The 260,326-nt window shown below is 47.6% G+C and overlaps 3 protein-coding genes across 3 annotated transcripts; 1 reads left to right on the plus strand and 2 right to left on the minus strand.

The window, feature by feature from the left end:
• The first annotated feature begins 27,784 nt into the window (after window positions 1–27,784).
• On the plus strand, window positions 27,785–196,905 carry EDA (ectodysplasin A). The gene is made up of 9 exons (XM_043973956.1): window positions 27,785–27,795; window positions 27,840–28,428; window positions 158,042–158,147; window positions 186,425–186,448; window positions 188,598–188,777; window positions 189,734–189,768; window positions 190,309–190,360; window positions 193,201–193,322; window positions 195,895–196,905. The coding sequence occupies exons 1-9, from the start codon at window positions 27,785–27,787 to the stop codon at window positions 196,144–196,146; spliced, it is 1,371 nt and encodes a 456-aa protein (XP_043829891.1). The 3' UTR covers window positions 196,147–196,905.
• Window positions 196,906–202,944: 6,039 nt separating this feature from the next.
• AWAT2 (acyl-CoA wax alcohol acyltransferase 2) lies at window positions 202,945–214,983 on the minus strand. Its single transcript, XM_043974725.1, has 7 exons — window positions 214,856–214,983; window positions 207,179–207,289; window positions 206,652–206,722; window positions 206,361–206,565; window positions 204,356–204,530; window positions 203,773–203,972; window positions 202,945–203,312 (listed from the first exon to the last, which is right to left on the minus strand). Exons 1-7 carry the CDS (start codon window positions 214,935–214,937, stop codon window positions 203,158–203,160), a joined length of 999 nt encoding a protein of 332 aa, XP_043830660.1. The 5' UTR covers window positions 214,938–214,983; the 3' UTR covers window positions 202,945–203,157.
• A 35,720-nt stretch (window positions 214,984–250,703) lies between these two features.
• On the minus strand, window positions 250,704–254,469 carry LOC122733517 (transforming growth factor beta activator LRRC32-like). Its single transcript, XM_043973957.1, is given in 4 exon segments — window positions 250,704–250,991; window positions 250,993–252,323; window positions 252,326–252,425; window positions 254,341–254,469. Coding segments are annotated over 4 exon segments (1,848 nt in total).
• Window positions 254,470–260,326: the final 5,857 nt, after the last annotated feature.

The raw sequence follows: 260,326 nt of genomic DNA on the forward strand, positions 1-260,326 counted from the left end.
AAATCTCTCCTTGCCTACTGGCTGCCTCCCTCCTATCTACAAACATGCTCATGTCTTCTCCATCCTTAAGCATCCTTGCCTGATGTAACCATATCTACCCTAGCTATCTAGCCTAACTTTCCTGGCTAAACACTGAAGATACCTTCTAACCCTGCCCCTCCTTTTTCTCCTCTCTATCACTGCCCTTTAGACATCTCAAATTCGACGTCCTCTAAGCATCTCAAACTCAACATCACAAAAAGAAAACTTTAGTTTTCTCCAAACCATCCCCTCTTAATTTTGCTCTTACTGTTTAAAGAACTCACCCAGGGGGCAGCTAGATGGCGCAGTGGTTAAGCACCGGCCCTGGATTCAGGAGGACCTGAGTTCAAATGCGGCCTCAGACACTTGACACTTACTAGCTGTGTGACCGTGGGCAAGTCACTTTACCCCCATTGCCTGCAAAAAAAAAAAATTATAAAAAAAAAAAAGAACTCACCCAGGCTCAAATCGAGGTGTCATCCTCAACTCCTTCCTCAATTCAATAAATCCCATCCGGGATCAAATAGAAGGGCTTCTGCTTGGCATTTTCAAGCCCTTCCCGAGATGCTGCCTTACCACCTTCTCAGCTGCCTTACACTTTCCCTCCCACAGGTCCATCCATACCAAACTCTCCTGCTCACCTGGATGCTCGACATTGCCACTTCACTTCTTTCAGCCCATCATCTGCACAGACCTTTCCTGCCCCTACTTTGGCCTGTTGGTGCCTTTGCCCTGAGCTGACCTTCTGTTTGTACTCTGTGGGTCATGTGTTTGCATGTCGTCTCCCGCATTAGAATGGAAGCTATTTGAGAACAAGGACCCTGTTTTTGCCTCTCTTTGTATCCATCAGCACTTAACACAATGCCCAGCACATAGTAGGTACTTAGTAAATGCTTGTTGATTGACTAAAAAATTCTTTGTTATAAGGGACAGCTTGGGGGTGGGATGGGGAAAGGGGATACAAAGGGAAATTTGGGTTCTGTAAAACCAAAAGATATAAATAAAAATCTATTAAAAAATAAATGCTTGTTGACTAACTGGCTCATTCCCCAAGCTCCTCTCTTCCCCCACCCCAGTATCTTTCCATTGCCCTTTCCCTCTAGTTTCTTCTCATCATTGCCCTATGTCCTCTCCTCTCCATGTTCTGACCTGGCTGCTGCCACTGTGCTGCTCTTGGGGTATGGTTGGAGAATGGAAGCTCCCAGATTATAGGGCAAACCCATTTTTATAACCCGTGACATGGAGCACCACATGAATGGAACTCAATCTTGGCAGCTTCTCTCTGGCTCTAGATACCTCTTCATAGCCAGTGATCTTCACTTTCCCTAGGATCTGTACAGTCCCAGACAGTTTCAGGCTACCCTGGGCTTGAGCCGATCTCAGTGATAGCACCCAGGATCACTAACAGGTGGACTCCTCTCCCTGAACCTGCATTGTCAGTCAGGTAAAAAGCATTGATTAGAGGGACAGCTAGGTGGTGCAGTGAATAAAGCACTGGCCTTGGACCCAGGAGTACCTGAGTTCAAATCCAGCCTCAGACACTTGACACTAGCTGTGTGACCCTGGGCAAGTCACAACCCTCATTGCCCCCCCCCCAAAAAAACCAAAAGCATTGATTAAATGCCTCCCCTTTAGAGGCCAAGTCAGAAGTTTAGACTAGATGAGTTTATGCCTTCATAATAACAATAATTAAAATGATAATAAAACAACAGCTAAATGCCTCCATGCAACTACAAAAGGGAGTCCACCTGCCGAATGTAAGACGTTAAATGTAACAGAACGATAGGAAGATAGTCACTTGTCCCTGGGACTATTTCTATATGGACTCCTTTGAAAAAGATGAGAAGAATGAAAGATACTAAGAATTTGAAAGTCCTTTCAAGACCCATCCCATCACCATCCCATGTAGAAGATGGGGGAAGGGTGGACACATGGAAAACCGTTCTCCATCCAAATAAAATATGGTAGAAAACGTGACACCTTTTAAGGGAGCTTAGCGTTCAATTCGTTATCATCTCTCCTAAATCAATCAAGAAACATGGATTACATACCTACCATGTGCCAGGCACTGAGCTAAGTGCTGGGGATACAAAAAGACACAAAAGACAGTCCCTGTCCTCAAGAAGCTTACCGTCTAATGGGTGAGACAAATGCAAACAAATATATAAAAGGCTGAATAGGAAATACTTAACAAAGGGAATACACTAGAGTTAAGAGAAGGTGGGATTTTAGCTGGAAATTGAGGGGGTGGGACAGCAAGTGGTGAATTGTGGGAATTGAGCAAACCCCACGGACTCCATCCTGTGGCTCAATTCTGGAGCCAGCTCAGTTCCTTTTCTATTCCATTATGGGCCTAGTTCAACTTCTGTCTTGTGAGAAAACACTATTCAATTGTAGCAATTGGGAGAAAACCTTATTGCATTGTTTGAACCCAGCCCTGCGTGGCCGGGAAGCTGGACCACCCCTACGTGCTGCTTGGAGACCCTTAACCAAAGACCTCGGCTATGTTGACCAGAACCTGGTCAGATCCAAAGACTGATGCAAGGAGTTTTCTCACAATTGTCCGTCTCAGACAACCCCTGTGTCTTATCTGAAAACTGGCCCATCCTGTTCAATTGGTTCTCGTTTCCACTTTGTTCACAGATGCCTGGGGGGAGGGGGACACCTCCTTCTCTGATTTCAGGGAATTGCACCTGTTCACTCTCCTCCCAATGTAGAAAGGGCCTAGCCTTTCCTCCAAGTAGAAATCAGCTCACCTAGTGTTGTATCCTGGTTAATTGTTCTCTTTGAATGAATTGCTCTTATTTGATGAATTGTTTTTAATGTATAAAAGTCTGTCTCCCCCTGTGTTTGGGGTCCAGAAAATGATAATGAAACAAAATACCAAAATTTCTGGGATGTAGTTAAAGCAGTCATTGAATCCAGCAATACCACTATTGGTTTATATCCCAAAGACATCCCAAAAAAGAGAAAAAAAGACCTATTTGTACAAAAATATTGATAGCAGCTCTTTTTATGGTGTCTAAGAACTAGAAATCAAAGGAATGCCCATCCATTGGGAATGGCTAAACAAGCTGTGGTATATGATGGTGATGGAATGTTATTGTGCTCTAAGAAATGACAAGCAGGATGATTTCAGAAAGGCCTGAAAAAACTTATATGAAAGAATGTATAGAGAAGTGCACCGAACCAGGAGAACGTTGTGCACAGTGACAGCAATATTGTTTGATGAAGAACTGTGAAAGACGTAACTATTCTCAGCAATACGATGATCTAAACAATCCCCAAAGGACTAATGATGAAGCAGACTATCCACCTCCAGAGAAAGAACTGATAATGATTGAATACAGACTGAAACATGCTATCTTTCTTTCTTTCTTTCTTTCTTTCTTTCTTTCTTTCTTTCTTTCTTTCTTTCTTTCTTTCTTTCTTTCTTTCTTTCTTTCTTTCTTTTCTCTTTCCTTCCTTCCTTCCTTCCTTCCTTCCTTCCTTCCTCTTCCTTTCATTTTTTCTTTTATTCAAGTTTTCTTATATAAAATGACTAATCTGGTAATGTTTTATGTAATTACACATGTATAAGCTATATCTGATTGCTTACTGCCTCCGGGAGTGGGGAGGGGAGGGAGGGAGGGAAGGAGGGATAGATTTTGGAACTCAAAACTTTATTTGTTTTTGGTTTTTGGGGGTTTTTTTGGGGGGTTTTGCAGGGCAATGAGGGTTAAGTGACTTGCCCAGGGTCACACAGCTAGTTAAGTGTCAAGTGTCTGAGGCCGGATTTGAACTCAAGTACTCCTGAATCCAGGGCCGGTGCTTTATCCACTACTCCACCTAGCTGCCCCAAAACTTTAAATAAAAGTGTCTATTAAATGAAGGGGAAATGGCCAAGAGTTGTTCAAGATGAGAAGGCAGGCACAAGTTGGGATGTACACTGTTGGAAGAAGCACTCACATTGATGAGTAAAAAAGCTAAGCTTTTTAGTAGAAAAATGGCAGCTTCTTAAGAATAGGGACAAGAGTCCTTTGGGCTGTGTATCTATCCCCAGTACCTGGATGCTTTATAGATGCCTAGTGAATTGGAGTGACTTGAATGAAATCACAGACTCATGGTGAATTACAGACAGGAATAAGAAATTCAGGGCTCACTAGGGAGTAAGTCGTAATTTTTTTTTAAAAAAAGGATCCTTCTTTTGAAGGTCCAAACATTACAATGGTCCCCACATGAGAGTAATTATAATATCAGTAGAAGTCATGATATATGACCATGGGTTCACAAGGAAGGACTTGATGCTTTCAAATGAACCCAGGGAATATGGGTGTTGTATTCCCACCTGGTCTCCAGTACTTAGCTCTTCTCCAGTTACTGGAGAAGAGTCCTCCCTCCCCTGTAGCTAACCCGGTCTCTTGACTTCTCTTAAGTCATAGAATAGACTAGAAGCTTAGAGGTGAAAGGGATCTCAGCAGGGGCATCCAATCTAACTTGTTACTGAGTAGGAATACCCTCTATGACATCCCTATGAAAGACTTAGGTAGCCTCTGCTTGGAGGCCTCCAGGGATGTGGAATTGGAAAAAAGAAAATATTGTTAAAAACATTCATGGAGTAGAGGGCTTGGGATGTGATATTCTGGAGGGCAAAAGAGCTCGAATGACAAACAAGAATAATTTGTCCAGCAAAACTTGGGGGGCAGGGATGGACATTGAATTAAATAGAAGACTTTCAAGCATTCCTGATGAAAAGACCTGAGCTGAATAGAAAATTTGACTTTCAAATACAAAACTCAAGAGAAACATAAAAAGGTAAACATGAAAGAGAACTCATAAGGGATTCAATAAGGTTAAACTGTTTATGTCCCTACATGGGAAAATGATACTTGTAACTCCTAGGAACTTTATCATTATTAGGATAGTTAGAAAGAGTATACATAGAAAGAAGGCATGGGTATGAGTTGACCATGATGGAATGATTTTTTTTTGGTGAGGCAATGGGGGTTAAGTGACTTGCCCAGGGTCACACAGCTAGTAAGTGTCAAGTGTCTGAGGCCGGATTTGAACTCAGGTCCTCCTGAGTCCAGGGCCAGTGCTCTATCCACTGCGCCAACTAGCCGCCCCTGGAATGATTTTTTAAAAGTAAAATGAAGGGCTGAGGAAAAGGGATGCTCTGGGAGAAGGGGAAATAGGTAGAATGGGGTTGATTCTATCACATAAAAGAAGCTCAAAAGGAAGAACTTTTAGAGTGAAGGGAAAGATGTGGGGATGGTGGGTAATACGTGAGCCTTACTCTTATTAGAATTGGCTTAAAAAGGGAGTATCACACAACTCAGTTGGATATGGAAACTGAGATGTAGGAGGGGAAGGGGACAAGAGAAGGGGTTTTTTTAGAAGGGAGGAAGGATTGGGGGAGGAAATGGTCAGAAGCAAAACAGACTTTTGGGAAGGGGCAGGGTTAAGAAAGAGAGAGAGAAGGAAAAACAGGGAAGATACACAGTAATCATAACTGTGAGTGTGAATGGGATGAAATCCTTCATAAAACAGAAGCAGATAGCAGAGTAGATATTGCAGAATCCTGCCATATGTTGTTTACAAGAGACACACGTGAAACAGTCACACACTGAGAGAAAATAAGGGGCTTGAGTAGAATCTATTATGCTTCAGTTGATGTAAAAAAAGCCAGGGGTAGCAATCATGATCTCAGACAAGGCAAAAGCAAAAATAGATATAATTAAAAGAGACAAACAGAGAAACTACATCTTACTAAAAGGCACCATAGACAATAAAAGTAATATCAATACTAAATATATGTGCACCAAATGCTTAAAGGAAAAACTAAATGAGTTAGAGGAGGAAATAGTAAAACTGTACCAGTGGGGGACCTCAACGTTCAACAAAAAAGAAATTAAGGAGATTAATAGAACTTTAGAAAAGTTAGATATGATAGACCTCTGGAGAAAACTGAATGGGAATAGAAAGGAATATACCCTTTTTCTCAATGGTATATTGCACCTACACAAAAATTGACCATGTATATATTAGGGCATAAAAACCTCACAACCAAGTGCAGAAAAGCAAAAATATTAAATGCATCCTTTTCAGATAATAATGCAACAAAATTACATTCAATAAAGGGCCATGAAAATATACACTAAAAATTAATTGGAAACTAACTAATCTAATCCTAAAGAATGAGTGGGTCAAAGAACAAATCATAGAAGTGGTCAATAATTTCTTTAAAGAGAATGATAACAATGAGACAACATACCAAAATTTATGGGATGCAGCCAAAGCAATACTTAGAAAAAAATTTGTATCTGTAAATGCACACATCAATAAAAGGGAGAAAGAGCATATCAATGAATTGGGCATGCAACTAAAAAAATAGAAAAAGGACAAATTTTAAATCCCCAAAGAAACAGCAAAATGGAAAGCCTGAAAATCAAAGAAGGGATTAATAAAATCGAAAGTACGAAAACCATCAAACCAATAAGTGAAATTAGTTGGAAAAATTGGGAAACGAATACACTGTCAGTGGAACTGTAAAAACTGATGCAAACATTTTGGAGAACAATCTGGAATTATGTCCAAAGAATTATAAAACTATGTATACTCTTTGACCTAGTGATACCACTATAAAGTCCGTTTCCCAAGATAATCAGGGAGAAAGGAAAAGAACCTATATATTCACAATATTTATAGTAGCTCTCTTTGTGGTGGCAAAGAACTGGAAATTGAGGGGGATGCCCATCAATTGGGGAATGACTAAAGAAGTTGTGGTATATGACTGTGATGGAATACTACTGTGCTGTAAAATATGATGAGCAGGTTGATTTTAGCAAAACACGGAGAGACTTGTATGAAATAATGAAATGTGAAATGAGCAGACCCAAGAGAATATTGTATAAAGGTACAGCAATGTTGTTCAAAGAATTATTGTTAATGATTAAGTTATTCTAAGTATTATAAATACTCAAGTCAGCTACAAAAGACCTAGGAAGGAAGATACTACCCACACCCCCGGGGAAAGAACTGATAAATAGAAGTTTGCATAGTGTAGTTTTGCGTATATATGTAATATATATCTGTATCAAGTGGTGACCTTCTCTAGTGCAGGGTAGGGCGGGAGGGAGGGAGACAGTTCAGTACTGAAAATGACACAAAAATAATTTTTGAAAAAGAAAAAAATAAAGAAAACTAGGGTCTGGTTCTGTTAAAAAAAAACAACAAAATAGATAAATCATTGGTTAAATTTTATTTAAAAACTGGAAGAGGAAAACCAAATTACTAGTTATCAAAAACAAGAAAAGGATAAATTCACCACCAATGAAGAAGAAATTAAAGCAATTATTAGGAACTATTTTGCCCAATTATATGCCAATAAATCTGACATTAGATTGTCAGCGAAATGGATGAATAGTTATAAAAATAGAAATTGCCCAGATTAACAGAAGAGGAAATAGAATACTTAAATAACCCTATCTTAGAAAAAGAAATTGAATAAGCTATTAATGGGCTTCCCAAGAAAAAATCCCCAGGACCAGATGGATTCACAAGTGAATTCTACCAAACATTTAAAGAACAATTAATTCCAATATTATATAAACTATTTAGAAAAATAGGCAAGGAAGAAGTCCTACCAAATTCCTTTTGCAACACAAATACACTGCTGGTATCTAAACCAGGAAGAACAACAACAGGGAAAGAAAACAATAGATCAATATCCTTAATGAATACTGATGCACAAATTTCAAATAAAATACTAGCAAGGAGACTATAGCAATACATCACAAAGATCACACACTATGGCCAGGTGGAATTTATACCAGGAATGCAGAGCTAATTGAATATTAGGAAAATGTTCAGTATAATTGACCATATCAATAACAAAACCAACAAAAATCATGAGATCAATAGATTCAGAAAGAACTTTTGATGAACTATAATATCTAATCATATTAAAAACACTGGAAAGCATAGTAATAAATGGAGCTTTCTTTAAAATGTTGTGTAGTATCTAAGACCATCGGCAAGCATTACCTGTAATGAAGATAAGCTAGAAAACTTTCTAATAAGATCAGGGGTGAAGCAAAGATGTCCATTATCATCACTATTATTCAATATTGTATAGAAATACTATAGCAATAAGAGAAGAAAAAGGAATTAAAATAGGCAATGAGGAAACAAAACTATCACTCTTTGCAGATGATATGATGGCATACTTAGAGAATACTAAAGAATCAACTAAAAACTATTTGAAACAATTAACAACTTCAGCAAAGTTGTGGGATTATAAAATAAACCCAGAGAAATCCTCAACAATTCTATATATTACCAACAAAGTTCAGCAGGGAGAGATAGAAAGAGAAATTCCATTTAAAATAACTGTGGCCAATATAAAATACCTGGGAGCCTACCTGCCAAGACAAACCCAGGAACTATATGCACACAATTATAAAACACTTTTCACACAAATAGAGACAGATCTAAACAATTGGAGAAATGTTGATTACTCATGGGCAGACTGAGCCAATATAATAAAAATGTCAATTCTACCAAAATTAATTTACTTTTTCAATGCTATACCAATCAAATGACCAAAAAATGTTATGGGGCTAGAAAAATAATAATAATTCATCTAAAAAACCAAAAGGTCAAGAATATCAAGGGAATCAATGAAAAAATGTGAAGGAAGGTAGACTAGCAGTTCCAGATTTCAAACTTATCACAGAGCAATAATCATCAGAACTATCTGGTACTGGCTAAGAAATAAGAGTGGTGGATCAGTGGAATAGATTGGGTATATAATACACTACTGTGTAAATGTGTACTGTATAAATTACCATAGTGAGCTAATGTTTGATAAACCCAAAGATCCAAGATTTTGGGACAAGTACTCACTATTTGACAAAAATGCTGGGAAAACTGGAAAGCAGTTTGGCAGAAAAGAGGTATAGATTAACATCTCTCATACCATATACTAAGATAAGGTCAAAATGGGTACATAATTTAAACATAAAGGGTGATATCATAAGCAAATTATGCAAACATGGAATATTGTGAAATTTATGGATAAGGGAAGAATTTATGACAAAACAAGAGATCGAGAACATTATGGGAAGTAAAATGGATAATTTAAATTACATTAAATTAAAAAGATTTTGCACAAACAAATTTAATGCAGCCAAGATTAGAAGGAAAACAGAAAAATGGGGGGGATTTTTTTTACAAGTTTCTCTGATATAGGCCTAATTTCTCAAATATATAGAGTACAGACTCAAATTTAGAAGAATACAAGTCATTCTCCAATTTTGATAAATGGACAAAGGACATGAACAAGCAGTTTTCAGAAGAAATCAAAGCTATTTTCATAAGAAAAAATGCTCTAAATCACTATTGATTAGAGAAATGCACATTAAAACAACCCTGACTTACTTCCTCACACCTATCAGATTTGCTATTGTGAAAGAAAAAGAAAATGATCAATTTTGGAGGGGATGTGGAAAAATTGGGTGCTAATGCACTGTTGGTGGAGTTGTGAACTGATCCAACCAGTCTAAAGAATAATTTGGAACTTTGCTCAAAGGACTGTAAAACTGTGTGTACCCTTTGACTCAGCAATACCTTTACTAGGTCTTCATCCCAAAGAGATTTTTAAAAAGGAAAAGAACCTATATGTACAAAAATATTTACAGCAACTATTTTTGTGGTGGTAAAGAATTGGAAATTGAGGGAATGCCCTCAAATTGAAGAATGACTGAACAAGTCGTGGTATATGATTGTGATGGAATACTATTGTGGAATAAGAAATTATTAGCAGAATGGTTTCAGAAAAACTTGGAAAGACTTTCATGAACTGATGCAAAGTGAAGTGAGAAGAACCAGAAGAACACTGTATACAGTAAAAAAGCAATTTTGTATGAGTGACTTAGCTATTCTCAGAATACAATCATCCCAGACAATTCTGAAGGACTTATGAAAAATGCTATTTACCTATACAGAAAATAACTTATGTAGTTTGAATGCAAATCAAAACATTTATTTTATTTTTTTAGTGGGTGTTTTTTGGTATGTTTTCTTTCATAATATTGCTGGTAGGGAAATATGTTTTGCATGACTTCACATGTGTAATCTATATCAAATTGTTTGTCTTCTCAAGGAGGCAGGCAAGGAGGGAGGGAGAAAATTTGGAACTCAAAGCTTAAAAAAGGAATGTTCAAGTCATTTTTACATACAATTGGGAAAAGATGAAAAATAGATTTTTATAAAGTAAAATGTCCTCCATCCCCTCAGCTTTAGTTTATGTATTTCTTTCTTTTTAAAAATGTGTTTCTTGTACGCAAGAGATGATAGGATTTTGGAGTTTTTTATCCAATTTGTCACTCTTCATTTTATAGGATTGTTTATCCATGCACATTTAAAGGTATAAAAGGTTTACATTTTCCTCCATCTGTCTCGAAAGTTGGTTGTTTTAGTTATTATGATTTTTCTCCTCTTCTGCTATAAAAACAATACTAAATGCCTTCCATTTTTTCCCTTAATCTTTTCTTCAAGGTGACCTTGTTCCCACTGGCTCTCTTCTCTCTCCTGATCTCCGTTTCCCATTTGTTACCCTCTTCCTGTTAGGGTTTTGTTTTTTTGTTCCTCTCTCCTGCTCTTATCTGGTGTTATATTACTTACCCCTCTTTTTTCCTCTCAGTTCGTTATGTGGCTTCTTCCACCCCTCCCCTTCAACTAGTCCTGTTCATTATTTTTTATTTCATTTTTGTTTCTCTCACTGTCTTCATTATCCACCTTTTTCTATTTATTCTGATTCACAATTGCTACAGTCATCTGGTCTCTCTCTTTTCTGTGTGCTCTTTATACAGCCCAAACCTCCACAGTATCTGGGCACTACCCTCCAGGTGCTTGCTCCATGGACTTGCCCTTTTCATTGTGCCTCACTCCCAGAACAATGGCAATTATTGCAAGTTCAAAGAAGACCACTTCATGGTCTCCTTCTCCTTCCCCACACTGATCTATACCCCCTCTTGTTGACCTTTTTTCCCTACATTTGCCTGGAAAGATCCCTTTGTCCATGGTGTCCCATTCCTCCATGTGCCACTTGCCCCCAGGGGTTCCAACTCCCCCTTCCTAGGACAAGTAGACTTTTCAGGCACCAAATCTCCCAGGCTTTATCCAGTGTATGGTCCTCATTTTCTTTCATCCACAGGAGCATTCATCAGTGGAACCCCTTCCTACCTCCAAAATAAGATATCCTTCCCACCCCCACTCCCCTGGAGGATCTTTTCCTTTTGAGACCACAGAAGTCACCTTCCCCTAATTGTTAGCCCAGTGCATTGCTTACTCTTCCCTATCCCCTTGCTTCTCTCCCTGTCCCCTTTTCTTGTACCCTCCCATATTGTAATGTAGTTACACAAAAGAAGCATTTACTCTAGGCAGGGTGTCTCCAGGCTTGGTCCATAATACCCTCTGTCCAACCTCTTCACTGTTACTGACACCAGATTTCCACCTTCACCCCTGCCTCTTTGTATCCCTTTAGAAAGAAGTCTCTTAATGGTCTTTTTTTTTTTTTTTTTTTTTTGGTGAGGCAATTGGGGTTATGTGACTTGCCCAGGGTCACACAGCTAGTAAGTGTCAAGGGTCTGAGGTCGGATTTGAACTCAGGTCCTCCTGAATCCAGGGCCGGTGCTCTATCCACTGCGCCACCTAGTTGCCCCTCTTAATGGTCTTTCCATTGTCACTCTATTGCAATTCTGTTGTTTGAGGTGTTCAAGAATCAAATAATCTCTTCAGTTCTGGTTTTCTTTCTAAAATGTTTCAAACTTTTCTTTATTATTGAATGTCCATATTTTGTTCTGTATGGTTAAAATCAGTTTTGCAGGATAGGTCACCTTGGGCTGCACGATGAGCTCTGATGCTCTTCAGAACACATTATTATATTCCCTTCTCCTTTTTCTTTTCTTTTCTTTTTTTCTTTCTTTCTTTTTTTTGGGGGGGGGAGGGGGCAATGAGGATTAAATGACTTGCCCAGGGTCACACAGCTAGTAAGTGTCAAGTGTCTGAGGTCAGATTTGAACTCAGGTCCTCCTGAATCCAGGGCCGGTGCTCTATCCACTGCACCACCTGGCTAACCCCCTTCTTTTTCTAATGGGTGCAAGATAGTCTTGTGTTAGTAGAATATTCTTTCCTTTGTATTTGATGGTCTCTATCCTGATGGCTTACAGAACTTTATGTTTCTTAATTGAATTTTTCAGTTCAACTTCTATGTGCCTTGGACTTTGTAGCCTTTTCGTGTGTTTTTTTTCTGGAGATGATTTGTGAATTCTTTTTATTGGAATTTCATTTTCTATGTTCAGAAGTTCTGGGCAGTTCTTTTCTATTATTTCCTTCATTATGGTGGGGATTTTTTGTTTTGTTTTGTTCTGTCATGTTTTTTCTGGGAGACCTATGATCCTTAGGTTGTCTCTGCACATCCTTTCTTTGAGTTCAGTATATTTTGCCTGCATAGTGAGCATATTTTCTTTTAATGTTACTGTTTTTTTGCTTCTCTTCTTCTAGGTTGTCCTTCACTTCTGTGTATTTGAATTCCCAACCTATTGTTCTCCCATTTATTTCCTTGGTGAGGCTTGCCATGGCAGATTCCAGTTGTTCCATTCTGCCCATTATTTTTTTTAATCATAAAAGTATTTTATTACTTTCCAATTACATGTAAAGATAGTTTTCAACATTTGTTTTCATAAGATTTCTAGTTCCAAATTTTTCTCCCTCCCTCCCCTCCCCAAGACAGCAAGCAATCTGATATAGGTTATATATGTACAATCACATTAAACATATTTCTGCATTAGTCATGTTGTGAAAGAAGAATCAGAACAAAAGGGAAAAACCTCAAAAAATTTAAAAAAACAAAAACAAAAAAAGTAGAAACGGTATGGTTCAATCTGCATTCAGAATCCACAGTTCTTTTTTTCTGGATGTGGAGAACATTTTCTATCATGAGTCCTTTGGAATTGTCTTGGATTTGTCATGGGGTGCAGAGTACCCCAGAAGTTCTCTGGGGCACATCAAGGAACCTTCTCTTTGAGAAACTAAACCAGAGGACAGATAACGCCCAGAGAGATAGCAACCAAATCGGACTGAGCTAGCTTCGGATTCTCACCCTTCATTCTGGTCTCCCTTAGCCTGGGGAGATAAATTTGGGTGTGGCTGCGGCCTTTGTGTCCTGAAGAGGGATGGGTAGCCACTCTTCACCCAATTCCTCTAGTCACTACCAGTGGGGGTTGGTCCTCCACTCCTCACCCAATTCCCCCAGCTACCACCAGTGGGGGATGGTCCTCCCTCACTAAAGGAACTTTCCACAGTCAAATGGTCACCCCTCCCCCCATCAGTCCTATAAAAATACCTGCCAATCTCCTGCTCGAGGAGATTGGTACCTCTGAGCCACGTGCTTTGTGCCTATCTCCCCATGAGAAGTCCAAGGATTTCTTTCATGGTTTCCCTTCCCCCCACCCTTCCCCTCCCTTGCCTCTAAATAAACTACCACCTTATTCTAACTACTTTTGTGTGCAAGAGGGTGTAATTCTTGGGGGGTTTTTGTTTGTTTGTTTTTTGTTTTGTTTTTTTTGGTGAGGCAATGGGGATTAAGTGACTTGCCCAGGGTCACACAGCTAGTAAGTGTCAAGGGTCTGAGGTCGGATTTGAACTCAGGTCCTCCTGAATCCAGGGCCGGTGCTCTATCCACTGCGCCATCTACCTGCCCCCGGGTGTAATTCTTTATTCTGCTTGACTGATTCCTGGTGTCTCATGGATTCCTTATCTTCCAACTGTCCCACTTTAATTTTTAAGGCATTGTTTTCTTCAGTGAGATTATGCACCTTTTTTTCCATTTGGCCAAGTGAATTTTTTAAGGCTTTGTTTTCTTCAGTAAGATTATGCACCTTTTTTTCCATTTGGCCAGATGAATTTTTTAAGGCATTGTTTTCTTCAGTGAGATTATGCACCTTTTTTTCCATTTGGCCAAGTGAATTTTTTAAGGCTTTGTTTTCTTCAGTGAAATTATGCGCTTCCTTTTCCAAGCTGCTGATTCTTTTTTCATAGTTTTCTTGTTTTGCTTTCATTTCTCTCCCCATTTTTTCTTCTACCTCTCGCAATTGATTTTTTAAATCCTTTTTGAGCTCTTCCAGGAAGGCTTTTTGTTCTTGAGACCAATTCACCTTCCCTCGTGAGGCTTCAGATGTAGGCAATTTGAGGCTGTTGTCCTCATCTGAGTTTGTGTTGGCTTCTTCCCTATTGATACAGAAGCTCTCAATGGAGAGGGCTCTTTTTTGCTTCTTACTCATTATTGCAGCTTATTTATTTATTTTTTAAGTTGAGGTCTGCTCTGGGGGCACCAGGGTCCCTGTTTTGGGCTTCTTGTGCAGGGGTATAGGTGCTGTGTGACCGGGTTTTTACTCTGAGGCCTTTATGGTGTGTGGAGATCCCCGGCCCTGCACTTCCTGTCTGATTGCGCTCGGCCAGGCAGGCGCCGGACCCTGGCGTCTGATCCTGCCCGACCTGTTCGTGGCCCTCTCGGCCGGTGCAGGTAGGTTTTTCCACTGTCCTTCTTGGCCACCAGATTTTTGAACCAGGTTCCAGGGGCCTCAGTTGTTCGGCTGTGGCCCGCAGCTCCTGCTGACTTGCCCCGACCCCCTCGGCGCTGGGTTGCTGCCCTGCGCTGGGCCTCCCTTTTGCCCGAGTCAGACCGACCTTTTCCTGAAGTCTTCCAAATTATCTCTGGTTGGAGGACTGTGTCTCTCTGTCTCTTTGCAGGTTCTGTAGTTTCAGAATCCGTCCAGAGGCTTGATTTAATGTTTGTTTTGAGGGAACAGAAGGAGAGCTCAGGCAGCTTGCTGCTTCCTCTCTGCCATCTTGGCTCCCGGTGTAATTCTTTAAAGAGGAATTCCTAAGAACCCAAACCCATACCCCATTCCCTCCATTACAGATTGTTGTATTGCTGAGAAGAGCTAAGTCTATCACAGTTGATCATTGCACAATGTTGCTATTACTGTGTACAATGTTCTCCTGGTTCTGCTCACTTCACTCAGCATCAGTCCACTTAAGTCTTTCCAGGTTTCTCTGAAATCACCCTGCTCATCATTTCTTACAGCACAATAGTATTCCATTACATTCACATACCACAGCTTGTTCAGCTGCCCATTGTTTTGTTTTGGTTTTGCTGGGCAGAACATAAATTCTGTGATGATTCTCCTTTCTCTTTTAAATCACTCGGGAACAGTGTTTTGAGATTCTGTGTTCTCCTCTCTCATCAAGTGTCGAACCATTTTCCTTTCTTTTGGAGTGTTTCTTCATAGATGCTTGAACTCATTTGCTAGATCCTTCAGTTATTACTGGGTTTCCTGTTTTATTCAAGGTCTTCGAGGTTTATTCTTCCTGAAATCTTTGATACTTTCAGTCTCCTCCATTCCTGTATTTTCCTGATTGTGGTTTCCTTGAGGACTGGATCCCAATGACTCTCAGCCACTTGCCATACTGGGAAGTTTATTGCTCACTAGTCTAGGTTTCTGCTCCAGTGTCTTTTTGGGTGGTCAGAAATGGCCCCAGATGGCTGGCTGGATGCTATGCTCAGGCTTGGCGGAGTGCTCCAGCTCCACACCCCCACCCCATAGTGCTCCCTCTGTTCCTTAGTTCTCTGAACCAGTCCTGACACTTCAGAGGTTTCTGGTGCTGTTGCTTCTATGTTCTGGCCCCCAGTAGGCTTTGCTCCTAAAGGGCTGTGGCCAAGCTGTCTGGCAAGGCCATAGCAAACTTCCACAGGCTGGAGCCAGGGCCTCTGTGGCACTGAAAAGAGGGAGGAGGGAACAGGGTTCAGGGGAGGGTTTTGATGTAAGCCTGTGTTGTGTCCTTGGGTCTTCTAGTGTGGCCTCACTGCTGATAGGGTGGGAGGGGGGGAGGTGGTGTGGAGTAAGTTCAGGGTCAGTGAACATCAGTTCCTGGCTTTGGGTTTTTTTTAACTTCCTTTTGGATTGTGGGTGTCCTTGACCACAGAAACAGCTGAAATTACTTTGTCTTTGGTGCCTGATTTCTGTTTTGGAGAGATTTGAGAGGTCATAGAAATTGGTGCAAATGTCTACTCCACTATCTTGTTGCTCATGTCTCTGCTTCAGTGTAAACACTTCCAGTTTTTGCAACAGATCCTCCAGTGCCAACGTCTCTGGAGGCTGCCCTCCCTGAACATGGTTCAGCTTAACATTCTCATTTCTGTTCTGTGATAACAATCTGTGTATGCCTCACACACACCCTTGGAGGCTTGTTGAGGAAAGAGTCCAAGTCATTTTTTCATCTTTGTAATCCCTGACTCTAGCAAGTGCCTGTAGGAGCTTCTCTTTGTTTCAGTTCATTAGATTATAAAATCATAGATTTAGCAATGGAAGGAATTTTTAATGTGATCTATTCCAGCCCCCTTTTTTTTCCTGGTGGGGCAATGAGGGTTAAGTGACTTGCCCAGGGTCACATAGCTAGTAAGCGTCAAGAGTCTGAGGTCAGATTTGAACTCAGGTTCTCCTGAATCCAGGGTTGGTGCTTTATCCACTGTACCACCTAGCTGCCCCCCCCTCCCAGCGCCTTCATCTTAAAGAGGTAGATAGGCACAGAAGCCTAGAGGAGGGAAGAGATTTGCCCAACACAAGTGCATATGGCAAGTGACAGATCTTGGATTTGACCCCAGGGCCAATTGAAACACCGGATCTAATGCCTCTTTCCATTTTCTATTGTTTTGGGGGGCAGGGCCATGAGGGTTAAGTGACTTGTCCAGGGTCACACAGCTAGTAAGTGTCAAGTGTCTGAGGCCAGATTTGAGCTCAGGTCCTCCTGAATCCAGGGCTGCTGCTTTATCCACTGCGCCACCTAGCTGTCCCCCTCTAATGCCTCTTTCCTCGTGCAGTATTGAAGTTTAAGAATCATATATCTGGATGAGTTAAACTTGTTTTGTCCCCGAGTTGGTATCTTATGAATTCCATCTCTTTTCAATTACTTACTCCCACCCACCGTTTTTCAATCCTTCTGGAAAGTTTTCCAGTATAATTTATTGCAATACAGCAGTGAGAGAATGGCCTTCTTTACTGTTCTTCAGAAGCTAATTCTCATATTTCTGCTTCTTGATGCATCCTTTTCCATTGTCTGCCTTCCCAATCTTGATGGACTGGAATGATTTTCTGGACTTGCATTTTGGCAGGCACACCAGAAATGGAGTCCACACTCTTCACTTGACAGGGGAGGAAACTGAGTCCACTGGCTACATAGATTTGAAGCTGGGTGCTCGGGTGCCACACACCACACCCACATAGCTTCCTCCAGTATAATCATCGTGCTAAGCTTTGTTGTCTTGGGTGTCTTAATGTTTTCAGTTCAAATTTTGGAGCTGCTGAGTTTCCTGCCTTCTCCAGAGTTATAATGCCAATGGATAACTAGGGCTTTCCTCTAGGGCATCAGACTTTAAAAGAACATGTACTTCAGCCACAGATAGGGAAAAAAGAAAAAGAAATATTAGTTCAAATAGGAAGCTACGGGATGGCACACTTCCTCCCTCCCCCCAACCCTTCCCACTTTGTGAGCGGCTCCCCGGCCTGGCTCAGCTTAGTTCTGCTCCCTCCCCCGTTGGGACCTTCCTGGTATCCCCTATAGAGGCACCAGATCTCTCCTGTGGCCTGTCCCAGCTGCCAGAATGCCTAATTATAGCTCAGAATTTGTCCCAAGACTACTTAGTGGAACCAAGTTCCTTCTTTATTTCCCCTAATTACATTTCTTCCCTTTGTTCCTTCACTGTGTTTGAGTGTCAAGGACCTTCTTGCTTTGCTTCTGCCACTGGAGTTGATGCTTTTTCTGGTGTTTTGCTGGTTTCTTTAAATCCTCCTTTTTCACTGTATCGGAGCTCTTCCTGGTTTTGCTCATTATTTTGGATGGTTTAAAATTTCTTTCAAGGTTTTCTGTCAGTTATGCTTTTTTTGAAGGCAGTTTGAAGAGGCAGGCTCCCTTGTGACTGCTCACTCCATCATCTTCTTGGAAGCCACACTAATTTATTCTTACAAAGAGCACCTCTCACAGGAACTTGACAAGTACCATCTCAGGAGTGGATGGCTGCCATCCCCCCTCAAATCCATCCTCAGGGTTACTGAAGCAGCAAGGGATCCTGAGGGAGAGAGAGGAGGCAGGCAGCATGTGCCAGGCAAGTCAAACTAATAGTGACAGCCTTGGACCCTGAGCCTAAGCACCCTGGGAATAACAATGCCCCCCAAATGACCAGACCCACTCCCAGACCAGCCCCTGAAGCTATTGGTGAGGGGCGAAATCATCACGGATAAGGGGATATATCAATGGGCATAGGAAACCTGGAAGAGGCAGCATCCCCCAGACCCGCAATCCTGCTCCCAGCCTAGCTCTCACAGCCATCATGGTGGGGAGCAACTCCAGTGGAGAAGGGGCTGGCCATACCCACCACCTGCCGCCCAACTGCTGTCCATGGGGCAGGACACCAGGCCTGGGGAGAGAAGAGGGGGCATGTGCCAGGCCGGTCACCCCCCCTCTTTGACCACCATCTTCCCACAGACCCTGAGGGAGCCCAGCACCCTGAGCCTTGGGAAGAGGATGGGGAATAGCCAGGCTTCCAGCTCCAGCCCCCAGCCATCCTCCTGATGGCAGCAGAACCTATTGCCATTCTCAGTCACAGTAGGGAAGAGGCCTGAGCACCTGCTTTGCCGCTCCACCCTAAGGATCATGGGACCTTTACTTCCATCAGACTTGTGGCCAAAACCTTCCCTAAGTGTGGCCTCCGTGCTTAGAGTGGGCGCCTCTCGAGGGCAGGGAATGCCTCCTGTTTGGTGCATTCCTAGGGCTTAGCACACAGCAGGAGCTTAATAAATGTTTCCATCTATATAGCACTTTAAGATCTGCAAAGCACCTTACAAATACTATCTCGTTTTTATCCCAAAACAAATCTGCGATGTGGATGCTATTATCTCCATTTCACCGTTGAGGAAATGGAAGCTGACAGTTGTTAAATGACTTGCCCAGGACCACCCAGCTAGTAAATGTCTGAGGTCAGAGTTGAACTTAGGTCTTCCTGAGGTCCAGTGCACTTTCTTTTTTTTTATTTTTTTTTATTTTTAAGTGAGGCAATTGGGGTTAAGTGACTTGCCCAGGGTCACACAGCTAGTAAGTGTTAAGTGTCTGAGACCGGATTTGAACTCAGGTACTCCTGACTCCAGGGCCGGTGCTCTATCCACTGCGCCACCTAGCCGCCCCCTCCAGTGCACTTTCTAGCAAAATTCTGAATCTCATTCAAGTTCTTCATCTCTCAAATAAGATGCCTAACTCCCACCTTACTGACTTGTTTTCTTCTATTTATCCTTCCCTGTCTTTTTATTTTGTCCCTCCTCTAAAGTCTGTTTTGCTTTTGACCACTGCCTTCTTCTATCTGCCCTCCCTTTTGTCACTACTCCCCCTTCTTTTTTCTTTTCCCCTTCCACTCCTACTTCCCTGTTCAGTAAAATAGAGTTCTATTACCAATTGAGTATGTGTGTGTGTGTGTGTGTGTTCCCTCTTTGAACTAATTTAGATGTAAGTGAGCTTCAAAGGCAGCCCATCCCCTTCCCTTCCTCCCACTTTAAAAGCTCTTCCTTGTGTAGCTCTTTTATGTGAGATAATTTTCCCCATTCTTCCTCTCCCTTCCCCTTTCTCCCAGAGTATCTATCTTTCTCCTCTATCAATTATTTTACATCACCCCAACATAATCAACTTACTCCTGCACCTTCTTTCTATATAGAATTCTTCTAACTGTCCTAATAATGATAAAGTGCTTAGAAGATACATGAATCATCTTCCCATATTGAAAGGTAAACAGTTTACACTTATTGAGTCCCTTATGATTTCTCTTTCATGTTTACCTTTTTATGCTTCCCTTGAGTCTTGTTTTTGGAAGTCAAGTTTTCTACTCATCCCTGGTCCTTTCATCAGGAATGCTGGGTAGGTTATTTTTGGTTGTAATCTCAGCTCTTTTGCCTTTTGGAATATTATATTCCAAGCCCTCTGCTCCACTAATGAGGTAGCTGCTAAATCTTGTGTGATCCTGACTATGACTCCACAGTGTTTGAATAGTTTCTTTCTGGCTGTTTGAAGTATTTTTTCCTTGACCTGGGAACTCTGGAATTTGGTTATAATATTCCTGGTAGTTTTCATTTTGGGATCTCCTTCAGGCCTATTTTACCCTCTGGTTCTAAATTTTCCTTGATAATTCCTTGAAATATGATTTCTAGGCACTTTCTTTGATCATGGCTTTCGGATAATCCAATAATTCTTAAGTTCTCTTTCCTTGATTGATTTCCCAGATCAGCTGTTTTTCCTATGAGATATTTCATATTTTGTATTATTTTTTTCATTCTTTTGACTTTGTTTCTTGTTGTCTCCTGGAATCATTAGCTTTTACATGCCCAATTCTAATTTTTAAGGAATTATTTTCTTCAGTGAGCTTTAGTATCTCCTTTCCCTTTTGACCAATTCTGTTTTTTAAGGAGTTATTTTCATTAGTGAATTTTTGTATCTCTTTTTCCATTTGACTAAGTCTGTTTTTAAGGTGTTATTTTCTTCAGTGTCTTTTGTGACTCTTACACCAAACTGTTGTTTTATAACTTTCTTCCTTTGCTTTTGTTTCTTTACCTAATTTTTCCTCTATAACTACTTGATTTTTTAAATCTTTTTTAAGCTCTTCCAGGAATTCTTGTTAGGCTTGTGTCTAAATTCACATTTCCCTTTGAGGCTGTGCTTATAGCAGTTTTGACTTTATTTTACTTTTTCTGAGTTTGTTTCTTTGATCTTCCCTTTCATCATGATGACTTTTTATGGTCAGGTTTTGTTGTTGTTTACTTGTTTTCCACCCTATTTATTGATTTGTTAATGTTGGGCTTTGTTCTGTGTGTGTGTGGTGGTGGGGGGGGGTTGGGATGGAGATAGGTGGGTTGTGGAGGAGGTGGAGCACTGTCCTAAACTTCAGGCTTTTTTGCACTGCTGTTTTCAGAGCTAGTTCCGGAGATTTGGAAGTTTTATGTGTTTCCAAGGTGGTGTGATATGGGGAGAGGAGTGGTCACTGTTCTCTTTGTCTGCACTCTGGTCCTTACCAAGGAAGGGCCCTTGATCCCTTGAGATTGCAACTGATTCTGCTCCTTAGGGACCCTCCTCCATTTGTGACTGGAAGTAATACTGCCCCTTAGGGCTTGCACTCCCTCTAGATTGAAAGTGTTCCTCTCTATCCTTGAACTGTGACCCAGAAGTGGGTATAGGCAATGTGGTTGCCAAACAGCATTTGGTCCTGTGTCCAGTGTTAGTTAGCATAGGGATCTCTGGCTTGAGAGCTCATGAAGCTGCTGCTGCTTCTGTCACTACCACCTAGTTTCACCACTGGTGGCCAGTCTCTTCTTCCATGTCACAGATATCTCTTTTGGACCTCCTATGAATGTCTCACTCTGACCCTTTTTTGGCTCTGCCACTCCCCAATTTGATTTGAGGCATTATTTTCTTTTTTTTTCTTTTTCTTTTTGGTTTATTTTGTTTTGTTTGGTGAGGCAATTGGGGTTAAGTGACTTGCCCAGGGTCACACAACTAGTAAGTGTCAAGTGTCTGAGGCTGGATTTGAACTCAGGTCCTCCTGAATCCAGGGCCAGGACTTTATCCACTGTGCCACCCAGCTGCCCCTTGAGGCATTATTTTAAGGTTGTTTGGAGGGCACTCATCTGAGTGCTTTCTCTATTCCATCATCCTTGCTCCACCCCTGGAAGTGAGTAGCTTGTTTCATCATCATTCCTCTGGAATCATGCTTGGCCATGGAATAAGTTAGAGTTTTTAAATCTTGCAGTGTTGTTGTGTAAATTGTACTCCTGATTCTGTTTATTTTGGTCTGTATCAAGTCTTCCCAGGTTTTTCTGAGATCATCCCCTTTGGCATTTCTTATGGCACAGTAGTGTCCTTTCCAGTCATATATCACAACTTCTTGTCATTCCCCTTTGTTTCCAGTTATTTGCCACTATAAAAATCGCTACTGTAAATATTTCTTGCAAGGTTCTTGATTTTCCAGTCTCTGCCTATGAACATTTTAGTATATGTAGAACTTTTCCTCTGTCTTGGACCTCCTTGGAGTATATGCCCAGAAATGGGATTGCTGGGTTCAAGAGAATGAAGGATTTCATTACTTTTCTCAAATTGCTTTCTAGAATGGTTAAAGCAATTCACAGTTCCCCTGAAAGTGTGTTAGTGGGCCCATATTTCCATAAGCCCCCTAACATTTCCATCTTTTCACATATTTGCTCATTTGCTGAGTGCACAGCAAACTCTCAGATTTGTTTAATTTTGCATTTCTTTTATTGGTAGTGATTTGGAACATATTTTCAGATGGTTGGAGACTAAACTCTTGGAGGGGGAATCACAAAAATTATCTCCCCCCTCCCCCACCCCAAGGGGTGGCAAAGGAAATATCAGTAACCACTGGTCCATATGGCTACTTTCTAATCTCCACAAGATTTTGATGAGAACAATTTTTGCAACCATCCCTGATGAAGGCATTAGAAGAGAACAACAAATGGTCTGTCACAAACAAAATTCACAATGAACCATATATTTCCAGTCAAGGAATTGATTGAAAAGTCAATTTCAGTTTCTGAATGTCAGTTTTCTTCTCTATTAAATATGAATGTCAGATGAGATGATTCTGAATGACTTTCAGTTCAGACAGGCTATGATTTCCTATATTTGCTGCTTGACTGGATCTGGGGACTTCAGCCCACTGTGCAGAGCAGCATCTATCCTGCCTTCTCATCCAGGAAACTTTTCATGCACATCTTTCCAAGAACCCACCATCTCTGATCTCCCCAGTGTTCCAGAGGCCTTCCTTTTCCCTAGATCTTTGTGTGTTTGGTGGATTTCAGCACAGCCCTGAAGCAATGCATCTGTTAGCCCTCAATGACTGGTCCTAGACCAGCACATCTCCTTTCTCTAAGTGTAGTCTTTTATACCACCTCTCTCACACAAGACATTCTTTATTTTTTGTTATTTTTGCATGGCAATGAGGGTTAAGTGACTTGCCCAGGGTCATACAGCTAGTAAGTGTCAAGTGTCTGAGGCCAGATTTGAACTCAGGTCTTCCTGAATCCAGGGCTGGTGCTTTATCCACTGTACCATCTAGCTGCCCCCAAGACATTCTTTATAATAAGCTGCAGCCAGCTCATGCCCACCATGCATCTCTCCATTGCCCTTTGGGTAACCTCCAATTTGGATTCTTTGGAGAACATAGTGATCCATGAATTGCAGTCATATAAGCGTAGCCAGGAGAATATTGACATTAAAAAGATGAGCTTTTGCCTTGGTAAGCAAACTATATTAGGCAGGGATATTTGTTAGAAAAACAACACTCTGATTTTCATTACAAAAGCAGCTATAAATGCCTTGTAGCCGATCTCCTGTTTTGAATTATCCCCATCCCTTCCATTAGCCCTGATCACAATTTCTTTTGTGTCTCTTCATGATGCCTATTACAACAGGGCTCTGTACACAGTGGGTGTTTAATAAGTGCTTTGATTGGCAGGATGGAAGGATGCTTCCTGACTTCTTGCTGTTCTAGGCTTCTGCAGATCATTTTCCCCTACATAATTCCATCCAATTTGACAACCACTTCTTAAGCATGTATTAAGTACCAGGTGCTTTAAATACAAAGAAAAGGACTAAACAATAAAGAGACTTGAGGAGGCCATGGTGTTAATGGAGACCACTGCTAGGGCCCCAGCATATGCAACTTCTGGAATGATCCCTGGGACCTTTCCCTTTTTTGTTCCCCTCTACATGGCCCCCACCATACCAGAGAAGGGCTTGAATGAATGAGATGAGATGGAGTTAAAATGGATGTCAATCCTAAATCCGTCTCATCTGCAATGGACATCCATTCTAAATCATCTCATCTCGTCCATCTGGGTCCTTCTCTCCACTCCCACAGCCACTACACTAGTCCAGGTTCTGATCACCTCTCATCTGAACTATGGTAATTGGCCTCGGAATTGCTCTTCCTGTCTCTGATCTTTCCTTCCTCCAATCCATCCCCCTTTAGGGAGAGACAACATGCAAGCATGGAGTCCTTTTCTTCTGAGTTTGGGTCTTGAGTAAGTGTCTAGTAAGTGTCTGAGGTTGGATTTGAACTCATCTTCCTGACTCCAGGCTCAGTGCTCTAACCACTATTCTACCTAGCTGTCCTGTACTCCTAGGTGCACTATATTTGTGACCCAGCAGTGGGAAGTGAGTGACATCTGTTTTTGTTCCCTGAACAAGACCAGGCCTTCCAGAGCTTTCTGTGGTGGACCTAGGATTTCTTACTCCGATGTACATCAGTCGGCAAGCCTTGGTTCAGTCTCCTCAATGGGACCTTTCTGCTTATCTCCCAATGCTGACCTGGGCACGATGAAATAATTTGCTATGCTTTAAAAGAAAATTCCTAATTAGGACTTGATCTGGTGAGTTTTCTAGATCTTTGTGGAGTTGTTGTAGATGAGAGCTTGGTTGTACTTCTTCCTTCTACCCTGCCTCTTGGCTGATCTCCTGGGCAGGCTGCTTGTTACCAACAACCCAGGGAAATAGGGCAATTGACCTGTGGGGACAGAAAGGCATTTGTTGTTGCCGGGAGTCCTAAGGATACCTGTTCCTCCCCCCACCATGTCTGTGTCCCGGTCTGTCTGTCTTTCGACATCTTTCTGCCTCTTTCTGTGGCTGCAGGCACCTTGTAAAAGTCAAAGGCAGCTCTAGAGAGTTTCCTTTATTTGAGTTGTTGCCTGTGTAACTGTGTTCTGCTGTCTGGTGGCTGTCTCTGAAGAAAGTCTGGGTATTGAGCTCTGAGCCCTTCCCTAATTCCTTGGGCATGCCTGGATTTGAGGGGATGGGACCCTGGAAATCAGTAGTTCTAGGACCCTGATAATGCTAAGGCACAACATGACATTTTTGAGAGCTAGAGGGTTCGTGGGCTACACCAGTAGGAAATGACTGCTGTTTGCTTCCATTTCCTCTTCAGACAAGGAGAGGTAGGTAGCCTTTGACCTCTCTGCAGATTCCTTTCTGAGTCTGTAATGCAACCATATTCAGTGGGATATCCCATCAGATCCAACCACAAGATCGACAATGACATCCACCCCCCAGGCACAACCTCTAGATCAGCCCACCATCTCCATTGTATGAGCAAGTCAAGACAATTGAGTTGTAGACATCACGCCACCATTAATAAGCTGTGTGACCTTTGGGAAGGCAATATCCTGCTTGGGTGTTGGTGTCCCCATCTGGAAAATAAACAGGTTTGAGTATTCCATGGTCTTAGAAAGTTCTTTTAAAAAAGACATTGTTCATGGTATTTCGACAGAATTGGTTTCCTTTGCTTTCCTATGCATTTTCAGACATTCAGAGAAGAGGGCCATAGTTTTCATGATCTGGCTGCCAAAGGCCTCCTCTATCTAGAACTAAAATGCAAATGGGTTTTCTCTACAGAAGTCAAAAAGGTGACATGCCCCAGAAATCTCTGAGCCAGAAAGGCTTTTCTGGCTTTAAGTCCTATGAACGGGTTACTTAGGACCAACCAACCTGACAGGCATTTTTCATGCACTGAAGATAATCGTTGCATTCCCCTAATGGCTGGAGAGAGTGAGAAGGGACATTTCCAGTCCATTCCCCCTTCAATCGGATCTCTAGACTGACTCAGTTCTCTTACTTGTAACAGGGTATAATTAAATAAAACCTGGATATTGTAATCTGGGAGCAGGAAGGGACATGAGGATCAGAGAATTTAAGAGCTGGGAGGGACCTTTAAGATCATCTAGTTCAAGCCCCACCCGTTTTACAGATGAGGAAACTGAGGCACAGAGTTGTGGTGATTTGTTCAAGGCCATAGAGCTTGTAACTGTGAGAGCCAAACTTGAGCTCAGGGGTTCTCATTTGCAGATGCAGGGTTCTTTTTACTGTACCAAGGTGCCTTTTCATGCTAACCCTTCAGTGATCTGATCAGCCCAGTCAGCTCAAGCCCTAGAAAACTGGGACTCTCCCTTTGGATCTGTCTTTCTCACCCTCCCTTATGGGCTTGGGGGGAAGTCTGACTTCAGTGTGTTTGTTGCCTTCTTGTGTTTGGTGTAATGTTAAAGATTCTGCCAGCTGTGGATTCTCCAGCTGCACATCTGGAACTCTTGGCTGACTTGTTGAACTCCCTCCCAGGGATTTCTCTAGGGAGGGAGTGGGGAGGTGTATAAAGGCTAGAACAGCTGCCTGCAAATGAAGGAGCCAGAGTCCCCAGGCCACGCTCCCCCCCCCCAACTTTGGGAAGATCTGCTCCATCCTGGCCATTAGGTCTCCCCATTTGCCCAATGGAGGGACGTGTCTAGCTCTTTTCAGGAGAAAAGACCCGACTGTCCTTGAACTTTAGAGTTCGGTGGGACTTTAGGACATAGAACACAGAATGCAGTTCTGGAAAGAGCCCAGAACCCAGCGTGTCCGAGTTGGAAGAGGTCCTTAGAGAGCTTTTTTAGCCCAAACCCTTCACTTTGCAATGAGGAAAACGGAAGGGGGGTGCTGGGGAGTCACTCACACTGCCAGAGAGAGAACGACCCCCCAGCCTTTCCACATAATATTAAAAGGAACTCTACTGTAACCCTCCCCCCCCCCCACACTTCAAGAATCTCAACAAGTGCTTTTTCGATGAATGAATGGTTATCTCAGTCCCCTCGAGCTGGCCCCAACTTCTCCGTCTGTCTCTCGCTCTGTCTCGGTCAGCCTGTCTGCCCCCACCCTTACCCCTTGTCAGTCTCCTCAGGCTGGGTCTCTTGTGTTCCCTCCTCTTCTTTCTGTGGTTGCCCTCCACCCCACCCCCCGCGCCTTTGGCTCCCCGGCCGTTGCTGCTCCCGGGATTCCTGTCCCGGCTCTTGCTCCGTCGGTGCGCCAGCTGCCTGCGGCTTGGACCGCGGCCCTGGCTGGCAGGTTTCATTCCAAGGCCATAACTGTTTTAATTACTTGGTCTGTGAAACCCCTGGAAGGGAGAAAGCGACCGAGAAGGGCTGCGCAGGGTTAGGTTGGGGCACTGGGAGGTGACGAGTAAACTTTTCTCCGCCCAGAGCTCATTCTCCACTAGGTTCGGTTCCACGAGCACTTAGTTGGTGCCCGCTGTGTGCAGGGACTGCATGGAGCGGGGAGAGGAATCGAGTTGCGATCCAGTTCCGGTTCTCCCTTCGCAAAACCGAACCGTGCATGGGACCGGAGCTCGTCTTTCCAGAGCTCCACTAGCCTCCCCCTGGCAGGCGCCCAAGGGTTAACTGGAGGTGGGGTCCAGAGCTGAAGGGCAGCCGCTCCCGCCAACGGGAACGAGAAAAGCGGGAAGCTGGGGGAGGAGCGAGCAGTCAGGGGCGGGGCCGCACGCGGTCCGGCCACGCCCCCAGAGCGAGAGGCAGGGGTGGGGTTGTGGGGGGGCGGGGCGCCAGGCGCCGAGCGCCGGCGTCGATTGGGTGGAGGAGGCGTCGCTCCGCGGCTGCGGGGCGGGGCTGGGCCGCGCCCCCGCCCCTCTCCGCCCGCCCCCCCGCCCGCGGAGTGGGGCCGCACACGCGGCTGCTCCCCACTCCGGCCCGCCCAGCCGCCGCCGCCGCCTCGTCCGTCGGTCCGTCCGTCGGTCCGTCCGTCGGTGCGCGTGTGCGTCCGAGGCGCAGCGGCCGCGGGTGCCCCGAGCCCCCGGCCCATGGCCGCTCAGTAGACGCGCCTGACAGGGCTCCTTCTAAGAGTGCCGGCCCAAGAAGCAGACGCGGCGGCGGCGGCGGCGGCGGCGGCGGCGCGGGGCCCGCGGGCCTCCCGGGCGGACGGACGGGCGTGCGTGCGTGCTTGCGTGCGTGCCAGAGAGTGCGGGAGGCCTCCCCGGAGGCCATGGCTTTCGCCCAAGAGGCGGCAGCGGCGCGCGGGGAGCCCGGGCCAATCGCCGGGCCGGTCACCGGGCCGGGCCGCCGCCGGACCAGCCAGCGGGGCTGCGGCTGTCGCGGGGGCCCGGCTTCGGCGGGCGCCGGGAGCAGCTGCCGCCTCTTCCTGGCTTTTTTCGCGCTGTCGCTGGCCCTCCACCTGCTGACGCTCTGCTGCTACCTGGAGCTGCGCTCTGAGCTGCGGCGAGAACTGGCCGCCGAGGCCCGCCGGGCCCCCGCCCCCGCCGGGCCGCCCGCCGGGCCCCCCGACGCTACCGTTGATGCCTCGCGGGACGCCTTGGCTGCCCGCCGCCGCCGCCAGCGCGGGCAGCTGCCACCTCGATTCCAACAGCAGAAGCAACAACTGCTGCCACCGCCCGAACCCGAGCCCAGGGACAAGCCGCTTCTCCCCGGCCCTGGAGACCCGCAGCAGGTGAGTCACCCGCCCCTGCAGGGCGGCCCGAGGGAGGGAGGGAAGGAGGGAGGGGACACCTGCTCCACTGCCCTACTGATCGCCTGTCACCCTCTGCCGCAGTTGCAAAGGAACTGGGAATGTAACTAAGTCACTAAGTAACTGGCAAAAGTCATTCAGTTTGAAAGTAACTTACTAAGTCAGTCGCAAAGTAACTGGCAAAGTAACTCACCAAATTGGTCACAAAGTAACTGGCAAAGTAATTCACCAAGTTGGTCACAAAGTAACTAACTGTCAAAGTAACTCACAAAGTAACTGTCAAAGTAACTCACAAAGTAACTGGCAAAGTAACTCACAAAGTAACTGGCAAAGTAACTCACAAAGTTGGTCACAGAGTAACTGGCAAAGTAACTCATAAAGTAATTCACTAAGTCACAAAGTAATTGGAAAAGTAATTCTATTCAGTCCGTCACCAAGTAAACTAAGTAACTAGCAAAGTAACTCTAACTCACAGAGGCCCTGGGAAAGAAATTCACTAAGTTAGAGTACCTGCCAAAGTAACTAAGTCAGTTGGAAAGCAGCTCATCAAGTCAGTCACAAAGTAACTGGCAAACTCATTAAGCCGGTTGCAAAGCAAATGGCAAAGTCATTGAACTAGGGAGTGGAGGTAGGCCCCTTGGAGGAGCTGGTCAACTTCATGCCTAAGGGTAACCACTACCTCCTAGCAGCCAAGAGGCTGCCAGCAGCTCAAGTGAGTGCTGTGTGCCCCAGGGAAGTAACTTTTTAACCAACTCCATGTCAGACTATGTGAGATGATTTGGGTTTTACCTTTAATTTGAGGTCCATGCTAGCTGCCTATATCCATACTATCCTTGAGAAGGGCTCACTACTTCTAAGCTATTTAAAAAGTATGGGGAAACACTCCTCTTCCACCTTGTTGCATGTTGCCTCTGTCCCTGGGGGTGGGGGAGAGTGTCCAGTAGCCACATGCTAAAGAAATGGGGTCTCTCCAGAGGAGCCAGAGGCAGCCTAGCAAGAGACTATATTATGATGTGTGTGTGTGTGTGTGTGTGTGTGTGTGTGTGTGTGTGAATTTTCTGGTGGTTTGGTTTGAATTGGTCAGCTTTTAAGCTTAATTTTTTTTCTCCTCTCATAGCTAACCCTTTGAGGATACACTATTTAGATTGAATTGTTTGTAGTATTATAAATGCAGTGAAACAGATCACAGAACAGTCATGCTTTTTAATCGCTAGGGAAGAAGAGGGCAACTGGGGTCAATCAGGTGCTTGAAGGCCAAGGGTGACTTAATTCTCTCCGAAATGTAAGAACTCAGTACATTACTGTCAAAGGTGCAGATGGGCATGCATTCACAGGGCTGTGGAGTTGGGCATTAGTATTTTTTTTTTGGTGAGGCAATTGGGGTTAAGTGACTTGCCCAGGTTCACACAGCTAGTAAGTGTCAAGTGTCTGAAGCTGGATTTGAACTCAGGTCCTCCTGAATCCAGGGCCAGTGCTTTATCCACTGTACCACCTAGCTGCCCCTGGGCATTAATATTGAGGATAACTGAATATTACTGAAACTCTAAGGTTGAAACTTCCTCTAGTTGAGATTGCAAAGTTACTCTGAGGCTTCTTTGGCTTTGCTAGCAGGTTCCCACTCATAGAAGGGCCGATCAAAGAAGACACAGGTAAAGCAAGCTTCCTAAGCTTGAAACTTTTTACACTCTAGCAAAATGAGAATTAACTGAGATTTTGGCTCCTTTAAACAACTTTCTCCCCACCCATTCAACCTTCCCCTCCTGCCCCCCCAGTTGAAATACTTTGCAGCTGAACCATAATGGAAAGGTAAAGGAATTCAGTCTTCTTTTTGGCATTCAATATATATAGTCCTATGTTTCTAGTCTGTTGATTAACAAAACGTCTGGATCTCTGGGGCTTCTGTTCTTGGGGGAAGGAGGCTAGGACTGACCTCTAATGGTGCCTAGTCTCCTAGAGCATTTCATACTGGCCTGCCTAAGTTTCTTTCTTTCTTTTTTTCATTTAATAGTATTTTATTTTTCCCCAACTACATATAAAGATAGTTTTAACATTCATTTTTGTAAGATTTTGAGTTCCAGATTTTTCTCCCTCCCTCCCTCCTCCCCAAGACAGCAAGCAATCTGATACAGGTTATACATTACAGTCATGTTAAACATATTTCCACATTAGTCGTGTTGTGAAAGAAGAAAGAACAAAAGGGAAAAACCACAAGAAAGAAAAAATAACAAAAAAACCAAGTGAAAATAGTATGCCTCAATCTGCATTCAGACCCCATAGTTCTTTCTCTGGATGTGCATAGCATTTTCCACCATGAATCTTTTGGAATTGTCTTGAATCATTGTATTGCTGAAAAGAGCTAAGTCTATCATAGTTGATCACTGTACAATGTTGCTGTTACTGTGTATGATGTTCTCCTGGTTCTGTTCGCTTCACTCAGCATCAGTTCATGTAAGTCTTTCCAGGTTTTTCTGAAATCTGCCTGCTCGTCATTTCTTATAGCATTTCATTACATTCGTATCCCATAACTTGTCCAGTCATTTCCCAGTTAATGGGCATCCCCTCAATTTCCAATTCTTTGCCACCACAAAAAGAGTTGCCATAAATATTTTTGTACATGTGGGTTCTTTTCTCTCTTTTTTTGGATGTCTTTGTGATATAGACCTCTAGTAGTGGTACTGTTGGGTCAAAGGGTATGCACAGTTTTATAGCCCTTTGGGCATAGTTCCAAATTGCTCTCCAGAAAGGTTGGATCAGTTCACAACTCCACCAACAATGCATTAGTGTTCCAATTTTCCTATATCTTCTCCAACATTTACCATTTTTCTATTTTGTCATATTATCCAATCTGATAGGTGTGAGGTGGTACCTCAGAGTTGTTTTAATTTTCATCTCTCTAATCAATAGTGATTGAGAACATTTTTTTCATATGACTGTAAATAGCTTTTATTTCTTCATCTGAAAACTGTTCATATCCTTTGACCATTTCTCAATTGGAGAATGACTTGTATTCTTATGTATTTGATTCAGTTCTCTACATGTTTGAGAAATGCCTGCCTACAGTTTTAAAAATGTTTTAATTTTTCTCAATTACATGTAAAGATATTTTTTGAGTTCAAAATTTTTCTCTCGTCTTTCCTTCCCTCCCACCTCCTGAGGCCAGCAAGCAGTTTGATATAGGTTATACATTACTATAATGTTAACCACATTTCCGCATTAATCAGAATAAAAGGGAAAAAACGACTCAAGAAAGAATAAACAAGAACAATAACAACAAATCAACAACAAAAGTGAAAATAGTCTGCTTCAGTCTGCATTCAGACTCCATAGTTCTTTTTCTGAATGTGGAGAGCATTATCCACTATAAGTCTTTTGGCATTGTCTTGCACCATTGTATTGCTGAGAAGAGTTAAGTCTATCACAGCCGATCATCACAAAATGTTGATACTGTGAAGAAAAGGACCCACATGTAAAAAAATTCATAACTGCTTTTATTTTTGGTGGCAAAGAACTGGAAATTGAGGGGATGCCCATCAATTGGGAAATGGATAAACAAGTTGTGGTAAATGAATATAATGGAATATTATTGTGCTGTAAGAAATGATAAGCAGATGGATTTCAGAAAAACCTGTAAAGACTTACATAAATTGATGCTGAGTGAGATGAGTAGAACCAAGGGAACATTGTACACAGTATCAATGACATTGTTGTTTCTTCTTCCTTTCGTTTTTTTTTCTTTTTTTTTTCTGATTCTTCTCTTACAACATGACTAATATGGAAATATGTTTAACATGATAATAATGTATAACCTATATCAGATTGCTTGCTGGCTTTGGGAGCAGGGAGGGAAGGGAGGGAAGGAGAAAAATTTGGAACGCAAAAAAAAAAACCCTTTACATGTAATTGGGGAAAAACTTTAAAAATCAAATTAAATTTTTGAAAAAAGTTGGGGGTCAATGAGTAAGGACAGTCAGTTAGTGAGCATTTGCTAAGTACCTACTGTGTGCCAGGCACTGTGCTAAACACTGGAAGTACAAAGAAAGGCAAAAGATAGCCCTACCCCTTGAGGAGCTCCCAGTCTAATGGGGTAGACAACACACTAACAATTAGAAACAAACAAATTCTAGGCAAGATAAATAGGAAATAATAAACAGAAGGAAGGCTTGGAAAAAAGCTTCCTGTATAAGGAGGAATTTTGACTGGGATGTGAAGGCAGTCAGGGGAGCCAGGAGAGAAGGGAGGGCATTCCAGGCATGGGTGTGGGGGCAGTCACAGCCAGTGAAAAGGCCCAGAGTTGGGAGATGGAGGCTCTGGTTTGTGGAATAACCAGGAGGCCAGTGGCACTGGATCAAAGAGTATATATCAGAAAGTGTAAGAAGACTGTTGAAGGGAGGAGTGGGCAGGTTATGAGAGGCTTTTTGTATTTGACTCTGGAAGCATTAGGAAAGCACTAGTTTATTGAATAGAGGGGTGGCAGGGTTAGAACTGAGCTTTAGGAAGATCACTTTGATAGCCAAGTGGAGGATGACCTGGAAGCAGCAGTTGCCGTGGTCCAGGTGGGAGGCGGGGGGCTTGTATCAGGGGGGTGGCAGTGTCAGAGCAGAGACGTTACAGAGGTACAATCAACAGGCTGTGCCAACAGCTTGGATGGGAAGGGGGAGGGAGAGATACTAAGGAGTCCAGGGTGACTCCTAGGTGAGGAGACTGAGGGATGGGAAGGGGGTGTTGCCTTCCCTCGACAGTAGTAGGGAAGGTAGGAGGTGTTGGGGGGAAGTTGAGGGAAAGAGAATGAGGTCAGTTTGGACACATTGAGTTTAAGATGTGTATTGGACATCCAGTTGGAGATGTCTGAAAGGTTTCTCGGAGTCAGGGAATTCAGTGTAAGCACAGTGAGCCAGGTCACTGACTGACTGGGGCTCAGGAACTGGGGGCCTCCTTGCTTAAGAATTTCTACTTAAGGGGCAGCTAGGTGGCGCAGTGGATAGAGCACTGGCCCTGGAGTCAGGAGTACCTGAGTTCAAATCCGACCTCAGACACTTAACACTTACTAGCTGTGTGACCCTGGACAAGTCACTTAACCCCAATTGCCTCACTAAAAAAAAAAAAAAAAAAAAAAGAACTTCTACTTAAGTGCTTTCCTATGGGAGCAAATCCATGGTCCCCAGTATGACATTCAAGGTTTCCGATCAATCGGTGCCATCTTGCCTCTTCAGCCTTATAGCTAGGTCAGTAGAACCCATTTGACTTCCAATTTGTTTTCTTTTTATTGCATCCTATATCTGAGAGGCAATGTGGTGTAATGGACAGAGAACCATCCTTGAAGCCAAAAGGATCCAAGGTTAAGACTCACTGTGACATAAGCTGGCTCTGTGACCCTGGGCAAATCATCCAAATTCTCAGTGCCCCCGGCAATTCTCTAAGACTGGGAAGTCACTGAGAAGGTGCTGCCCTACATTCCCAGAGGGAGTTTCCTATGCCAGTGAAATCAGGTGTCCTATCCTAGCTTGTGACAGTAGAAGGTGGTACCACCATGCCAAGAGCTCTGGTCCCCCATCTAAGTTGGATTTCCCAGGTTGTCAAGCAGTTGAACTTCACATCGGGGGAGGGAGTTGCTACCCAAAGCACTCATGGACAGACACTTTTCTGCAGCTCAGGAGCTGGGCCTCTGCCTACCTGGGTAATTCCTGGTTTTCTTTCTGCTTGCATTTGTGTTGAGCTTAGCACAGTGTTTGGTGACTGAATGCCGAATGAATATTGGCAGGGGCTCAGGACTTTGTTTTCTTCAGCTCGTGCCCAGTTCCCTGTTATTTCTCCATTTATTCATTCATATGAGTTGGAATGTCTGTTCTGTGCAAGGTTCCTGCCCTCAGAGGGCTTAGAATTGATTTTCTCAAAGTGCATGTCTGACTATGTCATCCCACTACTCGAGGATAAACTTGGGTAGCCTCCAGGATCAAATAGAAACTCCTTTGATTGTTATCCAAGGCCCTTGCACCTTTGCAATCTCCTTTTATCCCTCCCCCTCATCATGGACTCTGTGATCCAGGCATTTGCTCTCCCTCCTCATCGCCAGCCACTGCTTTCCCTGACTTCTTTCATTTTCTAGCCAGCAATCCCACCTTCTACAGGAAATCTCTCCCAATCCCTCTTAGGGCTTTCCTTCTTGAATTATCTCCACTTTCTCCTGTCCAAATCTTGTTGGTACATATTTGTTTGCATTTTATTCCTTACCTTAGACTGAGGCCTCCAAGAGAATCACTAGGGTGATACTAGCCCCATTGTTCCAGGTGCTCACCTGCTCTGCAGGGACCTCACCATGCTGGGCAGGAGGGCTCAGGAGGAGTAGGCCTGGGTGGGCTATGACCTGTGGCACTGGAAAGAATGTCCGTATCCATGAGATCACGGCCATTTGGGACAGCAAGTGATTCACTGGAAATACTGCTCAAGTGTGTGGTCCTGTCCAGCATAAGTGCATCTTCTGAAGGGCTGGGGGGACTGCCAGGAGGATGGGCCTTTTATCTTGGTAAGAGCCTGCTGAGTGCGAGAGGAGGCAAAGAAGGTGTGTGTACACGAAGCTCCCAACAATTACTCTTGAGTTCTTGGCTATGGAGGAAAACCAAGCTGATTTGTTTATTTGTCTCCAGCTGTGTGTGATAGAGAAGCACAGCCCTGGCTCCCTAGCCTAGGCTCCTCCTCCTCCTCTTCCTCCTCCTCCTCCTTTCTTCTTTTTCTCCTTAGGATGTTGGATCCAAGAGCAATCTTTCTAAGGCAGGAAGCTGGGCACAAGAAAGACAGGAGAGGCTTATTTGGTGGCAATGGAAAGGAGGCTTCTACAAGCTATCATCTCATGCTGCTCTTCTCCTTCCTAGCCAAACTTTGGTTTTGTTTTTTGTCTTTTTAAAATATATTTTATTGGTACTTTTTGTTTTCATCCCACCTATATTTCTCCCTGTATCCTTCTCTCTCCCCTGATCTGAGAGAGCCATCTCATAGAACAAATCATTTTTTTTAATAGATAAAAAGAAAAAGAGGAGAATGAAGAGGGGGAAGTCAGTAAAATTGATGGGTGCATTGGTAGCATATATACACTGTTTCTCCCATCTCTTCTTTGGGGCTGTACATGTTCTTTGTAATTCTGCAACATTCATTCTTTTTGAACAATTATTTGCATTAAATATTTCCCAATAACATTAAAATATTAACATTCATTTTTTAAGATGTCAAGTTTGAAATTCTCTTCTTTCCTCCCATCCCTCCCCCAGCCCTTGATATTGATTATACATGGAAAGTCATGTTAGCCACGTGCACCATTCCCTCTTGATTGTTTTGTAAATGGTTTGCCTGCCTCTGCTTCCTTCTTTATGTATCTGTTCTTGCAGATTTTCCCAGGCTTCGGTGGCTCCATCACGCTGGCCATTTCTTAGAGCACAGTAAGAGCTGCTTTTACCTTCACAGGTGGCTTAGGGAATCAACTTTATTTTCAGTTCTTTGCTACCCCCAAAAGCACTGCTATGATATTTGGGCACATATGAGGATTTGCAAATGGCCTCCTTGAAGTATATGCCTAGTACTGGAACATGCAATCACTTGAGTCACTTTCTTTGCATATTTCCTAATCCATTTTCCCAGAATCAGAGCCAAAGAGCAGTCTACATTCATTGTGTTTACTTCTTTCAGTCTTCTCCCCTTAGCAATCCAGTATCCGACCTCATCACTCAGAAATGTTTCTTTCCCAAAGTCCCCAATAATCTCTCTCTTTTTTTTTTTTTTTTTTTTTGCGGGGCAATGGGGATTAAGTGACTTGCCCAGGGTCACACAGCTGGTAAGTGTCAAATGTCTGAGGCCGGATTTGAACTCAGGTACTCCTGAATCCAGGGCCGGTGCTTTATCCACTGCGCCACCTAGCCGCCCCCCCCCCCAATAATCTCTTAATGGCTAAGCTGATCTTTTCTCTCATTCTTCATCCTTCTAGACTTCTCTGTAGCATTTGATGCTGCTGATCACTCTTTCCTCCTGGATGCCTAGATGCTCTTCTCTGGATTCTTGTGATACTGCTCTCTTTTGGTTCTCTTCCTACCTGTCTCACTGCTCCTCATTCTCTCATGGGTTTGCCATTCATGTTATGACACTTAACTGTGTGTGTCCCCTAAGGCTCTGTCTTGGGCTGTGTTCTCTTCTCTCCCTACATTCTCTCACTTGGTGTCTTCCTTGCCTCCCATTAGTTCAATGATCATTTCTATGCAAGTGCCTCCCAGATCTTATTATCCAGGCTCAGCCTTTAGCCTGGCCTTCAGTCCTCTTGGACAACTTGAGCTGAATGTCCTCTAGGCAGCTCAAACTCAACACTTCCAAAACAGAAAGAACTCAGGGGATACAGGCCTGAAATAAAGTGGTGGCCTCATGAGTAGAGAGAGCTGCCAGATGTGAGAGACTGAGGTAGAAACAATAGGATTTGGCAACTGATTGGCTATATGGGATGTAGGAGGGAAGAATGTCAAGGATACTGTCAAGGTTGCAAACCTGGGGACCTGAAAAGATGGTAGTACCCCTGCCAGAAATGGTGTGAGATGTGCTGCTGCCTCTAAAGCCTTCTCATGCTGGAAACTCCCTCCACTCCTGCAGACACTTCCTTTGACTGCTCAATTTTTCCTGGCACCTCTATTTGGGAAGAAAGATACCAATTAGGAGGCTGCTGCCATCTTCCAGGAAAGAGTGTCTTACTTTGCTAGTTTTTCCAATTATCAAGCATTTATTTTTTCTCCTTCCCCGCTAAATTCCATTGGAAAAAGGAAAAACTAAATCCTTGTAACAACTAGGCATAGTTAAGTCAAACCAGTTCCCACATTGGTCATGCCCATGAATGCACAGTTCATTCTGCCTGTTTTGTCTGTTGCCCTTGGTCATCAGCATTGGTCTTCTGGAATCATGGCTGAGCATCGCTTTAATCAGAATTCTGAACTCCTACAAATTGTTCATTTTTATAATGTTGTTCCTATGGTATAAATTGTTCTTGTGTTTCTTCTTACTTTGCTCTGCATCAGTTTGTAGGTTTTCTTAGGCTTCTCTAAAACTGTATCTTTCATTACTAGAATTCCACTAGAGTCATGTAATATCATTTGTTTAGCCATTCCCCAATTGACAAACACTCCCTTAGTTTTAGGTTCTCTGTGGCTGCTATTTTTATATATCTTATATTTGTACACATAGGGCCTTTTCCTCTCTCTTTGATTTCTTTGGGGTATAAGCCTACTTGATAGTATTTCTGGGTCAAATTGTATGAATGAATGCATTATTAAGGACCTACTGTGTGCCAAGCCCTGTGGATGCGAAGAGAAGAGTCAGATCATCCCTGTCCTAAAGGAGCTCCTTTTCTAATGGGAAAGACAACACTTAGGAAAGGTTTTGGCTACAAGACCAATGGAAGTAAAGGTCCCATAGTCCTTAGAGTAGAGCAGCAAAGCAGGTGCTCAGGCCTATAATTTCACTTCCACTGATAAAATCATGAGTTTCTAACATTGAGGGATTGGATAGGGTCAATGACATAGTGGCCTCTTCTTCACAGGAATAGTCTCCTTACATGAGGACTTCCAGGCCTGGTGATTTTGGGGATGCTGCCACTCCCAGGGCTCTTATGTCTATCTGCCCGATGGTGACAATCAGTCGATAGTTGTTTCTGGTGGTGCTGAGGAAGGTGGGCCCCGTTTCCCTGGTGATTGCTCCTTTCAGTAATGGCTATCAAGGCTGGGCTAGAAGCAAGGAGGGTGGTTTAGGGGGGAAGGGCACAGCCCCTCCAACATTTGTCATTTTCCATTTTTTGTTTGTTTTTTTTTGCGGGGCAATGGGGGTTAAGTGACTTGCCCAGGGTCACACAGCTAGTAAGTGTCAAGTGTCTGAAGCCGGATTTGAACTCAGGTACTCCTGAATCCAGGGCTGGTGCTTTATCCACTGTGCCACCTAGCCACCCCCGTCATTTTCCATTTTTGTCAGCTTTGCCAATTTGGTAGGGATGGGATGGAACCCCAGAGTTTCTTTAATCTGCATTTCTCTATTAGTGATTTGGAGCAATTTTTTTCAGGTGGCTAAGGATAGTTGGGGTTTCTTCATGTGGAGGATGGATGATGACCCCTGGTCAGAATTGCTCTAGGGAGTTTTTGCTCTGGGAGGGTGCTTGAGGATTCCCCGTGTTCAATTCTGAGGGTTTATGACAAAGTAGCTAACCTGCTACCTTCACTGGTGGCAAAAATAAGAGCAAAACCACCATCAAGGAGCTGAAGTGTGGTAGAGTCAGGGAGATCACTCCTTTGGTAGATGAAGAACTGATAACAGTTGGGCAGACTGGTGAGCCTCTGGGGGCATTTAACTGCCCACCTGGCCCAGGTCACAGACAGCATCCTCTATGGCCCAAGGAAGAAGGATGGAGTGTTATCCTTTCAAGCCTGGGGAGCATTCACCTTGGCTTTCCTCTACATGGCTGCTGCTTTAAATCAAAGGATCAGGGGTTTTAGGGCTAGAAAGGACCTCAGAAACCATCCAGACCAACCTCATTTTCCAAGAGTTTATCCAAAGGGCTTATCATTTCTCTTGGCATCGTGAACTCTGCCTTTCTTGTTCTGCAGATTGAGGACACAGGATGAGAAGTGCTGAGCTCAGGCTCAGATAGGTAGAGAGGCAGGAAGCCATACAGCTCCATTCAAAGCTTGGTCCATTTGCATTCCATTGGCTAGGGAGAATCTGAGCCAGCAGACTAGGAAAACAACATGGGAAGGACAGCTTAGACTTCCATTTCCAATCAGCTTGGTCGAGTGTAGCAAAGGAAAGTGAAGATCAAATAGCCACCTCTTTTTTTTTTTTTTTTAGTGAGGCAATTGGGGTTAAGTGACTTGCCCAGGGTCACACAGCTAGTAAGTGTTAAGTGTCTGAGGCTGGATTTGAACTCAGGTCCTCCTGAATCCAGGGCCGGTGCTCTACCCACTGCGCCACCTAGCTGCCCCATGCCACATCTTTTGACAATAGAACATTATCCTTCTTTGCTGAGAAGACAAAGCTATATTTCTTCATGTTTGTTTTCAGCCTTGAGCTTCTCTGAGTGGTCTTGTCATTTTATTGCTTGTGCTCATTGTTTAGATTGTTCTCCTGGTCTCTTCATCCAAATATCCCCATATTCCTCTCAATTCCTCATCATTTCATATTGTACGTTAATATTTCACGGCATTCACATACCATTTTGTTTAGCTGTGCCCCCAATCAATGAGCTCACACTTTGTTCCCAAGTGTTTCCATGTACATAGCAGAACATAAAGAGAGAACAGTATATGAAACTGTGAATCTCCACTTTCTACCACTTACTTTAATTATTTATTTTTTTAGTGAGGCAGTTGGGGTTAAGTGACTTGCCCAGGGTCACACAGCTAGTAAGTGTTAAGTGTCTGAGGCCGGATTTGAACTCAGGTACTCCTGACTCCAGGTCCGGTGCTCTATCCACTGTGCCATCTAGCTTCCCCTCTACCACTTACTTTAAAAAGGTATGCAGCATAGGGGCGGCTAGGTGGTGCAGTGGATAAAGCACCGGCCCTGGATTCAGGAGTACCTGAGTTCAAATTCGGCCTCAGACACTTGACACTAGCTGTGTGACCCTGGGCAAGTCACTTAACCCCCATTGCCCTGCAAAAAAAAAAAAAAAAAAGGTATGCAGTATAACAAATTCCACATTGTGTTCAAAACTATCCTGCTTGCCTGTGCTCCCTTCTAAGCTTTCTTCTGTGCATGCTTTGAAATGTTTCCATTGCTCCCTTTTTTCTTTTTTCCTTTTTCTTTTTGGCAATCCTTTTGCAACTCCCCCTTAAAACCAATAGAAAAAAGTCTTGTGTCACATAAAAATACTCAAGTAAAACAAAGACACAAAGCATCCAAGTCCAAAAATGGGTTTCTCTTTTTGCACCTTAATTCCATCATCTCCCTGTCAGGTTATGCTTCACAATCAATCCCCTGAAGACAGGCTTGGCCTTAATGTTGATCAGAGTTCTTAAGTCTTTCAAAGTTGTTTTTTCTTTATGATGTTGTCTTTGTCCTGGTTCTGCTCACTTCACTCTGCATCAGTTCATATTACCCACAATTCTCTAAAATCATCTCATTTGACATTTCTTTTTTTTGGTAATAAACATTTTTATTTATAGTTTTGGGTTCCAATTTTTATCTCTCTTTCCCTCCCACCCTTACCCCCTCCCTGAGGTAGCAAGCAATCAGATATGGGCTATATGTATATGATTAAGTAAAGCATTACCATGTTTGTAATTTTTTTTGCAAGAAAACTTGATTAAAAGAAAAAAAATGAAAGAAAGTGAAAAATAGCATGCTGTTCCATCAATGTCAGTTCTTTCTTTGGAGATGGATAGTATGTTTTATCCATAGTTCTTTGGGATTGTCTTGGATCATTGTATTGTTGAGAATAGTCAAATCATTCACAGTTCTTCATCAAACAATATTGTTGTCTCTGTGTACAATGTTCTCTTGGTTCTGCTCACTTCACTACACATCAGTTCATACAAGTCTTTCCAGGCCTTTCTGAAATCATCCTGCTTGTCATTTCTTATAGTACAATAATATTCCATCACCATCATATACCACAGCTTGTTCAGCCATTCCCCAATGGATGGGCATTCCTTTGATTTCCAATTCTTAGCTGCTATATCATTTGACATTTCTTATGGTTCAATTGGGCAGCTAGGTGGAGAAGGGGATAGAGTGTCTGGCCCAGAGTCAGAAAGATCTGAATTCAAATCTGAACTCAGACACTTACTAGATATGTGACCCAGGGAAAATCATTTCACACTGTTTGCCTCAGTTCCTCATCTGTAAAATAAACTGGAGGAGGAAATGGCAAACCACTTCAGGATCTCTGCCAAGAAAACCCCAAATGGGGTCACGGAGAGCCTGATACAACTAAAAATGACTAAACAACAATAACAAAATGCTGCAATAATATTCTATTCCATTCATATACCACGGTTTGTTCAGCTATTCTTCAATTGATTCCCCTTCAAATTCTAGTTCTTTGCTTTTCTTGTTTTTTTTTTCCTTTTAAGCCCTCCCTTGAGGATCAGTTTGTTTTGCTTGTAAGTATTGCATATGCAGTATTACCCTCCTCTTTATTCCCTTGTTGAATTTGATGTATTTCTACACCACACTACCCATGTGTTCACCCCTCTCCTGTTTGTTTCATATACGTGATATTCATGTGATACCTAGTTCCGCCCCCCCCCCCTTCATGTTTGTATACTCTTTTTATTGTATCCTCTGGTTCTGAGAAATAACAAGTTCCATTTACTTCCTTTCCCCTTGTATACCTAGTGGATTCCTTTTCCCTTCCCTTCAGGAGGTAATCAGTGCAGTCTTCCTATCATTACTTTACCTCCTGGTTCTGACAGATATGAGCAGCTTTCATTTAGCATTTCTTTTTTAAATCATGAGTGTCTGTGAGTAGAATGATTCTTACATTCTTTCTCTTTGTCCTGTCTTCAAGGTCAGTTGTTTTTGACACCAGATAGCTCACATTTTTGTCTGTTTTTTCAATCTTTTGATTTTGTTCTAATTTTTCTTGCTGTCTCATGGAGTCATTGATGTATGTTTGGTCTAGATTAGTTTTCAGGAAATTGGTAACTTGGGTAAAGTTGGCCATTTTCTCTTCTAAGCTGTTTATTTCTCTTCCCAATTCTTTTTTTCCAATGCTTTTTCATTTCTTGCAACATTTCTTATAGGTATTCATTTAATTCTAGTGAAAAATCATATTTCTCCTTGAATTTGCTTTTAGTTGCTATGGAGTTACTCTTTCCTTCTGTTGGGAGATCTACAGCAATTTTTAATACTGGTCAGTGTCTTTGATTTACTCACCTCTTCAGCCTTAATTCCTGAGTCAGGGCTTTGTACTATGACAAAGCTCCACCCCATTACTGTGCTATTAGGTGGGGAAGTCTTGCCTTGGTTTCCTGCACTGACCTCTACCTCCTGGGGTTAGGACACCCCCACCTCAATCTTTGAAGTTCGAAGTGATGGATCATCAGGGCACTTTTTATATCTTTGGAGAAAATGTTAGAGAGCTGAGTTGTCCCAGTGTGTGGTGCTGGTTACTTCTTATTAATCATTACCTTGGGGCTCTCTGACCAACCCTGGAGTTTTCTTGGGGGAGCCCTCTGTTTTTTTCGCCTCTGGACCCAGAGTTTTGCAGGCTACCCATGTCTCAGTCCAGCCTCTTTGCACTGTGGGCTTCTGCTTTTTGTTGTTCAGTTGTGAGATGGAAGAAGTCACTTATAGTAGATTCTCATATTTCTTCATCATTCTTTGGTTTGGTGTGAAGTTCAGGTTCATTTGCTGGAGTAGGGGTGGGCTAGCTAGGCAGCCCATCTTGACCAGAAGTCTTCTTCTTCTTCCATTCCTCATTCTTGTCACATGACTGCCTCAGCTCCTTTTTCTGGTCATGAATATCCTTAGGGATTCCATGAAACAGACATCACGGATGCATTCCTGAAAAAGTTGTGCATAAATTGAATTCTTAAAAATAGAATCAATTATTGTCCACTGGGGTGTGAGGGGATGAGAGATATAATGAACCATTTACAGGAACCCCTGGGGAATAACATCCTGCATTGTGACCTATGAGCAGGATTCTTTGTATGAAGTGTGCCTATAAAGTACTGAGACTTGGAAATGAATCTCAGCACTTAGGAGCTGTCCTCCATTGCTGTTCCTCCTAACCACATAATCCGGAAGCTTAGATGAGACCTCAGCTGCAGTTATCAAGTTGTGCCCCCCCCCACCAGGAATCCTTCATCTACAACATCCTGTTGAGTCATCATCCAGTCTCTGTTTGAAGAGCACCTCCAGTGATGGGGAGCTCACTACCTGATTAAGCAGACTGTTCAAATGTTATCCAACCTTATGTGGGACCAAAGCTATTACCTTCCAAGGACAGGCAGGATAATCCTCATCTGTCTTTCACAAAAAAATGAGGCACGCATTTACAGATTGATCTGTCAGTGCCTCAGAAATCAGAGCCAAATGCAACCTCCCCCCCAAAAAAACCCCCAAAAAACAAAAACAAAGAAATAAGAGCCAGGACTTCTTGTTGTTGTTGTTGTAGTTGTTCCTCCTCTTCCTCATCTTTCTTCCACTTCCTTTATTGTGATTTCCTATTAGATGATGCTAACTCTCCTGTGGGGTAGGCAAGGCAAGTATTCCCGTTTTAGCAAGCTGGAGACTGAGGCTCTGAAATAAGAAGTAGCAAATGTCAGCATCAGCCATGCAAACAATACAGGGCTTCTGGCTCTAGGTCCTTTCCCCTGTTGCACCCTGTCCTCGATAGCTCCTCAGAATATCCCCTTACATTTGTATTGTGTCAAACTGGCCTTTCTTGTACTTGCTCCACCATCTAAGAGAGAAAGGGATTTAAGCCCAGAGAATGACCTTGGCCAGTTGACAGCTGCTAAAGGCATTGCCAGGAGAGAAGAGGCCAGGAGACTCTGGATGATCCTGGGAAAGAAAACTCCAAGGCCTCTGGTCTATCCTCCAGAGCTGGGGCCAAGTTGAGGAGAAAGAGCCATGCTAGTGTCAAAGCTGAGCCCCCACAAGTCATTACCAACAACTTCCCCAAAGCACATGAGGCAAGGGCCAAGAATCTTGTACAAGTTGGAATTGAGGAAGGATTTCATCCCAGCCTGCCAGCTGCTATTACCTCATTTTTCTTCCTAATCCTCTAAGACTAGAAATGATTGAGAAGGTGCCCAGCTGCATTGGTAGAGAAAGTTCTTTCCCCAGAGCTTCCTAAACTGATGGAATGGCAGCACTAGTCAAGTCAAATGCACTTTGGACTTAGGTGATCAGCTGTCGTGTTATTGTTCTAGACGGTCTGCAGCTGCTGTTGCTCCCCTCTCTTGCCCTTGTTCTAGCAGTAGGAACAGTTCAGTTGTAAAATGTGAAATGAATGGTATGCAAGCGCATAGTGTGGGGGCATATGAGACCTAAAGCTGTTTTCGCACCCACCTGGGTCAGTGTTCTAACAACCCTTGCCAGAGGACCCCAGGCTCACAGCTGGCCTCTTATAGATAACCTCGAGTTAGAACCTGTGTAACCTTGGGTAGGTCATTGTCCCTCTGGGCTTCAGTTTCCCATCATAAGAGGGTTGCTTTAGGGTTGGTTGATACTTCTCAGGTTCCTTCAGCCTTAGATTTAGGATTTCATGACACAGAGAGGGGAAGAGCCCCTTGTATAAAGAACCACTTCCATAATCAGGCCATAGTTCCTTTGCCTTCTCAAGTCTGACTAAAATGCAACATTTGGCATTTGGACAAAAGATACTTGAAGGGGATGGTAAATGTTACAGAGGCCAGAGAGTAAATAGTGTGTGTATTAGTGTGAGTGTGAGTGTGAGTGTGAGTGTGAGTGTGTGTGTGTGTGTGTGTGTGTGTGTGTGTGATGGAGACAGAGAAGGAGAGACACAGGGAGACAGAGAAAGAAAAAGAGACATCAAGAGAGGCAGACAGACAGACACACATGTAGCCTGAACTTGACCAGGTGGGGCAGCAGCTGAGGAGGCCTGGGGTCTTTCTTTCAAACTCCATTTGGAGAATGAGCCTGAGTCAGGAGAGGGAGTGCTAACACTCATAAAAGTGAATGAAGGGCTAGAGAACTTCACTGGGGATGGCATTCATTTGTGTCCTTCCTGGAGGCCTTGATGATGGAAAGTGTTCAGAGCCCAACTGGCCCATAGATGAGGCTTCCAGCAAGCTACCTGTGAGAATTTGGTTCTGTACAAGAGTCAGGAAGTAGAATCTCCCAGCCAGAATCTCCTGAGCAACCTCTATGGTTTGAGCCCCCTCTTTCGGGGCCCCCACCGTGTCCATTCCACTTTCATCAGGAAAACATTCCTTATTTAACACCAGCTGAAACCTGCCTCTACACAGCTTCCATTCTTTGTCCCTCTGAAGGCCCTTTCCCAAATGACCAAAATGGAATTCTGGTCTCTGGGTGCTAGATTCAATGAAATAATATCTGTAAAGGGCTTAGCACAGTGCCCGGCACATAGTAGGTGCTTAATAAATGCTCATTCCCTTCCCCTAGTCCCAAGTCTGCCCCTGTGGCATTCTTTGGACCTTCTTCTCCTTTCCCATAAAATAAGGGCTAGACCAGATGATCACAAAGGACCCTTTCAACCCAGATAGTCTTGTGATCCCTCTCTGCTCTGACATCCCACAATTCCTTGGGAATATAATCATTTCATTACCTTTGCTGAGGGGTAAGAGGGAGAGGTGGTGGGGCAGGGGCCCAATAGTCACTGTTTGAGAGTTAGAGCAAACACCTGAAATTGTCTGGTCCAATGCTTTCATTTTTTACAGAGGGGAGGACTCTGAGGTCTCAAGGGGGCAAGGACCACTCCAAGGTCACAATAGAGGCAAGATCCTAGCCCGATGCTTTGACATCCCTGGGGAATGAATCCGCGAGAAATTTGGCAGCTGGTCTCTTACACTTGGCAATTTCAGAGTTGGTGGCGGGGAGGGATTCGAATGCTCTAATCAAGACCATTCCTTGCTGACTGTAACAGCCTTCTCTAAGTGAAATGTTTGCCCCAGTCTACCATTGAGGGCCTCTTAAAGAGAAAAATATCAACTCCCTCTAGCTACAATAAGCCTCGGAAACAATTTTGTATTAGGTAAGAGGATATTTGCTCTTTTGGCTCCTCCGGAGAAGGAGGGGGAAACGTTTGGTTTTTGTCCTTTTATATCACAGAGCTTGATTAATCTGGATTGACTTGATGTCGATGCAGCTAAACTCTCCTAATTGGAAAATTTCTGGATATGGGTTTGTCCGACCCTGGGGCTAAGGTTTGCCAGGCAGTGTACAAGCAGAAACTTTCAGAGCCTGGAGGAACCTCAGAGGTCAGCTGCTCTGGCTTTGGCCTTAATCCACCTTGGGGGAACTCACTGTGGCACACAGCCTGATGCTTTTGTTAGGAAAAGCCCACCTCGGTACTGAGTTCAAAATGCTCACTTCTTCTGTGTGCTTCTACCCACTGGTGCCGAGCAGAACTTGGCTGATCTCTCTTGGGCTAATTTTTAACTATTTCATAGAATCTGAGAGTTGGAAAAGCGCTCAGAGGTTATCCAGCGTGAAGGAGGACAGTGAGTTGTCCAAAGTCATACACTTTGGTGGTTGCTGGCCTTTGATAGCAATAAATCAGCCTCTAACTCCATAGCCATTCAGTCCCATCAGCTACTGCATAGCTGACAAGTTGTCGCTCTGCTGGCATACCTTTGGTGATGAGGAATCTACCACTTCTGAGGCAACTTGTTCCGTTTTTCAATTTTTAATTTTTTGCGGGACAATGAGGGACAACGGTTTGCGAGGATGGAGGTATCAGGTCAGTGTTTTTTGAGGATGGGGGAGACACGGACATGTTTGTAAGCAGCTAGTAGACAAGGGTAAGTGAGAGATTGGGGAGGACGGAGGAGGCAGTCTGCTGGAGAAGAGGGGATGGAATGGGATGGATCACTTGTACATGTAGAGGGATTGTGCTTAGAAAGGAGCAGGACCACCTCTTTATGGGCGACAGGGGTGAAGGAGGCGGTAGTGTCAAATAGAAGAAGAAGGAGCCCCTGGCAGAGCATGTATCCCTAAGTCTTCACTACTAGGCTAAACACTCACGAGCAGTTCAGCTGCATGGCCCAGTTTGGCAGGGTCCTTCCTAAAATGTGGCCCCCAAACTGAACTCCTCTCCTGGCTCCTCCCACCTCCCTTCAGCCTCCTTTGAATTGCTGTCTCTCCCCGCTAGAATGTGGGGACTGGTTTTCTTTTTGCTTGTGTTTGCATTCCCAGCATGCAGCACACCCTAAGATCATATTCACTTTTTTAAATGACAATGCCACATTGACTCATGTTGAACTTTCAGTTCATTAAGCTCCTCCATCTCTCCCACAAACTAATGTTTAGCCTTTCCTGTCCTGTATTTGTGTGGTTGATGTTGTTGAGCCCTAGTATATGATTCCATTTATCTCTGTTCTAGTACATTTTCCTAGATCTGGCCCATCCTCGTAGCCTGTCCAGATGTTTGTGGATACTGCCTGTACCCAAATATAGCTAACGCATTAGCTCTCTCCTCCAGCTTTGTGTCATCTGCAAGTTTGGTAAACACCATTGCCTTTCATGCAAACCATTGATACAAATGTTGGAACTGAAGTAGGCCAAGGGGCACTGGGGTGGGAAATCCCACAATGTGTCCAAGGGACTGAGTCCAGTTTGACTGGAGTATGATGCACATGGAGGGAGTATAGTCTGAGAGAAACATTTGTGGAAAGCCTTGAGTGGCTGGATATACTCTTCTCAGCATTTTTTCCATGTCATCTTATAAGAGTCAGGTCAAAGGATACCTGCAAAAGGCTTTTGATGCCAAAGGGTATGGGGAGAGAATCAAGGAGAGAGCTTCATGGAGGAGTTTATACTGCTCTAGATCTTGAGAATATTTCCAACAGTTGGAGTTTGGTTTTTTGTTGTTGTTGTTGTTGTGTTGTTTTTTGCAGGGCAATGAGGGTTAAGTGACTTGCCCAGGGTCACACAGCTAGTAAGTGTCAAGTGTTTGAGGCCAGATTTGAACTCAGGTCCTTCTGAATCCAGGGCTGGTGCTTTATCTACTGTGCCACCTAGCTGCCCCCAAACAGTTGGAGTTTGAGTAACTGCAAGCCAGCCTGAAGTGGGGGCACATGTAGAATGGGAGTAGTGGGAAATAATCTGCATTCTCTAACCTTTTTCCAGGTTTGCAAAGTGCTTCCTTTTCTTGACCCTGGGCATGTCACTTCACCCTGTTTACCTCAGTTTCCTCAGCTGTCAAATGAGCTGGAGAAGGAGATGGCCAACTACTCCAGTGTTTCTGCCAAGAAAACCTCAAATGGGGTCATGGGGAATCAGATGCAACTGAAACAACAGACCAACAATCAAAGTGCAGGAGATCTGAGACGAGCCTCATCTGGGAGGTTCCCGTAGCTAGGAGGTAGCCAAGTCAGCACTGCAGCTCCACCAACTTTCTTCTCATTCTGCCATGGCACTCTCCACTCCCACCCCCATGGATGTCATGAAGGGGCAATAGAGCCTCCATGGTCAGCCAGATCATAGAAGCAGGGCAGGGCCCACTTCATTGGCACATAGAGGCGATGGTGGGTCATCGAGGTTGAGCTCCATACATGCTTGTTGGTTTGGATTGAATTAAACCCTTAGGACTCCTGTCCTTTAAGCCATGATCAATTCCCGTTCTTCGAGCATTTTGTACACTGTTGCATCCCCTTTGTTAGCAGGCCCGAAGCTGTAAGAATCCCAATAGAAAACATCCGTGCACAAAAAGTTCATGATTCTTGGCTCCTACTTCCCGCCTCTGGGCTCTGTGGAACTAGGCCAGGAAATAATTTTCGAATTAACTTTTTCTTAAAGCCGCCAACAAGCACATTGAGCTCTTGTCAGTCTATACCTATCTTCCAAGAAACAAGATCCCCATCAGCCCAAGCAAACTCTTCCTGTGAGCAGGATTGTCTGCTGCAGTGGAATGATTGGGCCTGTCATTCTTAACCTTTGTTTTGAGGACCCCGTGGGCTGAAGAACTTTGCAATAAAACCCTCTCTTACTGTGGGCTAGGGCTTGGAGCCTTGGTGGAGGAGATCTAGAAATGGAGCCGGCTCCCTCACCAATGTGCCCTCCTCCAATTTGAGGGCCTGCTCCCTTGAGCCCACTTGCAAAACACCTTTGCTCCTGCTTTGACCCTAGCCCAAGACGTGGCCTGAGGTGGTTTCCACAGTGCACCTGCTGGTAGCCTCCTCACTCTTCTAGCTGGCCAGCCCTGTGAAAAGAGCTCAGGTAGTCAGTACAAAGCTGCGTGACCTTGGACACATCACTCTACTTCTCTGCATCTGTTTCCTCGTCTGTAAAGTGAGGATAATATATGCATCAATCTTGCTTCACAGGGTTGTCATGAGAATGAAAAAACACCAGATAAATCTAAGTATATTCCCCCACGCACACACACCCTTATATCAACTTATCCCTTTGGGTGGGCTCCAGATTTGTTGCTGCTGTTTTTCTCTGTGCCCCCAATAATCCTTCTGTGCTGTGCCTGGTGCCTTGCTTGGTTTTGGCAAATAAAGGCATAAAGCCTCAGAACAGTGGGCTTTGAAGAGACTGAAGTTTGGACTCAATATAGCAAAATTCAATGGATTTGGACAAGTGGCTCCAAGGTGAGCCTGTGGCAGCGGGAACACCTACTCTGTATTAGGCGCCTTCACAAAGATAATGTCACTTGACTCCCCATTTCACAGGCAGGCAGAAGGAAATTGACTTGCCTACAGTCACACAGCTGATCAGTAACTGAAAGCCTGATGTCACATATTTATTGGATGACAGAATTAGGGTCCCAAAAGATCATGGCAGATTAGCATATTGGGCCAAACTGAATACAATGACATTTGTTAGGGGTAAATGGAAAGTTGACGTTTGGGTTAACCCCCCCCCCCCTTTGAAATCTTGGTGGTACAGGCTGGGGGAGGGGGCCGGGCCAGCAGTTTATCTTATAAAGGATTTCCCTGGCTTTGTGACCCTTGGGGGCTATGGGTTATGTTCAAAGTGGTCCACACCATCACACCATCCTCTCAGGTAGCAGCCACTGATGGAGAGGGGACAGGCCCCCAGCATTTGGGCTGCTAGCCTGCGCCCTGGCCAGGCCTGAGATCTTCAGGGCTGCATTGTAGGGAGGGTGGTGGGAAGGGAGTAGCCTGGATCTGGTGAAATGACTGGAGCCCATGCTGTACACCTGCCTGGCTGTCATGTGGAGTAGAGACAGCCAGGGGGCTCCACAGTGTGCAGAGGGCTAGGCCTGGAATCAGGAAGCTCTGAGTTCCAATCTGCCCTCAGACACTAAAGTAGCCGCAGAGCCTGGGGAAGTCACCTCTTGTCTGCAACCCTGCAGGGTAGGGAGGGGAGGAGAAAAAGAGAGAGAGAGAGAGAGAGAGAGAGAGAGAGACACACAGACACAGAGAGAGACACGCAGAGAGACAGAGAGAGATGAAGACAAATACTGAGTAAGAGACAGAGATAGAAAGAGAGAGAGAGAGAGAGAGAGAAGGGGGTGGGGAGGTGGGTGATAATTTTTGTAAAGCATTTAGCATGGCGCCTGGCACACAGTAGGCACTAAGCTATTGGTTCCTCCCTTTTTTGTTCTTGTCCCCTTGGAGCAGAGGCAGACTAGGCCTTAGTTGGGTTCTCTTGGCTTTGCCTCGGCGGATCCTGTCTCCCTGTCTCCCACTATAGGCTCTTTGCTGTGCTAGCCCTTTGGAGTTTAGCCCATTATCAATGGGGGAATTCTGACAACAAAACCCACATCTATTACCCCCTCCCCCTCCAGCCCCCAGTTAATCTCAGTAAAGTGCTGGAGAAATGCAGCCAGCCTTTGGAATGTATGCTTCCTAAGGCCAGGGCTGTAAGAAATGCCTGATGGATCACTTCCTGACTGACCTCACGCTCCTAGCGGCAGTCCCAGTAGCTTAGGCCCCTCCCTCCCTCTTTTCTGGATACATTGGGGCCCAGGCTACCCTTCCATTAGGCTTCTGGTTGGGTGTGGCGATGAGGCTGCTGGGGAGGGCCATCCCAACTGCACTCCCTGGCATCCGAACACAGGGTTGCCTCTCCACCCGCCAGGGAACACGGGTCACTCCCCCCACCCCATCTCTGTCCTCACCAGCCCCAGAAAGCTGCCTGTTTCTGACTTCATGGTGAAACTCTTGTCTCTGTGACCCCCAGCAATGGGAACTCCCTGGAAGCAGTTGCTCAGCAGTATTTTTGCCAGGGCCCTTTGGGAAGTGGATGGGACTTTGGGAGTCTCTCTTTTGACTGTGAGAAACTGAGGTACAAGGAGGGGAAAGAACTTGGCCAAAGGTCACTGTAAACCAGCGCCCAGGGCTCCTGACTTTTCATCTGCTCCTTTTTCTTATTTGCATCATTACCATTGGATTGTCTTTGAATTCACCTTGGAGAGGCAGCCGGAGGCATGGCAAGTGTTGAGCTTGAAATCCTGCCCAGAATGCTTCATGGTCGTGCTACCCTCTCTCAGCCTCAGTTTCCTCATCTGTAAAATTGGCCAATAGTCGCACTGTCGGGATTGCAGTACCATAGTTTTTCTCTGAAGTTTCTTGTCTGAATTGAGCCTTTCATGGGGAAGAATGGGTGGGTTTTCAGTCACTGGGCATAGATCTGAGAGCCTCTTAAATGTCAGCTCCATCCCAGCTGGGCCAGGCCATCCTCCAAGGGCAGGAAACCGGACTAAGGCTCAGTTAAAATTAGCTCTTGTAGTAAGAAAGGTATTCAAGTCAGGGCTCCTGTTTCCACCCAAGTATCAAATCTCCACAGTTCCTGTCACAGGCTTCATAAATCTTCCATCTAAGGCTTAGGAGTCAGCCTTTTGTCAGAGGTTACGTAACAAGCGAATCCATTTTAATTGAACCTCAGCCAAACTGCTCGTGAACTCCGTGCCAGATCATAAAACTGCTTTTTGTTTTGGTATGTAAAAAGTGGGGATGGGAACAGGGAGTTATTGAGTATTTTTGTTCTGTCGTGGGGTTTTGTTAACCAAATATAGCAGTATTTCACCTATGTGGAATTCAGCTATTTGGCAATCTTACCTATACAGAATGCAGCCGAGGAGTAGGGAGGGAGCAAAAACCCAAACCCCCAAACCAAAAGCCTCTGAGTGAAAACAACAGCCACAGGCACAGCCCCATACACCCAAAGTCATCTGCCTGGCCTTTCCCTCAGAGCCCGCCTTGTCTTTCTGAAGCAGGGGAGTGACAGCTGGGGGAGTAGGGAGGATCCCAGAACAGACAGACAATGACCCCCAAGTCCCTGAAGCCCAAGTCCATTTATGGGGGGGAGGGGGTGCCAGCTCCACCTTACACCTAAAGGAACTGCCCTTCTTAAGGATACACAAGAAAAGGGCAATTCTGCTTCTCCATACTTTTGTTTAGGAAGTAGAACATGGAATGGCCCCTGAGATGTTTGCCACTCTTCCCTTAATCCTCCATATCCAGTAATTGACAAATTTTATTCATTTATTCTTTTGTCTTAGAAAGGCAGTACGTCTCAGTGGATGGAGCAGTGGATTTAGAGTCAAGGGGACTTGTATTTGAATCTGGTCTCAGATGTTTAACTCGCTGGTTGTGTGACCCTGGTCAAGTCACTCAACCTCTCTCTACCTCAGTCTTGCCATCTCACAAGTGTTTGGAAGCTTCAGTGAGATAATGTCTGCAAAGTACTTTGCCACCCTGAAAGTGTACTGGAAATAAGAGTGCTTATTAGTTTTGTTGCTTTCCTTCCATTCATATCACAGTTAACCGTGAAGCTTCTTTCTCACTGGCCCTCCATGCCCAACTGAGTGCTTTGAAGTTGGAGTCGCTGCCTATATGACATTGGGCAGAGGCTCTCTGAACCTCATTTCCCTTTGGTGTGAAATGATGGCCTTGGGATCCTCCGATCCAACAGGTTTGTGAAACAAACACAAACCCAACTGTGACTATACACCCAGCATCTGGTCCCTGTCAACCCCCTTTTGGATAACTGAGGTTTTCCTATATTTGGTCAACAGCTTGGCCTCCAGAGCTCTAGCAGAATTGAAGTGGGGGGAGGCAGGCAGCCCAGAAAAATGACTTTCTGAGTCTGGCTCCATTTGCAGCATCTCTAAGAGACAATTATAGACCAGATGTTGACTGATTGAAAAGCCGCAAGCTCTAAATTGGGTTAGTGTTTATTTGATAAAGAATGTCCTTTGTTGTGCCTTGCTCCTTTATTGGGTGAATGTAGCCTCGAATTGGATTAGGTGCGTTAGCTGGAGCCTCAGTTTGGACGAGACAGAGCTGAGGGCAGTGGTGGGGGTGAGAGCCCTCCAGGTTGCAAAGCAATTTCCTGCCTGTTCCTGACAACTCTTTTTTTTTTTCAATTTTACATACTTTTTATTAAAAAGGCATCAGAGAACTCATAAGGGGAGAAGCATCACCCGAAAGAAATTTGAATTATTTTACTGAAAAGTCAACAGTTGTGAAAACACAAACAGCACCATTTCAGGTTTCTGAAAAACACTTTAATAGTACAAAAATACAGTAGCTTCAAAAAGTTTGTTTTCTTGTCTCTTCAAATGAGTATAAATAAGTTTTAAAATGCAGCTAAAAGCATTAAATTGATCATTCCTAAATACTTGTAGACATACTTCCTATTTCCTCTTTGCATACCCTTCAGTATCAGCCGTTCTGGCTTCCATTCCTGTGTCTCTGCACATTTGTTAATGTTTTGTTTTTTTTTTTTAAGTGAGGCAATTGGGGTTAAGTGACCTGCCCAGGGTCACACAGCTAGTAAGTATCAAGTGTCTGAGGCCGGATTTGAACTCAGGTACTCCTGACTCCAGGGCCGGTGCTCTATCCACTGTGCCACCTAGCTGCCCCAGTCTCTGCACATTTGTAATGCACTTCCTCTTTTTAAAATAATGATAAACATTTTTGTTTAAAGTTTTCTCTCTCCTTCCCTCCCTTCCCTCCCCCCTCCCTGAGGCAGTAAACAATCAGATATAGGTTATACATGTGCAATTATGTAAAACATTTCCATATTATTCATTTTGTATAAGAAAACGTGAATAAAAGAAAAAAGTGAAAGAAAGAAAGTGAAAAATAGCAGGCTTCAGGCTGTTCCAACAATATCGGTTCTTTCTTTGCAGGTGGATAGTATGCTTCATCATTGGTCCTTTGGGATTGTCTTGGATCATTGTATTGTTGAGAATAGTTAAGTTCTTCATCAAACAATATTGCTGTCACTGTGCACAATGTTCTCCTGGTTCTGCTTCCTGACAACTCTTGAAACAGGGAATTCTAGTAATAATAACAGGCTACATTTCCATGCCCTTTTTTTTTTTGTTTGTTTGTTTTTTTGTTTGTTTGTTTTTAGTGAGGCAATTGGGGTTAAGCGACTTGCCCAGGGTCACACAGCTAGTAAGTGTTAAGTGTCTGAGGCCGGATTTGAACTCAGGTCCTCCTGAATCCAGGGCCAGTGCTCTATCCACTGCGCCACTTAGCTGCCCCTCCATGCCCTTTTTTTTTTTTTTTTTTTTTTTTTTTTTAGTGAGGCAATTGGGGTTAAGTGACTTGCCCAGGGTCACACAGCTAGTAAGTGTTAAATGTCTGAGGCCGGATTTGAACTCAGGTACTCCTGACTCCAGGGCCGGTGCTCTACCCTCCATGCCCTTTTAAGGTCAGTGCTAGTATTATCTCCTTTTTAAAAAAACAGATGAGGAAACTGAGATGCTAAGAGACTAAATGGTTTGCCATCTCTCTTTCTGCTTAAGTCCCCTTACCTGAGAAAATGAGACATGGGACTGGATGTCCCCAAATCTGGCTATCCCTTTCAGCTCCTGAATTACGATCCTAAGTGTCTGAGCCACAATTTGAACCCAGGCCCTCCTCCTAATTCCAAGTCTAGCACTATTTACTCTGCCAGGGATTGTGGCAGGAGGTGTCTGTCTTGCATGTAAGTAGAGACAGTATGGCATAGCACCTCAAGAGCTGGCCTCGGAATCAGGAATCCTGAATTCAAATCCTGTGGCAACAAAACTCAACAACTTAAAGGATCTAGTGTACACAGTAGAGAGAGGGTAGGAGCCAGGAAGAACTACTGAATGTGTGACCCTGGGTAAGAGGTTTTGCCTCTCCCTGCCTCTAGGTAACTTTTGAAGACCAGACATACCAGCTGAGTTGCTATCTTTATCTTTGGAGGGAGTTCCCATACCCGTATCTGCAGCTACCTTTAGCAATGACATCACAGGACTTGGCCCACCTCCCCGCCCCCCCAAGAAATGCCAACATCATTGAAGAGCTTGTCTGAGTGGTGGAAGGTTCCCCATTTGATCTCCTCTCCTGTTGGTTTCATGGCCTCCGTAGGGCCTTTTCTCTCATTTGAGTCTCACAGCAGTCCTAGGAAGCAGGTGCTGTTTACTTTTTTTCCCCTGGGGCAATGAGGGTTAAGTGACTTGTCCAGGGTCACACAGCTAGTAAGTATCAAGTATTTGAGACTGGATTTGAACTCAGGTTTTCCTGAATCCAGGGCCTGTGCTTTATCCACTGTGCCACCTAGCTGCCCCAAGCACTGTTTACTTGACAGGTGAAGAAGTAGAGGCTCAAATGGTTAAGTGACTCACCCAGGGTAACATAACTGATGAGTGTCTTAGGCACGATTCGAATTGAAGGCTTCCTGATTCTATCTTCTCAATCATGTTTCTTATCACAGAGACATGGGGGTTGTCCCTAGCTGCATGCTATCTTTGGAGTTGGGGGCAAGATTGCTTGAAATCATTTGGGAGCCATTTTTTGGTCAAAATGATAAAGCGTCATTGATGGGATCGAGGTTGTAAGACAGCGGTCACCACAATAACCATTTGTTGGAGGGCTGGAATAACTACAAATAGTTGTTCAAAGCTGGGAAGTCCAGGTGAGCCAGACAAGCCAACTGGCAGGCCCGAGGAAGCAGTGGCTACACTAGAGTGGTCACTTTCACCTTCTGTTTCTTAGTGATTGCAAAATTGACTTGGATGCTACTTATCTTTGCCATTTTTCCCATTTTTAATTTGCTTTTTGTGAGTGCTTTTTAGTTTGCTTTAGCAAGTGTCCCTTCCTGATACCAAACCATGACTGCTTGTCACAGAGAGAAAGAGTGAAAGGAAGCAAAGGGGCCCAAGTCTGATGGCATCTGTAGCATCCCACTGTCATCCATCACTTTTCTAGGGAGAAGAGAGGAAGATGTTTCCTTGTCAATCTTTTGGAATCAAGGTTGGCCACGGAAATAGAATCTGGGATTTAGTGGTTGTTGAACCCATTGGACAGATGAGGGAATTGAGACCAGGAGATGCAAAGTGACTTTCTCAAGGTCACAGGCGGTAAGTGGAAGAGCCAGGATTTGAACCCAGCTCCTCTGCCCCATAACCACCACTTTTTGGGGGGGGGGCAATGAGGGTTAAGTGACTTGTTCAAGGTCACACAGCTAGTAAATGTCAAGTGTCTGAGGCCAGATTTGAACTCAGGTCCCCCTGAACCTAGGGCTGGTGCTTTATCCACTGTGCTACCTAGCTGCCCCCAAATCACCACTCTTTCCACTGTCCACTCACCCATGGACAGTGAGAGACAATGAGTATTTTTATGCTACCCTAGAGCCATGAATCATGAATCAGTGACTACTAGCTAGTGAGCCAGGCAGTCTTAGCAGGAGAGGTGATAGAAGGTTTTAGAAAATGCTCCATTTATATATCAAGGTCTAATAGTCTGGCTAGGCTGATAAAGGGAGGAGATGAATGGCCATGCCAGCAGGCTGCTGTGCTGGGATGACTTTCTGTGATTTCATCTCCAAGAAGCATAGAATGACAGAGTCGGAGGGACCTTGAGGTCAAACCACTCATTTAGTAGGTGGGCACATGGAGGCCCATCTAGCTCATCTTTTAGTTCCTTGACTCAAAAAGCATATTTTTCTGCCTTATCAGTTCTTGGGTTGTCAGGACAAATTGAAGAGACGAGCCGTTGGGAAATGGATTTGTTTTGAAGTCTGAATTTGCATCTTCTGGCTTTGTCTGCCTCTTTTAGTCTCAAGACTCTGTCCCTTTACAGTAAGGCATCAGGAACACGGCCGCGCCGGAACGTCATCTGGTAGAACAAAGGTGGTGTGATAGAGATCAGAGACAAGTCTGAAGCAGAGCTCAGCTTGGCTGACTTGCCGACATCAGCCTGTGGCTTTTGTCGGGCTCCAACACAGTCTCCAGAGCTCCGTCCTTTTCTCAAGAAGCCTCTGAAAGCATCATTTTCAACCTTTTCTGAAGGAAGCATCCGCTCTAAGCTTACCAGGAACCTTCCGTGACCCTCAAGTGGATTTTTGAAATCAACTTTACTGAAATTCAGTCTGGTCATGAGTAGTGAACACACAGACTGGAAGTCTTATTCCAAGCCCTTTCAGAGTTGGGGATACCTTTGTCATGTGGATAAGAGCTCCCGGGAACCCTCCTGTTGTTGCAGGTCTGGGTGGTGGAGGGGCATTTGAAGTGCTGGTTTCCCTTTCCATCTTGGACAACTGACTCTGCCTCAGTTTCTTTATCTCTAAAATGGGGCTGCTCAGAACTTATGTTGCTATCTGTAATGGAGGTGGCTATAAATGAGAGCTGCTCCACAGTCCCCCTTTGGCCTTATCTCCTGCACAGGTGCTCATGTATATTCCTTGGCCTGGATTTCTCCTCACCGTTTGCTGAGGTAATGAAGATTGATTCTTCTTTGGATATAGCAATTAGTGCCCTGAGTAGAGAAGAAAGGCATCTCCCATCTGACACTGGGCTGCATCTGGCATCTAATTAGTATGGGTGCCGATCATGTCTCATCCCTGGCTTTTTGTCCAGGCCCTTGTGCACAAATGACTGCCCGTGGGAGGCCTTCCATGGGAGGCCTTCCTCAGGGGCTTCTGTGATTTTTCAGAGCACTGCTTCCATGCAGCAGTTGGTTAGGCATGACCTCACAGGCCCACCGTGCTCCCTTTAGTGTGAATGGTTAGGCCAGTCTTTCAAATGACCATGAGGCCATTGGGGGCACCAGAGTGCACAGAGTGTTAGAACCGAGAGTGCCCGTGTAGTCTCAGACATTTACCAGCTCTTTAGGTCTCTCAGCCTCAGTTTCCTCACCTATAACCAGGCAACAATAATAATACCTACTTCACAAGTGAGATAGCATGCGTTAAAGCATTTTACCAAACACTATCTAAAGAAATGCTAGCAATGACGAGGCTCGTTGTTCTGCCCAAGTCAGAGCATCCCCACTAGATTGGTGTTAAGGTTGTGAGTGCGTTTGCTTTATACATTTTCTTGTTTTACCATCTGGCTCAAGTTAACAATCATTTCTAAAATGCTGGAGATACAACGACAAACTAACAACTGCAGCCCCCAACTGCGTAGTCCCTGCCCTCCTCTCTGGGACACAGACACACTAATCCAGAGTCCTTTCAAAGGGAACAGGATTTGGGGCTAGGAGGGACCTCAGACATTAATAAGCAGATGAGGAAACCAAAACTCAGAAGACGAGTCAGTCTGCACCTTTTTTGCTGTTGTCTGAGGCCACATTTGAACTCAAAAAATCTTCCTGATTTTTAGGGTTAGCACTCTATCCACCGTGCCACCTAGTGGCCCATTAAACACCTAATCTAACCTGGGAAGTTAGGTGGTGCAGCGGGTAGAGCACTGGGCCTGGAGTCAGGGAGATTTGAATTCAAATCCAAACTCAATCACTTTTTGCTGTGTGGCCCTGGTCAAGTCATTTAATCCCTATTTGTCTCAGTTCTTCATCTGTAAAATGGGAACATACTGGAGAAGGAAATGGCAAATCACCCCAGTATCTTGTTGAGAAGACCCCATGGATGATGTCCAGGGGTCAGGACAGGACTGGATGACTGAATGAAAACAGCAGTGTGCCTGTTATGCACATTCTGTTATGCTAAGCACTGGGGATATAACAAGTCAAAGGTAGTCCCTGCCCTCAAGGAGCAAATAGTCTAATGAGGGAGAAAGCATGCCAACAAGTAGATAAGAACAAGATATATACAAAGCAGATAGAAAGTAACATCAAAGGAAGAAGGTACCAGCAACTGGAAAGGCCTCTTACAGAAGGTGGGATTGGAGATAAGAAGTCAGGGAAAGCATGAGGCAGAGACAAGGAGGGAGAACATGCCTGATGTGGAAGAGAGCCAGTGAAAAGGCAGAGTTGGGAGAAGGCCATCGTCACTGGATCACAGGAAGTGGCAGAGGCGGGATTGGAATGAAGGTTCTCTCTTCCCCCTTCCTTTGCTGTGTTCTGCACTAGAACAAAGGGACCAAATCAGGGATCAAAAATATACCTGGCTGAAGGTGAAGAAAAACAGCAAAGTTGGATCAGAAAACAGTGGGGATAAAGAATGCAGTGAGTGCCTTGGATGGAGCAGCCTGGTGCCATTCCATTGCAATTCACAGCCTCACTGAATCTCAGAGTTAGAAAGACAGACTTCAGAGTTCATCTTGTTAACCTGTACCTGAATCCCATTGACAGCAAAACCGGCTTCTGCCTGAAGCCGTCTGGTGATGGAGAAACCAATGTACAAAGCAACACAAAGTAACCACTTTTTCTTTTGAATCTTTTGTTGTAATCAGTCAAGATGTGTCTTCTCACCTTCTCACTCCAGCCTCTCTCCCCTCCCCACACCACTGAGAACATAAGAAAATCCAAAACCCCCACCCACGTGGATAGTCAATCTGAACAAACATCAGCATCGGCCGTGTCCCCAAACCATTTGTCTCTTTCTGCATTGGGAGCCCTTCACCTCTCTAACAGGAGGTAGGGAGCATGCTCCATCATCGGTCCTCTAATCCTGCTTGGCAATGATGGAAATGAGTTCCACAACATAGTATTCTTTTTTTTTTTATTGAGGCAATTGGGGTTAAGTGACTTGCCCAGGGTCACACAGCTAAGTATTAAGTGTCTGAGGCCGGATTTTAACTCAGGTACCCCTGACTCCAGGGCCGGTGCTCTATCCACTGTGCCATCTAGCTGCCCCCACACCATAGTATTCTACCACATTTATATAACTTACCTTGGTCAGACATTCCCCAATGCAGGGGCACTCTCCTTGATTCCCATTATTTGCTGCTTCAAAAAAAGTTATAAATATTTTTGTAAATCCTTAGAGTTTGTTTTCCTTAGGACTGATCCCTCCCCTAATCTATCTTCTGTTGAAATCCCTCTCCCCCTTTTCTCCTTTCCCTTCTGTTTCCCTGTTGAGTGAAATGAATGTCTATACCCAACTCTGTGTGTGTGTGTGTGTGTGTGTGTGTGTGTGTGTAATTCTTTCTTCTTTTGATTAGTTTAGAGGATAATGAGGTTCAGGTATCAACTACTTCTCTCTAGCATCTCCTCCTTATTTGTTTACTTGTGTACTCTCATTATGGAAGATAATTTCCTCTTATCTTCTTTTGTCTTCTCTGGTGTATTCTTCTTTCCCTCTCTTTCCACTCATTTCTTAAGATCATCAAGATATAACAGAACCCCTCCCAGGCCTTGTTTTATTGAACTCCCTCTATGACCCCTGATGATGCAGGGCTCAGAGGGGACACATTTATCCTTTCCTCATAATGTGATGTAAGCAGTTTTGTCTTGTTTAGTCCTTTATCATTGTTCATTCATGTTGACCTTTTAACATTTTTCTTCACTCCTGGGTTGGAACTTTAGGGTTTCACAGAAGCTCTGGTCTTTTCATCAGGAGTGCATGAAAATCCTCTATTTCATTAAAGGCCCCCACTATAGCATTATATTTAGTTTTGCTAGATAAGTTATTTTTGGCTGTAAGTCCATATCCTTTGCCTTCTGAAATATCATCTTCTAAGCTCTCCACTCCTTTATAGTGGTGGCTGCTAAGTCATATGTGATCTTGATAGTGGCTCCTCAGGACTTGAATTCTTTCTTTCTGGCTGCTTATGATAATTTTTGCTTGACCTGGAAGCTCTGGATTTTGGCTATAATGTTCCTGAGAATTTTCTTTTTGGAGTTTCTTTTAGGAACTGACTAAAGGAATCTTTCAAATTTCATTTTGCCCTCTGGTACTAAGAAATCTGGGCAGTTTTCTTGAAATATGGTTTATAGGGTTTTTTTATTGGTTGTGGCATTCAGGTAGTCCAGTGGTGCTTAAATTTCTTCTCCTCAATCTGTTTTCAAGGTCAGTTGTTTTGGCTATGACACATGTTATATTTTCTTCTATTTTTTCAGCCTTTTGACTTTGTTTTAATATTTCTTGTTGCCTCATAGAGTCATTGCCTTCTCTTTGGTCCATTCTAGTTTTCAGGGAGTTTGTTGCTTGGGTAAGGCTTTATACCTCTTGTGCCAAGGCATTATTTGCCTTTCAAATCCTAGCTATACCACTGGTTATGTGACTTTGGGCTGATCCCTTCTGCCTTCTCAACTGGTTTCCTTCTTTGCCACGTGAGGACTTGGTAATCTCTAGTTCAGATTCATGAATGCTCAGTGACGGCACCTTGTGTCACTGGCTGTTGAGAGATGGAGCATTATGGGTGAGGTAAACAGAGGCCAGGATGTGTCTGGAAAGTAAATGGTCAAAAAAAAAAAGAGAAAGTAAATGGTCCCACTTTTACCTGGGAAACATGACGAAAGTGCCTTTCTCTGGTGAGAGAGGGGTGTTGCTTTAGTTAGAGTATGTTTGAGGGTCTGGTCAGGGAAAAACTAGAAAAAGTAAGGGTGGCTGTAATCATTCTGGATTGGAGCCATCACCAGTGATGGAGCACCCACTGCCTGCAGGGCCCACTCCCTGGGGAGGACAGCTCAGAGATGCCCTCAAGGAGTTCATGGCTCAAGAACTGGTGTCAAGTACCTGGAGGTTGAACTGACTAGGAAGAGAGAATGTAATGATGAGAATGAACAGAGGAACACAATCCAGGCTTATCTGGGAGGCAGGGATTCAGCATGACAGAGAGGTTGGATAAATGGATGGGACTTCCATTTCTTCCAGGACCTACTGCTAGGCAGTAGAGTGTCCCAGAAAGAGAAGAGCTGTTCCCCAGGTGACTTTCCTGGATATAAAGTGAGAAGGTTGGGCTAGGACATGCCAAAGACCCCTTCCCACTCTAAGCTCCATAAGGTACTGTGAACCCAGACAACTTCTTGTGGACATCTGGCTCAGTTTAGTAGGGTATGTGTTGGTGAGAGGCCTGGCTCCAGAAGGCAGGGAGCTTGCTGCAGCTGGGGCATCTACCGATTGACTTGGTGTTGCTTGGGGTGGCGGGAAGGACTTCCCCCCATGCACTGGCCAGATGGTTGGCCAGAGTCCATGTGCCTCGCCAAGGGCATGTGCAGCATGGTACTCTCCTAGGTCGCTCTCCACAGTTTTCTTAGTTTGTCAGTGACATTGACATGGAAGCTTCTTCTTAGAAGAGCAGCACTTAACCACAGCAGTGGTGCGGCATTTCGGCGGGAGGGCAGTCTTTGAGGTTGGGATCAAAAAAACTTCAATGAAACCACAAGAAAGTCGCCGGGGCCATAATTGAGCAGGTGGAACAAATTTGTTCAATCTGTTCAGAGGAAAATGGTAACTGGTCCTTAAGTAATAAATCAGTCTCCCATTCACGCTTTCCTAATCAGACATTTATAAAGTCAGGCTCTGAATCTCGTGGGACTGATTTGAATGGAGCATGGAGGGAGGAAGGCTCCTCGTTGCACATGGGCATCACATATGCCTTGTCTTCATGGTGCTATCCCATGGTGGGGGGTGTCGTGGCCACGGTGGTGGCTGCAGGAATACAATGCACCCTCCCCACTGTGACATGCCATGAATAAGACTAGAGCCAAAGGGGCTCTGGGAGTGTGAAGAGGGAGTGAGGAGGCAGGTTATGGTGGCAGCTGAGGTGGGCATTGAGAGAAGACAGTGATTGGGATAGGCAGAGATGAGGAGGAGGAGGAGGTGTGTGCCAGATGTGAGCTTGGGCCTGCCTGGGGGCACAGACAAGCAGAGGAACAGGGCATAAACTGCCTCATTGGATTCGAATGTAGAGTGTAGGATGGGTAAGGAGCATGTGGAATCAGGTAGCCAAGATAAGGTAGAGGCTGCCAAGATGAGGAGCTTGCATTTTAACCCAAAGGCAATGGGGAGCCATTGCAGGTTATTAAGTAGAGGAGTGCTGGGTCAGACCTATATACCTATCTCTGGGGTTTTAGCTAAACTTTCTATCTTGTTCACAGTCTAGCACAGAAATCTTGACACAAGAGAGACTTAAGATGTGTTTGTTGTATTGAACTAACTTGGATTTTGCAGTGGTGACAGTATTCTGCGCTTTCGCCAATCCAGAAATGTGGGCTTGAGATGGAGGTCCGTCCACTCAGTGATAAGCCTGATTTTGTAACTGCTCACCCACCCTCTACTTTGGAGCCTGAGCTAGACTGACCTATTTAATGCAGTGTTCTTTGGAAGGTTGGATTGCCAAGATGTGGAGTGATGTGGTTTCTCTTTAAGAGAGACCAGTTCAGGCACATGTGCCTTTCAGATTGGCTAGGAGAGTTGTCCTTAATTGTGGCTGCCTCTGGTTCCAGTGTTGGTGATGCTGCTTACGCTGGGCAGTAATCACAAATACCATTCAACTCTATCAGATGTGTAGGTGCTGTAAGGGCCAAATTTAGTATGAGAAGAGTTAATTGGGTGGCTCACCTTAATATTGAGGTAAGAAAAGAAACAGCCTCTTTCAAAAACACAAAATAGCAATGGTACAGAAGAGTTCCAGGGAACTCATGATAGAAGAGGATCTCCAAATCCAAGAAAAAAAAAAGAACTGTGGAATATAGATGCGGAATGAACCATACTATTTCTTTTGTTTTTGGTGCTGGTGTTTTTTTTTTATATTTTGAGGTTTTTCATCATTGCTCTGATTTTTTCTCTTATAACAGGACTAATGCAGAAATAGGATTAATGTTATTATGTATATATATATATATGTGTGTGTATAGATATATCTATATCTATATCAGATTACCTGCTGTCTAGGGGAGGGGGGAGGGAGGGAGAAAAATTGTAAAGCTTGTATAAACAAAAGTTGAGAACTATCGTTACATGTAACGGAAAAAATAAAATACCTTATATGTAAAATAAAATAAAATAAAATAAAAACACAAAACACAGGTTCATTAAGAAACACAGGGTGTTTCCTTGATGAAGCAGTAAAATATAACAGAATATCATAACTTATGCTAACAAACAATATGTTAATAACAATATAGGAAAGGGAGAAAGGGAAAATTTTGTCCAGAGGGGCAGTCCCTTATGGACTCGCGCTTTGACAATGTCTACAGAGGGAAGGCCTCTGCAGAAAATACATATTGCATATGGTGTAACAGAAGGAAAAAACAAAAATATTCATTTAAAGTCCTTGAAATCTTGTCTTTGTTGAGTATTAAGATGCCATCAGGGAGTCTGGGTTCTGGTTCGGATTCTGGTTGTCTCTGGATACTTCTTCTTTAGCTGTTGAACTGCTAGATTTCCACTAATCTTTAGTATAGCATTGTCAGTGATCAAATTAAACAGCGAGAATTCTTCAAAATATAACTCATATAGAACAAATTTAAACTTAATACATACAGCATATTACATTCCCCCCTGTGGAGGATACTTATACCCATATGCAATACAGAGTTGAGGCAGTTATATCAGTAACACTTTTTCCCACCGTGTGTCTGGATCAAGGCCAAATTTAGTAATGTGTCCATGATGACACCTGAAAAGTAAAGGGGGGGGGCGGACTGTAAGGAATTAATTGTGATTTGGGGTTTTCATAACCCTATCTTCGCTTTATTATGGTCAGACTGAAAAAAATGTAAGCTTAAAAGCCTAAGAGAAGATGGGTGTGTACTTTGGGAGATAATTTAACAAACAAGAGGAACTCTGACCACAGGGAACAAGTATTGAAACTATGTAACTAGGCCTCCCTCTATTAAGCTATTAAGCTTCCCCATGCCCACATGGGTCTGGCCAGATTACAATGGGGACAGCCCATGTGGGTGTGCTGAGCCAATTGGAGACTCAGCATGGCTAAGAACCGCCCCTGTCCTTCCTGTGGGAGAGTCAGTTAAGATACAGTTAGATACAGTGCCATCCATAAATATTTCAAAACCCAGCTTTCTCATGGCTCTTTGGCTTGCTGAGCATTATTTCCTGTCCATATCACATATCTTGTGTTACATGTTATGTTGGAGGAGGATTGGGGTAGCATATGGCTGGGCTTGGATTGCGTTCTGGCCTTCTCCAGGAAGAAGGGACACCAAATGCCCACAGTGGAACTTGGGCAGTGGGGTGTGAAGGGCCCTGTGCCAGCTGGCTGCTCAGGACCTGGCTCTTCTTGGGTTAGCTCCCTTGCCCTCAGTTCCTTCTTCGGTAAAACAAAGAAGTTGGTTAGATGACCAACAAGGTCTTTTGGACCTCCAATATTCTATGATCCCAAGTCCTTTCCCCTCTTGGGATCTCAGTTCCCTTTGATATAAAATGGGGAGTCAGACTGCGTGGCATCTAAATGTCCTTTTAAAAGAGTTTTCGTTCTACTCTCTGGGCCTTGGTTTCCTCCTCTGTGAAATGGGGATATTGAGTTATTTTCCAGATGTCCTTCAGTCCCCTCAACAGGAACCATAGCTAACACCATATTTTGTATGATGTTCAGCCCAACATCCCCCTGCTGTTTCTCATGTCCAGTGAAGCTATTTCAAGTAGGCAACTGAGGTCTGAAGAGATGGACTCTACTGAGAGTTTATTCTAGCCAGCCTGATGCTTCCCCCCTGGTTTAGAGAAGATAATCTTTTCTTTCTATCTTGGTAAATTCTTTGGGTTGGAACCTCCCGAAGACATTCTTAATTAGAGGCATGTTGGAATGCGTTGGAATTTTTTCTGCCGTCATTCAGTTACTTCTGAGTAGTATTATGTAATCTTACGGATGCGTGTTTTCTTTGGGGGCTTCAACTTTTCTTGCCCTCCCCACCCTCCCCTTGGGGAAACTAAGAGTCCAAACTGGTGTTCAAGCATTCTGGAAAGGTTTGGCAATGAGGGTCTTGACAACTCCAGGCACTAATTATCTCAGCTAACTTTTAAGACAAGAATGCTGTTGGTGTGGCGAAACTCTAACTCAACTAACTTAGGTTCTGCTGCTAGCTCAAGACCTGATTGGAGAAGCTGCTAGGTTTGTGTTTCCATTTTTGGCCTAACCTGCCATGAAGTGGAATCCAGGTGTTCAGGGTGATGTTTTACTGTGGAAGTAATCCCTAGGTATGGTTTGTTTATCCACCCTGGCTTTGCAAAGTGCTCTGGGATCCTCTTTGGAAAGGGAGCTTCTTAGTATCTTTTCACTCCATCCCAGTAGCTATCAGAAGTAGAGGCCCTGAGTCCTAGGCCTTGAACCACAGATCATCTCCTAGATTCTTACCCTGCACTTGAACCTAGCTCTTCCCCTCATCATTTCCTGTCATTGTGAGGTCCCCTCCATCCTTCTCCCATCCTCCCCTTAGCCTGCCTTTGTTTTGTCAGCCCCAGAAACCCTATGCCTTCCATCACACTTTCCTCACTGCTCCAAGATGGCTTTGAACCCTGAAATGTAAATGCTTTTGTCTCCAGGTGTTCTAAGCTCCTCTTTTTCCTGTTGTCCATATTTCCATATGTGATCGTGTGCTGTCTGTGCGTTGTCTTTGTGTTGTCCTTCTGTCTTCGATTATAACTCCATAGAAGAGAATGGAAATTGGCACGCTACCCTGTCTGTATAATCATGTCACAAGTCACTAGAAATGGAACAAATTGCTTTGGGGGGATGGTGCCTCTGGGAAAGCTGATGCGCCCCTGTTGGATTCATTTTTCGGTGCCACATTTTACAGATGTCTTTGACAAGCTGGAGTGTGTCAAGAGAAGGGCAGCCAGGATGGTAAAAGGACGAGAGACCATGCCATCGGAGGAATTTGACTAACCAGCAAGCATTTATTAAGCACTTAGTGTGGGCCAGGCGTGAGACCAGGTCCTGGGAGTACAAGGTACACCTCTGAGGCAGCCTCTGCTGTCAAAGAGCTGCCAGTCTAATGGGCAGATCCAGAAGCAAATGGAGGGAATATACCAAATACGGCCAGTTATTTGAGGGTAGCATCTGGAAAGGCCTCTGGAAGGACATGGCACTTGAGCTGAGCCTTGAAGGAAGCTTGGGGTTCCAAAAGGAGGAGGTGATGAGAGAGAGTGTTGCAGGCATGAGGAACAGCATGAGATGTCCCAGAGGTGGGAGACAGGTCAGTGGAATTGGAGGTGGGGAGGGGAAGGAGAGGCATGCTAGCTATCTTAGAGTGTCTGAAGGGCTGGTGTAGGCAAGAGAGTTTAGACTTGTTCTGCTTGGCCCCAGAGGGCAGAACCCGGAGCACTGAGAGAGTGAGGGGGTGGAGCTGGAGAGACAGAAGGAGCTGCGCGTTGGGGACTTCAAGGTGAGGCTCGACGGCCACTTGTTAGGCATGCTGCCAAGGAAATTCTTGTCCAAGCCCACGTTGGCATGAGCTAGTCCCAAGATCTCTCCCAGCTCTGCTTCTGTGGGGTAAAAGTGGGCACGCTGCTTCTGTGAAAACCATCACGCCTTACTGCTGGTTAGTCATTCCCTGGCTTGTTGGTAATTTTGCTGTAGGCCCAATACTGGCCATGTCCCCTGGTTTGATTCTTCATCCTTTTTCTTCCATTCCTCCAAAATGGGAACATTAACACCTGACTCCACTCAAGCCTTCCACAAAGTCTTCTTAGTAAGAACCATCCCCCCCCCCAGCTGTCATACCAGCTACTTCAATGAGTCAGTTGACAGTGGAATCTAACTTCCCAACCTAGTAACCATTTGCGTGCATCATAACAGTGTTTTCCAGTTGACAACTGCTTGGCGGGAGGAGCCTTCGGTAATCTGGCCCAGCTCGGGAGCACGTTAAGCCCTGGGAGCGCTGTCAATCCATCATCTGCCCATTGTGGTGCTTTCTGGTCTCATGTCATTATTGCCCCATGGGGAGTCAGGCAGGCACCAACTTTCTTGACTCAGAATTGGGTTTGGCATGGATACCCAGCAGTAACTTTTCAGAGCTGGGCTTCTGAACCAGTCAGAATCACCGGGCTTCTTTCCACCCTGATGTCCCGGAGGCATCTCAAACTCAACATGTCCAAAATGGAATAAATTCTGCTCTCCCTTAAGTTCACCCATCCTCTAAGCTTCCCTCTTTCTTTGGAGGTTACTCAAATCTTGCCAGTCAGCCACATTTACAACCTCAGAAGCACACTAGACTCTTTCCTCTCCCTGAAACCCCACGTGCCATCAGTTGCTAAGTTGTTTCTGTTCTTCTTCCAAAACTATCCTCGGTCTGTCCCCTCTTCTCCCCTCACGTGACCCTCGTCACCTCGTCCTCAGTACCTGCTGTGCTTCATAAGGTGCCAGCACAGGGATAGTCTACTTAATGAATTCTGCTTAGATTTGATGGAATCTCAGCACCAAGGCCTGTGGCTTGTTCTATCAAATATGTGCATTACGCTCACAGCCATTTTTAGTCATCATAGTTGTGCTGTTGTAACTTCCTACCTTTCAAAGACCTCCAGGAGAATGCAAGCCCTTTGAAAGCAGGGGATATTTCCTCAGCCCAAGGCCTTTTGCACCGATAAAAGGATGAGTGGGGGAAGCTCTGGGTCTGGAAAGTGCTTTGACCTTAAAAAGAGATGTTCAGGTGGGAGGTTAAGACCATTGGCCCATACGGGTTTAGGAGCCTACTGTGTGCTACATGCAAAGTAAAAACAGTCCCTGTCTTTGAGGACTCCCCTTCTAATGTGAGGATATGCCATGGACTACATGGGAAAGGCAGGGTGATTGGGACGTCATCTCAGAGAAGGCAATGGCTGGGCAAGAGACCTCAGAGCCCACCTTAGCCAACCCCCTCATTTTACAGAGATGGAAAACTGGTCAGCTTGGTGGTTCAGTGGCTAGAGCACTGGGCCTGGAGTCAGGAAGACTTGAGTTCAAATCCCACCTCAGACACATCCCAGCTGTGTGACTCTGGGCAAGTCACTTCACCTCCCTTAGCCTCAGTTTCCTCATCTGTAAAATGGGGATAATAATAGCATCTATCTCCTAGGGTTGTTGTGTGCTCTCGAATATGAGATCATCTTTGTAAAACACTTTGGAAAACTTAATGCTAGCTATTGGAGGCCTCAAGAAGGAAAGGAACCAGCCCTGGACTGCACAGCTAATGATTCTCTCTGAGGCTGAATTCAGGCCCATAATTCTGGGACGTCCCTTTTCTAAAATGAAATCTAACCCTTCATTTAGATCTTTGAGGGTCTCTTTCTATTGTTCATTCCCTTAGTCATTTCTGTGAAATTCATCTCATTTGTACACTTCAAGAATGTCCCTTCCATTTTGTTGGGCAGAAAATCTGGAAGGACCTGGATTCAGGTCCTGTTTTGGACATATACTAGCTGTTTGACCTTAGTCAAGTCCCCATACCTCTTGAAACTGTAGCCCACTCTGAAAGAGTAAAAATGATAGCCCAATTGTAGGGATGCATGGATGCTTCCCAAAGTCACCTGATCTCCAGGTTACAGTTGCTATTGCTCACCATTTCAAGCCTTTAACAGCCTCATGTACCCAGATAGGCTTGCCCCAGGAGAGCAGACACACACACACACACACACACACACACACACACACACACACATACGTACACACATCATGAACATGCACACAGTATGTTGCTTGGTGTGTACTCAAAATCATTCTAGCTCAGATGGATCTGCTAGAGCTTGCGCTCTATTGGCATGGCCCCAGAGTCACTGCCAGGCCACATCATGCTGTGGCATCATCCCAATACTGCCCATTTCTCACCCACACCCTCCCCTTGCTTTGGGCAGCCTAACGAGGGAGCTGGATTAAACATGCATGACCTCAGAATATATGTTAGAAAGAGCATGAGAATCCAGCTCTGTGTGTGTGTGTGTGTGTGTGTGTGTGTGGTCTGAAGAAGTGAGGGACAGAATTTGGTGATCAGAGTGTGGTAAAAATTATTTGTGGTAAAGATTAATATCGGAGGTTTGAATCTCACAAGAGGGAGGAGGAGCTTTCCAGACATCTTTGCCATTTCTGGAGGCGGCAGCAGGGTCGAAGGCTAACCCAGAAGCTAGCTGGAGGCCAATCAAAGCTCAGCTGGCCTGGAGCCCCATGTGATCACAATGATGATAGTGAGGGTGACCACAAGTACCATTTGGAGAATGTCCGTCTTGCCGTTTGCCAAGTACTTCTCAGACTTGCCTCATTGGACCATTCTGACAGTCCTGTGACTGTTCTCCCCTTTTATCTGGGGCAACAAGGGCCTGGAGCACTGTGATGTGGCCAAGCCAGGCTTGGGCCCAGCTCTTCTGCCCCAGGCAGGACCTCGGCCCTCTGATGAGCTCTTAGTGTCTGGACTGCTGATCACGTCACACGTCTGGGGCCCACCCATGGCTGTCCTCCTGCCCCAAGGTCCTTTTCAGCTCCTTGAGGGTAGGTAGTTGTCTCTCTGCACAGGGTTTCACTCTTAGATTCCTTGGAAGCTCTTGCCCACATTCATAGAGTGTGATTGGAGGGACTTTGGAGCCCACTGAGTGGTAGAGGAGGAAAGTGAGGCCCAGAGAGAGGAAGTGAGCGGGTAGTGGGACAGACTGCTTGCACTTGCTGTTTCCTGCCAGCCCTTTTGGATCTGAGCCAAGCAATGAATAAACAATGAGGCAGAAGAGATACCAGACAAAGGGACTTTGGAAAGGGTGCTTGTCAGCATCCTCGACCTCCCATCACGGCAAGTCATCGATGAGCTTGAGCAGAGCTTGGAGGCTAAGGAGATGCTTTCGAACAAGTGAATGCCATTTCAGGGCATGGTGGAGAAGGCAGACACTCATGGCCGATGACTTCCTGGAATAGTGGGTATTTATTTCGGAGGATGGGCCCAGCAGAGTTTTGAGGCAAAGCAGATCCTCAACTCCTGCCCATGAAGTGCTTGTCAGAGCCAGCAGAATAGCTGTGGCGGACTGGAAATGTACCTCCGTACTTACAGGAGGTAGGCAGGGACTGGCGTTTCATAAATCTTTATCAGCGATCAACTCTTGAATTTGGGGCCCTGTAAAATCTCTTTTGAAGTCTGGGGGACAGTTGAGGAGGGGTGACTTAGCTTTGAGATCCCACCCTCTGATTTGAGATTCCCTTGATGGTAGAGAAGAGATGGCTTAGAGGGGGCATTCTCCCTGTTCTGCTTGGGGGCCAGGGGCGGAATTGGGAGCAGTGGAGGAATGTGGGGATGCAGATTTGTGTTTTGTGAGAAAGTACATTTTGGCCACCCTCAGAGCTGGCCCCAAGTAGACAGGCAGGCTTGCTGAGGGAGGGAAGGAGCTCCCCTCCACTGAAGGGCTTCCTGCAAAGGCCTATGTTGGGGTGGGGAGGCTTCCCTGGGCACAGGTCCCATAACGCATTATGGAGCTGAGAGATTTCAGAGTGGTCCATGAACTCGGGTGGAAAAAAAGTGCTTCTTCATTTTCTCTCACCTCTAATGGAAATTTCACATTCTCTTCAAGTCTCTAAAAACCTGTTTCAGTGAAGGGGTCCACAGGCTTCCCCATTGTCTTCACAAGGTTAACATAGACCCTCCCAAGCACTGACGGAGCTTTTCAGGGTGTGTGTGTGTGTGTGTATGGGGGCATGTGGGGCTGAGTGTGTGGGTACATGTGTGGGTATGTGGGGGGTGGTGTGTGGAGGTGAGTGGGGGGTGCAGGTGTGGGTGCATTGTTTGGTTTTTTGGGGGTGCATTGTTAAATAGTAACAGGTGGCAGGAAAAATGTCCAAAGTGGTCAGAAGGAGGCACAAGCAAGCACAAGGACCGCAAGGATCCCCTTCTAGAAGCGTCTGTGACCCTGACCAAGTGAACTCTCCCACTGGCTCTCAGAGTAAGGGCCTGTCCATCCCAATGTGGTGGTGGCCAGGGTGTCGCTAGACCTGCAGTCATCTTGGTGGTCTCTGCGTTGTCTCTTTGGTCTCCTGCCATCTTTTGTCTTGGTGAAGGGGAGCGGCTGGCAGCTACACTGGCATTCCTCCAGCTTAGCTCTGTCCCTACTTTGCATGGGCCACTTGGGCATGTGCTGCTAATCTTTTAAAAAGGTCTGTGGGTGGGGGCAAGACATATCCCTTTTAAAGTGATTTCCATTCATATCTGTCTCTACAGATCTCATGTGCATAGACCCAGGTAGATTCAGAGGTCTAGAGATCTAGTCCAACCCCTCCATCATATAGAGGAGGAAACTGAGGCTCCAAGAAAGGAAGGCATTTGCCCAAGGTCACGTAGACACTCTGTGGCAAAGGCAGGACCCCAACCTACCTTTTCTTGAAGCCCACATCCATTGTTCCCTGGGCTTTGCTAAAGGCCTGTCTTTATTTGAAAAGCTTCCTTCCTTTGACTCTGCTGATCTCAAGGCAGAGGATTGCCACCAAATATGAAAAATGGGAGGAGAGTTAGAGTTGTGTTGTCAGGCAGTTTATCCAGACTCGACTCTGCCCTTTCCCTCACCCGTCTGAGCCTGTCTATTGCCAAGTCTTGTCAGTCTCGTACCTCCCAAACAGCTCTTGCATGTGACCCCTTCTCTGCACTCTAGTTCAGGCCCTCTTCCCCTGGACTATTGCGATAGGCTCCTCATGGCCATCAGAGTCTCCTTCATGGGGACTGACTGGCCTCCCTGGCTTCCTCTCAATCCCAACTCAAATTCCACCTTCTCTTCCCCAACTCTTCTTCATTCCAGTGCTTCCCTCTGTTAATTAGTTCCTATTTATCCTGTAGTTTGTTTTGTGTATATATTTGTTTGCATGTTGGTTTCCCCATTAGATTATAAACTCCTTGAGGCTAAGACTGTCTTTTGCCTCTTTTTATGTGCCCGGAACTTATTGGTGCTTAATAAATGTTTCTTGAACAAGCATTTATTAAATGTCTCCTAGGTTCCAGGCACTGTGCTAAGCCTTGGGGATGCAAAAAGAGACAAAAGACAGTCCTTGCCCTCTGGGGGAGCCATGTCCAAACAAGATGGGGCCAGAATGAATGAGCAGCAATCAATAGAGAGACCCAGGCACTAGAATTAGGCTTACTGTAGACACTGGGATTTGATCTGGGACTTGAAGGAAGTTGAGAAGCTGCCCCTGCGACAGTAGAGGACCAACTCTGGCCTCTTCCATCTGGCACTGAAGGCCCTCCACAGTCTGGCCCCATTTTCTGTGCTCACTGTTGGAGCCTGACTGCTTGGCTAACTATTCCACAGGCCTCACCTTCTAGCTGCTGCCTCTTTGCCTTGCACCTTTGTACCCCATGTCGCCTCCAGGTCCTTTCCTATTGCACCTCAAGCCTGAACCCCAGCCTGTTTTTTAAGTTCTTGGCAGAAGGGCCCGATCTATCTGTCCAGAAGCATAAGTGTCTTCTCTTCCCCACTTCCCTGCCCTCTGTGACTCACCTCTGCCTGCTGGCATCCCCAGCTTCCTTTAGGCCAAGGCTTCAGCTTTGGAGCTACTGCCTACTGGAAGCCTTCCTGACCTCTCTTCACTCTGGCCTTGGCTCTTAGCACCACTGTCCTCAGACAAGCAGATATTTCCGTGTTGGTGGCCACATCATCTTCTCTTGGGAGAACAGCAAGCCCCTGAGAGTCCAGACTGCCTTGCTTTTTTTCATCTGGTCCAATGTTTGGCACATAGTGTATACCTAAAGAATGCTTGTTGGAATCACCTGAATTAAAGGCCTGTTCTGGAGTCAGACTCTCTCTGTCCCGTGATAGCTGTGTGACCTTGGACAAGTCACTACCTCTGTGCAGTTCTGCCTCCTGGGAGAGTTGCAAGGCTGGTTTTTCAGGGCTAAGCCTTGCTCCCAGATGCAGTCTTGCCATTGGTGCTTTGGCCCACCTGGAGACTAGACATAAAGAATGATCCCTTGCCATCTCCTGGTGTGCCAAAGCCCATTGCCAACTGTTGTGCCACTGGACCCTCTCTGACATCTGGGGCTCTCCCACAAGCATTAGCTCTTTAGGGAACACAGGTATGGTACAGGAAATGCCTGGGGGAGGGGCAAAGCTAAGCCCCGCCCCCATCCAGGCCCACAGAACTGCCCACATGAGGACCTTAAGCCAGCTGCACCTATGCACCCTTTCCAGTTCGCTCCAGGCTTCCTTGAGCCAAAGACAAGAGGCCTGGGGCCAGGCATCTTATGCCCACCAGCGCCTGAACCAAAAACCCTAGCAGAATCTGCACCTGCCCTGGCATGCGGTGCCCCTGGTCGTTGCCTCGCTGTGGATGTTCCCTGGTTAGGGCAGCAGGGCAGTTGATCCTCATTGTCCTCATAAAGAAATGGAGGAACCTTCTCTGAGGTCCCCTGTCTAATAAGCGACTGAGGCAGGCTGCCAGTGGACAGTCAGGGCTGGCTGCCCTGCTGGCCTCTTGTCCCCAAGGCTGGGCAGGCTGCATATGGTCTCATATGGGCAGGTGGGTGGATGTTTGCAGCGCTCAGGCTGCCCAGATGCCTCTGGCCTGTTTCCAGGTCTCAAGTTCTGGAAATGGTTAAATGGGCTGGTTTTCCCAATGTTGCTCACTTCCAGCTGGTCTGAACCAATGGCTTTGGCTCTATGCTCTGGGAGATGGAGTCATTTTGACAAGAGGCTCAGGACCATTCGCTCGGGGCCCTGCATGTCTCTGCTGAAGACTCGAGGGCCCTGGTGAAGCTCAGCTTTGGCCTGGTCGCCCTGAGCCTTCATTCCATAGGCTGAGACCTGGCTCATCCCCTGGACCCAAAGGAGGAGTCTGACATGGGAACCATTGCTGGGAGCCCTTTGTCATGCTGCTTGGGATCTGGGGGCCTTTGCCTCTCTTGGGGCCTCCAAGATTCATGGCAAAGGCAGGGAATGAAGACTTTGATGTTTATCAAACACTTGCTGTGTGCCAGGCTTTGGGGGGGCGGCACTTGTCACCTAACAAGTGTCCACATGGCTAAGCTATAAGATGCAGCAAGATCAGTACAAAGGCGAGGGCCTGGCTGTCGCTCTCACGTGGGAGTAGTGGTGATGGCAGTGACTAGGGAGGCTATCCCGTTGGGCCTCGAAGGAAGGGAAGGAATTAACCAGCTAGAGATGGGTGTAGGGGCACAGACGTGAAGACAGGGAGGGGGAGAGAGAGGAGGAGAACAACGACCTGGTTGTTGGTCATAGGGTTTGGAGGCCTTGAAAGGGCTATGAAGGGATGGGAGGGAAGCAGTGGGTTAACAGTGGTACAAAGGTCGGACTATATGACCTCAGAGCTTCCTTCTAGCTCTAAGATTGGAATCCACCAGGAAATTGCAGGGACACTGTGACTACTTGTGTGGAGACACATCTTCCTTGGGAATTCCAGCTGAGATGTGGGCCCCAAGTGGAAGAAGTTGCCAACAGGACAACTGGAGAGATATAATCAACCTTGATGTCAGAACCAAAGCAGATGCTTAGAAATCATTTTGTCAGTGTAGTTAAACTGATATTCCAAGGTCCAGAACTCATTAGTAGCAGAGCCTAGGATTCTCAGCCCCTCTGCTTTGTAAACAAACATGGCAGCTCCCTGTGCACTGGCATTTCACTTCTGTCTTTGATAAGGACTCTGACTTATCTTCATTTCACTTTCCACCAGACCAGTTCTTATAGTCAAAGCGTTTGGGGCTGGTGGATCTTACCAGCTGAGCAAATCAAACTTGGTTTTCCCCACCAACTATTTACCAAGAGTCAATCACAAAGAAAACAGTAGATAAATTGGTGTTCGGAGAAGCTTCTCCCCTGCCTGTCGTTCTCTGTAGTTGGGTGAGCAGCCCATTGAGGACTGATGAGTACATAGATCTTTGACAGATGCTACAGATGGATGGTGAGCTGGGCCCAGAATTGAACTGGAAGAAGAGAATGAGCTGGATTGAATTTGGGAAATTGCCCACAATCCCGAGCTGTTCATTTCCACCAAAGCCTCTCTTTTTTAACCGTGAGAGTCTCTGGAGGCTGCTCTATGACTCTGAATCAGCAGAACAATCAGAATTGGGGGTGACCCAGAGGGCCAGTGGGTGTAAGCAGGCTGTCACACATCCCTGATGACTTGTGCGTGATAAGTGCCAGACAAGACACCATCAAGGGCAAAAATGATGGGAAATAGAGCAGCCAGAGGGAGGATTAACAGATGGGCAGGACAAGAGATGAAAATCCCCTGGAGGAGCCCACAACAGGGGACAGAAGTAGGGGATTTCAGGGAAATGAAGTAGCACTCGGGGCTTGTGATCTCTTGGTGTTTTTGAGATATTGGGGTCCTTTAGTAGGGGTACACGTACAGTCATTTTAGGGAGAAGACCAAGTCCCCAGGACCTACCTGATGCACGAAGGGAAATGTTGGGAGCTGATTGTCATGTCAGAAGATCCCCAAATATTGAGGCTTTAGGAAGGAACTCTCAACTACAGAAGCCAGATCTGGAACCACTCACTTAGCTTTGCTGTTCTCTAAGGGCTAAACAAGCACTTCTGGCTGCCCAGGAGAGGCTCTCCACCACCCCCACCCCCACCCCCCACCCCCGCCGACCCTGGTCTCTTTACAGCATCTAAAGAGTCAGTTCCAATACCTTGTAAAAGAGACAGGTCTGGGGATGTGGAGAAGAAGGAAAGAACTAAGGGGTGCTGTGTGAGTTCACAGTACTTCCCCACAGGGATGATGGGGCCTGACATTTATAGAGTTCTGGCTTTTAGAGACTTAGTCCAATCCTGAGGACTTCTCACAAATCACTCTCTTTGGCTCAGGCCCCCCCCTCCCCCAGGATTTCCCCAGGGAAAATCACTAATATTATTCTCATGTCTAGGTCTTCCTTTTTTTTTTTAGCTGCTTAACTTTACAACCTTGAGTCTTCCATCTACCTCCCTCCCTGTAACCAGTCATCTGCCCCTGTTAGTCTGGTCAAATCCACCTCCTCACCACCCATCTCTTTCTCTCTATTCATACAGCCACCGCTGATGGCTCTGGTCCAGGACCTCAACACCCCTCTTCCGGGTTGTTGTTGGTCAAATGAGTGGCCCTCACATCTGCTCTCTCACCTCTATGAACCATCTGACACACGGATGTCAAATTGAGATTTCTAAAAGGCAGATCTCACCATGTTGGAACCCCCTTCAAGCACCCCCCACTCGCCTCAAGGAGAAATTGCAAAATCCTCATCCTGGCATTGCAAAATCAATGGACACTTAATGTTCCAGGGCTACTTGAGATGCTCCCCTTCATGCACTCTCCATCCCAGTCAAGGAGCCTGCCAGCTGTCCACAGGATTCTGGTCCCTGCCTCAGAGCCTTTGAGTTATCATGGCTCCTCCCTTATCTCTCTTCTCCCTGCTACCTTGTAGAGTCTCTAGCCTCCTTCAAGGAGCAGCTCAGATGCTCCCTCCTCCATGATCTTCCATCGTTTTCTCTCCAGTTGTTGCTTCTCCCTCTCCCCCTCCCTCTGCCTCCCCCCTCTCACTTCTTCCCCCCTCCATTCCTCCTTCTTCCCTCCCTCCCTCTCCCTCCCCCTCTGTCTTCTTCCACCCTTCATCTCTCCTTCCCCCTCCCTCTCTCTTTCCCTCTCTCCTCCTTTACTCCCTCTCCCCCTCCCTCTTTCCTTCCCCCCTCTACCTACTTCCCCCCTCTCCATCTCTCCTTCCTCTCTCCCTCCTTCTCTCTCTTTCTCTCTCTCCTCCTTCTCCCCCTCTCCCTTCCCCCTCTCCCTCTCCCCTTTCATCTCCCTTCCTCCCTCCCTCTGGCTCCCCCTCTCTCTTCTTCTACCCTCCCCATCTCCCCTCTTTCCTCCCTTTCCCCCTCCCTCAAAATTACCTTTTGTGACTTAATATATGCTTGGTATCTACTTCTCTGTCTAGCTATCCCCAGCATCCTGAAGTCCAGGGACTTATTGCTTAGCACAATACAAATGACTTTTACGTTAGAGGAAGCTGAGGCTCAGACAGGGTAAACAACTTGCCTGTAATCAGACAGCAGTAAATGTTGGAGACAGAGTTAGAGGCCAGGTGCTGCCCTAGCAGTGCACTGGAAGAGCCCCTGGCCTGGGGATTGGGCACAGAGTCTTCTTGACCATAGGCCAATCAAAAGTGACTGGGATCAGATGATGTCTGAGGTCTCCTCCAAGTCTCCAAACCAATGGATGGCCATTTCTCTTTGTTGACAAAGTCTAATGGGATTTTTTTCTCTCTGAAAAGTGCTTTTCACATACTCAGATAGTCAATGGGCCTTGCAACAAATGGGCCCTTTGAACAAATCTTTTTTATAACAGCCCTGGCTCTTTGGGGCTTTCACTCTCATCTTCGCCATCCTCCGTTGCATTTCTTTTGTTCCCCCAAAGTAGTGACTCAGAACTGTGCATTTTCCACCATTAACAAGAACATCTAATTTTGCCTCATTTTGTCCCCTTTATGAGCTCCCCAAAGTGGAAGGCAGCAGTGCTCAGTGGCCAGTCATCAGGTTATTGTTCGGGAGGCTCCGCTGCTCTTGGAGGGGTGGCAGAAGCTCTTTGGAGCATGTACCAGGACTTGCTAGATGAGGAGGATGAGGGAGATGGGTGGGCAGGCGGAGGCAGGGGCAGGGGCGATGTTACATAGGTCCTCTGGGCAGGAGAGGGGTGCAAGTCATCCGCACCTCCTCCATGTGAGAAGTTGGACTACTGGTCCTCAGAGAGGTGAGCTGTCTTGTCCAGGCTCCGAGTGGTTAGGAATCCAGCATGGTGGAGAGCTCTCTTTGTGACTGATCCCGAGGAGCAGGACCCTACCCTTTCCCTCTGACCCCTTCTGCTCTCAGAACTGCCTTGGGTGAAGGCCCTGAGCCCTGTCACAAAGGGCATTCTTGAAAACCAAGCCATTTTGTGTCCTTTGTGTCGCTAATGCTTTGTGGCTAACCCAGTGCATGTGACCAAGCTTTTCTCTTGGAAGACCTTGGAATTTAGAGGCCTGAGTACTGGGTCTGATTCCCAGTTCTACCACTTGCTGGCCATGTGACTGTGGGCAGGTCTCTTCCTTTCTTAGAACCTCAGTTTCTTTCTCTGTGAAATGAGGCGACTTCCCAGGCTACCAGTCCCAGCTCTGGGCCTATGGTCTGGGCCATGCCATCTATCTGCTCAAGGGTTGTCTCTTGGTGGGGGGGGGGAGGAGAGATGAGGGTTGTAAGTGTAGCACTTCCCCTTGGGCCCAGTCCCATATGGGCATCAGGCCTAGTTTGTCCCCAGGGGCAGTAGGAATGGGGCTTTTCACTTTGTAAGGGCCAGAACAAAAGAATGGCATTTTCTCAGCCATGCTTAACTTGAGTTGCTCCCACTTGGCACTTTTTTCTCCCTCTTTTGTTCTACAGGATAAGTGGGAACCATCTTCTTTTGCTCCCCATAGCTCTCTCTACTTTTGGGATCAGCAGGGCTGGAGACCAGGCCCGAGATTCCATGGGAATCCACAGGGAACTCCTGCTGCCAACTGCTAGGAGGTATTAGAGGTGGGACTTGAACCCAGGCCCTCCTTCTTTCTCCCCTACACCACCTACTTCTCAGGGGCAGTTAACATGGCCGTGGCACTTTATTGTTACAAATACGTTATATGTGGGGGCAGCTAGGTGGCGCAGTGGATAAAGCATCGGCCATGGATTCAGGAGGACCTGAATTCAAATCTGGCCTCAGACACTTGACACATACTAGCTGTGTGACCCTGGGCAAGTCACTTAACCCCCATTGCACAGGCAAAAAACCCCAAACAAACAAATACATTATATGCATTATCATATTTGAACCTCACATTAACCCTGGGAGGGAAGGAAGGAGAGATGAATAGAGGGAGGGAAGGAGGGAGGGAGGGAGGGAAGGAAGGAAGGAGAGAGTAAAGAAGAGAGGGAGGGAGAAATGGAGGGAGGGAAGGAAGGAAGGAGGGAGTGAAGAAGAGAGGGAGAGGGGGCGGCTAGGTGGTGCAGTGGATAAAGCACTGGCCCTGGATTCAGAGTACCTGAGTTCAAATCCAGCCTCAGACACTTGACACTTACAAGCTGTGTGACCCTGGGCAAGTCACTTAACCTCCATTGCCCTGCAAAAAAAAAAAAAGAAAAAAGAAAAAAGAAGAGAGGGAGGGAGAGACGGAGGGAGGTAAGGAGTGCCACTCTGTCATTAGCCCCATTTGATAAGAAACTGGGACTCAGAAAAAAGATTTGCTTACAACCACACAACTAGTGACAGAGCATGGCCTTCAAACCAGCCTTTGACTTCAATGGGTTTGACTTTTATTTTTCTTGCTAATATTTCAGGACCTGGAAGAGGTGGTTTGGGCCCCAGAGGCCTTGGCTTTGGGTCTCAGCTCCACCATTTGGAGGTTGCCCAGCTTCTGTGGGTTGTTGCCATACTCCCTGGTGGTGCTGTTGAGCACAGTGAAACCATCCCATTGGGTTGCTTGGATTGTAGCATTTTAGAGGTGGAAGGGACATTACAGAGAAGCCAGTTCTATTCCTTTTTCCCCCAGAGGATGAAACTGAGGTCCAGGGAGAGCCAGAGCCTTGCCCAGGGTCATATTGCTTTAAAACAAGTGGTGGACTTAGGCGGCAAACTCCTGCCCTCTGCCTGCAGGTCTCCCCTGCCTGAAGGCAGCTACCTCACCCTGTGCTTCACTGCCTTCTTTGGGCACCTTTTCTTCCCTTTCCTTGTTGCCTGGCACCAGGCAGACTGAGCAATAACTGCCATTCATCTTTTATACGTGGCATTGGACGGCTCCAGTAATGAACAAAACAGAATGCATGACCATGGGCTCTCAGTATGACATTTTCTCTCCCAGGTCCTACCGTCACCTGTGCTCCTCACCTGTCATAACTGAAAAGCTATTGCAAGTTATACCCCAGCACTGGTGCCTGGGACGCTTTGCTTCGGCATTAATTGGGAGGTTCAAATTTAGGGGTTCCTGTTTGCTAGCCATGTGACTTTGAACAAGTCCTTTCCCCTCTGTGGGCGTTTCTTCTCTCATTTTAAATGAGAGAGTTGGACCAGATGTGCCATAACATCCCATGGTCACTGTGTCTCACTTGTCTTTTTTGGAAAGTGAGGGCATTGGACTAGATGAACTCTTGGATCTATGCCAACCCTAGTCGTTTCTCTTTGAGGGGCCTCAGTTTCCTTCTTTGTAGCATGAGGTGGAATCCCAAAGTTGGCCAATTGGACTAGAAGGCAGAGTGTGAGCTAGGGAGTAACAGGCAAGTTGTCTGGAAGGAGGGGTTGGGAAGCGCTTCAAATGATCAGCAGAGGAATCTGTACTTTATCCGACAGGCAATAGAGAGCCATGGAACCTTGTTGAGTGGGGAAGTGATGCCAGGCCCATGCATGGTGAGGAAGGGAGGGAGAGAGGGGGTGCCAGGAGGCAGAGAGACCAAAGAAGAGGCTGTGGCAGCAGTCTTGGTGGGAGGCACCAAAGGCCTGAACTAAGGGAGTGGCCACCATGTGAGTGGAGAGAAGGAGATCGCGGCAGCTAGGTGGTGCGGTGGATGGAGCACTGACCCTGGAGTCAGGAGGACCTGAGTTCAAATTCGACCTCAGACACTTGACACTTACCAGCTGTGTGACCCTGGGCAAGTCACTTAAGCCCAATTGCCTCACCCCCAAAAATAAATAAATAGGAAAGAAGGAGATCATGGCAGAGGTGAGATATGCTGTACAAAAATACTTGACAGTGCCTCATTGGCCACAGCACATTGAGGTGCATTCCTGACAGTAACTCCCTAAGGTGATCAGTGCAAATTGGGAAACTGGGTCTCAGAGAAAGGCAATGACTTGCTCCCAGTCTCCCAGTCTTTCCACTGGACCAGTTGGCCTCTCTGCCCTACAGTTAGAATGATGATAATATTGGAGTTTGGGATCCTGCGGGCCCATTACCACTGGGAAGACATTGTTCTTGACTGAGCCCTCCAAACTATGGAGGGATTTCAAATGCTGCCGGATGATATCATACCCCTGGAATTTGAGGCATCTCTTGCATATGTCATGAGATACCTTGGTGCCAGGTTCGGTTGGTTTTGAGTGAAATTTCTTCTTCAAGTAAGCTCATTTCTCTGTCGGACTGTTGGGTCCAGTAGCTGCCCTCATTCTCATTTTGTCCCTACCTGTAGCCTGGAGTAGGTAGCAGGAGCTGGAGAGGAGCTGGAGAGAGAGAGTGGCCCCTTTTCATCCTTTTCAGTGAAGTAGCCCCAGCCTCCAGTAGGCTGCTGCCTGCAGTGGGGGCTTATTCCTGCAGCTAGTTTGCTCCAGAGGGCCGCCACCAAGTCATGGGAAGACACGTGGTGAGCAGGTTCATTCCAGTGAAAGCCAGGAAGAGCTGCATGGGTGACAGCCCGCCTGTAAGTGTGCCCCGACCACACTTGGCTGTCTGCAGACAATACCAAACAAAGGCACAAAGCCTTTCCCCAAGGAGCTTCCGAGGCCAGGTACAAGTTGGCCCAATGCCTTAGGGAAGGAAGGAGAACAATAGGTGAGCCCCATGCTGGGTGGTCTCCCTTTCCAGCCCAGATCCTTCCGAAGCAATTGTGCTCTTGGGAGGGCGGAGGAGGGAGCAGGAAGAGCCTTGGCTGCCAAGAAATGGGAGCCTGATCCAGAATAGATGGGGCTGAAGGGAGTGGCCAAAGGGGAAAGGGGACTACTGGCATGAGCAATAGTTGACTTAGGGGAGATCCTGGTGCCCGGATGCTCAGACTTCTTGGAGAGAATCCCCTGTGTCCCTGGACCTAAATCTGAAGATCACTTGCCTGTCGCCCTTTCCTTTTTTTTTTGATTATGTAAAACATTAACATATTAGTCATTTTGTACAAGAAAACTTGATTGAAAGAAAGTGAAAGATAGCGTGCTTCAGTCTGTTCCATCAATATCAGCTCTTTCTTTGGAGGTGGATAGTATGTTTTATCCATAGTCCTTTGGGATTGTCTTGGATCATTATATTGTTGAAAATAGTCAAGTCATTCAGTTCTTCATCCAACAGTATTGCTCTGTGCACAATGTTCTCTTGGTTCTGCTTACTTCATTATACATCAGTTCATACAAGTCTTTCCAGGCCTTTCTGAAGTCATCCTGCTTGTCATTTCTTTTTTTAAAAATTTAATTAAATTTAATTTTTTTATCATAAAAGTATTTTACTATTTTTTAGTTACATGTAGAGATAGTTTTCAACATTTGTTTTTATGAGATTTCTAGTTCCAAATGTTTCTCCCTCCCTCCCTTACCTCCCCCCTCCCCAAGACAGAAAGCAACCTGACATAGGTTATATATGTACAAACACATTAAACATTTCTGCATTAGTCATATTGTGAAAGAAGAATCAGAACAAAAGGAAAAAACCTAAAAAAGGAAAAAAAACTCAAAGTAGAAACAGTATGGTTCAATCTGCATCCAGATTCCACAGGTTTTTTTCTGAATGTGGAGAGCATTTTTCATCATGAGTCCTTTGGGATTATCTTGGATCATTGTATTGCTGAAAAGAGTTAAATCTATCACAGTTGGTCATCACACAATGTTGTTGATACTGTGTACAATGTTCTCCTGGTTCTGCTCATTTCACTCAGCATCAGTTCTTATAAGTTTTTCCTGGCCTTTCTGAAGTCATCCTGCTTGTCATTTCTTATAGCACAATAATATTCCATCACCATCATATACCACAGCTTGTTTAGCCATTCCCCAACAGATGGGCATTCCTTTGGTTTTCAGCTCTTAGCTACCACAAAAAGAGCTGCTAGAAATATTTTTGTATAGATAGGTCTTTTCTCTTTTGGGGGTGTCTTTGGGATAGAAACCTAGCAGTGGGATTGCTGGGTCAAAGGGCATGTACTTTTCTATAGCCCTTTCCTAAGGATGAGCGCTGCCCACCACTCTGCCAGACCTCACTGCCTTTTCTGATGGGGTTGTATGATGTAGCCATGGTCTGTGTCTCCTAGTATTCTTGTAGAAAAGATGGCGACTAGAAGAGAATACAATTGGGTGGATTTCAAGCTGGTTGAATGGCCATACTCTAAATAGTTAATAGTTCCATGTTATGGTGGCAGATGCTCCACAGCGATGTGTCCCAGGGTTCGTCCTTGGCCCTGGGCTGTTCAACATTTGTCATCAATGACTCAGAGGAAGGCCTTGGACATGCCCATCCGATGTGCAGATGACACCAAGCTGGAGGAAGGGTGGCTTACACACTGGATGGTGAATCAGGACTCAAAAGGAGCTTGACAGGCTAGAAGCCTGGGCTGAACCCTGCAAGGTGAAATTCAGTGGGAACAAATGAAAGGTCTCACACTTGGGTTCTTCTGTCCAGGATATGGGGTGCCATGGTTCCAGAGTAGAGCAGAATGTGGGGAAAAGATGAGGGAAGGGGACTTGAATGCCTTGGTGATCAAGTAGTGATGGGGCCTCCCAAAAGGCTCCAGGGATCTTGGGCTGCTTGGACTTCCCCAGCAAGGCTAGGATCACCTCCCCAGGACCCATCAGATCCTGTGCTCATGCTCCTGTGCTGCTCCCTCCATTCTGATCCCCATGGGGCTCCCTATGGGCCCCCCTTGTGACTGCCCCCAAGGCCCTTGCTGCTGCCGCACAGGGAGGGGAGCCAGTCCTTTTACTGTCCCCATGAAGGCTGTTTGAAGGTTTCTTTTCCTTCCTCCAGCAGCTTTATTGAGACAATCTAGACCATTGATTATGAGTTCCCCCTCTCCCCACAATTCCAAGCTGTTCTGTTTGTCCTCATTCTCTGGTTCCAAGTAACTAGGCTTTACAGAGTGTGTTGTCCCATTTCACAGAGGAAGAAATTGAGCTCAGAGAGGGAAAGTGACTTGCCCAAGATCAGGCTGCTAGTAAGTAGTTGGTAAATATTTAACAACTCACTTTTGGGGAGGAAAATGCCAGTTCCTCACTTTAAAGTTAACCCACATTATTAACATTTTTTCCAGAATTTTCTTAAGTCCTGGGGTGGGGGAGGGAACAAGCATTTATATAGTGCCTTCTATGTTACAGGCACTGTGCTAAGCACTTTTTACAAATATTATTTCATTTAATCCTCACAACAGCCCAACTGAGGTGAAGTGACTTGCCTAGGGTGATATAGCTACTAAGTGTCTGAGATAAAATTTGAACTCAGGTCTTCCTGAATCCAGGTCTAGCACTGTATCCACTACAGTGCCACCTAGCTGCCTCAACAAAAAATCAAGCCCTGATTTGGAGCAATTCTGTGATGTAAATGCTCATATTGAATTTTTTCCTTTTTTTGGTGAGGCAATTGGGGGTTAAGTGACTTGTCCAGGGTCACACAGCTAGTAAGTGTTAAGTGTCTGAGGCCGGATTTGAACTCGGGTTCTCCTGAATCCAGAGCCGGTGCTCTATCCACTGCGCCACCTAGCTGCCCCTTCATATTGAAAATTTAACAATCAGTTGTCTGTTATCATCCAGCTCTAGCACACTGTGGCTCAAACCCAAGTCTCTCTCCAATTCTTCTTCCATTATACTTTCTTTCCATTAAGTCCTTTTTCTCTGATATTTCCTGGTGGCAAAGGTGATGGTGAGAAAGCTAGTATCTCAGTGAACCACCAGTTATGCGCAGTCTTCCTGCCTGGCGCAGCCCTCTTCACTCCCCCTGCCCTGCCAGCTTCCAACTCACCCTTTTCTCCCTGGACAGGGTCAGCTACCAGGGACTTTGAGCAAAGACTCAATGGAATTTTGCCACGTGCCAGTTAGTAACACTGACCTCCTCAGCCTAGCATGCCAGTTTGTCTCAGTAAAGTGGGTGATGGGTGCGGCAGGTGTGGTGACAGCTGTGGCCTGGGAGTGTCATAGTCTGGGTCCAATCTCAGCTCTGGAATTTACTTGCTGTGCTCTCTTCCTGTCCTTGGGCTTCACTTTTTCCATCTGTAAAACATGGGCATTGGGTTAGAGTAGTTCTATTGGGCCGCAGAGAGTCAGGACTCTATGACTATTTTAGCTTCATCTAGCTGGCGTGGTATAAGATGATGGGAGGATAATGACTAATCCTTTCTTAATGAAATTAATAATTAAGACGCCTGAACTGGATGGGGCTTGTGTATGTGTGTGTGTGAGGGGGGAGGATGAATGTTTCCCCCCTCAAACTAGGCTAAGTTATGAGCTTGAGAAAAGTTGAGGTCATTAGTTCTAAGCAAGGACATTAAGGGAAACTTGAGAAAGTTCAGCCTGAAGAATTCAGTGTAATGGTCCGGGAAAGTATGAGTATCAATCTTTCCTTTGTTCCAGTAGACCAGAGGGACTTGATACTGTCAAAGAATGCTTTCTGTGGACCTTCTGCCCATTGAATTGGGGAAATGGGGCTCAGCCGTGGGCTAGAAACATCTTAGTGTGAACTAGGCCTTGGAGAGAAAGTTGGAATGTTATTGGGAAGTGTGCAAGATGGATGGATTGTACAAAGATGCATCAGAAGGCATGGTCCAGACAGTTTGTGAAGATGTGTACCCACCTGAGGCGCAGGAGTGCTCTGTCTCTTTCTTGCTGGTGCTGTCTCTGTCTCTGTCATCCCCCCATCTCTCCTCTCTGTCTCTGTCTCCCACTTCCTCCTTCTCCTGTTTATGGTGCAGTGTAGTAGAAAGATTGCTGTGCTTGCAGTCAGAGGGCCTTAGCTAAGGCCTGGCTCTATCACTGACTGGTTGTGTGACTGTGGTGGAGTCCCTTCCCCTCTGTGGGCCTCTCTTTTTTCCTCTGTAAAATGAAGTCCTAGACTACAGAGGCAGCCTCTGGGTTCTCTTTCAGCTCTGGATCTAGGAGAATCTGAAGTTAAGGCAAGTTACTTTTAAATAATGCTTAATGGTTACAAGAAAGTTGGCACACAAGGCCTGCCTCTGACACCCCGTGGCTTTTCTCAAAGCCTTACTAAGTCACTCCATGGCTTAGTGCTCTAGGTAGCTCTCTTGAGTGTATGTCACAGACAAAGTACTGACCTGCATTGGTAGAAAGTGTTTTCTTGCCTAGGAGTTTGACCCACTTGCTAAAATCATTCCTGTCTCTTTATGGTTACAAATATTTTTTCCCTACAAATGGCTTATCTAATTGGATCATAGATTTTAAGTTGGAAAAAATCTCAGCAGTTATCTGGTCCAACACAAAGCTAAATGAGGTATCTTCTCAAGCCAACAAGCATTTATTAAGCAACTACTGTCTGTGTTGGGGATACTTTGCAAGGCTCTGGTGATACAAAGAAAGGCAAAAGCAGTCCTTGCCATCAAGGAGCTCTCAGTGCAATGGGGGAGAGAACATGCAAACAACTATGCACATGCCAGTTATAGATAGGGGAGATGGGAAGTAGTCTCTAAGGGGAAGGCATTAGCAGTGGGGGCCAGTATAGGTCCCTTGAAGAATGTGGCTTTTGAGCCAAGTCTTTTTTTTTTCAGTGAGTCAATTGGGGTTAAGTGACTTGCCCAGGGTCACACAGCTAGTAAGTGTTAAGTGTCTGAGGCCGGATTTGAACTCAGGTCCTCCTGACTCCAGGGCTGGTGCTCTATCTACTGTGCCACCTAGCTGCCCCTTGAGCCAAGTCTTGAAGGAAACTAGGGAAGCTGCAAGGCAAAGAAGTGAGGAGGGAGTGTTTCAAGCATAGGGGACAGCCTGAAAAAATGCCTGGAGTGGAGAGATAGAATGTCCTGTGTGGGGAACAGCTATAGGAGGCATGTGTCAGACTGGGCCAAGCAGGCAAGGATAAACCTTCTACCACATGCCAGCCCTTTGAATACTAGGGCTCACTGAGTACATTCTTCCCAAATCTGCTTTTCTCCTCCTCTGCTTTGCTCCAATCCTGTGGTCTCCACCTCTTTAATTCTCTCTTCAGTCTTTTGGAGATTGCCAACAGTAGCCCATCCTTCATGTTATTCCAGTCCCCTAGAAGACAGTTCCTCTGGATCTGGTGATTGGAACTCATCAAAGGTAATAGCTGGTGTTCTCATCTTCCCTATGTTGGGCTCTGACATAGCTGGAGAGCAGTGGGATTTCTGCAGAATATCATCGAAAGCTCTTGTGATATTGCTCTGGCCAAGCTGGCTCTGTCACAGGAGCCAAAGAAGGTAGCTGCCTTGTGGATCCTTCCATGCGCCGCCGTTGCTCAACAATCCAGTGAGGTAGAGGCTCTGAGGGGTTTCAAGGCTGCGGAGCTGGCAAGTGGCAGGGCAGGATTCAAACCCAGATCTCGCTCGATTCCACTAGACCATGTTGCCTCTCCAGATTTCAGCTTGGACAGAGGTCTCCAGTGGAGCACCCAAGAGTTATGGTCCTGTTCTAGTCAACATTTTGGCCAGTGAATTTGATGGATGAAGGAAATAGTATATACATGAATATGTGTGTTGGTGTGTGTATATATATGCATGTGTGTATGTGTGTATGCCTGTATATATAGAGAGATTAGCAGATGAAAGAAAGCTGGCACTGTTAGCTAATATGTTGTATGACAGAACCCAGATCTAATATGATCTTGGTAAAAGGATATAAAAGGATGGGTGAATCTAATGAGTTGAAATTTTTTTTTATAAATTTTTATTTATTTGGAATTTTCCTCAAGTTACATATAAAAACAAATTTTCACATCGATTTTTAAAACTTTGTGTTCTAAATTCTCTTTCTCCCTCTCTCCCCACCCCTCCTTAAGAACTCAATAATTCAATATAAGTTATACAATGTACAGTTGTGCAAAACATTTCCACGTTAGAACTAACAAAAAAATTATATTTCAATCTGTATTCAGATACCATCAGTTCTTTCTCTGTAGATGGATTACATTTTTCATAAGTCTTTCTGATAGTATCCTGCTCATTATTTCTTACAGCACAATAGTGTTCTATCCTAATCTCATCCCACAATTTGTTCAGCCATTCCCCAATCGATGGGCATCACCCCAATTTCGAATTCAACTTTTTAAAAACAAATCTAATGAGAGGAAAGACATTAAATGCACAGAGCTCCTGACACAATTACCCCCCAAAACAGCAATAAAAAAATCTAATGAGTTGAAATTTAATGAGAATAAATCTCAGGGGGCAGCTAGGTAGTGTAGTAGATAAAGCATCGGCCCTGTATTCAGAAGGACCTGAGTTCAAATCTGGCCTCAGACCCTTGACACTTACTAGCTGTGCGGCCCTGGGCAAGTCACTTAATCCTCATTGCCCTGCAAAAATAAAAGACATCCCCCCTAAAAAAAGAGAGAGAATAAATCTCCATCCCATCCACAGCTTTCATTTTAAGAAACCCAATTCCCTGTAGAAATGCAACCTGGGTTAGGGTTAGTTGCCTACACCCTCTCTGTGAGTCATCACCATGATATGGCAACTCAGGCTTTTAGAAGATGTGATCCAGGGTTTTGTGGACACATGCAACATCATATGTCATCTGGCACTAAGCAACAGTTACTGTGACTGAAAAATTGGGTCTCCAACCCCTGTCTTGGAACTGGGCAGATGTAGGACCTGTGAGGTGTTGTGCTTTATTCTCTTGGTATTGTCCTCCAAAATTTGGTTCATTGCCACACCTCTGGGAAGGAAGGAGGGAAGGAAGGAAGGAGTCAGTCAGTCCTATTGGCCTCTGTCTTGTGCTCAGTCCTAGGAAGCTCCTCAGGGAGGTTTAAGTGGAAAATATGCTATGGAAATATCAGTTGAAGGAAGTGAGGATATTCAATCAACAAGCATTTATTTTCGTTCTTGAGTTTTATTTTATTTTTGTAATCCACCAGCATTTCTTTTCTCTCCCCCAAAAGAAGAAAAAACCACTTTGTAACAAATGTGCATATCAAGCATTGGCCATGTACATCCCTAAGTATGAGTCTGTCCCCTCCCTGTGGGAGGTGGGCAACATTCCTCAGCACTGATTCTCCAGAATCACGGTTGGCCGTTGCAGTGATCAGATCACCAAATACTCAAGTCCCTGCTCTGTGTCAGCCCCTGTGGTGGGACTAGAGGTACCAAGGCCAAAAGAAAACAGTTTCTGCCTTCCAGGAGCTGACATCCTAACATGGGAGACACAATACAAGGGACCCTTGAGGAGAGGACAGAGACATGAGCAGGAATGGCCAAGGAAAGAGCTGAGTTGGGGGAAAACAGATTCCAAGAGGTAGGGGTAAGGAGGGAGGACATGACAGGTACGAGGCACATCCAGCACAAAGGCCCAGAGATGGGAGATGGAGCATCAGGTGTGACGTCAATTTGGCTGGATTGGAGAACATGTCATAATAAGTCTGCAGAGGCAGGCCAGCACCAGGTTGGGGAGAATCTCAGACGCAGATGTTTGAATTGGCAGCTTATCAATGGCTAGATCAGAACGGGCAAGGCCTTGTGACTGGAGGCCCAATAAAGAGGCCACTGGAGTAGTTCAAAAGCAAGGTGATGAGGCCCCGAACTAGGGCCATGCATAACTAGGTGATCAGAGAGAAAGAGGACAAATGTGAGAGATGTTGTGCAGGTAGCAATGCCAAGACTTGTCACCCAATCGAATCTGTGAGATGAGGGCAAGGGAGGAGTTGAGGATGTTGGGTGACTATATAAATGGACAGTGATGACTTTCAAGAAATAGGGAAGTTCCAAAGTGGCATGGGTCGGGGGAAAGATTATGGGCATCCATTTAAATATTCAGTAGGCAGTTGGTGATGCAGTCCTGGAGCTCTGGAGAGACAGGTATGGCATGGTAGTTCACAGGCATGGGAGTGTTCATTCAATAAGAGCTTTTTAAGAATGAGAGAAACTTAGGTGTGCTTGGAAGTCTAGATAGACGCACCTGGGAATCAACTGCATAGAGATTTTAATTGAACCCTTACAACCTGCAAGAAAGCATGGAAAGAGAAAAGGGCCCAGGAGAGTCTTGGGGGTACTGCCATAGTTAGGGATGGTGGGCTAGCTAGGGAAGGAGAAGACAAGCAGAACCTAGAGGGGAGAGCATTTGGGAGAGAATGATCAACAGGGTCAAAGGCTGCAGGAAGGCCAAGAGGGATGAGGAGTAAGAAAAGGTCCAAAGATTTGGCAAAGAAGAGACCACTGGTGACTTTGGGTTGGTGATGATGTCAGACTTTAGGAAAGAGTCAAGAGAGTGGAGTTAGAGGCAGTGGCTGCAGATGGCCAGCTCAAGGAGTTCACCCATGAGGGGGAAGGAAAGGAAAGCAGCATTTCCGTGCTAAGGACTTTCAACAAATATCTCATTTGATCCCCATTTCACAGTTGAGGAAACTGAGCCAGACAGAGGTGAAGTGACTTGTGTGAGGCCACACAATTAAGTATCTGAGGCCAGATTTGAACTCAGATCTTCTTGACTCCAGGCCCAGTGCTTTATCTTGCTATCTAGCAGGAAGGAGAGGACACATAAGTCAATAAATAGCTAGTGTGGGGGTTTTAAGGATGGGGAAGACACAAGCCTATTTGTTGGCAGCAGGAAAAGAGTCAGTAAATGGGGACAAATGAAGAATCATTAAGAAGTGGGGATTAGGGAGGGGCCGATCTTATGGAGAAGACAGGGTGTAATGGCATCCAGGCTCCTTGTGGAGGGGTTGACCTTGGCAAAGAGAAGGGCCACCTCCTCATATGAGACTGGAGTAACAAAGGAGAGAATAGAGGATGATGTCAAAGGTTTGTGAGTTGAGAAAGGGAGAAAGGAGCTCGCGGTGAATGGCGTTGCTTGACTCCGGAGAATGGAGGTGAGCCAGCTCCTTTGCTGAGAGGGTTGGGCAACAATGGGATTTCACCTGGAGAGGAGGAGACTTGGGCACGGTATGGCATTCAGTATCTGAAGAGCTGTGATGGGTAAGGGCCTGACACCAGAGAGTCAGGGCTGGGAATTAGGAGCCCCAGTTGTGAGCAGGGGGTGGAAGTTACCCAGTTAACAATGAGAGTAGGCCCAAAGGACAACAGGATGGCTCATAAGGGAGGTGAGCCTGGCTGGCCATTTGTCAGGGATTTTGTGCCTCAGTTGGTCTCATTTTCCTCCCCCCCACCCCCAGGAGCTCTGCGTTTTACTGCTTATCTAAGTCTCCTGATGTTGGGGCATCTGGCCTTTCTTTGTCTCACCTCTTGAGTGACACAAAGTGCCTGGTGCTGAAGCAAACTCATGGTGGGCAGTCAGGAAATGTTTCTTGATGAAATCTTTATTGATGAATAAAAAGTGGTCTCTAAGGGGGGCTGGGCTTGTATCCCTTCAGCACGATCAGGATCGATCCATTTGGAATAGCATCCAATTGGAATGGCAGGTTCGGGATTGAGCTCAGAGAGGGTCCCAGCTGCAGCTGTCTGGGGCTCAGCCTTGGCAGGCTGCTGAACGTGAATTAGGAAACATTCAATAAGAGGTTCAGTTATTCAGTTCGAACGAGCAGTTGCTTGGTGTTGGGATTGACTCTACCTGGGCCCATGGGAGTCCCGTGCAGCAGCCTCAGGGATTGGGCCAGGCCAGGCCCAATCTGCCCACGCTTTGTTTTCCTTTGTTTCTTTGGGGCTAAAAGGGACATGAGAAAGTGGGAACATCAGGTGTACCAGGGAAGCGACCTGACAGAGGGAGTTTTGGGGAGGATCTCTCATCTGCTGACTTCCTCCAGAATGCCCAGACTCCTGTGTCCTCCTACCCAGGCCATGGGTCGTGGTGAGATCTCACCTTGGTGAGGTGCTACCAGATGGAGGCGAAGGAGGTTGAGCCACAAAGCAAGCTCTTTGGGGAAGGGGCCTTTTTGCCCTGGCCAGCTATTGGTGGAATAGGGTTTGCTTTGCCCCAGACAGCTGTAGTTCATTCTTTTCCAAGGAGCAGAGTAGGCAGAGCCAAACTAGGCTTTTGAAATCATCTCTTTCACTCTTTTCATTTTACTGAGGAGGAAACAGAAGCTTTGAGAGATGAAGTTACTTGTTCAAGGTCACACAGATGGCAACCCAGAAGTCATGTGACTTGCCCAGGGTCCCACTGAGGCAGGCCTTGAAGCCTGGTCTTCCTGGCTTTTCTTGTACTGATCCCTGCCTCTTTGCACATCAGCCACCATGCACCCTGGGTAATCTTTGGCCCAATAGGAGAAAGAACAGAAGTGGCAATGGCCATACTGGGCTGTCCTACTAGGTCTTTGGGTTGCCCCCGAGCCCAGCCCCATCCTGGCACTGGTTCCTGTCTTCTGTCCTACAGGAGGCTTCATTCCCTCAGATTCACTCAGGCTCACTGAGCCTGCCCCCAAAGTCGGACCCCACAGGAAGCATTAGGACAACCAAGACAAGGGGCAAGGGCACCTTCCTCCTTTGTCCTCCTTGGTGACACCTATTTGGGACTTGACAAGGCAGCACCATCATGGGCCAGAGTTGCCAGGGGGTGGGGTGGGGGAGCAGTACTTTCTAGAGTGGCCAGGCCCTGGCTCACTAGGCTGGCTCCAGGGCCATTGAGAACATGCTTCACACCAAAATAAAGTCACTTTAACTTGATGATGGCAGGACCCAGGATACCTCCAGGCCTTAAGGAGGCAGTAGAGGCAGGCTCAGGCTCTTCTACCCACCACCAGAAACTCCCTTCCTCCAATAGGCCAGTGAGAGAGGCAGTAGAAGTCTTAGGCCCATGTTATAAGGGAGGGACTAGGTGCTCAGAGAGCTCATAGGCCAGTAAATGGACCAACCTAGGACTTGAAGGTCAGTGCCCTTTGCCCCCAGCAGGCTGCCTTCAGACATGCAGCATGTGTAGATGTGGTGAACAAACAATAACCTTCCCCTCTTTGTGTAATTGGTAGCGTGGCCATAGATGAATCAAGATGCCAACTGTTTAGCTTTTCATTCAAGCCTTTGGGGCTGTCTTCCCCTGCAGTGTTTCAAAGTATTGAAGTACAGGCTTGGCCTTGTGAATCGCTGGCTTTTCTATGGTACCTCTGGAAGAGCTGAATGTTTGAGAGATCTTAGAAGTAACAGAAGTTGGTAAACAGAGATTTAAAAAATGCTGACATGAATATTTCTTTGAAAAAATGGATTTTTGTGATGACCAAATGCTAGTGGCACTGGAGTGGCAGCTTTGGCTGGTTCTTCTGTGCTGGAAGCCTGGGTGCCTGGGGCCACAGAGTGAGCCCCCAAAGGCTCATTTCCCATTGTTGGTCACCAAAACCCGTGGGGGAATGGGGGGGGGCGATGAAGTCCTGAAGAAGCAGCAAAATAGTTTTAATAGCTACTGGCAGTCTGGGAGATTCATGAGGAGAGAGAAGGTCTTCTCACAGAGCAATGGGAAATAGTGTGGAGGCCCACAGCTTGAAGCACTGAAATTTCCCAGCCTGAAAGCCCATTGATGGCTGGGTGGACCAGGGAGTTATTGGGATTGCTTTGGGCAGCCCTGGCCTTTGCGGTAATACGAACCATTGACAAGAAGCTGGAGTAGAACATGATTACGTCTCTGCAGTTTCTTGAGATTTTCTGTTGACTGTTAAGGAAAGAAGAGGCCTGCTCGGGTGCTCTCACTTTGCAGTTTCATTGCTGTATGGGAACTGGCAGTTTTCTGAAAGCCAGAGTCTTGCTGCTACTGACTCCCTGTAAAGGTTCTGCATCTGAAATGGTGCTTGGCTTTGGGGGGGGGGGGCAGGGGGAGTGTCTTGTAATGACATGGCTGCAATGGTTGCTTGACCAAGGTCCCATGGATATATATCTCAGGCACCCAGATGTGTATCCAGCCTTACCAACTCACCGCTTCTTGGATGTCCCATAGACATCTCAAACTCAACATATCCAAAGCAGAACTCATTACTTTTCCCAAAACCCTCCACTTTTCTGAACTTCCCCTTCCTGGGAACTACAATCCTTTCAGTTGCGTTAGATTGTAAGTTCCTTGAGGGTAGGGACTGTCTTTTGCCTCTTTTGTATCACAAACATTTAGCACTGTCCCTGGAACTTAGTAGGTGCTTACTAAATGTTTATTGACTGACTCGACTGGAAAGGGGGGAGGGGGGTTGTTCTCTGTAACTCCATCCTTTTTTTTTTTGCTTTCAAATGATCTCTATGCACATTCCCCGCCCACCTTGGAAGTAAGCTGCTGCTTCTTCTTCTTTTTTTTTTTTTTTAGTGAGGCAACTGGGGTTAAGTGACTTGCCCAGGGTCACACAGCTAGTAAGTGTTAAGTGTCTGAGGCCGGATTTGAACTCGGGTCCTCCTGAATCCAGGGCCGGTGCTCTATCCACTGCACCACGTAGCTGCCCCAGAAGTAAGTTTCTTGAGGGTAGGAGCTGTTTCTCTTTGGCCTCTATCTCCCCTGAATCTAGCCCAGTGCCTGGCTTGGGGGGAGCCCTCAAATGCCTTTGGGTGAAGTGAATTCGAATTGCCAAGGCCTAGATAAATGCTGAGCCCGCATATTGCCTTTCCCAGATTTCTGAATATTTCCTCAGGATCCCCCTGGGGGAAGACAGAGGAGTCTTTTGGCTGCTGAAACTTCCTAACCATTAGAGGTCCTTAAAGGGGCAGCTGCTCTTAGAAGGGGGGCTGCCCCCTGAGATGGTGTTTATCATCACTAGAGGTCCAAAAAGGAAGACCAGAGGATCCCTACTTAGAGAAACCTGCCCAGGTGCAGGTTGGACTGAAATGATGGTCTGTGGCTCTGTGCTCTCCCCCTTCTGCTCCTGTGGCTCCCTAGTCCTGGAATGCCCTTCCCCAGTCTGCCTCCTGGGCTCCAATGCCATCTTTTCCAGAAATCCTTCTCTGTTCCTCCTCTGAAGGCTCTAGCAGGTTGTTGAAGCAGCTTAGTAGAGGGGCAAGAGCCCTGAAGTTGGCTTCAGAGGCCAGGTTCGAATTCTGACCATAGCATTTGTTAGCCAAGGTACCTGGTTCAAATGCCTTACCCTCTCTAGCCCATTTCCTCACCTGTCGGGTGAGACAGACGTGCCCCCCTGCCTCACAGAATGCTCCAAAGGTATGAACAATTCAGGACTCAACGAGCATACGGTGAATTCCTTCTCTTTGCTGGTCGTATGTCAGGAAGCTGGCCCTGCTCTTAGGGAGTTGGGGCCCTGCTGGCCCCAGAGAAATCAAAGTAAGTGCAGTGAAGCTCTTGAGAGACTCTGGGCTCACATGCAGCCACTCAGGGCCTGGGACTGACCCCAAGAGGCTCCCTTCCTGTCTTGACCTGTTGGCCCCACTGAGAGTTTTACCCTGGGCAAATTCCACTTGATGGAAATGGTCTTGTGACCAGGACTTCTCTCCCCTACCCAAGAGACCAGAAGCTCCCTGAGGGTAAGGGAAGGTTGTGTTCTCTGCCTACTTTGTGCCAGGTGCCAGATGCCAGGCTGAGCTCCTCATGGGACCAGCCCAGTGGAAGACTTTGCCTGTTGAAGGCATACCATTCGAGTTGATGGAGTGAATGAATGAATCAAGGCCCATCACAGCACTAACTGCCCTCAGTGGTGTTGGCAACTTGCTGATAAGTTAAAGGTAGACCCCGTTTCTATAAATCTTAGCCTATGTTCAATCCATTAGGGTCGGCAGCTGTTTGGAGGAATCCCACACTGAATCTTTTGGTAAAATCTGCTTTTGCTTAGGCGAGGCACACGTGTCTAACCTGTGCCCCAGGACATCCAGATTGCTTATTGTTGTACAGAAATACTTAATGAAAAGGATGTGTTCTGATAACATATTTCCTTGTCAGAAACTTCATTCCCAGGGGCCAGAATGATATAGGCGGCAGAGGGCTATGTTCCAAGATACATGAAATGAAAACAAGGAGGGGGAGCGTGTGAAAATGTGCAAATATAATTAAATAGTAATGGAAATAGAATGAAACGTGCTGATGGATCTGCAAGTCTTGGGCCTGGGAAGGGGTGGGAGAGGGGAGGTGACCTAACCTCAGGCAGGAAAGGCAGGGGAAGGGAAAAGGAGGGTCTGGGGGGAGAAGGCCTGCCCAGGAAGCTAGCTGTTATGGTAGGGTGGGCTCCAGCTCCTAAAAGAAGCTGCTTGTAGCCCTGAGGATGTGGGAGATGTGTGTGAGGGCCTGATAGCAGAGCCTTTCCTGTTTGGTGGCAGGAAGGTGGGCTGAGGGAGGTGTAAGGAGTTGGACTAGTGAGCTAGAAGAAGGTTCCCTCCAGCTTCTTGCATCCTATGAATGAATGTGGCTACTTTTCTTTCAGTTCTTTGCTAGGACTGTGACTGTCTGTCTGTCAGTCTGTCTGTCTCTCTCCCCCCTCTTCTGTCTCTGTCTCCCTTCCTCCCTCCCTTTCTCTCTGTCTCCCTCTCTCCCCCTTCTCTTTCTCTCTTCTCTTTCTCTCTCTCTCTGTCTTTATCTCTTCCCCTTCTGTCTCTTTCCCTCCCCCTTCTTTCTTCTCCTGCCCCCCCATATATATATATATATATATATATATATATATAATCTCTAAGATATTCCCCATTTTATTTGACATTCTTGGAGTCTGCCCAGAATAATGGTGTCACTGACTCAGTTTACTATGATTCCAAGTTGTTTTCTAAAACAGGCCATTCCAAGCCCCACCAAGAGTATGTCAGTATGCCGATCTTCCATTAAGTAGCCAGACTCTTCAATGAGCAGTGTCTAATTGCTGCTTGGGTTTGCTTACCACCAGCTCCCTTAACTCACAGAATTCTGGCTTCCACTCACCTGAAACTGCCTCCAAAAGGGTGCTCACACTGACAAGCACCATGGATAAAATGCAGAACTTGGAGTGGGGACTTTTGGGCTGGAAGCCTGGCTCCTTCCTCATGAGGCCAAGCGATCCCGAGCAAAGTCCTGTGGCCCTTCAGAGCTGGTGCCTGGAAAACAGAACCTGCACACTTGGTCCCGTGACTCTCTGTGGCCCTTGAAGCTCCCTGTGCTCTTATGTTGTCACTGGCTGCCACGGCCACTGGCCTTTCATTGGCTGTCACGGCCGCTGGCCTTTCATTGGCTACCACTGCTGCTGGCCTGTCATTGGCTACCATGGCCGCTGGCCTGCCATTGGCTACCACGGCCACTGGCCTTTCCTCAGGCCTCATTTTCCTAGAGGACTTGCAGTACTGATCAGTGACTGTACTCCTCCAATTTCTCTCCTCCTCTGCCCCATTCAGTCAATAGGCAGTAGAAAAAGGGCAGGTCCCAGAGTCTGAAGACATGACCTTGAGTCCCAGCTGTGCCACTGACCCCAGGCAAGAGCTTTGTGCCTCAGTTTCCCTCATATTTATAATGAAGATAATGCCAATATTACTTACCTTACTGAGGATTAGCTTGTCATGGGCACTGGCATGAGCAACTTTTGCTCGATGACTACTTGATAAAGGTTCTGAAGAATCTAGGGATTCTTGGTCAAGGTTCCCTTTATTCCTCTTCCAGATCCATAGATTCAGAGCATGACAGAGCTAGAAGGGACCTTAAAGAGCATCTAAGCCCAACCTTCTCACACGATCCAGCTAATTAGTGGCCGATCTTTAACTCACCAAAGGATGTGCAGGCCTTGGTCATTCCCTAGAGAACTCGATGACTTTGAAGGTTTTCAGAATCAGCTACATTTACCTTTCTTGTCCTGGAGAAGTCGGCAAGTGGTCAGTCGCACTGGATTCCCAACCCTAGCTCTTATAAAGCCTGCCGGCTTGTGGACAGTAATATTTTTCAGTGTATACTTAATTATTTTTTAAAGCAATTATATTTGGGGGGCAGCTAGGTGGCACAGTGGATAAAGCACCAGCCCTGGATTCAGGAGGACCTGAGTTCAAATCCAGCCTCAGACACTTGACCCTTACTAGCTGTGTGACCCTGGGCAAGTCACTTAACCCGCATTGCCTAAATAAATAAATAAAGGAATGAATGAATGAATGAATAAATAAATAAATAAATAAATAAATAAAGTGATTGTATTTGATGAGTGCCACCTAGTTTTTGGACCATTTTGCTACTAAGACTGTGTAGCTCTCGAGGTAATTGTGAAAATCCAGTCCTTTATCACTCTAAAGTACTATAGGAATTTGAGTACTTAGAAGTTATATTACCTTGTCTTTGAGTGATCTGAGCATTTAATAAAGTCTCTTAAGGTGTTCTCATCAAGAAGATGGAGAGATGTGGGCTAAATAATTGTGTCATTAAGTGGATTCAGGACTGATTGAATGGCTGGACCCAGTGGGTAGTCAGCTTGGAAGGAGGGCTTTCTAAGTGGAGTATTAGTGATTTAAAGCATTTTTATATGATTGTTTATAGCTTGCTTTTCTTTTCTAAAAATTTCCTGAAACCACTTCCCAATAGATAAATTCTCAAAGGATACGAACAGGCAGTTTTCAAAGGAAGAAATCTTAGTTAACAACAATCGTATATAAAAATGCTCTAAATCACCAATAACTAGAGATGCAAATTAAGGCAACTTTGAAATCATACCTCATACCTGTCGGATTGACAAAAATGATGGAAGAGGAAAATGACAAGTGTTGGAGGGGCTGTGGAAAAACAGGCACATCAGTGCACTGTTGATGGAGATATGAATTGGTGCAGGCATTCTGGAAGCAATTTGGAACTGTGCCTGCAAAGTTGTTAAACTGTGCACACTTGGTTATACCATTAGTAGACCTATACCCCAAAGCAGTCAAAGAGAGGACGATGACCTATAGGGTATAAAAATAGTTAGAACAGCTCTTTTTGTGGTAGCCAAAAACTGGAAACTAAGCAAGCAGTTGTCTTCCAGTTGGGAAATGGCCAAACAAAATGTGTATGCGTGTAAAAGAATATTATTGTGCCATAAGAAATGATGAAATAGACAATCTAAGAGCAAACTGGAAAGACCTTTATGAACTGATGCAAAGTGAAGTGAGCAGACCTAGAAGAACAATTTCTACAGTTATAACATTATAGAGAAAACCAAGCTTGAAAGAGTTTAAAACTCTGACCAATACAATGGTAAAAAGCAGGAGTATAAAAGAATGAAGATGAAACTGAGCTGTTTACCTCCTGCTTGTGAGGGAAGGGATAGACTTAACATGCACAGAGAGATGTGGCTAGTGTGTGATTTGTAGATGTGTATTAAGGGATTTATTTTTTTGTTTTTTTAAAAAATTGCTCATCAGGAAGGGGAGATTAATGGGAGGGAGGGATTAATTAAAATACTTATTACTTGAAAAATAAAGATAATAAAACTGCTAAAAAAAAGAAATGTCTTCATTTTCTTGAACGATTTATTTATCTCTTGGAATGGTTCTTGTTCTTATATATTTGGATCAATTCCCTGTATATCTTGGATAGTAGACCTTTATCAGTGAAACTTGCTACAAAGATTTTTTCCCCCAGTTAATGCGATCCCTTCTACTTTTAGCTTCATTGATTTACTTGTGTAAAAGCTTTTAAGATTTTAAAAAAACTATATAATCAAAATTATATATTTTATCAGTTATGGTCTTCCCTATTTCTTGTTTGGGTCAGAAGTCTTCCCCTATCCAAAGCTGTGAAAAGGATCCCCTTCCCTTTTTCTCTAATTTGTTTATGATGTGACCTTTTATATTTAGCGTTTGATTTTCCATTTTTTCCATTATTTTTCTTGAGATTCTTGACTGTTCCTCCACATGAATTTCGTTGTTTTTTTTCCAAGCTCTACAAAGTAACCCTTTGGTAGTTTGGCATAGTGCTGGATGAAGGAGCATTGTCATTTTTTATTATAGTGACGTAACCCAACTATAAGCAATTGGTCTCTCTCTAGTTAATATTTTTGTAAATAGTATTTTGTAGTTGTATTCATGTGAATTCCAGCATGTCTCGGTGGTTTCCTGCTGGTTTGTTGGTAATACCCAAAAAGGCTGATGGTTTGTGTGGCTTTATTTTATATCCTGTTACTTTGCAGAAGTTAATGTTTCAATTAATTTTTAGTTGAATTGCTACGATTCTCCAAGTAGACCATTGGACCATAGGCAAAAAGCAATAATTTTATCTTCTCTGCCTACACGTATTCATTATATTTCTTTTTCTTGTCTTATTGTATAACTAGCATTTCTTCCACCATGCCCAATAGTGGCACTGACAATGGGCATCCTTGCCCCACCCTGAGCTTTTTTTTTTTTTTTTTTTGCGGGGCAATGGGGGTTAAGTGACTTGCCCAGGGTCACACAGCTAGTAAGTGTTAAGTGTCTGAGGCTGGATTTGAACTCAGGTACTCCTGAATCCAGGGCCAGAGCTTTAACCACTGCACCATCTAGCTGCCCCCACCCTGAGCTTTTTGGAAAGGCCTCTAGCATTTCTCCATGACAGATGATGTAAGCTCCTGGCTTTAGATGGATACTATTTACCACATAAAGGAAAGCTCTGTTTATTCCTGTGCTTTTAACAAGAGTATATGGATTGTATTTGGTTAAAGCCTTTTCTGCATCTTGTTACATAAACAGATGGGAGTTTTTGTCCTTGTTATCTATATGTTTATAGTTCCCCTTATATTGACCCAAGCCACCACTCCTGGCATGACGCCATGGCTGACATTCCCGTCCATGTCCAGGTTGGACTAGGTAGCCCCTGACATCCCTTCCAATGCCGAGAGTGTGCAATTCTGAAAGCACCAACAATCTCTATTCCAATGGTTCCATTTCAGACTACTCTCTGTGCCCCTTCTCCAACTTGGAGGTGTTCATCAATCAGTGAAGCATTTGTCATGCACCTGCTTTGTATGAGGTACAATACTGGGTGCTAGGGATGAAGAGACAAAAACAGAACCATCCGTACCCCCAAGGAGCTCGCGTTCGGTCCCTTGCAGATCACATCATTGCCAGGGATACCCATTGCCAGCTATCTCTTCTAAAACCTCTTGGGCTGTCTTCACCATTCCTTCAGCCATTCCACAATTGTTTCCAGTTCCAGAGCTGCTAGAACTCCTGGCATACATATGGATCCTTTCCCCCTTTCTTTGATTGTTTCTAGATATAGGGTTGGATACGGCACTTCTGCTCTCTGGGCTTTAGTTTTCCCATCTGTAAAATGAAGAGCTTTCAGATCACTTCCAGCCCTCAGACTTAGATTCCTCTGTTTTATGAGAACTCTTGTTCTTCCTGCAGCTGATAAAAGTCAGCCTGGCGTCATAGTTAGGGCTTTGGGTGTAGAGGTGAAAGAGCTGGGTGCAGGCCCACCATTGACCTTGTGCAAAGTTAACTCTCCTAGCTTCAAGTTCTTTACCTGTAAAATGAGAATACCACCGGTACTACCAACTGCCCAGGGCTCTTGGAAAGACAAAAAGAGCTAGATAATATGGAAAAGCACCATAAGCATGAAGCGTCTTTTCTTAGAAATAAGGCCAAACTCTGATCTGAGAAGCCCCGGAGCACTAGGACAGGACTGGTGTGTTCCAAGGGCTTGCTGGACGCACATTCCTGGGGAAGAGGGCTGGGACTTTGTCTGCTTGGCCTCAGAGGTGGGAAGAAGTTAAAGGGGGACCTCAGAGAAAACCATTCTTGAAATGTGGAATGGGTTCCCATGCCTGAGTCGTCATTGTCAAGTGATCACTTGGCATCCGGTGGTTCTAGATGGCTTCTGAGGTGGAGTTCGAGCCCAGATTTGGAGTTTAGAAACAGTCTAGTCGAGCAGGAGGCTGTGGGCTGAGAGGACCTTTGCCCTCTGGCTTCTCTACGATCCCATAGTGCACAGCTCCACATGTTTGGGATCTTGTCTTTGCTTCCCGAGCCTTTGTGTTGGGTCATTGAGCTATCCCTGGAAGAGTCCCCAGATGCCACACATAGTCACTGAATCGATGCTTGTGACTCAATTTAAAGCCTGGACAGAGACATTGGCCTGCCCAGCTGAGAAGTGGCACAGCTGGGGTTTGAGCTGACATCCTCTGTTCCCCAAATGCAGCGCACAGTCTTTGCAGAAGTGAGGTCAAGCCCAGGAGGAAGCTCGGCAGGGTGGCAACCCCCCTCCTCCCCCCAACCCCTGCCAGTAGGGGCTTGGGAGCCCTAGCTGGGATTCAGAACCTTCTCTTTTCAATGTACCTGTATGACATTTCAGCAGGGTAGAAAATGGCACCAGCAGAAAACATATGGTTGGAGCAAGTGCAAGTTAGATATAGTGGATTTCATGTTCCCAGCAGGATGGATCAAGGCCCCAGGGGAGAGTTCTGCTTTGGAAGGGGCACCAGGGCAGGAATGGCAAACAGACTTGCTTTAACTTAACTGCCCTTCCAGCCCACCTTTTTTAAAACAAAGGATTACCTGTAACAGTTTTTTAAGATCCAAACTTTTCATTGTGTACATCTGCTGAGGTTGTGCCTTACAAGTAGACGGCAGATAGTTTCCAGGACCTTGTGCTAGCCGGTCATTTGGTCATTCGGTCAGTTGGTCAGCCAACAAGTATTTAAAAAGTACCCACTTTATACCACCAGACTCTGGGCTTAGTCACTGGGAAGAAGAGGAGATGCAAAAACCATGACTAATCTATATCAGATCGCTTGCCTTCTCAAGAGGGATGGAGAGAATGTGGAACTAAAAAAAATAAATGTTAAAATGTTTCGTTCACATGTAATTGAGAAAAATAAAATGAAATAAGTTAAATGTAAAAAAAATGCAAATGACATTTTAATGTCTTTTTTTATGTTATCCCTTGCGGGTTTTTTGTTGTTCTTTTTTGTTTGGTTGGTTTTTGGCCAGGCATTGAGGGTTAAGTGACTTGCCCAGGGTCACACAGCTAGTAAGTGTCAAGTGTCTGAGGCCTGATTTGAACTCAGGTGCTCCTGAATACAGGGCCAGTACTTTATCTATTGTGCCACATAGCTGTCCCCCATTTTAATGTCTTTTAATGTCTAGTGGGGGAGACAACTTGCAACTAACTACATGCCAAGAAGATCTCTCCAGGAGAAAATGGAGCTAATCAACAGGGACTGATTAGGAAAGGCTTCCTGGAGGAAGTGGGATTTTAGTGGCATTTGAAGAAAACCTGGGAGGAGGTAGAGGTGGAGATGAGGAGGGAGAGCACTCCTTGGGGGGCAGCCAGTGGAAATGCCCAGAGGCAGGGCATGAAGTGTCTTGCCTGAGGAGTAGCCAGGAGGCCAGGATCACTGGGGGGTGTGGAAGGTTTAAGAAGACTAGAAGAGTTGGGGGCTGGGGCAGGGCATTCAGAAAAGCCAAACATGGGGGTTTTCTATTTGATCCTGGGGTAATAGTGAACCACTGAAGTTTATTGAATGGGAGGGGGGGTGATGTGGTCAGACCAGTGCTTAAGGGAGATCGCTTTGACAACTGAGTGGAGGTTGGACTTGAGGTGGGGGAGACTTGAGGCAGGCAGACCCCTCAGTTGCTCTTGCAATAATCCAGGCATAAGATGATGGGGGCCCTTAGGAGAGAAAGGAATAGTCTACCTATCAGATCTTTGGAAAGGAAAACAGTTTTTGACCAAACAAGAGATAGAGTATATTATAAAATGCAAAATGGATGATTTTGATTACATTAAATTAAAAAATTTTTGTACAAACAGAAGCAATGCATCCAAAATTAGAAGGGAGGCAGAAAGCTGGGAAACAATTTTTGTGGCCAGTACTTCTGATAAAGGCCTCATCTCAAAAATATATAGGGAACTAAATCAAATTTATAAGAACCCAAGTCATTCCCCAATTGAGAAATGGTCAAAGGATATGAACAGGCAGTTTTCTGATGAAGAAACCAAAGCTATCTATTCCCATATGAAAAAATGCTCTAAATCTCTAATGATTAGAGAGATGCAAATAAAAACAACTCTGAGGTACCACCTGACACCTATCAGATTGGCTAAAATGACAAAAAAGGAAAATAATAAATGTTGGAGAAGCTGTGGGAAAATTGGAACACTAATGCATTGTTGGTGGAGCTGTGAACTGATCCAACCATTCTGGAGAGCAATTTGGAATTATGCCCAAAGGGCGATAAAGCTGTGCATACCCTTTGACCCAGCAATACCACTTTTGGGTCTTTTTCCCAAAGAAATCATGGAAAGGGGAAAGGGACCCACATGTACAAAAATATTTATAGCTGCTCTTTACGTGGTGGCAAGGAATTGGAAGTTGAGGGGGTGCCCATCAACTGGGGAATGGCTGGACAAGTTATGGTATATGAATACAATGGAATACTATTGTGCTGTAAGAAACGATGAGCAGGAGGAGTTCAGAGAAACCTGGAGGGTCTTGCGTGGGCTGATGCTGAGTGAGATGAGCAGAACCAGAAGAACATTGTACACAGTATCATCAACATTGAGTGTTGATCTACTGTGATGGACTATATTCTTCTCACCAATGCAATGGCACAGAAGAGTTCCAGGGAACTTGTGATGGAAGAGGATCTCCAAATCCAGGAAAAAAAAACAAAACTGTGGAGTATAGATGCTGAATGATCCATACTATTTCTTTTGTTTTTGATGCTGATGTTTTTTTCTATTTTGAGGTTTTTCATCATTGCTCTGATTTTTTCTCTTATAACATGACTAATGCAGAAATAGGATTAATTGTTATTATGTGTATATATATATATATATAAATAACCTATATCAGATTACCTGCTGTCTAGGGGAGGGGAGAAGGAGGGGAGGGAGGGAGAAAAATCTGAAATTGTAAAGCTTGTATAAACAAAAGTTGAGAACTATCTTTACATGTAACGGAAAAAAATAAAATACTTTATTAATTAAAAAAAAAAAAAGATGATGGGGGCCCGCAGCAGGGTAGAGAGTGTTCGTGTCAGAGGAGAGAAGGAGATGTATTTGAGAGATGTTATAAAGGTAAAATTGACAGCGCATGGAAACTGATTGGTTCTGGAGAGTGTTAGAAGGTGAGATAACTAGGAGACATTTGGAGATGTGAGACTCTCGGTTGGGAAAACCAGCTAAGGAGATCTGAGAACAGGCTGCATAGAAACAGCTAAGGAGATTCCCCAAGAGGAGAGAAGAGGGCCCAGGACTCTGTGGGTTAGTGGGCAGGAGCTGGAGGAGGAGAACCAGGAAAGAATCCTAAACTCAGAAGGTTCAGGGCCTCCTTGAGCCAAGAGGCCAGGACACAGCTGTGTTTATGACTTGCTGGTGTCTGGGAGGAGCACTCTGTGTGTGTCTCAGCTACAGGCTGAGGGCAGAAGCTGGGCCTCTCGGGATCACTGGCCAATGCCAGGCTGCCCTGGCCAAAGTGCCAGACAGGCCACTGTCACTTCCCAGCCTTTGTCTTGGGGGAAGGAGGAAGGAGGTAGGGCTGCGGTCACTAAGCATTTCCTAAGCCAGGCAGCTGCCCTCGAGGCTAGAGTGCAGATTTAAGAGTAAATCCAGGGCAGCTAGGTGGCACAGTAGATAGAGCACTGGCCCTGGAGTCAGGAGGACCTGAGTTCAAATCCAGCCTCAGACACTTAACACTTACTAGCTGTGTGACCCTGGGCAAGTCACTTAACCCCCATTGCCTCACCAAAAAAAAAGTTAAAAAAGAGTAAATCCATCTGGGCCTTTCAGACATGTTGACAAACATTAAGTGCCTTCTGGGTGCTCAGCCAGAAGTACAGAAAGGCTGTGTAAACCAGGATTTGATCCGGGGAGTCTGAGGCAGTCCCAGCAGCCCAGGAAATGTGGAAGACCCTCTTTAAAGACATGGCACGCCACAGAAATCTGGAAGGAGCTGGGGTTTGCAAAAGGAACGGAAACTAACCATTGACTGACTGCATTGGGAGGCTCCTCTGGTGGTTGGCTCCTTTGGTGGTCAGCTCAGAGCTTGGAATCCCGGGATTTCAAGGAGGAGGACCAAAGCAGTCCGGGCCCTGCCTGCCCACAAGGAGTTTACATTGGCCGTGGGGCTTTTCTCAGGCTCCTTGGGGATCTGTGGACACTTATTTGCCACATCTCAAGGCGTCTATGTACTGGATGAGGCTGGTGGTCTTCAGACAACAGGCCTAAACAAGGAGGTGATGATCTGGAAGGGAATGTGGCAGCCCTCCGGGCCAATCCAGACCTGAAGTCCCTTCTCTGAAGTGTCCTACAAGTGGGCCCTCCCCCTGCTTGGGCATAGCTCTCATTGTTCACCTTGAAATGAAAGTAAAGGGGCAGCTAGGTGGCACTGCAGTGGATAAAGCACCAGCCCTGGATTCAGGAGGACCTGAGTTCAAATTCGGCCTCAGACACTTGACACTTACTAGCTGTGTGACCCTGGGCGAGTCACTTAACCCCCATTGCCCTGCAAAAAACAAAAAAACAAAAAGGAAGAAATGAAAATAAAGCCTCTACAACTGGCTCTTCTTTCCCCTAGTTCCCCTGGTTCTCAGGGGCCAAGCAGAGCAAGGCAAGTCAGTCCTGAGTGGGGCAGCCATCTTCCCCCCCTATCACACACACACACACACACACACACACACACACACACCCAGTGTTCTCTTTTCCAGGCTAAATATGCCTCATATGGCATGGACTCAAGGCCTTTTGCCTTCCTGACCACTTCCCCACAAGGCCAGAGATTGCCCGCATTGGCAGAGCGTTTGAGCAGCTGGGCTCACTTATAGGCACCTTTGAAGAGGATGCTGAAAGCCCCTGCAAAGGTACTGGGCCAGAAAGTTGCCAATCTGAAGCCAAGGCTTAGAGCTGACCAGGATGAAGCAGAGCAGAAGCAGGCTCCTCTTCCAGCCCTGTAGCCATGGCAACTCTGAAATAGGAGATTGATTCCGGGACCTGGAGGTAATGAGTTCTGGCTCAGACCTGGAGAAACAAACAGAAATGACCAAATTCACCCAGTAGCATTTGCATTTTCTCTTGATTTCCTAAGCTATGTGTGACTTTGCTAATGAGAGACAGCTGGCCCCCAGATGGGACCTCTTCTGTGACACAGCTGGGGTATCTTAGAGCACTCTCCCACCTCCGGAGGGCACCATCCTTCTGTGCCACCTCTGCCTTACTGCCTCCCAGGGTGGGCCCAGGTGTACTGGGATTGTCTGACTTTTCAGAAGCTCTTAGGTTTTGGATGTTACAGGTGAATCTGTCCAATCCTCTCATTTTGCACAAGGAAAATGAAGAAGCCCAGAGTTCTCCCACACTGATTCAGTTCAGTTTAATTCACCAGGCACACATTTAGTACCTACTATGTTCTGGGCACCAGTTCTGCCAGGTGCGGAGCTACCAGTGCAAGGATATTATACCTCTTGGTATTTGATACCTTTCTTATGTGTTTCTTCCTATCCTAGCTTGCATTCTATTGATGGTGACATGGAAAGAACAGTGAATCAGAACCAGGGAACTTAGAGTGAATCTTTCCTGTGACCACAGGTTAAAAACCTCTAAACTGTGATGCAATGATAGCATTGCTGCCTTTTGCCCCCAGAAGATCAAAGAATGAGGGAAAGGACCCATATATACAGAAATGCACAGAGCAACTCTTTTTGTAAAATGTCAGAGAACTAGAAACAAAGTGGGTCACCCATCAATTGGAGAATGGCTGAACAAATTATGATATATGGAACACTTCTGTGCTGAAAGGAATGAAGGGGAAGGTTTCAGAGAAACCTGAGAAGACTTATATGAACTGATTCAGAGTGAAGTGAGTATAATCAGGAGAACAAGTTATACAGTCACAATAACACTGTCAAAACAAACAACCCTGAAAGATGTATGAACACTGATCAGTGCAGTTACTAACCATGATTGCAGGGTATTGACAAAAGAGGAGACTCAAGCTGTAAAATGAGATGTGATATTTTGAGAAACAGCCAATGTGGAAATTTGAGACTATGGAATACAGACCAATGCAATGGCCAACCATGATTCCAGGGGACCAATGATAAAGCATACTACCTATCTCATGACAGAGAGGTGATGGACTCAAACTGCAAAATGAAATGTATATTTTAGCCAATGTAGGGATTTGTTTTGCTTGACTATGCATATTCATCACACAAGTTTTGTTTTATTAAAAAAAATAACCTGGGCAAGTCACTTAACCCTCATTGCCCTGCAAAAAATAATAAGTTTTGTTTTTCTTTTTCAATTGGCAGTGATATGGGAGGGAGAAAAAAGTGAATTTTTGTTAACTGAAAAGTAAAAAAACATCCTATGAAGCCCTGATATATATGTATATATATATATATATATCTTTATATTTGTGTGAATATGCCTCACTATGTAATTTAAGTATAATAGGATTTTGAGAGAGAAAACCCATTTCTAATTGCAAAAAGAAATGAGTTTGCCATCAATAATGTGGCGCTTTCTTGGAAGGGTTCCACTCCAGTCTAACAGGGCTGCTAGCTGTTCCCTTTCCACCAATCAATTCAAAGAGAATTGATTTTTTTCTCCTAGTTCAGTGTGTGCCAGGTCTTGGGACCACAGAGACACAGTGGACCGCCTCTTCCCTTGAGTAGCTCACTCTACAGGGGCAGATGACATGTTTGTACCTGGTTGTTTGCCTGTTGTCTCCTCCAGCAGAATGGGGACTTGAGAACCAGGAATAGCTTATAACATTTCTTTGTATCCTTGAGGCTCAGCACAGTGCCTAATCCATAGCAAGAGCTTAAGAAATGTTTGTTGACTGACTGACAGATCTGTTGAAGGAAGTGGCTGGAGAAGAGAAGGCTCAGGGCTAGGGCCGGAATCACTGTCTGAAGACATGTAGAAAGGGGATTGCTTAACCGGGTTGTGCTTGGTCTCAGAGGGCAGAACTCAGAACGATGTGGGGCTGCGTTCCTGACAAGGCTGTCCCCAAATTGTCGGCCTGCCTGGTAGGTAGCGAGCTTCCCAGAGGGATGTGATAAAAGACAATTCCTATTTTAGGTCCCTTCTAACTTGAAAAGTCTCTCTGAAGCAGTCAGGCTTGATTGAGACATGCAGACCAGCTCCCTAAGAACTGAAACCCATTTAACTGGAAGAATTTAAATCTATTGTCAGCGGCATCCCCCCCACCCCCTTTTGCCTCTTCTCTCACCCTTCCGAAAAAAACAAATCTTTTTGATTTCTTTCCTACATGATATAGATGCTGGGAAAACCCAAGTGGAAGAGCTCGCGTGGAGCAGCTGTCAGACAGCTGGACACCATCTGGGTACAAACAAACATCTGGCTGCACTGGAGGACTTCATGGTGATTAGTGCTCTCAAAACATCTTGTCCAACAGTGTTTGCCGCTTGTCTGACAATTTGCCCTTTGGAAGAAAGAGGGGATGCTGCAGGCCAGTTAGAAGGAAGGCCTTGCTGCCCATTAGAGGAGAAATGGGTCACCAGCCAGGTAGTGAGCTCACCATTACGAGATGGCCACTTGTAGAGGCAGCAGGCAGGGTATTTGCCAAGTGGACCTCTTAGGTGCCTTCTGATTTTTGAGAGTCTCTGATTGGCTGATGAGAAGCAGCTTGGTATGTTGGATTTAGTTAGGAAGACCTGGCTTCACATCCTACCTTTGATACTCTACTAGCTATGTGGCCGTGCCTCATCTGTTGACACCTTTTAGTCAGCCTGTCTGCTACTGTGCTCACCATTCTTACTGATTGGGATCTCGAAGGGAGAAGTTGCTCTCCAATGGTTCGTAGACAGCTCACTCAAGAATAACTCCCACACTAATAACAGGGCTTTCTTCTGGTACATTATTCACAGGGTTATTTGGTGCTTCTTGAAGGGTGGGAGGTGTCGACAATCTACCAATCTCTGGCCTCTCGCTCCTTTGCTCTGATTTTTTTAAAAGTTGTTATTCTGTACTTGACAAACATAGTCAAATATAAACATTTCCACACAAAAAGAAGAACAGAAAAAGAGGATTGTATCTGAAAGCACAGATTTCTTTTATGTACATCTTTTTCTCATGTTTTTCCATATGTTTCTCCTCATTTTCCTTTTCCCCAAATCTTGGCATTGAAGTTCCTGGATATCAGAGTGTATCTGATATAGGTTATATATATATACTACAATGACTTCTGTGCAGATTCTTATTGGTACTACAGGGTGTCCCATGACATAGAGTTTCCGGTTGCCTTTGGGTGTGCCCAAAAGCCCACTCTGCCATCTCATTTTCTTGCCTCTTCAAGGATCACCAGTGAACCCTATCTCCATTTACATGAATATGATTCAGCTCCTTCAGTGATCCGTTCACTCATTGGTCATTGGAGAAGGATCTGATGTCGCTGGCATCAATAGTCAAATCTGAGTTTATTGACAGTCTACAAAACCATAGCATTCTTAGCACCCTGCAGGCCTCTTCTCTTGAGAAGTGAAAATGGACTGATTGATTAATTGCTGTAAAGTGTTTGGTCCACAGATGGAATTGGAAGTCACGATGACACTGGACACTTTGTCACCCTTCTGCTGTCACATGGGGGCATCAGCTGTTATGCTGAGAACAATTTCTCGGAAATATTTTTCCAGTGCTTAGCAAAGCCGTCCACTTACTTGCTTTGGCCTCTCCTCTTTGCAAAGATGGACTCATTTCCCCCTCTTCTCTTCAATCCTCTCTTGATTTTCCAGGCCATTTTCATTTCTATATTTGGCTAATTCTAACATCAGGCCACTTCAGGTTGTTCATAAGCCCCCTAAAAGCCTGTCTTTTCATCAAGACTTTTTAGCTCCAATGACCCTACAGTCCCTGAAATGTTAGCGGGGGCGGCAGGGAATGTGCTGTATTCTCTGATCACTCAGTCACTCTAGAGAGGTGAGTGTATCCATTAGTCCCTGGCTTTCTGCTCCCTCCCTCTCCCCCCACCCCAGTTTCCTCTTATTTCTTCCTGGCTTTATTTTCTGAATGCTACATTTTCCCCATTTCCTTTTACTAATGGTAAAAAGCTAATTTGGAGGTGAGGGACTTGTTAAGAGTTTTTACAAAAAAAGACTTCTTGTTTCCTACTCTAAGTTTTAATTGTTCATAGGTTCATAAAGTTTGAAGGGATCGTAGTGGTCATTTCTTCATTTAGGTGACTTACAAATGAAAAAAGACTTGGGCCCAGAAAGGTTAAGTGATTCTCCTCAGCTTGCTCAGCTGGTAAGTGATGGAGGTTCTAGGACTCCCACTCCAGAGTGGCACCAATAGACTCTCTTGAAGTCAAAGAGATTCTGGGCTTTCCCCAAGATTTCCTTTAGAAGGTGCCAAGCAGTATTCAGCAGAAGCTGGGGGTGGGGGCTGAGTGAGGCCATCACTCCCAATCGAAGTCCAAGGTCCAGAAAGATGAGAGCTGGGGAAAGTAGCCAAAGCATCTCTAACCCTTGCTGTCATGTGCACCTGCTCTTGAAAGGCCAAAAAGGAAGAAAAAGGGTACACAGAAAATGCACAAAATGCTCTTGTGACATCGAAAAATGTAAAGTTCATAGGGGCCTTTGAACATAGACTATCAGGCTACCAGAACTTGGACAGACCTTAGAATGCAGCCAGTGTAAGAAAGAACCTAGGACGATAGAGCAAGAGCTGGCAAGCATATTTGGGACTCTAGTCCAACTCATTTGTCCCTCACCCCCCACCATCAGCTGAGGACTTCTTTGATGTCCTTCCCCTGCCCTCAGGTGGAGTCAGTCTTCTCCTATGGTATCTCTGTGAGCTGGGCAGCTAGCCTCTGCTCAAAGAACTCCTTCCCTCCCCAGGCAGCGTGTTCTGCCTTGGACAGCTCAGCCCTAGGAAAGTTTTCCTTTTATTCATCTAGATTTATATCTGCTGGATCAGACAGTTCAACAAGACCCCACAAGAGCAAGCCCTTTCCCAGGCCCTTACATCTAGTCAATACCAAATGGCTTTGGATTCCGGATGGCCCTCATGGAGACAGTCCTTGGCACAGTGAGAAGCAATGTTGGCATTCAATCCTTATTTGCCACAGAATAAGCACAGCTCAGGTAGCTTGGTGGGTGTTTGGTCAAATAGAGGGAAAATGTCCCAGAATTCTGGCAGAGGCATCCTCTCCTCTGTATGCACAGAAGCCTCTGGGGAAGGGGGGGGGGAGCTTGGGCTACATATTCTGAGGCCACATTAGCAAAACTATGTTCCAAATGCACTCGCTAATAGACACCACTCTCCTAATGTTGTCATTGGAAATCTGCCATCTTTTGGCTTTAGTGAGCTCTTGATAATGTGTCTGACACACCTCATCAGCCAACTGGGAGAATATATATAGTCTAGACAAGAGCCTGAAGGTGGATCATGCTCAGAGCGAGTTACTTCTTGTCTTTGGGTCTTCATTCCCTCAAATGGAAGTTGCAGGAGTAGGAGTTTCTCATCTCGAAGGCCCCTTCCAGCTTAAACATTCCATGATCTCGGGCTCCTTCCATTTCTGACATTCTATGTTTTAGGAGTTGTAACCCAGTTCCCCTCCCCTCTGTCCCATGCACCCTTTGCTTTTCCCTCAGTCCCTCTTCCTCAGATTGTCTTCTCCATGCCTCATGCCAGCTTTCCATTGCACCTTCTCCCCTCTCTCTCCCTCTCTCCCCCCTCTCCTTTTCTAGTCTTTGTTCCCTTGGGGCAAGAGCTGGGGAAGAAGACAAAAGGTTGGGGGTTTCCTTTGGTACCCTGGAGCATGGTGCACTCCTCCAACTTTCTGCTTTCTCTGAATCATCCCGACGAATGCCACTAGCTGCAATTGATAAGAATCCTGTCAGGTGTGGAAAGTGGTACGCATGCATCCTCTCTGTTATTCTGTGAGTTCACCAGATACTTATGTCCATATACCCCTAACTCATTGAGCTTTCCCTTATAACAAAAGAAAAAAAAATTGAGCAAAACTGTACAGCCCAAGGAAGGTGTCTATCAGTGTCAAGGGGAAGAGCTGGGGTTAATCATCTGGGCCACAGGACACTCCCCCAATGCCCCCCCCATCCTCTCCCTCTTCCTTGGCCCTGCCTAGGTCCATAACACTCCTCCAACTTTGTCCAGTCCCTTGTCTGTAGAGACCAGGTGTCATTGTTTGTTGTCTAGTCTCCTCTCCTTGTGCAGGTGGGGACCTCGTTTGCTGTACAGTTGCTTGACCCACCTTTTTCTTTCCATTCGTGCTTCACAGAGTCTGGCTCAGTTCAGTTCAAGCTAGCAGGCAGCCTATGAGTGGTATTGACTGTGTGCAAGGCACTCTGGGAGGGCAGACAAAGACAAGTTGGACCTAGCCCCTACCTTCAAAGACATTTGTAGTTTAACAGGAGGCCTAGAGGGAAGCAGGAAAAACAGACCATAATCCAAAGTAGTGAGCATTAAGCTCTTAGGAGAGGCATAAGGACAATGCAATGGGTGTCCTCCAGAAGGGACCAGCCAAGTGACTTGTGTGAAATCACACAGGGCGTAAGTGGCAGAGGGGGATCGGAAGCCCAAGCCTCTGCCTCTGCCCTGGCTCATGCTGCTGCTTCAGCCAAACCCTGAGCCTAGAGCCTGTCCTGTGCTTGTCCTTCTCAGACATCCATGTGGAGCTACATGCAGGGGGTTTGGTCCCCCCTCAGTGGGACTGTTCAGGGGGAGGAATCCAATCCCAAGAAGGTCTCTCTGTCTCAGGCCACTGTGCTGTCATTTTGTCCTGTCTTGGCAGAGGCCTCCCATCCTCCTAGGAACCGTGGCCTGTTCCACTGTATTCCCACTTTGTTACAGGAGAGGGAAAGAAAAGAAGCAGTCAGGCAGCCATCTTGTCAGAAGCCTGCAGCCTGTGCCACGCCCTAGTTCTGTACATGTTTTCCTGGGGCAGATGTTTGTCTAGAATGCCTCACATCTGTTTTCATCTCCAAGGTCCTGCAAACACATTTCTTTTTTCCCCTATGGAAAAATGGCCTCGAGTGGAGAAACTTGGAAGCTGTTGCAATGCTAGCCTGAGTGTCCTTCCTCTCAGCCCCCTGAGACCATCGGGTCTGCTCTGGTCTATTGTTCCCCAAAGTGACCTCAGGGGGACCCCATTCTCCTCTCTGGGCTTTCATTGCCTTCTCACAGAATCTGGAATAAAAGACTTGATGAGTTGAGAAAAAGGAAATGAGGGAAAGGAAAAGAAGTAATTATCACCAGTTGGTAACCTCATAAACTTGGCTCTTCATGGGGCTTATAAAATTGAACCTAGAAGGCACAGTGTATCCAAATGGATCTCTTCTCTTAGAAGCTCAAGGCTTAGCCTCAAGCACATTCATTTCCTAGGAGAATTCCAGCTCAGACACAATGAAAGAGAAAAAACAACATTTTCAGCTAAGTGTCCTTGATGTGAAACAGGGACTGAGTGTGACTCAGTATATGGGCAAACTGGTGTGTATCCGGCGCTGTTGTCACTGAGTCTAGTGAAGAATAAATGGAAAAAGAGACTGAGCTGCTTCCGGCCAGATGAAGAGATAAGGAGTGTAATGTTTGTGGGAATTGAATTGGAGACATAGATAGATAGTCTTGGAAAGCTAGACAGATGGAAATTGCCGAGAGGGAGATTTGGTCTCGATAGAAGAGAATGCTTCCCAACGGTGAGAGCCACAGACTCAGAATTACAGAATGGGAGAGTCGGAAGAGCCTTCAGCAGCTGACTAGCCCAACCCCTACCCATCACATACCCAACAAAGATGCATCCAGTCTCTGTCTGAAAACCTCTGATGACAGGGAGCTCGCCACCTTTCACTCACCTCTCTTGGGGACAGCAGTTAGTGTTGCACAAATTGGCCCTATTGTGGCTTTTTTCCCCCATGAGCTTTGCTTGTGATTCTGTTGTCTGGGGTCAAAGAGGACAAATCTGGAAGCAGGGGCCAAATGCCATCTTGTCAGGATAGAAAATATCATGAAATGCAAAATGGATGATTTTGATTACATTAAATTTAAAAGGTTTTGTACAAACAGAAGCAATGCAGCTAAAGTTAGAAGGGAAGCAGAAAACTGGGAAACAATTTTTATAGTGTTTCTGATAAAGGTCTCATTTCTAAATTATATAAGGAACTAAATCAAATTTATAAGAATGCAAGTCATTCCCCGATTGAGAAATGGTCAAAGGATATGAACAGGCAGTTTTCAGATGAAGAACTCAAAGGTATCTATTGTCATATGAAAAAATGCTCTAAAACACTATTGATTAGAGAAATGCAAATTAAAACAATTCTGAGGTACCACATCACACCTATCAGTTTGGCTAATATGACAAAAAAGGGGAAAAAATTGGGAGAAGCTGTGGAAAAATTGTTGGCGGAGCTGTGAACTGATCCAACCATTTTGGAGAGCAATTTGAAACTATACCCAAAGGGCTATAAAAGTGTACATACCCCTTGACCCAGTAATACTACTACTAGGTCTTTATCCTAAAGAGATCATAAAAAAGGGAAAAGGACCCACATGTACACAAATATTTAAAGCAGCCCTCTTTGTGGTGGCAAAGAATTGGAAGTCAAGGAAATGCCCATCCATTGGGGAATAGCTAAACAAGCTGTGGTATGTGAATATAATGGAATACCACTGTGCTGTAAGAAATGATGATCAGGCAGATTTCAGAAAAACCTGGAAAGACTTAAGTGAACTGATGCTGAGTGAAGTGGTCAGAACCAGGAGAACACAGTAACAGCGACATTGTGTGATGATCAACTGTGATAGCCTTAGCTCTTCTCAGCAATACAATGATCCAAGACAATTCCAAAGAACTCATGATGGAAAATGTTCTCCACGTCCAGAAAAAAGAACTGTGAATTCTGAATGCAGATTGAACCATACTGTTTCTACTTTTGTTTTTGTTTTTTCTTTATTGAGATTTTTTCCTTTTGTTCTGATTCCTCTTTCACAACATGGCTAATGTAGAAATGTTTAATGTGATTGTACATATATAACCTACATCAGATTTCTTTCTGTCTTGGGGAGGGGGGAGGGAGAAAAATTTGGAACTAAAAATCTTATGAAAACAAATGTTGAAAATTATCTTTACATGTAACTGGGAAATAATAAAATACTTTTATGATTTTTTTAAAAAAGAAAAGGACCAAAATGTCTATGACTTTTGACCCAGAGAGTCCATGGTGAGGTATAGACCTCAAGGAAGTCTAAAATACCAAAACAAATTCCATATATGCCAAAACATTTATTTCTTCGATCTCTTTTTGTGGGAGCAGAGTAGATGGCAACATCAGTTAGGGAATGAATGACTAAGCAATTTGTGGAATATCTAGGACATGGAATATTCCTATTTTATAAGAAGTGAACACAGCGACTTCAGAGAAACACAGGCTTGAAGTGCATGAACCAGTAGAGTTGGAGGTCACCAGAAAGAAGCAAAAAAAACAACTTCCACAATGGCTATGATAAAATTATGGGAGAAGAGAACAGCCAAGGTTGGCCCCAAAGCAGAGAGATGGGGAAGAAGGCACTGGAGAGGGACTGTGTGCATGGAATATCGCATATTTTGTCCAACTCAGAAGATGTATTGGTTAGTTTGGGTGAGCTGTTTTTTGACTTTTTAAAAATGCTTTGGGGCAGCTAGGTGGTGCTGCAGTGGATAAAGCACCAGCCCTGGATTCAGGAGGACCTGAGTTCAAATCTGGCATCAGACACTTGACACTTACTAACTGTGTGACCTCAGGCAAGTCACTTAACCCTCATTGCTCCACAAAAAAAGAAAAAGAAAGAAAGAAAATACTTTGTTATAAGGGATATATAGAGAAGAGGATATGTTGAAAACTGCAGGTGATGGAAAAATAAAGGATGGCAATTGAAAAGAAAATCTCCTGTCTTGAGAATGAAGACCAATTAGTGATGCATAAATTGCTATTTGTTTAGCCTTCTAGGGCTGAGGAGAATTTTCCAAATAAAATTTTTTCTCTCCATCAGAGCTATTAGAATGTAAGACTTTTCTCTGAGCCTGATTCCATGGTGTAAAATGTAAGATTTATGACATATAAACATAATTTAATTCTTATTTAAAATTTTGTCTTAATGATTCATTTCAGTGAAATGAATCTGTGCTGGGCACAGATGATAAATATAAAACCAGAAAGGAAAAAGGAGGGGTGCCTTGAAGGGCTTCCATTCTATTGGAGGAAACAGCATGCACTCAGAGCATTAGCAGCTGGGGTGATGCAGGAAGGCTTTTTGGAAGAGGTGGCCTCTGAGCTGAGCCTTGAAGGAAAGCCAAGGATTCTGAGAGGCAGAGAGGATGAGAGCAGCAGAGAGGGAGGCCGTTATGTCCAGGAGGATATAGCTTCTCAAATGCACAGAAAGAAGTAGGAGATGGAGTATCCAGTTCAAGGATAGCTGGTAGTGTGCTTTGGCTCTGACCTGGAGTTTGGAAAGGGCAATTGTGGGAAATAGGGCTGAAGGGAGAAGTTGTAACCAAATTGAGAAGGGCCTTTAATACCAAGCTGAGGGTTGACATTTGGTTCTAGAGGCAGAGGGGGCAGAAGGGAGAGCATGGTTAGGGAGAGGACTAGGTCTCTGTGAGGAGGACAGATTGGATGGCAGAGAGACACAGATCAGAGTGACCAATTGGGAGTAGTAAGGACCTGATGTGGGTGATGGTTGCAAGAGGGAGAAAATGAATAGCTATTAGAGAGCTAGATTCTGAGCTGGAGAAGAGGTCATAACAAGGGAAAAATAATGTAGGTTATAGCTAGCGTCCCCAACAAAAATAGGGATGTCGTTCAAATCCGACCTCAGACACTTAACACTTACTAGCTGTGTGACCCTGGGCAAGTCACTTAACCCCAATTGCCTCACCAAAAAAAATAGGGATGTCTAGGGGAGAGGTGGCATTAGGGAAATCATGTTTCTTCCTTTCCCAGGAGTTCAGTCCGTGATTCCCAGTCTTCTTTTCCAGCCTAAGCCCTGCTCTCATAGTTGGAGGCTTGAATTAATTTTCCATTTCCATTGGCCTTCCACTTTTTCAGCCTCTACTTCAATGATGTTCATCTTCACTCCACTTTAGCTATCCCTTCTAGGATACTCTAGAGAGACCCTGGTATAGTACCTGTGCAGCTTCGGGCAAGTGACTGACTTTACCTTTTGAGTTTCAGTTCCCTCTTTTGTAAAATGAAGGGTTTGGATTAATTTACTCAAAAGTTCCCCTTCAACTTTATGAACTTCACAGAGGAAGAAACTGATACCAGAGATATGAAATGTCTTGTCCCAAGTGTTAAATATTGAATTGAGTTAAAGAAGCAGTGATGTAAAGCAGAGAGTTGAAAAATGTGAAAAGGAAGCCCCATGGAGCCCAACGTGGCTGTCATATGCCCTGCTGGGTGGCCATGCGGGCACAGGACCATCTGTCTTTGTGCCGCAGATGAGTTAGATGCACTAAAAACTTGGGGGAAGGTGAAGCCCTGTTGTCCTTCATTCACTCAGATGGAGACTTAGGTTGAGTGTAGAAAGATGGGTCCACTCTTATGTGAAGCAGTGTTTGGCTATCCAAGGATGTGTAGCAATTGTTTTCCATCATTTTTTAAAGCTCAGTCCCTGGTGAACAATGATGATGTAAAGCTTGGGGAATTTTGCCTTTGATTGGAAATCCTTTCTGCTCCCAGTGTTAAATTGATTTAAGCCTTTGAACATTCTATCAATACTTAAGCAGCATCTTAAATATTTGAGTAGAAGGCTGGTGGTATTCCATTGACTCTTGTGCTTGTAAAGTCCATTGTTCCCTTACCCTTTCTCAACACCCGCCCCCCAGCTTTTCTTTCTGACCTTCTCCCTCTCCTTCTCTCCTTTGCATTCAGAGCTAAGTGACTTGCCCAGGGTCACACAACTAGTAAGTATGAAGTGTCTGAAGCCAGATTTGAACTCAGGTCCTCCTGACTCCAGGTCCAATGCTCTATCCATTGTGCCACCTAGCTGCCCCATCCCACATTCTTCTTGCCCTTCCTTTTGGCCTGTCCAAAGCCAAGCTCAAGGTCCACTACCTGCAGGAAGCCTTCCCTGACCATTCTCATCCCACCAGTGCTCTTTCCTGCTGCTGCTGAACTCATTCCTCATTGCTAGTCACATATGGTTGTTGTTACTCAACTCTAATTTAGATTTGGGGAGGCAAGACACAACACATGAAAGGCTATTGATCTTTAGTCTACACATGTATCTGGCTAATTTTGATCCTCCCACAGATAGCAAAGTACATGCTCAACACAGACATTGCTCAAAAATGTTTGTTGAATGCATGAATGATTGGAGACTTGACATCCCCATTTGATTCAGCAGATATTGAGTGACTATGCAGTGCTGAAAAAATCTGGGCAATGATAGCATGTTGGGAGGTCCTCTTCATTAATAGGGCATCCCTCTGGGGCCTGGACTCTCTAATAGCTATTAAGTATCTGAGATCAGGTTTGAAGTCAGGAAGATGAGTGTTGCTGACTCCAGGCCCAGCATGGTATCCACTGCAGCGCCACCTAGCTGGCCACTTCACCCTGTCGGCCTCAGTTTCTACATCTGTCAAATGAGCTGCAGAAGGAAACGGTAAACCACTCTAGGATCTTTGCCAAGAAAACCCCAAATGGGGTCACAAAGAGTTGGACATGACTAAAAATGACTGAGCAGCAACATTCTTGTTGTTGCATCTTCATAATCTACAATCAGAACAGTGGGGTCTGATATTCTCTCCATCCTTCAGTTAATTGGAAGATGGCAAGGATGTGGCCTTAAATAGCTTGTAAGTGTCTGAGGCTAGAATAAATAGGCTTTTGCAAAAGCTATGTGACCTTGGGCATCAGTTCACCTCTGTTTGCCTCAATTTCCTCATCTGTAAAATGGAATCAGGGTTGTTGCTAGGATCTAGTAAGACCATGTTTTTAAAATACTGTATTCCCTACTAATGCCCTCATCAAAGATGCCCTTAATTCATGTAGAGATGACTCTAATAAAAATTTTGTATCAGTGGGAGAGTAGGTATTTATTGATGTTCTCTTGGTCAAGTTGTTCCAATATTACTAAGGTATCTTCCCTTCCTTTAGATACCTTCTGTATACTCCTACTCATCCTAGTTTTAAGATTTGTAAAGCACTTTACGGATGTTATCTCATTCAGTTCTCACTATAACCCTGGGAAATGGATGCTATTGTTATCTCCATCTTGCAGATGAAGAAACTGAGTCTGAGAGAGGTCAAGCGATTTGTCCAGGATCACAGAGCTGAGTGTCTGAGGCAGGGTTCAACCTCAAGTCTTCCTAACTCCGAATCCAGTCCTCTAGCCCCTGTGCCACCTACTTGAAATATCTAGAAATAAATATATAGATGTATGATATATAACACCTCTTTTCTATTATAGGTGTTGAAATCCATTGATATCATCTCTCCATCTTTATTCTAGTTTCTGCAGAAGAAGTGGCCCATCTCCTCACCAGAATCAGCCTTTCTATGTGTAGCCTTCATCATATCCCCTCCCATCTTCTACAACATATTTGCTCCCTTCTCTCTTTCCCTCTTTCTCTCTCTCCTATCTCTCTCTCTCCTTTGCCCACCCCCAAGTGGTTCCTGACTCTTCTTGTCCACCCTCTCGAGGTATGACCCTCTACACCTCTCCCTTTTCACAGCTAGTCTGCTGTACTCCATGCTTCTACTCCCTCTCGTCTTGCTCACTTTTTTTTTTTTGCAGGGCAATGGGGGTTAAGTGACTTGCCCAGGGTCACACAGCTAGTAAGTGTCAAGTGCCTGAGGGCGGATTTGAACTCAGCTCTTCCTGAATCCAGGGCCGGTGCTCTATCCACTGCACCACCTAGCAGCCCCCATCTCGCTCACTTCTTAGCCCCTCGCAGTTTAGCTTTCTACCTCATCACTGGACTGACACTATTATCTCCAAGTCTGCAAGAGTCTCTCAGTAGCCTTTTCTTCCTCTTCAGCTCCATTGAGTTCTGTAGCATTTTCCAGTGTCAGACACCTTCTTCTGTCTGGATGTCCTGCTGTTGTTCTCTCTTGGTCTTTCTGCCTATCTGGTCACTTTCGGGTCTCCTTTACTAGAGAACTGTCCATCTCCCATCCCCTGACTCAGGGGCCTCTTGCCTTTTTTCCCCAAGCTTAACCTCTTCTGAACTTTCCTACTGCTTGTCAATAGCACCACCATTCTTGCCAGTTGTCCAGGATTGCAACTTCAGCTTCCCTCTCAACCCTTCTATATCAAATGGCTTGTCCAGTCTCATAAATGGTTTCTTCTCCCCCTGAGTCAGGCCCTCATCACCTCTCACTTGGACTGCTACAGTAGTCTTCTAACTGACCTGTTCCCAGTCTCTTCCCTCTCCAATTCATCCTTGGAGTCGTTGCCAAAGTGATTTTTCTTAGAGCATCTTTCTGACTATGTTGCTACACTGCTCAGTCAGTTCTGAAGGAACCCCCCTTTCCACCTTTCTACCTCCCTTTCACCCACTCTCACCTTCTGTTCCTCACACACAGCCCAGCCCATCTCCCACTTATGTGCCTTTGTACTGACTAGCTGCCAGGTCTGAGCCCCCCCTCCACTTCTCAGCCTCTTAGAATCCCTAGCTTCCTTTAGAGCTCAGCTTAAGCACCCCCCTTTTTTGACATGAGGTCTTTCTTGGTCCCCCCCCCCACCAAGTGACCCGGTATTGATTTTGTATGGTGTCCATATCATCTCTCCAAGATGTAAGTCCTGGAGGCTAGGGACCACTTTCCTACTGGCCCAGTGCATAGTGGGCAGTTCAAGGTGTGGGGAGTAAATGATTTATGTAAGAGTAGAGGAAGGAGACGTCATTTTTGGCTGGAGGAAGATCAGGGAGCCAGAACAGATCTCAGGGAGAAAGTGGCACTTGGTTGGGCCTTGAACCAAGAGTCAAGGTCAGGAACTTAAGCAGAAGAGATGGGGTCTGGGGCCAAGCAAGAAGGAGCCAATGAATGGCCATTTCCTGGGTTGCAATGTGAACAGTTTGTCCTGAGTGACATGTTCTTCCCTTCTTCGCTTTTGCAATGCGCCTGTGATGGATCTGTGGTGCCAGGGGAAGGATGGGATTTAAAGCACAGTGATGCGTGGCCACCCGAGCTGGGTTCATCTGTTACTGTTTTCAGGCTTGTCCGTTGCTTCCTGAAGCCCATCAGGTGGCAGGCCCTGTCAAGCAAGAGCTCACAAATGGAAGGGTCAATGAATGGGCAGATAAAACCAGTCTTTGTTCCCAAAGTCAGATCTTGAGCTGAATGTGATCCTAGGCCTCCTAGCTTTGTCAAAGAAGAAACTGAGGCCCAGAGATGGGGAGATTGGAAGGAACAAAGCCCAGAGTTGCACCCAGCTGCTCTGTTTCCAAATCCCCTGGGGATTTTTCTTTAACTGACACATTCTGTCTTGGTATATCACCTACTTAACCACAAAAAGTCAAATAAATCCAGCTAATGGAGGGATTGAGGCTGGCAGCTTCAACTTGTTGCATCCCTCAGTATCTTGGAGTTGAGTTTTGTTGCCCTCATAGTGCTGTCTTCATTTGCATTGTTAAAGCCATTGTAGGTATTCTGCTTACTTTCATATTCCTCTGCCATTACAGTATTCTTTCCTTATGGGCCAATTAGATTCCATTGCGAATAGAACCGCTCTGAATATTTTGGGTATATATGGGTCCTTTCTGTCAGCAGGCTCCTGGGGCTGTAAACCCAACTGTGGGATCACTACCTCAAAGGTTGTATATGAACAGGCTGTACCTGCTTTCCCCCAGCCCCTTCATCATTGACTCTTTCCATCTTTATTTACCATTTGGCATGGTGTGAGGCCATGCCTCAGAGTTCTTTGATATGCTTTTGGGATTTTAGTGATATTGCCTCTCTTTTTCATATGTGGTTGGGAACTTCGATTTCTTCCTTTGAAAACTAGTCCTATGCTTTGACCGCTTAACTGACAAGGAACGGCTTTTAGCCTTATGGACGGCTTGGGGCAATTCTTTATTGATTTGCAATGTATGATTTTCATCAGGTAGCAAGAACTTAGCAGAGCCTGGGTCTTCTGATGGTGAATCTCGGCCTCCTAAGTGTTTTCAGAAACAACTCCCTCTCCTCCAGTGACTTCTCATTGAACCTAATACTTTTCTTCTCTCCTATTTGGAGGGTGAATTTTTCATAGCCTGTGGAAGGGATCCTGACTGGAACTGCTGGAGTTGAGTCCTGCTTTATTAAAACAGAGAAACGAATGTAATTGCACACTCAGTCATCTTTGTCAGCCGAAATGGGAAGCTTTTGACCTCTGCGTGCATTAGTTTTCTTTCAATTTCCCTCAAGACCTCATGGTGGCATAGAGGTGGCCCTGGCTTTTTGAAGGCAGTGCTATCAGAGGAAAGGTTCCAGGTCAAGTGGTGCCCTCTTCTGCCACTTTCCAAAGACCAGGTCCACTCACTGTGGAGAGAGAATTGACCACCTGCTTTTGAATCATTTGATCCCACTATTTTCTAAGCAAGGGGTGATGAGGTTCGGTCAGTGACTGAGTTATTGACGATGTGAGTTGGGAGAGGAGGAGTCAAGGGTGACTAGAAGGGTGATGATGCCATCAACAGAAATAGGAAAGATTGGGAAAAGGCAAGTAAAGAAGAGATGACTTTACAGGTCCTGCTTTTCCTTAGCTAGGTTGGAGTTTCTTGTCCCTGAATGAATTATGGGCGGCACTGTTGTCAGATCCCAGCTTTAGAAGTAGAAGGGAACTACTCCAATTCTTTCATTTTTCTAAGGAGGGAAGCGAAGCCCAGAGAAGGCAAATGATTTAGGCCAGGTCCCACACACCTGCTTAGATTCCAGCCCAGCTCTGCTAATGACAAATCCATGTGCTCTTCATTCAAGCCTCCTTGTCTGCTGAAGTTAGTGCCTTATGGGTGCTCAAATACTACCTCAATGGTTCAGTTGAGTTTAGTGTCTTTGCTCATTCCCAGGGGCCTGAAACACTTGAAACTTGGCTCTAGGAATTGTCGTGTTATGCCAAGTCTTTCCCCTGTGGGCATCTTGGGGCATGGGGGTGACCCTGGTTTCCAGAAGGGTGTGCCTATGGCACCCAAGGACTGGTAGGTCATATCCAGTTGGAAAGAGCATGGCTATGAGAACATTGGATTGGGGAGGTAGAGCTGGCAGGACCCCCCAAGACCATCTTAATCCAAGATCACCCAGGTAGGAAGTGGCCTAGCTAGGATTCAAACCCAGGCCCTCTGTGTGTCTGTCTGGTCGGTTGGCACCAGAGACCAGCCTAGCCAGCTGTGCATAGTGGGAATTGGAGGGCAGGGGTGCAGAGCAGCTGCTAAGGGCCCCCTCCTGAGTCCTTGAATAGATCAATGGATTTCTTTGTTCTACTTAACCCCCTTTCCCCAGAATAATTTTCCCCACCCCAAGGCAACCAAACAAGTTCTGTACAGGACCGGGTGCTAGGGGTTCTGAAGTGGCAGTGCAGCCAGATGTGCATTCACTGTAGTGTGCACGCTTGGCTTTGCCAGGGGGCTCAAACTGAAAGGAACCATCTGGGCTTTGCTCTGGGTCCTCAGCTAAGCCTCCCCAACCCCACATGCCCTCACTCCCTTGACTGGTCAAGGCCAGTATGGGAGCCAGGCACAGTCAGCTCCGGGTTGGCCGGGGTCTCTGAGCCACGTGCTTGGTTCTGGGGATACAGAGATGGACAAGTGCTTAGCAGCGCTTCTTCACCTGGGCTCTTGGAAGAACGATGCTTCAATCGAATATCAGTAGAATTGTTTTCCTTGGTAAGCCTGTGTGTTTTATTTGATGCATTGAAACTCCTTCTCAGAAGGTGTTCATAGGCTCCCCTAGACTGCTCAAAGGGACCATTATCCCCAAAGGGTGAAGGAGTCTGTGGATGAGGAGGTAGGTGTAAGAAATGTGTGTAACACAAGGGAGTCTGTGATGGGCTAAGGGACCATGACCATCCTCAGACAAGGGGCTGGAGCAGAGTTTCAGGAGGGAGAGGTTGCAAAGGGGGGCCCATGGGATTACAGGGACCCCTTTATTTTGCCAGATGAGCAAACTGAAGCCCAGAGGGGGAAAGTCATTTGGCCAAGGTAACACAGCAGTAAGTGGTAGGGTCAGGATTTGAACCCAGGTTCTCCAAATGTAAATCCAGCAGCTGTGAGCTAGGTTTTCCGGGATTTCACTGCGCTAAGCTATAGTGTTTTTGCATGGGGTCTGGCCTTGGTGGGAGAGAACACGGTGAAACTAACTAGGGAACAGCTGGAACATAAACTACAGAGAACGTGAGGGAAGACAAGTGAGGGAGCTTGGAGCTTCAATCTGAGAGAAGCTGTGTGGTAGATATTGCCAATGATTGTTTTATCGATTCCGTGCCAAGAGAAAAAGCAGTGGGTCCAATTTAGTCCACCTGTCTGCTTCCATGGGGAACTTGGCCATTACTCTGAGAAACATAACAATCTGGGGGCAGGGGGAGCGGCCCAAGACTTGATTCCGATTGGATAAATAGACAAGCTCCGTCTTCCTTCACTAGTGAGTCAGGGCACCCACAGAGAAGCCAAGCTGAGGAATTGTTGGAGCTGGCTGATTCTCAGAGAACCAGAGACACTCTGGCTCTTACTCAGTGGGGGAGAAGCTGGTAACGGCTCTGGGGAGTAGCTTCTGGAAGGATCTCCAAGTTGGAGTTGGGAGAAACCTTAATCCAACTACCCTCAATTTACAGTGAGAAAAGAGCCCCATGAAGACTGAGACTTGTCCAAGGTGTCACAGATAAGCCAGGGGGAAGCAGGGCCCCAGTTCTCCAAAGCTGAATTCTCTGACTCCTTATTCAGGGCTCTTTCAACCTTGAATGTCAGGCTAAGGCCTTTGGATCTTATCCTTGAGTCACTTTGGTGGCAGGAAAGTGTTCCGGTCCAGTCCGTGCCTGAAGGGGGCGATACTGGTGGCTGCTTGCCCCTTGGATGTGCACACAGTGTTTCCCAGGCTCCTGAGGGGGCTGATTAGGGGACTCTCCGCGGCAATGCCTCTGCTCTGCAGCCTAGTGGCTTGCCCATTTTTGTTGGAGGAGCCTGGAAAGCAGCCATGCCCGTAAGCTACTGACAGTGCCCAGGAAATCTCTTGAACATAATAGTCTTGTTGACTGCAAAGAATCATCTCTTGGAGATAGGAATGCAGATGAGATTTGGCTGCTGGAACCCCAGCCGGGCCAAGAAGTGGGTGATGCAGGCTTGTCCCTACTGGACAGGTTTCCCTCGCATTATGATGATTCACTCAGTGGAATTCTAAATGTGTGCCTTAAATCATCAATGGGAAAGTATGGACACGCCCTCCTCTCAACTCCCACTCCAACCACCCCAACTTGAGCCCTCATCTCTCCTCTGAACTCTCGGAATGGCCTCCTTATTGACCTTCCTGCCTACTTTGAAATCCATGTCCAACGTTGTTCCCACAGAGCTGCCCAAGTAGGAAAATCCCTAATGACCTGCTCTGATCATGTCACTCCTCTTCTCAAAAGCCTTCAGTGGCTCCCTGTTGCTTACTAACTCTAGCATAAACTCCTGATCCTGGTATTTAAGTCTATCTAGAGTCTGTCTCCAACTTCCCTGTTCAGCAGCTCAGAGCTAGAAGGGATCTGAGGCTAGCCAGTTCACCTCAGAATTCTCCTGGTGTTTTGCCTGGCCAGCTCTCTTGCTGGGATGGTACTTATCTGGGTGCCAAAGGCATTCGTGTCCTTGTCTTTGTCGCTCCTCCCCAAGCCCCGCTTCAGCCTGGGAGCTCCTTGAGAGCAGGGCCTGTGCTTATATGTAGCCTTCAGTGCAGAAAGGAGCCTGGGCCCCGTGGGCTGAGTGTAGGTGTTGTGGCACAGAGATTTGCCTGGAGATCTGGGGAGGAATGTCCCAGCATTTAGAAATGAGCCAGGCTTTTCAACAGGCTGTGTGTGTGTGTGTGTGTGTGTGTGTGTGTGCGCGCGCGCGCACATGTGTACGCAGCAGTCAGAACTGCTTCCTGCGTGTGCACATGCACACACTTGCACACACATGCACTCACAGAACACACGTGTGTGCACATGCACACACACATGCTCCTTCTTTGGTTGCTTCCATTGTGAAATGGTTTTTGTTTGAGACATGCCCAAGAATCTGCTGGGGCCAATTTAGCACAACATCAGCGGCCCCAGGTTTGAGTCTCAGCTCTGCCAACACGGCACTGGCCATGTGACCATAGGCAAGTTGCTTCCCTGGCTGAGTCTCGGCTGCCTCTTTTAGACCAGATCTGGAATGGCGACGCTAGATCTGACGGCACAGGACGATGCTTTGGCCCTTGGTCCAAGCAAGGCTACTGTTTCATGGATAGAATCAGGTGAACTAGTCTTTGAGGCCACTGGACTAGAAGATTGCTGAGCCCTTTGTGAACTCTGATCTCCACTTTTCCACGTAGTGAGGAGGATGAGCAGCACCATTGACTCTAGAATGGGCTTTGGATTGAGGAAGGCAGAAGGAAGAACAAGTGCAAGGAGGCTCCCCAGGGCAATTCACTTCTTTGTTGTGATTCCTGGGGGCCTTTCGAGCCCCCAGTTTCCTGTGCCCTACCCTACTGTGACCTAAGCCAGGAGGCTCTACTGCCAGCCCAAGTGACTGTCTGGGACTCCCACCCTCCCACGCAGCCAATATCCTGCTTGCAGACTTGGGTGCTCCCCACCCCCACCCCGAGGCGTCTGTATGGGGGGAGGGGAGGTTGTTTTGGCCATTCTATGTCGGCAGTCTGTGGGTCTGGTGCGGGGCCAGGAGAGTCGAATCTCACCTCAGGTGGGAGCCTGGATGATACTAATGACAAGGGCCAGCATTTCTCTTTGCTTTCAGCTTTGCAAAGCTCTTTGGATCACTTTACCTCTCAGCATTTCCTGGGGCATGCAAGTAGCCCCTCCCTCCCTGGTTGTTGGGGGGACCCAATGAGAAAGCAGGGAAGCCTGCTGCCTGTCCCCCATAGCTCTTCGTACCTTGGGGCCCCCAGGGCTGCCAAGTTCTCAATAAGCCAAGTGCTAAAAGGTTCTGGAGCGGTGGCCACCCCTGCTCTCCCCATTGTCTCCTTAGCCTCCTCCTGCCCCTGCCCCCAACTCACAGTAAGCCCTTTCTTGCTCCTAAGCATGCACCTGCAGTTACCTTCCCAAAGCCACACAATGGCTCCAAGGGCCCCAAACCGCTTCAGGGCAAAGTGAGGGACCAGCCAGAAGGCTGGCCCATTGTTCTTTGGGTCAGTGCTGGGGAGCCGGCGGATCAAGATGCCTGGTTTTTCCCAGACATAAAACTGGCACTTTTACAAGAAGGATGGGCCCATCCAGGGCCTGGCACCGAGAATTAATTACACAGACAGAAGAAGCCAGCGAGCGAAGAAGGGCTCAAGCTAAGAGGCCGAAGGCCCTGCTAGCGCAGCTGGCTGCAGAGCCCACGGTTTTCTGGCATCACACTGGGGCATCCAGTTGCAGAGGGACAAAAAAGCTTCTTGAGGCAGGCGCTGCCAACACGCCAGTCTTTCTTGTCTCCCCCTCCTCGTCTGGCCCCGACATCCTTGTCTCTGACAGCAGTTGAAATTGGATGAGAGCTCAGAGGATCTCAGTCCTGAGCTTTGATTTTGACTTGGCAGGGCACAACGGTGCCCTCAATTAGCAAGGAAGCTTATACCTTGCCTTCTCTTTTCAGCTCCTGAAGACTTGATTCCAATGCTGTTAGCAATGGCCTGGGATTCTGGGGGGCATGCCTGACTTGTCTGCCTCAGGTGCCATATAGTCCAACTTCTAGCAACTCAGTTCCCAATGCCACACTCTAGAAAGGCCATTGGCATGCTCCCCACTTTCCTCATTTAGGGACTTGAGGGAGCTCACCCAGGTGGCCTTAGGTGCCACTCATTGCTCACATTCTAGAGTCTTCCCTAAGCAGGAATTCTTTCCATTGGCCTCAAGAACCTCTCCCAAGGGTGGGACTTTGCACCCAAACTCTGTAAACTTCTTTTTAAAATCTTGATCATTGGGGGCAGCTAGGTGGTGTAGTGGATAGTCAGGGGGGCCTGAGTTCAAATCCAGCCTCAGGCACTAGCTGTGTGACCCTGGGCAAGTCACTTAACCCCAATTGCCTCACCAAGAAAATAAGATCATTGTACTGCAATGTGGTCCTCTCTGTTTTTTTTAATGCTTCATTTAAAAACATGATTCTGAGAAAGGGTCCAGAGGTTTCTTCACTAGGACTGCAGCCCCAGGGGCTTCATGACACAAAGAAGGTGAAGAAGCCTTGCTCTGTGGTATGAATTCCAAAGAATGAGGAAACAATTGTGTGAGCGATCGCTGCCTGGGAAAATGGGAATTTGCCAAGTTTGGGGGGGGGAGGGAGGAAAGGTTGATTTATCCAGGTTCCCAAATGACTAGATTTTCCTTCAGTATCCTGCAACCAAGTCTAAAATCCTGCCTCTGACATCTGTGAATCCAGAAGAGTCTCATCCAGGGTTCTGACCTTGGAGAAGTTCACAAAATTCTCCCAAATGAATTCACGGCTTTCCTAAATGGGAGGTGCCCAAAGCCTGACTCAAGAGGCAGGGTCTGCCGCCTGGTTATTACTGATTCTCCAGCCTTGGCCTCTGCCTTTTGGTTCTTCTGACCCTGCTCAGGGCCAAGCCGCACGCTGAAGCGTTGGGAAGCGTCTGCGATGGAGCAAAAGCTGCTCCCAATTTTGAATATTGCATGTTGGGGCAAAGGCAGAACTCCTTCGCCTCTGAAGCTATAACATTCAAAAAATCTGTTTGATCTGGTAGTTTAACAACTGTTGATGTTTTAATTGCTTCTTTAAAGGATTTCATCTCCATTGCTTGGGTTATTTTTATTTTACACTGAAGGAATGTCAATATTGGCCATCTCCTTGCCCAGTGACTTACCACTGCAGGATCTTGGAGGAAAATCCAGTAATTATTGAAGCAGGGTAACTTAAGCCCCTTGCTCTGGGAAACTTGGCAGCCTCTTGCTTTCCCAGGGAGCCATCGCTTTCTGTCAAACTTGCAGGCTTTGGTTGGCCTTTCACAACCATTTCGAGGTTGAAAGCCAGGCCATGTTGTACCTTTAGAAGTGGCACTGAGGGTAGGGGACAGAGCACTAACCTGGACTCCCACGGATCTGCTGCTTGGTAGCTTTGCATCCTTGGTCAAGCCCCTCTCTGGGCTTCATGTCTCTCCTCTGGCAAGTGAGAGGGTTGGAAGAGAGAAGCCCCCAAAGACACTTCTAGGGCTAACATCTTACCCAGTGAAAGAAGACACATTGCATTCTTTCCTCAGTAAGCCTCCAGCGTAGAGGGGTCAGGACATAATGACTTAGTGAGTTTGGAATCCCCAAAAGGCCCATCCTTATTTCTGTCTTCTTCAGTTGTCTGTCAGGCCCCAGGGGCCTGCGTTGTGGGCCCTGGAATTGCCTGTGCTCAGCTGCCCACATGAACAGCTCTAGACCCCACCCCAAACCCCACTGTGATAGCTTCAAACTTCCTGACTTCACATCTTCACCTTGGTGGTAAATGAATCTTGAAACTTCCTTTTCAAGAAGAAAGAATACTGTTTAACCCCAATTGTCTCACAAAAAAAAAAAAAACAGGAAAAAGAAGAAGAGTCCTAGATCACCTTTCTCTAGCTTTCCTGTTTACAAAGCACTGTCCTCACAACAACCCGGTCAGGCTGGTCCGAAGAGCTCCCACTAGTATTCTCTTACATTTGTGATCTCACACTCCCTCAGGACAGGGACTGTCCTGGCTTCTGAACTTGTCTTAATAAATGCTTTTGCATGCATGCATTCATGCATGTATCCATCGAGATGTGCCCTTCTATGATGTAGATTGCAGCCCCTCTGTGTTAGCTCATCCTGTGTGTCTCTTGTCCATTTCCTCCCAGAAGTTTGTCCCAGGGGCAACATATGAGAAGGATTTCCTTGGGACCTTGGGATATCTTGAATCCCTGAGACATGCTTCATCTCTTTTTTGACCCTATATTTCACCGCTGCCATCCCACATCTCACCTCCTTGTTCATAGTATGTTGCAGCCAGCAAGTGCCCAACCGAGGGAGAAAGGGTAGGGAATATCAGTCCTATTTTGCAGAGTTGGGAAAGCTAAGGTTCAGGGAAGAGGGAAGTGATTTTCCCAAAGCCACACAGTGTTGGAGTCAATTTGAACCCAGGACTCTAGTTACCAAGTCCTAGGCTTTTTTTCATCATTTAGTATGTGAATGTTCAACTCTGCACAAAACAGTTGAGTCAGGAGGCCCTCTGTTTTCTTGGTGTTAATTGTTAGGCCAAAAATAACACAAGCCACAGAGAATCTATCGATATTCTGTTATATCTCAGCCTCAGAGGCTGCGTTGAATACACAGTTTTCTGGGAACAAAAAGTCATGCACAGACTCTCTACTTTAGTCTTGGCTTGTAGCCTTTTCAAGTTAAATAATTGTGAAACTGGCTTCTCTGGGCAACCAGATTTTGCCATGATCTTCCAGTAGCCCTTACCACTGACAGTATCAAAAGTCTTGATCAGATTGATGAACATTGTGTACAGACCTCTGTTCTGCTCCTGGCATCTCTCCTGGGGTTGGTGGGCAACAAACACCATATTGAATGTTCCTAAGTCCTTTCTGAAGCCACGGTGGTTCTCAAAATGACCATCATCCAGGTGAAGGATCAGCCTATTACGGAGGGCTCTGGCAAGAATCTTTTTTTCAATCTTAATAGTATTTTATTTTTTAAAGATAGTTTTCAACATTCATTTTTTTTTAGTAAGGCAATTGGGATTAAGTGACTTGCCCAGGGTCACACAGCTAGTAATTGTTAAGTGTCTGAGGCCGGATTTGAACTCAGGTACTCCTGAATCCAGGGCCGGTGCTCTATCCACTGTGCCATCTAGCTGCCCGAACATTCATTTTTATTAGAGTTTGAGTTCAAAATTTTTCTCCCTCCTTCCCTTCCCTCCCCTCTCCATAAAACAACAAGCAATCTGATATAGGTTATATATGTACAATCATGTTAAACATATTTCCACACTAGTCGTATTGTGAAAGAAGAATCAGAACAAAAGGGAAAAAAACCTCAAGGAAAAAAAAACTAAAAAAGGGAAAATAGTCTCCTTCTATCTGCATTCAGAATCCACAGTTCTTTTTTCTGGATGTGGAGAGCATTTTCCATCATGAGTCCTTTGGAATTGTCTTGGATCATTGCATTGCTGAGAAGAACTGAGTGTATCACAGTTGATCATCGCACACTGTTGCTGTTACCATGTAAAATGTTCTCCTGGTTCTGCTCACTTCATTCAGCATCAGTTCATGTAAGTCTTTCCAGGTTTTTCTGAAATCTTCCTGCTCATCATTTCTTACAGCACAATAGTATTCCATTACATTCATATACCACAACTTGTTCAGCCATTCCGCAATTGATGGGCATCCCCTCAATTTCCAATTCTTCTGGCAAGAATCTTGCCAGCATCTTATAAAAACAAATGTTGAAAATTATCCCTAAATGTAACTGGAAAATAATAAAATATTTATATGGGGAAAAAAGAATCTTGCCAGCATTGACTGAGAGACCCCCATGATTGTCACAGGACAACCTATTTCCTTTTCCTTTATAGAGATGGGCAGTGGAGGTGTCCTTGAACTCCTGGGGGATAACCTCCTCCTGCCATATAACCTGGAACATTTTAGTCATCTTTCGTATGAGCAGTGGACCCCCTGCCTTGTAAATCCCAGCTGAAATAGAATAAGCACCAGGTATTTTGCCACATGAGAAGGGCCTAATGGCATTCAAAACCTCTTCTTCATTTGGAAGTTCAGCTAGATAGGGATTGACTTCAACCTGAGGTATATAGTCAATGGCTTCAGCATTGATTGATGATGGTCTGTGAAATGGGGATTATACAACCTGGAGCACATTCTTCACATGTTTATTGTGAGGCTTAAATAAGACCTTGAAGGAGGCCTTCCCCTGGTCCTCCTCCCAATCCCTCTCCCAAGTAATGCCTTTCATCTATTCTGCATATATCTTGTTTGAACAGAGCTGTTGTAGGGGCAATGAGGTGGTGCCACAGTAGATAGAGCTCATTTGATCCTTACAACAATGGAAATTTAGGGAAAGAGGTTAAATGACTTTCCCAGAGTCACACAGTTAATGTGTCTGAAGTCAGTTATCAACTCTGGTCTTCCTGACTCCAGGCCCAGTGCTCTATCTGCTGCAGCACCACCTAGCTGCCAGTCATCAGAGTACAGGTACTAGCATTAAGGGGTATTAGGAAAGACTTGTCATAGAAGGTAGGATTTTATCTTGGACTTGATGGAAGCCAGGGAGGCTAGAAGATATGAAGGTCCCTGTCGCCCTCCCTGCCAAGTCTGTCTCCTTTCCTGCTTCCTGGTCAGCCTCAGGTTTGCCCTCGTGGACTGTGCAGTGGCCCCTGACCCCCCTGGTCTCTCATTGCCCCCCCAATCCCCCCAAATCCTTGCTTCTCTTGGCTAACTCTACTTCCTACTGCTCTCATAGTTTGCCTTTTTCCTTGCTCCCTATGGTACCTTCCAGATTTGCTGGATCCAAGACCTTTCACTAAGTGTGGCTCCTTCCCAGGAAACCTCCTGGCTTTTCAAATCCCTGCTTCCATTAACGACCAAGAACAGCTGTCTCTCTTCTCCTCCAAATGGGATAAACCCAAGTATAGCTGCAGTTCCAAGAAGGCCATTTATCACAAGGAGACAGAATGATTAAGTCCAGCTTTTTCAATATTATGTGGAGTCAGTTCTCAAGCAGTTGCTAAGCACATACTGTGGGTCAGGCAGTATGCTAAGTGTTGGAGATTCAGAGAAAGGCCAAAACAGGGCACCTGCCATCAAGGAGCTCACTGTCAAATGGGGGAGACAGCATGCAAATACTTTGGTACAAATAGCTGGGGTGAATGGGAGCTTAGGTCTGGGGAAAGGCACCCAGAAAGGCCTTTAGGAGGTGAGATTGGAGCCGAGTCTGGAGGTGACTGTGATGAGCTTGGAAGATTCCCAGGCTCTCTGACTTTCTCCTCTGGATGGCCTGGTCACACACCTGGGATTCTAAACGTGGGTCATGGTAACAACTCCTTGCTTGGGTTCTTTGAGTTCTTTGTCTCCCCTAGAGAGACAGGGTGATGGGCTACATCACAGTGGCCTTGTCTGAGTGAGAGAGCATAGTAGCGTGAAGTCCCTTTGGCCTGGTGAAAGACACCAGCACCATTTGGGGTGCCCACATTTGCAACACACAGAAATCCTGGGGCATGGCTTTTCCAAAGGGATTCTGGATCCCACTGGTTTGTAGCCTCGAGCCTAACTCTTTGCTTTGGAACCCCAACAAATGTGGGGCCATGCCCGGTGGAGTGAAAAGCACCCTCCTGCCAACTTGGGCTTGAATTCAGGAGGCTTGGTGTGCAATTCTAGCTCCAACATGAGCTGGGCAACTTCGCTTAAGTTTTCCAACTCTCTTACCCTTGCCGTATCCATTTATACTCACCGCTGGTGCCCTCACAGGGGCATGTACTGGAGGTGTAGGAATTCTGCAGTCAGTAGCTGTCGATAGTGAGATTGTTGCCCTGGTGGCAACAGAAGGAACAAGGAGATGAGATGGGGAAGCTGGTCTTTTGGACCCTCCCTCAGGCCCTCAGACTGGTCCAAGAGCCTCCTCATTGATCTCCCTGTCTCCAATCTCCTTGGTTCTCTGGGCTTCAGATAACAAGACTGTTTAACCTGGGAGAGAGGTACTGTTGCCCACATTTTACAGATGAGGAAACTGAGGCATGCAGCAATGAAGTGACTTGCCTAGGATCACATAGCCATCGAGTGTCTGAGATTGGACACTTGGACTCCAAAGATGGAAGTGCACAGTCTGCAAAGGAGGGGGAGATTTTGAAGGAATGGAGATGATAGGAGAGGCAGAACCTTGAAAGAAGAAGGCTAACCCCATTCCCTGCTCCCCAGTTCTCCAGATCCTGTCTCTTATCCTTAGAGTGCTTAGAGTGATAACACCCTCAAGGCATAAAGACATCAGACCATGGAGTCCTGCCTATACCCAACTAGGAATTTGCCCTCTCTAATACATCCTTGATGAGGACCAATTGACTTCTTCTTCATAGGAGGCCTTCAATGATGAAAAACTCACTAGCCTGTCGGTTCTGCTCCAGGACAGCTGACAAAACTGGCCTTTCTAACCTCCTGCCATTAGTCTTGGCTCAACTCTGCGGGGAAAACCAGAAGAAGCCAAGCCTACTTTCTTGGGCCTGCTTTTCATGCCACCCCAACCTCCTCTTCTCCAGGCTCCTCTCCATGGGCTTCCCACTGCTGCTCGATTGACTCGTGAACCTATTCGGTTTGTATTATTCTCCACATAACTCTCTAGAGGGCCTATACCCCTTAACCTTTCCAAATCAGTTTCCATTTGGAGGATGCTGGTTAACTGTGGAATCTGGCACTGATAGAAACCCAGTGGTGAAAAACTATCCAATGTGAAGGAACGCGTCACTTGGCCTGTTATAAAAGTTGACAGGAAGATCTAGCTTCTCTTATTGCATTTTAGGTACGGGAAGACCTCAGGTGCATTCGCAAACATAGGCCCAGAATATGCCTGAGATCACACCTGGACTATTCAATTTCTCCAAACTCATTAACTGGAAAGATATAGATTAATTGGAGGGAGTTCAGAGAAGACTAGCAAAAATGATTAAGGGGCCGGAGGGATTGATTTATGAGCAAAGATTAAAAGAACTCTATCCAGCGTAGGTAAGTGATGACTAAGGGGAAGGGGGTGGGGACACAACTGTCTGAGGGTGTAAACACCAGGGAGAGAAGAGAATCATTTTGTGTGCAACATGAGAATATAACGAGGGCTAATAAGCTATAATTACCCAAAGGAATAACAGAATGGAGATTTCAGAGGAAACTCAGCTCGGTGAGCCCGTGAGAGTGATTCCCAAGGGAGACAGTGGCAAACCCCAAGAGAGAGGGAACGAAAAAATCACGGGATTTGCAGGCAACATATGCCCGAGTTCGAATCCTCTCTCCCTAAGTGACCTTGGGCAAGTCAGATCCCGTCAGGCTGGGGGCCTTAATTTGCCTCATCCAGAAGATGAGCTCAAAAGGCCCTTCCAGCCCCAGAGCTGTGATCCTGTGACCTCTAGCGGAGCTCAGGAACCAGCTGGCTGCTCTGGTGTTGGCAGGAGGGGCCCTAGCCACGATCTGGGTGTACAATGACGAGTTTTCATGAGAGGTAGGAGAAGGCTTTGAGTGCTCGTGACAGGGTCCTGGCACCTTCCGGGCTTTCAACAAGCCCGAGGCCTCAGTGGCCCAATGCCAGTCAAGTCTGCTGGTACATCTCGGGGAATGACATGTTAGCATTACCCTGAGGGGCAGGCCAGCCCCAGACACATGGATGCTGTGCGTGTGAGTGTGCATGTGTGCACTGCGCGTGTGTGTGCACTATGCGTGTGTGCATGTGTGTATGGTTCCTGATTTTGGTCAGCTTTGGAATGAAGCTCTTCAGAAAACAAATTAGTTTGTGGGTAACTGCAGGCTAGGTAATTTGGGCTAATGCCTATTGTGCTAGCCCAGCATTCCACAGCATTACTGGGGAATCTTGCCAACTCACTGCAGTGAAAATCGCTTCTTTTGTATGCGCGTTTTCTTCCCTTCCCTTCCCCTTTCCCTTTGTTCTGGGACCTTGCTTAGGAAAGACCAGCTTCTGCCATTGCTTTAACTTAGCCACGCTCACCTGCACTGCCTCCGCCCCCCAGCTCCCCTCCTGTTGCAGGACAAGGGCCACAGATACATATTTTAGCAGATAAGGATTTGCAATTTTGCCTTGAGATGTGACCCTTCATGAGGGCTCAGAATGTATGAAATAAATAAATCAGGACATCGAAACACATGCCTAACCTGGGTGGGAAGCCTCCACCTGGATTTGTGAACTATTTCTCCTCCTCCCTCACCCCCTCCTCTTCCCCTTCCCCCTCCCTCTTCTCCCCCTCTCCCATTCCCATCACTACTTATTTCTCCTATGTCTCATTCATTGAGGGCCAGCCAGGGAACAATTGGATCTGGCTGGCTTCTTGGGTCCTTCTTCCTCACCACCAGCTAACATGTACATTTTAGCTTTGGCTTCTGCGCCTTTTCCCCAAAAGGTTAAGGAAGTGAGGCAGGCTGGTGGAGAGGTGAGTTGGGTCAGGGGCCTCCAGAGGTGCTCAGAATCCCCCCATCAATGGAAGGCCCACCTTCACCGGACCATATGCTTCATGGCCTCTAGGCTCAGAACCCACCCCACAAGTCTTGCATAGAGAGGGAGAGGGGGAAGGTCCAGGTAGCCAGCATGAGGTAGAGTGCTAGAGTGCTAGACTTGGTGTCAGGAAGACTTGGGTTGGAATCCTGCATCAAGTGCTGCCCAGTTTGTGACTGTGGGCAGGTCCTTTAGCCTTTCTGAGTCTCAGGGTCCTGATTTATAAAATGGGAACAATAATGCTTCTAAGCACCCACCCCCCAGTGTTGATGTGAGGGTCAACTGAGGCAATGCATGGAAACGATTTTGCCAGGCTCAGCTCACTATGGAATGATAAGTTGCTATGACGGTGTATCATTTGGGGCAAATCATTTCCCCTCTCTGAGCCTCAGTTTCCCTCTGCACTTCCGTATGTGAGTCTGTGTAGACGTGTGCTTTTTTGTCTCCAGTTGATGGCAGAGAGATTTTACTAAGCCCACAAAGCATTTCTGGGTGATTTGATTTCATTTGGAGAACACAGTGGTGCAGGGCCACAGCCTCATTGTTCCTTGGCCTGGGCCTAGCTGTCATCACACCCGCCTGCTCACCCCTCCCCCAGATGCAGGATCATTCTTTCCATTTTCCAGCTGAAAGACCTCACTCGTCTGCTCTGCTGCTTCCAGACCTGCGTCCGTTCTATCTCCCCTGCTTCAGTCAACTCCACGGTGAATGAAGAAGCTCATTAAGAGAGCTGTGGTACGCCCATTCTCCGAGCGCATCCACATGCGCTCACGCACACAGACAGGGGCTGATGAGAACCAGGCTCTGGCTTGTGCTTCCTCCCAGCCCCAGCTGCATCACCTGAGACGAAATGTCTGCCTGTCAGGTTGTCTCTGAGCAGGAAACCTCACAAATTGGCTCCCCCTGCTCGTTGCTGAAGATTGGAGCAAGACCCCAGCAAGGTACCAGGCAGCTGATTGGATCTGCCCCAAAGACTTCCCAAGCCTGTTGGAAGCCCTTGCAAGGATCCTGGCTGCCGACTGCCAAAGGCAGCATGGGCCTTGGCTCAGCCAGTATGGGAGGGGAGGCACAGCCATCAAGTGGTAATTTGGGCCCTAAGGCACAGGTAGACACTTGCAAGGCCAAGTGTTTCTAATTGGGAACCTAATGCCTGATTGAGGGGAGCCAGCAATTGGCCTACTCCCTTGAGGCCAAGGGAGCTAGGCCCAGCCTATGCCAAGCTCCTTCACCACGGCAATGTCGGCCTTGACTCTGAATGTCTGTAGGCTTTACATCCCAGCAAATCTCTTTGGTAGATCCTTTGAGAGGCAAGACCACTGAGGGACGGGCCACACAGTGAGCGTCAGAGGTGGCATTCAGAGCCCCCAGGTCATAACCAGGCTCCTGAGTTGGGGCAGAAAATTTCAGAATTCCTTTCTGGTCAGTCAGCCGAACTGGTGGGATATTCATTAGATTTTAGTAACCCTCTGTTTAAATCTGGGCTTGATGAAAACAGGCCTGAGTACCTTGAGCAGTTTCCACAGAGGTGAGCATTAGGCACTTCAGACTTAGGCAGGTATCGCAAGTGACAGCTGTTATGGACAACTTCCCCGGGGTGGGGTGGGGGGTCAGCCTTTGGAATCTGGTCCTTAGTTCAGGATCCTCCCTCCCCATCCCCAGATGTCTGCAGTCCCTATACCTCAGGCCATTCCAGGCTAGGGGTGGGGAGGTGGGGACAGTAATGGTTGGGGGGCAGTCACTCCCTTTAAAGAATGGCCCCAGGGCAGCTAGGTGGTGCAGTGCATAGAGCCCTGGAGTCAGGAGGACCTGAGTTCAAATGCGGCCTCAGACACTTAACACTTACTAGCTGTGTGACCCTGGGCAAGTCACTTAATCCCAATTGCCCTGCCAAAAAAAAAAAAGAATGGTCCCTACTTGACTGCAGCTCCTGCAGGATCTAGGAATGGCTTGTTCATGTACTGGCCTGCACTAGACCAGCCAGTCTTAGAATACTATGTGCTAACACTGTTTTGCCCACTTTCTACTTCTGCCACAGATGCCTGAATTCTCATCTTCATAAATAATTGCAGCTTGTGCTGGTCCTTTCTCTCTGACCTCCTTGGGGGCATATCCCTAACAGCTCCATCTCTGGGCCAAAGGACTTCAGAGATAGAAAATAAAGGTTCACACAGGGAGGGAGGAGGGATGGATCCTGGGAAATGAAGCTGATGTGGAAACGAGCAATAATGAAGCGTGCCAGGTTGGGCCCTCTTAACTCTGACGCTCCCTGTTCTGAAGACCCTGTGAGTTCTAATAACCTATAATGTTAAGCATCCTTGGGAAAAGAAAATGGAAAAGCCCAGAGAACTGGGCTGTGCTTTCACACTTGCATATAGCTAAGAACAGAAGCCCTCAAGCCCAGTGTTATTATTCATCGAATTCTCCTGTGAAAAGCAAGGTACAAGGAAGTGGGCACTTTCCAATCCAGGCTCTGTCTCTTAGCCTAACCCTGGTTTCTCCCCAGGACAAATGCAAGTCCTGAAGGAAGGGTACTTGGGGAATTATAAGCCCCATTTCCGGATCCCACAATCTCTAAGTGGAAAAGGACCTAAAAGTTTAGCTACTCTGACTCTTCCCCTTCCCGACCACCCCACCCCGACTTCACTTTCATGGAAACACATATGCAGGAAGCCAATCAGGTCCAATGGTTTATGTTTGACATTCTGAAAGGGGGGGAGTTGGCATTGTTAGCAGTGTGTATTGTTTCAGTCCCCCCCCCCCCAAAAAAAAACCTATAGGTACATTTTTTGTTTGTTTGGTTGGGTTTTTTTTGTTGAGGCAATTGGGTTTAAGTGACTTGCCCAGGGTCACACAGCTAGTAAGCACCAAGTGTCTGAGGCGGGATTTGAACTCAGGTTCTCCTGACTCCAGGGCCTGTGTTTTATCTACTGAGCCACCTAGCTGCCCCATAGATACATTTTTAAGCATAGCCCTGTTGTCTGAGATGAGTGCAGAACTAAAAGGGAACGATCTCAGTTATCTACAGATAAGAAAACTGAGGCCCATAGAGCTGAAGTAAATGGCTGTCTATACTTGGGGCCTCCAACTTTCTCTCTTCTCACTCCTGGTGACTGGCTTTACTGTTCCCATATTCCACCAAAACTGCTCTCTCCAAAGTTATCAGAGCTCACTTTTCCTTGACCTCTCTCTTTGTGGCCTCTGACACTCTTGGCCACTCTCTCCTTCTCAATATTCCTCTTCTCTCTAGGTTTCTCTTCTGGCTCCTCTCTTCCCTCTCTGCCCATTCCTTCTCTGTCTCCTTTGAAGGGCCCTCTAACCATAGGTGTCCCTCAGGGCTTTGGCCTGAGCCACCTTCTTTCCTCCCTTCATACTGCTTCACTGGGGAGTCCCTCAGCTCCCCTGGATAGAATGACCATCGTCACTTGCAATACCTGCCTAAGTCTGAAGTGCCTAATGCTCACCTCTGTGGAAACTGCTCAAGGTACTCAGGCCTGTTTTCATCAAGCCCAGATTTCGATTTCGATTTCGATTTCGATTTCAATTTCGATTTCGTATTTAAGTGACTTGCCCAGGGTCAATAATAAGTGTCAAGTGTCTGAGGGTGGATTTGAACTCAGGTCTTCCTGAATCCGGGGCTGGTGCTTTAACCACTGCACCACCTAGCTGTCTCCTTTCCAGTCTTCTTACGTGTTCTTCAGTCCAATGATGGTTGGCTCCTGGCTGCTCTGAGAACAAGATCCTCCAGCTCTTGGCTCTAGGCATGCTCTCTGGCTCTCCCCTATACTGGGAACACTTTCCCTTCTCATTTCTGTCTCCTAGCTTCCCTGGCTCACTTCAAGTCCCAACTAACATCCTATCTTCTTCAGGAAGATCTTCTGAATCCCTCTTAATTCAAATATCTTTCCTCTGTTCATTATTTTCTATTGATCCTGTATGGAACTTGTGTATATGTGCTTGCTTGTGGTCTCTCTCATTAGATTGTGAGCTTCTTCTTCTTCTTCTTCTTCTTCTTCTTCTTCTTCTTCTTCTTCTTCTTCTTGCTATTATTATTATTGTTGTTGTTGTTGTTGTTATTCCCAACACTTAGCCTGTTGCTTTCCACGTGATAGGAGCTTAATGAATGTAATTGACCAGAGTCCGCACTTTCCTCTCTACCACTTATTCAGTGCTTTGATATGAGAGAACTAGGGCCAGTGAATGGGCCCCCACCCATGTTGGTTCAAACGAAAGGGCTAGAGACCACAAGAGATGAATTCAACCCAAGGGCCAGGGATCCTGCCGGAAATAGACAAAAGAACAGATAATGAGAGAGAGATTTCTTGAAGAGTTGTAGAGTAGATGAGGAGGAGAGCAAAATAACCAAGGGTTCAGGAAACTCTGGAGAATGTGCTTTGCACCTGGAATCCAGCCAGGAAGGACTGTATGTCCCTACAGGGTGGAGTGCAGAATTGGCCTGGGGAGCAAAGTGGTCAGAAGTACAAAAGTCAGTGAGTCATTGACTAAGTCCAATGCTTGCAAGTTAGCACTCCTGGAGTCTTCGGGTTTCCTCATGCCTGGAACAAAGTTAGGTTTGTACTTGGGCTGGCTGGCCAACATTTCCCAGTTATGTCTGGTGTTCTCGAAGCTTAGGTTGCCCATCAGACATCGAAGGGTGCCCTCTTGACTACAGGATGTGTTTGTGGTTTGGAAATTGCCAAGGATAACTGCATGAGGCACCAGGAAGAGAAGAGGTCACAAAGCCCCAGACTTGAGTGAACAATGATGTGTCAGAGAGGACTCTTGGATGATCAAGGAGGAGGCTTCAAATTTTATCACTTGACCAAAGAGGTTAGGCCAGTCTTTGGTTATGAGCCTTGGCTAGTTCTGGGACAAAAGCTCTAAGCCTGGCCCTGAGCTTACTCTCCAGAGCCACAGCCATCACCACCAGTGAGGCAGGAGAGGTGGACCCCAGCAGGACACAGGAGTCTTTCAGTGGGTTTAATGGGTCCTCTCTGGAAGCCCTATGAGAAAACATCACAGTCAACAGTGATTTGTATCTTCTCTTGTAACTAAAACTAGTTTTGTGATTTCTTTTTGTTCTTGATATTTAACGTCTTTCATTTAAAAACAAAAAAGAAATCACCCAAGAGTGACGTATGGCCATTGAGAGAAGAAGCCATGATCACTGAGAACAGGCCTGGGCTCATCAAGAATGAAGTCATTTGGGGCAACTAGGTGGTGCAATGGATAGAGCACCAGCCCTGGATTCAGGAGTACCTGAGTTCAAATTCAGCCTCAGACACTTAACACTTACTAGCTGTGTGACCCTGGGCAAGTCACTTAACCTCCATTGCCTCTCACACACAAAAAAAAGAAGTCATTTCCTTTGACTACTAGTAGGGACCTAACATGCCTGAATTTAAGAAAGCTCCTTAACAATATCTGGCTGTATTTTTGGCTAAGATGCAGAAGGAGCTGGGACGAGACACTAAAACCCTTCCTAGGAAAGGGGGCTGGGGGCTCTAGTGGACCGCCAGCTTGAGGAGTCAGTGCATGTGGCCTGAATGCAAGGACAGTATGGAGAGGGAGGGGGAGAGGGCCCGCTCTGCTCTGCCCTGTCCTGGTCTAGCCACAGCTGGCAGGTCAGGTCTGAATTCGAGGCAAGCTGGACTGTGTCCATAGCAGGGCAACCAAGAGAGGAAGGGGTTTGAGGCTATGTCCTCTGAGAAGCGGTTAAAGGAACTCCGCATATTGAGTCTGAAGAAGAAAGAAGCCTGCAGGACTGCTGTCTTCAAATATTTGAAGAGCTTTCATTTGACCTTTGTCTACTTGGCCCTGGAACAATGGGCAAACGGCACAGGAAGGTCTGCTTCCGCCCCATACTGCCAATCAGAGTCTCCAGAGGAACAGAGATGAGTTGTCAGTGATGTTGTGGAGGGGGTTCTTGCTTCAGGTAGAGTGGAATAAATGACCTGGAAGATTATTTAGATCGAGAAGTGACTGATGAGGTCATCTCATCCAACTCTCTCATTTTACCATTGAGGAAACCAAGACGACTCAGGTTGAGTGACTTGGCCAAGGTCGCACCAGTAACAGTAACAAGAGTGTGATTCAACCCCATGACCTCCCATTCCAAATCCCCTGCCTTCTTTTTGCCCTACCTCTGAGAGCCTCTGAGGCATTGATTCTGCTAAGATAAGGAAGTCCGGGTTGGGATTGAAGGGATAGCATGAATACCCTCCCTGATGAAGCTTCAATTCTTTTTTGGAAATAAACAGCATTTATTTCCATTGCATTTTATCTTATTAGAGCCTCTCCAGATCTTTGTGGAATGCTCGAAACAATGTGTGAGCTATCCTTCACCTCTGTGACATCTACCAATCTGAGGTGTAGACGCTTCAGTTCTTTCCACGTATCAAAGTACAAACAGGCTGGCTCCAGTTAGTCATCAAACTAGAATGGTCTGTTTTGCTGGCCAAAGGATAGTGTAGACCAGGCAAAGAACCATTTGGGCTGTAGCTTTCTGAAAGAGATCAGTGCACGAAGGAGACTTCTTCACTGCTCCATGGCCCATGGCCCAAGACCATGAGAAGTAGGCAATGAATATGCATCCAAATGACTCATGACTGCAATATATTGAGATACTTCTTTTCATTTGTTTATGTTTTAATCTTAATTTCTTTTATAGTGAACGGTTCTGCTTAGATTTTTCTGGAAAAGATTTATGAGACTGTGCCCAGCATGGGGCTGTCTGCACTCACTGTCATGAACATAAGCCCCAGGCAAGAATTTTCCACTGTAGAAATGCACGCGAACATTGGATTCTAATCAACAGCCACATTGAAAGAATTGACTCAACTGTTCCAGCTACCGAATCAACGCTGGTCTTCTATGAGGCTGCCTACATCCAAGGAGGCCCCAGTCATGCTTAGGCAGTGTGAGGAAGGCTTGCTTACCGAGTTCACTGAGCACATAGCAGCTTTGGATCAGCTGGAAGACACACTGCTCTAATGTCCTCCCCAGCTCTGGGTCCTCTCAACCCTCTCACTATAGTCAGAGTTTCCCTCATCATTTCTCAGAGGAGGCTCATCCTCATCCCATTCTCTGGATCAATGAGCCTACTGTGCCCGTGGCAATCTCAGCCTTTCAGTGGCTAGAGTCTTAACACCAGTGGCCCTAGTTTTGCAGTAGCAGGGCTCCCAACCCATGGCAACTACCTTCTTATAATAGCTAGGATCCTGATGCTTGGCTACTCCAATCTTGTATTAGATGGCATTCTGATGTTTTGTTTTGTTTTGGTTTGGTTTGGTTTTTGTGGGGCAATTGGGGTTAAGTGACTTGCCCAGGGTCACACAGCTAGTAAGTGTTAAGTGTCTGAGGCCGGATTTGAACTCAGGTCCTCCTGAATCCACTGAGCTACCTAGCTGCCCCGGCATTCTGATATTTCAATCCAATCCAGCAAACATTTTTAAAGCACTAACAATGTGCAAAGTACTGTCTATAATTGTTTTTCCTTTTTAAAAATTTTGAATTCTGATTTCTCTCCCTCTCTCCAGCCCTTCCCCCACCTATTAAGAAGGCAAGCATTATACATGTGAAGTAATGCTAAACATTTTTTCTATATTAGCCATGTTGGGACAAAAGAAAAAAATCATGAAAGGGGGCAGTGCAGAAAGTCGGCTTCTATCTGCACTCAGAAAGCATTTTTCCTCATGAGCCTTGGATCATTGATCCATGAGTCCATGAGCCTTGGATCATTGTATTGATCAGAATAGCTATGGCTTCATAGTTGACCATCATTATAATGTTGTTGCTACTGTGTATGATGTTCTCTTCATTCTACTTGCTTGACTTTGTATAAGTTCATTTAAGTCTTTCCAGGTTTATCCGAAACAATTCTACTCATCATTTTGTATATTCCATCATAATCATATACCACAACTTGTTCAGCCATTCCCCAATTGATGAGCATCCCTTCAATTTTCAGTTCTTTGCCACCACAAAAAAGCTGTCATAAATATTTTTGTACATATAGGTCCTTTTCCCTTTTGGGAATCTCTTTGGGATACAGACCCAGTAGTGGTATTGCTGGGTCAAATGTAAGCACAGTTTGATAGCTTTGGGGTCTTTGAACATGTTGAGTTTGGGGTGTCCAAGGCATAACAAGCAATGTCAACCTGTAGGTCAGAGAGAGGCTTGGGCTGGGAGTCATTTGCCTAAAAGTGACTAGTGAACCCATGACAGCTGATAAGGTCACTAGGTGAGAGAGTATAGAAAGAAGAGAAGGAAACTGAGCACAGAGCCTTGGGAAACCCCAGTGATTAGGGCAGGGACACAAATGATGATTTACCAAAGGAGTCTGAGGGAGGAGGACGAAGAGGAGTTGCCAGATACTTGGAGAAAACACTATCATGAAAACCCAGCAGGAGGAGAGGGTAGTCCATAGTGTCCAAGGTTGAAGAGTGGTCAAGAAGACTGAGCATCGGAAAAAAAGGCCATTGGATTTGGCAATTCTGAGATCTCACCTTGAAACTTCTCTTTCCAAAGTTGTAATTTTGTTGTTGGTTTTTTGTTTGTATGTTTTGGGAGGGGCAATGGGGGTTAAGTGACTTGCCCAAGATCACACAGCTAGTAAGTGTCAAATGTCTGAGGCTGGATTTAAACTCAGGTCCTCCTGACTCCAGGACCAGTGCTTTATCCACTGCGCCACCTAGCTGCCCCCAAAGTCATAACTTTGGAAAGAGAAGTTTCAAGTTGAATGATGAAGTAGGTAAGAAGTCAGTTTGCAGAGAACTGAAAAGAGAGTTAGAGGAGAGAAAGTGGAAGCAACATATGTTGAAAGTTGATTTTCCCAGGAGTTTGTACGAGGGAGGAGAGGTGCGTTGATTGTTTGGAGGGATAGGAGTCCAGAGAAGGCTTTGTTGTTGTTTTGTTTTTGAAGGATTGGGGAGACCTGGGCGTGTTTGATAGCCCCAGGTCCTGCCCTTTGTGAGCTCAGCTTCACAGTAGCTGAGCTGTCCTTGGTGCCTGGGGTCTTGCCCTTGTGCCCCAGACTCCTAGTGCCTGGCCACCAAGCCTGGCCGCTCCAGCTTGCTTCCTGGGCCTTGGAACCAGACATCTGCCAAATCTCCCTCCCTGACGGTGATTGCCTGATGTCTGGACCTGGCTGGATTGCCCATTCTTTGGAATTCTGCCTCGGGGGAGGCAGATTCTGCTCAACATTGGCTTATGGTACTCACACCCCACCAACTGACCTCTTAATCTCCCAGTCACTTTCTTGTCACATAGCCCCACAGAGCCCTCCTTAGATGAACCATCCCTTAGGTCTTTGCTGATGTTTAGACCCCTGACGAGTCTGTGTGACCTTGGGCAAGTTGCTTTCCCTCTCTGAGCCTCCAATTCTCTTAATCTACAAAAACCCTTGGGACAAACTTCTGGGAGGAAATGGACAAGAGACACACAGGGTGGGCTGCAATCTATATCATAGAAGGGCACATCACATTTGTGAAGTGCTATAAGGTTTGCAAAGGAATTTTCAAATATGATACCATCTTCACAAAAACCCTGGGGGTTAAGTGCTTTTATTATTCCCATTTTATAGATGGGGAAACTAAGGCAGACAAGTTAAGTGACTTGCCCAGGATCACACAGCTAGGAAGAAAGGGAGCTAGGAAAATTTCTTGCCAGTGACTATATGTTCTCACTAAACCACCCTCTTTGCTGCTTATAGACAATGCTCCATGTTTTTGCATAGGCTGCCCCCTCCCCAATGCATTGTCTTCTCAGCTCTGCTCCACACAATCCTTAATCTCCCTTGAAGCTCAGCTCAAGTGCCATCGCCCCCAGGCAAGTGCCTTGGCCTGCTCCTCCCTTCAGAGCTTGCAGTATTCTCGGCTGTATTTCATCGTCTGTGTGCATGGTGGCTTTCTCCCTGTCCCTTATGGCGCACTTGGAATGGCTGCTGCCGATGATGATGTGACGGATAAGAATATGTTTGCCCTAGATGCATCAAGCTATCAATCTAGCCCGGATGGTCACGGAACCAGCATTATCCAGCTTTGTAAAGGTGACGAACGATGCTTTCACCAGCCGCTAGGGGGCACCACAGTGCACAGAGCACCGGGCCTGGAGTCAGGAAGACCTGAGTTCAAATTTGGCCTCAGGCATTTTTACTAGCTATGTGACCCTGAGCTAGTCACTTCAACTCTGTCTGCCTCAGTTTCCTCCACTGTAAAATGGGGATTGTAATAGCCCCTCCCAGGGTTGTTGGGAGGCACACAGTAGGTGCTGTAGAAGTGTTAGCTCTTGTTAGTGGCTTTTAAGAGCTGTGTATGCTCTCAATTCTGAGCCTCTATTAAGTGTGCAAGGAAGCTAAGGACTCCTCTTCTGTCTTGCCTGAATTTAAGGAGGGGGCTTAGGGGGAGAGACGGGGATGGTGAGGAGGGAGGGAAGGAGTCTGTGTCAGCCAGTGGGGCTGGGATGTAGAACATGTGGAGAGTGATATGGCTGCAATAAGTCTGGGAAAGGAAGGCATTGTGTGTGTGTATGTGTGTGTGTGTGTGATTGAAATCTTTAATATTGGGCATTTTAAAAATATGCTTTCAATGAACCAAGAATGAAATGCTAATTTTGTAAAAATATATACATACAAAAATGTGTTCTCCATTTGAATTCTAGAGGGAAACAACCTAAGTAGTGCTTCTAGAAGTTCAAGTTTTCCTTTTAATTATAATTAAATCATTCATTTGATTTATCATTAGCTCTGTAAGTTACACAGTGGCTGGGCCTGGAGCCCTATGGTGCCACCTCCTTCTCATCAGATTATATTTGATCTTAGAGGTGATAGGGAGCCACTGAAGATTGCTGAGTAGAGGAATAACATAGTCACACTTGTGCCTTAGGAAGTTAATATAGTCAGCTGTAGGTGGAGATGTTAAAGGTCAGCCCAATTAAGAGGGTAGGGTTAGAACTAGGGTTATGGGGGCAGCTAGGTGACGCAGTAGATAAAGCACTGGCCCTGGATTCAGGAGGACCTGAGTTCAAATTTGGCCTCAGACACTTGACACTTACTAGCTGTGTGACCCTGGGCAAATCACTTAACCCTCATTGCCCTGCAAAAAAAGGGGGGTGGGGAAGAACTAGGATTATGGCTTTGAAGTTGCACTCCTGATTGACTGGGAGACTGGGGGTTCTCACAACAGAAATAGGGAAGTCTGGATGGAGGAACATTTTGTGGAAAAGAAAGTGAGTTCACCTTTGGACCTGTTGAGTTTGAGGTGCCTATGGGACATCCAAGGGGAGATGACACCGAGCAGTCGACAATGGGGTACTGGAGTTCTGAGGAGAGATTAGGATATATTGGGGAGTCATTTGGATAGATAAGAACACCAAGCTCGTGGGAACAAGTGACATCACCAAGGAAGAGAGTTGAGAGAAAGAAAGCTGAGGCCAGCCCCACCTACAGGCATCTGGAACAGGTAGGAGGAGAGCCAGGAGAGATGAGATCAGAAGTTATAGACTCACAACTTCTACCTTGGTTTTCTCATCTGTAAAATGGCAATAATAGGACCCACCTCCCAGAATTGGGAGGGGGGGTATCAAATGGTGCTTTGTAAATCTTAAAGCACCATGAATATTAGAGCTATTAGATCAGCTCTTATTAGGGAGGTCTAAGAGGATTTAGCAGCTAAGAGGGTAACCTGGGAAAAAACAATTTCTGTGGAGTGGCGGGGTTAGAAGTCAGTTTGCCTACAGCTGTGAAGCTAGCGGGACATGAACAAGCAAAGGCCAAGGCTGACATTATAGACAGGTCTGGTTTCTTGGCAGATGGGGAGGGGCTGTGGTTGGTCCAGGAGTTTGGCTGATCTTATGATAGAGGAAGAGGACTTGAGAAGTTGTCGGGATCATGTGAAGGCTTCTTGGGGGTGGGTGGGGCAGGGACTTGGTCAGATTTGGCAGCAGGGGAGAAGTCAGTAGGAGGTTCCAGAAGGACCTACCCCTTCTTCAGAAACTGGGGCAAAGCATGGATGGGGGGTGGGGGGGGCGCAGTGGCAGGTGAATTTTCCGATATTGACGAGGGGAGAAGAGGACCTCCCAATGACTGGGCTCCGTGTTCTCATAAAAGCTGGAGGTGAAGGGGGAAGGATTGAAACAGCTGCCCCAGGGAGTGCAATCAATTAGGGGAGAATAAAAGGATTAACCTAGCAGCAGGGGTCCAGTGGGAATGACCTAGTCAGCGTGACTGAGAGCCTTCCTGCAGCTGCATTCAATACCCCTGGAGGGGCAGAGGGCAGATAGTGGTGAGCTGGAATTGAAGATTGTCATTCTGTGAATTGATGAACCAGTTGTAGGGTCAAGGCTATAAAGAGGGGAAAGTGGCAATAGAACAGGGATTATGTCCTGGGAGAATGGAGAATGGAAGAGGATCTGGAGGTCAAGGTGGGTGAAGAAGAAGCAGGGCTAGAAATGGAATTAGGATGAGAAGCCTTAGTAGAAGGGAGATAGATGGAGTTGTATGATCATAGAGGGACATTTCAGAGTTCTGAATCACAGAGGTGGCACATTTATGGGTAATGGATTCCGTCCCTTTGAGTGGCTGAGATGGAGTGACAATGGATGGAAATCTGTGGGCATTGGGGAGGAAGTTGATGAACTGGGAAACCAAGGTGTGTGAGGGCATATCAGTGTAGGTTGAATTTCCCCAATTTGGGGTATAGTCAGGAAGACTGATCTTGGTGCTCATTGAGAGAGGAGTGACATGGAAGACCAGCAGATAACTGCAAGCTAGTTCTGTCTGGACAGTGTGAGAGCCTCAAAGGAGCTGCTGAGTAGCACAGGCAGTGAAATAACTCATGTCTACCTCTTGGAACCCTTGGCTGCTTTCCAGGCTCAGCTCAGGTGCCACTTTCCTGGTGAAGCCTTTCCCACCCAAAGATCTCAGTCCCTGTCCCGTGCTACTTATCTCTTTAGGTGTGTCTGTCCTTTGGTTTAGTTTCTCAAGGAGAAGGTTCTTTGATTTACCTCAGGGGTGCTAGGCCCATAACACAAGCCTGTGCCCACTTTCTCCCAGGGTGCCGGCCAGTATTGTATTTTCCCTCTTCCAACCAGAGGTGGCCTCACCACCATTTTCCTTCTCCCAAGCCCTCTTGCTAGGAGTCCTCCTTGCCTCATTCCTCTTCCTTTGTGAGCAAATCCTATCATTTCTACCCCCATAGGACCTCTCACATTGGTCTCCTCTCCACTCTCCTCACATATCCTGCATTCTTGCCCAACTGGATTGTTCTCGGTCCTAGGTTCCTGTCCTGCCAACTGCTCTCCATGTCTTTGCTGATGCTGGCTCTCATGCCCCCATCTTAGTCTGTTAAAAGCCTGTCCTTCAAGGCCCACCGTCCTCATCTTTCTCATTCTATCTTCTCCCTGAGCTTGTTCTCACCTCACTGGCTTGGCAGCTTCCCATGGTATCTGTCTTTGTAGCCCTATGAAATGTCGAATTGTTGAAGCAGGTGGGCAGGAGATAGGAAGGAGAGATACAGATGATTCCCCCCCATGGTGCTCAGCCCTCCCTCTTCCCCCCCCCCAAAACACCACTGGAGGTACTTGTATACAATCAAGTCTATGAGCCTGTGTTACCAGCCCTCTGTCACCAAGGCAACCTGGGCTGGCTGCCTGGCAACAGCGCTGCCCTCCTCCCCGTCATGGAGAATGGCACTCTTCTTACTTCACCTCATATTTGCCCCTTGGATAGGTGTTCGGTGTTGGAGGCTGGGCTCCTACCCACATGGGTGCAGACATACACACACACACACACACACACACACACTCACTCACACACTCATTCACTCACTCACACACACTCACTCACTCACACACTCACACTGTCCCCACAGCAGAAATCAGACTTGGAGTGCTGGTGAGCCTGCCCAGGCAGGAAGAGCCCAGTGCAGAGTGTGCGGCCCTCAGGGCCCCATGCCCATGTCCCGGCTTGCTTGGCTCTTTCCATGTTATTACCCAGAGCTGCCTAGGGACCCAAACCCAGTGACTTGGCTCAGCTGCCACCCCAGGGCCAAGGAGGCACGTTTTGCTGAGCCTCCATCATAGCCTTGCTGCCCTTTTCACATCTCTTGGCTTCCAGGTTGGTTCTTCTGCTGAGCAGTGTAAGCTGATTCCCCAAGGGACCCTCATGCTGCAACTTTTGCCTTAGTTCCTCTACACTCTAGCCCGACCTTCCTGACAGAGGCTGTGGCTCCAGCAGTGTCCTGGCCACCAGCTATGGCTACAGTGGTCAGCAGAGGCTCAGCTCAGTTCGACTCTTGCCACCTTGTTTGACTACAATCAAAGCACCAGCCTTGTGGCCCCCCTAACCCCTGTGCTCCCCTTCCCATCCCCAACCACCTAGTTCCTCTTCCCCCTCCCTCTCCCCTGTCTTCTTCCTACCATCACCTGAGGTGGGTGCTTAGAAGGACCAAGGCCACTATACATGTTGAGATGAAGGGACCGGCCCCTTGCCTAGACAGGTGGGAGCCCTCCAACGCGCAGCCCAGTGACTCTACCAACAGCTGGTTTAGGCTTGTCAGTCACTTGAGACCCCTGGAGAAAGTGCTCTCAAGAGCCAATCAGTTTCTTAGCTTGGGCCAGGTTAGGGTGACAGCTTTGGCCCCCGCATGTTTGGTAGAGTGGAGAGAGCATTCGATTTTGGCATGAGAGTATGTGGGTTTGACCCTGGCCTAGTGTGCTGGGTTTGGGATTCCAGGGAACAGAGAGATGTACCTTGAGCTACCGCAAGGGTCTCTTGACGAGCATCCGAAGGAGATGGATATGATCACACAGAGAGGATACAAGGAGACAGATGCTTTCTTGGGGCCACCCCATTTCTACCCAGTGGATCCCTCTTTGTGTCTGCTCCAAGGCAATGAGGCTTGTGGCTCATTAGCCCTAGCACTGGATGGCCCACAGAGCTTTGCCATGTTGTGGTAGGGAGCCGGCTTCTTACAAGTGCACCAATCTATGGACACGCATATGGCTAGCTACAGGGGTTACACTTGCAGATATACTCGTGGTGTTAATTCTGGCTTCTATTATCTGTAAGTTTCCCCTTCTCTGGGCAAAATTCATTCTCTGGGCCTCAGTTTCTTCATTTGTAATATGAAAGGGCTGGAGTAGAGGTCCCCTTCCCGCTCAAAATCTTCTGATTTTAGGACTTGTTTTCCACTGAGTGACATTCTGCCTCTGTGGCTACAAGGCCTCAGTCCCCAGCAGTCAATCCCCCTGTTGTAGGACTTGTCTGAGCTTTAGCAGCTGTCCCATGGTCCCTTTTGGACAAAGCCCACCAACCGAGGCACGTGGCCGTTGTGATGGCAGAGGGGCTTGGGAGTGGAATACTGCAGCATGTTTTAGGCCAGGAGTTAAGCAGCCCTCATTCCCCAGAGCCTTTCTGTTGAAAGTCAACGCCAGGCCTACCCAAGGGGTGCCTCCTGTGTCTGAGGACCAACCCAAAGTGGGCAGCTCGGTAGGCAGAGCCCAGCGCTGACTGAGCTCCTCATCAGGGTCAAGGTGACTGGCAACAGGACTGGTTGGTCCCGTACTGTGGGCAACCGGGCAGATCTGTTTGTGTCGCTGCACCGTGTGCCCAGGGTGGGAGGCAGCCAAAAGGTCCCCCACTGTGCAGGGAAACTGGAAGAGCTGCCACTCGGGAAGCCTCGTCCTTGGACATATTCCCACCAAGGAGCCATTCTTGCCAGTAGAAATCCTCAGGTGGGTTGCGAAGGGAGGGGCTCCGAGCCACCCCCAAACATGGAGCTCTCTGGGCTCATAGACTCTTCCCGATGCCTTGGCTGGGGTGGCCGACACCACGCAGCCTGCATGTAAACTGAGTCACCGATTGGCTCACCTCAGATTCCCAGCCTCGTGCCCAGAACTCATCCAAGTAGGTCTCAGCCACCTCTTCTGCTGAAGCCTAATGCCGAGCTTCCTGGACACAGAGGTCTTTACTGTGCTCAGGAAGTAAATACCTCCTCTCCGAGCTGTCGCAACTGTGACTAGCCTCCTGAATTTGCTAGCCCAGGCCTAGGTGCTGGCAGAATGCACAGGGCAGAGGAAGGGGACTTGCCCAAAATGTGGAAATGGTTCCATAAGTGTTTGGGGGGAGAGAAGTCTGCAGCTTCTGGCCCTTTGAGGTGCCTTGCTCTTAGATGGGCCTACTGAGTTCTAAGAACCCGAGAGGAGCTGCTTGTGCAGAGCCGTGGCTAGCCCCAGACAGGGCACTCACACAGGACCTTGGCCCTCTGGGCCTTCCTGTCTCCCCGTTGGCACTGGACAGGGCACCCAGAGCTCCATGCGCTGCCCAGAGGCCTTCCAGCCAGTCTTATCTCTTCCTTGTCTTTCAGATGTCCCTGGTGGCATTCCCGTCTTTGCTTGCCACTTGCTCTGGATAAAAGCCTCTTCTTGCATCTCCCACGCTTCTTAGGAAGCTCCACCCAAGCCAGCCCTCCCCAAAGGCTCCTTACACTGGAATGTCTGGCTGGTACCCTCATTGGGCCTTTGGCTCACCATCCTCATAGCTGTGCCCTTGATGCCCGCCGTATCCTCCTAACGACTATGTGCACGCTGAGGGCAGGGCCTCTCCCTCTCTTGACCATCTGTATGTGCTTGCCCTCCCAGGTGTGCCAGCTGACTGACATGATGGAATTAGCCACAGGATCTGGGAGAATTACTTCAGGCAGGGGTGTGTGTCAGGGGTGGCCTTTCTTGGTGCTTGCCAGCTGCTACATGCTTTGGTATGCACCGTAGGCATTTGCAAAGTAGAAGGCTAGTTCATCAAGGATATTAAGAGACAGGGGAGGGGGCAACTAGGTAGCGCAGTGGATAGATCACTGGCCCTGGAGTCAGGAGTACCTGAATTCAAACCCGGCCTCAGACACTTGACACTTACTAGCTGTGTGACCCTGGGCAAGTCACTTAACCCCCATTGCCCCGCCAAAAAAAAAGAGAGACAGGGGAGGAGAGGCAGAGTTGCCCACCCTTGAAAATGTGACCTTCTAGGCCTTGGTCCTCCAAAGAGCTAATGTGTGGGCCTCCCCAGGCCTGCAAGAGGCCCTTGTGACACCATTTGTTTGGGAGTCTGAGATGGACTTTTGTCCAACCCCCTCATTTGACATGTAGGAAGGAAATGTGCCGGCTGAGATTTACCTCCAGGCCCTCTGACTTTGGAACCTCTGAGTGCATTTCTAATCCTTTCTCATTTTCATGTGTGTGCCTCTTGGGTAAAACAGAAATAAGAATCATCATGGGCTGGTGGGGAAGAAAGAGTTGGGGGGGGGCAGTGAGTGGATGTATGTGTGTGTGTGTGCATGTATGTGTGTGTATGTTTATATGGGGTGTGTTGTGCATGTCTGTGTCTGTGGATGTGTGTGTTGTGTGTGTCTGCATGTGGATGTGTGTGTTGTGTATGTGTCTGTGTTTGTGTGTGGTGCGTGTGCATGCAGATGTGTGTATTGTGCATGTGTCTGTGTTTGTGTGTGGTGCGTGTGTCTGTGTGTGCATGCAGATGTGTGTTGTATATGTGTCTGCGTGTGCATGCGGATGTGTGTGTTGTGTGTGCATGTGTCTGTATGTCTGTTTGTGTGTGGTGCGTGTCTGTGTGTGCATGCAGATGTGTGTTGTATATGTGTCTGTGTGTCTGCGTGTGCATGTGGATGTGTGTGTTGTGTGTGTTGTGCATGTGTCTGTATGTCTGTGTGTGGTGCGTGTGTCTGTGTGTGCATGCAGATGTGTGTTGTATATGTGTCTGTGTGTCTGCGGATGTGTGTGTTGTATGTGTTGTGCATGTGTCTGTATGTCTGTGTTTGTATGTGCATGCAGATGTGTGTTGTATATATGTCTGTGTGTCTTCGTGTGAGTGCAGATGTGTGTTGTATCTGTGTGTCCGAGTGTCTGCATGTGCATGTGGATGTGTGTGTTGTGTCTGTGTCTGTGTCTCTGTGTCTGAGTGTCTGTTTGTGTGTGCGGATGTGCGTGCCTGGGGTTGACAAAGAGGCCCTGACTAGGGGTGCCCTTTGCCTCCTCGCTGGCTCCCAGCCTGGAGCTTCCCTTGGCTTTGATCGCCATCTGGGGCCAGGTGCTGGGCTGGGCTTATCGACTGCAGACAGGAGCAGGATGGGGGTGGGGGGATCCCTCAGTTTACTTCCTCACCTGTAATCCGGTCAGCCATTTCCCAGGTCCTGGGAGCAGTGCAAAGGGCTATGGGAGTGGGAGGTGCTGAGGCAGCCCCTGCAGCATCCAGCAGCATAGACGGGCCGCCTGGGGAGCTCACCACCAGGGAAGCTTCACGTTTCCAGTGAGAGCGCCGCAGCAGGCCATGCTTGCCCTGTCATTCAGCCATTGCAAACAAAGTGTAAAGAATTTGATTGTTTCCCCCTGAGCCAGATCCTTGGCTCTGGCCAACATTCCTGCTGCCTCCTTCCACAGCCTGGGAATTAGGCCCCCTGCTTGGTTCCCACCCTCCAACCTGCCCCTGGAGGCCCAGCTGGACACAGGACCTCTTTCCTTGGCTGGGCGGCCAGGCCTTGTCCTGCTTCCAGGCCCTCCCTCCTGCTGGCCCAGCCTCTGATGCGCGAGGCAGCTGTGAGTGCCGTGCAGAGGGGGGCACTTCCTCCGTGAGGCCAAGCTAGCCCTTTTCTCCTTCCGCCTGCTTTTGGCGGGAATGCACACGGCCCATCCAGAACACCTTCACATGCAGGCAGTCCAAGCCTTGGGAAAAGATGGTGGAGGATGAATGATCCCAGGCAAGAGTGTCCCAGGGAGCCAGGACCCTCCCTTGTCTTGGGAGCTAGCTGGCCAGGCCCAAAGAAATCAGTCGTTGCAGGAATCCGTGCACTGCCCCACCTCCCCCTGGGCCCACAGGGTGAGCTGTTTATAATCCTAGAGGTGCAGTGCCCAACCCATAGCAGTTACTTAATAAATGCTTGTGGTGCACTTCTGTGGGGCTAATATTCCTTGTCCTCCGCCTCTCCAGAGTGACTGCTGGGCCAGACCAGGCACTTGGCCTCCAATGTCTGACCTCACCGGGGTCTTGTCTATTTCAGTGCCCTGAGCAGCTCTTGCATCCAGGCCAAAAAGCTCCCTTTGATCCATAGGCCAAGTGATCCCTAAGGCCCTGAAGCAAGTCTGTGGTGCATATTGGCGTCTCCCAGCTTTCTGGCATCCTCCCTTTGCTTGGACCCCTAGCTCTAGAGTCAGAAACTGTCCGGGAGGACTGGGGTTCATTCGTTGTTCTGAACCAGCCCATCTCAGCCAAGCAGGGCATTCGGAGAGAGCTAGTAGCTCAAGCACATTTCGTTAGCGTGCCTTAGAGTCACACATGTTTTCGGAGTACCACTGGGAGGAACTGGGGAGCCATGAACACACAAACGGGAAGCCTTGCTGTTGGCCTAAGTCACCAGGTGGAGAATGTGTGCAGTGCCCAAAGGAAGGTGCAGATGGGAGGCCGGACTGAGGGGAAGGAGGCACTTGGGCCGGCTGCACGGAAGTGCTGAGGCCAAGGAGATGGGGAGGCCGTGGCAGGGGTGGAGGGGGGCAGCCCACCTGGAGCAGAGGTTTTGTTGCAGTCCAACCCAAACTGATGACCTGTCTCCTGGGTGCAAGGCTTTGTGCCAGGCTCTGGAGGTGCAAAAGCAGAAGCAGCAATGACCTCAGGGAGCTTCCTGGGACTGAGAAGCCACCAGGAGTGCTTGAGCAATGCTTTCCTAGGGGGCAGGAGCAAGGGAGAGAGACATTCCACAGAGGCAGGGCCATACTGCAAAGAGAGCCCACTGGGGTACCAACTGAGGCTGCTGGAGTAAGCCAGGCCTGAAGAGGCCTTCCATCAGGCTACAGTCTGGGGCACTGGAGAGAAGGGACAGCAGGTCTGGAAAGTGGGGGGCTGGCTCGCCAAGTGACACCATGGTTTCTAGCCTGGACTGCTGAGGAAAGGGGAGATTCGAGGTGGAGCAGGAATATGGAACCGCACTCCTCACTACACTATTGGGCCTAGAGCAGTGCCACTGCAAGCTCACTCTTGTGTCCTCTGTCCCTTTGCAGTTGGCCCTGCTGAATATCTTCTTTCCTGAAGAAAAGCTCCCCACTGAAGAAGAAAGTCGACATGCTCGGCGCAGCAAGAGGAGCAAAAGCAGCGAAGGAGCAGACGGTAAGCGCCCACCCCCCACCAGGGTGCCCACCTCCTTCCCACATAGCATGCTCAGTCTGCCTGTGCCAAGGCTAGGCTGGTACCTGGCAGCTGGGTGCCACAGGGCATCTGTGCTCACCACAGCCAGCCCAGGGGCCCTCCCACATCCCCCAGGGCCACTTGGGGCACAAGAGACCGAGCTTTCCGTCATGAGTCACTTGGTCTCAAGTCTTTATGTGAGTGGGCTGTAGGAATTTAATCACATAATTAATCATATCTGTTTGCACAAGAATTCCTCATTGATCCAAGACTGCTGCAGGATCCCTGGAGGCGGTCACCGGTTGGCCAGTGTTCATGATGAGCAGGCAGTTTGGCCCTGCTGGTTCCTTGGGGCCAGCTAATTAAGTGGCCCAACGAGCACATGTTCCGAGTCCTTCACTGCCTCCGCAGCTCTGGCACAGTGATGTGCTAGGCTCCTTGGTGGCTGCAAGGGGGAGGGGAGGCTCTTATACTTAGCTCTTAGTTCTGGCTACTTCAGTCACCCTCTGTCAGGCGACAGGTGGCTCTACCGATTGGTGTACCCATTAGCAGAAGGGCCTGGCATTCCAAGGCAGCATCTTGGGTGACTCTGGCCATTCGTGCACACCTGGGACTCTACCTTGACTATCTCAAGGGAAAACGAGCAAGGAGACTGAGATGAAGGAAAACGTTGCTGAAGGCATGGGCTGCAGAGGGGAGGCCAGGGCTCTGTGGGCAAAGACCGAGTCTATAATGGAGGGCCTGGGTGGACCTCAGAGCAGTGGCCAGGTGCCATTTACAAAGCAGGGCTGAGGGTGAGGATTGGCCCAGACAGGCTGAGGGGGATCCCAAGATTTGGGCTCCTGTCTCATCTCTGCCACCTGAGGCATATTCCATCGTTTTTCAGTCTCTTCATCTGTAAAAAGGGTGGGTTGGAATCAGTGCCTCCGAAGTCCCTTTGGAGGAATGATGACACTGTGACTGGAAGTGAGAGCTCACAGTTAATGACCATCATGGTGTTAATCAGAACAAAGCACCGTAATGTTGTCCATCTGTGCTCTCGTTCAGTCCCAGCATAGCTCACTCATCAGGGTGTGTGTCGGGTGTGACGGAGCTGTGAGGCCACGGTTCATAGAGTTCACCGCCAACGAGGCAGGCACAGGTAGAGCTCTGCCAAGAGCGAAGCGGGCGTGTGGCTGCTGCGTTCTTCAGGATGGCGGAACAAGTACTTGGCTCTCTGGTCCAGAGCTGTGAATTCTAATTGCCCGTGTCTAAGAATAATCCCTTTGCTATCACCAGATAAGAGCAGATTCCAGGAAAAAGCAGGAGTAGCCACTGCCCACTCTTCCAGGCCCAAAGCGGAGCCTGTGGCATCTCCCCTACCCCCGGGTGACTCCTCCAGCACTCTCGTTGACCTCCACTGTCCCTTTCATTGGTCCCTGCTTCGCCTCTTTGGGGGCAGCCAACTGTCTCCTAAAAGCAGTGTCTTGAACGCGTGTTCACCTTAGGAGAGACATGTTTTCATAGGTTTTGAATCTTTGATCATTCACACATCATCATGAACCCACTCATTAAAGTAAAATACTGAAATCTCATTCAAAAAAGTTTCTCGATTGCTTAAACTCTGAAACTCAGAACTCATCATCAACAAGCATTTGTTAAGTGCTTTCTGTGTGCCAATCTGTCCCCACCCCGAGGTGCTTCTATTGGATCAGAGGAATGGGCACATACCTCTCTATGCAGAGAAAAAGTGGCATGCTAGGAAGAGCACTGGTCAATGGGCAGGGGCCTAAGCTTAGCCTCACACAGGAAGCTAGACATTCGAAGACAGCATGGATTCTAGTAATACCACGTGGCTCACAGGATAGGACAGGGATGGGAAAGGGAATAGTGTATGTGAGGAGAGGGAAGAGGGTCAGTTTCACTGAACCATCCAGTACAGAAAGTGGAGTCATGTCTAATAAGGCTGGGCCTGAAGGCCTTCAAATGTGTAACAAAAGTTTGATCCTGAAGCTTCTTGAGCAGGGGAGTACCATGGTTGGAAGATCACTGCAAACAGTGACAGGTGATGAGGACACCTGAGCTGGAGAGATGGTTGTGTAAGTGAGAGATGTTGTGAAGAGGGAAAGGCCAAATACCAACGCTGAAGCTGAAACCCTTGAGCCACGTAATGAGAAGATGGAAGTTGCTGGCAAAGCCCCTGATGTTGATTGGGAAAGTTTGAAGGCAAAAGGAGAAGGGGATGACAGAGCATGAGATGGGTAGAGAGTGTCTTGGAAGCAATGAACACGAGCTTGGACAGATTTTGGGAGATAGCAAAGGACAGAAGGGCCTGGCATGCTATGGTCCATGGGGTCATGACCTTGGGAACTGGCCCCTCTGTACTATGGAAGCAGTTGGCTGGCTGTCACAGTGGCTAGAACATGAAGCCACAGGTTAGAAATGTGATGCCATGCTTCATTTTCAGATGCATTTTTGCCAGGTTGCCTTGAGGCCCTATATAAAGATGATTGATTGATTGAGTTAGAGAAGAAGTAGCTGATCATTTTCATTCAGCTCTCTTTGGAATGGATGCCACTGTAATTAGAGAAACTTGGTTGTGCTATTGATAAGGTCAAAGGTTGAATTGTATGGAACCATTGGCCAGTGTGCATTTTGCATTCAATGGGATGCTCTTAAGAAACAGCTGGATGCCTTTTTTTTGGGGGGGGGGTAGGGCAATGAGGATTAAGTGACTTGCCCAAGGTCACACAGCTAGTTAGTGTCAAGTGTCTAAGGCCGGATTTGAACCCAGGTCCTCTTTAATCCAGGGCCGGTGCTTTATCCACTGTACCACCTAGCTGCCCCCGATGCCTTTCTTGCATGAGTTTCAAGATCCCAATAGCTGTGCCATATGAGTTCTTTCCTGTGCAAGAATCCTTTGCTGTCTTCCCTATGGGGAATCGAGTGAGTGGAGCAAGGCAACATCTCAGCCAAAAGAATTCTTGAGCTCCATGTGGCATCTTACTGAAAGCTTTCCCCGGTCCATCTCACCCATTTCTCCAGACTATCCAAACAGTTCCTAGCCTTCCCTCTCTGTCAGTGCATCTGTTGCAATTCTCATTCTCTCTCTCCCTCCCTCCCTCCCTCCCTCCCTCCCTCTCTCTCTCTCTCTCTCTCTCTCTCTCTCTCTCTCTCTCTCTCTCTCTCTCTCTCTCTCTCTCTCTCTTGTGGGGCAATGAGGATTAAGTGACTTGCCTAGGGTCACACAGCTAGTAAGTGTCAAGTGTCTGATGCCAGATTTGAACTCAGGTCCTTCTGAATCCAGAGCCAGTGCTTTATCCACTGCGCCACCTAGCTGCCCCTGCAATTCTTTCTCTATGTTGATCTACATTGATCAGACTTTTGTCTCTTAGGGGGATCTGAGAGTCCAAGACACATCTATACCACCCATGGCAAGTGGTCATCTACTTTCCCCTGGAAAGCTTTCAGTGATGGGCAACTCAGCACACTCCTCCACAGCACATTCGAACTATCCCTAAAGAGAGGACCACAATCCGCCTCTCAGAAACATGTGCCTCTGAGGTCGTTTAGTTCTTTCAAGTGTTTGGAGGCAATGATCATGCCCTCCTCTTCAGCCTTACTTCTCTCCAAACCAAAGCCAAAGCTACCTCGTTTCTTCCACAGATCCTCAGGTGTCATGGTTTCAAGAGCCCCACCCCCCACGACAGTTGTTCTCATCTGGCTGCTCTCTGTGTCCTCCGAAGCTGTGGGTCTAATTAGGGTGGAAGGCAGTGGGGCTATCGCCTTCCTGCTCATGGACATTCTGCCTCTCTTAATGGGACCAGAGACTACGTTGTATTTTTGCTGACACCCAGGTCCTCCTTCCCATAGACTGTTGTCTAGCCACAGAGACGTTATCAAGTGTGGTGCCTTTCTCTCTCTGCCCCTCTCTCTGTCTCTCTGTCTCTGTCTCTCTCCAGGGAAGAAGCGAAGAGCAGGATTTTACTTTTGTCTATATTAAATGTCATCATCTTAGTTTCAGCCTCTCATGGGAGCTTCTTGAAATCTCTTTGAATCTGAGTCTGGCATCCATTCTATTAGCTAGCCTTACCAGCAATGTGTCATTTGTAGATTTGATAAGCATGCTATCTTCACTTTCATTTGAGTCACTGACAAAAAAATCTGGAGCCAAGCAAGGTCAAGGGCAGAGTTCTTTGGTATTCAACTGGAAACTTTGTTCCAAGTTGGCATCAGTCCATTAATCATGACTCGTTGAGTGAAGTCATTCAGCCAGCTCCATCTCCACCTAAGGGTCTTATTACCCAGCCCACATGTCTCTATTGTATCCATAAGGATCTAAGGAGAAGCTTTGTCAAATGCCTTGCTGAAATCCAGGTATCCTGAGTTGTTATCCTTCCCCTGATCTACCCAACTAATAAGTCCCCCAAAAGGGGCTTAGGGTAAGAAATAAGGTTGGAATCACACAATGGCAATGGAATTGGGCATCTTGTTTGTAACACGCCTTTGCTGGCTCTACTTCCAGTTTCTTCTCTGGGTGATTTCGGGTAATTCACTTACTTCTCTAGGTCTCAGTTTCCTCATTTGTAAAGGGGGCATAGAGATTGGCCTGGATCATGTCCAAGGACCCTTCCAGCCCTGAGTCTGTGATGTTCAGAATGCCCCCTAGACTTGGGCCAGGGATCAGTCAAACTCATAGCTGTCTTCTTCCTTCTCCCATTTGGTCGGGGGGGCTCTCAGGGATCACTGACCTAATGGCAGCATGGCAGGGCAGAGAGCATTATCCTCCTGCTCACTCCCCATGTGACCTTGGTCAGGCCACTAAATGTCTAGGAGCCGTACCTTTCCAAAAGAGATGAGGAGGCCAGCCAAGGTTGCTCAGCTCTTTTCTCCAGCCATGATCTAAGAACACCGGGCCAAACAGTGTATAGGAAATTGAAGAAGAAATCTTCTACCATGACTAGTAAATGTATAAAGTTGTGAGAACAACTTAAGAACTCTGATCGATGCAATAATCACCCATGATTCCCAAGGGCTGAGATTTAGAAGGCTGCCTACCACTTTAGGACACAGCTGATGGGGAATGTATTTTGCTGGACTGTGTGTTTGTTGCAGATTGGTTTGGGTTTGGGTTTTTCCCACATGGGGAGAGAGGTTAGATGCTTGTTTGTTGAAAAAAATTAATTGAAAAATAGTGGGATAATAATCCCCTGCTCTGCTTCTGTCAAAAGGGAGTTAGTTGTTGGGATGAAATGAGTAGATATCTATGAAAAGATTTTGTAAACTGTCCAGACTAATGACTCGCATGTGCATGCTGCTGTGCTGAGACGGGTCAGTGATCCAGTGTCTTGCCGATCACTTTGCTTTTCTGTCCATTTCCTCTTCGGCCACCAACAGGTAGTTGGTGCTTTGCTTCTGCTCATATGATCCAGTCGGCCCAATGTTGCTCTTGCTTGAGATGGACTGAGAGGCCTCCCTTTTCTATTTTCTACACTTAAAAATGCCAGAATGAATCAATGAAGAAATGAAAAGCTTGCTATCAGTTTGCAAAATCAAAATCACCCCTGCCCTCCAGGAGCCCACATTTGGATGGAACTGACAGCACAGAAAGGGGACTGGGGAGCCAAGAAGGAATTTGGGGTCTGCTCAGTCTCTAGGATGGTGAGAGGGTCCTGTGATACCTGCTTGCCCAAGGTGACGAGTGGCATTTTGGTGTTTGTAGCAGCAGTAAGGTGGAAATGCCCAGCTGAACCCAGTGACTTCAGTCTTCCCAGATGTGACCCAAGAGCAGCTGAAGAGAACTGTCGAAAGAAGCTCTCCCTTAAGAGCTGTTGGGGATAAAAGATGACAGGCAGGGTTGAAGAGTAGAAATAGACATACAGGGGTACAGCTAGGTGGCACAGTGGATAGAGCACTGGCCCTGGAGTCAGGAGCACCTGAGTTCAAATCCGGCCTCAGACACTTAACACTTACTAGTTCTGTGACCCTAGGCAAGTCACTTAACCCCAATTGCCTCACTAAAAAAAAAAAAAAGAAAAAGAAATAGGCATACACAGGCAACGTGATGTAGGGGATAGAGTGGAAGGCCCGGCATCACAAAGACTTGAGCTCAAATACCCCCTCAAGTACTCAGCCTCAGTGTGACCACGGACAAGCCATTTAGCTTTCCCAGGGTTGGGCTAAGAACCAAATGAGGTGATGTAGAATAAATAACTAAATAACTGCAAACTCAAAAACAAGATGGTGGCCAGCTGTGTGTTCACTGCTGCTTGACTCTCAGAATTCTTGTGTCAAAGAAAGTTGCCACCACTGGAATGCCCTGCGGCTGTCCCCTCAGCAGCCTGTGTGATGACAGCTCATGTCTTCCCAACAGCTGCGCTAACAGAAGGTGGTCACTGAGCCCCTGCTGACTCAGGGGTGCTCACAATAACTCAAATGTGAAAATAGTGCAAGTGCCCCAAACCCAGGGACGTGTCCAAGCCAAAGCTTCACGCCAACTGGCTCTTCACATGTTTCGCACTTCACTCCACCATTGACTAAAGCTGATGATCTCAAACCTTGTCAGAAGATCGTAAAGCTTAAAACTAACCACTGGACAGTATGTAAGAGCTCATCTGCTCCAGGCTTGTCATTCCACAGAGGAAAGGAAGTGACTCCCCTAGGGTCACATTCCAGAAGTCTGTCCGGCCTGGGAGCCGTACTCCCTGGACTCTGGACTGCAGCCCACTGGTTTCTCCTACCCAGGAAGATCTTGGACCTTTGCTTCCATCTCTTGCTCTGAAATCCTGTCTAGGAACCCCCCATATAACTTTCTTCTAACCAATGTGTTGTGCAGTAACACCAGCAGTAAGTAGAGTAGCACCAAACTCCACATAAACATTCTCCCTGTTGTCTCTAGCATCCATGCATGTGTACCATCTGGCTTCAACTCTCTTGCTTGCCTTACCTCTCATTACTTCCGTGCACACTCTCCTCTATTCTGAGGTCGAGGTATCTAACCCAGCCCTCTCATTTTACAGAAGAAGAAAAGGAGGCCCAGCAAAATTCAATAGCTTGCCCAGATCCATGCAGGTAGTAAGTGACTGGGCTTGGATTCAAACCCAAGAACTCTGCCTCCAACTTCTGTACTCTCTCCACCATAATGTGCTGCCTTCTATCTCCTGCCACCTAGCATTTGTCCAAGCTGTCCCCAGTGCCTGGAATGCCCTCCTTCATTTCTTCCTTTCAGAGCCTGTCTTCCTCCCTTCCCCCAATGCTCAGATACTCACCCCCTTTGCAGAGCCTTCCTTGACCTCTGTGCCCCAACTGTGAGTACCCACTCCCTCCTCAAATTTTCCTCGAGTACCTTGATTATAACATATACTAGAGGTTTAATGTTAGCGAGATTGAGCCATAAAATGAATAATGTTATTGCCCTGTACAGAAGAACCCCCCCATTTGTAATCCACACAGAGTTACAAAGCTCCTCCCTAAGACCTGTCGCCATCACTCCTGAGCCTCCCCTGCACTCACTGCCCACTTTCATTTCCTCAACCCAAGCCCTGCCCAGGAATGTGCCACCTGCCCCTGGGTAGGCGACCTCATCTACTGTGCTTTGGTAGAACCAATTTGAGACATTGGCCAAGTTCTTCCTTTCCTTATTTTGAGTCAAGTTCAACTGCCCAGCCTGATTGACATTCAGAGTCTCCCACAGTCACGGATCATCTGGCACCAACCTGCCTTTCTAGGCTTAGCTCCTATTTCTCCCCTTCATATACTCTGTGCCCTGGCAAACTGGATCATTCTCTGCCCCTTCGACAGATCCTGTGCTTCCCCCCACCCTGGTTCCTTTTCATATTGTTCCAGATGCTTGAGGTGCCCTCCTTTCCATTCATTCTCACTTGTGGAACTCCTTCCAATTTTCAAAGGCCCACCACAGTGGAAGCCTTCTCTACCACCTCTTGGTGGGAAGTGACCTTCCACCTCTGACCTCCCAGAGCTCTCTGTCTTATAACTCCTATGCGATTATCATGGCATGGTGGGTATTAGTCATTTCCTCTTACTGTGTCTTTCTCCCAGCACCTGGACCAGCTCTCCAGGCACCTTTAATCATCCTATTTGGCCAGTTGTCCTCTTTAGTCCCCAGTGCCCTGGACACTGGGTAGGGCAGGGATCACTTGATGGCAAGGGTAACAGGTAGAGAGGGGAAAGGAATAAGCACCTACTATGTGTCAGGCACTTTCTACCTATTAGCTCATTTGATCCTCACAACAACCCTGCAAGGCACATGCTATCAATATCTCCATTTTACAGATGAGGAAACTGAGGTAGATAGAGGTTAAGTGATTTGCTCAGGGTCTGAGTATCTGAGGCCAGATTTGCACTCAGGTCTTCCTGAGTCCAGGCCCACTTGGCACTTTGTCCGCTGGGCCATACAAACCTGTGTAATATAATGATTCCAGGCCTGTGGAGGTGGGAAGAAAGCTAGGGTACTCCAGGACAAAGAAGCCAAATAAACTGGTTTATGTGGGGTGACTGGTAAAGAGAGTTGGCAATGGTGCCCTCCAACTGGAAGCCCAACAGTAGAATGGATTTCAGCCAGGCCATGTAAATGCCAATTTGAAAACCCTTGGTGTTCAAAGGGGGCTGACACTCGCCATTGTCCTTTTGCCAACACTGGTTGCTTTGCTTTGTGCCTTGAGAAGGACTAGAAGTGAACATTTGAGTGGGGCAGGGCAGGGCAGGGCAGGGCAGGGATAGAATTGGTGTTAGTAGCTTACTCAAATAAGTCAAGTTGAAGTTGTTTTAATTGCATACCATGCTTTTTTCTCATTTTTACTCTTTTTGCTAGCTTTTTTTTTTTTTTTGATGAGGCAATTGGGGTTAAGTGACTTGCCCAGGGTCACACAGCTAGTAAGTGTCAAGGGTCTGCAGCCGGATTTGAACTCAGGTTCTCCTGAATCCAGGGCCGGTGCTCTATCCACTACAGCACCTAGCTGCCCCCAGGGCTAGACTTGGAATTCTCCATCCTGCTGCCTACCACTCACCAGTGTAGCTCCTGTTTTAGCTGTGTCCCAGTTTCAGTCACCTACTGTCACCACCCATCCTAACTCCCTGAACCCTCGACACATTCTCATCACTTGAGCTGCAGCCCTGGCTCCAGCGGGCCCTCTGGGCCCCTCGTTCCATTCCAAACCACCATTCCTTCCATTTCTTTGTTCCAGCCCAAACCTGGATCTCTCACAGGGGCACCTGCCGCGTTGCTTGTGGCGCTTTCTACTCATAAGCACTTCCTGGGATCCTCCTCGCTCCTTCAATGACCTTCAAGGGAGCTGCTTATAGCACTCTCTCCTCTATCTGCCTTTCATCTCCCAACTTTTTCAGTGACTTTAGCTCATGATCTCCCTCCTCAGCATCCTGGGAACATCAGTATTCACGGTGACCCCTCTTACCCTTTGACTTCCTTTTCCATCTCATTCCTATCAACCACAGGTCACCAAGGCCAGACCACATATCTCACTATCTCTTGAAATGCCTCTCGCCAGCGTCAACCCCCTACTCATCTCGCTCCCCCTAGATTCTCTCCCTTCACCACCTGACTCCAGCCTTATGACATATGACACCCTTTGGTGTGCTCCATGATCCAGACACACGGCACACGGCAGCCCATGTGCCATCTCCATGCCTTTGCCCTGGCTGCCTATGCCCCCTCCCCATGCCTAGAATGCACCCCTGCCTCCCTTGCTTCTCAGAATCCCCAGCTCTTCCTAAGCTCAGGCCAGAGCCGGCTCCTCCATGAGGCTGTTTCTGCCCCACAGCCATTGGCGCCTCACTCATATATTTTCTACTTGCTCGTGTGTGTACATTTTGTTTTGTTTCCTCGGAGTGAGTAGTCTCTGCTCCTCCTGGTTTTCTGACCGACTGTTCCCTGCTTCCTCCTCCACTTTCCATCCCCTTCCTGTGCACAGTCCCCAAGGTTCAGCCCTTGGAAGCTCCTTCATTCCCACGACTTCAGTAACCCTGCTATGCCGATGACCTCACATTCAGGCCTCAGACTCACACGTCCAGCTGCCGACAGACCAGAGACACCTGCCTCTCCCCCCAGCTCATCATCTTTTTCTCCAGAAACCAATTCCTCATTCTGTCTCCAGCCCGCCATTCATCCCGGCTCCTCTGAGTGTAACCTTGGAGTTATCTCTGCCTCTCCCCTTCCCCTCGCCTTCTCCCATCTCTCCTATCCAATCAGGGACTGAATCTTCTCTGTATTTTTCATTCAGTATCTGGTGGCCACTGACTAATAGCCCAGCTTGAGCCTGACATGCACACGCTAGCCAACATCCTTCTTCTTGTCAAGGATCTCCACCCCTACAACAATAGACTCGACAATCAAATACTTCCTCACTGCCAAGAGCATCAACACATGACATGAGTCACCTACCCAATGAACCTTAAGCCAGACTCCTCCCTCAGACTAGCCCCACTTGAATTTGAGCTCTGCTTCCCCTTGGGGAGCCCTTCCTTAGTACAGATCCTTTTTTTGCAGGGCAATGAGGGGTAAGTGACTTGCCCAAGGTCACACAGCTAGTCAGTATCAAGTGTCTGAGGCTGGATTTGAACTCAGGTCCTCTTGAATCCAAGGCCGGTGCTTTATCCACTGCGCCACCTAGCTGCCCCCTCCTTAGTGCAGATCCTGCAGGAGCCTCTGTCCCACTCTCCCTCCCTCTTCCTGTCCACCCTTCCCATCCCTCCAATGGCAGCCCATGGGAGGCTTGCTTGGCCCAGGAGGTAAATCTCAGGTTTCTCTGCCAAGCTTTCAAGGGCATCCATAACCTTAATCCTCCTTGACCTTTCCAATATGAGCTCAGATGACTTGGCTCCATGAACTTGTTGCTCCAGCTGGACCTAGCTACTTTCAGCCCCCAAACACCCATGCCTCCATGCCTCTGGACCCAGTGCCGGATGGGATGCTGGGGGATGCAGCCCTCTCTCCTGGAGCTCAGATTCTTCCCCGTGCCTAGCTTGCCTTCCCTCCCTCTCTTTGCTGTCTTTTCATCAAACGCAGATGTGGTTTTCTCCTTGGAAGCCTCTCTGACGTCCCTGCTCCTTCCCCCACCAGAACAAAGCCCAGGTCTTGGAAAAGTAGAAAAAGATCATTGGTGATCACCGGACAGATTCAGTCAAACAGTTCATTGGAAAGGCAGATTGCAAAGGGTAGAGAAGTGAATGGGAGGTGAGACAATATATGGAGAAGGCTTTTCTAGGGGTTTGGCTGGAGAGGGAGGAGAGACAAAGGACAGTATCTGGAGGGGATGTCTTTTTTTAAAGGTTGGAGACCTGGGGCCAGTGAGTGAGGAGAGATTGGAGAGGAAAGAAAGAGAGAAAGTGCTTGGGGGCAAACACGCCAAGTCTCCACTCTCAGCATCACCATGGCCTTCACCTGGTAATCATGGGTGCGGCCTCTAGTCTTTCTGCTGTCCTGGCTAACTTCCTCTCACAGCATCCATATTGTCACTGACCTTCCTAAAATGCATTTGCCAAGTACCTACTATGTGCCGGGCACTTACTAGTAGATTTCATTTTAGCCTCACAACAACCCTATGAGGTAGATGCTGTAATTCTCATTTTACAGACAAGGAAACTAAGGCAGCAGTTAAGTGACTTGCCCAGGGTCACACAACTCAGAAGTATCTGGGGCTGGATTTGAAATCAGATTTTCCCGACTCCAGCTCTGTCCACTGCCCTTGGCACCATGGATAGTGTCACCTCACTGCTTCCAAGTACGATCTTAGCAGGTCAGAATGGTACAAGATGCTTCTGTTAATGAAGCCTAAGATTGCATTTGTTTTGTTGGGCTCACATTGGTCCTTTAAGCCCCACCCTCCTATCTTTTTCCACATGAACCATGATCTGACTCTGTTTCCCCCCTTTTTTGTGTAGTAAATTCTGAGTGAAACTGAGACTGGCTTGAAAAGTTTTCTCACCTGGGAATTCACTGGAATAGCCAAGTAGTACAATGGATAGAGCACACTTGGCCTGGAGTTTGGAAGACCTGAATTCAAGGCCAGCCTGAGACACATAGTAGCTGTGTGACCTTGGGCAAGTCACTTTACCTCTGCCAGTCTCCGTTTCCTCAACTGTAAAAGAGAGGTTATAATGGCACCTACCTTGCAAGATTGTTGGGAGGATCAAATGAGATAATCATTGTAAAGCACTTAGCACGGTGCCTGGCACACTGCAGGCATTCAATCAATGCTTGTTTCCTGCCTTCCTTCCATCCCTAACTGCCCCCCTCCCCCACCTCTACTGGCCAGGAGTCAGAAAACTGAGGCTTCCTTCGGCCAGATCCCTAAGGACATGGCAGGGACTTTGCCTCAACTCCTCATCTCTGGTGTTTTGGCCCAACTGCTGCCCCTTGGCATCTATATGCCCCTTGTGGGCTTTCTTTTCACAGCCTGATCTTTGGGCTCAATCCCAACAACTGCTTGGAGCTGCCATTTTCTCTTCTGAGGACCTTTAACGGTGTGGTGGACCAGTGAGCAGGCTAAGAACACAGGCCAACAAAGCAGCAACAGGGAGTCAGTGGAGCCAGAGGGAAGCAGCAGCCTGAAGAGCCGAGTGCCAAAGCAGATGACGGGCAGCAGGTAGTCGAGGAAGGCTCAGAGCTTGAGAACCAAGAAGGTCTCAAAACTGGTCCCATTGAATGAATGTCAGCTGGAGAAGGCTCCCAAAGGACAAGCAGCTGAGGCCAAATAGCAGCAGGACATACAGATGTTCAGGTGATGGACATGACCATGATTCCTTGGGGCTGTGACCCAGCAGGATGAAAATGCTCGCCCATGGTAGAGTTTGAGGTTGGGGGGGGGGGGGGTTGGACAGGACCTGGATTTCATCAACTCCTCTCCCAAGGCAGATGGGCAGCCAGTCTTAGAAAGCCATCATGTGCCCCAGGAGGCCTTGGACTGTGTCCTGCTGACTCTCTGTCTGCCATGCCAACAGCCCCTGCCCATTGGCACGCCAGTGTGCATCCATTGGTGAGGGCAGTACCCTGGAGAGGTAGAACACCACACCTTGGTGGTTCTGACCTGAGCAGTAGGCCCAGAGCAGCTACAAGGACAGGTACTCATCAAGGGGCCTGTTTTCCCAGAGACTCACTATGCCCATTTGTAAATTTTCATCTAACCAGAAACACAGAGCTCATGTGTTAGATACACCCTGTCTCCCCCCCCCCCCCATGAAGTATAATCATTGTGTCCCAGCTTGGTTAGAATGGAGGAAGAGGAAGCCAAGACCTGTGAGATACAGATATGAAAGTTCCCTGTGGTCCAGGGTTGGGGAATGGCAGGCTGCCCGAGTGTGGCGAGGTGAGGGCTTTGGCTGCTGACAGGCTCAGAGTGCTCGGTGGCCTCTCAGGATGGCCTGCTCACAGCTTTGACCACAGTTTCCTCCCCTTTCAACACAGTCACTTGAGAGTTTTGTATTTTTTAAGTTTTGGGCTATGTGTTCTGCTCATAAATGGAGGTCAGGAGGAAAATGGGGCCCACTTTCCAGCCAAATCTGTTAGAACAACATTCATGGCAGGCTCTAGAGAAGGAAATGTCTATGCTCTCCAAAATCGAGACCTAGTAAATCCCATAAGAAGCTGGATGCCGAGTGAGTCGATGGGCTGTCTAATACTTCTCTGGAAAGCGATGACACCAGGAGGTGGGGGAAAAGTATGTTGGAGTGGGAGGAATGTTGGAGTTTGAGTCAAAAGAAGTGGGATTTGCCAGTTATTAGCTATAACGAACCATAGCTCAGTCATGTGACCACTCAGAGCTTCGGTGCCCTCGTCTGGTCCCAAATCTAAAACACCAGATGCATGTGGGTTCTTCGTATCCTTCCTGCTGGATGGTGGAACTTGGTGTTTATGCCGCCGGAGGGAGATTTCTTCCAAACTCCTGTCTCATCGTTTCTGTTTCTCTCAATAGGGTGGGACTGGAAACCAGCGGGACAGTTTGGGTTAAGAACGAACAAAGTAAACAAAAGGGTAACTTGACACTTCAGATCGTTCAATTAAATATGTGGTATTGACCAAGTAAACAACAAGGAGCTGGGGCATTTGAAATGGATTCCCCGATGACTCCGATGACTCCGATCAACCAAGACCAAGAGGAAGATGGGAAATTGAGCCAGATTTGGAGCTGGGGGCATAGCTACTTTTTACCCGTGTGAACTTTCCCCCTCTCAGCCTCAGTTTCCTCCTCTGTAAAATGAGATGATTGGACTCGTTGACCTCTAAGATCCCCTCTGGCTCTGGATCCTATGACCTAAGCTTCAGGGATTTTAACAGATGGAGCACAGAGGGCCAAGTGGGAGGGACTTCCCTGTCTCATCTCCAGGACTAGACATCACAGTGAAAGGGTGTGGGCCTCCTGGCTGTGGGCCTAGAATGTGTCCAGGGCCAGCAATGGTCAAGAGGGAGGTCTGGCTTCTATCTCCCCAACCCAATGAGTGTGGGAACATTGTCCAATGACAGTTTTGCTGTGGCCTAACGTGTTTGCCGTACTTCACATTGAGCTCCAACACTTTGCTAGAGCTGTGTAATCTCATGGTGGGGGAAGGAGGAGGGAAGCATGGCTGCTTCCTTCTGTATAGGTCCCAGACCCTGCCCACCTCCTCTTCCCTGAAGATGCTTGGCCCTATCTTTCTAGAGAGGAATCCCCAGCCCTTTGGAGGTATCCCCCTCCTTCTTTGAAGATGTTGTCAATACTCTGGTTTGACGCCGTCTAGGCACAAAGAAGTAGGTGTCGAGATTCCAAGTCAGAGGGTCTGAGCTAAAATCTGCTTCAGGCCCCACCCACAGAACCTTGAGCAAATTGCTTTCCCATCTTTAGAGTTTAGATAACCCTCGAATTCCCCTCGATGTTTGCCCTCGTGGGCCCTAGGAGAGGGCTTCTGGCACATCAGGTAGACTGTCCATAGCAGCTGCAGATTGAGATCGGCCATGCCAACAGGTTCGGGGCAGGCTGGGACATTTACTGACCCTGCCAGTACTAAAGTGAAGGCGCCCAAATGACCCTTGACCCTTCCCCACTCCTCTCCCATTCAGAAAGCTCCTTGGGAGTGAGCCTAGTGGGTTCAAGGCTCCTCTGCATCTTGTCTTGTTCTTGCATGGGCCTCTGGAGCAACACCAGGGCAATATTAGAGTTGGAGAGATGGTGGCAGGAGCAGCTTGGGATCACAACAATGACAACAGCTCCCCTTTCTCTAGCCCTGGAAGGTCTCCAGAACTCTCCACAACAACCCTGTGAAACAGGCAGGGCAAGGCCAAAATGCCCATTTTGTAGGGGAGGAAACTGAGTGCTTAGAGAGGGGAAGTGACTTTCCCAAGGTCACCCAGGATTGGGTGACAAGACTAGTAACCAGGGGCCTTTCCGATCCTCTTGTGTGGGGAGAAAGAAGGGATGGACAGAAGATTTCAACTCTTATAAATTGAAGACTCCATCCTGAATCCCTGCTGAATCATTTCAGCCTAATCCTCATCTTGACAGCAATTGTTCACTCCCCCCATTTGCCCTTTGCCCAGTGCTAGGTGCTACATAGAGGCAGCTAGATGGCTCAGTGGATAGACCACCGGGCCTGGAGCCAGGAAAACGTGAGTTTAAATCCATACAGACTTAGATACTTACTATCTGTGTGCCCTTGGGCAAGTCACTTCACTTCTGTTTGCCCTAATCCACTGGAGAAGAAAATGGCAAACCACTCCAGTATCTTTGCCAAGAAAACCCCACAGACTACGCGGGTGTGCTGAACAACAAGGTAACATCTCCACTGACCTTTCCAGTTTGGAATTGAGGAAACTCTCCTATCTGGGGACCCCAAACCAAATGGTAACCACAGCGCAACTGATCACCAGTGAAAGGTGCTAAAGCAGAAGGGAGGAAAGGAGCAGCCATTGTTCAGCCAGAAGCAAAGCCCTGATATCCAGGTGCCCGTGCGCTCAGCTAGAATCACTTCTGAGGCCAGTGCTGAGCCGCCCCTAAAATCAGCTGCCTCCCCAGACTCCCCTTCTGGAAATCTTTCATTTTCATAGCTTCCTGCCTAGGGGATCTGGAATTTTAAATGATTGCATGGATTTCATGAATAACTGTGAGGCAGACACAGCAGCTTCTTTATGGGTATCATTGCTGGTGCTTAGCCCTCTTCCTTGGGCTCCTCTCTCTGCCCTGGAGCTTGGTGCCCTCCAAGGCTCTAGCCTGGGCACTCCTCTCTCTATGCTCTCTCCATTGATGATCTCATCTGCTGGCATGGGTTCGATGATCACCTCTATGCTTTGGCCTCTCCATTTTAATTAGGAGTTAATCTTAAAAGGTTGGCCCAACCTTAATCTCTCTCCTGTGCTCATCTCCAATCACCAACTTCCTATTGGACAGTTTGAACTGGCTATCTCAGAGGCATGTCAAACCCAACATGTCCAAAACAAAATCCATCATCTTCCCTCTTAAAGATGCTCCTCCTGGGGTGGCTAGGTGGCGCAGTGGATAGAGCACCGGCCCTGGAGTCAGGAGGACCCGAGTTCAAATCTGGCCTCAGACACTTAACACTTACTAGCTGTGTGACCCTGGGCAAGTCACTTAACCCCAATTGCCTCATTAAAAAAAAAAGATGCTCCTCCTTCTGTCCTTCCCTCTCTCCCTCCCTGGGCCTGCCATCCTCACATGTTTATTAAATCAGAAGCACCCTCAGCTCTTCTCTCTCACTTCCATATCCAGTAAGTTACCTAGTTTTGTTGATTTCCCTTGTAACATCTCTCCGCACACCCTACCACAGGCCCCCATTACCCCATATACTTCTCACTGGTCTCCAGGCTGTCAACAAGTGTTTGTCAAGCACTTACCATGTACTGGGGATACCAAAAAAGGCCGAAACAGCCCCTGCCCCCTGTGAGTTCCCATACTATCATACGTGCAGCATATGTGTGTGTGTGTGTGTGTGTGTAGAAATACACATACAGGTATGTACAAAACATATATACAGAGTAGGCGGAAGCTAATTGCAGAAGGGAAGACACTGTTGGGGGGGAGGAGGGGGCCCAGACTCCTGAGCTGAAGTACCATGTAGACCAGCCTACCTAGATCCTAGATCCTAGAATGTTGGGGGTGGGGAGTAAAGTGGAAAAGGCCTGGCAAAGGGGGAAGGGACTAGATTGTAAAGAGCTCTGAATGAAAAGCAGAGGATTTTCTAGGTGATCTGGAGGTAGTAGGGAGCCTCTGGAGGGGGAATCAGGGATGATATGGGTAGACTTATCCCTCTGGAAGGGGATGGGAGATAGACTACAGAAGGGAGAAATTTGGGACAGGCAGCCCAACCAGCAGGCTGTTGCAATGGGCCAAGTGCAGGGTCACGTAGGGCTGCACCAAGATGGCGGCAGCATCTGAGTGAAAGGGACAAATACTAGCAATGTTGCAGAGTTGACAAGATTTGGTGATGGATTGGATATGGGAGATGTGTGAGAATGAGGAGCTTAGTGAGAGGCTGGTGGTACCTTTGACAGTAATAGGGAAGTTGGGAAGGGAGGGAAGGGGTAGGGGTGAAGAGTTTAGTTTTGGACATGTTGAGTTGAAAATGTCTACATGGCATCCAGTCTGAGATGTCCAAAAAGCAGTTGGGGGAGACCAGAGGAGAGATGCCCCACTCCAGTCCCTCCCCCATACTCCTGCCAAAATCATCTTCCGAAGGCAAAGGTCTGACCGCCATCTTTTCTCCTTTTACGCTGTCACCATCCTGCTGCAGGCCCTGCCCGCCTCACACCTGACCTATTGCCATCACTGCCAGGGCTCTGCCTGCTTTGGGTCTCTCCCCACTCCAGTCCATCCTTCATTCGGACACTAAGGTGGTTTACCTAAAGTATAGGTTTGACCATGTCACCCCCTTGCTCAAAGAGTTTAGTGACATACTATTATCTCTAGGATCAAGTGGGAAATCCTCTTTTTCATTTATAACCTAGCTCCTTCCTACCTTTTTAGCTGCACTGACCTACTTGCTGTTACTTACACACAACACTCCATCTTACATCTCATTGCCTTTGTATTGACTGGACCCCATGCCTAGAATGTTCTGCCCCCTCACCTCCACCTCTTAGAATCTTTGGATTCCTTCAAGTCCTCCCTGTCTGCCTCTTCAGAATGCCTTCCATCTAACTAGCTATGTGACCCTGGGCAAGTCACTTAACCCTCACTGCCCTGCAAAAAAAAAAAAAAAAAAGAACAGAATGCCTTCCATCTCTTCCTTCTCCCCTTCCATCTTGCAGGTACCTACTTATTTACACATTGTCTCTCCCATTAGACTGTGAGCTTCCTCAGGGCTGGGATGGCATTTTTGCTTAGCAGGGGGCCTGGCACACAAGAAATGCTTAATAAATAATCACTAAAAACAAACAAACAAATAAATAAGCGGATAAATAAATAAATAAATAATCACTGACTATCCTACGGGGGTTGGGGGAAGGGACCAGGGGCCAAGCAACCTCTTTGCTCCCTGCTCCCCCTCTGCTTTGGTAAGGCAAGCAACTGCCATTCTGGTCTTTGGCTAGAAACCCTAGTAAGCGAACATGTCCATCCGTGCCTTTTACAAGAAGAATGGGGATGGGAGAAGAGAGGAAAGGTCACAGTCAAGCAGAGCATCAAGGCCTATGAGTAACCCTCCAACATTTACCCATCTCCCAAAATGCCTTTACAGTCTCAAATAAACATGGAGCCAGACGCAGCCAGGCCAGAATTTGCTTAGTAGGTAACAGATTTATTGGACTTGCTCATTTAAAAAAAAAATTAAGGTTATAAACAACATATGTCCCAAATCCCATGAAGCCGCTCTGGAAAGCAGCTTTCCTGGAAAGCTGAAACCCCTGCTAAGGTTTTGGAAAATGGTACCTTGTCCTGATGCACTGTGGGCTGCTCAACAGAAAGAAGGCAGGGGGAGGGGGGGAGAGAGAGAGACAGAGGAAAGAAGGGAGAAAAGGAGAAAGAGGAGAGAAGAAAGGGAGGGAAAGAAGAAAGGGGGGAAAGAGAAGGAGAAAGGATGGGAGGGAGGAAAACAGAACAGAACAGTACTCCTTGGAAACGGCATGTTCTGGGTGGGGCTGTGTCCAGTAGCTGCCCCGGAGGTGCAGCTGCCTGGGCTCCTCCCCCTCCCAGGCTGTAATCTGTCCAGCCCCCTCAGAGAGCTAGCAAACCCCTATTTACAAATACAGGTGCTGTTGCTATGAGCAACCATGGCTTGCATGCGGAGTTCTGCCTACAGAAGGTACCCAAGGGACTGAAGTCTCTGAATCTGAGACTTTGCCCAGGCCCACAGACGTCCTATAGCTTAATGCTCATCTCTCACAGAAAGACAGACTTCTGCTTTGGACATGGGGTCCTTTTGGCTGGACTCTCCATACCCTTCTAAGGGAGGCCTTTGCCTGTTCATTGAGTTACTTGGAGAAGAGCTACGTGGGGCATCTGAGAGGCATGGGGTAGAGTGGGAGCCCATGTGGGTTCTGATCCTGGGTTGGCTCCACTTCTCTGAGCCTCAGTTTCTTCATCTGTAAAACAAGTAGCTGGATGAGATCACTCTACAGCTGTGACATTGTCTATCTTAAAGTGTCATCTATCTTTTTTGGGGGGGGAGGTTTGCGGGGCAATGAGGGTTAAGTGACTTGCCCAGGGTCACACAGCTAGTAAGTGTCAAGTATCTGAGGCCAGATTTGACCTCAGGTCCTCCTGAATCCAGGGCCGGTGCTTCATCCACTGCGCCATCTAGCTGCCCCCAAGTGTCATCTATCTTAAAGTGTCTTCCATCTCTGACATGCCCGGTTCTAAGGCCCCAGGCCCACCATGTCTTAACATTCTCTGTTCCCAAGCCTCCCCCAACTCTGATGTTCTCTGATCCAAGACCCCTTTCCAATTCTAACATCTTGTGGTCTCTGTTCTAAGGGCCCTCCCAACCCTAGCTTCTGTGATAAATTATCTTTATCTTCTCATTCATCCGTCATGTGACTGTTGTTGGGCTCTGTATAAGCCATTCAAAGCCCCTTCTAAAAGTTGAATCACTTACATCTGTATGCCTTAAGCAATTTCTTGGGATTTAGCTACTAACGCCCAGATGGATTAGGCTCTGCATTTGTGGAGGGAACTTCCAGAAGGGAGTCCCTGTGCTATTAGAATTACAAGTTCTTCCCATGCTGCCATCCTCCTTGACCTAGCTCATGGAGGTATTTGTGGGGAAAAGGCTTCCTGAGTCTGGAGCACAAGTTGTAGGGCTCGACTGAGGTGGGGTGGAGGGAGGAGGACTTTCCAAACATGAAGTGGACTGGGCTGCCTTTCCTTGGGGGCCTCCCAGTGACCAGATGCCCAGTCGCGTGGAGAGTATGCAAGGCAATTCTTCAAGTCCAGCTTGGGCTGCGTGTGACTGAGGCCCTTTCTGTGTTTTCTGGAGTGCTGGAGCATGGCAGAGCTTCTAACCTCTAAGGCAAGGAAGGGTCCTCTGACTCCCTTCCTCCTGTTGGACGTGACCCATTCCTGTGGGCCTTGTGTGGATGCATCAACTGCTCCTGCCTGTGGAGTCAAGCTCTCTGACTGCAGTATTACAGTACTTACAGCAGCAGATGGCTTGGTTGCTCTGTCTGTCTCTGTCTCTCTTTCTCCTCTCTATCTCTGTCTGTCTCTCTCTGTCTCTGTCTCTCCCCTCTCTCAGTCTCTCTCTGTCTCTATCTGTCTTTCTCTCTCTCTCTCTCTCTCACACACACACACACACACACACACACACACACACATGACCTCATTCCTTGGACTGTTGGGGTGATGAGGTGGGTGGAGCAGAGGCTTTGGTCAAAAATAGCTTGCTTATAATTAAACCCCTGATAAAACGGGTGAGTTGGGCACTGCCTCCCACTAGCCTTGTCATGTATGACAGCCCGGGCACAGCAGCAATGGGGCCCACCTGAGCCTCCCATGGCCATCTGGCATCTCCAAGGCCCTGGGCCTTGAAAAAGGGAATTTCCTTTCAGCTCTTTGTTCCAGATCTCATGACAGACTCTGGTGTACAAGGAGGAAACCTGGGATTTCCTAGTGACTAAATCCAGGCTGTTCTCGAGCAGACCCCACTGAGTCAGCCTCGAGTCCTGCTAAGAAGAAGTAGAGAGGAATCCAGTAATGTCCAAAGTAAGCGTCTCAGTGTTCTCTAGGGTAGTACGCCGTCCCCCTTCCCCAGGGCTGGTGGGGACACAAGGGCCAGGCATGAGCTCAGCAGTGGGGCTGAGGTCCCTTCACGTGGGGTGCCTGCAATGCTGTTGTCACCTTTTCATCAGATGAGTAATAACTCCAGCACGGTCATAACACTCAGTATCCCAGCCCATCTGATCTTTGGGACTGAACTGAGATTTCTGAGGGACTGGGGGTCTCTGTAGTGTCGACCCAAAGCTCTGGGAGCGTCTGAAGGGCCTTCCACCTCTCTCTTCCCTTCCGACTCGATGGAATGGGCAGACACCTTTGGTGAGCACAGCTCTCTCTATTTTATGCCTCATTTGATGTCAATTTTCAATAAATCATCGAACACATCTGTCATGAAGGAATGACTGAAAAGGCACTGGCCTGAACACTGGGGACAGAGAGAAAAGCAACATAGACTTCTGGAACTCCTAGTCTAATAGGAGAGGACCATACATATAGTATATATGTGGATATCTATCTATATGTAACCTTTTTATTTATTTATTTATTTTTAGTGAGGCAATCGGGGTTAAGTGACTTGCCCAGGATCACACAGCTAGTAAGTGTCAAGTGTCTGAGGCCGGATTTGAACCCAGGTCCTCCTGACTCCAGGGCCGGTGCTCTATCCACTGCGCCACCTAGCCGCCCTATCTATACGTAATCTTGGCACTTTACCGAAGTCTACTGTGTGTGAGAGAGAGACCTGGTTGGAGGAAAAACTTTAAAATTTCATTTTGTTCTTCCATATACAAGCTGATTTGCAATTGAATACTCAGCACAGTAGGATCTCAGATTCCAACTACAGTTGTGAATTCGCAAATGTGGGTAGCTATAGGCCATTGTCTAGGCAAGCCAGCCTGTTCCTGGCTCTTGTTTTCATCAAGGATACCCTCAATGTGTGCCTAGACCACTCTCATAAGATATGATAGAAATGTGAATGTCTGGATTAGCTGTTTCTGACTTCTCAGTTAATGTGGGTTTTTTTTATCATAGTACTGCCTGTGTCTTTGGGAATACTCACTGATAAATTCTGAGAGAAGATTTTGTCCCATGACTCCTAGGTCAGTTACTTTGGCCAATGGCCTGCTCTTCATCAGAAATAGGCTCGAGATTTACCTCCCTTAGCAAAGCCTTTCCATCTGGCACTAGATGAAGGTGTCAGTGGTTGAGAATGCTTTAATCCTGTCGAGCCCTGGACCATTTCCAAGTACATGTCTGACTGACAGGAGTTTATATTGAGTCAAGTGATTGTTAACCCAACTGTGAGAAGTTCCAGAGGCAATTGTCTGACACTGATTCCTTTTTTTACAAAGTTATTCCCAAATAGATTCAGGGTTTCCAGCTGGGGCAGGAAAAACTGAGGACCATCAGTTAATAATTAGATCTGTCCCATAGTAGAACAGGTTACCTTATTAAGTAGTGAGTTCCCCAGCAATGGAAGTATTCATGCAGAAGTTGCATGACTGCTTTTTGAGGATGTTACTGTAGAGGAATGCTTTATCAGTAGAGTGAGTCCAAGTGTACTGAGAACATAAGCCAGGATTTGGGGAATGGGAAAGGTGGGCTATAGAATGCACTGCTCAGTCAATGACAAAGAGTCCTGTCTTGGACCTCCCTGTTCCATTTTTCAGGAATAGATAAGAGCATCATAAAATCTACCCTGAAACAAGCCAACAACAAAAGAGCCTCATGATATTATCTGTAATTACCAAAAACTGTGAGCAACTTAAATATATATCAGTAAGTGAGTAGTTGAATAAAACATGGTACATTCATGTAGGGGCAGGGATAGGAACTGAGCCTGGGATTCCATTAGAATGGGAACTCCTGATAGAGAGGAAATCTCTGTGGGGGTGTGTGGGGGTGTGTGTGTGTGTGCGCGCGCGTGCACACGCACACATGCTTGTGGGGGTGTGGGTGTATGTGTGTGTGTGTAGCTTTAGAGAGTTGCCCAGAACACTGAGATGTAAAATTATTTGTCCAGGGTCACACCACTAGTATGTATCAGAGAACGGACTTGAACCTAGGCTTCCTGACTTGGAGGCTGGCTCTCTATGTACACTACTTCTACATCACATTCAAATAACGGAAATTGTAATGCAATTAAGACTGACAGGTATAAAGAATATAAAGCAATCTGAAGAGACCTTTAGGTAATAATGTAAATTTTTTAAAAATAGAATTAAAGACAGAAGCAGTAGAATGGAGAGAAAACAGAAGAGAAAATAACCAGGATAAGAACAGAATCCTGCGATGGAGACTCGGAGGCTATGATTGAGAAGCTGCTCCCTGATACCAGGAACTAGATTTTTACTTTTTCTTTGTATGCCCATGCACTTAGCACAATGCTTGCTTGGTACATCTATCAAACGCCTGTAATCAGTGCTTGTTGATGGATTGACTAATTAGGACATTTAGGGGGTTGAAATTAGTTAAAGTAATTTAAATGCAAATTACTGAGCAAGCTTAATTGGGGTATATTGACATTCTATATAAGGTTTTGAATAAATAATTTTTAATTCAATCAAGAGGACTACATGAAAAAATGAGGCAGAGGGATCCAGCCAAGGCAGAGGCCAGTCGGTCTTGGAACACAGGTTGCCAATAATGAAAGTTCATTGCCCCACTGCAGGGACTCTGTGGGCCCAGCTGTTTTCTGAACAGCTGTCCCAGAATGACAAGAGCTTACATCTCAAGAGTTCTCAGCAAGATGGAATTTAGAGCCAATTCTCCTAAGATGAAATAATAGGGACAAAATATAAAATTCTACACTTGGCTTTTTAAAAAATTGACTGCTCATCTATCGACTGGGGTAAGCATGACTAGATAGCAGTCGTGTGCAAAAGTCTCAGGGCTTAAGTGGACTAGAAGCTCAGCATGAGACAGCAGTGTGACCTGGCAGAAGGAAAAGCATTTCTCTAGTACTTTAAGGTCTGCAAAGGGCAGCTAGGGGCCAATGCAGGGGAATAGAGTGCTGGGCCTTGAGTCAGGAAGACCTGAGTTCAAAACCATCCTCAGGCACTCACTAGCTGTGTGACCCTGGGCAGGTCACTTCACCCTGTTTGCCTCTGTTTCCTCATTTGTCAAATGAGCTGGAGAAGGAAATGGCCGACCATGCCAGTCTCTTTGTCAAGAAAACCCCCAGTGGGGTCAGGGAGAGTTGGACACAACTGAAAATGACTGACTAAACAGCAACAACAAAGCAGTTTACACACGTAAACCCATTGGAGCCTCATAAAAACCCTGGTAGGTAGGTAGGTACTGTTATTATGCCTATCTTACAGATGAGAAAACTGAGGCAGTTAGTGGTTAAGTGACTTGCCCAGGGTCACCCAGCTGGTATGTGTCTAAGGCTGCATTTGAACTTCAAGGTCAGCACTCCATGCTCTGTGTTACCACCTACCTGCCACATGGTCTCTCACTCAGGTAGGCATTGGACCAGGTGCTCTCCGAGGTCCTAGTTGGACCTGAATGTGACATGAGCAACAAGATGAGGGTGACCATCTACATCAAGGAGGACTAAAGACAGAGCATGTCATGATTGGCTGAGTGAGGCTGGCTGGGGAGCTTGGGCTCCAAGTAGGGTTCCATTAGCTCTGGACAGTTGTGGAGACAGCAAATGTGCCCGACAAGTGGCATCTGTCACAACACCAGGAATCAGCCTTTGCCACGACCTCTGAGAGGCCATAGAAAGCCCCATGACTTCCCACCTCCCAAGTGGTTTGGTGACTATGTAAAAGGCTCCTCCCTCCTGCTTCTTTCTGGTCTTGTCTGGCGTAGCTGTTGGTATTGTCTTCGGCCACAGACATGAGCATCTCGTGGGGTTTTCTTTGAATCGATGGGGCTCCATCCTGCCTAGATCCTTGGGCTCGTGACTCACTTCTTGGTGTGGTTACAGTTCACATGGTGTTGAGATCCAGCAGACTAGGGGACTGGACAAACACTGTGGAGTCTTTTAAAATGAAAGTTCAGTCCATTGTAGCTCCTCTAGTACCTGTCAGCCACCCCTCCACCCCTACCCCATTTCCTTCCCTCCCTGCTGCTTGATTAATCGGAGGCCCAAGGCCTGACTGCTCAGTCTTTGCTATGCTCTCACCCTATTTATTTATTCATTTATTCCACAAACATTTGCAGATGGGCAGTGCCCTGTAGTATCTGGCCACAAAATGCTTTCCACCTCTTAGCTCATTGGGTCTCCTCCATAAGCCTTTGAGGTGGGTAGTACAAGTATTGTTATTCCCATTTCAAAGGTGACGAAATTCAGGGTAAATAGCTTGTCCAAGGTCATCTAGCTAGTCAGTGGCTGCCAGAGACTTGAATATTCATCTCCTGAGTCAGAGGCTAGTGCTTTTCATGTCATGGTGCTCTGCCTCCCTGAGGGCCTTGAGTCAGGGGTCCAAGAGGGACCCCTTCACCAGTGAAAGGCTGGGGATCTTTGGCTTTCTAGTGGCTCTGTCTTTTGCCTTTGAACTCCTCAAAGACATCACCCCTGGGGTGTCCTTGGGAAAACATGCCACAGCTGGGAGCGGAGAAGTTCAGAGGTCACAGAGCTCCTCCCAGAGAAGCAGCTAAGCATGCTCAAGGCTTCCACCTCGTAGCACATGGGTAGAACCCTGGGTTCAGAGTCGCCCAAATGTTGAGATGACTTTTATCACCCCCATGATGTCCTTGAGGAGGTCAAAAGACAGAGCCACTAGACAGCCAAAGATCCCCAGCCTCTCAGTGGCAGAGGGGCCAAGTCATGCCCATACACAAAGGTGATGGAATAAAATGTTCAAGAAGCCCACAAACACTCCCCCGTGGCTTTAGTGTCCGAGGAGTGGTTGTCACCCAAGTCACAACTATTCTAAAAACAGCTTGGATCGCCTGAGTTCCCTGAAATGGTTGGGATCGTTTTCCTTAGAAGTTATTTCCGCGAAATTGTCTGTGACTTCACTGTCAGTGAAACTGTTGCCACTTCTTCTTAAGCGCCCATTCAGTTCTGCTAAATTAGCCTAGGCGGGCATGTGTTCCCCACATGGCTGGATTACCATCATCCATCTTCTTATAATAACAAACAAATTAAAGCATGATGGGTAAAATACGCTGCAGCTACCCCGCCTTTGCCCTGTGAACAACAGTATTCTCTCCAGCACCAATCCCTATTCTCCCCGATTGGCCCTGGCCTTGAGCCTTGACCTTAAGCAAGCTGGGCCACTGGGGCCAAGTCCCCTCCCTCGTCTGACTCCAAATGAGCATGCCAATACCTTCATTGACTACCACATAGGCTTGTCATGAAGATCACATGGGATCGGCTATGTACAGACAAGCTCCAGAGAAGACAAATTGGAGATAGTCACCAGAGAGATGACATGAGGATTAAGGGGGAATCTGGAAGGACTTCCTATAGGAGGCAGGATTTTAGCTGGGACTTGAAGGAAGCCAGAAGGCAGAGACAGGGAGGGAGAGACTCCCAGTCATGGGGGACAACCAGTAAAAATGCCCAGAGTGTGGAGAAACAACAAGGAAGCCAGGATCACTGAATCAGTGAGTCCATGGGGGGCAGGATGTAGGGGTGCATAGGGTATAAGGAAACTGGAAGTTTTGTGAAGGGTTATAAATGCCACTGGAGGTGGTGAAGAGTCCCCAGAGTTTATTGAATAAGAGGGTGACGTGGTTACACCTTCACTTTAGGGAGAATGGCCTATAGTGAGGGGAGTGAAGAGAGAGCTGAGGAGTATGATAATGATGGCAAAAAAGTATTCATGACACACTGGGAGGTACATGGAGTTCCTCCACACTCCTTTCTCAGACTTGCCATTATGGTCAAGCGTGCCAAGTACCAAAAGGAAGTTTGTTGTGCTGAATGGGTGACACTCCTGGGGAAGGACTAGCATTACCTTGGAACTTCTTCTGCTAGGCAGCCATGTTAGGACCAAAGGCTTTGGAGAACAAGGTGCTGAAAGTTGTCTTCAAGTAAATCCAGGCTTGGGGAAGCTACCCCTCTGTCCATGTGGCTTCCTTTGAATCCATAGGCAAATGTCAGCTTGACTTGACCCTTGTAGCCAATCATGTTCCCAACACACACTGCACAGAAGAGAGAAGGAAGTTCAGAAGGAGATACAGACAAGACAGGCCATGGTAAATACAGTGCTGTTAAATATAAAATACACTTGGATAACAAACTATACAACAGGTGATCACATTTTTATATACAACCTTATTTTCTGTTCTTTGTTTATTGAAACATTGAGGTTAAGTTCATAATAAACAAAATGTAAATTATTTTTTAAAAGTTTGTTTTTGTTTTTAACAAAGAATATGATTTTAGGAAGGCTGAATTAGAAAAGAGGGAGCCTGGGGGCAAGCAGTGGTCCAAGCAGGAGGTGCTGAGCCCCTGCACTAGTATGGGAGTAGAGAGAAGGAGAGGGGATGGGGGAGAGTGCACATATGTGAAGGAATACTACAGAGCTCAACTCAACAAGATTTGGCAACCGATTAGATGAGAGATGGAAGAACTTGACTTTCTGGGGCTATGGTAGCATCTTCAACAGTTATAGGGAAGTTTGGAAGGAAGGATTTTTGGGAAAGGATAATGAATTGCCTTTTGGACATAGTGACTTTGAGATGTGGTCAGATATCCAGGTGGAGCTGTCCAATAGGTCATGGAGTTCAGGAGAGAGATTAAGCCTGTGCATATAAGATTTCGGAGATGGTCACTGAGAACTTGTTAGCAAATGAGATTCTAAGAGAGAAACTAGAGCTTGAAATAGCAGTAACTTAGGGTGAGGGGGATGGGGATGCTGACCATTAGTGGGCATGATGTGGACCATAATCTGACAAAAGAGGTCAAGAAGGAGCAGTCAGAGGCAGGAGGAGAAGCAGGAGAGAACAGCACCAGGGAAGCCAAGGAAAGAGAGAAAGTATCAAGAGCTGAAGAGAGGGAGAATCCCCAGTGTAGCCCTCTACTTCCTTGCAGGGCAGCCATAAGGATCAAGGGCAAAACTGTTTGCCAAGTGTCTTGTAGGCCTTGAAGCCTTGGCCCTTCCCTGGGGATGTCAAGGAATTTTAACTTCTTCTTTTCTCTCTTTGCAGGTCCAGTGAAAAACAAGAAAAAGGGTAAGGTCACCTCATTTGTTTTTCTTTCTGGTGTGTGTGGTTGAATGACTTTCTCTTAACCAACATTCAATAAGTCGAGTTTCCCCATGTGGCCTCCTCGGGCTTGGCCAGCCTCCATATCATTGACATGCAGCCCATTGCAAGAGAGACTCCGTCAGTCAGTGAGCATCTACCATGTTCCAAGCCCTGCACCTGTATCATTAAACTAGACTAACTCATGAGAAACTTGAGGGCCTTTCTGGAAACCTGCCCTCGAGGCAAGAAGAACTGAATCATCTCCCAGTGAGAGCCCACTCAAGACGAGGCCCAAGGGGAGGGGAGTCAGAATTGGCTCCCTTTCTCTTCCGTTTCCTTTCCTTCCCTTTCTGCCCATTTGCTCCTCACTCTTCTGGGGGGGGGGGTGGTGGTTCTCTTCCTACAGTCGGGAAGCAGGAGTGCATGGAGCTCCTGGCTGAACTCTTTATATGGCCCTTGCTTCTTGGCCTCACAAACTTTCTCTCTTCTTGGTGGCATCGAATGTCACAGCCAAGAGGGCCCTTAGAAGGCCATCTCATCCTAGGTACTCAGAATCTCCACAATGATCACAACCACTGTTTGTCCAGACTCTGCTTAAGGACCTTCCATGATGGCGAGCCCACCACTGCCCATAGCATCCCCTTGGCCACGAGCCTGAATCTGCTCCTCTGTAATTCCCACTGAGGCTGAGCAGAACAGGTCTGATCCTGCTGTTCCAAGTAGAGGAAATGCCCCAGTTAAAGACTGAGGCATTTGTTGTGGTCTTGCACATCTGCCACTCCCCATTGGCACCATACTGGGCATTTTTCTCTTGATGGGATGGGACGTGAGGTCTCTGTGTACTCGCTTTCTCCAAGGCCCTTCTCACCTACTTCCTGAAGGCCTGAACTAGGATAGTAGCCACACAAGTAGTGAAAAAAGGATGGGTGTGAGAGATGTTGTGGAAGTAGAATTGCCAAGACTTGGCAATTGATCAGTCCTGGAGTCTCCCCAAATTTAGAAGTTGTCCAAACCACAAATGCAATGCTTTTCCCATTGGAGACCTGAGTCCCAATCCTCAGTTGTCTTTGAACTGTCAGCAGCTGAGTGTGCCTCTCCTTCCCTCTCATACCGTTGCTCTCTGCATCACTCTCTTGGGCTCTTTGTTCAAGTTGGTCCCCTTCTCTCAGTTCCACCCATTGAAATCCCTCCTGCACCTCAGTGCCTCTTGGGGCATATAGGATTTGGGAGATGGAAGGGACTGTGGATTTCACCCAGTCCACTTGTTTTACAGATGAAGAAACTGAGGCTGAGGGAGATCAGTTGATTTGCTCTAAAGAGAGCTGGGCTCCAAAGCTGGGTGCTTGATGCAAGACTCAGAACGCATCCCTCCTCTCCCATGCTGATCTCTCCTCAGGTTATCAGTTCTCCTTCAGGGCCCGGGAGCTCCGGGGTTGCTGGCTGAGCCAGAGAGCCCCAGAAGCCCGAGGCTGGCACGGCCATCTGCCCAAAGGTGAGGCCTCTATGACAACGCTCCCAGAAGCAGATGCAGAGGGGACAAGCCAGGCTCTCTCCCTCCTACGGATGGCCCTAGTGTGGCCTGCCACACATGCTGGAGGGTCGTGGCAGGCTGACTTAGAGGGCCCCACTTAGAAGAGACTGGAGGGCAAGCAGGCCCATGAAGGGTGGGCAGCCTCTGGTGCCACTGCCAAACCTGCCTTAGAACAGTGAAGGGCAGGCAGCTGCCCAGGGGCAACGTGCCAGTCTTCCTTTGCCAAAGAGCTTGAAAGATGGGGGGCCCTGGGCTTCTGCCTCCCCAGTGCCAGCAGCATCCCTGGCCGGCCCGTTGCTGGCCCTTGTTCCATTTCTGCCTGCCTCTCCCTACCGGTACCACCAGCAGAGACTCAGGAGAGAGGAAGTCGGGGCTGCTCAGCCTCCAAGGACTCCTTAAGGAGACTCAACTTCAGGTAGTGGGGAGGGGCAAGAGCTTCTCCTAGGTCTGTCAGTTCATGGAGTCCATGTCTCAGAGGAGCCTGAGGCCCCCAGAGGAGAAGCAACAGATTCTGGGCCTGGGAGGGTGAGGAGAAGCCAACGTTGACCAAGTTGGGGGGTTGATGGCCTGATGTTGAATCTTGGTTTTGTTTTCTTTTCTCAGGAAAGAAGGCCGGGCCTCCTGGGCCCAATGGGCCCCCAGGTCCCCCTGGGCCCCCGGGCCCCCAAGGACCTCCAGGAATTCCAGGAATCCCTGGCATTCCTGGGACCACAGTCATGGGACCTCCTGGCCCTCCAGGTCCCCCTGGGCCTCAAGGCCCCCCGGGGCTGCAAGGCCCCTCAGGTGAGTGCCTGTCACCCCACCCTGTGGCCAGAGGACCTTTATGAGGGGTGCAGGGGGCCTAGCCCTTTGCACAGTTTGCTGCATTTCGGGAGGAGGGGAGAACAGCTGCCCGACCCTGTGGGCTCAAGGGGCACATCTGCCTGGGGGCCTCCTGCCACCTCTAGTTTTTGCCTCTCTATTACAAGCTTTCTCTTAGCATCCAGCCTCTCTCTCTTTGGTTGGTGTGACCACATGACCAGCCACTGTGGTGTCTGGGGCTTCTCAGTAGAGAAATAGACTCCCAGTTTTGAGTCATAAATGCTGATTTGACTTCTGCAGAAAACCGGAAGGGATCTTAGAACCCAGAACAGGGGATGGCAGAGCTGGAAGGGGCCTCAGAACAGGGGATGGCAGAGCTGGAAGATATATTGGAGACTGTATCAGGAGAGTTTTGGTTCCTGAGAATTTAAGCTTCTTGGCTAACCCCTAGAAGCAAGAGCTGTTAGGTATTTGGGGCTGGACAGGGAATGTGAGCTGAGAGCCCTTCCTATTGGCCAAGCCTCAGAGCAGGCATCTCTACCGGATTTCCCTTGTGGTCCAGTCTGCCCTGTAACCCCCGGGCCCCTTCCCCTGGTGGCTGAGGGTATGACTAAGGGGAGAATCTGGGCTGGGCTCCTTGGAGATGCCTTCTCTCCCCAGCCTTTCACATCTGGCCCAAAGTCTGCTAAATGTCCAAAGTCATGTGACCATAGAGACTCCTGGCCAGGAAAATGAGCCAAGTCCTGGGGGCTGACACCCATATGCATGTCCCCCTCCAGACAGTTCCCACCAGTTAGGGCCTGGAAGGAGGGGGAGCCTGCCCCCCACCTTCAGGGAGCTACAGTTGGGTCCCATCCCCAGAAGAAGGAAGGCCAGACTGGCAGTGCCCACTCAGTAGGCCTAAGCAGGTCACCCTGTCATGTGGTGCTCTCTTTCAGGTGCAACTGACAAGGCTGGAACTCGAGAGATCCAGGTGAGTCAAAGGAGGACAAAACCTGGGGCTGCTCCTGGCTTGGCCTCTCGCTGGGCTGGTGCCTTCCACCCTCCCTCCTTTCCCTCATGTTTCCCTCCCAGTGAGGAAGTGGGATGAGAGACAGAAAGGCACTGGTACCAGTGCCACACCTGCCACGCCAACCATGCCACTCCAGTGGATAGCAGCAGCTTTGGGGCCCTATCACTGACCAGACCTCACCTCGACTGTGGGAAGCCCCTGGGGCATCTCTGAGCATCACTAACATGCCTCCCCTTACCCCTCAGCAGGTGGGGGCAGCCATGGTGCCTCCATCCTAAGGCTTCCGGCCCTTCCCCACAGTACCTGGGCTTCAGCCATGCAGATCTCTTCCCAAGCTGTGGCCAACTTGAGTCTAGCCCCTGGCCTCTTTCCCTGAGCTTCCTGATTCCCCATCCATTCCTCCTTGGCATTCCCCTGGGCCAGAGGAAGGGGGAGGGTGAAAGTGCACAAGGCCAACCCATCAGCCCTCAGCATCTGCTCTCCCCGTTCTCTCCCTTGCAGCCAGCTGTGGTGCATCTCCAAGGCCAAGGCTCCGCCATCCAGGTGAAGAATGGTAAGAATCACAGGAAGAGCTCTGTGTGAACCCAGCAAACTGCTCCCCAGCCCCGCCTGTCCCCCCTCCTCCCTCTTCCCTCCCCAGGGAAGGCTCTCCCCCTAAAACCATCAGCCACCCTGCCAGAGACAGATTCAGGTACACACACGTGTGCACACACAACCTGACACTCCAGCTGGAAGAAAGGTCTTTAACTCACAGAATGTCAGAGCAGTGCAAAGAGGGAAACTGAACCACCAGCAAGGAGCAGTGAGTCCTGGGAAAGGAGCCACCTTTGGGAGCTACCTGGCCAAGCTCTGATGCCCATCCAGGCTTAGCTGACTCTCCCCATATCCTGGGCATAAGGACTCAACCTAACCCTAAGGCTCCAAGACAAAGGGACTTGTCCAAGGTCACACACTCGGGAAAGGGCAGAGCCAGGTACACGTCTCCTGCATCTAAGCCTACTACAACAAGCTGCCCATGTCTCGGAGATGCCACGTCACTATGGTATGGGAGCCCAGAGAGCATTCCCTGGGCATGTCTGTGCATGGAAGTCAATAGGTCAAGAAGCATTTATTAAGCACCTACTGTGTGCCACATACAGTGCTAACCACTGAGAATACAAACACAAGTTACAAAAAAGTGTGAGGGCAAGTCTGTGTGTGTGGCTCCTTTGGCTGATCCGTCCACTCCAGGCCGACTAATCGCTCTGGAAGTGAAAGTTGAGATGTTAAGCTCAGCGGCCACCCCATCCCGGCAGTGGCTGTAACGCAGCACCTGGCCAGGCCGTCATCTAGAGGAACGTTAGGTGACCTTGGTGGTCCTGGGGATCTTCCGTGTCTGGGGAGTAATGCCAGGGGAACAGGCTCCTTTCTCTGGCATCCCCACATTGGGGGTCTGGCCCCAGGCAGAGACAGGGGGAAGGAGAGGCTCAACATCTCTCAGCAGTGCCTAGAGTATCCTGGGCAATCTCTTACAAATGGGACCTGCCTGCTCTGGTCTAGACCCCATGCTGGGCCTTGGAATTAGTCCTCAGCCCTAGCTCTGGCCATTGCAGCCCCCAAGTAGATTGGGTGATGAGGCCACCCTAGAAGACTTTCTCACACCTGCTCCCACAAAAGCGGATGGTAGAATCCCTGAACAAACATATTCCCTTCTCCATAGGGTGTTCAGGGGGCAGCTTAGGTGGACGTGCTTTGAGAAAGGATGCTTTGTGTGCCCCGATGCCCCTGGGGAGTCACAGTCTAGGGCTTTTCCCATGTGCCCGTGAAGTCTTATTTGAAAGGATTGTGGCCTGGGTAGAAGGAAGGAGCAGAGACAGTTCCTGGCAGTCTTTCGTACAATAGAGAAGCCTGGAACGTTTGAGGAAGTGATGGCAGCTTTCAAGCTGGAGCACCAGGACACAGGCCTGAGATTCCTGATGGCAAAAGATGAGTGAGCTTAGCGGGTGCTTGTCCCAAGTCCCACAAAGCCATTGGCAGAAAAAGGTCAGAGGAAGGAGCCAGATGCCTTCCCTCCTCACCTCCACCCCTTTGGGTCTTGAGCATCTTTCAGGTCTGAGCCCAAAGCCCACCTTCCTCAGGAGGTCTTTCCCAGCAGCACCCCCAGTCCATCTCTAGGGCCTTCCCAAATTCCAAGCTCGCCTTTCATCCATCAACACTTCTCACTGTACACAAGAGGACGATTTGTGGGTAATGTGAATTTGCCCCTGCCCACCCACTTCACTTAGCCTACATACCAAAGGCACGCGCAAGTCGTCAGGACAGACACAGACATATGCAATCGCTGTCCTGTGCTAAGAGAATTAGAAAAGGGCAGCTTAATGATCCAGTCGGTTCGGCTCAGTGCAGTACAGCTGGGTAGCCAGGTGCGCTGTCTGCTGCCCCTTGCCCACCCACTGGACCCAGCCCTTCTCACTGGGGCCTGGCCACACACCTTGTTGTGGCAAGCTCTCGAGGCATGTTTGCACACGGCTCTCTTTTTTTCCTTGTCTAGCTGATGATAGCAAGCAGGGTTATCCACAGCTAGTCTTTTGGAATTCTTTATGTAAAGTCAAACTTGTGTAACGGGAATTCATGGAAAGTGAGAACTGGCTTGCTCTGTCTTCAGCTGGTCATATGTGTAGTTATTTACAGGGCAAGAACTATGAGTTGTCCTTCACGGTAGCACCATCACTTAGCATAGCCTTGACACATGCGATAAGTGCTTAATGAATACTTGTGGACTGACTGGCTGTCTTGGGAAAAGCAGAGGAGGAAGAGTGTCACCAAGTTATGGGTGAATCCTGGTTTTCATTTGGCTCTATGGGCCTCAGTTTCCTAGATCTAGAACCATTAAGCAGAGATGCACACACACACACACACACACACACACACACACATACACCAAGATAAGAAAAGACTCATGTCCCAGATCCCTCTCTGGAAGTCACAAAAGTAATGGAATCTTAGAACAGAAACTTCACAGATCTTCTATTTCAAACCCCTTGTTTTATAGGCAAAGAAGCTGAAGGCCCGAGAGGGACCGTGGCCTGAGCCGGCCCACCGTCACTCAGCTCCTGAGTGGCGGCCGAGTAGGAATCTGCCCCTAAGTCCTTTGGTTCTGAGTCAAATGTTAAGTCTTAGAGCTGAGGCCACAGGCCTGGTCTGCCATGTTTGAGCTTGGCCTTGTCCCTGCTGGCCTTGGAGAGCCCCCAAATCTATGATGGGGGGGAAGCCCAGGGCAGAAAGACCCTTCCCCAAGGTTCAAGGCTTGCTCTTCGGGGGAGGGGACTGATGGGGGCGGTGCTGGGTTCTGGGATCATGCTGTTTCTGACATGTCCTGAGTGACTGCCATTCTCTCATACTGAGATCTTTCAGGTGGAGTGCTCAATGACTGGTCTCGCATCACCATGAACCCCAAGGTGTTTAAACTGCACCCCCGCAGCGGGGAGCTGGAGGTACTAGTGGACGGCACCTACTTCATCTATAGTCAGGTAGAAGTGAGTACGGTCTTAGGCCCAACTCCTTTCCTAGATGCAGAATGCAGATCCCACACCAACCACAGGGGGGCACTGTGGAGCCAGCCAAGGCAGGCCATGGAGTAACCCTCCCTCGACCTTTTGAGGGAAACTTAACTGGGGCTGGGGCTGGGGCTGGGGCTGGGAGGTGGCGCTATTTGGGGGGAGGGAGGAGCTAAAGAGAAGAGGGACTATGGACTTTCTGTAGGTGGCCTGAGAGCATCTGGAGCAGCCAAGGCCCACAGGCCCCTTTCCCATGTTTCATCCCTCATCTCTCCTCCAAAGCCTGCCAGCTTCAGATTCTGGAGCTTGGGGGGGGGCACGCGTGTGTGTTTGTGAATGTGGGTGCGTGTGGGGGTGTGTACACACATGTGTGTACCTCCGCATGCGCCTAGTAGCCTGTGTCTGTGTCCTGCCTCTGTGAGGCTAGTGCCCGAGCATGTGATTTGAAAAGGGCATTCTGGGTCCTCGAAGACCTGCTATGCAATGGATGAGGTAGATCACTGGCATCTCCACGGCCTATTTTTCTCTAAACAGCCTGAAAAATAATGCCCTCCCTGCTGCTCCACTTCAGTATGCCCATATGATAGACTGACAAATACATGTGCCGTGTGCCAGCCACTCCTGGACACAGACCAGGGAGTATGGTGGCCCAGAAAATGAGGCCCATGTCCCTAGCAAGAGGCCCAGCCTGGGCCTATGGAAAGGCCACTCAGGGGGCTGGGATAGAGCAGGTAGATACACTGGGGCCCCATGGGGGCAAACGGGGCCCTTCCTGGCCACTTTCTCCCCCTTTCCTCATTGGGTTTGTCTCTTTCCCTTCCTTCCTCCCTGTCCCCCTGTCCCCTTCTCCCTCCCTTTCTCTGTCCCTGTCTCTTTTCCTCCTCCTCGTCCTTGTCGTCATCCTCCTGGGCGTCTCCATCAGAGAAGGCGGCAGAGCCTAAAGCTTGGGCCTTCTCTAAGGTGTCAAGCTAAGGGATGGCCAGCCCAGCTGAGTGGAGAGAAGCCTGGCCAGAGAAGAGGCTTGGCCAGCCCAGCCCGGCCTGGCTGGTATCTGGTGTCCCTTCTCAGTTTGGAGCCGGATCCCTTGCCATGGGAATTGCAAACTCAAAGGCTTGAGAGGCCTCGCAGAGGGCCCCTTGTCCAAGCTGGGATCCCCTTTGGCAACATTCCCACGCACTGGCCAGCTAGCTCCTGAAGAGCACCCTTCCCCACCCCCAGGCCTTGACTTCTGGGCCTGCTCATGGGACTCAAGCAGAGCCAGGCCCCTAGATGGGGGCCTGGGCCAAGTGCTAGCCCCTTGCCACCCTCGGAGTGTCCCTCCTAGAACAGCTCTTACCTGGGCCCATGGGAAAGGGCAAATGCACATGTTCTCAGCTGCCCAGTCACCAAGGGCAGGGATTTGTACTTTTGTCCAGAGCCTGAGGCTGGGCAACGGAGTAAGTATCTAGTCTTTGTTGCTGAGCCCCACGGCTTCTACTATTCCGAACCACCATGAAGCAGAGACAGAGAGGAAGGAAGGAAGGGACAGAGGGAGGGAGGGGGGGAGGAAGGAAAAAAAAGAGGAAGGAAGGGAAGGGAAGGAGGGAGGAAAAGAAGAAGGAAGGGAGGAAGAAAGAAAGAAAGAAAAAGAAAGGAAGGAAGGGAAGGGAAGGAGGGAGGAAAAGAAGAAGGAAGGGAGGAAGAAAGAAAAAGGAAGAAAGAAAGAGAAAAAGAAAAGAAGAAAGGGAAGGAGGGAGGAAAAGAGGAAGGGAGGAAGAAAAGAAAGGAAGGAAGAAAGAAAGAAAAGGGAAGGGAAGGAGGAGGGAGAGGAGAGGAGGGGAGAGGAAGATAGAAAAATCCATCTCCATGCTCCAGGACAAAGAATGTGGCCTTCCCATTGCCTGGGCCAGGCTGCCTCTCTGGGCCTGCCCTGCTGGGACTAGGGAGGGAATACCTGAGACCAGTCCAAGGGGCCTCTAGAAGGCCTCGTGGGGCTGTCCAAATTCCCAGAGGGCCTTGTGTCAACTTCATGCCTGGCCATTCCCAGCCACTGGCCAGGGCTCCCCTTGAGGAAATGAAGCTTGCAGACTGGACAAGGAAACCTGGGAGATGATCCAGTTCAACCCTATCATTTTGCGGATAGGGAAACCAAGGCCCAGAGATGGAAAGTGACTTCCCCAAGATTGCCCAGCAAGTCAGTGGCAGAGCCAGGACTTGAACCTTGTTTTCCTGCCCTCCTGCCCAGAATGCTTCCCCCTGCATGACACAGGAGCCCCAGAGCTGGGGAAGGGAGGACCACAAACATTCTGCTGCTTGACCTGGGTGTTGACAGTCTGGCCCTCAGAAGCCTTGGGATGGCCCAGTCCAGCCTGGCCCTCAGCTCAGCCTGCAGAAGCCTTGAGGCAGCCTGGCCTGGCCCTCAGAAGCCTTGGGGCGGCCCGGCCTGGTCCTCAGAAGCCTTGGGGCGGCCCGGCCTGGCCCTCCACCTGGCAGGGGCAGCTCCTCCCTCCAGGGAGATGCCTGCACAACCCTGCCCCATCTCACCCCTCCTTGTCCCCTTTCCCCCTCCCAGGTTTACTATATCAACTTCACGGACTTTGCCAGCTACGAGGTGGTGGTGGATGAGAAGCCCTTCTTGCAGTGTACCCGGAGCATTGAGACAGGCAAGACCAACTACAACACGTGCTACACAGCAGGCGTGTGCCTCCTCAGAGCCCACCAGAAGATTGCAGTCAAGATGGTGCACGCTGACATCTCCATAAACATGAGCAAGCACAGCACGTTCTTTGGGGCCATCCGGCTAGGCGAGGCCCCGGCCTCCTAGACTCTCCCCGGCTGGGAGGCCAGGACACCTGGGGCCACCCCACCATTGCACTGCATGTTCCAGCCAAGGAGAGACAGAGGAGAGAGTGAGACAGCCAGCCGCTCCTGCTCTATTTATTCCCTAACTAGTGGCTTTCGGGCAATCTGATTTGCTAGGACCTGGGGGAGCCAGTGGGTGGGGCACCGGCCTTAGGAGGGCCAGGCTGGTCTTCGCAGACTCAGTACCCCTGGGCTCAGGATGAAGGATCACCCACAGGTCTGTGGCCTTCAGAACCCTGACACCATTGTGGCGGCAGGCACTTCAGGGCAAGAATTGGCAGAGATAGGAACCAGGGAGGGAGCTGCCAAAGAGGCCCCTAGTTCAAACTGTAACCCTCGCGGCCCTTGGGCACCGGCATGAACAAATATAGCTGAGAGCACCAGTCCATTAGCATTCTGGGTTCTGAGCCTGCCTCCAGCACTTCCTGAGTCTCTTCCTCAGCATCTCTGGGCCTCACCTGGGCTAGGCGACCTCCACAGCCCTTGCCAGCTCTGACTTCACCTACCTGTCTACAAGATGAGGGTTTTGGACTAGATGACTTTCCTCCTGCTTCTGGGTTCACCTCAAGTAGGACTTTCCCACGATGTAGTGGGAGGGAACAAGCAGGAGGACAGAGTAGGCATCCTGACCCTACAAGCCCACTGGGGACTCTTGGTATGGGCAGATGGCTGCGCTGGCTGCTCTGACAACCTGCAGACTCTGTCCTCAAGTTTGCCGTGCCCCCCCCCCCCGCCCCCAGCATGCTGCAGGCTGGGCTAGGCTGGTGGGAGCGTGGCCTTCTCTCCTGTTTCCAGGGCTACCCTCAGCTCTCAGTAAATTCCTGAGATTGGGCCATGTGCCCCGACACAGACACACACACACACACTCTCTCGCTCTCTCTCTCTCTCTCTCTCTCGCTCTCTCTCTCTCTCTCGCTCTCTCTCTCTCTCGCTCTCGCTCTCGCTCTCTCTCTCTCGCTCTCTCTCTCTCTCTCTAGCTCTCTCGCTCTCTCGCTCTCTCTCTCTCTCTCTCTCTCTCTCTCTAGCTCTCTCGCTCTCTCGCTCTCTCTCGCTCTCTCTCTCGCTCTCTAGCTCTCTCGCTCTCGCTCTCTCTCTCGCTCTCTAGCTCTCTCGCTCTCTCTCTCTCTCTAGCTCTCTCTCTCTCTCTCTCTCTCTCTCTCTCTCTCTCTCTCTCTCTCTCTCTCTCTAGCTCTATGCATCCCAAGCTGGCTACAGCTTCTAGTCTCCCAACCAAAGAACCTACTTCTGCTGAAACAAACTCCTCACCTGAGACCAAGAGCTTTTCTCATGTGACGTGACTACGCACAAAAGGCTTTCATTCTGCTTATGGGACCATGCCTGCTGGCAGGGGGTTGGATGAGATGACTTCTAGTGAGCCCTTCGAGGTCAAGGACTCCAGAGGCTAAACCTTAGTCATGTGACTAGCCCAGCTGACTTCTGCCAGGAGGGTCTCTAAACTCCTCCCCAACTCAGAGCTCCAGGTGGACGCTAACAGACCATCACTGCCCCTGAGCCAGCTGACTCAGAAAGGGCGAGATATGGGTGGATTCCCCCTCCCCCATGAGGCTCAAGTCCATAAGGCAGTCCAGGGTCTGCGCCAGAGGCTCAGTTAGTCTCCAGCTCCCAGAAGGCCCCTGAACTGAGCAGCATGATGGGATGCCTAATTGGGGGCCAACAGAAAGGGAGCTGGCCTGGATTGAGGGGAGTTGGGTTCAAATTGTGTTTCTGATGCTAACTATAATTGGCATCTTGGCCAAGTTGCTTTGCCTCCTCGGAGCTTCAGTTGCTAGCAGATGGACTTTGAGGAAGCTCCAGCCTGCTCCAAGGCAATGCCCCATCGATGAGTTGGGGCAGACCAAGGCCACCAGTCCAGAGAGATGCTTTGATGTGCTTGAGTGGCCTAAAGCTCTTCTTCCACTCCCAGCCACACTGCCTAGCGCTCCCACTGTGGCAGAACCTGCCATGGGGCTGCTGGGCAGTGAGAGCCACCGAGCTTGTATCCCCAGGGACAACGGGGATGAGTCAGGGGCCGGAGCTTACACTCTTTGGTGTCTGCCACCATCTTTCCAGCCTCTGGACCCAGTGTGGGCCTCCCACTTCCTGGGAAGGTCAGACACAGAAGGGCCTGCTGTTTCCCAGCTCAGAGAGCTAAGAGGGATTCCCCAATGGACAGTCCATAGGAGAAATCCAGAGCCCTGTTATGTCCAACTCTTGGCAGTGACTGCTGGGACTTCTGTGCTGACAGAAAAGGGCCATCAACCTTCAGAATCTATGTCTACTCGGTATTGCATCGAGCAGGGCTGCCGGGGCCCCCTACTGATTCATCACACGAACTGAATCACACGAACCTCCTGTGGCCTATGAGAGGGGTGAAGGACAAAGGGGCTCTACTGGCAGTACCCAAGGAGAAACACGGAAGAGAAGTAGATAGGGCACTGGAAAACACCTTGGAGAGCTCCAGATTTCTGGGACTAAAAGACCAATTCTTGCAGCTGGCAGAGCTCCCCTCCCTGCCTCTCTCAGCCTAAACTGTGGGGCACAACATGGGATAAGGTGCCCCAGGCAACTTCCCCCAATAGGGGAAGGTGTGCCACATGTTAGGCCTCTGCTTCTCCCAGCATGGATGGGGCCACTGTGGCTGGGCATTGTTTGGAGAAGGCAGAGTGGGCCTCACCGACCTTCATTCATTGGGCTTTCCCTGAAGGCTGGAAGAGTAGAGGAAAGATTTGAAATCCCCACTCTGCCCGCCCCGCCCCAAGGGTGCTGCGGGCCCTTTCTCTTTCATGTCATGGCCACTAATGCAAGAAATGGGATGTGGCTTGTCCACCTGACCAACAGAAGCTTTGGCTCACTCAAGCCCAATGGCAGAGCCCAAGGACCGGAGGTGTCCAGGATTCCCTAACTCAGCCCCCACCACACCCCCAGCTCCTGCTGAGGTCCTCTGTTGGATCCCTCAGGTCAATTCCAATCAATCCAGCACATATTTTTGAAGTGCCTACTATGCGCCAGGCCTCAGGATCCAACAACAAGCACAAAGCAGTCCCTACCCTCAAAGGGCTTCATTTCTCCAGCTAAAGCCTGAGCAGCCTCTTGTATGTCCAGCCCTTGGTGACTGTGGAGTCAAATTGGGGTCCTCCCCCAGCCCTATCTAGACACTGAGAAAAACCTAAAATAGCCTCCCTGGGACTTCTCATTCTCCTTGAGGATTCTGGCTCTATGACCTCACAGAATCCAGAACCCAGCTGGGTCTTGGTTCTGTGGGCCATGTTATAGTCACCATATAAGTTTTATTTAACCCATTTTTAATAAATGTGCTCTTCAACCAAAGCAAGATGTAACTAACCTCCATGTGGCTCCCACCAGTCTTGGCTCCATGCAGGTGAAAAGAGTTCAGCTGAGCATCCAGCCTCCCCTGTTTTCCCTGAGCTAGGCTTCCAGCAGGAGAGCCCTGAGATCCTACAGAAGAGACTAGCACCTGGAGGCCCCTGGGGAAAGGGCAAAGGTTCAGTAGACTGAATGCTCTATTTGTAGGTGCCCTGACTAGTCCTGGCCTTCCAGCCTATAGGGCTCAGGCGGGGAGGTAGGGGGACGGCCCAAGGTCCCATCCCAGTCATTGGTGACACAGAGGCCAAGGGAGTGGCCCCTGCCCTCTGGAGTCTTCCTGTTCCCCAAGTTTGGTATCAAACTCAGGGCAGAGACAGTGATGTGAGCTGGGGACTATAGGGATGGGAGGGTGCTGGTTCTGCTGCTGGTGCTGGTGCCAGCTGTTCCTGGGTTGTACCCAATCCAGGGACCTCTGTAGGAGGCTGGAGGCCCACTTGTGGAACCTCTGCTCTTAAAGCCCCACTGAGTCCCTCCAAGAAGGGCTGGAGCACCCGGCACCTCTTACTTGGAGAGGATATCTCTGTGACTCAGTGCAGGTGGGCCAAGCAGGCCCAGGAGCTGTCTAATGTGGGGGCCCTGGCCTAATGTGGGGGCCCTGGCCCAGTGTGGGGGCCCTGACCCAGTGTGGGGGCCCTGGCCTACTGTGGCTTGGTGGAGCTTCTCTGTATATCAAGTATACATACTGTATATATAAGCCAGGTTGTAAGTTTGTGTAAATGAATGGTTTGTTCTTGGCCAATAAAAGCGTTTCCCACCACAAGAGGTTGGACTTGTTTGTGAAGTGCTGGCCCCTGATCCACCAACCAGCCCCCGCTCTGTGAGAGGTACGAGGTCTTGTTACCAAGCCCCAACCCTGGGAAGGAGGGAGAGAACCAAGTTACCTCCTAGCCACGAAGGCCTAAAGAGCAAAGTGCCCCTGAGCCAACATCTTCCCCTCCCCCCCTCCACCTTTTCTTGGAGCTGTGTACCTTGGGTCAACTCCAAGGCAAGACTGGGACCCAGGCCTGAGCAACATGCAAATGATACTGAGTCCACCCAACAGCTGAGCTCAGGGATCCCAGTATGTCTGACTGGGGGCTGAGGCCCTGAGAGGCCCTTCTCAGGCCCCCATAGGGCTTTCTGGCAGTCATGTGTTGAGCTTTCTCAGAGTTCTGTGGTACAAAGAGATTCCCAGGATGCTGAAAGTCCCAGGCCTAAGATGAAGAAATTAGGAGCTCTTGACCAGGAACTGAATATCCCTACAGCCAGTAAAAAACATTTGCCAGGAGTGTTGGAAATATCATGGCCCGAAGCTGAAAAGGGAGACAGAGAGCAAAGTATCTACAGCTACCTAAGCCAAGTTTGCTATCAGAAGGAGTGGCAATTATAGCGTAGGAGGAAGAATAAAGAGGGCCAGTGAGTCACTGGAAGCAACATCCATGCAGAGAGCTAGGATTGCAACCTCAGATACCTATATGCAAATGTACCAAGTGCAAGAGAGAAAGTGAACCGGAGGCCCTCTTACGAGCAAGCAAACATGACAGTAGAGGTGGCACTGAGGCTTGGGCTAGGCCTTACGACTGGAATATCAATGAAAAGCAGGGAGGGGCAGTGGAAGGGAAGTGGCGTCCTATATGAATATGTGGGAGGGAATCTAGGAAGTACAGGGGTGAAGGAAACATGGCGGAGAGCACTGGCATGAGGAGCAACACAAGGAGAAATTGAAGAGTGTACAGGCTACTTGAGCAGAAGAAAGAATTAAACACCAAGTTCTGGAAACATCCCAACCCTAGCACTGACTATAGTCAGTGATGGCCGACTTCAATGATCCAGACACCTTTGAGAGCTCCAACAGAAGCAGAGAAGCCACTAAACTGGGGGCTTGCTGTGATAAGCATGTAGTCCTAATAAAAGCAGATGGCGATAAGGGGATTTGCAGCTGAAGAAAGGGAAATGACTCATGAACAATTAGCCCAGGTCCCAAGTTCAAATTTGGGATGGCCATGACAGAGAAGCCTGGAGAGCAAGCCAGCCAATGAGCCACTGCAGAAAACGAGGATGTTGGTCCAGGTCATAGGGGTTTACACTGGTTCTGCTTGGTCCCCAGAGGACAGATGTGAGGGCAGTAGGGTGCATGATGAAGAGGGAGGGAGGGGGAGACACAGATGGAGATTGAGGCTTGATGTCAGGAAGCCAACAGTGGGAACTGGCCAAGAGTAAGGTCATGGAGGGTCTTCAAGCAGAACCCAGCTGGTCATTTATGGGAAAGGGTTTTCTTGATTGCCCCTGGGGTGACCTTGACCTGCCCTCCAAGTCTAAGGTCTGTAATTCTATGAAGTGGAGCTTCCCTCAGCCACTTCTGAGTTCCCTTCTTTTTGCCTTTGCTGACCTGCCCTCTCTCCTTTGGTGCCTGCCTCCTTGGCTTCCAGGAGCCTCTGTTTCTCTGGTTCTGCTACCTGGCTCACCATCCCTTTTTCTATTTTCTTCATTCCCTCTGCTCTATCTCTCTCCCTCGCTTCTCTTCACTGGCAGTAGCTGGTACACATACTGAGCGATTCCCAAAGCTGGGTGTTACACAGCATGTTTCCCAAAGCATCTCTACCTGAGCCTGGTTAAACACCTGCTCTCCTTTCTTCCTGTGCAATGTCTGTTGGTGGCCGCACTGCCCACACCTCCATGCCCCGGAGACAATTCAGCATGTTCTGTTTGGGGTTTTGCTCCCACCGTGACTGCCCAGAAGTCAAAGGTTGGCCTTTCATTGTCACTAGAGCCTTGGGTTCCATCCCTCTCTTGCTCACCATACATGTCAGTATAGTGACATGGCTCTATGACTCCGCTGCACAAAGCTTGGCAGAGGTTTTCGTCATTGCCCATCAAACAAGGGCCAAGCTCCTATGCCTGGCATTTGAGGCCTCCACGATCTGGTCAAGGCTTGCACTGGTCCCCGTCTCGTGCTCTACGTTACAGCCAAACAGCATTCCATTTGCTCGACGTCCCCGGAATGTCGCCTTTGTTTTCTGGCTTGGGGCCCTCTTCGGCTACCATTGCCTCTGCCTGCAATGTCCTCCCATAAGAGCTCCTTCTGACCAGGCCCTTAAAGGCCCAGCTCAGATGCTGCCTCCTCCAGGAGGCCTTCCCTGCCAACCCCCATTCAGATGTGATCTCTCCTCCCACCAATGGTGTAGCACTTTATGTGTCTGTTATGTGCCTACAGGGGTGTCTGGGTCCGTGTTTGCCCACGGGCAGGCCCCACGCCGCAGAGAACCTTTGTGTCTCCCCAAATACCCTGCCGTGTATTTGGCACTTAATGAATATTTACTGACAGAACTACGTTTTTATTGGCTCGCCCATGCCCCGCCCCCACCCAAGGAACTGTGAGCTCCCTCCTAGGCGCGTGCCCTGCCTGGCCCTGTGCCACTTCTCTGCCTCCACGAGCCCAGGGTTGGAGCTCCAGCCATCAGGGTATGAAGAGCTCAAACAGTCCCCGGCCCAAGCTCCCTCGGGCCCCGTCTGCCCCCTACCAGAGTCCGCATGTCCCACAAGTCCTCCCACAGATCCCCTGAGTGCAACAACTCCCTCTTAAGTCAGGGAGCTTGCAGGTGGGCAGCTCTCAAACAATCTCCAGCTCCTGAGTCTCCGAGATGCCATACTGGGCCTTGTGCTCATCAAACAGCTTCCGCAGGGCCTTGATGTATAGGGTGTGGTATTTGGTCACTGTCTCCTGGCTCGGGTTCTCAATCTTGGGGATCGGTAGGGGCTCCCCAACTGCCAGGGCAGAAAATGAAAGCGGGAAGGCATCAGAATCCCTCCCTCCCTGAAAGGGACCATAGCCACCAAGTGTTGGACCTAGGCCTCCCCTGGCCTGGCGTCTCCTCCCCTCCCCTCCCCTCCCCTGATCAGTGACCCCAGGGGGCACCTGAGGCTCCAGACTCTTACTGTGAAGGATCATACACAGAGGAGGAGGCTACTGACACCAAGCCTGCTGCCTTGTGCTGCCCACCTCCTCCAAGACACCTGTGGCTCCCTCATCTTCCCCCCACTTTCACAGCCCTGAAGCTCCCAAGAGCTGTCACTTTGCCAGGATGCCCACTCCCTCCATGTGCTCTCTTTGCCTCAGTAGGTGGTCGTCCCCCTAGGGCTGGTACCTGTCCCCAAGACCTCCCTGGCTTGTTCGAGCCTGCCCGTGGCCAGCACTGACTGACCCTGAGCCAGAACAGGGACTCACTGACAGTGGTGATGGGCCGCTTGTAGGGCAGAAGGCCCCAGGAGTTCTCGGTGAAGCCTCGGCCGTAGAAGGCACAGGGGTAGATGTGCACCAGGCTCTGAAACCACTCCTGGAAGCGATGGACCCAGCCTCCTGCCCTGAAGATGTGCTGACCATAGAGCTCATTTTCTCCAAAGGAATAGGAAGGGATCAGGGCCACCCTGTGGACATGGGGGAACAAGGAGGGAGGGGCAAGAACTAGGCCTTGGTGGCCTCAACCTGGCCCCTCCCCATCCCTTCCCTCCCCTCCCCTCTCTGGCCTAAGGCTGGGCCCTAGGGTGCCTCTTATGAAAGGGTTGCCATGGGGAGAAGGAAAGCTGAGCTGACTCTCAGGGAGCTGATCTAGGCTCGTTTCCTAGGGCCAACAGGGGTTGAAGCAGGTGCTCAGCACTGCCACTGTGTCCCTCACACCCAACTCCGTCTGTGCCCCATGCTGACACCAGTTGCCATTGAATCAGGCCTCATTCCATGAGCTCCATGAAGCATTAAGGGCTGCCAGGAGTGAGTGGGGACCCCCAGACCCACCCCAGGCTAAGCCACCTACCCGTGCCGGAGGGCCACGCGCACAAAGCCCTTACGGTTCTTCAGGACAAGCTTGGAGAAGCCGGGCCTGGCATAAGGGCACTCAGCCAGGCCTCCCACCACTACCACCACAGCATTGCCTGAGCCTTTGCCAGTCAGCAGGTAGTCCATGGACGCTTGGCTCACAGAGCACGCTCCTAAAGGGCAGAGAATCTCAGAAGGGCCACAAGATCTGCACACAGCTGCCCCGTAGGCAGGGCCGGGCCAGCCGGCACAGACCAGGGCAGGGCCGGACCGGCCGGCACAGACCAGAGCAAGGCTGGGCCGGGGCAGGGCAGGCCGGGGAAGTCTGGCTGAGACCTGAGTCTACAGGCTTTGTGAGGCAGGGACCTGGGCTAGGGCTCTGCATCCCACATTCATTACCTTCAGCATGTAGCCTGGAATCTCCTTAGCCAAGGAGTAAAGTTGGGGACAAGGGGAAGGGTAGGTTCTTTTCCCAGGGTTGTGTGCCCTGATCTGGGGTCTCACAGGCACTGACTGCAGAACCCCTTCATTGTTTCCCCATTAGGAAGGGACTATGACAGTCTCCAAAGAGGCATCAGGAGTTCTGGGGACCCAGCCCAAGATGGCGTCTGTGTAGAGAGCAGAGGGACGCCTCTGTTCTCCCAGGATTTCAGGAGTCATTCAGGCCAGCCCCAGGTCTCCAAGCCCAAATGGCCCAATCACAGCAGTTCAGAAGCTTAGAAATAACAGAGGCCCTCCAGATTTCTCAAGACCAAGACCTCCAGAGCCCTGGCTCTGCCACTGGGTCGAAAGCATCTAGATGCAGCAGTGGTCTCCCCGAATTGGGCACAATAGAGAGTAAACCCCTCTGCTTAGAGGTCTCAGCAGGCAGCCCAGCCTCACAGTGCCCTTTTCTGCCCCCTTCACAGAGTCAGCTCAGTGAAGAACTGACTCAAAATCTGGTAGATGAGAATGAGAAAGGAGATGGGGGGCAAGGGGGGGGCTATGTAGCCTCCAATCCCAGAGTCAAAGCTAGAAGGGAACATCCCCATGCCCAATAAATGGGCATCCAGTCTCTGTACACAGACCTCCAGGGAGAGGGAGCCCCAGCCCAGCCCAGCCACTTCTGCTTAGCCCACTCCTTATTACAGGTGTTCTTCCTAACCTCAAACCTGCACCTCCCCCCCCCCATTGCTGCTACTGGCTCTTCCCTCGAGAGCCCCATGGACCAAGTCGAATTTGTCTGGCATGGACACACAGCCCTTTGCTGTCCTAGTCACCCTCTCCACGTAAAGTCCAGCCTGCCAGGGGTTCTGAACACTGGTTGGCAAGGCCCGGACGGCAAAACCAATTCTTTTTCTTTTTTTTCTTTTTCTTTCTTTCTTCCTTCCTTCCTTCCTTTCGTGGGGCAATGAGGGTCCAATTCTTTTTCACAGAACCTACAGCCGAGAAGTCTTCCCCATCCTGTTCTTTGGCACCAGGACATTTCTGATCTCAGTAGAGAGCTGACCATTTGTCCCTCTTGACATTGGGTCCTGCCCAATGTTGGAATCTTGGCGGGGAAGGGGGTGCTGCCATCCAGCTTTCTCTTCTAGTCTCACATGATCTGCGAATGTGCTGGGCACTGCATGTGTGCCTCAGCCTGAGTCTAGCCAGAATATCACTAATCACTGGAGCTAGCATGGCTCAAATCGGGCCTTAAAGTTGGCAAAGCTGTCCGGATATTCCCTCGTGTGATCCCCGCCCGTCCAGAAGACAGCTGAAGACAGACCCCTGGGGCACTCCATCAGAGACCTTATAGGTTCTTTGTCTCCTCGGGTCTATGTGTGTCCCCAGGTGGGGTAATGAATGCAAGCCCCCCCCCATGGGGCTGGTTGCTAGGGGAAAAGGGGACCTTCCCATAGAGGTGGAAGCAACAAGAACCCACAAGAGTCACAAACATCCACCACTTCCGCTACCCATAGCCAATCAGCAGCCTTTCAGACCCATCTCCTATGTGAAGGCTCGGTCACCAAGCAACTCACCACTAGACATCACATATTCCCTAAGGACGGGCACCCAGAAGAAGGCTCCCAAGGTGAGCAGGTATGGGGTGATGCCGGGGAAGGTCTTGGAGAAGCCCGAAGCCTCAGTAGCAAAGTGGCAAAAGGCACCGTGGGACATGAGCCCATGGGGGTGAGTGGCGATGATATAATTGTGGCTGGGGGACAGGTCATGAGTCTTCACCATCTGGGGGTGGAGAGAGACTGAGTCAGGAAGGAAGGTGGCCAAACAGGCAGCAAAGGGGCAGGGGCACACCACAGGAAGCTACTCACCTTGAGCGGAAAGTAATCTCTGTATTGTTTCCATAGGCACCAACCCCTTACCCAGGCTGACCTCCGGCCACCTGCAAATACACCAGAACCTCCCCAAAGCTGCTCCCTCAGCCCCCAGGAAGTTGGGGAGGGCAGGGGACCAGGACTTGCGTTCTGTGTGACAGTCAAGGCCTAGCCATGCCAGTGGCCAGCCTCCCAGCCCCCTTGCCCTTAGACGTTTGCACCCCGTGTTTCTCAGAACCACCCTATCAGCATGACTGGCCTCATTTCACAGGGGGGCAAATGGAGGTTGAGAGACATGCATCAAGTTGTCCAGGGTTGTATAGGATATGTCTCCAAGCTGGAACGGGAACCCGACCTGTTGACCACAAGTCCCAAGTGCTTCCCTCCCACACCACACACTAGTGGCCCACTGAAGATGAGGCCCAGCTGGGACCAATTACCCCTTCCTGCCCAGGTTTCTTTTTTGGGCCATTCTCAAGCCTCTCCCCTGCTCCAGCTCCCCAACAATCCCTCCAGGGCCCTACCTTGCTGAGGGGTCTTCCAGTCAAAAATCAGCCACGTAATTGTGAGCACAGTCAGCGGCCAGTAGGATGTGAACACCACCAGGTAGAGGTGGAAAAAGGTCACAAATAAAACTGAGAGAACCACGGCAAAGCATTAAAGGGTTAATCAGCTACACCACCCCCCCAGTCAATCCCATACACACATACACACACATACACGCACACATACAGACACTTTCAGCACCAAGTCAGCAGTGCAAACGTACAGATTCAGGAAGCAGAGACCCCAGGGTACAGAATCTCTGAGTGGGGGCTCTAGAACACAGATGTCAGAGCTGAGGGGGAGGGAGTGGGGACCTTAGAACACAATGTCAGAACTGGGAAAGGACCTGAGAACAGAGAATGTGTTTGTGGAAATCTGTGGCCCAGAGGGACATGTAGCCTACGTAAGCTAGTGGGTAGTCAAAATTCAAGACTAAAATCCCATTTTTCTGTCTCCAAAGCTGTTCTCCCCCACCCCAACTAATCCAGGGCCTTGCCCACCTATACCTAGATACCCCCTCCAAGCGCACATACATTGCCAATACATTGGCACCTAACAACTCCCAATTCCTCTTCCCCCTCCATCCTTTGAGCCTGAAGGTAAAACCAAGATCTGAGTGTTCTCAGCACCAATTCCTTTGTAACTCAATGGGCTCACCTCCAGGGAGGCCCCCGAAGGAGGGGAGGCCCTGACTCTCTCCCCTCACTATTTGGGGAAAGGTAACAGGAGGAAGGGCTAAGTCCAGGGGCTGAGCAAAGAAGGGGAACTGGCCAGTCCCTGACTTGGCGGAGGGGCCCCTGGAGAAGAACATCTGAATTCTCAGGTTCCAGCAGCAAGTGATTCAGGCGGACTCTGGTGGTGTGTAGAAGGCCCTTCGATCCACTGAGTCCCATTTAAGCACCAGTTCTGACGTCTCCCCGAGGTTTAAGGACCTGTGCTAGGAGCTGGGGATAGCAAGAGGAAAACAAAGAGCAGGCCCAGTCCTCACAGAGCAAGCACTCTACTGAGGGGCAACTGTGGCCCGAGATGCTCCAGAAAAAACATCTGAAGTGGGAGAAAGCAAGGGGGAACAACCAAGGGGGACAGGGAAGGTTTCCCAAGCCAGGAGGCACCTGAGCTCAGGATGCTCCAAAACAGAAGTGAGGCGAGGCGAAGTGTCTTCAGGGACAGGGGGACACTGGCCTGCAAAAGGAAGTTCAGGGAACAGCAATAAAGCCAGATGGTCTGCAATGGTACGTGCTGCAAGGATGTGGGCTGGGGAGTAACACATAAGCAAGCCACAAAGGTCGGCTTCGGCCAGATTGGGAGGACCCTTAAACACCAAACAGAAGAGTTTGGTCTTTTGTCCTAGATGCAAAGGGGAGCCACTGAAACTTACTGAGCTGTAGTAGGAACATGGTAAGACTTGTGCTTTAAGATTATTTTGGGGTGCAGCTAGGTGGAGCACTGGCCCTGGAGTCAGGAGGACTCAAGTTCAAATCCAGCCTCAGACACTTGATACTTACTAGTTGTGTGACCCTGGGCAAGTCACTTAACCCCAATTGCCTCAAAAGAAAGATTATTTTGGCACACATGGAGAACAGATTGGAGAGGGAAGGAAACTGGCAGCAGGGAAACCTCCCATTTCTTCCCAGGTCATCAATGCCTGTGTTAGACTCACTCTCCTTCCTGCCCAGCCTTGACAAATCCTAGCATTAACAAGTTCAACAAAGTACCCTGCTATAGTCACATGAAAAAAATGCTCTACTTCATTAACAGAGGAATACAAATTAAAACAACTCTGAGATGTCACCTCATACCCATGAGATTGGCTAAGATAACAGCTAGACAAAATGACAAAAGCTGGAGGGGATGTAGGGAAACAGATACAATACAGGTGGTACTGAGAACTCATCTAACCATTCTGGAAAGCAATTGGGTATTTTGTCCCAAAGGCATTAAACTAGGCACACCCTGTGACCAGCCTACACCCCACAGAGGTCAAAGAAAGAGGGAAAGGACCCATATGTACAAAAATATTTAGAGTGGCTTTTTGCGTGATGGCAAAGAACTGGAAAGTGAGGGGATGCTCATCAGTTCTAGTGTATGAATATTGTGCTGTAAGAAGGGGATGGGTTAGGAAAAACCTGGGAAGACTTGGATGAACTGATGCAAGGCAAAGCAAGCTGAACCAGGAGGACAAACTATACAATAGCAACAAAAGTGTATAGATGATCAACTGCGAAAGACCTCTGTTCTGCAATAACCAGTCACAATTCCAAAATATTTATGACAAAAGATACTTATCCACTTCAGCTGATAGACTTAGAGGGCAGATTGAAGTATATTTTCTGCTTTCTTTCTTTTTTCCTTGTTCCTTTACCGTTGAATCCCTTGAGCCCTTATTCTTCTGCTATTTATTCCCTACTAATTAGTCAGTCAGTCAGTCAATAAGCATTTATTAAACTTCAACCCTGGGTCACTGTCCCTCATCCCCCTGCTTGGCTTCCACTCCAGAGAAGTCACAAAAACATTTTGGCTGGGTCCACTGCAAATTCATATTCTCTAACTTCAATTAGGCACTTGTTTCTGAATGGCAATCCATTAAAAATGCAAATTCATCTCTGCCTGACCCGATGAGAATTCTCCAAGACACTATTCTGACCTTCCTCTCTCCTGAACCCCCAACTCCACCCCTACCTACCTCCTCTCCCTAGATAGCCTCACCTCTTACTTTACTGAAAAAAATGGAGGCCATCAGCTCCATCCCCTCTCTTTGTACCTTCCAAAGCCCTCTACACTCTACCCATCTTTTCCCCATTTGTTTCAGTTACAAAGGAGAGCAGAACCCTTCTCCTCACTAAGGCTAACCTATATAGTTGGCACCTTGGTCCCATCCCCGCTCATCTCCCCTGGAAGCTCTTGCCATAAATTATTCCCCCTTTCTCTCTCATCTCCACTCTTTCCTGGATGTCTACAAGCACACTTCAGTCTTGCTATTCTTTTTGTTTGTTTGTTTTGGTTTGGTTTGGGGGGTTTTTTGTGAGGCAATTGGGGTTAAGTGACTTGCCCAAGGTCACACAGCTAGTAAGTGTTCAGTGTCTGAGGCTGGATTTGAACTCAGGTCCTCCTGACTCCAGGGCTGGTGCCACCTAGCTGCCCCAGTCTGGCTATTCTTAAAAAAAAAAAAAAAAACATTCCCTTGGCCCTGCCAGGCCCTCACACTCTTTTCCCTTTCTCTAATCCACTTCCTTCCCACCCACTCACTCTCCAGCCCCTTACAGTGAGGCTTCTAAGCCCAACACTCTACAGAAACTGCTCTTTCCAAGGTCACCAGTGATCTCTTAATTGCTCAATCTGATGGCTTTTTCTGAGCCTTCATATTACTTGCTCTTTCTATAGCTCCGGACTCTGCCAACTGCTCCTGGAGTCTCTTTCCTCCACTGACCTCTTGGACCCTGCTCTCTCCTGGTTCCCTTACCTGCCTACCTGCCCTTCTTACTTTCTTTTGGGGGATCAGAATCCATCTCCTGCCTGGGGCTGGGTGGCCCTCAAAGGCCCTCTCCTCTCTTTTCTCTAGCCTCTCTCCTCTGACAATCCAATGACCTCATTTCTATGCAGAGAATGTCCAAATCTGAATCTCAAGTCTGCCTTTAGAAACTACAGAACAGTCACTGATCTGCATTGGTGCCAGGAGCGACCTGTGCTGATAAAATCACAAGTCCAGACCAAGAAGGAATCTTTCCTTTAAATTCCATTCTCTACTTCACTTGGTGATCTCATCAGCTCCTATGAATTTAATGACCATATTTATGCTGCCTTTCCTGCCAATCTTGCATCTCCAACAGCCTCTCACACGCCTCCTTCCAACTGGACAGTCGGTAGACTTCTGAAACTGTGTTCAAAAGGGAACTCAGCTTTTCTCCTAAACCCTCTTTGCTGTAACCATAGAGAGGTAACACCTTTCTCCCAGTACCTCAGACTTGCAAAGAGTCATCCTGGACTCCTCCCTCTGTCTCATGCTGCTGCCAAGGCCTGTCCATTTCACATCCCTTCAATCCGCCCCCTTCTCTCCTCTAACACTGCTGCCCCCCTGGGGCAGGCCCTCATCTCCTCACACCTGGACTGTGGAACTAGCTGCTCGGGGGCTACTTGGCTCAATCTTCTCCTTGTTCTAGTCTGTCCTCCATTTACCCACTAAAGTGATTTTCCTAAAACAAAGGTCCGATCGTGTCGCACGTACCACTCACACACTCAATAAACTCCAGTGGCTTTCTCCTTCCTCTAGGAGCAAGTACAAAAAGCCCTTCAGGGGCAGCTAGGTGACCCTGGAGTGGCCCTGGAGTCAGGAGGACCTGAGTTCAAATCCAACCTCAGACACTTGACACTTACTAGCTGTGTGATCCTGGGCAAGTCACTTAACCCCAATTGCCTCACCAAAAAAAGCCCTTCAAAGCCTGGACTCCTACCTCTCCTGTCTTCTTTTACCTTCTTACATCTTACACTGGCCTCCTGGCTCTTCCATGAACAAGAGCCTCCCTGTCTCAGCTCTCTGCTTAGCCTGTATGCTGTTTGCTTTTCCTTTGCGTGTTGTCTCCCCCATTAGATTGTAAGCTTCTTGAGGGTAGTGACCGTCTTTCGCCTCTTTCTGTATCCCCACTGCTTAGCACAGTGCCTGCCACATAGAAGGCACTGAATAAATTGAGTCATTATAGTACCATAGCACAACTAAGCATCCGCACTCTTTTTTCTTGGACCCAGGAACCCAAGAAGCAACCCTATGTAGTGGCAAGGGCCCTGAATTGGGAGCTGACCGAAGTCCTGTTTTCAAGTGTGACCTTAAGCACCTCCCCCTCCTGGGGGTTCCATGCCAGCTCAAAATACCCTGATCTAAGGCCAGTCATCGGCATGATCCAAAGAGGAAGACACAGGACTGGCCAGTGGGAGTGGAGAGAGAAATGGGTCATGGCCTGTGCATGGCCTGGCATCCGGCACTGACCTGCCTAGAGGACTCTAGGAGAGTTCATTGGGCAAGGCAGGGGACTTGGAATACTTCTTGCTCCCGGTTGTCATCTCTAGGTTCTCCACCTACTGCTATCACTCAGTAGCCTCTCCTCCTCTATGATTCACTCAATACACATCTGCCACCATCCCCAGCTCCCTCACCTGGTGGTCTGGGGACCGCCAGAACACTCCCTTGCTTCCCTCCGTTGGCTCAGTCCCCAGCTCCTAGGCTTTCTCTCCTCCCTAACTTCACACTAGGGAACTTCAGGGGACATTGAGCTTCCCCCAGCTCCCTCCCCTCCCATTCCTCCCCTTACTTGTTTCCCATGACCTCCTGCTCCACCCCAGCTCAGTCATATACAAAGATCCACTCTGGACTTACCTCATGTGATCACACTGGAGTCACTCTACTCCCCCCTCTGCCTGTTCTTCATGCTCCCCACAACCTCCCACCTTCGATCCCTCAGCTCTTTCCCAGCCCGTCACCCCAACACTGGCTCTATTCTCCTCTTTCCCCCATATTGACCCCTCGTGCAGCAGTTCAATTCTACACTGTCCTCTTCTCTCAGGACTCTTGCCCCCCTTTTTCACCCATCTTGCCCTGCCAAGCCTCAGCATTGGCTCGCTCCCACTATTGGCTTCCTTGGCTCCCACTCATGTGCTGCTGAACAAAACTAGAAAAAAAATCATCAAATTAGCCTGACTGGGTCCATTACAAGGATCTATTTCAGAACCACAACAGGGGCCTCATTGTGGCAAAGCAGTGCTTTTACATCTCCCTAATCACCTCCCTATCCCACTCTCCAAACCCTGTCATCCCTCCTCAAGCTTGCTGTGGCTCCCCGCTCTTAGCAGAGAACCTCACACCATATTTCACTGAAAAAAATTAAAGCCATCCAGCAAGAGCCCTCTCTTCTCTCTCCACCCCCATGTCCCATGTCCCAGATGCCTTCTGCCATGATCTCTGTCCCACATGAGGTGACCCTTCTCCTTGCCAAGACTATGCTCTTGACATGTCCAGGTGATCTGTGAGTTCACCTAATCCTGAGCCATAACTAGGGTAGAAAAACCAGGACTTTACCCCCATGGAGCCTGACATCTGGAGCATACTTCCCCTCTCCCCCCTTCTGGCCCCGGGATCCCCTGCCAACCTCATACAGATGTTTCCCTAAATCTACCATACAAAGGCCTTCCTGCCCTCATCCAGCCCCAGGCCACTCCATCCAAATAGGCTTGTCACTCGGTGCCCCCCACAGGGCCTGGTGGCTGGCACGTCAGCACATCCCGGGGGCAGAGGAGGCACTCCTGCACCATCTTCGCCCTTCACTGATGGGGGAGTGAGTGGATGCCATCTCCCCTAAGCCGAGCTCTTCCGTACCTTCCAACCCCAAGGTTTGATGTTCTAGGTCCCTCCCGGCTCTCACTGATCCTATGTCCCGGCCAGAAGGCCCTTCTGTCTCGGACACTGTAAAAGTATGTGATCATTTGCAGCCGAGCTCCTTCAAAGGACCCGCTGGGCAGAGAAGCCTGGAGCCCCTTCAAGGTCAGTCACCAGGAGGAGAGGCAGATGAGAGATTCCAATGCTGAAGGAGAGGAGAGGACACATCCCATGAGGAAGGCCTAAGGACATGATGCTCATTCAGCCCGGCAGAGACAAACTACCCTATCATGCACACGAAATGGTAGCACTCGCTGGATGGTTCAGCATCACCCAAGTCAAGCCTCTTGTTTTGCAGAAGAGGAAACCAAGGTCAAAAGAGAGGGAAAGACTTGACCAAGAGTACAACGACAGCCTAATCCTTGGCCTTGGCTCCAAAGCTCCTGGGCTATACATACCAATAGAAAAATTCTGGGAACACCATCCCAATCTAACCTCATTATTCCCCTGTTCAAAGACTTCAAATCAAATATGGTTTCTTTAGCCTGGCATTTACTGTCCTCCACAATATAGCTCCAGACTAGGGGGGGGGAAGGGGCAGGGATGGAGAGCATGGCTGGAACAGCCCAGGCAAAGGCATGGAGACGGGAGATCTCTGCAGCTTATCACAATTTGACACAGAGTAAGCATTTAATAAATGCTTGGTGACTGACAGACAGTATGAGAGAGGCAGAGAGAAGGCCCACATGGCTGGATCGATCATCAAGTGTGGGAAGTGCTACACCCAGGGTTACTCAGCCATTAAGAGTTTGAGGTGGGATTTAAACCCAGGTCTCCCTAACCCCAAGTCTAGTGCCCTACCCACAATGCCCCATTGCATTGCCTTTCCATCTCGGCTCTCCCAAAGTCACCCCATGGAGGGCTCACCTAGATGACCTCGACAGGGGGAAGGCCTTCGCAGAGCTTCTCCACAGGGCCTGCCCCAGGTCTCTCCTCCAGGCCTGGCTGCTGGCCACTGCAATGGAGCTGAGCAGCAGCTGCTTGGTACCTTTGCCAAAGGAGACCCCACTACCTATAGCTCTGCCTCCCTGAACATGGGTGTCCTCATAGAGCTCACACACATTCACGTGGCGTGAGCTACTGGCCCTGCCTGAGGATCCCCCCCAGCCCCCATAGGGGGGTTCCATCCAGCCTTCCATGCATGCATGCACGCACACATCCATGCATATATGCACACATGCACACAGCCACACATACTATGGGAGCCACAGGCCCTGCCTTGCCCTGGACTCACCAATGAGAAAGGCACTCAGAGCCCACTGGAAGATGGCAAAAACCTCCAGTGCCGTCTTCAGGTCTTTGGAGATGGAGCCCATGGTGCCCAGGGCTGGCCAGTGCCGACTGCTCCCCAGATGGAGCCACAGGCCTCCTCTCCCTGTCCTGGCTCTCCCAGACTCTCAGACACACACGCACGCGCACACACACACACACACACATACACATACACCACCCCGAGCTCCAGCCTCCCTGCCCACCCACCTGCTCTTTTACCTAGTTTGGCATCGCCCCTTATATGGCGTAACCCAACTGGGGATTGTGACAGCCCCTATCTTCACCTTTGGCTATGAAGAGAGACATGTGGGAGAGGCAGGCCAGAGGTAGGATTCAGGAAGTACCAGGGAAGACAGGGAAGGGCACGGTTCATGGATACTGCTCCTGAAAAGAGTCCCTGAGGCTGGGCTACTGCCCACGCCCATACCAGAAGACATTCCTCTGTGTGTGTTGGGGAGGAGGGTTAGGGGAAGGTGTGTGACATCCTGGGTGCCTGGGCATGCATGTGGGATCTAGCCCTTTGCTAGGGAGCCCTCTTTAGGGCTAGTAAGTGGAAATACCTATATGGGGGGTGAGGATAGTCTGTCTGTCTGTCTCCTCTGAGGCTGCACCTGACAGTCTTAGCTACGGAGAAGGCATCCTAGGCCAGGAAGGGGCAGGTAGAGCCTGAGGCTGTGGCTCCAGGGCTCCTGGGACCCACTCATTTCCTTCCAAAGACCTGACTGGGACCAGACCAAGCTCCCAGTGGGGCAGTGGAATGGGGGGAGAGAAGAAGCCATTGTTTGGCAGCTTGGGCCCCACTTTGGGGTCTGCCTCGGGGACTGTGAGCAGAAGCACACACCTCTCAGAACTGCTGATAGGAATACCTCCCTATCCCCTGCCTTCAATCAAGCCCAGGTGTATCCCACTAGACTCCCAGCATCTTCAGACATTCCATATGCATGTGCATGTGTGCCTGTATGTGCAGAGGGGGTAGCCATGTTAAGATACCCTGATGGGGACACACAAGGACATATAAAGCATGGCTTCTGCCCTCAGAACATTTGGGGAGACAGGAAATATAGGGAAAGTAAGCTAGGCCTGCGGCCTGGGGAAATCTGAGAAGACTCTCTGGAGGCCATGAGACTTGAGATGGGCTTTGGCTGGGAGGGCCATAGTTCAAACAAGCAAAGAGGATGAAGGAAGACATTCCAGGAGAGGGGAATGGTGAAGGCAAAGGCTCGAGGGACAACAAAGAGATGGGTTTGTATAGGAGACAAGAAGGCCGGTGGAGGGCCTTGAAGCGCCAGGCACGTAGGCACTAGAGAGGCAGTCACTAAGAGTCTCCAAGCAGGGTAGTGAGGGTAGTAGATAGTGAGTTTAGCCCCAATTCCTCCATATAATATCTCCAGGCCTCCACTGTCTATGCCATACTGGGCTGACCCACACATGGACAGAAAACAGGCAGTCACCAGCTCAGCTGAGCCACTGTGCCTCCGGGTATGAGGCCAGCTGGCCTTCTCTTCTGCTTTTCTTCCCTCTAGCCAATTGACCTCACAGGGCTGTGGCCTTGATGTTTTGGTTACCTCTAAGCTATCCATGGAATACTAGAGATGAACTTGACCCAGAGAGGGGAAGGACCTTGTCCAAGGCCACAGAGCAAGTCAATGGCAGAGCTGCCACTGTGTTTCCAAAGGGAGCCCATAAACATGTTTAACGTGATTGTCCTGTATAAGCTAGAGCAGATTGCTTGCTGTCTTGGAGAGGAGGGAGGGAGAAAAAATTGGAACTCAAAATCTTATGAAAACAAATGTTGAAAACTATCTTTACATGTAATTGGGAAAAAATAAAATACCATTAAGTAAATCAAAAAGGAGCCCATGCAGTTTGGGGGAGGAACTCAAGGCTGGCCCATGGACTATTGCAAGGAAATTTGAGAAGCAGAGAACAGGGTCTTTTTCTTCCCATCACTGTAACTAGTTACTTGTGAGCCCAGGGTGAGAATAGAAAATGGAGCATAATAAGGGCATATTTTTCAATTTTCTAAAGAAATGTTCGCTATCTTGGTTTTTGTACATTATCAGACTTTCTCCCAGTATCTTTCCCCCTCCCTCACAGAGAGCCATCCATATAACAAATAACGTTCTTAATGGAAAAAAAGAAAAAGAGAAAGAAGAGAATAAAATCAGCAAAACTGATCGAGCTGTTGGAAAAAGTCTGAAAATGTGAGCAACAATCCATCCACTCCCACCCCTCCCCAGCTCCTCCAAGGAGAGGGAGGAGTCACTATTTTCTGCCTCTTCTTTGGGGCCAAACTTCTGGATCATTTTGAAAAATTCACCTTCAGTTGTTTTGTGGGGGGTGTTCTTTCCATTGATGTTGGTGGAGTCATTGTATGTGTTGTTTTCTGGGCTCTGCTTCCTTTGCTCTTATCGGTTCAAGACCAAGGCTTTCCAGACCTCTGTGTTCATCACATCTATCATTTCTTTTTTTTTTTTTTGCGGGGCAATGGGGGTTAAGTGACTTGCCCAAGGTCACACAGCCCATCTATCATTTCTTACAGCCCAGTCATATTCCATCCCAGTCGTCTCGTTCAGCCAGTCCTCACTAGATGGACGGCCACTTTCTTTCCAATCTTGTGCTGCTATAAACACGTGGGTGCCTATGGGACCTTCCTCTTATTGGTGGCCCCCTTGGGCTCTGGGCTAGAGGTGCAGTTCCCAACTGTTTTCCACCCTGGAGGTGAGTGCCTTCCTTGCCGTAGCTTTCCCCACCTCTCTGCCACTACCCACTATCTAGCTCCTCTGAGGGAAGGGACAGCTGTCATGCAAAGCCTGGAGTCCTTTCCCCAGGTGTGGCAGGGCTAGGAAAGCCCATGGGGCAGTTCCTAAGGACCCCAAAGGTGCAGGAATTTGAGTCAGGACTCTCTCGCATCTACAATGCTCAGTACTGGATTGTAGATTCATTCTCCTCTTGCAATTAAGAAAGCTGTTGCTGTGAAAAGGAGCAGGCTTTCAAAGTTCCGGGAGATGATGAAGTTTGAGGCTAGATAAGAGCCCAGCACCTCAATACCCCCTGCAAGAATAGAGATGGATGACCCCAAATTTGAAAAAAGAAATAAAGAAAAGTGAAAAGGAGGAAAGAATGGAAGCAACCAAAGAGCCACAAATGAGAATCTCCTTTCAGATAAGGAGGCGGAAAGGACAAGGAAATGAGCAAGCAGAAAAGAAAGCCCTTTAGCACAATGAACCAAGATTACGGATTAAAAGGTCCCCAAGAGAAGTCGCTAGAAGGAAAAAAATAACAAATTCAGTCCAACAACAGCCCCGAATTGAAGGCTAATACAGAATGACACATACAATTGGATTTTTTTAAAACTCTCAAGGAAATTAAGGCAGATTTGACATTACATCATCATAAATACCTGGCACTTTAAAGTTCACAATAAGAGTTGCAATGGAGCCCTGTGAGGTAGGTACTACAGACAGTATTGTTCCCCTTTCATAGTCAGGGAAACTGAGGCTCAAAGAGGTTTAATGACTTGCCCAGAATAAAAGAGCTACTGAGTAGCAGAGGTAGGATTTGAACCTACGTCTTCTGACATCCATCATGGGAAATACAGCATTGGTACGAAATAGAACAGGGCAATATGATCATGAAAACCCACAGCATTGGGGTAGAGGTAGAAAGGGCATGGACAAAGGCAAGGGAGAGGAAGGAAAAAGTGTGAGGCTAGCAATCAAAGCATCCAAATGGAGAAAAAGCTCTGCAAAACGAGATCAAAGGCCTACGGGATCATCGATTGATTTCTTATTGGATTTTTAATGATTTTGTCAAACATTTCCCAATTACATTTTATTCTTTTTTCATCATAAACATTTTATTTATAGTTTGGAGTTCCGGGGCAGCTAGGTGGTGCAGTGGATAGAGCACCGGCCCTGGAGTCAGGAGGACCTGAGTTCAAATCTGGCCTCAGACACTTGACACTTACTAGCTGTGTGACCCTGGGCAAGTCACTTAACTCCAATTGACTCACTAAGAAAATAAATAAATAAAATTTTAAAAATATAGTTTGGAGTTCCAAATTCTATCCCTCCTTTCACCCCTCCTCTCCCCCCTCCCTAAGTTAGTAAGCAATCAGATATGGGTTATACACATGCAATTATGTAAAACATTATCATATTAGTCATTTTGTATAAGAAAACTTGAATAAGAGAAAGAAAGAAAGTGAAAATTAGCCTGCTTCAGTCTGTGTTCAATCAATATCAGTTCTTTCTCTGGAGGTGAATAGTCTGCTTCATCATGAGTCCTTTGGGATTGTCTTGGATCATTGTGTTGCTGAGAATAGTTAAATCATTCAGAGTTCTTCATCAAACAATATTGCTGTCACTGTGTACAATGTTCTCCTGGTTCTGCTCATTTAGTGAAGTGAGCACTATATATCAGTTCATATAAGTCTTTCCAGACCTTTCTGAAATTATCCTGCTTGTCATTTCTTAGAGCACAATAATATTCCATTACTATCATATGTCATAGCTTGTTTAGCCATTCCTTTGATTTCCAATTCTTACCCACCACAAAAAGAGCTGCTATCAATATTTTTGTACAAATAGGTCTTTTTCTCTTTTGGAGGCAGTCTTTGGGATATAAAACTAGTAGTGGTATAGCTGGATCAAAGGGTATTCACAGTTCTATAGCCCTTTGGGCATAGTTCCAAATTGCTCTCCCAAGATGGTTGGATCTGTTCACTACTCCACCAACAGTGGATGAGTGTCCCAGTTTTCTCACATCCCTTCCAACATTCAACACTTTTCTTTTTTGTTATATTTGCCACTCTGATAGGTGTGAAGAGGTACCTCAGAGTTGTTTTAATTTGCATTTCTCTGATCAGCAGTAATTTAGAGCATTTTTTCATACAACTATAGATAGCTTTAATTTCTTCCTCTGAAAACTTCCTGTTCATATCCTTTGACCATTTATCAATTGGGGGATGACTTGGATTCGTATACATTTGACTCAGTTCTTGATATATTTGAGAAATGAGGCCTTTAAGCAGATACTTGTTACAACAATTCTTCCCCATTTTTCTGCTTTCCTTAAAATTTGGTTACAGGGGTTTTGTTTGTGCAAAAGTGTTTTAATTTTATATAACCAAAATGATCTATTTTACATTTTGTAATGCTCTCCATATCTTCTTTGGTCCTCAATTCTTCCCCTGTCCATAAATCTGACAGATAAACAATTCCATGCTCTCTCTCTCTCTCTCTCTCTCTCTCTCTCTCTCTCTCTCTCTCTCTTTTTTTTTTAGTGAGGCAATTGGGGTTAAGTGACTTGCCCAGGGTCACACAGCTAGTAAGTGTTAAGTGTCTGAGGCCGGATTTGAACTCAAGTACTCCTGACTCCAGGGCCGGTGCTCTATCCACTGAGCCATCTAGCTGCCCCAATTCCATGCTCTCTTAATTTGCTTGGGATCATCGCGTTAGAGTCAAATGACAGTAAGTGAAATCCTGAAAACTTTTCAAATGAACATGATAGGACTAGGAGGCACAGCTTGGGAGAGAAGGTAAGGATCATTAGATCCCTAGATCTTAGAAGGGGAAAAAAAGCTTTCCTTACCTCTTACTGAGAGCCAAACACTATGCTAAGGTAGAGGATACAAATACAAAAGCAAAGACAGCTCCTGCCCTCAAGGAGCTTACATTCTAATTCAGCGAAATGACGCACAGAGGGGAGTGGTAGGCAGGGAGAGATATTTGGGTTTGAAAGTTGCAGGTATAATGCCCAAAGGGCTATGGGGCTGTGCATACCCTTTGACCCAGTAATACCACTACTAGGTCTGTATCCCAAAGAGATCATACAAAAGGGAAAAGGACCCACATGTACAAAAATACTCATAGCAGCTCTCTTTGTGGTGGCAAAGAATTGGAAATCGAGGGGATGCCCATCAATTGGGGAATGGTTGAACAAGTTGTGGTATATGAAGGTAATGGAATACTATTTTTTCTTTTTTTTCCTTTTATTTCTTTTTCTTTTTGCGGGGCAATGGGGGTTAAATGACTTGCCCAGGGTCACACAGCTAGTAAGTGTCAAGTGTCTGAGGCTGGATTTGAACTCAGGTCCTCCTGAATCCAGGGCAGGTGCTCTATCCACTGTGCCACCTGGCTGCCCCCTGGAAAACTATGGTGCTGTAAGAAACAATGAGCAGGCAGGAAAGACTTAAGTGGACTGATGCTGAGTGAAGTGAGCAGAACCAGGAGAAAATTGTACACAATAACGGCAACATTGTGTGATGATCAGCTGTGATAAACTTTGCTTTTGTCAGCAATACAGTGATCTGAGACATTTCCAAAGGACTCATGGTGCTCTCCACATCCAGAGAAAGAACTGTACTATTTTTACTTTTTCTTTTTTTTTTCTTGGGTTTTTTTTCTTTTTGTTCTGATTCTTCTTTCACAACATGACCAATGTGGAAATGTGTTTAATGTGATTGTATGTATATAATCTATATCAGAATGCTTGCTGTCTTGGGAGGGTGGGGAGGGAAGGAAGGGAATGTTGAAAACTATCCTTACATGTAACTGGAAAAAATACTATTAAGGGTAAAAAAAAGTTGCAGGTAGAGTGAGTGAGAGGAGCCACAGGGGAGAAGATGAACCCATTCTTTCCATGAGCAATGATAGAATGCATTTGATTATGGTCGAAGAACTGGAAATCTGAGAGAAGTGGGGCCACCGGGACATGTGTCATCAAGATGTATGGTGGGGCAGCTGGGTGGCACAGTGGATGGGGCGCGGGCCCTGGATTCAGGAGGACCTGAGTTCAAGTCTGGCCTCAGACACTTGACACTTGCTGGCTGTGTGACCCTGGGCAAGTCACTTGACCCCAATAGCCTCACATACACAAAAAAGATGTATGGTAACAAAATGGCTAGAACAAAATAAAGTCTAGTGGACCCCAGGTCTAGACAGAATGAGCAACTGAGGCAGTCACCCACACGACAGCAGGTCACCAGGCAGGAATTCTAGGCAACAAAGGGTTAAAGTTATCTGGTGCAGGCTAGGCTGATTATGAAACAGCCAAGGAGTCCAGTGAAAATAAAATACAAATTTAAAAAATCCCACTTAGCAAAGTACACTCTGGCCCCAATCTCCCCTCAGGGTTCCTGGGAGGATCTTTCTTTGCTGCCATCAACTGAGCCCTAAATGATCATGTTCTCCCTCTTCCTCTCCACCCCCCTCACTATTAGTTGTCTGTAACCTGCAGCTCAGTTCCATTAACATCGATTAACTTTTACCGAGGGATATTTGCAGAGAAGATACAACACAAAGGCACAAAGACTTTGACTTTTACTCAATACCCGAGGGCACATTCTCCCCAGCCCACCTAGTTCTCTGGGGAAAATTGACCCAAATTTAACTCATTTCCTACATAGCATTGATCCCACCAAGTTCATGTCCAAATGCAGCCGCTGATGATGACAAGTCCTTGTCCCAGCTACCACTGGGCTGGGTCTCAAAGGTTATTCCTTGCTCCTTGGAGCATTGATGCTGAACTGCCTACAAATGCCAGATATTGGGAGGCTGGTTCACAGCTCTCCCTTCACCTAAAATGAAAGAACCAGTTTCGAGGAGCCAGACAGAATCTCTGAAGCTTTGGTCTTTAGGGCCTTTTTGAAGTCATCCCCAATTTCAACTACATAGTCACTCAAAACGGCTTTTCCTTACCACATGGTTAGCAGACCCGAACCAGTTATGGAATGTCTACACCTGCTCCAAGGCATTTTAATTACACATCATCACTAATCTCCCAGAAGCAGACTCCCTAAACTCTTCCATGTGGCAAGCCACTATCACAGCATGTGCTGGTTCCATTATGGCCACAAGAAAATTTCCCAGAACTATTAAGATCAGGGGACGGATGATAGACTGATAGAATTCATCAGATGCCACCGGAGGAAAATGTCAGTTTCAAGGCATCCAGACACATTGTTGTCAAACTCTAGACCTTCATTGATAAAGTGAAGATTTGCTAACAAATGAAAAATCACTTATCAAGGAACTCTTATCTTAATTGCACAGCATTATTCACTGAATGTGAGAAAAGACAGAAAAAGGTAGGACATAGCTTATCAAAAATCAAAAGAAATTAGGTTTCATATCAGAATCTTCCACCAGCTAAAATATTTGAACAAAGAATATATATATATACATATATATATATATACACATATATATACACACACATAAACATTCTTTATTCTGTTCATCATTTCCAAACATTTCTACAGAAAAAGAAAAACATGTTGAAGCCTTTGATATGCAAATGAACCCAGGAGCAAATCTCCAGGTGATTTCTAGAGGAGCCTAGGCATACAAACCAACAGTGACTTTCAGAAAATAGGTTACAAAATGACCATAAAGATAAGATGGAACAATCTGTTGCCTAATAGTACATAATGCTGCTTGGAGGTTGTGGCCTAAGATCCCTCGCAGCTCTGCACTTCTGTGTTCATTCTGCATCCTGCCTGCTGTGACATCCCATGTCTTGTCACTACTAATCTTCAGTCTCTCACAGGCCACTAAGCCTGGCTGTATTTACACTAGCTCTGTCTAACTGATGCCCTGCTTCACCCAGCCATGTTTCTCCTCAACTTTCTCTGATCCTTTGGTCAAATCGGGTCAGCAGATCTAGGTTCCAAATCTAAGCCCTGATAAATGCTGCCTGTGTGACCGTGGACAAATCCTTTAACTTCTCTGCAAAGTGAAGGGGTTGGACACAGGGCATCTGAAGTCCTTTCTAGCTCTAGAGCCACGATTATGGTAAATCAATTATTGTTGTTGTTGTTCAGTCGTGTCCAATTGTCCCTGACCCCATTTGGGGTTTTTTGGGCAGAGATACTGGAGTGCTTGGCCATTTCCAGCTCATTTTACAAATGAGGAAACAGAGGCAAACAGGATAAAGTGACTTGTCCAGGGTCACACAGCTAGGAAGTGTCTGAGGCCAGATTGGAACTCAGGAAGATGAGACTTCTTGACTCCAAGCCCATTGCTCTAGCCACCGAGCCACCTAGATGAAGGAAAAGAAGAAAAAGAATCAAGACAAAGAACCAAACAAAAAAAACCTGGAAAAACCCCCAACCATTCGTAAAGAGTGTGATTAAGAACTAATTTTCAAAATCTTTGGAAAATTCCAAATCTGAAGAGATGGACGGGAAATCCACTAGAGCTTCCTTCCCCCAGAGCCAGCCCCTGGGTCCCATTATCTTTGGTCTCTCCCATTTCCTGACAGTGTCCTTCTCTCTCAATGTGCCTCACTTGCCGAGCTGGAGAAGAGGTGAACTGGACATCTCTGCAAGCACTCTCTCCTTCTAGATGCCCTCTGCTTCCTTGGTGTTTGGGACTCCTCTCCCTGGGCCGACCTTTCTATGTCCTGACGCGAGATTTCCCCTCCCAGAGCACAATTTCAAGAAAGCTCTAGCCATATTTCATTTCATTATCTCCTTTTTCAGCCCCTTCTTCTACAACCTCTTCATTCACTATCCACCTGGACTACTCACTCCCAAGGCAGATGGGGGAGGGGGGAGGGAGGCTGCAATGGATTGAGCACTGAACCTGGAGTCAGGAAGACCTTAGTTCAAATCCAACTTCAGACACTTAGTAGCTGTGTGACTCTGCCTCAGTTTCCTCAACTGTAAAATGGGGGGAAATAGCAGTCCCTACCTTCCCAGATTCTTGGGAGGATCGAATGAGAGAATATTTCCAAAGTGCTTAATAAACGTTGGCTTTCTTCCTTCCTTGTGCCCCTCCATGTGTGTGGTTTTCCCATAACAATGTAAGAGGTCATAAAACGTCACTTTTTTCTGTTTGTGTACCCCCAGGGCTTGGTGCAATGATTGACATGTGGTAAATACTTAATGAATATTTTCCCTCCTAGTTCAACATCCTTGGCCCACTCACTGCTGGTGAAGGTTCCCCAGGGGCCTTGGCACTTCTGCTTTTCTCTAGCCTCTCTTTCTCAGAAGTGGCTACTCTGATCAAGACAACTCCAAAGGACTCATGGAGAAAAAATGTTCTCTACCTCCAGAGAGGGAACTGATGAACTCAGAGTGCAAATGGAAATACACTTTTCTCACTTTATTTTTCTTGCTTTGAAAACTAGGCCTAATATGGACATATGTTTTGCATGCTTTCACATGTCTAATTGATATTATAATGCTTGCCTTCTCCGTGGGCAGGGGAGGGAGTGGGGAGGAGGGAGAGAATCCAAAGAACACTTTTAATAAATAAGAAATTAAAATGATTGTGTATGTGTGTACAAATGTATGTGTGCATGTAGATGAACATATGCCTGTCTGTTCATATGTATGCATACGTGAATGTATTGTACGAATGTATGTATGCATGTGTGTGCGTGTGTGTGTGTATATACTTTCTTTCTTGATGATCTTAAGATTAGTGGGTTCAACAATCATCTCCATGCAGACGACTCCCAAATCTACATGTTGTGAAAGCAGAGAAACAGGCATTGGGCTTTCCCTCTCTCTTTCCCCCTATAATCCCCAAATCTTTAGCACACATTTGACAGTTTATGTCCTGAATTCATCAGTCCCAACAGCTTCCTGGCCTTTGGACCTCCCGGCATGGGGAGGGGCATGGGGGGGAGGAAGTAGTAGCCCAAGGGCCTTCTCTGGCTTCCTTTTTCTTCAGATCAATTCCCCCTTTGCCAGGACCATAGCAGCAGCTGCTGGGGCAGGGGGGAGGGGCAAGGAGGGGCTCTGCTTGCCTCAAGTCTCTCTGTTCAGCCACCAAAGAGCAGGACCAACCATGCCCCTTACCATATGGCTCCAACCTCTCTACCAAAGCTAATTACACATGACTTTCCTTGAACCAAACTGACGAGCTTGCTCTTTTCCACCATTCCATTTCCCACCTCTACATCTTTGTACAGGCTGTCCCTCATGCCTGGAATGCTCTCTGTATTGACCTTTTATCAGACAGATGCCTTGTCTTATTTCTCCAGTTGTTGCTGTCCTCCCCTCAAATTACTTTGTATTTGTTTTGATTATATTCTGTACTTGTATATCTAGGTACAATAGAATATAAGCTCCTTGAGGCCAGGGACTATTTCTTTCTTTAAAAAAAAATGTCCAGAATAATGCTATAGGACAATTCCTGGAGCAGCAGAACCCACAAAAGAATGGGCTGAGATTATTTTTCCAGGCAAGGATGGCTTAGAAGGTCATCAGGAGGGGGCTGCTCTCCTGGGGTGGGAGTGGAGCCCAACCCCGAGGTCATGCTGACACAGATCCAGTCCCAGGCAGGCCTCGCCAGAGGAAGAGACCCCCGGAGCCTCTGAATCAGCTGCAGCGCCAGTGTCGTCTGGAACTAAGCTCACAGTCTGGTGAAAGGGCTGAGCGGTTGGCTGGGGGGCAGGAAGGGGGAGAGATTACAGGGGTCTCTGCTGGTGTTGAGGTGGAACTTGGGTGTTTCACCCCTGCTGGGAACCAGGAAGTAGGCTTGAGTAGTGGTGGTCCAGGTGGGGGAGGGGAACAGGCTTGTTGGAGCTAACAACCACAGAACATAAATTTTTGCTGCCTGCTTAATTAGCAAGTTGGCCTGGGGTTATCTATGGACCAGAGAACAGGCCAGGTGAGTGAAGAACCTGCCCTTCCTTAAATTGTACCACCTTAGACCCCCTAAAGTTTGGGACAGTGCAGCATGGAAGCAGTGCCCCGCTTTAAGAAAAAAAAATCCAATACCTAGCATATCTCCTGGCACGTAATAGTCACCAAATAAATGCTCATTCAATTGAATTGCTGAATTTATATATGTGTCTTACTAGACTACTTACTAGACTGTAACTTTCCTGAAGGCAGGGCCAGGTCTTATCTAACTTTGTATTTCTCTAAACCCTCAGCACAGTGCTCTGTATAAGGTAGGTGCTCATTGAGTTTTTGGTAAATTGAAATGAATTATTATCATTTCTACCTGGAAATCAGGCATTTATTTTGTTGTAGTTGGGGGGGGGGAGATTCAATCAGGGTTAAGTGACTTGCCCAGGGTCACACAGCTAGTAAGTGTCAAGTGTTTGAAGTTGAATTTGAACTCAGGTCCTCCTGGATCCAGAGCCAGTGCTCTATCCACTGTGCCACCTAGCTGCCCCCAAATCAGATATTTATTAAGTACCTACTATGTGCCAGCTACTGTGCCAAGCATGATCCCTACTCTGAAGGAACTCCCAGTCCCATGGGGGAGACAACATGTAAATAACAGGATGCAGCCAGAACTGAAGGTTCAGCTTGACACATATGGTTTCCAGGTTGGAGCTGAGTGGCCTCCTTTTGTCTTCCCCAACTTCCTGGGCTCTTTCTGAGCCTCTAAGGCCTCTTGGTTTATCCTGCCATAGTCCAATACACGATAAAAGAAACTAAAGCAGAGCTCAGTGCTGATAGCACTTTATTAAAGGGTCTGTGGCCCCCTCTAAGGAAGTGGACCTCAGATTTTCCTCATGACCTGAAGTACCCCCTTAGTCTTATAGTGCTTGATACTCAGAGACACAGAAGGGGCAAAGCAAAATACAGATCTTGCTCTTGACCCTCCAGGAGGGTCAGAAATGATGCATCAGCATGGGTAGCCACATGGGGGCAAGGCAAGGGAGATCTTGGCTGACTAAGTGGTCCTAAGATGGGCCCCTCCTCATGATGGGCAAGAGAGGGTGGTCTGGAGGCACCAAAATAGGTTGGGAGAATGTGGGACTTTCCGTAGCACATTAGGACATCCCACGCACACTGGGCTTGATCTGGTGATTAAGCAAAAGAGGCTGGATGCCCGCAGTCCTGCCATCTTCTCGCCCACATTGGCCTTGGCCCTACAGCCAAAATGTCCCCTAGTCAGCATTCTTGTGGTAGGCAAGTGAACTTTATAATAACAAGCTAGGGAACTTATAGCTTGTAGTTTAAAGCTTGGGGTCTATTATAAGAAAGAATCTATCTTATCTAATCATCCCAAAATATAATATATATAAAATATGTATTCATATATATAGTTCTTATATTAATATTATTTGACTAGAATGCCTAGATGTCACTAGATGTCCTTGCAGGTTTCAGGTGAGGTGTATTAGCTGACTTGGGGAAACCCCAAGTTGGGCCTATTAGTGTGTGGGGGGCTAAGAATGGGTCCTCCCCTTCTGGGAAACAATGTGTCCCTAAGCGGCCCTAACCTGGGGCCCAGCGATGCCACCCCCAGGCCCCCAAGGGAACATGAACTCTAACAGCAAAGGAAAGCTCCCATACAGACCCCCAAAGGACTTGCAGGGAAGGGGCAATCAAATATCAGTGCATGATATGAAAGGAGAAATCCGAAGACTTTGGAGCAAAGCCAGGATGGACAATCTATGTGTTGAGTGTGGTGACATGAAAGGAAATCCACCCTGAAAGTCTCTAGAACTCTCCCCAGCATAGCAGCCAAGGACCGAGAGTCAGTGCGCAGCAGAAAGAAGCAGATTCCCCTCCTGGCCCTTTCCCTCAGCTCAGGTGACAGCAAAGGAGGTAGTTCCAGATGGTGAGCTGCTGCTGAGGTACATGTGCTAATACCTTGTTACCACATTGGTATTTTCTCATCTGGGACTCTATCCCATGACTGTATCAACTCCTCTGGGGAGGAGGAGGAGGAGGAGGAGGAGGAGGGAACCAAGTGAACCTAGTTGCTTTTTCTGAGTCAGAAGAGGTTCTCTGATACCACCTGCATGGCTTAATGCATTAGGAGGGCCGGACCAGAGTTTTTGTCTTTCTTTGTATCCCTAGCACTTAGCACAATGCCTGGAACCTAGTAAGTGTGTTGGCTGCCTGAAAGAGCAAGGGTTTAATAAAGGGCTTTTTCCATTTCCTTTTTTTATTTCTTTTTTCTTTTTTTTTTTTTGGTGGGACAATGAGGGTTAAGTGACTTGCTCAGGGTCACACAGTGTCAAGTGTCTGAGGTCAGATTTGAACTCAGGTCCTCCTGAATCGAGGGCCAGTGATTTATCCACTGCACCACCTAGCTGCCACAGTTTTTTCCATTTCTTCACTCAAAGGTGACCCCAAGGTTTCTTCCACAGGAGAATGGCTATTTGAGGGGGAAAGCCTGTTTGAGCCTGTTGGCTATGAGGTGTCAATGTAACAATAACTTCCACTCTTTAATCTTCTCATAACAAGCCCCTCACGTTAAAGGCAAGGAAACAAGTTAAGCAGAGAAGTGTGGTGTCCAAGGGCACATATCAAGTGAATGGCAGAGATGGATGAGTCTCCCACAGCACAACTGTCCAATCCATGAAGCTGGCCTCTCTCACGCTCTTTCCTAAGGGAATTGAAATATCAGCACTGTGTGTTATAGTATAGGCTCCCCAGGCTTTTGTGGGCCTGCTTAGGGCAAGGGAAGGTTCTCCTACACTCCCGGGCAGCTTGAGTCAATATGACAAAGATCATCTTAAGGGCCTGCTGTGTGTTGAGGCTATGAAGTTTAAGAGGAAGTGCTGAATGATTCCAAATTCCAGGAAACTGGTTCCCATGCCCTCCCATTGCCACAAGGAGATGCCATCCATGACATGTTGCCTCTGCCTTCCTATCAGCCGCATCCTTCCCAGGCCTTTGCTTCCCCATGCAGGTGAGCCTGGTCTGCTGGCCTCTTCTCACTTCTCAGGCTCCTTTTGGTTTTCTGTCACTTTCAGCTCCTAACATGCCCCCCACCCCAGGCCAGCCCACCCCTGCAAAGGGCCCCCTGGTGTGGGCTTGTCTGACACTCTGTTGTCTTGGTTCAAAGAAGGCTTTTCAGAATTCTTCGCCTCTGAGTCAATAACAGTGCTGCCCATTCAGCTGTGGTTGCCCTCCAAGGCTCTGGCCTGGGCCCCCTTCTCTCTCCCCCTATGACCTGTCTTGGTGATGTCATGAACTCCCATTGGTTCCATGATCAGCTTCCTAATCTATACATTCAGTTACCATTTGGACCTGTTACTCTATTGGAATGTTAGCTTTTTGTGGGCAGGCACTGTTTTTGTCTTTCTTTGTATCCACAGCTTTTGGTCTGTCTTTAAGCATTTATTAAACACCTACTATGTACCAGGCACTGTGATCAGCTCTGAAAATACAAAGAAAGGCAAAAACACAGCCCTTACCCTCTGGAAACTCACATTTTAAGGCGAGAGCTGGCAGGGGCTAGGGAGAGTACAGTGTGTAAATAACTAATTCTGTACAAGATGGAGACATGGTTCAAAGCAGGTGATCTCAGAGGACTAGCAAAGGCCTCTTGCACAAGGTGGCATTTGTGCCAAGTCTTTAAGGTAGCTAAGAGGTGGAGGTCAGGAGAGTGGGCATTCCAAGCATAGGGCACAGCCAGTGCAAAAATGAGGCAAGGGGAAATGAAATGCCATGTAGGAGGAACAGCAGGTGGGCCCATTTGGCTAGATCATCACATGCTTAAAGGGGAGGAAAGTGTAAGAAGATTGGCAAAGTTCAAAGGGTTGTGGTCGTGAAGATGCCAACCAAAAGATGGGAGATCCCTGCCCAAGGGGGCCCAGGAGCCCTGGAGTTCACAGAAGTGGGGCTAGGGAGAACATGGTCAGCCCTACACTTCAGCTGAAAAGCTATTCTACCCCACAGTCCAGCAGAGAGCCGATAAAGGCCCACCCTAGTAAAGCAGGTGTAAGAGTGGAGAGATGTGGGAAGTGAGGGAGAGGGTGGAGTCAAGAAGCCCAGTGAGGCTGTGCGTCTGGGGGATTGGGGGAATCGTGAGAGGGAAGTTGGGAAGAGGGGAGGGTTTGGGGAAAAATACAGAATTCTGTATTGGATACAATAGCTAGTCAATAAGCATTCAGGAAGCAGTACCAGCTCCTAGGTACCAGGCACTGTACTGAGCACCATGGAGGCAAAGCAACAGCCCTGGCTGAGCCACCAAGGAGTGGAGACAGTGTATAAAGCATTATGGGAGTGAAGCATTATGGGAGCTTCAGACAGAACAGAGGGAAGGCAGGAAAGGCCTCCTTCACAAGCTGAGGCTTAAAGGAGGCCAGACCAGCCCAGAGGTGGGGGAGGTGAGGAAGCTAGGGGACAAAGTCGGAGTGCCAGGAGAGAGATAGAGTAGCAGGCCTGAGGATGGTAAGCAGACCAGGATCAAAGAATACTAGTAGGAAAATCAAACTGTTGGTGTTTGTCCTTCCTTCTCAAAGAGGCCCATGACATAGGGGTGATGTCGTGACTTGCAGTGAATTGGGTTTAAGTGCAAAGTCACCAATCTCACTCTGCTCCAGAGCCATCTGGGGCCAATGGCAAGACAGACATCAGGATGCCCAGACATGGCCCTGGATGTCTAAGACAATTGGGGCTAAATGACTTGCCCAGGGTCACACATAATAAGCGTCTGAAGTGAGATTTGAACTCAGATGCTCCCATCTTCAGGGCCAGTGCTCTAACTATCCACTGCACCTAGCTACCCCTGGAAGAGAGAAGAGGGAGCTCTCAGAGAACAGCCTCAGGTTTTTCAGTTAAGTCTGAGGCATTTGCTCTCAGTTAAGAGAATGGGAACTATTAAGGCTTGAGAAGAAACAAGAAAATTTAGAATAGCCACTGCAGAGAGTAAGATGGGGAATCAATGAGCAAGGAGGCCTGGGATTCTTGTGCTGCGCAGTGCCTGGCATACAGTTAGCACTTAGCAAATCCTTGCTGGTGGATGGATTGAGTGATAGCACTGTGGGCATGGGCATGGCTTCCCTTCTCTGGGCCTCAGTTTCCCTCTCTAGAAAATGGGGGGCTTGGACTAAGGGACCTCTTCCAGCTCTCATTCCTGTGATCCTGTTACATTCCCAAAGCTATGGATCCCCTGCACATCATTTGGAAAACCAGTGAGAAGCAGGAGTAGCCCAAGCCTTGGGACACACACACACACACACACACACACACACACACACACACACACACACACACACTCTCAATGGGAGGAGAGGAGGCTGAAGGAGGCAAGAGAAGAGCCAGGCCAGAGCGGTCTGACAGGAGCTAAACAGCACATGATCCCCAGAGTCCAAAGCTCTACAGGAAGGTCAAGTGGAGCCAGGCCAGCGCAAAGACCCTTGTAGGGCTCCCAGATGCCCCTCCCAAGCCTGGGAGGTCAGTCAGCAGTACAAGGGTTATCAGCTTCAAGTTCCAGGAGAGGCCAGGGGACTTGTCCATATTCACACGTACAGTGGGCACAGCTTCTGGCCACTGCATGAATGTGCCTAAGATAGTGTGGTCAGTCAACAGCACACTGTGAGCTCACGTTCCCACACCTCTCAGGTTCCCTTGTTCTGGAGTCCGAGGGCCTAGGTTCAAATCCGCTCCCTGATACTTGCTGGACACTCTACCTCCCCTCGCCTCCATTTCCTCCTGTGTCATTGGAAGGAGTTAGTCTCAATGGTTCCTTCCAGCTTAAGAACCAAGACTTGAGGAAGGACGGTTGCTCTCCAAACAAAGGAGGACATCATTAACGCCTTTGTGGAAGACTTGCTCTGTCCCAGGCACTGCGTTTCAAAGATGGAAGTTTATGATAGGGCCTTCTCCTAGAGCTTAGCTTCCATCAGGGAAGATCACATGGATTTGTCTATACCTCTGGACCTCCATCTAGAGATCTATACAGAAGCTTAATAGTGGGGGAGAAAGGCCTCAGACACAGCACTGGAGTTGAGTCTTAAAGGAGACTAAGGATTGTAAGAGGTGGCCATGAGAAGGGAGGGCATTCCAGGAGAGAGGCACAGCCAGGGCAAGGTTGTAGCAACAGGAAATGGAAGAAGAACAATAAGCAGTGGTTAAGAAGGCTAGTCTGACGGGATCATAGGGAACATGAAAGGGAGTAAGCCTGGAGAGAAAGGTAGAGGACAGGGTGTGAAAATCTTTATAATCCAAAAAAGGAGCTAAGAGGGAGACACTGGAGTTTACTGAGTAAGGGAGAAATAGTCCCTGTGGAAGATCACTTTGTTGACTGTTAGAGGGCAGATTGGAGCGGAGAAATCCAAGTGATAGCAGCACCAGAGGGAGAAGGAGGCGTATTCGAGAGATGCTGCAAAGACAAAATTGAGATTGCATATGGTGGGTGAGAGGCAGCAAGCACTTAAGGATGCCGCCTAAGTTATGAGCCTCAGAGACTGGGACGATGGTAGCACGCTCAGCAGAAATGGGGTGGTTTGGGGAAGGAAAGCAAGCTCTGGTGTGCACTTGGTGAATCTGAGATGCCTGCAGTCCGGCCAGCTCAATGTGTCCATGAGGCAGTGGGTGATACAGGACCAGCACTCAGAAGGCAGACAGATCCAACAGTCGTCTGCACAGGGACAGCAAGGGAGAGCTTATGAAGTCACTGAGGGAGATTTTACAGTGGGAGAAGAGCAGAGCATGGGGACTGTGGGATTTTTTCTAGTCTAGATGTCAATTTTTTATCCTTGATCTGGAGAGAGAAGAGTTACATGGTTGGGGTATCCAAGTTCTGGGCGCCAAGGCTTTAAGGCATTAGGAGGAGCTTTCCCAATCTCCTCTTGGTGCATACTCGTCAAACCAGTATTCCCCAGTTCTGTTTTCAGAACTGACCCAGGACCCAGTCTTTAGGGACACCCACTGTTAGGGGCAAAACAGAGATGAAGTTGCAGCAAAAAGATTGAGAAGGATTGGTGAGACAAGGAGGAGAGAGTTTCCAAGAGAGGAGGGTAACTGACAGTGTCAAAGGCTGCAGGGAGCTTGAGAAGGGTGAGACCATCGGATCTGGCATGGAAGAAGGGACTGGCAAAAAGCAGAGCTCCACATGCACTGAAATCGTTCTACTGGTGCCTTCTGGGGAGCAAAGATGTCCGTCAGTTAGGGACGGCTTCACTGATTTGGGGTCCAGACATAATCGACAGGTCCAACAAGAGGCTATTAAAGGTGTACTATGTGCCAGGCACTGGGCTAAGCTCTGGGAACTAAATACAGACAGAAAGAAAGTCCCTGAACTCAAGGAGCTCCCATTCTAATGGGGGGTGGGCAACACAAAAGAAAGACAGAGAGGGGTAGAGGCACTGAGCTGGGGCATTAGAAAGAAGAGGAGAGAAAAGTCAGGAGTGCAGCCTGGAGAGGAATAAAGAAACAGGTAGCCTGGGCACCCTACTTCAGCTGAAGCTTCCAGGAGGAAGCAGCCAATCAGACAGAAGGGCCACAGGAGCAGGAGGAAAGGCAAGGGGGCAGTCTGGAGATGAATATCAGAAAGAGGAAGAAACAACAGGTGTGGGGAATATGGAGAAGCAGAGAAAGGAATGAGCTGATGCCGACCAGGCACAATCATATCAATGGCGTGAACAACAGGATGATTGAAAATGAACTCTGGTCCCAAAGGACAGAGAGGAGGCAGAAGTAGGGGCTCACCGGGGCAGAATGGTGCTTATAACCTTACAGGTTTGTGATCTGCCCATTAGTCTCATTGACCTTTTCCTCCCCCTGTAAAAACTTCTCTCAGATGGAATATGAGGGGTACAGGAGGGGATGAAGGTGATGGGAAAAGGAACAATAGCAGAGTCTGCTTTTTTCCCCTAGGAGTTGGGAGGAGAGATCCAGGACTAACTAGGACTGGTGGGATGACAGGGCCTAGAGAGGCTTTGTTGTTAGAGTGGGAGAGGCAGAGGGGAAAATGAAGATGAGAAAGACAGAGACAGAGAGAGGAGGATTGTGGGAGGAATCTGCAGCCAAGTCAGGAGGGGGTGGGGTCACTTGTTCAGACAGGGCTTTGCAGAACCACATCTTCAGCGGACTAGAGGCAAGGAGGAAAGAGTGGGAGCTGCTGTCAAGGGCCCAGGAACTGGAGAGAGCTCAGGAGGAGTGGCCTTAATGAGCTCATTTAAGCCAGGAGGAGAGGAGAGGTCCTCAGCTTCGAGAGTGATGGTTGGGGGTGGGGGGGGGGGAGTTAGGGATGGCGTTTTAAGGAGAGATGAAAGTTTGCCGTGGGAAGTAGGTTGGAGAATCAATTCATGAAGGATAAAAGGTCTGTCTGGGTGGGGTGAGGGCCAGGCCCACACAGATAACAGAAACCTGCAGTGGTCCAGGTTAGCTCAGTCGGACCACTTCCTCCAGGTCTGTACATGCCCATGAGGTTACAGTGCAGCCACAGGCCCACCAAGGGGTCATTCAGTGACTCGGACTCTGGCTCCCGTATGCCACAGCCTGCCTGGGATGCCTCTCCTCTCCCCAACTGTCACCACGCTCAGGTATTCCAGGACTTGACAAGGACTCCCAACATGCTGGAGCACATATTCAAATGCAAGTATAGAAACAGGGCCGGGGGGGGGGGGGGGAGCCCAGGGTCAATATGTGAATCAAACGCAAACCCTAAATGAGCCTCAGTTGCCCAGTAATTCCTCTCAATTCATAAACCTTTTTGCTTTCCAAAGTGATTGCACTGGGGGGCAGCTGGGTGGCACAGTGGATTCAGGAGGACCTGAGTTCAAAGTTGGCCTCAGACACTTGACACTTACTAGCTTTGTGACCTTAGGCCAGTCACTTAACCCTCATTGCCCCATTTAAAAAAATGTACCTAACTTGCTTGGAACACAAAGTTTGAAAAAAAAAGTGATTGCTTTGGGCAAGGCCAGCTCAAAGTGGGGGGCTGAAGTCGGGAAGATGCAAGTTTAACCCCACCCCTAGCATTGACTTGCTTCATTTTAGTACATCTCACTTCTCTCACATGGTGGTTGTGATGAGCCAGTGAGAACACGTATGTGAAGGGTCATATACATATACTAACATGCTCTGGCAGCATCAGCTTTGGACAGTGGAAGGGGAGAGCCCAGACCAAGAAAAGGAAGAAGTGAGTTAGTGGGGAGGGCAGAGCCATGTGTTTCCTGCTCTGGGGTGGCCATGTCCACCTTTCCCCATCTCCATTTGCCCAGGGCCAATTCTCCCACCCTGGCACATTCTATTTGAAGGTCTAAGGGCCAGTCTTCTTTCTGAAGGCAAACTCCCCAGCATTATCAAAAGGCTCAGCCTCCACCAGTCACTAAACTCAGCAATGAAATCTGGGCTGCTGGGTTTGGAGGGGAATGTGGAGGTGGGGTGTTCTTGGCCAAGGAAAGCGTCCCACAGTGATGAATCACTCCCTTGGGAATTAGTCAAAGACTAAAATAATTCAGGCCAGAAGACAAGACCTCTTAGAGGCCCTCCCCAGACTGAGGGGGTGAGGCGGGGGTGGGAGAGAGTCAGCGGGAGTCCAAGAGGCAGGCAGTAGAGACGTAGGAGATCTGTGGGAAAGTACAGCTACAGGCCCATCCGAGCTCCACTTAGTGAGTCACTGTTAGGCTCTTGACTTGGCCCTGTCCTAGCTGCAAAGCAAGCCCCTTTCTGGGCTCAGCCTCATCCAAGCCCTTTTCATTTCCTCCTGTATCATTCACCTGGTATGAAGATTAGGGGTGGGGGGAAGGCCCCTGGCCTTTAAGTCTGAAACATGGGCTCTTGGCCACTCCAGGCCATCTCCACTGATGGGATGAAGCCTTGGAAGGGGCCGGGGAGGGGCGGGTAAGGGAGAGGGTGACTAGCTGGAAGATATTCTCCAGTGCCGTAATGCACGGCCACATCAGTATTGTGGGGGTGCGGGCAAGCTGCTCCAGAGGACATGGGCAGACCCCTTGGCCAGGAAGGGATAAAGGTGAATGGAGCAGAGGCCAACTGGTAAGAGATAATAGTCAAGCAAGTTCATCCTAGGCCTCAAGGGTGGCAACCTTGGCCCCCTTCCAAGGACAGGAGGAATTAGGAAAGACCAAGGTATGGTGAATGTGGAGGTGGAAATGCCAGGGCAGCCTGGGGTACCATGACTCCCAGCAAAAAGAGCTGCAGCTTATGGATTGGCCAAAGCTAGAAAGGGCTTCAGAAATCAGCTAATCCAAGTCTTTCCTCTCACAGACAAGGTAACTGGGAGTTTGAGTCATGTGTCCCATGCAGCGTCATGAGCTAATGGCGGGTCTCCATGACATGCTAATGCAGCCACGGGCCTCCCACCACACTGGGGCTTTGTTGAGGTGTGAGGCTGCCAGAATTATTCATCTCTAGGCATGTGTGATGAAACCAGTTCCAAAGCCTGTTCGGTGGTGAATCCATCATGAGAGATTGGGTGACTTAATACCGCTACCGGCGTCTTTCTCTCAAAGCCTTTGCTCCAGGACTCACTAGCCAGAACTAAAAGTCGGAGAAGAACAGGCCAGGTTAGAGTAGGGGTAGGCCCCTCCCCTTTTCTGTTCCTCTCCCTAGGGAATTCACAGCTACTCGATACAGATGGAAGGAGACCGAGGCAGCCACTTGGGCCACTCTCCTCAATTTTCAAAGGAGGAAACTAAGGCCCAGAAAGAGGAAGGCATTTGGTCAAGCTCACATAAGTTGGAAGGACTTAGTCAAGTCCTCCCCCCCCCCATCCCCACCATCCCTGCCCTTGAAGCCAAGACGTCAGCTTCCAAATACACTTCGCCTCATTCCTGTGGAGATCTAACAAGCCAGCGGACTCCAGACCAGAAGCATCCCGAGGATGGCCCATAGCGGGATAGCCAAAATTAAGCCAGCATCCCAAACTTCCTTCCATACTAACTTGGGAACATTTAGGCATTGAATGGGATTCAAGGGAGAGAAGGGGGACTGCTCAACCTTTGACTCAGAACACCAAAATGACCTCCAAGAGCCTTTCCAGATCTTCTCTGACTCTCAGTTTGCACATCTGCAAAATGGGCATCCTAGCCCCTGCCCTACCTACCTCATCCGAGTTTATGGGGAATGAAATGAGCAAAAAAGGGAAGCACTTTGCAAATTCTCCAGGTGTGAGATCCTGTGGTCTGAGAGTCAGAATCTCATCTATTCTAGCCTCCTCCTTTTACAAACAGGAAAGTAGGGCCCATAAATGAGAAATGACTTGCCTAAGGTCTCCCAGTTTACTCCAAGTCTTGAGTTTGAACCCAAATCTTTGGAATCCTGATCCAGAGTGCTTTCTACTGCCCTCCCTCTGTTGCCTCCCATCCAAATCAATTTCCCTTTTCTTTGTCTCTCTCCCATCCTCCCTCCTCAAATCAGGAGAGGCCAGAGGCTGGAAAACCATTTGTCAATGACTGTTGGCGAGGCATTCTTGGGAACAGATAGGCTCTGGTGGCCTCAGAGGCCCTGTCCAACGCTCAGGTGCAGGTTCAGGACAAAGCAAGTGCTACACAGGACAAATAGAAAAATAATGAGCAGAGGGGAGGCCCTGGAATTAAGAGGGATTGGAAGATGCCAGGAGGCAGAGCTGAGGGAGAGCAGGCATGCAGAGAAGGAGGCCAAGGTCACTGGATGGAAGAGAATGGATCTGGGAGTACAAAGGGGTAAGGAACCTGGAAATGGAAAAGAGAGTGGGTGGGGAATCAGGTTATTTTGTATTGGATCCTGGAGGCCTGACGGTGCCACTAGACTTTACTGTGTCCACGGGGTAGCATGGTTTCATTTTGCACTTTAGGAAAATCACTTTAGTAGCTGAGGCCAGGGTGGGTTATAGTCAGGAGAGACTTGAAGACTTGAGACAGACAGACCCACCAGCTGCCTACTGTGATAGTGCAGGTGTGAGGGCATGAGGGCATGTATCGGAGTGACAGCAGAGTCAGAGGGAGAAGGAGGGTTATTCGAGAGATGTTGCAAAGGTGAAATCACGTTGGAATATGAGGGGAGGGGTGAGAAATGGTAAGGAGAGAAGGATGATACCTAGTTCATGAACCTGAGGGACCAAGAGGTAATAGGGAGGGATGGGGGCAGCTAGGTGACACAGGGGATAAAGCACCAGCCCTGGATTCAGGAGGACCTGAGTTCAAATCTGGCCTCAGACACTTGACACTTACTAGCTGTGTGACCCTGGCCAAGTCACTTAACCTTCATTGCCCCGCAAAAAAAAAATAATAATAATAGGGAAGGGAGAAGGGTTTGGGAGGGAAATAATAAGTTCAGTGCTCATGACAGGGCCATGTCAACATAGTGAAAATGACAAAACTACCAAAGTTAATTTATAGTTTTAATGCTATAGCAAACTATCAAAGGGATATTTTATTAGAACTTAATGGAAATAATAATAAAATTCATTTGAAGGAATAAAAGGTCTAGAATATCAAGGAAAATGATGAAAAAGGCAAGTGTGAAGAGAGAATAGTATTTCTAGACCTCAAATATATACTATAAAGCAGCAGTCTTCAAAACCATTTGGGATTGGTTAAAAATAGAAGAGTACTAGGCATGGGTGAATCAGAAATCTCACCATGTGAAAGGATGCTTGAAATCACTAATTACAGAGAAATGCCCAGCAAAATAACCATGAGCTTTTACCTCAAACCCAGCAAAATAACAAAGATGACAAAAGATGGAAATAATCAATGTTGGTAGGATTGTGGAAAGATGAGCATACTAATGCATTGTTGGTAGAGTTGTGAGTTGTTAGAGAATTAGAAATTAGAATAAGAATAAGAATTAGAATTAATTAGAATTAGAGTTGGGAATGCCATTTGGGGAAAGTAATTCAGAAATATGAAAAGGGGTAGCAAAAATACCCATACCCTTTGGTCCAGAGATTTTACCACAAGGCACATAACCCAAGGAGACCATTAATTAAAAAAATGAAGACTCCATATACATATTTATTTTGGGGGGTCATATACATATTTATAATAACACTTTTTGTGGTAGAAAGAACTGGAAACAAAGTATATCCCCATTGATTGAAAAGTGGCTGAACAAATTGTGGTACATGAATGTGATGGAATATAAATGTGCTACGAAACAAATATGCTGAATAGAGTGAAGCATGAAAAGACTTGCATGAACTGAGGCAAAGTGAAGTCAGCAGCAGACACAATGACAGCAATAGAAATGGAAAGAACAATCACCACAAAACAATCAAAAAGAATGCTGTAACATTCCAAAAAATAAATTTGTCCCCAAAGAGAACACACACAACATTCCTTTGCAGAAGTGGGGGAAGAAGGGGCCATATGTGGAACATTGTATAAATATTGTCAGATTTGGGGGTGGGGTGGGGGAATGAGGGTTAAGTGACTCGTCCAGGGTCAGACAGCTAGTAAGTGTCAAGTGTCTGAGGCTGGATTTGAACTCAGGTCCTCCTGAATCCAGGTCTGGTGCTTTATCCATTGCACCACCTAGGTTCCCCAATATTGTCAGATTTTAAACATATATATATATATATGTTTAAACATATATATATATGAAGACATATATATATGAAGACAGGTTCTCCCTGAGGTGTTGGCAAAGAGGAAAGGTGAAGAATAGTCAGTGCAAAGGCACAGAAATGGGACATGGAGGTTCACATGTAAGGATCAAAGTGTGCATCAGGAGTACTGTCCAATGAGGCTAGATTGGTAGGGCTAGCTTGTAAAGGGCCTTAAAAGCTAAAAAGAGAAGTTTATATTTTATCCCAGAGGCAATAAGGAGCCACTGAAGTTTATTGAGTAGGGGAGTCACATGGTCAAATCTGAACTTAAGGAAAATTACTTTGGCAGAACTGAGTAAGATGGACTGGAATGGTGAGAAATGAGGCTGGGAGTATTCCTGGACTGTTGTAAATAATCAAGGTGAGAGGTGATGAGAGCCAGAAATAAGGTGGGAGTTGTGTGAGTACAGAGAAGGGATCACATGGAAAGATATTTCCAAGTTAGATATAGTAAAGTTTGGCAACTGATTGGGTATGTGGAGTGGGGAAGAGCAAAGACCCCAGGACAATGCTGAGGTAACCCCCTGGGAGACTGGAAGGATACTTGTGTCTTTGACAGCAATAGGGAAGTTTGAAAGGGAGAGGATGGGGGGGGGAATGATGAATTCAGTTTGGGACATGTTGAGTTTAAGATGTGCACAGGACATCTAGTTTGAGATGTCCAATAGGCAATTTGTGATCCAGAACTGAAGCTCAGGAGATATTCTGGGGTTGGATATATCAATCTGTGAGTCATCTGCATAAATCTCAGAGTTAAACCCACTGAGAGCTGAAGAAGTTACCAAGAAAGATAGAATAGACTGAGAGTATATCAATTTGTTTGTGTCATGGACCCCTTCTGCCATTTCTCATAATAATGACTTTAAATGGATAAAGCAAAATACACCAGATTACAAAGGAACCCAATTCCATATATTGAAATACAGTTATAAAAATATTTTAAAGTATATGGACTAAGGGAGAGTAGAGCAGGAATTTTTAAAAGTACATGGACTCCATGTTAAGAATCCCTGGCATAGAGAGCAAATAGAAGCAGGACAGGTTAGAACTGTGAGAAACACTGACAATTAGGTAGTACAAGATACAATGTAGAACAAGTTGTTGTCAGGGAGGTAAGATGAGAACAAGGAGAAACTATCACCAAAACACAGAGAGGAAAGTGTATTCAGAAAACAAGAGATATAATGTCTATGACAACGTGCATGAAAAGTTCACCAAAAAGAAATCGAACTCTGAAAATCAGAGAAACCAATGGAGGTCTTAGAGCACAGATAATGCTGTACTTTTCCCTACTCAAGTTGGGAAGTGAAGGATGCTGGGACGAGGTGTGACAGCACTGATGACATCACCAGAGGCCATCATCATAACAGATTTTTGCTTCTTTGTTTTCCTTTGTCACAAAGGGGGTTTCATTGGGGGCTGGGGCAGAGGGGACGATTGAAATGGCCAGAGCATAAAGACCAAAGATATCACTAAAATGTCCTTTAAATGTGATGGGGGGGAAGAGGAAAAATGCCTGTTTCATTTTTCAGACAAGGCAACAATAAAAATTTACAATGTAAAGAGGAAATGAAGAAAGTTATATTATATTTTTTTTTTGGTGAGGCAATTGGGGTTAAGTGACTTGCCCAGGGTCACACAGCTAGTAAGTGTTAAGTGTCTGAGGCCAGATTTGAACTCAGGTCCTCCTGACTCCAGGGCCGGTGCTCTATCCAGTGCACCACCTAGCTGCCCTAAAAGCTATTATAATTAAAGGCACTATATGCAATGAATTAAAAGTGCAAGTACCAAATTACATAGCCCCTAAATTCATAAGGGAGAAGCTAAGCAAACTGAAAAAAATCCAAATAAAAAATCATAAACAGCAAAACAATAGCTCTTTTCAATTCCGATTTTTCTTAACCTGTCTAAAATATTCAAGTTGGCTCTTCCCCCGCTTCTGGGCACTCTCCCCTCTCCAGGTTTTCATGACCTTATGATCTCTTGGTTCTCCTTCTATCTGTCTGACTGTTCTTTTTCTGTCTGCTTTGCTGAATCTTCCTCCATACCGTGCCCCAGTTCCCCAAAGCTCTGTCCTGGGCCCACTTCTCTTTTTACTTTATGCAGTTTCACTTAGTGATCTTATGAGCTCCTACGGTTTAATGATCAGCTCTTTGTAGACGATTTCCATATCAATATGTCCAGCCCCAATCTCTTTCTTGAGCTCCATCCAGTCTTGTATCTCTAACTGCCTCTTGGACACCTCAAAGTAGACGTCCCCTAGGCATTTTAAACTCGACATGTCCGAAACGGAACTCATTATCTTTGCCCCCAAGCTCTCCCCTCTTGCCAGTTTTGCTATTCCTGTGGAGGGTATCACCATCGTCCCAGTTACCCCCGCTCCCAACCCAGATGTCATCCCTGACTCCTCAGTCACACCTCACCTATCCAAACAACTGCCAAATCTTGTCATGTTTGCCTTTCTAACTTCTCTACTCTGCATCTCCTTCTTTCCAATCTGAGTTTAAGCCCTCATTGCCTCTCACGTGAACTATCATAATAGACTTCACATAACAGGCAGGGAGAGGGTTGGGGGCTTCCCTGCCTCAAGTCTCTCCCGACTTTAATCCATGCTTTAGGAAGATCGCTTAGACAGCTGATGGGTTGGAGTGGGAAGAGACCTGAGGCAGGCTGACCATAGTCCAGGCCTAAGGGGACGGGCAGTGTCAGAAGAGAGAAGGGGGAGTTTATGAGAGATGGTAGGATGGTAGAAATGACAGGCTTTGAAAACATTGGATACTGAAGGTGAGAGATAGTGAGAAGCTGAGTATGACACCTAGGCTATGAGCCTGAGTGATGAGAAGGGTGGTGGTACTCTCAACAGGAATAGGAAAATGAGAAAGAGGGGAGGCTTTGGGAGGAAAAATGATGGGCTCAGTTTTAGATCTGCTGAGTTTAAAATGCATAGGAGACATTCATTTTGAGAAGTCGAAGAGGCAGTTGAACTTGTGAAACTGGGGTTGGGAGAGAGGTCAGGGGTGAACATGGGGTCAGGAGGGAAGTTAGGGCTGGATAAGTAGATTTGAGAACCTGCAGAGAGATGATATGTGAATCCATGGGAACTGATGAGGCCACTAAGTGAAAGAGTATCGAGGAAGCAGTAAAGAAGACCCAGGGCAGAGCTTTGGGGACCTTCTGGTTATTGGGAATGACCTAGAAGAAGATTCTGCATGGCTGTGGCTAAGGCTACACAGCTCCTCACAAAGATTCAGGCATCAGATCCACATGAGCCATTGTCATCTCTGTCAGGGTCAGCAGCAGGCCTGGCCTGTCTGCCTTTCTGCAAGTGTGTACTAGGGGACCAGGGCAAAGAGTGAGTCCCAAACCACTCCTAGCACATGCCAGGCAGTCAACAGGAAGGACATTTGTGCTCCTGCCAAGCCAAGCAATATCCTCACCAACAGACCTGTCGAGTCTGAACAAAGGCCTTAACATTCAGTCTTTATGTCATCCCTGCCCAAGCATCAGATTTGGGGCAGGAGAGAGAGAATATTTTGTTTTTGTTGTTGTTAACAATAATAATAATAATAAGCATTTCTGTTGTACCTTAAGGTCTGCAAAGCACCTAAAACATTACATTTTGAGATCCTCACAACAATGGTGGGAACTGGGCTGTTATTACACTTTTTTACAAATGAGGAAACTGAAGCTGAAAAGAAGACTCATCTTCCTGAGTTCCAATGTGGCCATATGCCCCTGGGTAAGTCTCTTCACCCTGTTTGCCTGAGTTCCCTCATCTGTAAAACGAGCTGGAGAAGGAAATGGCAAACCACTCTAGTATCTCTGCCAAGAAAACCCCAAATGGGGTCACGGGGACTGAAAACGACTGAACAACATCAACAAATTCCTGACTCCATGCCCAGTGGTCTAGCCACTGTACCACCTACCTAAGACAGTTTCTGCCCTGATGAACCGTAATAGCCTAGTCGGTGGGTAAGACACAAATACAAATCCATCAATCAGCAAGTATTTATTAAGCATCTAGGGTGCTACAAACTGTACTAGGAAATGGGGATGTAAGTACAAAGAGTGAAAAAATTACTACCCCCAAAGAGGACTGAGGGAGACAACAAGAGTATAGATCACTCTAGAGAATCACTCTCCATCATAATTGCTAGTCAGCGCATGGTAGATACTTGTTTCCTTTTCCCCTTCCCCATTACCATCATCATCATTCCCCTCATCATCCTCTTCTTCATCACCACCACCACCACATTTCTATAGCCCTTTAAGGTTTTCAAAGTGCTTTACAAATATGGTCTTGCTTGATCCTCACACTAACCCTGGGAGATAGCAGCTATTTCATAGATGAAGAAACTGAGGCTGACAGACATTAAGTGACTTGCTCACAGTCATCCAGGGAGCAAGTATTTGAGGCCACATTTGAACTTGGATCTTCCTGACTTCAGGCCCAGCATTCTATCCACTACTACCTCAGAGAATACGCTGAGAAGCAAAACAGACCTAACGAGTAGTTCAATTGAGGGACAGTCTGGGAGGAAGGGAAGGCACAGGCAGCTGGGGAGATCAGGAAAGGCTTCCTGCAGAAGGTTGTGCCTGAGCTGCATCTTAAGAGAGGGATTCCAGAATGGGAGGGGAGAAGGGAGGGCCCCCTGGTGAGGGTCCCTGCTATGCTGCCCTCACTGCTCACCTGCCCAGGGTGCTGCTGGTTTGCAGGTAGGTGGATTTCCCCAGGCTCAGAGCCCTACTTCAGGCCCCCTTCTATGAACCCAGAATCTGCTGCTACTGCTGCTCCTGAACCTCACTTCCCTCCCATTCAGGTAAGACAGACCTTTCCTGATGGGCTGGTAGGCTGCTTCCCTGCTCCTGGAACAATTTAGAGGCAGTTTTATATCGGTTTGGAAAGGAAATTTGGAAGAGCTCCAGAGGGTTGCTTCCTCACTTGGCCATCTTGACACAGGAAATTGATTGAGATTTTCCTAAAATGCCCATGCCACCCCCTATTCAATAAACTGCAATAGGTACATACACTAGGGTGTTCCCCCAATTGAGAGAAGGGACCATGGTTTTTGCCTTTCTTTGTATCTTCAGCTCTTAGCACAGTGTCTGACAAATGCTTAATTAATGCTTGTTGACTGGTTATGAAGCTGGGGAGAGAACCAGCTCATACACTGGCAACCACTGAGTAGAGTAGCAGCAGCCTGCACCCTGAGACAGCTGGGTGGCTGGTGACACTGTGGCCCGGAGGTTATCCGGACCATGGGATCAAAGGATCACAGATTTAGAACTAGACGGGACCTTAGAGAACAGCAAATCCAACCCCTCATTTTCCAGATGGAGGCAGCCCAGAGAGATGAAGTCCCTTGACCAGAGTTAGTCAGCTAGTGGCAGGATTCCAATCCAGGGCTTCTTGACTCCAAGTCACAGTGAGGGCAGGGGACAGAGCCAGGATGGGAGCCCAGGCATTTAGACTCCCATTGCTCTTTGCATCATGATCCTGAGGCACAAAGGGATCAGCCAGAGGCAGCTGGAGGTTGGGAGCAGGAATTTTTCCAACCCTAGACATCAAGGGCCTTTGATCCTGCTACAAGAGGGCTTTCCCATTTCCAGCACTTTGTTCATAACCACCCTGTGAGGTAGCGGCACAAGGCCCATCAATTCCATTTTACAGATGGGGAAACTAAAGCCCAGAAAGTTTAAGCAGTCTGCCCACGGTCACCCAGCTACTACTAAGGAGCAGAGTGAGGAATCCATCCCAGGTCTCTGCCGTCTAGTCAGGCGGCCCATCCACTGTCCCACTGAGAAATTATTCCAGGTACACAAACACTCTAAGAAGGGGGCGGAAAGTGACTTACACTGTGTAGGAAGCGAAACAGTCCATGAAGTGCTCATTAGGACTCCGACTCTTGTAGAGCCCCCTCCTAATGTCTGCAGTATATGCCTATAGGACACCCGTAGCAGAGACACAATGGGCTGTGGGAGGCAGGAACTGACAGGCTTTTCAGAAAACTGTCTTCCAAGCAGCCCCCAGTGGCACTCTACCAATTAGTGCAGGAAAGAGAGCCCCGAACTCCAGAAGCTGCTGTCAGCCTTGTCTCAGAAAAAGTAGGCAGAGGAACAAGCTCCCTGGGCCTCAGTGCCCCAAATATCTCCAGGAGCTGGGAAGGGGGCTGGGCTTTCAAGATTCTGCCAACAAAGGCCAATTCCACAAACACTTATGAGGTGTCTCCTGTTTAGAGAGCCCTGTACTGGGCCCTAGAGGGACAGACACCAGGTCCTGTACTAAGGAAGGGAGCTTCAGTTCTCACACACAGGAGCTAAGACAGACAGAAATAACTCCGATCCACAATATCACCAGATAATGAAGCATGAGCAAAGTACTGGGGGAAGTGGGGGAGGCAGGGACTGAGAGCAAGAGGCTACTGCCAAGGGGCATAAGGGAAGTCTTCCTGAATGAGCTAGAGCTGGGCCCTCAAGGACGGGAGAGGAGGTCATCAGGCAAGGAAAAGAAAAACCATTACAGCCATAGGGAACTAGCTTAAAGGCAAGGACGCAAGTGCCTGACTCATTTCAGGAGGCAGTGTGGTCCAGTTTACCAGCAGAAGAGTGCATGAAGGAGCATCATAACAAAGAAGACTGAAAAGGGGAGGGTGGTGCAGAGAATGGGGAATGCCTGGCAAAGATGTGCAACAGAGACTTGACAGGCAATAGGGAGCCATAGAAGATTGTTGATCAGAGAAGTGAGTGACAAGACCAGACGTAGGCTTGAAGAAGATTCACCTTTGGGTTTTTAAAGGAGGGGCTGAATCTCTTTTAAGATTCACACACACACACACACACACCAGAACCGGAGGGCTTGTTCTTTCAGTGGACACCTCTCCCCAAGCACCATAAAAAATGGGATTCTTCCACACTTCAGTCAGATGCCTTCCCATTACTTTGAGCAGAGACTGGACAATCACCAAATCTTTGAGCTGGCAGAGCCTCAGTGGTCATATCTTGTCCAATCCCTACACAAATTTGGGTAAATCCCTTTACCCAAAAATACCCAACAAATGGGCATCCAATCTCTGCTGGAAGCCTGTCCCCTGTGGCAGTCTGTTTCACTTTGGGATAGCTCTCATTGTGAGACAAGTTTTCATGACACTGAATCAAGATGGGATTCTTTGCAACCTCCAGTCTTCTGGAGAGCTGACCCAGTGTGGAATCTCTGGGATTAAAAACAAATATTGCTCCCAGTGGGCTGTCCTTTGGTGTGAATTTTCTGATGTCAAATGAGCTCTGAGTTCCACTCAAAGGCATACGTATATATGTATATATATACACATATACATATATACATATACATATACAGATATATACAGATACATATATACATACATATATATATATATGTATGTATGTATGTGTGTATGTAGTGGGTTTGTCTTGACTATGAAATCTCGGCTGTGCACTAAGGTTCAAGATATGCCTGAAGGTTTCCCCCCTGTCCAGAATGTCATACACAAGTTCTGTCTAAGGCACCAGTTAGATTCTGAGCTCCTTTCCAAACCTAATGTTCTGCAATTCTATGAGAAGGGGACCAGAGGCCAGGCATGGAGGTGGCGGCTGCTACCTCAGTTGCCTGAACTGAATAGATGGGGGTGAAGAGAAACAGAGGGTGGAAGTATGTGCAAATGCAGGAAGACAGCCAGAGACAACTGAGCAAGATCATGACTCCTTTCTGCTTGGTGAATGAAGCACATCATTTGGAGACATGGGACAGAGATGCAGCCTGGGTACCAGAGGCAGGAAGACTAGCAGGTCCATAGTTGGTGGTCATCTGGTCCTGAGAGTGGGGGGTCACTTCCTCTTCTTGGGAATTTGCACAGCTTGGACTCAATGGCTTCAGAGGCCCCTCCTGAGCTGGTGAGGCTGTGAGGTGGTGAATTCCTAGCAAATGGCTTCATACGACCAAAGAAGGCCAGAGTACAGCTGCTTAGATAGAAGGGTCTCCAGTGTTTGCAGCCAGTGCCAACTCTGGCTGTCCTTTCTCTTCCTGCCTTCACTCCTTCTTCTGGATTCGGTAGTTGGCTTGATCAATGTTCCCACCACGTCCTCTAGGGGTGCACTGGTCTCCCCTAAACATTAACCCAGATATGGGACTGCCTGACTCCTTCTGTGGTAATACACCCCACCCCATCTCCTCCCCCCTCACATCACGAAAAGCCTCCTCTCTTGTTTTTGTTTGTTTTTTGCGGGGCAATGAGGGTTAAGTGACTTGCCCAGGGTCACACAACTAGTGAGTGTCAAGTGTCTGAGGCAGGATTTGAACTCAGGTCCTCCTGAATCCAGGGCCAGTGCTTTATCAACTGCAGTGCCACCTAGCTGCCCCCATCTCTTGAGCTTTTAAATAAAACTTCACAACCCAGTCCCAACCTAGCTGGAGGAAGGACCCACATGGATACAATCATAGACCTTTTGAAGATGTGCACCACCTTCTGCACACACACACACAACCCTACAGCCTGGGAGGGAAGGGCTGTGGGAGCAGGTCGGGGGCTACTTTGGTGCCCTTATTATTTCCCTCATGAGAATGTCAGCTCCTTGGGGCTAGGGACTGTCTCCCCAGTGCCTCCCGCAGCGCGTGGTACACAGTGGATTCCTAACAAATGTTTGTGCTTCATTGATTTGAAGGGGCCATCCTGCTTATAGAGAGCTCCCTTGGATACTCCCAAGGTCAGTGTGGGACTTAGCATCCACCTGGGGACTGGATTCTGTTACTTCTCCCCAGAGGCCTCTCTAACCCAAAGTTGGCATCTGAGACTCAGCCGTGCAAGAAGAGTCACTTCACCTAATAGGAGCTACTGACTGAAGCCACTGCACAGAAGCAGGACCCCTGAAGCACACTGGATTCAAGGATCAAGGGGAGTTTGTGGGCCAAGACCACCAGAGTGAAGAAGAGGAAGCCCTGGCTAACTCCAGCCTCTGTGAGGTCAGATATGGGGCTGATTTGGGGGTCTACTTGTCCAGCCCTCACCTCTTTCTGGAATATCAGTCTCCCATCTCCAGCTGCTTATTGGCCATCTCAACTAGCCAGCCCATAGACACCTTAAACTTAGCAGGTCCAAAGGAATCTCATTCTCTTTCCCTTCCCGACCCTCCCCCTCTTCCAAAGCTCCCCATTGCTGCGGAGGGCGCCCCCCACCTTCCTGGTCACTCAGGCATCATCCTCAGTTCCTCAGTTCCCTCTCACCCCCACAGCCAATCTGTTGCTAAGGCCTATCGATTTTACATATGCCCCCTCCCCTTGTGCCTGGACCATGATTCCAGGAGGTTCCCTGTTGGCCCTCCTACCTCAAATCCCTTCCCACTGCAATCCGTACTAAAATGCAGATGTGACCACATCATGTCATCCCCTCTCAATAAACTCCCGTGGCTCCTCTACACCGCCAGGATCAAGCACAATCCTCTGGCTTTCAAAGACTGACATAGCCTGGCCCCCTCCTTGTCTTCTTCCTTCTGAGTCATGGACTCTTCGTTCCAATGACACTGACTTCTTTGCTGTTCCTCCATCTCGTGGCTGTGTGTCCTGAATTCCCTCCCTCATCTCTGCTTCCTTCAAATCTCAGCTAAAATCTTCTCTAAGAAGCCTTCCTTCCCTCTGTTGATCCCCTCTCATTTATTTTTACCTAATTGTTTGTGTCGTCTTCCCTGTTAGACTGGGAGCTCCTTGAGGGCAGGGACTTGGTAAATGTGTATTGATTGACTGGACCAAGAAAAAATATGGGGCAACCACAGGGGCTTGGAGTGGAAAGAGAAGCAAGGATCAACGCCTTGATGTGGAGAAGGAAGCCAACTCCCACCTGGCCCACCTAACCTCCCACTGTGAGCCATGAAGACTGGCCAGGTCCTTTGGGATGGGAATTGACTCTAGCAACACTGAGGAAAAAGTCCCCTTGGTGGTAGGGGAGCCTCAAGGTCCTGTGTTGGGTTGCTAGGGGACATGGGGCTCACACTCACAACCTCAGTTGTCTTCTGCTCTCTGAAGTGGGGAGGGCTGGGGAAAGGGGGAGAATCTGCTTTTCTCTTTTGAAGAAGCCTCAACCTTTGAGTGGGTATGTATAAGGTGAGACTGGCCCGTTTTATGGGCTCAAGTGTTGTGCACTTCCTAGAAGGTGAAATAAAGGTTGTCTTATTGTTCGTCTGAATGCTTGCATGGGAACCAAGGACCCTTTTTAATGTTTTGTTTGTGTTTTCTGCAGAGACCTCAAATGAGCTATATTCGGATGCTGAGGGGGCGGGGTGTGGGTGTGGAAATGAGCCCAACAGAAGCCTGCTTCCCTCTGAGACTGAACTTGATTTATGTATGGAAACCCAGAGCTGGGTTTCTGTGGTCAGGGTCCCAAGAACCAAGCAAAAAGAAATGACCGAATGTGAATTGCTGAATTGGTCTAGAGGCCAAAGGGCTACTGATCAGATAGACTTAGTTTGAACTCATGGCATCTCCCTCCCAGAAGCATACATGTTAGGGGATCGCTGGACACACAGAAGCTGAAAAAGAAGGCCTAAATCAAGTCGACCCCAGTGAAGGCTACAAGATGGAGCTGCTAGGGCTCAGTGTGGACAGGAAGCAGCCTGTGTTGCTAGTTTTCGCTCGGGCATTTCCTGCCTGCCTCCACTTCTCTCCAGGCCAGGCCCGCCTATGTTCTCCCCACCCATGGTCTTCTGGTTGTCCTCAGACTCTGGCTTTGAGCAGGCCCCACCCTCCCTAAGCTGCAGGGCCCAGCGCAGCTTCGAACTGTTTTGCAGCAGGGCGGCCACCCCACAGCAGATGAAGAACATGCTACTCAGAGCCAGCAGCACCCACCCGGCCTGAGTTCCCCGCCACTGCCGCCAGCTACAAGAGGTGGCTGTGGTCCCTGGCCAGGGGGGCCTGGGAGCCCCCCTCACTGTCTGAGTACACACACTGCGCTTCTTCGAGGTCCAGTACACTCACGTTGGCACTGGCCAGAGCAGCCAGCCAGTCCAGGGTACAGCACCGCAAGGGGTTGCCCGCGATGAACAGAGAGTGGAGATGGCCCCTGAAAGGCCGCAGGACCTCTGTGTCCAGGGCCTGGAAGAGGTTTCCACGCAGGTCCAAGCTCCGCAGATATGAGGAGCAGCTGAGGGACCAGGGCAGGTTAGCCAGCTTATTGCCAGAGAGGTCCAAGACTCGCAGCTCCTGAAGGCAGGGAAGGCCCAAGCGGGTGTTGTCCATGCCATTGCCTCGCAGTGAGAGCTTGTGCAAGGAGTGCTGTAGGCCCTGAAGGTCGCTGGGGTCCAGGGCTAGCCCCGTGTTGCCCGAGAGATCTAGAGAGAACAAGGCTGCCGGGGGCAATGCAGTGGGGCACAGGCCCCTCAGCCCGTTGCTCAGCCTCAGGTGCTTCAGGTAGAAGGGCGCCCCCCCACCCACTGGAAGCATGGCCAGGCGGTTCCTACTGAGGTCAAGGTCGGTGAGCTCAGGCAAGTTGGCTGCTGGGTCATGGCCACTCTGGGTCCAATTTGGCCTGGCCCCCTCTAGGTCCCAAGGACCAGGGCCCTGAGGTGAGGGTGGGGCCCCGTGGGGCTCCAGGGAAGCCAGATGGTTGTCTGATAGGTTGAGATGGTGGAGATGGTAGAGAGCTGAAAGCGCTGGCATGGCCCTCAGCTGATTGTGGCTCAGGTCCAGCACCTGGAGCTGGTAGTCCCAACTGCCTTTCTCAGTGGCGAAGAACTGCAGGGCATTGGAGCTCAGGTTGAGTCTCCACAGCGCCCGGAGGCTGAAATCAGAGATGCAGTGCAGGGAGTTTCTAGCTAGGGAGAGCTCCCACAGCTGCGGCAAACCTTCAAACGCCCCAGGCTCTATTTGTAGGGTGTAGTTGTCACTAAGGTCGATGTCCAACAGGTTGGGGGAGCCCAGGAAGATGCCTCGTGCCAGGCGCGTGATGAGGTTGTTAGAGAGATTCAGGCTCCACAGGGAGCTGAGATTGGCCACGTAGAAGGCAGCCATGTCACTGTCCAGGTGGTTGGCAGAGAGGTCCAAGAGCCGCAGGTGGCCCAGAGGCCACAGGGCCCGGCTGTTGGCCTCGTAGTCCCGGTTCAAGGAATTGCCGGCCAGAATGAGAGCTTGGAGCCAGCGCAGGGGCAGCAGGGCCCCCGGGGAGAGCCCCGCTAGCCTGTTCCCCCGGAGGTCCAGGTGACGCAGACCTCTCTCACAACCACTTGCAAGTCCTACAGGTCGAGCTCCTCTGTGGTCCAAGGCAACACTGCTGGGAATGTGGGAAGGCCCAGGCCCTGGCAGGATACCCTCAGCAGGCCCTGGAAGAGAAGGAGTCCAGAGGGACAGTGATCACTAGTGGCCACATCTAGTGATGCTGACACGGCCTCAGCTGGCCTTAGAAGAGGCCCTGCTGAGCACAGGCCAGCCAATGGTCCGAAGCAACGTGGTGTTCAAAGGCTGCAGGGGCAGTCCCTAGGTGGGCAGCCTGACACAAGTCAGCACAGATCTTTGAGCCTCAGTTTCCTTGTCTGTAAAATGATCCTTGCAGTCTCTACCTCACAAGGGCTACAGAAATGTGAGCTATCATTAGTATTACTGCTGCTGGTGGTGTTTGGGCCTGGCAAAGCAATCGCCAAGGCCAGGGAGGGCCCCCTAGAGAGGGTGCTGGGGGAGGGGAGCTGAGGCTCCGAGGTTCAGAGGGAAAGGGGCTGGAGTGCACTTTGGCGCCTCATCAAGGGGGCTGGGAATTCGGGTTGAGTAATAAGAACCAGTTGTCATCACTGTGTCTCTGGGCTTTCCTGCCCAGGAAGCTCCCTCTGAGGCTCCCCATTGGCCACTCTCAGAAGCTTCAGGTGAGTGGCTGAGCCCTGCTTTTCTGCTATGCTGCTCTTACTGATTCCCCAGGGCTGGTGAGTGCACAGCACCTTACAAGGACAAAGGGGATAGTAAGAGGGAGAAGGGCAGGGGGGCGGTAGCCCAGGTGCTACTTGGGTACTGGCTGAGCACAGCCATGCTCCAGCTCAGGAGATGGTCTGGGAGACTTGCTGGGACCAAAATAAAGAAAGCAGCCCTCTACAACCAAGCTGGTGGGAAGGTGGCGGGATCTCCCCAACTTCTCGCTTGGCTGCTCTCCAGCCTGGTGGGACCTTCCCGAGCTTGAGCTTGGTTGGCATAACTTGGGAGGAGCCAGGGGCATCTCTGCTCCAGTCTGATCTGCCAGATTCTTAGCTGGGCATTTGGGGCTCTGCACAGGGCGACCCTACAGTTACCTGGCCCTCTGCTGATATTCACACTCTGCTTTGACCAAGGCGGTCTTTTTGACTCCGGCAAGCCCTCTCCCTCCCATTTCCCCACCTAGAATGGCCCTACTTGGGCCCTCTTTCTCTGCACCCAAGGCCCACAAGTCCTTCCAAGCTCAGCTCAAAGCGGCCTTTCTGGGGGATGTCTCCTTTGAGGACTCCAGCCATTTGACACGGGGTGTGTGGCACCCGGGACGTGTGGCACCCGGGGTGTGTGGCACCCGGGGTGTGTGGCACTATGTTTGGCCCAGTTGTTTTGTGTGTATGTCTGAGCTCACCAGCAAGATCCTTAAAACTCCTTGAGGGCAGGAAGAAGAGTTCAGGTTTTTTCCTCTACTGCCCTCAGTGCCTAGCACAGGGTAATGTGGGTTGAGTGAGATCCTCGAAGTGTTTTGGAAACCCCAAAGCCTTCTGCAGATGCACACTGCTCTCTCTAATAATCGAGGCTTAATGAATGAAATGTTTTCAAAGGCCTGAATGAAGGAGGAAGGGAGAAGGGAGCCCAGCTTGGCTGTAGGAACCTCCTGAGGCCAGGGCAGAGGCAGTGCCACCTAGTACCCAGAGTGCTAGACTTGGAGTCACTTCAAATTCCATCTCCTACACTCCCCAGAACTCTGGCTGAATCACTCATACTCCCTGAGCCTCAGGTTTCTCATCTGTAAAATGAGGCCAGTGATTCTGAGACTCGGATGAGGTAGTGCTGGGTAAAGCCCTTTGGACACCTGAAAGTGCTATGTCACTAATGGGATTCTCAACTTGTCCTCTAAGGCAGAAGCCACACTCCCCAGCCCAGAGCAAACAAGGCCCATCCCCAGAGTGCCTGCTCCCTGAAAGGCCACAAGGCAGATTCTTTCCCCCACACTTGCGTGTGCTCTGAGAGACCCTGGCTGACCGAGGAGGGTAGAGGCCATGGTCACGGAAGAGTCAGCCTTACCATCAGGCAGCCAGGTGGCAGCGAGGACAAGTGTCCACTGATGCCCTCAGGACTTGTGTGCAGCAGAGCCAGGAGCAGGCTGAGACCCAGGGAGCTGGGCCCTGGACTCACAGCCTCCTGTGGAGCCATGCTGCTAGCCTCCTTCAGCTCTTCTCGCCCCCCTGAACCGCCAACTATCTTGAGCTTGTGGGAATTTGACATAGGCCCATACCAAGGCAGGAAGTCTCACTGGAGGTCAGTGAAAGTCGGAAACCACCAACTCCCTCTGAGTGGAGGATAAGGAAGAGACATGAGGAGAAGGGGGATATGGGGCCTCTGAGAGTCCCAGCTTGGGGTCTGGGGTTCAGGTAGCTGGACTGGGTGTCCGTTACTGTAGGGGGCAGATCTAACTGAGGGGCAGACAGCCTGGCTGGTGACAAATCACCTTCCCAGGCTCAGGGGCCCTGCTCAGGGACCCCTCCCCTTCCTACTGTGTCAAGTGGAGAAGCCCAGGATGATGTTCCCCAATCTAAGGGTCCTTCCAGCTCTAGACTCTGATCCTCTCACCCCATAAGACTCTGACTCTTCAGCTGGGGGCCAGATTGTCTGGGAAGGGCCTTGAATGCCCAGATGAAGTTTTGCCTTCATCCTGCAGCCAACAAGAACTCTGTTCTTCAGCTGGGGAATGGCGCAATGAAAGGGACTTCTCTTCACTCAGAAAATAGGAGTTGGGGTTGGAGGAGGTGGGAAGACAAGGGCTCACATCCTGTCTTGGCCTGGGAATCCGGGGAGGGAAGTGGGAGAAAGCACTTTGCCTTGGAGGGAGCTACCCCTCCATACCTGTGTGCCCAAGATTGGACTGGAGGAGATGGAGATAGAGCCTTGGATTCACCCTGGTCTGCTCAGGCTTCTCCAGGGCTAGTGTGGCCTTGTCTCAGGCCCTGCCCTGGCCACCTGAGAGGCCAAAGCCCAGGAAGAGCATCAAACGACCCTGGCTTGATCTTCTAGAGGTGGAGTGGTACAATAGAGATAGTAGCTCTAATCCCCTCTCCAACACTTGTTGTCTACCTGATCACAGGCAAGCCAATGACCCTTCCTTTCCTCATGTGCCTGATGGTGGTGATAATACCTGGCCTGAGTATTCATCTTAGAGAGTTGAGGAGAGTACCTGGGTCACCAAGTTCAACTTCCTCATTTTACACCTAAGGAAACTGAGGCAACCCAGAGAAATGGAGAGACTTGTCCACTGTTACACACACACACACACACACACACACACACACACACACAGGTAGAAGGGATGGAGTCAAGATTTGAACCCAGATACTCTGATTCCAACCTAGCGTTCTTTCCATTGTGCCAATCTGTGAGCACATTTGTTCCCCTCAGCAGAATGTAAGTTCCTTGAGGGCAGGGACTGATTTTGATTTCTTTTGTTTTGGTTTAGTTTTTATCCCCAGGACCAACTAAATGCTGAGGCATCTATGTGACTCAGTGAATCGAGGGTTGGGCCTGGAGTCAGGAAGACCTGAGTTCAAATCCAGCCTTGGACACTTATTAGTTGAGTGACCCTGGGCAAGTCGCTTCACCTGCTCGTCTCACTTTCCTCATCTGTAAAAGGGGATCATAATAGCACCTACCTCCCAGGGCTGTTGTGAAGTGATTGGCACAGTGCCTGGCACATAGTGGGCACTTAACAAATGGTTGCTTCCTTCTTCCTCTTCTGAAAATCTCAATACCTGTTTGTTTGCTGGTCGTTGTGGAGATAGCTTTGGCTAGGGCAGGCTCAAAGGGACTAAGCCATGCCCCATTCCCCAGCCATCTCCTTGATGCCTTCCTGATCAGTGACTCTCCCAGACCTGGCCTGGCTTCCCCCCACCCCTCCTGCCATCTCTGGGGTGAGCAGCTCGCCCCTTTGGGGGTACCCTTGTCTTCCCCTCTCTCCTGGTCCTCTCCCCACTCCAGGACCTGGAACCATGGCCATGGCCAAATTTAACCCCAGTCTCCATCTGTGTAATTCTCCCCAGCCCCTAGCCCCTGTTCCCTATTCCCTACTCTCTCCCATTAGCACAGAAGCTCATGGGGAGGATGGCTTGGCCTTGTATCTCCTGTGCTGACTTGGCCGAGGGACCAGACTCCTCAGAGAATGAGGTCAGGACAGAGGAGTGATCACTTACCTACCTTCCAGCCTACCTTCCAAGCCCTGGTAAAGTAGCCGAGAGAGCATGGAGAGGGATCCAAAAAGAAAGGAGAAGTCCCATGATCCAAAGACAAATGTCTCCTACCGCCTTCCTAGGCCGGGCCCTTGCCCTGAAGCTGTTCCCACCAGATCCACCCCAACTAAACACAGGGCCCATAGAGAAGAGCAGAAAAGTGGCCCAAAGGGTTAAATGGAGCAAATAACTGGGTTCCATACGCCACCCAGTGGTTAGACTCCACATGACAGGTAAGGGCTCACTGGGCTTTCTAATTTGACTCTTGCCCTGCTCCCTCCCTCTCCTCAAGCGTCCCCTGCACCCATCCCCTCTCCAGTGCCCCTGTCATTCCCCAGAGAGAATAACCTGTACTTGGAGAACTGAGGCCGCAAAAACCACTAGTGCCCTGGACAGCAGCTTGGGGGACATACCTGAATCCTCAGGCACAGATGACATCAGTACTGCCAGCTGAGGAGCAATGGCTGTGGTCATCCTATCATTTTCCTTGTTCCTTTGAGCCCAACTGACTGGACCAGGCCTCTTTAAAAGGTCTTACTAAAAATTAGGGGAGCATGGAAAATGTGACCTGTCAGATCTATGAATAAAGGAAGAGTTTCTGATCAAACAACATAGAGAAAAGCACAGAAAGTGGAATGGATCATTTCAATTACAGGAAATTAAAAGGGTTTTGCACAAACTAAACCAATGAAGCCAAAATTAGAAGGAACGCAGGAATAGGAGGGAGAGGATTTGTACAGCAAGTTTCTCTGATAAAGACATTTATCGAATGTATAGGGAACTGAGCCAAATTTATAAAAATAAGAACCATTCCCCAATTAATAAGTGGTCAAGGGGCAGCTAGGTGGCGCAGTGGATAGAGCACCGGCCCTGGATTCAGGAGTACCTGAGTTCAAATCCGGCCTCAGACACTTAACACTTACTAGCTGTGTGACCCTGGGCAAGTCACTTAACCCCAATTGCCTCACTAAAAAAAAAATAAATAAAAATAAAAAATAAGTGGTCAAAAGATATGAACAGGCAGTTTTCAGCAGAAGAAATCAAAGCTATCAGTCACATGAAAAAATGCCCTGAAATAAATTCAAATTAAAACTCTAACAGGTCAGATGTTGGAGGTGATGTAGAGAATGGTTCAGAACTAGGCCCAAAGGGCTATGGGACTGTGCATACCCTTTGAATCAGCAATACCACTACCAGGTCTGTATCCCAAATAGATCCAAGAAAAAGGTAAAAGATTCATCTGTACAAAAATATTTATATCAGCTTTTTTTGTAGTGGCAAAGAATTAGACATTGATTCATGATTGATCATGATGACATTCCCATCAAAGATTATCAATTGGGAAATGGCTAAACAAGCCGTGGTGTATGATCATGAAGGAATACTATTGTACTGTAAGAAATGATGAACAGGATGGTTTCAGAAAAGCCTGGGAAGACTTACATGCACTCATGCAAAGTGATGTGAGCAGAATCAGGACAACATGGCACACAGTAAAAGCAGTATTGTAATGATGATCAACTGTGAAAGACTTAACTACTCTGATCAATACAATGATCCAAGACAATTCCCAGATGAATTTTGTTAATATTTTTCTAGTTCTATAAAATAATGTTTGGTAGTTTGATTGGTGTGGCACTGAATAAGTAAATTAATTTAGGTAGAACTGTAATTTTTATTATATTAGCTCAGCCTAGCCATGAGCAACTGATATTTTTCCAATTCTTTAGGTATGATTTTATTTGTGCGAAAAAATGTTTTGTAATTGTGGTCATATAGTTTCTGGGTTTGTCTTGGCAGGCAGACTCCCAATTATTATATATTGCCAAGACAATTTCAAAAGACCTATGATAAAAAATGCTATCCACCTCCAAAGAGAGAACTGATAAACTCTAAGCACAGATTGAAGCATACTTTTTTCACTTTCTTTTTCTTGCTTTTGTTGTTGTTGTTGTTGTTGTTGTTGTAACATGGCTAATATGGACATATGTTTTGCATGACTTCACATGTATACTTGATTTCATATTGCTTGCCTTCTCAATGGTGGCAGAAGAGCTTGGGAAAAGGAGAGGATTTAGAACTCAAAATTTTAAAAAACAAATGTTAAAAATAAGTACATCTAACAAAAAATTAAAGCCCTACTGAGTCCAGCAGATCTAAGGGTCCAAAATATTTGAAATTTCAAAGAGATTGTTGTCAAGTTCTGTTCTGAGGGTCATAGGTTAACTGCACAGGTTTATATGAAAAAGAACTGAGCGTCTGAATGACAGCTTGACATCTATCACCTCCGTGCCTTTGTCCAAGCTCCCCCCTCAGCCGCGTTCTGGAATGAATTCCTTCCTAACCTAAGACTCTTCCTTCAAGACTAAGGCCAAGTGCCACCTTCTGGATGAGGCCTTTCCTGCTGCTCCCACCTTCTGCTAGTGCCTCCCCTCCTGCAAATCATCACTTTGGGGGGCAGCTAGGTGGCGCAGTGGATAGAGCACTGTCCCTGGATTCAGGAGTACCTGAGTTCAAATCCAGCCTCAGACATTTGACACTTACTAGCTGTGTGACCCTGGGCAAGACACTTAACCCCCATAGCTCTGTGCAAAAAAAAAAAAAAAAAAATCATCACTTTGTATCTGTTCTGTTTCCACATATGTGTATGTGTGTGTATATATATATATATGAATGTGTGTATGTGTGTATATGTATGTATGTGTATATATTGTGGAAATTTATTTTGATTTGGGGACCCTACCTTTAGGCTGAGATTAGAAAGCCTTAGGCCCTCAGGGTCTCTTCCCCTCCCCCTCTGCTTCAGCTGAGCCATAAAGCCCCATGGGCTGTACAAGATGCCAGGTCAGGCAGCTGGGGGAAAAAAGCCCCAGCTCCCTCCGACCTGAGCGGAGGGATCCGAGAGATACCAGGCTTGTCCAGGCTGGGCTCTGGTGAGGCACGTGATGCTGGAGCATCCCCCTAGCCCCAGCCCCAGCCACAGCCCTGACTGGCAGATTAGCTTGGTCTGTGGGGGCACAGGAAGCCCCTAGATTTGAGTGGAGAAAAGAAAAGGTATATATAGACCTGGGAATTAGACAGCAAAGGGAGCGGACAAGGACGGAGGGGTTCGGTTCGGACAAGGAGACAAGGGGCTGAGGAGATTAGAGAGGTTCGGGTCAGACGAGAGAGGCTGAGAAGGGGGTTCAGACAAGGAGAGATGGGGGACGAGACGAACAGCAACGCAGGACTAGGAGCAAAGGCAGCAAAAGACAGACTGACCAGGAGGCAGCGGAGAGCACAGAAGCGGTCAGCACAAGGTACAGGTTGGAGAAAGTGAAGATTAAGAGGAGTTAGAAGAAAGTACCTGAGTGCCCTGAGGGGAGAGGAGGCTAAGGCCCTTATTGTATTCAAGAAAAGTGCAGTGGGTGGGAAAGTGGGCAGGAAAGCAGTCAGGTTGTACATTTTATTTCCCTGTATTCTTAATTTTAAATACTATCTCATAAATAAACTCTGCTTTGATTATTTGGTTAAGAGGCTTCTTAATCTTTAGTTTATCAATTTGGGAGCAGGGTGGCAGAACTTTATAAATGGCCTACATTAAATTAACGAAGTCAGATAGCCAAATAGTCAACAGTCCCAGATTAAATACCCCAGTCAGCATTAGCCCCCCAAATCAGGCCGAGTCATCAAAAATATTCTACAATATGTATGTATATGTGTGTGTGTATATATATATATATATATGTATATATATATATGTGTATATATATATGTGTGTATATATATATATGTGTGTGTATATATATATATAT

This window comes from Dromiciops gliroides, chromosome X (assembly GCF_019393635.1).
Source record: "Dromiciops gliroides isolate mDroGli1 chromosome X, mDroGli1.pri, whole genome shotgun sequence".
NCBI classification, from domain to species: domain Eukaryota; kingdom Metazoa; phylum Chordata; class Mammalia; order Microbiotheria; family Microbiotheriidae; genus Dromiciops; species Dromiciops gliroides.

Coding starts and splice junctions, on each gene's coding strand:
- EDA (XM_043973956.1), top strand. Junction 189,769..190,308: donor CTGGAACTCGAGAGATCCAG/GTGAGTCAAAGG, acceptor TCTCCCTTGCAG/CCAGCTGTGGTGCATCTCCA. Junction 193,323..195,894: donor TCATCTATAGTCAGGTAGAA/GTGAGTACGGTC, acceptor TCCCCCTCCCAG/GTTTACTATATCAACTTCAC.
- AWAT2 (XM_043974725.1), bottom strand. CDS start 214,937: ATGGGCTCCATCTCCAAAGACCTGAAGACGGCACTGGAGGTTTTTGCC. Junction 206,566..206,651: donor GAGATTACTTTCCGCTCAAG/GTGAGTAGCTTC, acceptor CTCCACCCCCAG/ATGGTGAAGACTCATGACCT. Junction 203,313..203,772: donor GCGGCCCATCACCACTGTCA/GTGAGTCCCTGT, acceptor CTGCCCTGGCAG/TTGGGGAGCCCCTACCGATC.